Here is a 288,358-nt window from a genome sequence, read left to right as displayed (position 1 = left end):
TCCACTGGAGTTCACCTTCTTCTTCCTGGTGCATGTAAGTGCTTGGCTTGCGACACAGTTTTAAAGTTACATCCCGCGCTCTGTCCGAATCAGTCGGATCGTCCGACGGCCCACCCCCTGATTTCTGTTGCATGAAAGGCAGCACCACTGCGCCAAAATCCGATCACATGCAACAAAATCCCCATTCCACGCATCCGCGAAAACGTAGGCAAAACTGACGGAAATGCATCCGCGGGATCCTTAGTAAATAAGTCCTTCTGACGTAATACCCAAGTCAAGCACATTTGTATAAACTCCACATTAGGAGAAACTCCCTACTGGCTTCATCAGAGATTTATCAGAACCGTCTGAGGTCAAACTGTTCTAGTTGCCCATGGAAACCAATCAGAGCTCAGCTTAGATTTTATATACAGATGTGGGAAAGTGAAAGCCGAGCTGCGATTGGTAGGCATGTACACGGCGTCCTCAGGGGGTATCAGATCAGCGCGATACCCGCCGAGGACGCCATGTAACAGAGAAACATGTCGGGGGCCTGTTTGAGCATGTATAGTTTTAATCTAGTGGTGTTGAGGTGTGAACTTATTTAAGTGGACCTGGTGTTGAACTGCAGCAGCATCTAGGTCTAGAAATGTAGATATAGTAGGGACAATATGGAGAGATCTGTGTGTATCGATTCAGCAAGCGTAAGTAACGCGTGTTTGTCACACTCAGAGCTGAGCCAGCAAAAAAACATTTGTATACCTATCGCATAGAATAATAGACTTGCTAAGAACAAGCAAGTACTTGCTCTACAAATACAATCAAAGGGTACACTTAGGCTGATGTATATGCGTCCCCATAGCATATACGTCCCCATAGACTGCAATGGCGACCCAGTGGCGGTACGGTAGCACACATGTGTGGCACCGATCTGCGACGCACACAGGGAAAAGATAGAGCATGCTATCTTTCCCCATGTGTGGGGGCCGTGCACCGCTTTTTTTCTTTGGAGGGGGGGAAGGGGTCACCACCTCCTCCTCCTTTCCAGCGCACAGCAGTATGCGGGCTGGCACACGGCTGTGTGTATGTACCCTAAGAGCAACTGGCATAACTGTGAAAATGCACAAGTGTGAATATACACTAACTCTCCTGATTCATTGCTCCCTCTCCTCTTTACATTGGGTGTCACAAATCTATTCCCACCACATATAATTTTAACAGTTATCTTGTACATGTATTTACAGAACTTTATATAGATCCCTTTTATTGACAGATACTAATAAAAGTTACTTTTCAATTTGTCAAATGACCATGTTTTTTACTGTTATCCACATTTAACACAAACAAAAACACAGAGGAAAGTCAGCGCCTCCTAATTCGCATTCTGCGGACAGAAGACGATGCCAGCATGGATGTTATATATACATACCGGTAGTTAAAGAGGTTTTCCCATCTTGGACATTTGCTCAGCACATGACTAATACTCAGATGGGAGACTCCTTTACGTGATATTGGTCTTTGAATCTACTTTGATAAATAATTCAGTAACACCAATTTATCCTATATGATCCCCTATAGAAATGTTTAGTTTGAAGTGTTTTCTTTTTCTCCAATACTACTTGCTGATAAAGGCTTTTTCTTACTATGAGGGTACCTTAGCTAATCCCCCTCGTCCCCTCCATTCTGCCTCCCTGACAGATGTCTGAGGGATCTAAGCAGGGTAGAACAATCCCACGCCTTTCAAGTCTAAGTGTCCCCATCTCTAGCTGACAGAGGCCGCAGCAGAGTCGAAATGATTCCCTGTGCTGGCAGCTGAGATCTGCATGCTGTTCTCGGCTCTGGTAAAAGAACCTCATTAACTTGCAATTACCGATTCACTATACGTAATAGGGGGCCCAGCGCTCCCACTGCCAGGCAATTCTAAAAAATAAAAACCAGGTCGCCTGCCCTCATCTTTCAGGAAAAACCCCTTCCCCCTTTTCCTACCCTGGAGGATTTAGGATTAACCTCTTAGCAACTTGAGAATAATATAATTATTGTTGCACAAGTTGAAGCAACATGTTTTGTGGGGACATCTGAAGGGGAACAGAGATGGGAAAGGTTTCAGGGGAAAGTTTATGGACTAAGGACACATTTTGAATTTATAGCTGTATTATATGAGGAAATCATAATTAAAATTTTATAGACATTGGGCGTCTGCTACCTAAATTATTGCCTAAAGTCCTTGTATTAATTAGTGCTTTTTTATTGATATTTTAGTGTACAGAGCTAGGCGACAACATGTGTGCGCCATCATGGCATCAAGTCATGCCCAAAGCTAGCACACCACATGTTCTCCATCCCATTAACAATATGAGCATATGCAGTTCTTAAATTTCAGTCATTTTTTTAGGGCTTATATACAGGACTGGATCTAGGTACAGATAGAAGCTGCAGATTAATTTATCAATGTTTTTGTATTTTTGTGTGCATTGGAACCTTAGTCTCTATGTAACCTCCTTTTCTATATACACTCACGGCCACTTTATTAGGTACACCATGCTAGTAACGGGTTGGACCCCCTTTTGCCTTCAGAACTGCCTCAATTCTTCGTGGCATAGATTCAACAAGGTGCTGGAAGCATTCCTCAGAGATTTTGGTCCATATTGACATGATGGCATCACACAGTTGCCGCAGATTTGTCGGCTGCACATCCATGATGCGAATCTCCCGTTCCACCACATCCCAAAGATGCTCTATTGGATTGAGATCTGGTGACTGTGGAGGCCATTTGAGTACAATGACCTCATTGTCATGTTCAAGAAACCAGTCTGAGATGATTCCAGCTTTATGACATGGCGCATTATCCTGCTGAAAGTAGCCATCAGATGTTGGGTACATTGTGGTCATAAAGGGATGGACATGGTCAGCAACAATACTCAGGTAGGCTGTGGTGTTGCAACGATGCTCAATTGGTGCCAAGAAAATATTCCCCACACCATGACACCACCACCACCAGCCTGAACCGTTGATACAAGGCAGGATGGATCCATGCTTTCATGTTGTTGACGCCACTGACCCTACCATCTGAATGTCGCAGCAGAAATCGAGACTCATCAGACCAGACAACGTTTTTCCAATCTTGTACTGTCCAATTTCGATTAGCTTGTACAAATTGTAGCCTCAGTTTCCTGTTCTTAGCTGAAAGGAGTGGCACCGGTGTGGTCTTCTGCTGCTGTAGCCCATCTGCCTCAAAGTTCGGTGTACTGTGCGTTCAGAGATGCTCTTCTGCCTACCTTGGTTGTAACGGGTGGCGATTTAAGTCACTGTTGCCTTTCTATCAGCGCGAACCAGTCTGCCTATTCTCCTCTGACCTCTGGCATCAACAAGGCATTTCCGCCCACAGAACTGCCGCTCACTGGATGTTTTTTCTTTTTCGGACCATTCTCTGTAAACCCTAGAGATGGTTGTGCATGAAAATCCCGGTAGATCAGCAGTTTCTGAAATACTCAGACCAGCCCTTCTGGCACCAACAACCATGCCACGTTCAAAGGCACTCAAATCACCTTTCTTCCCCATACTGATGCTCGGTTTGAACTGCAGGAGATTGTCTTGACCATGTCTACATGCCTAAATGCACTGAGTTGCCGCCATGTGATTGGCTGATTAGAAATTAAGTGTTAACGAGCAGTTGGACAGGTGTACCTAATACAGTGGCCGGTGAGTGTATATATATATATCATCTAGTTATTCTCAGATCTTTCAGAGAACTTATCTACAAAAATAAATGTCTGTTTGTTGGACATTGCACTGCTGGGGTCTCCCTTGATCAGACCAGGGTGCTGTGTCCCACTGTATATGAGTTGACTATCACATTAAGCTGCATAGAATGCCCATGCATGATTGCACCCAATGGGGTCAGTGGGGGACTACAACAATCAGTTATCCTCAATCTTGTGAATAAGATTAACAGATTTTCAAAAAATACTGAACACAGTTAAGAGCTCTAGGGTATCTTCTTCCGGTACTCTCCCTCTAATCTCTAATCTGTTTTTAATATATGAATTACCATTAAAATATTTATACTTGCAATTAACCTGTGTTTGACTTATTTTTCACTTTACTTTTATTTTGGGTGAAGTTTTGTTAAATTTGGTTTTGTTAAACACTGGGCCATATTTATCAAAAGTAGTGCAAACAGCAGAGTGCCCCATATTATTCCATACTGGGACACAGTGTTCAATAATCTGGCACACCCTGCACTGCTCAGGAAGTGTGCACCATCTTTTTTTAGGTGTACCATACAGCATGCAATACAATTCTGTCGAGTTGCTGTATTAAATGTGTCACAAACTCTGACTCGACACTAACACACACCTTTAGGGGCACATACTTTCTGTCTTGTCAAACTCAGACACAAAACTGGCGCAGACATTTCTTAAATACATGTGACAGCTCCAAAGACGTTCTTTCTAGAAGATCTGGACCATTGTGTTGGTGTTCTACTGCCATTTTTAGGTAATATATACTGTGAAAAAGATGCATAAATCTGAAACATAATCCAAAGAATTAATTTCTGTTCTCTGGTCACTAAGTGGAAAGCAGCCAACCAGGGCAATACCTGTTCATGTTGCCTCATTTGTACTTATAAGGCTTAAATTGAATATTGGCATCATCGTGATATCTATAGGATAGGGGATGACTTGCTGATCAGTGGGTTCCCAGCAGTGGGAACACCAACGGATCAAGAGACTTGGGGTCCATTATATCCCAATTAATATAGAAGCCAATTCCATAAGTGCCTTTTCATCTCTATTCATTTATATCATGTGTGACAGGCTGCTCCATTCCCACAGGGTTGCCACAGGTCTCATTCTTGTGGCACCACTGGGACCACCAATCAGTAGTAACTCCTGGAACATCCGGTGAAGGTACATTCACACGAATGTGTGCCCGCCTGGTGGCACAGGTCAGCTCGCTGGGGAGGAGGAAGGATGAGTGCTGCTAACCCCTCCCCTCTCCATAGAGCAGCTTAGGGCGGGCGCTGTAACATGGAAAAATGTAGTGCATGTCCTATGCTGCGCCGTGCATGTGTGCTTCAAGACAATGGGGCTCATTTACTATGGGTCCGCGGACCGCATTTTTGTCGGGTTTCCCAGCGATTATGAGTTGCGCCGCATTTAACATTGGATTTTGGCGCACGCGATCGGATTTTGGCGCATCGCCGGGGGGTGGCTATCCGACGATCCAAACGGATTTGGACAACGTGCGGGATTTAACATCGGAAATTGTGTCGCAAGACACGCACTTACAAGCAGAAGAAGAAGGTGAACTCCGGCAGACCTTGGCGGGGAAGCCACGGATGTAGGAAATTGGGCACACAAGCTATGTGAATATCGCCGGACTTCATCTTCGTTGGACAGTCCGGCTCTGGGATTGCGTCAGGACCGGGTAAGTAAATTTGCCCCAGTGTGTGCAAATGTTGCGGCCGGATATTGGTCCACATTATGTTTGTGTAAATGTACCCTTATTTAATGTGTATTCTGGTTTCCTCAATCAAGTATTACTCCTGTACAGCACCTCCCAGCTTCATCTGCCACTGAATTTATATGGTGTTGCGACCACATGCTGCCATATTTTCTCAATCAGTTGGTGTGATGTCCTCTGTAAACATTGCTGCCACACACCTGCTTCTAAACCACAGCTGAATGTACAGACCCCTCAGACCTCCTTCTCTGATTACTCAACCATCCCAACCCTATCAATAATGTAATTACTTGCTGTATAGGATATTTTGTATTTCTTTATATTTGTTTAGGGGCTTTCTGTTTTTTGGAGCAGAAAAAGCAGAGAAAACAGAGAATTGTTTCTAGCAGTCACTTTTGCTCTTTTATTTCTTCATCCCCTTTTTTAATCACATCCCTCCTCTTCTCATTCTCCAGCTTTTAATCCATCTCTCTCAGTGGGAAGAATTAGCACAGCTATTCTCTGAACTTCCTTAGCATGCTGAACTGCGCCGTGTTCAATGGTTGAGCTTGGCAGGGGTCTTGTCCGACATGCAGACCAACCCTTCTCCCCTGCAGAGAAGGTCAAGGTGCATTGAGAAGGAGAACTCACCCTGCACAGTGCATAGAAATCCATCAGTTTCTTCTTGATTCCTTTGTGTATTCTTATACTGCTTTAAGGAATATGTCTCTAAAATAACATGGTATAATTTACATGGTAATACAGTCAACAGTTGGAATTAGCACAGTTCTGCTGGTATCCTTTAAAGGATTCTACTGTTCATGGGTCGCCTGCCGCCGCACATTATAAGGGCCAGTAGTAATACGCTGCCACAGTCATGCCCCATATTTACAGAGACTGGTGGTGACAGGAGGTGCTGCGCTGGATGGGAGGGAGGAGAGAAGTTAAAGGTAATTATTTTGTTGTTTTAGATAACCCTCTTCTATTGAAGGAAAAGGCATGAATAAATTATATATATATATATATATATATATATATATATATATATATATATAATATATATATATCTACACACAGTCCCCTGGTCATATACAAGATTCTGTAGTGCATGGTCAGGCTGGTACACGCCCTAGTAGCCTCTGCAGTTAATTTACATATTACTAAAATAACGTTTAAGTAAGGTTAGATTCCAGGATTATTAAATTACAGAATAGGGCAGAAGCAGGCAGGAGGAATTTACCATCAGTTCTACTTCTAGAAGGTTTCCATGAATTTATATGTAAATCGGAACTGGTATATTTTGTAAGTGTAACTCCAGACACAGAGGCCTACATTTATTAAAGTGTCTGCGCCGGTTTTCTGTCTGACTTTGCACTGAAAAGAAATGGAGTAAAAGTAGGAGGAGGAGCAGCAACTTTCAATTATGTCTCTCACCCATTATGATCCACACCTGCTTTTGGCTTCAAAAACTGCATCAGAAAAACTGAACGTGTGCCATCACCCAAAGGCTACATTCACACTGCTGTATGGGGACGTATATATGGCCGACGTACGGCGTATCTTTCTCCGGAATACGGCAGCGTGCGCCATATATCACTACAGGGAGTGATCGGAGAGTGAACACGTCCTGCTCTCCCCGGCGCCAACGTGTGCCCGCCGTACTACAATAGGTTTCAGCAATTCAAGCAATACTTTTTAATTCTTAAATATATTAAAAGTTAAGTTTTAGACCAATGGGTCTCAGTGAGGTCCCTTGGGACCTTTTTTGTAATGAAATAACCCGCCGTACTACGGTACAGCAGGCACACATCGTGTGAATGTAGCCTTATTCTGAAACGGACTTATCAGTGTCTAATGCTGGTAAATTAATTTAGCATAGTGTAACACCAAGCTTCCCCTGTGATTGCTGCTCATATACCGATGACAATAGAAAAAGACTGGCCGGGCCACAAACTCGGGCAGGAATGGGACCTGCTCCATCTTTTGCAGCCAGGGCCGTGGAATTCTTGGCCGTGTGCATGAACCCATAGAAGTAAATGGGGGCTTTTTTCAGCCTCTGAAAAAAAGCTGGCACACATCCCCATTTTATGTTCATGTGCAGGGGACCTAAATTCGGTCTAATATTGTACCTCATATTAGTTGCCTTAGAATATAGCATTTTTGACACACAGCAGCGCAACTTAAACCAAACTCATTTTACAGGATCCAAAGTGAGCCACTCCCTCCTTATCATACTGGTCAGAAATACCTGTAAAAAGTGTGTCAAACACCAAGATTGTTGGAAAGTTTCTTTGTGGCACAATTTACGCTAGAATTCTGTTGCTGGATTATACCAAATAGTAAGAATGTAATAGATAGCGAATCTTATAATAACCAGATTACTTGACAGCTATATTAGTATTATACAGTATATGTCATCACTAAATTTAGCTACAGTTGATTTCCTGGTTGGCTGAAGAGGGTATGGCCAGCTCTTCCATGCCACCTTCAAAGGGGTTTACCCACAAAAGAAAATTCTCAAATTTTAATCCCCCAGTGATGTTTACACAATAAAGATCATTTTAAAATTTTAATCAGTTTTATTGCTGTTTTAACTCCTATAACTCGGTGATGGTCAATGTAAATTCCAGAGTGTGGGCGGAGACTCTTTAAGCAAACACATTATGATCCCTGTAGTGCTGTGAGATACAGTGTGCTGACAATATGGTTATATTATCAGGTTCCAGGTGTATATACAATTTTATTTACCTTCTGAATATTCTAGTATCTAACACATATAAAATAGAGATGAACTAGATCAGAGAGGAGAGATGATGAGATCCATGAGATGCATATTACACACAATGACACACTCATTGCTACATATCTGCTCTATCACACTCCTCAATCAGATCTGATATGCCTTCCTCCCCCTCCCCAGATAAAGAACTTATTTGCCTGTAGCTTGTAGCTCTCCTCTGCTGCTGTTGTTTGCCGGCAGGAAGTCAGTGTCTGTGTGAGCTCATCCTGGAATGCAGGAGGGAGGAGGGGCCACTGCATGGAGCTAAGAGCAGAGCTAAGAGCTGAGCAGAGCTCAGCTCTACAGAATAAGACAAGATGGCTGCCGACCCTAAAGTCAGAAGATACAGGGTCGGAAACCACAGGCAACTGAAATTTTGTACACCAGGACTGATAGAGACAGGTTGGAATTATATCTGTGAAATGCTGTATTTTTGTTAATAATAGTGAATTAGAGAATATGTTATTTTGTTATCCTGAGTATATTTAAGAAAGTTGTCTTTGTAGGAATACCCGTTTAAACTTCTTTCCCATTTAAGGTTGGAGATCCCTTGGTTTGATAAATAATAATTGCTATAGCTGTCTTTTTCTGCCATCTACTGCTCAAATATAGTGTTAACACCTGCAGTATATCATGTCATGCTACAGAAGAGTTAAAATGTAATGTTTATGTTATGTTGAAACATTTGTTATCCTTCCTGCAGTTTCCCACACTGTGATTGGTTGGGAGTTCTGCAAGAAACTATAAATAGGAGCTCATTCCAAGGTGCTGGGTCTTAGTCATTCTGCATTTCTTCCTTGAGATTCCTTCAGAGAGATACATTTATGCATCCACTTTGCTGCCCAAGCAGCAGAGCCATCCTGGCTCCTACTGCCAGCCTCCTAAATTCTTGCTCCACAACAGAATCATCACCACAGGCATCCAATCACCGCTCTGTGTTACCTGCTTCCATGTGGACTGTGTCTGCTATTAAAGAAACAGTGAGTTTTGTAAAGATTCCCATTGTCAAGTGTGGTCCCCGGCCTTCCACTAACACTACAGGCCTCCCATTCATCATCTGCCTGGAGATCCGTTACCACACACACACTGGGAGTGCCCCAAGGGGATCCCTGATCTACATTGAGGCCTCCCCTGCTTCTTTCATCTCCCTGTTGTCCATAATGGACATGGATGAGGCCTGTTCCTAGAAACCTAGCCACCATGACATATCCTAGCTCAAGGCTGTAATAGAGCCAGCCACTCCGGTCTCTGGGAATCCATCTGCTCCCACACTGTGGTCAGGCCTAGTTGGGGTAACTTTGAATATGCATGCTCAGGTTTTCCAGGCTTTCTAAATAAACCTCTGACAAATAGCAACTTAAAAGACATCTATGGATCCATCCACGTGGTGCAGGCCCCATTCACCATCTTTAAAGGGGTTGTCCGAGTTTTGAAAAAAAACTATATGTGGCCGGGAGCGGGCTGCCTAAAACAATAAAGATGTACTTACCTTCCGGTGCCCTCTGGTGCTGTATTCAGCTTCCGGCCAGCCGTGGCTGGGTACGCCTATCCGTCCCTATACGCAGCATTGTGTATGGGGTCCGGAAGGTTGTCGGGTCCGGCCGGAAGCTGAATGCAGCGCTGCTCCGGCGGCCATGTTTGTTTACATGGCGCCCGGACCAGAGCGACAGCAGCGCTGGATACCGGAGGGCACCAGAAGGTAAGTACATCTTTATTGTTTTAAGCAGCCCGCTCCCGGCCACCTATAGTTTTTTTTCAAGACTCGGACAACCCCTTTAAGATCTTAGCTGGACTGGAACTGCTGAGGATTTTGTGAATGCTGGGGACTACAGTGACCTACAGCTTTGATATGACCATTCTTGCTTATATGACCGTTAATAATTATTAGCACTGGATTACCGACACAAGAACAATCCTTATAAATGATCATCAATGTTGACCTTTTCAAAGAAGCTGGGAGAAAAGAATATTACTCAGTTCCTTATTTTAGTGTGAAAACAACATACTTTGATATGAACTTGTTGACTCAAAGTTTTGTTAGCTGTGAGACAATGTACACAAATACAATATCCTGGGGGAGTCAGACACCATCACCCTGACATTTGGATGACTGGCTGTAAGCCTGGAAACAGCTGTGTGACTCCACTTGATAAATGGGGCCAAGGATGATCTGAGCATCTCCTTCTCCCTATGGGGGTCACCAAAGGTCAAAATACATCATTGAATATAACCTTTGCTTTAAACTCTGTCACAGCTATATGAGGCAGGGACAGCATGGATTTAATAACACACAGCAGGGGCCAATTCATCATCAGCAGTAAAGGGGACAGCCATGTGACAGGACAGGGACTTAACATGGGCTTCACATATCTGTAACCTTAACCAGTCAGGGGATGACCAACTGTTAATCACTTTTCCAGAAACACTGCAGATCTGTCTCTGATATGTTGGTTTCCAAAAGGACACCAATAAATGAAATAAATAGTCTTATAAAACATACGGCCACGGTCATTCTCTTTATTAACAGTTTTTCATCACATATGACGGTTCACACCTAGTCTGCAAAGAGCAACCTGTAAGTAGTTTTCCCAGAAATCTCCTATATTACCATTCAGGCAGCAGCTGTAGAGATCTGTGGTTTATAAGGTTACTGAAGAGACAGTCATTTTGGACTGCCTTGTTAGTGTCTATTACAAACTACATATCATGCCATAGTAATAGATTTTAACCTGGAGATATCTAGAGATGAGTGGTGTGAGATGAATTCCAGTTAAAAAGATTGTACTGCACATTGTAAGTGACATAACATTTTTGGATATCTTGAGACAGGAGAAAAGGTAAGAAAGGATCAGCCCGAAAACAATCACAGTCCCTGGCAATCCACCAGGCTTTACTATTATGTTCTCCTTTATGCCAACTCCATGGTAAATGGCCGTGAAGAGTGGCACAGCAGGTGGCGGATTGTGTCAGTGCGGTGCCTTCCTGTCCCATGCCTGTACACTTACTAAGCCACAGACCGTTCAGGGCAGTACAGTCGTGGCAATAGAGCAGCTGCCACCATATACCCTAAATACACCATAAATAAGACATCCCCCAAAAATAAGACCTAGTACAATTTTTTTCACGCTTATAAATATAAGGCCTCCCCTGAAAATAAGACCTAGTGGCAGCCATAACTACAGCTCCCTAAACGCCATACATTAGCATTAGTAGATCATTTAGATACTGCAAGAGGTTGTAAGTTCATTACGAGTAGGCTACCCAGACAAGAAGTCCGCCTTTAATAAAAGTGCCATTGCTTTATGGATTTTGGCAAATGATTCTAAAAGAAATGGAGTCACAACAAATTCAGCATGAAATTCAGGTTTTGGAGAGTTATGATGAGGTTCCAGAAGGTGATGATACAACTGTTTTAAAATACTGGGATCTGCAAATGTACCATATATTGTTGTACATGGAAACAGAGTTAATTTTTTTTTTGTTCAACAGTAAATTTCAATTCTCGTACATCACAAAATAAGACCTAGTGCCCCTTTAGGAGGACACCGTCTTATTTTCGGGGAAACAGGGTAGATGCCTGGATCCTCCTGATGTATCTGGCGGGAAACGGAGGTGCAGGGTTTCATCATAAATCGACCCATGAAGCACCAGTATATGTATTTATTCATGGAAGATTTTAGCAAAAACTCCTGGAACTCCTTAGCAAGGCCTTTTTTCGTAAATTCTTCGCTCAAAAATCAATAACTTTTTCATTTTTTCGTGTACAGAGCTGTATGAGCTGTATAATAAATTGTACTTCTTAGTGATGGCTTTTATTATTCCATGCCTTGTACTGGGTAGTGGGAAAAAAAATTCCAAATGCGGTGAAATTGGATCCACCACTCACTTTCTTGGGGGCTTTGGTTCGGTTCGATCATCTTCATCTTCTGACGCTTAGAACTTTTTCACTTTTTGTAAACATTTTTATATTGCAAAATTTTTGCAAAATGGCGATAAAGAGGCGTTTGGGGGCTATTTCCTATAATGGGGTTCAACGACGGGAAAAACCGTTACTATGTTTTGATAGACCGGACATTTTGGAACACAGCAATACCTAAAATGTTTATGATTTTACTCGTTTATTTATGTTTATATCAGTTCTAGGGTAAGGGTGGTGATTTGAACTTTTAGGTTTTACAAATTTTATTTTTTTTACTATTTTTTTAGAACACTAAGTTGTCTAATTGATCCTACCAAATACTGCCATAATACAGTATGTCAGTATATGTGGATTTTCCACATAATCTATTACATTGTAACAGATCTGCAAGAACAAGACCCAAGGCTTTTAGGCAACAGATTGTCGCTCCCTGATGACGATCAAAACAAAGATGGCAGCGACCACACCCATTGCGGGTGTTAGCGGTGGGGTTTTGCTGCAATATGCAGCAAACCCTATATCTCTATGAAGAGAGCTCACTCCATGAACCCTCTACATATTTTTTTAGTTCTCCATAAAATACAGTACAGACCAAAGTTTTGGACACACCTTCTCATTTAAAGAGTTTTCAGTAACTTCATGACTATAACAATTGCAGATTCACACTGAAGGCAACAAAACTATGAATGAACACATGTGGAATTAGATACTTAAAGGGAACCTACCACCACGAATCTACCTATAAAGGTAGATCGGGTGGTAGGTGGATGTATGGGACGTGAGGATAGCCCTTTTTAGAGCTAATCCTCACGTCCCCGCTAGCGTAGCATAAACTTTATTGCCCTAAAATGTAAATTTAATTAAGCGGCTACTGGGGCGTGGAGTAGCCGGACACGAGGCTACACGGCGCGGCTACTCGATGCCCCAGTAGCCGCTTTCCCCGCCTACCCTGTGATCTTCGGCACGCAGATCCTGGCCTCGTTCCCGAGATCGCGCATCCTCGGGCCTATCCTCACGTCCCATACATCCACCTACCACCCGATCTACCTTTATAGGTAGATTCGTGGTGGTAGGTGCCCTTTAACAAAAAAAGTGTGAAACTACTGAAAATATGTCTTATATTGTAGGTTCTTCAAAGTAGCCGCCTTTTGCTTTCATTACTGCTTTGCACACTCTTCGCATGCTCTTGATGAGCTTCAAGAGGTAGTCACCTGAAATGGTCTTCCAACAGTCTTAAAGGAGTTTCCAGAGATGCTAAGCACTTGTTGTCCCATTTGCCTTCACTCTGCGGTCCAGTTTACCCCAAACCATTTTGATTGGGGTCAGGTCTGGTGACTGTGGAGGCCTGGTCATCTGGCGTAGGACCCCATCACTCTCCTTCTTGGTGAAATAGGCCTTACAGGCAATGGTCCAACTAAACGCAAACCTGATGGAATAGCATGCCGCTGCAAGATGCTGTGGTAACCATGCTGGTTCCGTATACCTTCAATTTTGAATAAATCCCCAACAGTGTCACCAGTAAAGCCCCCCACACTATGACACCTCCTCCTCCATGCTTCACAGTAGGAACCAGGCACCTTTGTTCACCTTTTCTGCCCCAAACAAATATCAGATCAAAGCACAGATTTCAACTGGGCTTATGTCCATTTCTTGTGTTCTTTAGCCCAAACAAGTCTCTTCTGCTTGTTGCCTGTGATTTCCTAGCAGCTATTTTAACATAAAGGCTGCTGCGCACAGTCCCCTCTTAATAGTTGTTGTGGAGATGTGTCTGCTGCTAGACCTCTGTGCGGCAGTGACCTGGTCTCTAATCTGAGCTGCTGTTAAATTTCGATTTCTGAGGCTGGTGACTGGGATGAACTTATCCTCCGCAGCTGAGGTGACTCTTGGTCAGTGGCGTAACTAGAAAAGGCTGGGCCCCATAGCAGATTTCTGCATGGGGCCCCCTTCCCCTTAAAGGGATTTTCCCACAAACTGTAGTTAGGCCCTATCCACGGTGAGCGCAGCGCTTGCCAATTTACGTCATCTCCATAGAGAATACTGGAGCAGAACCGTCATGCACGGCCGTCTGCACCATTAGTCCGATGGACCCCTCGTTCTTGCAATCTGTGGGGTTTTCAGCACTGAGACTCCCGCTGATCAGCAAGTTAGGCCCTATTCCATGAATAGGGCAAACTTTTGTTTGCCCAAAGATTCGGCAGGGGTCATAGTAAGAGGCTGAGCATTTATAGGTTTACACTGAACCCGGCTAGGTAAGTGAGGTTGCTGGCGAGAGGGGACACGGGTGCGCCTGCGATCCGGAACATGGGTCGCAGGAGCACCCGTGACACATATTTTAATTAGTTTCACACTTTGTTAAGAATATAATTCTACATGTGTTAATTCATAGTTTTGATGCGTTAAGTGTGAATCTACAATTTTTTTAGTCATGAAAATACAGAAAACTCTTTGAATGAGAAGGTGTGTCCAAACTTTTGGTCTGTACAGTATATATAAGTCATGAAGTGTTAAGAGGTTAAATGGAGTTTGCAGAAAAAGCTTAAAGGGGTTGATCACAAAACAGTGGATGTTTAAGAAACTAATAGGGCCATCCATATTATTCTTACTCTATTAAAGTTTGGTGATCCACAGGTCTCAAAACCTGTGGACATTTTGATTGGGAACTTCCTGATACATCCACACAGGCCCCTACAACCACTGATATAGGAGTGGTTATGATTTAGGAAGTGATAGTAATGACGGGCTGTCCGTTTGGGAGTCAGCAGGACATGGGACGTCACTGGAAGTCCAGAATCGTCCTGCCTGTGGGGTTATGTAACAAAAGTTTTGTATAAGTGGGAAATTACTTTAAAGGGATTGTCTTGGACTAATTATTTTTTTGTTACTATGGGCCCCAGAGATATGAAAATAACAAACAAGGTAAACAGGCAGATTAAAATACCCTGTTTATTATTTTCATACCTCCTGTGGAACAGTGGAACAACAAAGGGTCAAAAGACAGGGTAAAATTGAACACCTCCCAACAGGGTGTAACATACATCTAGGTGTCTCCTTTCCCCAGCGTGTCCTAGTACACTGTCAGCATGACACAAGGTAATGTGCACAGTATGTCATCTGCTCTCTCACCATAGGGGGGGGGGTATTTATCACTGCTCCTAAGCCAGTTTTCTGGTGTAGAAGCAGTGAAATAATCGCATATTATTGTGCATTGCAAGAATTTGCGTTTAAAATAGCGAATACGCCACCTTTAAGCCATGCGGGAGAGGAGGGGCATAGACGGGTGCTGTGGCTGGTGGAGGGGGCAGACATGGGGCCTTCCTGTACGGTACCTGAGTTCCTTTGAAAGGGGGGTGCAGGAACACCGGCGTATGATAAATACCTAGTGACCCATTTGGGTATTGGCTTGTAGCAATAACAGTGCTTGAGCAATTTTTATATTTATAATAGTGCATATTTCAGTTGTTTGTATTATGATAGATTGGCTAAGCACACTATTCGGCATATATTTTCTATACTTATACTAGAATATTAGAGGATACTTTGTGTACTTGTGTGATTTTATATGCCTTAGGTGGGTGTTACGGGTGCTCCCCCAACCCATATCGTGCCCCTTTCTCCCCACCAGCCTAGCGCCCGCATTTCTTACCTGTCCCCGCTCCTGCCTGGGGTTCGTCGACCATGCGCACGTGTCCCCAGCTCCTAGGGTGCGTGCGCCGGCTTCAGATCTAAAGGGCCAGCGCTGGCCCTTTCCAAGAATGCTATTTAAACTGTCCTCTTGCTGCACACCCTGCTGGATCTTCGTGCCTAGTGCCGTAGAAAAAGCTTGTTCCCATGCCCTTTGCGTTTAGTGTGTTTTCCAGTTGTGACCCCGGTTCCGTTCCAGACTACGCTCCTCTGCTGCCTGCCTTGACCGATTGCTATGTCCCTGACTCAGATCCCGTGTTGCCCGTCCAGACATCCTGCCTTTCCCCGACAACAATTCTGCCTAATGTCTGTGTACCTCACCTTGGCTGCCACCATGGACAAAGTCACACCTGTGGAACAACCTGGTGGTACCACGCTGCAACAAGTCCAACCCGCTTTGTGGCGGGCTCTGGTGAAAAGCGGGTGCCACTCAGATTCTGGTCCCAGGTGGCGGCTTACGTCATTGTAAGTGGTACATAGGATCCACTGCCCCTGGAGCCTGACAGTGGGCAGGTATGTTATAAAGGTATGTTATAACTAGTATTACCCCTAAAAAAATATCCAAAAAACGGGAAGCACTCCAAATGTGTGAAGGAAGGTGATTCTATTTTATTCCATAATGAGTAATTACAGCAAAGTTTCGGCTCAAGAGAGCCTTTTTCAAGTATTACCCCTATATATTTATACCCAAAGTCAGTGTTTGGAGCTCGTTGTGGAGCTACGTGTATCTTTTTCCTCGTTGTGTATTCTGTTATTTGCCCTGATAAGACTTCTATATTATATTTTATATATATTATAATTGAACTTGTGAGAAATATTACCCCCTTCATAATTGTTAAGTCAGCGAACAAGCCCAAAGGCCAAATCAGTTCCCGTTGTCTTGCATTTCGGGCAAGCAATTATACGAGCAGGGGCATATGGGGGTGGGGGGTGTTAAACCCACATATTAGCCTTTGTATAAACCTAAAATGGTTATCCGCCCACCTTCCAATTATGACCGCTTTGCGAATATGGAACCAAGCATCCAGAATACTCTGTGAAAGATTCTCCCCTTCCACTTCAACCCTTTCTCCAATAGTTCTGTAATAAGAAATGCACTGCTCTACAGTATGCATACCCATAATAATAATAATAATAATAATAATAATTCTTTATTTATATAGCGCACACACATAAAATTACTTAGGATTCACTAATTGTATGAAGCCCTGTCAGTGTGTCATAGGGAAAGGGTGTTTTCAAATTGGGCTTAAAGTTGTTGTCCAAGATTAGCATGTTAATTACCTGCCCTAGGTCATAGGATGTGTCTCCAGTATCAGACCATTAGGGTTGGGGCCGATCAGATGATATCAGAATAAGCAGTCTTTAGGAGTGAACAGTGTGTGGATCTGAAACTCAGTTCCCATTCACTTAAATAACAGCTGAGCTGCAATGACCATCAGGTTCATTGTTTTTGCTGATGCCGCACCCCCACTATTAGATAATCAGGGTGGTGCGCCTAATGATAACTCTTCCATATCATTTTAACAACTTGAGTTTTCAGGAGTTGAGTGGGTTTGGCTTTAACAATTTACATCCACCGCATTGTCAGTGTTTGGCTTTACGATGATGACTATACTATATGCCCCTTCAGAGACCAATGCTACTAATCCTAAACCTGATGGCATGGCCTTGCAATGGGTCCTTGTAAAGGTCTGTAAATAAGATCCTATGTTTGTATTTCAGATGCTTGTAATTCCAAACTCAGCGGGCTGTGCCTCCCCTGAGAGAGGAGGTAAATGTAGACAGAGGGGGAGGAAGGAAAACAGAGAGAAAGAGAGGCTGAACAGAGATAAACAGGAGGGAAAAAATGCAAGACAGAAAAGGGATCCTGGGCTTTATTCAATATGAGAAGTAAAGTTTTGGCAGTTTCCTCATTCCTGTCAATGCAACCGGAAAAAAGAGACAAATCGTTCTTTCTTTTCACATAATAAGTCTCTGTGTGAGAAGAAGAGAGGCAAAGACAGAATGACAGGTGACATTAGGATCTGTGTCTTTGTGATTGTATCTAGATAATAGCGAGCAATGTGACAGCATAATATCTATAAAATACTCAGGGCTCCTTTTGTTCACTGTCTTCATTTGCTCACAGATGCATATCAGATATATGCCTTCTATAAGATCATGGGATTGATCAAGGTTGAGGCTACAGCAATAGTTTTTACATCTCCTGATCATAAACTGCACTGGTTCTGCTCAATTATCACAGTTTTCAGTAACACCTATAGGGTTTATGGCTATTAAAAAGACTGTCTAGTGTGGAGGCCAATGTTTTTTGCTCTTTGCTAAATAGAGAAAATCATAAGAATTGATTTCTGAATTTCTCAAAAGCAATAAAACAGTTAATAATAATAATTCCTTTATTTACATAGCGCTTACAGATTACACAGCCTTCATGTTCCTTGTATCAGAGTTTTATGTTTTGTGTTACCTTGGGCAACAGCTCCCAGCATATAGGGTGCCAAAGCCACAGGGTACATATACCTGTTGGAGGTATTTACCGATTGGAAGTAATTGTCTTCTTTAACAATACAACAGACTGCACTTTCCTTTATGGATGGCCACCCTGACACATCTTGTTGTATACATTTATAATGGCATCCTAAGGACAAGGTACAGAAAGTAAGAGTTCTCCTTATCGAGAGTTTGCCAATTAAGGCTGCCTTGTAGGTTTACCAGGGAATTCTCCACCAGGGAATGTTCCACCAGGGAATTCTGGGAAGTATGCAAATATGTTTTCCAAGGTGTTAAATGGAAACAATGCTCCACATGCCTTAATTGACAAATTCTCTATAAGGAGAACTCTTACCTTCTGACCCTAGTCAATAGCTTCTCACCCAGCCAAACCAGTTCCCTGTGCTGTACTGAGGAGACCCAACCAGGTAGAAACAGCGCTGTCTATAGTTGGGAGTCTGTTGCTTCTGGAATAGATATACTGGTTTAGCTTCATCCCACGTCATGTTATTAGACTTGTAGGTCATACTTGTAGGTTAGACTTGTAGGACTTGTAGGTCATACTTGGTGTTAAGGGGGGTGCCTTTAAACGAAGCAATATAGAGACAAGGTATGCAACTTTATGCAAATTCATTGGCCTGTGGTGGAGCCTTCTATCTGCACTGCACTGCACTGCACTGCACTGCTCAAGTGTGCTCTGTATAGTCATTACATCATCTCCTGTCCTCATTGGCTAAGAAGCTTTGTAGCTACGGCCTCTGCTCTTGAGTGCCAGTCAGGCTACATTCCCTCTCTAACATTGCTCCAAATGGGATATTTGGGTCACCTTGTTATGTATAATGTATTATCTCCACCCCAGGTTGGACTTGCTTAGACCAGGAGACTATAGTAAATCCAGCGAACCGGGGCGTTCACGCAGCTGTCGGCAGTAACCCACTCCCCGTCCGCTCCCCAACCCAAGACGCCACAAGCATAATTAATTCCCCCCTTAATTTCCTCAAGGAAAGGTGTTAAAAATAGTCCTGTGTAGCAAAAAAGGTCAAAAAGCTATTATTATCCGGATTGCTAAAAGGTATCTGGTTTTTGAGGGTAAGGTTCCTTATAGAGTCAAATCTGTATATTTTTAACATTAAAATAAAAAAGACCATTCTCCGTCAACAGCTAATGAACAATGGATTGTAAAACAGTCATTTTTAAAACAACGGGGTCTTGCTTGTCCATGTGGTTTTCTGCTGAATGAGAAGGGGTGGGCATTTGTATCCCATGCCATCTACCCTTCAGTTAGTGCCCAGATCTGAACTCACTGGAATAAATATGTTTCAACCCATTTCAGAGATGGGTGTGATTTCCATTTCCAGTCCTTAGAGCATTGATAAGGGCAAAAATAAGTGACCAATACTGACGAATGTACATTGCGAAGCATTATTTACCTTTAACTCCAATAAGAAGCCAAATTTTATAAAAAGACTTTAAAAAAATATAAGACTAAGAGGAAAATAGGAAAAGTGCATTCTCTAAAGCATTTTGTAGACATTTTCCCTTATAGTTAAAAGGGACAACATTTAGATCTCATGTGCTCTGACATACAGCCATCATATTAAAAGTCATACTCAATTTTTTTTTTACAGAACATAAGGAAACCATGTGTAAAAATCCCCCTAAACAGATTTATTAAGCACTTATGATCACCATTACCTCTTGTGTCACCCCTTCATCCTCATAGTCTGTAAGCTCTTGTGAGCAGGGCCCTCGCTCCTATTGTTCCATATGACTGTTTGTACTCTGTAATGTAGTATTTCATTTGTATATGACCCCTAAGATTTGTGAAGTGCTATGGAATTTGATGGCACTATATAAATAATGATTATTATTATTATATCATGGCTCTCCTAATAAACTAGGGACCTCACATGTCCTAATCTTTATGATGCATATATTCTGTACATTTCTCCTTTGTACATTCGGTTGAAAGAGAAGAAAATGAATAGTGAAATGATTAATGGCAAATAGCAAACTGACAGAAGTATGAGCTGAAAGAGAAGCATAATGTAAATGTAAAGACGAAAAGTGTGGGAACATGGGAACAATGTCCCCCTCCGGCATTAAAGTTTAGTTCCCCATGGGAGCATTCATACTCAGCCAACAGGTGGATGTCGCTAACCCCCTACCTTCTGGAGTAGTAAATCAGGCTGCAGGCCTGCATCCCTGCTCCAAAATTGTCTTTGATTTTGGGAGCTAATGCACACCTTCCCCCCCTTTCCACCCAACCCTATGGTTTCAATTACCTCCTGAAGTCACAGGGGCCTCACTGCAGAAAGCGCCCTCATTCTTACCTCGGCCTCTGAGACAAGCTAGAGTTACAGGAAGGAGGGAGAGGAGACGGAGGGGGCAGGGAGGTGTAGCACAGGCAAAGCTAGAAAGAAGAAGAGAAATGGAAAACAAAAACTACTTGGGGATGGAATAAAATCATAACAAAAAGTGACACAAAGTAGCACTAGCAAAGGGCACTCTGAAGGAATACCACTTGTAGGAGGAATATAATGTCATTTTTATTATGTGATAGAAGCAGCTGTTCTGTATGAAGAAGAAGTGACTGGCAGCATATCCGTCACTGACAAACAGCCAGGCATCGTGCAGCTCAGCATTGTGCACAGGCCAAGCTGTATTTACCAGACTTCATGGAAGCTGATACTGGCCACACACAGGCACATCCGCCTGTTTCATCTGCTCACAAATTACCAAATATTTGGCCACCCAAGTGATGAGCCAAACCACTCCAGACTTATCATTTGATGGTTTGGCCCAGTGCCTGCACTACAGGCTTTTCCGGCAAAAACACATTCTGATTGACGAAAAGATGAAGGACTAATCAAAACTCAATCCATGTAACGCAGTTGTGGATATCCTCACGGGCAGCACTGTGGTGGTGGCTTGTGGTTAAATATGACCAAGTACATTTGGTGGCTGGTTTATTCGTAAGGGGGAGGTGGCGTGACCTGCAAATGGACTACACCAGGTCCCTGAGAATTATGTTCTGCAGTTTAAAGCCTTGTTTTTGCTGTTATTCTGCATGATACTGTATACTATACTGTAATTGTATTACACCAATAGACCCCACATAACCCAGCCATGCCTGGTGCATAAAGTAGAAGTTGGCAAACTGTTCTTAAATAGTGTTATAATTCATGTGCCAGTTTATTATGCTAGGCACAGCTATCATGGATATATTTCTGCAGGAGGAATAGGGTCAGGGAGTAAGAGTTCTTCTTACAGAAACTTTGGCAATTATGGCCGCTTTGAGGCACATGGAGACTTATAGCCATTGATGCTCCAGTGGGGGATTCTGCAAATATGCAAATAAGTTTTCAATGAATGGACTATGAAAACCATGCTACTTTTCTACCTTTTAAGGCAGTCCCCTTAGCAAGACTTTCAGGAACCCCAATGACATGATGTGGTATTGAAGAAAAACTAGTATATCTATTCCACAAAGAACAGGTTCCCAACTGTAAACAGCGCTGTTTTGATGTAGTTGCACTTCTTCATTACAGTGTAGGGAGCTGGTTTGGCTGAGTCAGAGGCTTGTGACTGGGGTCAGGGAGTAAGAGTTCCTCTTACGGAGACTTTGCCAATTAAGGCAACCTTGCAGGCTTATGGAGACTTATAGCTATTGATTGATGACTCCTCCTTCGAAACAGTACTGTCTGGGGTTTGAGTGGTAAGTGCATGTACAACCTACGGTGAGGCTGGATGAAGGCCTGGGCTTCATCCACACAGAAAACAATGATTGGTTGGGGAAGAGGCAGAAAGAGAGAGTGACAGAGGAGTCATTTGTAAAAGGGAGACCTAGTAAATCTGAAAGACTGATACAAGGGAGTCATTGCCTGTGAATTGTTCCAAACTAATAGCCCTAAGGTATGCTTTGCCCCAGGTCCTGGTCAAAGGTCAAGATAGAGACTTAGACGATAAGAAAGCGTGTTCTGTGATTGAATGGAGTCAGGAATCTACAGGTGTCCATAAACCTTAGACACTAAAACACAACAAGACTGTAGTTGCCTTTCACCTTGCATAAAAAGTGTAGACAGAGAAGTTACTGTGGTTGGAATCATGGATGGACTGTGGACCTGGCCTGCACTCTTGGAGACCACTTTTTAACTAAAAAAGTATTGATCATGTGCATTCAACAGTGATTCTGGAAACAAGTAGAGGCATAGATGTCATACAGATCCCCTGAGGTGCCAGGGTCTCCTTATACAACAAGCTTTTCTGAAACGTTTGCAACATAGAAGGTTTAGGTAACAGCCAGAGCCTAATCCCTTGAAGATTTGTGGTGTTTTGTACAGTTCTACAGGTCCAAACAAGGTTTTTTTTTTCTTACAAACGTCTAGTTCTGTTTCAGGAATATCTTCCCTTCAAGTATAGGAAGACACACAAAGCTTTTCCAACCACTGTAACCAAAATGCCCCTACACCACTTATAGTGCTATGCAAGAGAAGAGAAAATATTCCAGCAGTACAGCTCACCCATAATATCAAAGCAATTTCTTAGATTTGAGTTGATATCAGTCCATGCACATTATTTACATGACCAATGCAGCCAACGTTACCTCTGAGGCCAGTCATTTGCTGAGCCTGAATTGGGGACAACTATCTGAAGTTTATGGCCAGTCTTTAAGAGATTGACCACCTTAATTTAAATAGCCAAAGATAACACTGTAAAAGTTTGTATAATGCAGATAGAACTTAATTGTAGGCAGATACAATTGCAAGGTTCAAACCATCTCTAAACGCAAGACAAAAGAAGTAGCATTTATATGTGTATAGTAGAAATTAAAAGCAGAGATTTATCTCAGTACTGATCTCTTCTCTCCATATCTGCCCCTCAGGCTCCCTTTCCACAACATCCTAAAAAGGAGGAGGAGGATATGAGGAAATCTTTATACACTGCCTGAGGGTCTGCAAATCAGAAACAGGACGCTAGCAGCCTATATATAAACACCAGCCACGTCTCACCCCATACATCACCCCAAGCCGCCTGGGGGATAGAGAAAGGTGACAGACTACTTTAAAAAGTCCAGACAAACACTCCAAACTTTTAACCACAACGGGGGGTTTACAAATGTATTTGTTTCTCTGTTTGTTTTCTACTGAGCTGAGTGTAAAATATTTATAGAAATGTAGTCCTGCGACTGGTACATTGTAACGACACGACTGTGTATAATGATGATACATTGCTATAGTAAAGGGGAATTCCCACGAAGACAAGATTCTTAAATATTCTCAGGGTAACAAAATAACAGTTTTACTTCTGCTTTTGGTCCTATCACTCATCAAAAGTCAGTGTAAAATTCAGCCCACACTGCTGAATTTTACACTGACTTTTGATGAGTGATAGGACCAAAAGCACAAGTAAAACTGACTAAAATTGCAAAGTAAGGGGTCAAAAATGATCTTTGATCGCTAGGGAGTAAAAATTTGAGAATGTTCTTTAATGGGCAAACCTCTTATGTTCACTTATCTTATTAGGGTCCATATTGCATGGCTAGGTCACCATAACACCATAGAGTAATTTAATTTAAGTAGGTTTGTAAGAGGTTTGGGTTTTGCATATCCTATAATGTAGGTATAATATTATAGTTGTTTGACCCTTGGGGACAGCATTGCCACACGAGATACTGTAATTTACACAGCTAAAGTATGCAAAACACTGTCTTTAGTCAGCTGTTCTTATAATATCATTGGACATCTAATTTACTTTTCTGTTTAGGAAAAAAACTCTTCTCTACATATTATGATAAAAACAAGCTTCATCAAGCCTCGACCTCCAAAGATTTTTTGTAACTTTAGAAATGATGAAACTTTATATAGATATCAGACTCCCACATGGTCAAGTATTAATAGCGATAGAGAGGGGAGATAAGGTCAACGATGATGAATGACACAATCTGAGGGGGGTTGTAGTATTATTTTTTATCCTAGTAGTATGCATATCCTAGTGTTGTAGTCAATGCAGTCTTGTACATGTTCTGTGTTGCTTTTTACCTGTGCTGGGATAAACTGTTCCTTTTAGCAATTTATTAGGGTAAATTTCCAAAAATGGTACAGAATTCTTGTGTAATTTGTGCCAAAAATCAGACTTTTTGCTTTTGTGCACTTAAACGATTTTTCATCCAGTAGCAGGCACTTTAATGAATCTGGTTTATTTTGAGACTTTCTAACTCGTGGGCCTAAAGGACCTCAGTCCAACATTGTCAGCATATTATCTATTGTTGTGGAATCAGGGTGAGGAATTCAACCTATGCATTGCCGAGGTTACGACTCTGTAGCCAGGGCAAAAGTTTGGCTTTGGGACTACCGTTTTTCATGTCCATGTGATAGCTGAGATTTTGCACATAGCATACCCACCCACTGGTGGAGATTTATGTGACACCGGGAGGTTTATGATGATTACTAATGAAGACCGAATGTTATCAACAGCTAAAAGACTATGAAAGTGGTAGGGGGCCTCGGATGCCAAAAGCTCTACCCGATGTATAGTGGGCATGGCAGGATAGAAGCAGGAGCTACATCTATTATATAGTGCCTGGGATGCAGTACTGCAGCTCCCTCAAACTGTACATTACCCTGGTATTACCACTATCTAGCCTATGAAGCCTTCTGCGTCTATCCATTACCTGACAGCACAGGATGCCACAGGTTACCTGGAACAGCTGTTTAGTTAGGGTGTCAGGATCCTTCCATTATGACAAAAACGGCCCCCCAACCTTGTTAAAGGGAACCTGTCACTATATTGTTCCCCAATAAACTAGCAGCTCCCTCAAGTTGGCAATGTAATGTTCTTTTCACAATTTCCTTTTATGTAAAATCTCACTTATATTAATATTAAAAAAAATCTCACCAAAGTCATGTAAAGATGAGCAGAGAGGAGTCGTGTTTTACCTGAGATGAGTCAAATTTGTAGGCTGCATGGGGAGAGTCACTTCAGATATCTATATATTTTGTTCTGTAGGACCTAGAGAAATGCTGCTGGTGACAAAGTAAAGATAAAAATCTCATATATGATCTACAGAAGCAGAACTGGATGCAGTTAAATGCATAGTTATTAATCTGAACTGTAAATAAAGATTCCAATTGTATGCATAAAAAAATTAAAAAAGGGTAATGAGACGGACACAATGGAGGATATTTATCATATGGTGGCACTTGTGCGCTGGCGTATGACAGGCCTGACACTGCATTTTCGCAGCGAGCTACATCAATAGGCTTCTGCCTGTTGATGCATCGGACCAGGCGCTGCGCAGCGTTTATTCTACGCCGTGCAGGGCCTGGTGTAGAATTAAACGCAGCCGGCGACTTTTCACATGTTAAAAGTCTCGGGCAGCAGTGAGTGTGCCGGTGCGGGGACAATAACGCTCGCCCGGTTGTGCCCCCCCCCCCTTCACCCTTACTGGCGTGAAGGTGGCGGATTGGGGCAAATAATCACAAGTACTAGCAATAAGTTAGCACTTGTGATTATGTCAGTGCTATGACATGGCACAATGTCCTGATAAATATGCCCCAATATGTGTTTGGCTGCGCACATAGAATAATAGACTGGTCTGGTTCCAGCTGACTTAGGCTTGGGTAAGGGAAAATGGAGATCCTCGCTTGTCAAGCAGATTTAATTTTCAAGCAAGTATAGATTCACCATGGATTGAATCTACACTCACCGGCCACTTTATTAGGTACACTTGTCCAACTGCTCGTTAACACTTAATTTCTAATCAGCCAATCACATGGCGGCAACTCAGTGCATTTAGGCCGGCGCCACACGTAGCACTTTGTCTGCACTTGCAAACGCAGACAAAGCCGCGCCCACCGGGTCGGGCCTCTGCCCGATCGCATCGGCGTTTCTATGGAAACGCCTGCGAGCGGGAACGAGCAGCCGGTGTTTCGCGTTAAATTAACGCAAAACACCGGCGGCTCGTTCCCGATCGCAGGCGTTTTCATAGAAACGCCGATGCGATCGGGCCGAGGCCACCCTGGTGGGCGCGACTTTGTCTGCGTTTGCGTTTGCAAGCGCAGACAAAGCGCTACGTGTGGCATGTAGACATGGTCAAGACAATCTCCTGCAGTTCAAACCGAGCATCAGTATGGGGAAGAAAGGTGATTTGAGTGCCTTTGAATGTGGCATGGTTGTTGGTGCCAGAAGGGCTGGTCTGAGTATTTCAGAAACTGCTGATCTACTGGGATTTTCACGCACAACCATCTCTAGGGTTTACAGAGAATGGTCCAAAAAAGAAAAAACATCCAGTGAGCGGCAGTTCTGTGGACGGAAATGCCTTGTTGATGCCAGAGGTCAGAGGAGAATGGGCAGGCTGGTTCGAGCTGATAGAAAGGCAACAGTGACTCAAATCGCCACCCGTTACAACCAAGGTAGGCAGAAGAGCATCTCTGAACGCACAGTACGTCGAACTTTGAGGCAGATGGGCTACAGCAGCAGAAGACCACACTGGGTGCCACTCCTTTCAGCTAAGAACAGGAAACAGGCTACAATTTACACAAGCTCATCGAAATTGGACAGTAGAAGATTGGAAAAACCTTGCCTGGTCTGATGAGTCTCGATTTCTGCTGCGACATTCGGATGGTAGGGTCAGAATTTGGCGTCAACAACATGAAAGCATGGATCCATCCTGCCTTGTATCAACGGTTCAGGCTGGTGGTGGTGGTGTCATGGTGTGGGGAATATATTCTTGGCACTCTTTGGGCCCCTTGGTACCAATTGAGCATCGTTGCAATGCCACAGCCTACTTGAGTATTGTTGCTGACCATGTCCATCCCTTTATGACCACAATGTACCCAACATCTGATGGCTACTTTCAGCAGGATAATGCGCCATGTCATAAAGCTGGAATCATCTCAGACTGGTTTCTTGAACATGACAATGAGTTCACTGTACTCAAATGGCCTCCACATCAATCCAATAGAGCATCTTTGGGATGTGGTGGAACGGGAGATTCGCATCATGGATGTGCAGCCGACAAATCTGCGGCAACTGTGTGATGCCATCATGTCAATATGGACCAAAATCTCTGAGGAATGCTTCCAGCACCTTGTTGAATCTATGCCACGGAGAATTGAGGCAGTTCTGAAGGCAAAAGGGGGTCCAACCCGTTACTAGCATGGTGTATCTAATAAAGTGGCCGGTGAGTGTATATTTGCTTGACAAGCCAGTGCCAGGATCTCTACTTTCCCTTTGCATAAAGATCTCAATACACTTTTTATGTATAGTCCAAATATTCTTACCTTTAATATGACACCATCAGGATGTTTATAGCTCCTATAGACCTGAAGATGGGGATGTTTGAATTGACTCTTTTCTGCTTTTTTTCTTGCATGACTTTGGAGATTTTTTTTTTATAGTTAACCATCCTCACGTACAAAAGAGGGAAAGGACATTCCACAACCTACCTTAGAGATCTGGTAGTTTAATGGGGAAACTCTAGTCCCTTTAAAATGTGCTTGTTTTCCTTGAATTGGGACTCTCTATACATTAGTGATTCTATTGAATTAGCTAGTCCAACCAGGGACGGAAAAACCCAAAAATGTGCTTAAAAATGTCTAATTTCCTCCCACACTCTAAAACATACTGCTAGGTTGATTAGATTGTGAGCTCCATTGGGGACAGGGACTGATTTGGCAAACTCCACCCCCACTCTGTGCCACCCTCCTGATATACTCTACTGTCTGCATTTGCATCAGGAATAGTGCCTTGTACGCCCTGATAAATCTTCCCCAGTGTTTATTATGTGGCTATTCACTCATCCGTTTTTTTCACAGACTGTGCAAAATGATCACAGCGTGCACTATTTTCTTCGTGTCTCCAAACCATAGACTTTGATAGAAGTCAATTGTTCCCCCCCCCAAAAAAAGGAGTACACTGATGACACATGTATGCAGTCTTTTTTTATCTCAAATTATGCTGGGGAACCAGTATTTAAGTTTTTTTTTTTAATTTTGGGTGTGAAAAAAGGGACCATAAAGACATGAAAAAAAATTATGTTTTTTTGTGGGTATGTGAAGGACGCACAAGTCTGAAAGAGTCTTTAACCAAAATTTGAGCATTGGTTAAAATGGCTGCAGAATTCTAACTGCGTTTTCATTACGTTTTTAAAAGTGGTTGTGTTTTTGAAAACGCATGCGTTTGTGGTCTGTGTTTTGAAACGCATGACATGCACAAACAGCGGGGAGAAGATAATTGCGCTTTTACAAATTCCAAGAGACCTGGCTGCATGCAATTACCACACATCAGGCAATGCGTTTTTTTAAAACGCAATCAAACATTTGAAATCCGCATACGTAAAAATACGTGTGTTCAAAATCGCAGCACAAACACGACAAAGCGCCACGTGGGTCACTGGCCTCACTATGATGCGGCCATATTGCTCCCCGAAACTTATTGCAGAAGGATGACTATGCATGTGTTTTTAGTTCATGTCAAAAGATAAAACACGTTGCTACAGTGCATTCACACGTGCCGTTCTGAACGCGTTTTCTTTTTACTATGCATTTGGCTGCTTCAATGCAAAGTAACATGGAAACGCATACGTTTTTGATGCAAGTGTTCTGACGCATGCATTAGTATGCCACCTGTGATGCCACTCATGGCGTTTTTGGTCCGTTTTTGAGTATGCATTTTCAGTCTGTTTTAAAACGCATTCGTTTTTGACCATTTTTCCCAATTATCTTAATAGATAAACAGGTTGTAAGTAGCCAAACGCATGGTAAACGGTCAACAATGGATGCGCTTTAAAAAGCGGATGAAAACGCATGCTAAAAACGGATCAAAAACGCCATGTGTGGCATCACCCTTACGGCTGCATTCACACACTGCATTTCAAAATGCAATTCAAATGCAATGGGGAGGGGCTGAAACGCACGCAATTGGTTACAAGCATCACACGATTTGCGTTGTTTACTGGAAAAATACATTCCCAATCGCAAGTGTTTAAAAGTATATGCGATCGGGATAAACTCCTCCCCGATGTGCATGAATTACATTACTAACCGCAAACAAAACGCTGTGTGTGAACACGACCCGATTAGTATAAAATATGGGATTGTGGGTCAAAATGGAAGCAAACAAATGTGAGAATGATAAAGAGCAGGACTAGAGCTGATACATGTAGAAATATTGAGCATCCCAAAGATACCTCACACACAGCCCACCCGGGCATGTATTAGCCCGGCAGAGTTGTTCATGAAGTGACTGTGAAATGGGATGAGATTAGGGAGCAGGGGATAACCCCAGCACAGGGCAGGAGCGGGCGGCGCTGGGGGAGATCGCGTGTAATCGTATGTGATGGAGGCCGATCATTGTGGACGAGTAATCGGATACTCGGGGACTAGCACTTTATGGGATGGGGGTAGGGTTGGAGTTCCCTGATCCTATATAGACATGCTCCTGATTATCCAGAGGGGTGCGTTGTCACCCCCCTCTCTAGGCTCTGGGCTGCCTTCTGATTGGTAAAGTAGGATTTTTGGGGAAGGCTTTTTGCGACCTGGGGAGGGGGGAGAGGGGCGGTTTCAAGGCGGCCCCTGAGTTTTGGCTGAGAGGGAAGGATCCGGTCCCGGGACAGAGGGCGCCTTGAAACGGATAGTTCAGAAGTGACTGTGGATGCGGAGCACAAAGGGAAAGTGATCCGAATCAGAACCGGAGCTAGAGGAGTAGGCGACACTCATCGGTCCGGAGACGATCGGATCGTGACGAGCAGGGGAGTAGCCTCCGATCTGTGGCTTGAAGGACTGAGGACGTAGCTAAGTGTAAAGCGATCCGCAGCAGAGGTGACACCAGAGAAACGCAACTTTGATCGCAGTAGATCTGATCGTCCCGACAAGAACTTGGAGCGGACACGTGGGACTTGTGCTGCAGCTCTGGATCCGGCTCCGTCACTCAACAGGTCACCAGTTGTGTGTCTTCTCCCCCATCCCTAACCATGCAGGGTGTGCCCAAAGCCACCCCACTCCAAGCCTTCTACCCACTGCTCGCCCTGTGTATATTGGCCAATGCACAGCTTCATGGAGAGAAGGGCATCTCAGTGCCAGAGCATGGCTTCTGCCAGCCCATCTCCATCCCCCTGTGCACAGACATTGCTTATAATCAGACCATAATGCCCAACCTTTTGGGTCACACCAACCAAGAAGATGCAGGTCTGGAGGTTCACCAGTTCTACCCACTAGTAAAAGTGCAGTGTTCTTCAGAGCTGCGCTTCTTCCTGTGCTCCATGTATGCCCCGGTGTGCACCGTGCTGGAGCAGGCCATCCCTCCCTGCCGCTCTATATGTGAACGTGCCCGGCAAGGCTGTGAAGCCCTCATGAATAAGTTTGGCTTCCAGTGGCCGGAGAGACTGAGGTGTGAAAACTTTCCTCGCCATGGTGCAGAGCAGATCTGTGTTGGACAGAACCACTCAGAAGATGGAGGTCCAGCATTGTTGACCACTAGCCCACCACTGCATGGGACTATTGGACCAGCTCTCTATGCCACCTCTGACCATCCTTTCCATTGCCCTCGAGTCCTGAAGGTACCTACCTATCTCAACTACAGATTTCTAGGAGAGAAGGACTGTGCTGCTCCATGCGAACCTTCTAAGAGCGATGGATTCATGTTCTTCAGCCAAGAAGAGATCCGCTTTGCCAGAGTATGGATTCTTATTTGGTCAGTACTTTGCTGTGCATCAACATTCTTCACAGTGACCACTTACCTGGTAGATATGCAAAGGTTTCGCTACCCTGAAAGGCCCATTATATTCCTGTCTGGATGCTATACCATGGTGTCTGTGGCTTACATTGCCGGCTTTGTGCTTGGTGATAAAGTTGTATGCAATGATGGCTTTTCAGAGGATGGTTATAAAACTGTCGTACAAGGTACCAAGAAGGAAGGCTGCACAATTCTTTTCATGATGCTTTACTTTTTCAGCATGGCGAGCTCCATCTGGTGGGTTATTCTTTCTTTGACATGGTTCTTGGCGGCTGGCATGAAATGGGGACATGAAGCAATAGAAGCCAATTCCCAGTACTTCCATCTGGCAGCATGGGCAGTGCCAGCTGTGAAGACCATAACCATCCTGGCCATGGGGCAGATTGATGGAGACCTTCTTAGTGGAGTTTGCTTTGTAGGACTCAATAGCATTGACCCACTGAGGGGATTTGTACTGGCTCCTCTCTTTGTCTACCTCTTCATTGGAACCTCATTTCTCCTTGCTGGTTTTGTATCTCTCTTCAGAATCAGGACAATCATGAAACATGATGGCACCAAAACTGAGAAGTTGGAACGTCTGATGGTGCGAATTGGGGTCTTCAGTGTTCTTTACACCGTACCAGCCACTATTGTCATTGCATGCTACTTCTATGAGCAGGCCTTTAGGGAGCACTGGGAACGCAGTTGGGTGAGCCAAAACTGCAAAAGCCTAGCCATCCCTTGCCCACTGCAATACACCCCACGTATGACTCCAGACTTTACAGTCTACATGATAAAGTATCTCATGACCCTTATTGTTGGTATCACCTCTGGGTTCTGGATCTGGTCAGGCAAAACTCTCCATTCATGGAGAAAGTTTTACACTAGACTTACCAACAGCAAACATGGAGAGACAACTGTGTGAGGACCCGAGGTGTGCGCAATGGGACCTGGAACCAATTTAGACTATTAATCCTCCAATTCTTTTTGATACTCCAATCTATGTACGTAGATCTCCATACGATACCTTTAGGCACATCTTTCTGGAGTTGTAATTAAGACTGTAAATAGATTTTTTTTTTGTAAATTATATATTTCTATTTAAAAAAAATAGGGTTAAAATCGGAGAAGTTCAGACGAGATTCCTTGGAATAAAAAAAGACCCTTCTTATTCATTTCTCAAAATCTTTTCATTGACTTTACTGTGCCTTGTGAGAAATGAGATATTTAGACTGCAGACTGTTTGTTTTTGGCTCTTCCTGGATATTATATACAGTATTGTTATTATTTGTTTTTTGTATGTTTCCCTGCTAAAACATGGAATTTGTACTAGTTTTCATATAAGCCAACCAAAGAATTTTCGAGATCATCTTAGTACATATGTGTGTGTCTGTTGGTACATCACCACCGTTACACAGATCACTGTGCTGCTGCTGTAGTTTGTCGGTATGACATAACTGGATTATTGAAGGGGGTTTATTTTCTAATACTGTAATTCATTGCTCTTTTGACAGAATTACAATCTTTGTTCCTTATTATTTTAGTTTTTTTTTGCGTTTGTATAGTATGATTTGTAAGAGGATGAACAGTCCAGCACACCTCTAGATGATACCAGTTGGTGAAGACAATTTGTGGATATACAGGTGTTATCACGGTACAGATCCGACAGCTGTCAGTTTCTTTTTTTTTTTTTAATGTGTGTGTCAAACATGAAGAGGGACTTGTCACTTGTAAAACTTGCTCACTATCGTGGGCTTCCATATGAACCAGCGTTTCCTCCATTTGTGAATATATATTGATTTGTTATTAAATATGTTGATTTTTATTAATTTTCAAATTAAAAAGGACAAAAAAATATTTTTGTTAAGAACCACAAAAAAGTGTTTTGGTGCTTTCATGTTTTATTCTGTATACGGCTGTTGGCGACTATATTAAAATTATGAATAGTCGACACTTTCAAAGCAACCTGTAGATTTCGTCAGATCTGGGACCTGGAGTCATAATACAGGTCTGGGTTGTTTCTGATGGATCTTGCATTAAATGTTCTGAATTCAGTGTTGTACTGAAAACTACCTAAAAATTGAGACTTTAATGATCACATACAGACAACCTTTCACCATCTAAATTTTGGCGCTGTTGGATTTGTGTTCTCTGGCCTGTACTATTCCCTAGCAATTGGTGCTGTTCCTCTTCAGTGCTCAATATGCTAATTAGGCTGACGTTTTTTTTATTGGGTGGAAGAAGATAGACCGACACCCCCACCTGAAAAAACAATACATAAAGGGTAAGGAAAATAACAGTGGACCTGCACCTAAAGGTGGATGCAAAGAGTTAAAGGTATTGTCCATTTTTAGCAAAAAGAAAGAAAGTTAAACTATATTCCAAAATATTTTCTGTATCAATCTCCTACCGTTTTCTAGACCTCTGCTTGCAGTCCTGCTATAAAAAGTTTCTATGTTTACTTCCAGTGGATATAAATCTGTCCATCGTCATGTGATGGAGATGCTTGTGCGCGGCTCATTATTATTATTCAGAGGGATCCAATCCGTGTCCTGCTTGTCCATCACATAACCAAGAACAGATTTCTATCCAGTGTAAATTAACATGGAAGCTTTTTATTGAAGGAGATCAAGCAGAGATCTAGAAAACTGTGAGTAACTGATAAAGAAAGTATATAGGAAAATTGTTTAATATTAACTTACATAAACTATATCAATTATTGCTAAAAGTGGACAACCCCTTTAAAGCAGATGGAGGTTTAGAAAGGTCATTTTTTAATATCCAATTTTGTTCTATTTCCATATTGTGATTACACATTGTGTAAGGTGTTTAATATTTGTTATCAATTTCAGGACACACTGTAACACTTTCCAGTGCCATAACTTATGACATAACATTGGTATAGAAAACAATGCAAAGGTTCTAGTGATTTGGTTGTCAGGTGCTATGTGAGGTGTTCTGACAACAATGTTTCATCTTTAGGATGCTGCCACACGTCACGTTCTTGGACCGGTTTTAAACGGAGTGAAAATGCATGCGTTTTTGTATGTTTACCATGCATTTGGCTGGTTTGAATCTGTTTCACCGCTGCTTACACTTCCAGAAATAGAGATAAACAGATTCGAACCAGCCAAATGCATGGTAAACATACAAAACCCCATGCGTTTTCACTCCGTTTAAAACCGGTCCAAGAATGCGCCGTGTGACAGCACCCTCAGGCTAATGCTGTGGTGTATTACCATCATATAAGATCAATACATCCTTGTGTCAAACGTTTGAAATATTTTCCTTGTCCCTACAGCACAAGGGCTTTCCACATGTCTAGAAGTACAGTCCATTTTTTAAGTTTTTTGTAGGTGTGTCTGTAATTTTCGACACTGAAAAAGGCCACATGACTTAATGCATACAGTTTCTTAGAGTTTCTCACAGCAGTACATGAGGAATCAAATAACACCCAGATGCCATCCGTACCAGGGGAGATTGAGCAGAAGTTTCTGAGGTTAAACTGTTCTAGTTGCCCATGGAAACCAATCAGAGTTGAGCTTTCATTTTCCTACAGCTGCTTAAAATTAGGGTCTGAGATCTTATTGGTTTCCATGGGCAACTAGAACAGTTTTACCTCCAGAAATTTCTGATAAATCTCCTCCCTGACTGCGTTTATGATTTATTTAAATCCATAGAGGATATGCGTCTTTATTTTGGCTTGTTTTTATTTATTTTCTTTTTCAACCTTTTTGGGAGTATTTACACAATTCTTTGCGCCTACAACTGGGTGTCAAGAAGTTCACCAGTGTGTGTGTGAGTGTGTGAGTGTCTGTTGCAGTGTCCATAATGTAGCTTTGCCAGATGTATTCTTTGATCTGCATCTTCTGCAAACCTCCTAAATTTTTTTAGCAAATTTGCGACTTTTACGCACCTCCCACAGGCATATACAGATTCCAGCTCAGCTTAATCATTGCTTATGGAGCCTGCAGTTATTGCAAAAAAAAGATATAACACCGGTGTAGAGACAATATAGACACATTTATCTCAGGCAACCAGAGCACAAGATACAGAAAGAGCAAAAACAAGCACACAGGAAAAGCCACAGACAAAGAACAAAGATACATGAGCCTCCAGAGCAGGGGTAGGGAAACTATGGCTCGGGAGACAGATGTGGCTCTTTTGTTGGTTGCATCTGGCTCTCAGGCAGATCTTGAATACATAGTGATGGCTGCTGTGTGTCTGTTAGACTGATCACTGTTACCACTGCCTACGTTCTTTGTACGACCCAGGCGCCATTGCTGCCATTTTCTAAGCCTGGGTCAAAGAGAAGAACGTGGGAGCAATGAGGAGCTGGCTGCAGGGAGCGCTGGTAAGTAAATATTCTTTTTTTTTTTTTGCTGTGACTACCTATCTACTGGGGGGCATGTGCTGTGGATACCTACATACTGAGGGGCATGTGCTGTGGATACCTACATACTGGGGGCATATGCTGTGGCTACCTATCTACTTGGGGTATGTGCTGTGGCTACCTATCTACTTGGGGGCATGTGCTGGGGCTACCTATCTAATGGGGGGATGTGCTGTGGATACCTATATACTGGGGGCATATGCTGTGGCTACCTATCTACTTGGGGTATGTGCTGTGGCTACCTATCTACTTGGGGTATGTGCTGTGGCTACCTATCTACTTGGGGGCATGTGCTGGGGCTACCTATCTAATGGGGGGATGTGCTGTGGATACTTATATACTGGGGGCATATGCTGTGGCAAACTATCTACTTAGGGGCAAGTGCTGTGGCTACCTATATACTTGGGGACATGTGCTATGGCTACCTTTCTGGTAGCCGCCGGTCTTTATAGGCACCCAGGAAGTGGGCAGCGCCAATCAGCGGCACACTGGGAAGCCGGGATGGGAGCCAGAAAGTGGTGGGTTCAGTGAGCTTGGAAAGGGGCGCTGCCACGGAGAGGAGCACGGGTGTGCCTGCGATCTGAGACCTAGATCGCAGGGGCACCCGTGACACTGGGACTACCTATCTACTGGGGCGCATGTGCATATGGTAAGGCTCTTAATAACATTTTAAAATATGTGGCGTTCATGGCTCTCTCAGCCAAAAAGGTTCCTGACCCCTGCTCCAGAGGACTTAGGCCGCGGTCACAGGTTCCGCTTGCGTTGCGTTCATAATGCTAGCACACAGGGGGCGGGCCTCGGCCCGATCACATATGCATTTCCAGGGAAACGCATGCGATCGATAATCAGGACCCAGTGTCTTGCATTTAAACAATACCAGACACAAGGTCCTGGTTACCGATCGTATGCGTTTCCCTCGAAACACATATGCGATCGGGTGGAGGCCCGCCCCCTGTGTGCTAGCATCGCATTATGAACGCAAAGCAAGCGGAACCTGTGACCGCGGCCTTATAGGTAGGCCCTCTTCGTACATGGAGGTTGTTGGCAGCATTATGCCAATGCCGATCACGGGTGTTAACCATTTACCTGCTGCAGCCAAAGCCACCGTTCTGGATGGTATCACCACTCCATGTTGAAGTCATGGAGGAGTGACAATCCATTCCCAAGGCAGCCTAGAATATGTATGAGACTCCAGGAGCTGTCATTCAGCAGGCCGGATGCATAGATCCTTGCTATGGATCTGTTATAGATCCACAATAATAATTCCTTTATTTATATAGCACACACAGATTACACAGGGCTGCACAGAGCTTTCCAAATCAGTCCCTGTCCCCAATGGGGCTCACATCTAATCAACTTACCAGTATGTTTTGGAGTGTGGGAGGAAACCAGAGGACCCGGAGGAAACCCACAAAAACATGGAGGGAACATACAAACTCTTTGCTGATGTTGACCTGGATGCATATTGAACCATAGCAGGTTTTCCATATACAGTACTGCAGTTCATTGTAGTATATGGTAGGAGTGTTAATATAGGGTTAATACAGGCAGTCCCCGGGTTACGTACAAGATAGGGTCCGGAGGTTTGTTCTTAAGTTGAATTTGTATGTAAGTTGGAACTGTATATTTTATAATTGTAGATCCAGACAAAAAAAAATGTGGCCCCAGTGACAATTGGAGTTTGAACATTTTTTGCTGTAATGGGAACACGGATTATCAGTAAAGCTTCATTACAGACACCTTACAGCTGATTATTGCAATCTGGGACTATAGTAAAGCATTCAGAAAGCTTCACCAGGGGTCTGTCTGTAACTATGGGTTGTCTGTAAGTCGGGTATCCTTAAGTAGGGGACCGCCTGTATATCCTTGGGGTATAAAAAGTTGTAAAAAAAAAAAGGAAAAATTCAATTTTGCCTAGAAATAAACTGGAATCATAAACATGTTAGCTATTGTCCCAAAATACAAAAATGGTTATTCTAGGCCGCGATATAACAATAAATTGCCCAAATGTCCGAAACAACACAAAATCGTGCAAAAAGGACTCATGCACTAAATGCAATACTTTTTAATAGATCTATGCACACATCCGTTTTTCTGAACAGTGTCCGGGTTGGCCAAAACGCACGTGTTTCCAATGAAAGGCATGCGTTTAATGGGAAATGCATTTGCGGTTTGGCCAAACCCCCTCCACTTGCGTTGTGGACGCGTTTAAACGCCACATTTGAAACCACCCTCCATGTATCCATCCTGGCTTAGTTTGAAATGTTTTTCTGAACTGTGTGTACAGTAGAAGTCGATGGGATAGTGAAAAAAATCAGAGACCACTGGCGTTTTAAACCCGTTTTTGGGCCATTTTTAAGCAGTCCGTTAAAAAACGCCTGCGATTTTGAAAAATCCAAGCGTTTTTTGAAAACGCATGTTTTTTTTGAAAACGCATCCGTTTTTGACCCTTTTTAATTAAGATAATTGGTAAAACCTTTCAAAAACGCATGCATTTTCAAAAACCGCATCCGTTTTTAAAACGCCATGTGTGACATCACCCTTAGAAGTCAATATGGCAGTATAGGTTGACACGCGCCCCTTATCTGATGTTTCCTTCTGTTTTCCACAGGCGACTAGACTAGCATCCATTTTTTAATGGGTCCATAAGTGATTAGTGAAAAACGGTTCTGTTTAGAACATGCGCTACATTTTCATTGTTTGATCGTATGTTCTGTTAAAATAATGGCGCTGCATGCATCTATAGTGGGGCGGCACTGAGCACTGTTCTCGCCTATGTACGTAAGAAAGACTACATCTTTCTAGATGTCATTTCAAATCTGCAGAAGAACACAATGGAAGCAAAGTGAATGGGATTGGAACAAATCTCATCCGTACACCACAAGGAAATGTTTTGTTAAATTGTCCTGGGGCGTAGATCTTTAAGGGCGCGGTCACACAGTGCGTTTTGGTTGCGTTTTGGAAAGCACCACTAGCGGAACGTGTGTCCGCGCCCTCAATCATGTTCATTCATTTTGGGGATTGGTTGCAGATTAGATGCAGACTTCTGCACTGAAATCATTGGGGAAGTCAAAATTTCCTAATCCAACTGTTCGTTCATAACACGACGCTAGCGCAAAAGGGGTAGGCCTCGGCCGATCGCATATGCATTTCCAGGAAAATCATGCGATAAATAACCAGATCGCATGCGTTTCTTTGGAAACGCATATGTGATCGGGCCAAGGCCCGCCCCCTGTGCGCTAGTGTCGGGTTATGAACGGACTGCTAGCGGAACGTGTGACCGCGGCCTTACGAATACAACACCAAGAGCCATCGCCTTGAGGGTGAACCAAAGTTTCCTAACGTGTTACATGTATTTGTGTTTAGTATTAAACCACAGCATCTCATATTACTGCAGTTCTGCACATTGATAATCTTTCCCTTTGTACAGGCTGTAAAGACTTAATTCATGAAGCTGAATCACCTAATACCCACCTCCTGGCACCATCTTGGCCCTGCCCCCACACCAGTCATTGAGCCTTGAAATGAAGCTGTGTTTTTGCAGCTGTGCTCAATTAAAAGAGCTACGCATGCAAGTTACATGTAGGGAATGTGGAGTGTGAACTGTGTGTGGAGCGTCTCCATTTTCACATCTCTGCCAGTGGAACAGTGTACAAAGCCCAAAATAAAATGCAGCTGAGCTGAAAGTGCTCGGTTCCCAAGAGATCTGGTCCACCACTGCATAGGAAAGATGAGGTTGCTACAATTTTTGTTACAGATACATTGGTAAAAATTGTGCCTAAACCCACTTCCATGTTCCACTTCCAAAAGCAGTCATGGCTTTTAAAAATCACTAGGCCAAATTGAGACACATCTGCATGATATCTGCATGGGCATGTAGCTTGACAATAACCTTTTAAACCTCTTAGGCTGGCGCCACACGTAGCACTTTGTCTGCGCTTGCAAACGCAGACAAAGTCGCGCCCACCGGGGCGGGCCTCGGCCCGATCGCATCGGCGTTTCTATGGAAACGCCTGCGATCGGGAACGAGTCCCCGGTGTTTTGCGTTAAATTAACGCAAAACACCGGCGGCTCGTTCCTGATCGCAGGCACGCTCGGTCCGAAGCAGTCATGCTGCCCCCCAATTTGTGTTGCATGTAAGTCAGCGCAGCTGTGCCACAAGAGGGTTGCGTGCCACAGAAGAAGTTTTAGCATAGAAGAACGTGGACAGTTCGACAAAGGTGCGGCGCAAAGCCCTTAGTAAATGAGCCCCCTTTTTTTGCACTCCTGTATCAACAACATAACATGTGACTGCACTCTGAAGGGTTTGTTCCAGTATTGTGTGGCGGTCACTATGTCCACCACACTACAAAATTCTGCACCTAAAGGGGCATTTCGGCGCAGAGTCGGGTTGTGCACCACATTTATTACTGCGACTCGATAGAATTGTGTCGTGCACTGTTAAAGGTGCACCCAAAAAATAGTTGCCGCACAGTTCCGGAGCAGTGAATGGGGGAAGCATATTAGTGTAGACTGTGCACCACAATTCATGAATCTGGCGCACTCTGCACACTACACAGGCAAACTACTTTTGATAAATGTAGCCCGCATCCCATATAGATCCTTCTGTGCTTTCACTGCCCTATTCCCTGCTGAGCTGGTATGTTGTCTCATTGACATGCCTCCTACACTAGTGACAAGATCCATTTAGGTTTAGGAGCCAAATGGCATTCCTTCTCTCTGCAGGGGTCCATCCTATCTATCTGGAGGGGCTCATTCTTAACACTCTCTCTGGCTTCTCACACACACATATTGTTGAGGAGTAGAATCAGCCCTATCAGCATGTGTTAAGGCTAATGTGTCATTGAAATTAACATCACAGTATGAGCTCAGCTTGTGGTTTAACTTCATTTGTTTCCATGAACAGAGAATTCCCAAACCAAAAATACCAAAGCTTTTCCAAACAGATGCAATGTTTCCTTTGGCCTATATGTATGCTGTAGTAACTAGTGATACCAAACCTCCTTATTTGAAGATGGGGGACATGAAATATTAGATGCAGCTGCTTGTCCATCAAATTATTTACGTGTGCAGCCACAACGGTAGTCGCAGTGCTCCCAAACACAGTTAGCTACAATGCATAAGACACCTGTACAAACAATCCCCTATGGACACACTATATGCTTCCGGTTCAGTGAGCCACGGCCACAAATCGGAACAAACGTTACCCCTATTGTCATCCAATGCCCCAGTTTGATTAACAGCACTTGGATTCAGCTTTCTAATTCCTATTTCCCTAGAAAGTAGGAAGATCCATTGTTCAGGATAATATACACCGGCTAATATTGTACTAGGCGCTCCAATGAGAATGGAAGGTGAATTAGGAGTGTGATACAGCATTGTTCACACAGCTAAACGTGTATTTATTGATTAAAAATACAACAAATCTGCATTTCACTGCTGTAAAGAGATTAGATATAACATTTTATGAAGTAACACAAAATACAGACTAAACTGGAAGATGAAAGCGATTTTTCTGTAATACATCTAAAGCCAATATATTCTTCACTGCAGTACACAGACATTTACATCAGTCCTTGTTTAAAACAGATCCTAAGAAACATGTCAGGGAACCCACAGACTAAAAGGGAAGAGATCGGAACAACACAGAAGATTGTACATTGGACAGCTGTGAGCCTTGTTTTCTAGCACTACTATAGTAATCTATACACACAATTATAATGAATTTATTGTCACACCCCAGGTTCATATCCTATCTCACCAGCTACATTCCCATAAAGAGGCAAAAATAGCCTGATGCCTCTTTACATGCCACACCAATAAAATGCTCTCTAAGCCAGTGCACATCATTTTAGCTCCCAAGCACTCAGACAGACATCACTATCCATATACCTTAGTGTATTGTCACAAAGCAGATACTGTACTGAGAAATTCTAAAAACACAGTCCACTGTGGGGCTTTACTTTGAGGCAGGTTCATAATACCTTGTTTGCCTGTTCTGGCGGGTAGGGGTGAACAGCGGGTAGCAGGGTAGGCCAGAGCAGAGAGTAAGGTGGGCCGGGGACTCCTTGGTTCATCATATGCTCCAGAACAGGGGCGTAACTACAGCGGTAGCAGTCGCTATGGGGCCCCGTCATCTGAACTGACATAAAGAATGGAGGATGTGCACCATTATATCTATATTGTATTGCACATATGTATTGTCCAGCATAATATGTATATAACATATACTGTGATGTATATATGCAGTGTCTGTGATGATTATTATTATACACTGTTTGTGAGTATGTTGCATATGGCACTGTATGTATGTGTACAGTATATGCACAGTGTATTTATATGTGTGAGTATACTGATATGTATATATTTTAAGTGGGAAGGGGGGCCCCATGCAGCAGCCTGATAGGGGGCCCTGTCTCTCCTAGTTACCCCAGTGCTCCAGAATACTGGCGCAGGTCATATCTGAGATCTAGGCCAGGTCTGACTTCATTCCGCACAATGGCTGGGGTAGATATTGACAGTGCAGTCACACGTTGCAGTTAAAAATGCATTGCAATCAGCTTTGTGGTGGTTTTAGGTGCAGTTTTGTCAATTTAACAGGTGAAAGACATGAACTGAATGAGTGAATTTGATATTGATGGGGAAATCAATCAAAGAGTAGCACACAATCCATAGTAAGTGATCATGACGGGGTTGGGAGGAGGGAAAGGGTGCAGGTTATAGCACAATTCTTTGCTAGGCAGAATTGTGTGCCCGATATAGTAAGTGGTCTGAGACAATTAGTGTATTCGGCACATCATGCACCTGCAGGAGGGATATCAATACTGATATGGACCTGTGGTTCTAGGGTCTCAAATCAACCTATTTGAAGTCTTTACGTGAAGAAGAATTTTAACCTAGAAGTGAGGCACATCGGACTAACATCAGAAGATGCTGTGCTGGATGGAGGTGAGTGAAGCCGGGATAATGCCTCAGCTTCATTGCGCAAGGGAGTGAGAGATGAGATGAGTATAACATTTTTATTACAATAGCTTAAAAATACAATATGGTGATTTGAGACACTAAACCACTGGTCCGTGAGGACCTGTGGGTAGGTTACGGTAGGTTAGTGTCCCAAATCGCCATGACAAGTTTCCGTAAAGTTACACTTTAATGGCTATATTCAGACCTGTGTGCTGTACATAAAGAACATGGAAAGCCTACTTAGCCCTTCTCTTATTTGGGGTGGGGCAGTCAATAGTAGGTGTGCTTGCAAACGTATGTGCAGACAACTAGGATGTATGCTGGTACCTGATGCCATTAGAGAAACCCAATACTCTGGGAAAATAGGCATCTGCTGAGAATATGGGCACTCTTCACATTCTCCAGACATCCTGAGAGAGTCAGAAGTTTTTACGTAATTTTTTTTTAGTGGCCATTTCTTTTAAAAGGAGCAACAGGAATTATATTAGTGTGAGTTATTACCAAATAATAGTGGAGAAAACTTGAAAGGGAGTTAAAGGATAGCTTTCTGCCATTCACAAATCACAAATTATACCGTAATTAGGAAAATTCGGCTCCAACTATGTTCAATATGCAACAATTTAAGTTTAATTAAAATCCTCCTGAGGCTGTAGCCATTTAGGGGTTAACAGACAACCTCTCCTTGGTTGCTAGAGGTTACGGCACATTTGTGCCACGCACAACTTGATCCTGACTATGTCTTTCAATGCCTGCAATGTTTTGGCAGCACTGGGGAGAAGATAAACAGCTGTCTTGAGAGACAAATGGACTGAATGGCTGATGGGGTTACAGTTGTCTTCTTGTTTTTTTGCTCTCTGTTTTCCCAGGCCATTTTCACAAGTTGGGAAGAAAATCTCCACCTCCTGGATGAATGCAGCCTGTCTGTACTCTGTCTTTCCCATTGCCTACTGGCAAACACTTTCCCTGCAGCTTTCACTCCTCCACCCGCCCGGCATCACTGTACTGCCTAGAAAGGGTGTGCTGCTCCATGTTATGTCTGTACGAGCCGCCTCCACACATACTATACATGTACTGATGTAAGAAGCAGCGAGCCTTGGAGAGATTGGAAATGACTGTACATTAGTATAGAATAAAATGTGTTCTTGTAAGCAGGACTGTTCATACTGTACAAACATTTTTAAAGGGAACCTACCATCTTGGATCTACCTATTGAGGTAGATCCGGTGGCAGGTTCATCCAGGGCTGGCACCAGCACTGAGCATACCTGGGCAAGTACTGGGGCCCACAACTGCTGGAGGGGCCCACATAAGGCTGTGCATAAGGAATCCATAGGGGTGAGGGGGCCTGTATCTTATTAATCCACAGGGAATGTGGATGTGTGGTGGACATTACTGGGGTGCTGTGTGGGCATCTGTTTGGGGGACATTACTGGGGGTAACCGTGTGGGGCACAATTCTTGGGGCACATTCACACATTCACACGTGACACTAGGACAATAGTACAAAGATAATTTGTACCAACTTATGAAAATGAAAACGTATAGTACACCTGCGCTAGACCAAAGTTGGGTAGCCCAAAGCTTAGGCTCATTAGCATAATTTTAAAAGTTGATTTTAGAAGAGAGAAGGTCAAGGATAACAGATATAAGGAGATGACAACAGTCACTGCCCCTGGTTTATCATGTTTGATTTCTATGGTAGATTTGTGGATTTTGGGTCAAAGATTAGGGTCTGTTCTTTAAATGGAAAATCAAGATTGGCACCCTCCATGTTCTAACAGCACCCACATTCTAAAAAACTGAATTGAAATGGAAAAAGAGAATAAGTGAAACCATCCTTGATTCTCCACTGACGGAAAAGAACATAGACTCGGAATTCACTAAAAGGGGTGGTGCTGCCTATTATCAATTTGAATGACGGGGATCCCCACTGATCTTAAGAAGGGACCTCTGCAGTTATCAAGAATGGGGTAACTTTTATTTCCATGTACTTCAGCATGGTGCTTAAAGCAATTTTCTACAATAAATCAAACCCAGTGCAGTAATTCAAGCTGCTGTGTCTTTGTTCATTGTGCTCAGTACTCAGCAGACATGTGACTATGGAATGGAATTAGGATATCCCGAGACACTAAACACGGGGGCCCGGCTGCTGCAGTGAGTCATGTTACCTGAAGCAGAAAAGAACTGCTTTTCTCCAGCCATTTACTGATCTGGAGCCACAAATGTGTAAGAAAGAAAACTCAGGTATCTACAAGCCAAGATGTTTATTCATTGCAAAGCTGATTAGATGTCACATGACTCTCCAAGTTCTGCTTATAAGAAGCAATTCGCTTGTGTATTATTACATGAGCACTAGGACAAAAATATGTAAAATATAGATCATTAGATGTGTCACTCACAATAAGGTTAAATGCAATAAAGCATAGTTTACTCCAGGTTTAGGGTCAACATCAGTTGCATATGAAGAACGATTTTCCTGATGCATATGGCAGATGTGTCCATGGGCTATTATTAACAGGCCAACTAGCAAACAATCTAAACATCTTGATCATTGTAACTGGGGACATATCATGTGAACTAATTTTACTACAATGGGGCCCATTTATTAAGGGTCGCGGATCACACTTTCATTGGACTGTTCGCCGTTTTGGTGGATTGCACAGCTTGGACTGGTATTTTACAGGTGTCAGCACTGGGGTTGTGTGGCAGGCGATAGGTTTTTGGCGCAGCTGCGCCGGCTTTCATGCGACACAAATTGGAGGGCAGGCCATCGGACGAACCGACTGATTCAGACTGAGCGTGGGACTTAACTTTCGAATTGTGTCGCAGGCCCAAGCACTTACATGCACCAGGAAGAAGAAGGTGAACTCTGTCGGACCTGAGCAGGGAAGCGACACATGCAGGATATTGGGCGCACGATCTTAATGAATTGCGGCACAGTGCAACCAGCAGCTATACTTATAAGGCTGGGTGAACATCTCATTTTTTGCTGCATTGTACGTGTAAACGTATGCATTTTTCTTCATACGTTTTTTTTACGTATATTTCATATACATCAGATAGGTTTCTTTACACTTAAAACATACACTTTTTTAAAGAAGAGACTTTAAGATCCATATTTGTGTATAAAAATGGATGTGACGGATTGATACATACGCTGTAATACTTTATACATATACGTCGTCCATTGATACCAATGTTACCAAAAGGACAGGAAAAACGCAGCAGCCCATGTTTTTCTCAACCAAAAAAAAGCAAATGCACAGGACAACAAACTTACAACACTGTTTGTGGATCCGTTGTGTCCGTAGACATGAATGCATACGTCACAGCGCATGTTTTGATTTTTTTCAGTAAAAACGTGTTCATTATAAATATGCAAAAAACGAGATGTGAGCCCAGCCTCAATGAAAGCATTTGGTTCTGACATGGAGGACAATGAGGTGTAAGCCCCTCTTAAGTATGACAGGCAGCTAAATAACCCATCAGTGAAGGGTGTGACCTGTCAAACTCCCCGATGGCTGACTCCAGCAACACAAAGTCACCTGGATGTATTGGAGATAGAAATGTGCTGTTTAGGTGTCATTGGCTCTATGGTGACCTGAGGGGAGAGGTTTTGTTTGCTGCTATGTGAGACATCTGTTGTCACTGATCGTAAATCTAAACTGGATGTTTGCCACATCATCTCTCGCCACTCTGAACCCATAGGCCGAAATTAGTGTTTGACGTAGTAAGTACAGGAAGAAATATGGAGGTATAAAGATGAAGATATCTCCAACACTTGTCTAGAGACTATCTTTCTATTTACAGCCATGAAGATATGGCTTATCTCCCCCCTAAACAATATGGTCAGGGATGTTGAGATCAAACTACCCAAGTCATATCATTCCTGACATCTGCTGTTCCCATACACATTAGTTAGCCAGTACTGCTGAGTTTGGCTGATACATATCTTTGGAAACAAGCAATACGACATATATACCTGGTGGAAGTGAGCATAACGTATGTCTCCTGATGACTAAACTAGTCAGTTTCCTTTTTTCTTTGTGACTAGTGGCATAACTAATTCATGGTGAACTCGGCAGGAACAGCTGTTCCTTACAGTAGACACTCGCTGGCTGCTTCTCAAATTGTTGACAGACCAAAAATAGAACAAGTCACATTCATGGCTGGACATCCTCCCACCATGAGGCTGCGGAGATGGTGACAAACACTCCCCAAGACATTACTAGCTGGTTTGGCTTCAAATTTGTCTTATTTCAGATTAACTAGGTTGCAGATTGAGTTAACTTAATCCCTTAATGACTTGGCCCTTTTTATTATTTATTTTTTTCACTTTCCGCCTTCGAAAATCTAGAACTTTTTGTTTTTCCATGTACAGAGCTGTGTGAGGGCTTGTGAAAAATCGTACTTCGTTGTGACGGTATTTACAGGCGGTCCCCTACTTAAGGACACCCGACTTACAGACAGACCCCTCTGACCTCTGGTGAAGCTTTCTGAATGCTTTACTTTAGTCCCAGGCTGCAATAATCAGCTGTAAGGTGTCTGTAATGAAGCTTTATTGACAATCCTTGATCCCAGTACAGCAAAAAATGTTTAAACTCCAATTGTCACTGGGGCCAAAATTTTTTTGTCTGGATCTACAATTATAAAATATACAGTATCGACTTACATACAAATTCAACTTAAGAACAAACCTCCGGACCCTATCTTGTACGTAACCCGGGGACTGCCTGTAATATTTTACAGCTTTCACTGTGCTCTCCAAAGGACACATCTCCTTTATTCTTTGGGTCGGTGTGAACACAGGGATAACAAATTTATACAGGTTTTATTGTGTTTTTATACATTTAAAAAAATTAAAACCTTCTGTACTAAAAAAATATCTTTATTTCGCCATCTTCTGAAGCTAATAACTTTTTCATACTTTGGTGTATAGATCTGTGTAAGGTGTCTTTTTTGTGAGATGAGCTGATGTTTTCATTACATTCATTTTTGGGACTGTGTGACCCTTTGATCAATTTTTATAATTTTTTTTAATGTTTTTCAAAATGGTGGAAAAGTGGCGTTTCGGACTTTGGGGTGCTCTTTTTTGTTACGGGGTTCAACATTGGGAATAAGTTTTTTTTTTTTCAGTATCAAAGTTTATTGAAAGGGAATTTTTCGATCCTCCCAGTATCGGCTTCGATGCACACAGCAAACAATCCACAACTACAGGGCTTGAAATGTAGAAAATCAGAAGAACTTTTGGCACTCGCGGGAACCAATGGGAGTAGTAAAACAAATCTTCTTCATTAACATCCCAGGAACATAACAAACATGCAGAGGATCAAGCATTTCAAGCCATATCTATACTCATGTAACGGACTTGACCCAATTACAAGTCATTAAAGGGCTAAACTAAATTTATATTTAAAATCTGTTAGGCCTCAACATCCCTGCCCTGGCCCACCTAGATCCCTGATCTGACCATTTTTTTTACTACACCAAACAACGTGGCAGGATTATTAAGACTAACGCACAATGTGCTAGTCCTGATAAATGCCCCCCTGTGTCTACAAAACTGAAGGGTTTCCTTTTCATCAAAACTTCATCCACGTTGCTCCATTACTTATTTTAGATGCTAAAATAAATCACAAGCGAAACAAATCTTTCAATCTTATACAAAAAAATTTTACATATCGAAAACAGCTGTCAGGCTACAGGGGTAGTGGAACCACTGGACCACCGCCCCGACACCTGGGACCAGAATCTAAGTGGTACCCAGTTTTCACCAGAGCCCGCCTCATAGCGGGTTGGACTTGCTGCGGTACCAGGTCGTTCCACAGGTGTGACTTTGTCCGCAGTGGCAGCCAAGGTGAGGTACAAAGTCATGAGAAAGAATCGCAGTCGAGGACAGGCAGGAGGTCAGGACGGGCAGCACAAGATCGGAGTCAGGGACGTAGCAATAGGTCAAGGCAGGCGGAACAGGATCAAAGTCAATAGGAGAATACAGAACAATAGCACGAAGCATACAACAAGCTTTTTCTAAGGCTGTGAGGCACAAAGATCCAGCAGGGTGTGCAAGGAGAGGCTGGTTTATAAGGGATTCTGGGAAATGGGCAGCCCCAATTAAAGTCGTGCTTGCCCTTTAGACCTTCTGAAGCCGGCGAGCGCGGCATAGGAGACAGAGATGCGCGCGCACGGCCGAAGGACCGGAGACAGGAGCGGGGACAGGAGCGGGGACGGGTAACGCGGGACACCGGGGCAGACAGGGGCATGGGTGAGCTAGCGGCCCGAGACATGGGTTGCAGAAGCACCCGTGATCCCCGTGACAACAGTTTTGTGCAAACATCTCTTATCTTTGAAAAAACAGATAAACTTTCAGTCACACTGAAAAGCATATTAAGAAACACATCTGTAACTGAACCAAGCTTACTACATAAATACATGACCAGAATCATGATAGCTACACAGATAAATTACCAGAAACACACCTGCTAAATAGATGCAGCACTGGCATCAAGCTTACTACATAGATACAGTACCAGAATCAAGATTACTGCATAGAAACAAAATTACCAAATCAAGGTTTCTAAATACATACATTACCAAAACCAAGCTTACTACATTGATACAGGACCACCAACAAACAGAGAAAGACAGATTTATTGCAGTGTCTACACCTTCAACGTGCCCCCACATAAGCCAATATAGTAATGGTGAGAACATAGTAGCCAATATAATAACAGTGCCCCCACAGTAGTTAATTTAATAACAAATTCAAAAGAAAAAGTTTGTGAGGCACAGCAGAGTCACAAAGCAACAGCTCCAACGGATCCACAAGTAGAAGGCATCAAGGAGCAAGACAGCGAAGATACTGATCAATATGTATAGCTCCTCAGTGGTGCTCAACTTTGAAAAAGGAAGATACAAACGCACATAGCGAAGAAAAAAGCTGTGGCACTCACCGGTCGGATGAAATATAAGCGGACTTTATTGTTCCATGTGGCAGCGTGGGGAGGAGGCCAACCACGGCAGGCGACGGGCTGTTTCGCACAACTACATGCTTTCTCAAGGTTACAGTCCGGTGAGTGCCACTGCTTTTTTTCTTCGCTATGTGCATTAGTAACAGTTTCCCCCACAATAGTGTATAGTAACAGTGACCTCAAGGTAGCATATATAGATATAATACCCCCATGGTATCCAAGATAGTAACACTGCCCCCACAGTGGTCAATATAGTAACAGTGCCTCCACATTAAACAATATAGACATAGGGAACCCATAGCTGATATAGTCATAGTTAACCCCCACAGAAGCCAATAGTCACAGTGCCGCACAGTTGCGATTAGTAACATTGCCCCACAGTAGCCAAGTCAAAGTGTCTCCCAAATTAGCAGAGTCACACTGCACCCACAATAGCCATGTCACATGGCCCCCCTTATTTATAATACGGTCCCCAATCCCTCCCCAATAGTATGAGTAGCCCCATAATTTTAGACACAGGCAACATATGATGAGGCATCCGTCGGGACAGCTCCAGGCATAGGACTCGGCAGTACCCATCACAGGTCTGCAGAATACTAGGACACTGGGGCCTGGTCCCCTCTCCTGGCCAGGCCTGTTACTGGAGTCCCACTATTTCCCACCCTGATGGTGGAAAAAATAGAATTTTTCATGCTGTGTACTGTGATTATTCTCTCCATATATATTGTTTTTACCATAAGTATACGGCCAGAGAGGCACAGCTCCTTATTTATAATTGTGTGACAAGAACCTGTATGTTACAAGTCCATGCAATTCATAAAATACAGGAAGATCTAATTTCTGTCATAGGTGACACTGATCTCCATAAGCTCCTGTAAAGAAAGTGGGTTCACTGGAGGTAGATTCACACTGCTGCAAAGCATCAACTCAATGTAATAAAGAGAGATAAAAATAACAAGAAAAAGACCTGGTGAGAGACTGATACATGGAGCCCATAGTGAGACTGCCCCTTTCATTGAATGCTGTGCCCTTCAGAGAACAATAGGTTATATCTAGAGATGAGCGAGCACTAAAATGCTCGGGTACTCGTTATTCGAGCCGAACTTTTCCCGATGCTCGAGTGCTCGTCTCGAATAACGAACCCCATTGAAGTCAATGGGAGACTCGAGCATTTTTTCAAGGGGACCAAGGCTCTGCACAGGGAAGCTTGGCCAAACACCTGGGAACCTCAGAAAAGGATGGAAACACCACGGAAATGGACAGGAAACAGCAGGGGCAGCATGCATGGATGCCTCTGAGGCTGCTTAATCGCACCATTATGCCAAAATTATGGGCAACAGCATGGCCATGACAGAGTGACAGAATGAAGCTAGATAGCATGTAAAACATCCAATAATTGACCCTGACACTATAGGGGACGGCATGCAGAGGCAGCGGCAGCAGCGGCAGGCTAGAGAGTGGCATGGCGACATACCCTAAATGGACTCAGGCTTCAAATCAATGGGTGGCAGAGAGGAACCAAAGGAGGTGAGCAAGAAGCGCTCAAATAATATCGGTACATGATAAAAGTTTGCCAGTATATTTTGTGGATTACACAGCAGGGTGGCGACAAAGTTAACATGGAAGCCATGAAAACAACCCAAAATTCTGCCTGACACAGCTCGTTTGATAAGGGGACCATGTATGGAGGCAGTGAACTAGTAGTAGATTAGAGGTGCTGCAGTTAAAACTATGTTAGTTGGATCTTGGCATGGAGCTGGCGCTCCGCTGCCAGGCGAGCTTTCGCCAATCCAAGCCCCTGTCTCTAGGCTACTCCCCAAACAGCACTTCTAAGAACCTTTTGTATAAGATCAAGTGTAGTAGCGTTCTTATAAGTTTAGGATATGGCGGGTGAGGGGAATGTAAACAGAAGCGCAAGAAGCGCTGAAATAATATTGGTAAATGATAAAAGTTTGCCAGTATATTTTGTGGATAACACAGCTGGGTGGCGACAAAGTTAACAACTTTGATGTGGAATCCATGAAAACAACTCAAATTTCTGCCTGACACACCTCGTTTGATAAAGGGACGATGTATGGAGGCAGCTATATGGACGACTTTTGGAGGTAGCAATGGAGACAACGTGTGGAGGCTGCTATGGAGACAATTTAATTTGGATAGTGCCTGTATGTGGCAGTCCAAAAAACTTTTCAAACCAGAGGAGCAGGTAGGTGGCCCTCCAGAAAAATGAAATAGATTGAGTGCCTGTATGTGGCAGTCCCAAAAAGTTTTCAAACCAGAGGAGCAGGTAGGTGGCCCTCCACAAAAATGAAATAGATTGAGTGCCTGTATGTGGCAGTCCCAAAAAGTTTTCAAACCAGAGGAGCAGGTAGGTGGCCCTCCAGAAAAATGAAATAGATTGAGTGCCTGTATGTGGCAGTCCAAAAAAGTTTTCAAACCAGAGGAGCAGGTAGGTGGCCCTCCAGAAAAATGAAATAGATTGAGTGCCTGTATGTGGCAGTCCCAAAAAGTTTTCAAACCAGAGGAGCAGGTAGGTGGCCCTCCAGAAAAATGGAATAGATTGAGTGCCTGTATGTGGCAGTCCAAAAAAGTTTTCAAACCAGAGGAGCAGGTAGGTGGCCCTCCAGAAAAATTGAATAGATTGAGTGCCTGTATGTGGCACTCCCAAAAATTGTTTAAAACAGAGGACCGGGTCGGTGGCCCTCCAGAAAAATTAAATGCATAAAGTACTATAGCTAGAGCCAGTGGGCCCTGTCAAAAAATAGCCAGTTTCCTCTGCTTTACTGTACAAAGAGGAGGAGAAGGAGGAAAATGAGGAGGAGGAGGAGTGGATAAATTATTCAGGTTGAGCTTCCTTCACCTGGTGGAGATTGGAAATTATGAGAAATCCAGGCTTTATTCATCTTAATAAGCGTCAGCCTGTCAGCGCTGTCAGTCGACAGGCGTGTACGCTTATCGGTGATGATGCCACCAGCTGCACTGAAAACCCGCTCGGACAAGACGCTAGCGGCAGGGCAGGCAAGAACCTCCAAGGTGTACAGCGCCAGTTCGTGCCACATGTCCAGCTTTGAAACCCAGTAGTTGTAGGGAGCTGTGTGATCATTTAGGACGATGGTATGGTCAGCTACGTACTCCCTCACCATCTTTCTGTAAAGATCAGCCCTACTCTGCCGAGACTGGGGACAGGTGACAGTGTCTTGCTGGGGTGACATAAAGCTGGCAAAAGCCTTGTAAAGCGTACCCTTGCCAGTGCTGGACAAGCTGCCTGCTCGTCTACTCTCCCTCGCTACTTGTCCCGCAGAACTACGCACTCTGCCGCTAGCGCTGTCAGAAGGGAAATACTGTTTCAGCTTGTGCACCAGGGCCTGCTGGTATTCATGCATTCTCACACTCCTTTCCTCTCCAGGGATGAGAGTGGAAAGATTTTGCTTGTACCGTGGGTCCAGGAGAGTGAACACCCAGTAATCGGTGCTGGAATAAATTCTTTGAACGCGAGGGTCACGGGATAGGCAGCCTAGCATGAAATCTGCCATATGCGCCAGAGTACCAACGCGTAAGAATTCACTCCCCTCACTGGCCTGACTGTCCATTTCCTCCTCCTCCAACTCCTCTTCTTCTGCCCATACACGCTGAACAGTGAAGGACTCAACAATGGTCCCCTCTTGTGTCTCGCCAACATTCTCCTCCTCTTCCTCCTCATCCTCCTCCACCTCCACCTCCTCCGATATGCGCTGAGAAACAGACCTAAGGGTGCTTTGGCTATCAACAAGGGAATCTTCTTCCCCCGTCTCTTGTGACGAGCGCAAAGCTTCCGACTTCATGCTGATCAGAGAGTTTTTCAACAGGCCAAGCAGCGGGATGGTGAGGCTGATGATGGCGGCATCGCCACTGACCATCTGTGTTGACTCCTCAAAGTTACTCAGCACCTGACAGATATCAGACATCCACGTCCACTCCTCATTGTAGACTTGAGGAAGCTGACTGACCTGACTACCAGTTCTGGTGGAAGTTGACATCTGGCAGTCTACAATCGCTCTGCGCTGCTGGTAAACTCTGGATAACATGGTCAGTGTTGAATTCCACCTCGTGGGCACGTCGCACAACAGTCGGTGAGCGGGCAGTTGGAGGCGGCGCTGCGCTGCCCTGAGAGTGGCAGCATCTGTGCTGGACTTCCTGAAATGCGCACAGATGCGGCGCACCTTCGTGAGCAAATCAGACAGATTGGGGTACGTCTTGAGGAAACGCTGAACTATCAGATTTAACACATGGGCCAGGCATGGCACATGTGTCAGTCTGCCGAGTTGCAGAGCCGCCACCAGGTTACGGCCGTTGTCACACACAACCATGCCTGGCTTCAGGTTCAGCGGTGCCAGCCACAGATCAGTCTGCGCCGTGATGCCCTGTAATAGCTCTTGGGCGGTGTGCCTTTTATCGCCTAGGCTCAGCAGTTTGAGCACCGCCTGCTGTCGCTTAGCGACGGCACTGCTGCTGTGCCTAGAGCTAACGACTGATGGCGCCATGCCCACGGATGGTAGTTCGGAGGAGGAGGTGGAGGAGGGGTGGGAGGAGGAGGAGGCATAGTAGGCCTGAAACACCTGGACCGAGGTAGGCCCCGCAATCCTCGGCGTCGGCAGTATATGACCAGCCGCAGGGTCAGACTCGGTCCCAGGCTCCACCAAGTTAACCCAATGTGCCGCGATATTTAGTGGCCCTGCCCGGCAGCACTCGTCCACGTGTCCGTGGTCAGGTGGACCTTGTCAGAAACGGCGTTGGTCAGGGCACGGATGATGTTGTCTGACACGTGCTGGTGCAGGGCTGGGACGGCACATCAGGAAAAGTAGTGGCGGCTGGGGACCGAATACCGAGGGGCGGCCGCCGCCATGAGGTTGCGAAAGGCCTCGGTCTCTACTAGCCTATAGGGCAGCATCTCCAGGCTAAGCAATCTGGAGATGTGGACATTAAGGGCTTGGGCGTGCGGGTGGGTTGCACTATATTTGCGTTTCCGCTCCAGCGTCTGGGGTATGGAGAGCTGAACGCTGGTGGATGCTGTGGAGGATCGTGGAGGCGACGATGGGGTTTTTGTGGCAGGGTCCTGGGCAGGGGGCTGACTATCAGCTGACACAGGGGAAGGAGCAGTGGTGTGCACGGCCGGAGGTGAACGGGCTTGTTGCCACTGAGTGGGGTGTTTAGCATTCATATGCCTGCGCATACTGGTGGTAGTTAAGCTAGTAGTGGTGGAACCCCTGCTGAGCCTGGTTTGGCAAATGTTGCACACCACAGTCCGTCGGTCATCCGGTGTTTCCTTAAAGAACCTCCAGACTTCTGAAAATCTAGCCCTCGCCGCAAGAGCCCTCGCCACGGGAGCTTCACTAGTTGACACATTTGGCGCTGATGCACCAGCTCTGGCCCTGCCTCTCCGTCTGGCCCCACCACTGCCTCTTCCAACCTGTTCTGGTCGAGGACTCTCCTCCGTCTCAGAAGCACTGTGTTCACCCGGCCTATCAACCCAGCTTGGGTCTGTCACCTCATCATCCTCCGATCCCTCAGTCTGCTCCCCCCTCGGACTTCGTGCCCTGACAACAACTTCCCCACTGTCTGACAACCGTGTCTCCTCATCGTTGGACACCTCTTTACACACTTCTTCCACTACGTCAAGAAGGTCATCATCACCCACAGACTGTGACTGGTGGAAAACCTGGGCATCGGAAAATTGCTCAGCAGCAACCGGACAAGTGGTTTGTGAGTGTGGGAAGGGTCCAGAAAACAGTTCCTCAGAGTATGCCGGTTCAAAGGCCAAATTTTCCTGGAAGGGGGCAGACTGGGGGGGAGGAGGCTGAGGTGCATGAGCTGGAGGAGTGGCGATTTCGGTGACATGGGTGGACTGCGTGGAAGACTGACTGGTGGACAAATTGCTCGAAGCATTGTCGGCAATCCACAACATCACCTGTTCGCACTGTTCTGGCCTCAACAGTGCTCTACCACGAGTCCCAGTAACTTCAGACATGAACCTAGGGAGTGTAGCTCTGCGGCGTTCCCCTGCTCCCTCATAAGCAGGTGGTGTCTCACCCCGCCCAGGACCACGGCCTCTGACCCCTGCAGTAGTTGGACGCCCACGTCCCCGCCCTCGTCCTCTACCCCTAGCCCTCGGGTTAAACATTTTGAAAATGAGAGTTATAACTTTAATTTTTTTTTAACTTTTTTTTGTGTTTTTTGTTTTTTTTTGTGTTTTTTAGTTTTTAAAACCAAACGATGCTATCCTATTGCTATGGCTATTTTCTAGCCAAGTATGAAAGCACACTACTATGCCAGATGAGATGACGCTGAGTTATTAAAAAAATAAACGTAAAATAAAAAAGGAAATGGCAGACTGTGCCTAATTGAAATCCAACCCCTAATAAATTTTCCCACTTCGGTCTTTGCGATGGATATGTGCGTCACTAAGTGCAAAACACAGCGGTCGCAAGTCTCACTACAAATTGCTCACAATTTGCTAGTAGATGCACTGCAGCAAGTACAGCCACCAGCAGATCAACCAGAAATCAAATATATATAACGCTACTGTAGGCGTAAGTAAGCCGTTTGGATTCTTCTATGGCTATTTTCTAGCCAAGTATGAAAGCACACTACTATGCCAGATGAGATGACGCTGAGTTATTAAACAAAATAAACGTAAAATAAAAAAGGAAATGGCAGACTGTGCCTAATTGAAATCCAACCCCTAATAAATTTTCCCACTTCGGTCTTTGCAATGGATATGTGCGTCACTAAGCGCAAAACACAGCGGTCGCAAGTCTCACTACAAATTGCTCACAATTTGCTAGTAGATGCACTGCAGCAAGTACAGCCACCAGCAGATCAACCAGAAATCAAATATATATAACGCTACTGTAGGCGTAAGTAAGCCGTTTGGATTCTCCAATGGCTATTTTCTAGCCAAGTATGAAAGCACACTACTATGCCAGATGAGATGACACTGAGTTATTAAAAAAATAAACGTAAAATAAAAAGTAAATGGCAGACTGTGCCTAATTGAAATCAAACCCCTAATAAATTTTCCCAATTTGGTGTTTGAGGTGGATATGTGTGTCACTAAGAGCTAAACACAACGGTAGCAAGTCCCCCTGCAAATTCCTCACAATATGGTACTAGCTGCAAATAAAAAAAAAAAAGTATAACGTTATTGTAGCCCTAAGAAGGGCTGTTGGGTTCTTGTTGAATCACTCCTGCCTAACACTATTCTAATAGAACAGCCTAACGCTTTCCCTGACCAGCAGCAGCTCTCTCCCTAGCGGCATCCAGACACAGAATGATCCGAGCAGCGCGGGCAGCGGCTAGTCTATCCCAGGGTCACCTGATCTGGCCAGCCAACCACTGCTATCGACGTGTAAGGGTACCACGTCATGCTGGGTGGAGTGCAGAGTCTCCTGGCTTGTGATTGGCTCTGTTTCTGGCCGCCAAAAAGCAAAACGGCGGGAGCTGCCATTTTCTCGAGCGGGCGAAGTATTCGTCCGAGCAACGAGCAGTTTCGAGTACGCTAATGCTCGACCGAGCATCAAGCTCGGACGAGTATGTTCGCTCATCTCTAGTTATATCATTTGCTGCTTGTATCCATATAATAGAATACATATCTGCATATCATATGTTAACCCATTCTCTGTAGAATCTGCAAAGAGATAAATAACATGCAATAAATAAACGACAGAACATGTGGTTCTCACTACAAACACATTTGTAGGTCAAGGCCCAGGAGCAGAGTTTTATCCACATTCCTGTCAAACCCCCGTCAATATTTTTTCTCTTTGCCTGAATAGAAGATAAATCAGGTTTTTGTGCTTCCTGCTGTGGGATCCCCTGAGGGTGAAGTTTTCTTCTTGGGAATCCCTCTTGACATCACCTCTAGGAAGCGTAACTTGCCGCAGCTGCATGTGTTTGTTATATGTCACACAGACAGATAGACGGCAAGTATTCACCTGCCAATGTAACTAAAGCTAACTCATTATGTTGAGGTTTAAAGGGACAATAAATTGCAAGATAATCGGGGGCATTTACTAAACATTTCCAAGGGATGTAAAAAACCCCATGTATGACAGTTTTGTTGAATTTCCACCCTACACACCACTTTAGGCACGACAAGGCAGAGGACAGGGTAGGCGGGGGAGTTATCATCATATTTAGTATAGTCGTCAACAAAATGAAAACCAGCTCACTTACTCTTTGCTGCTGTACGGATTGATGGGAAATGGATAACTCGAGGCAGGCACAAATTGGAAAACAATGAAATCCAGCACCTCATCCTCCTCATTCGGCGTTCTTTATTGGTGATCTAGTTCAAAAAAGTAGGATAAAACATATAAGTGCGATCAACGCGTTTCGGTGTTAGCCTTAATCTTGATCTACATGATAGAATTTCAACATACATTTAAAATTGTATCACCTTCATCACATGACTGAAATGTGATCAGTCTTGTGTTGGAAATGCTATCATGTAGATCAAGTTTAAGGCTAACACCGAAATGTGACGATCGTTTAGATGTGTTTTATTCAATGATTATGAGCTCGTTCACCAATAAAGATTGCCACATGACAAGGAGGGCAGAGAACTGGATTTCATTCTTTTTCATATTTACTATAGTCTCTGCTGGAAATCAAAAGCTGAGATGAACACCATGTCAGACCTGGTATAAAATGGCCAGAGCTGGTGGAGGGCACTTCCAGATATTCTAAGAGGCTGGAGCAAAACACCAGTCTTCATCAATTCCCCCCAATGTTACTGGTTTCAATCTAGCAACTTCTATCTTATTATTTTCATATTGTGTCTTTCTTTACAAGATGACTACAGGTCTGGGACAAGGCCTGCACCTAGTATGTCATCCTCTGCTTATTTTGAACTTTTGAGTTCATCTAGAGAAGGACACAACTTCTTTAAAGGGACAATGCTTGGGCTGCAGATGACAGATGCACCAAGCACTGCAAGAATGGCAACACATAGCCAGAAGGGAAGCCCTTGCTGTGATTCAATCTCAGTACAGCAGGTCGAAGAATATACTTGGTGTTCTCACTTCAGCCTGTGTGTTGGAGAAGAGAGGGTAGCAGATGTGGGATGTCCCAGCAGACTCAAAAAGGGTCTGTGATCCTCCCACTACCCCATTGCAAATGTGATTGATTCCATGAGGACACATTGCATAGAATGGCCTTTACCTATCTATGTAATTTTATGAGTTTCTAAAACAAATAAATGCCAAAACATTTAAAGGGAACCTGTCACCAGATTTTACCACATTAAACTACCAGCTTCCTTAAAAACAGTAAATACTTGAGTAAAGTAAAGGCAAGTTTTTCAGAAAAAAAAAAACTTAACTCAGCCATTGGGGCTCACACTATGATGTCAGCAAGTGGCTGACGTCATGGTGTGTGCGATGGCAGTGCACAGGGACCCAGAGATGGGGCATCAGAAGAAAAAAGAGGATCTGCATCGGAAAGGTGAGTGCACAGTTTGTTTTGTTTTTTATAGGCTGGGCATACAATATAATACGATATATTAGTGGGCATGGGCTACTGGCTATATACAAGGCAGCAGGGGCTGGCTATATACTGGGGGCATGGGCAGGCTGGCTATATACTGGGAGCAGGGGCTAGTCAGCTTTATACTGGGGGGGGGGGGTAGGCTGGTTGATGATTTACTGGGAGCAGGGGCTGGCTAGGTAAAATCAATACATGCCCCATATCAGATACTACACATTTCTGGCCTATAAAGAATAAAATACAGTTACCTATTGTACATACAGGGTACAGTAAAGGGAGCTAGAGGAGTCGAGTTCCAACACTTATCACCTGTTTGCACAGGCGTCCTCAGGGGTCCCTTCTTGAGGAAGCCTGTTTATGCACAAGCTCCGGCGTATGATACATATCCCCCTATGCCTCAAGTGCTACCAGGGAGCCTGTCATGTGGATTTATACCAAGAAACAGCCAGCAACCTGTTATCCAGGACAGTGACAATAATCTTTAGACAGAATTTGCAGCTGAGCATGCATATAGAGCATACACCTGGAGAGACAGTCTGTTCCCCTTTCTGACCCAGATTTACTACAACACAACAATTGTCAGACTATCCTGCTTTGTTTATATAAAGAAGTGAATTAAGGTCTGCACAGAGGGGGCTGTTGTATAATTTGTAGCTGACCGTATGACCTTTTTGCAGAGGGTTGTGGTAAATGAATCCTCCTCTGAGTGGTTCCTGGTAAGCGGTGCACCCTAGGATTGGTGCCATTTCTGCAGATGATTCCAATATAATGTAGTACAGGACAATGTATCACACATGTTCGTAAACAAAATACCAATTTGGCCTATGAAGTTCAATCTGGATAAATCTATAGTTCTGCATCAGGGAAGTAATAATCTAATAATATTTGTAAAGTGCTGCAGAATTTGATGGCGCTATATATATATATATAATTAATACTATATTATATGTCCTGGGGGGTAAATTTGGGAGCATCCCCAGCAAAAAGACATTGGAGCTTATTTACTAATAGTTTTCCGGCGTTTTCAGGATTTCCGGCGCTGTGACAGGTATTTAACTGGGGATTGTGTTGCACTGTCTTTCATGCAACAGAAATCGGGGGAGGGCCGTCGGACGATCCAACCGATTCGGACTGAACGCGGGATTTAACATTCACATTGTGCCGCAAGATCAAGCACTTATATGCACCAGGAAAAAGAAGGTGAACTCTGTCGGACCTGAGTGGGGAAGCGACACATGCAGCATATCGGGTGCACAATCTTAGTGAATCGTGGCACAGTGCATTCCAGTCGGACAATGCACTTTCGGGGAACGCATCAGGACGGGTAAGTAAATGTGCCCCATTGTCATGTATAACAAGAGGTACCAGTTAATGTGATAGGTTTGTAAAATTCCCACATTACAAAGTATTGATTAGGGTTCTTCTAGTTCTGGGAAGCAGTTATTAGAAAAGATTAGTTACAAATGCTACAAAGTTCAGCTGCAAAACTGATAAGAGAAGCCATGGAGGATTTCAGTCATGAGGACAAACTAAACAAAAGAATGTTTTTCAGCAAAAATTTCAATGGTAAAAGCAGTTTCATATAAAATCATTAAAGACACGGGCAGCACCAGGACTGGGCATACCTGGACAAGTGCCGTGGCCCAGAGCTGCTGGAGGTCCCACATAAGGCTGTGCATTAGGAATACATAGGGGGTTAGGGGGGCTGTATCTAATGAATCCATAGGGGGTGAGGGGGCTTTATATAAAATAACCTGGGGGGCTGTTAGGTAAGATAAACTAGGGAATATTTTAGTGAACAGGAGACTGTTTTAGTTTCTGAAGTTTCAATGCCGGTACGTGAGTTCACTGCAAAGGGGTCTAATGAGGCTCTGTCACCCAGGGGCCTACTGAAACCTGAAGCAGATCCTAGTTAGTTTGTCTCTCCGATTTGGAGATAATCACTTCAAGAGAAAGAAACAAAATGATTTAAAAAAACCTTCTCTGTTAGTTTCATGGAGTAAATTACTTAAGTACCTTGACTACCTTGACTGTGTTAGAGGCTGTTCTCGTTATTCTATGTAAGTTTGCATACCACATTGAAGTATTTGGTGTGTTGATGAAATAGAAAACCAATTAAATAAAAAAATCCTTCTCTGACTCTGTAATTTTGTAATTTAAAGGGGATGTCCTCAAATAAGAAGGTGTTCTTGGCCCTCCCCACTGATTGGCATGGCAGTGATTTTCAAGGAGGGGGTGTGTGTACACGCCATGATCCACAGGACAAGAAGTGCTGGCGTGCTACGTGACTCACGGCTCATCTGCTAGATTAGTGATCCTATTGGGGGTTGTACCTTCCCTGTTAAACTTACTTGGCCAATCCTTAAATGTGCCTGGTAAATGAAGGAAAGGAGGTCCCTTCCCCTGTAGAGGAAGAAGAAAGCAAGAGGGCCTTGGATCCAAGAAAGTTTGCTTCCATTAAAACAACACTGTAAGCAGCATGCTAATTTATATAGAACCATTTTATGTATGTATTTATATATAATTTATTTATAACGCTCCCCATATACATACTCACAAATTATATATAGTACTACATATAAGGCAAGCTAGTTTAATTAAAATAAAGCTCCTGTATACAGATCCCACATTGAGAGCATTCACCCCCCCCCCCTCACACAACACCCCCCCCAGTAGATAGTTCCTTCCATGAGGACAGATCCCATAGAATGGTCTTTACCGATCTATGTAATTTTCTGAGTTTCTAAAACAAATAAATGCCAAAACATTTAAAGGGAACCTGTCACCAGATTTTACCCCATTAAACATACTCCCAAATTATATATAGTACTACATATAAGGCAAGCCAGTTTAATTAAAATAAATCTCCTGTATATAGATCCCACATTGAGAGCATTCACCCCCCCCCAATCCCCCCAAATAGATACAACCATGCCACCCCCAATAGATAGTATATACAGCCACACCAGTACACAGTATATAGGCCAACAGTAGATAGTATATACAGCCACACCACCCCCAGTACACAGTATATAGGCCACCGGTAGACACCCCAGTAAATAGTATATAGAGCCCCTCCCAGTAGATAGTCTATAGAGCCCCCCAAAAGATAGTATACACAGCCACCCAGTAGATTGTATATACTATCTACTGGGGGCTGTATATACTGTCTCCCAGCAGATAGTATACAAGGCCCCCACAGTAGATATCATATACAGCTTCTCCAGTAAATAGTATAAACGCCCCCCCCCAGTAGATGGTATATACAGCCCACCAGTAGATAGTTAACCCCCCCCCCCCCACAGTAGATGGTGTACATAGCCTCTGCACAGTAGACAGCATATACAGCCCCCAGTAGACAGTAAATACAGCCTCCACCCAGTAGATAGTATACACAGCCCCCCAGTAGCTATTATATACACAACCCCCCAGTAGATAGTATATACAGCCATAACAAAAAAAACAACTACTTACCTTTAGTCTCCAGCCTCAGACTCCCTGTTCTTATACTGCACCAGATTAATCATCCAGCATCAGAACAGGGGATTAATCTGGAGCAATGGAGAACAGTCTAGTCCTATTCTGCACTGGTCAAAGATTTGCATCACTAAACATGTTTGTACCCTAAGCCACACATTTTGACCTGCCCCGTACCCCGTCCACGTTTAATCCCACGCAGTATAGAACACAGCTTATTCTCCCCTACACTGCATAATGCAGTGGCCCACCCATACTTTAAAACTTTGTATAATGCCCCCTTCCACTGTTCGCCCTGGTCATTCTTATTGTGGCTTTCCCCCTTTGCTCCCAGTTCAGGTTAGGGTGCGCTCATCTCTAGTCCTGAGTGATACTATGATTTTCCCTATTGTTAATGGGTTCTTAGCAGGGACTGATTTGTGGCTCAGGTTAAAAAACGGCAGTAATAGTTACCTTAGAGCTAGGAAATGGACAATTTTCAGTATTTGGATTCCACACTTAGAAGTATTGTAAATAAGGATGTTTTTTGTACTGTTCAATTATGCATTTTGGAGGTGAACTTCCTCCTTCATCAGATGTGTGCGGACCGGTGGTCTTGTCAGTGTGGACTGCTGGCAGTAATAGGTAACATATCACCAGAGTATATAATAAATGACACCACACAGTAAAGAGGACTCCGAGGCAGTGAATGGATTCAATACAATTTTATTATCCATCCAGTGTAATTTATAGGATTTACTGCATGAAAAGGTGTGAACCAGAGGAAGGCGAAAATAACCCCCATGGGAGGGGGGAAAAAATTCCTTCCTGACCCCAGAAACTGGCGATCGGCTACTCCCTGGTTCACTGCAGTGATGGCACCGGATGGGGCCTTGTCATACTTACCGTATACATTACATCTATCACATACTGTATCTTACTTATATTCTTCTATCAATCTATAGCTAAAATATTATCTTATTTATATTACTCTACTTACAGGGGATTACATCTATTATATACTGTATCTAACTTATATCCTTCTATCAATGTATAACTAAGCTATTGGGGCTCATTCCCTGACGATTTCCGTTTTGCGCTGCATTTAACAGGGGATTTTGACGCACGTGATCGGATTTTGGCGCATCGGTGCCAGCTTGCACACGACACAAATCGGGGGGTGGGACAACCTGACGGATTCGGACTACGCGCGGGATTTAACATTTCGCATTGTGACACAAGACATACACTTACAAGCCCCGGGAAAAAGAAGGTGAACTCCGGCGGACCTCGGCGGGGAAGCGACGGATGCAGGAACTCAGGCGCACGAGCTTCGTGAATCGAGTCGGACTTCACCTTCGTCGGACCGTCCGAATCGGGGATCGCACATGACCAGGTAAGTAAATTTGCCACATTATCTTATTTATATCTTATTTATATTACTCTACTTAGAGGAGATTACATCTATCATATACTGTATCTAACTTATTTTCTTCTATCAATCTACAACTAAACTATTATCTTATTTATATTACTCACAGGGGATTACATCTATTATATACTGTATCTAACTTATATCCTTCTATCAATTTATAACTAAGCTATTATCTTATTTATATCTTATTTATATTACTCTACTTAAAGGGGATTACACCTATCATATACTGTGTCTAACTTATTTTCTTCTATCTATAACTAAACTATGATCTTATTTATATCTCATTTATATTACTCTACTTACAGGGAATGTCTGGGTATAGGAAATTTTAGATATATGGCTCCTGGGGAGTATAAAATAATGAAGGTGTCATACTCACCCTCTTCAGCTCTCGTGTTGAGCTGCAGTGCATCCCAGAATTGCTAACCTCGGTATAGCTATTATTTTTATTTTAGTGCACAGTGAGTGTGGAATAGGTCAGGAAATGAGGGTTAAGGTACAATGAATGGGATTTAGGGTCAGGATATAAGGTTAAAGGTGTAATGTGTGCTATAGAGACAGGTTATAAGGTTAGGGTAAAGCAAGTGTGATATAAGGTCAGGATATAAGGGTTATGGTGTAATGTGTGGTATAGAATCAGGATATGAATATTAATGTATCTGGAAATGGATATCTATCTATCTATCTATCTATCTATCTATCTACCAATATTTCCCAAGGGAATCAAATGATGCCTGAAGTATGTCTTTACTTCCATGATAAGGATATTAATTATCTTTTCTCACCAATGAGCAAATCCTGGCTCACAGATAATGGAGCCAGAGGTCCAGCTATGTTCTGTGTGTAGTGGCCAGCAAGAAGTACTGCAGCTGAGTTCTCATAGACTTGTATAGGCGCTGCAGTTCCTGGGGCCACCCAGTACACAGAGAACACAGCTGGACCTCTGTGCCCATTCTCTGGTGTTAATAGGGTGATGTCAGGAGTCCTAAAAGCCTGACCTTCACTCATCCCATATTGATCATATTGGTCATCAATATCTTTAACATGGAAAACCCCTTACTACCTTTCTTATAACACTCTACATACAATATATGACTTAGCACTAGCATACACCCAGGTTGTCTAATATTTTATAACTTATTTTATGTTATGCCTGTTATGTGTTATACCCATCACCTATCCTATGTTCTTACTAAGCTTATCTTCTATATGCTAATATTTTGGGAGTTTTAAAGGGGTACTCCCATTTCAACAAATAAATGATATTGTTTGTATTAAGAAAAGTTATTACATTTTCCAATATACTTTCTGTATCAATTCCTCACTCTGGTTGCTGTCCTTCTATAGAAAGCTTAATTGTTTACTTCCAGTGTACAGAAATCTGACCATGGTCACACAGGTGCACTGCTTGTTATATCACAGAGAGTAATCAGAGCTGTGTGTTATAACGAGCCGTGCACCTGTGTGACCATGGTCAGATTTCTGTACACTGGAAGTAAACATAGAAGCTTTCTATAGAATGACAGCAAGCAGAGGTCTATAAAACAGCGAGAAATTGATACAGAAAGTATATTGGAAAATGTAATAACTTTTCAATATACAAACAATAACATTTATTTGTTGAAATGGGAACACCTCTTTAAGAGCTGAAAAATGCCATAATAAAAATGTACATTCTTTGCATTTCTATACCCATGACTAGTTCAGTACAGGTGTGTCCTAGCTTAGGAAATGCCATACTGGAGTAGTCATGAATTGTGGATAGTTTTACAGCCATGAAATAAAATTATATTTCATTATTATATACTATTGTAGAGACATAAAATGTAATTTAAAATAATAAATATCCTTATAGTGTGTTTTATGGACTACTTATGACCTTTACTTACCTTACTTACCTAAATACTCTATTAATGAAGGAGGTGACCCTGGCGTTGAATCTTCTGAAGATTCTTCTTGCAGGAATACAGGACCAGGTGAAACAAGACGTCTCCTCCATTTCTTCTTCAGCAGGCACCTCTGCAGTCTCTCCCGCAGGCTCTTCTGCTCTCTCTTCGGCAGGCACTTCTGCAGTCTCTCCTGCAGGCTCTTCTGCTCTCTCTTCGGCAGGCACCTCTGCAGTCTCTCCCGCAGGCTCTTCTGCTCTCTCTTCGGCAGGCACCTCTGCATGCTCTCCTGCAGGCTCTTCTGTCATCTCTGATGATCTTTCATCTTCTGTCTCTTCAAACGTGTCAAACGATGTCTCCTGTGGATGAAATGAAATTACATGAAAGACTGAACAATACTGAATATTAGCCTGCAACAAAACTGTAACTCCACTATGTGGTCACTCACACACAGCACTTACATCGTCCCCCTCCAGGATGCTGAGGTCACAGTCCAGGTTCATGAAGATCGGCTGAAATAGATCAGGTGATGGTTAGTTTTTGTGTCATTGAGTATTAGTAGATAATGTGTGAAGTCTGTGTCTTATAAGTCACTTACCTCATTCTCAGAGTCTTCATCGTCTTGGGTGTCCTAAGAGGAGGAGAGAGATAATACATGACATTATATACAATAATACAATCCTATTACATATTTGGGAAGTGAAGTCCTATAGTATTATGGTCTGCTATCACTTACATATCTCTCGGCGATCCAGAGTCCCTCAGGTCTTGCCTGTAAAAGGAAATAAAAGTTGTATATTGTTAGTGTACGGTAACTTTTCTCCTCACATGACTAAGGTTCTGATCTTCTTCATTGTGAACTCCTTCATGAGACAAGATGTATAATACAGGGTAACTTGTACAATCTCATCTATGATGCCAAGTAGTGACTGCAATAGAACAAGTTATATTGAGTTTTATTAGTTTTAATGGCAAGAATGTTCACAATTACATCTAATCCATGTACATGCACATTGTCCTGGATTAGGGGGATTTATATATACAGGCAGTATCGGATTAAGTACAAGATAGGTTCTGTTGGTTTGTTCTTAAGTTGAATTTGTATGTATGTTGGATGGATTGTCATCAGAACCAGGATTAACAATAAAGCTTAATTGCAGACACCTTTGATAATTGGCATAGCCGTCTATTGTGTCCTGGGACTACAGTACAGTAAATTATCAACCAGAGGTCCGTTTGTAACTAGGGGTCATCAGGTGTTCTTAAGTAGGGGACTTGGGGGATAAAATTACATAGAGAATATACACACCCAGTTTCTGACAGTGGTGACAGACAGTGCCATATTAATCTAGATTGCTGGAGAGGGGTGAGTATTTTCACTTTGTTATTTTTATACCCCCTGGAGACCTTTATACAAATTCTCTAATATAGGACAACTCCTTTAACTAAATCTAATCTTCAGGTTGCATAAAAACAAAACACATACTAAAGAACAAAATGACCAGAGGTGCAGGTTTTCAACCTCCCTGGTAATGGATGTCAAGGTCACTGTTGCTCCCATCCTTTTTATGTATTTGGAAAACATATCAATTACACTATAGATATAGCAGTAAAAACATTCTTCAAAGGGTCATATCTCCTGAACTGTGGAGAAACACAATTGTAGAAACACAATTGTGTCCTATTAAAGAGGAGAATCTCCTATCTAATATATTAGCACTGTGTTTCTATATGAAACAGATCCTGAGAAATCCACTGTTGAAGTTACAGTCGGGAAATGAGAACTGTATTTAATTTTTTTTTATTGTAAATTGAACAGAAGATATTTCCAGTTTTCCTTCTTCTCGAAACACAATTCTGACATTATATTAAATGGGAGATTCTCCTATTTATTAGTATGCAAAATGTGTTTCTGGGTGGCACAGTTTAAGATGCTATCACCATTTAAAGTGTGACAAAGTCTTGATGTGTATATGCATGCTATCTGCACAAGGCATGTGCAAATAGGATGTATATAGCTGTATGGCAGTTGTGAAGGGATGAAGGAAGACATTGTAAAATAAAGACTCCAATACTGACATCATCCATGGAGCTGGACAACAGTGATAATATATCGTAGACACTGCTGTCCTCTGGCAGGTCTTCCACCTCATCTTCCATGAAGTCGGACAACAGTGATGATATGCCGTAGCTAGTCTTGTCCTCTGGTCGGTCTTCAACCTCATCTTCCGTGAAGTCGAACAACAGTGATGATATGCCGTAGCTAGTGTTGTCCTCTGGTCGGTCTTCCGTGAAGTAGGACAGCAGTGATGATATATCGAAGTCACTGTTGTCCTCTTGATGGTCGGCCATCTCTTCCTTCTGGTCGGCTGGCTCCTGTACAGAGGTAATGTATATAAAGGTTGAGCTCTGAATAGGATTGCATCTATGTATCTACAGATAATAATCTGTAGCAGTCCAGTACTCTTGTCACTCCCCTGTACACAAAGTAACTTGCCCTCCTAATAAGCTGAAGACTAGTGAAAGCTTTAGAAGAGTATTGGTGTGGGACACTATTCATAGTAAGGGCTGCCATTGGTAGCACCTCACCACCAGACACCAAAGGGTAAAGTCTGATATATCAAAATGATTATACCCTGTGGTGGTCCAAATGGTCACTTTTGGACATAAAAACTTGAATGAAAAGTGATCAAAACGTTGTATGTTGCCCAATATAGTAGAGTTGAAAAAATATTATAATTTACACAGCTCCAAAGAAAAACATGGCTTCTGGAAGAAAGGGTTTGAAAAATGGAATCACAAAAACTAAAAAGGGCCAGGTTGCTAAGGGGTTAAATAGTGCACCCCAGCTCACGCGCTGCACCTCAGAGGCATGAAATGCACTTCCCTGACGTTACAGAAGCGCCGTGCAGACAACAGGGATGTGTCTAATGTGGCTCATCATAAGGTGAGTACAAGTATATACTATAACATCTGTGTCAGCGCCATCCTCCACTAGTGGTTTGCAACTGAGGAGGCGCTAATTTTATCTCTGTGCCGTTCCTTTGAACCAGCTTCATGGTGATTTGACAGCTTCACACACCTCACCTGCTCTCTGTGTTGTCTGCATCTTTAAGCTCTGGCCTAATCATTTTGGATGCATATCACTTATTACATATAAGTTTTGCCTACTCTTTCTTCACTGCTGGTTATAGAAGTATTCTTATCATCTTCCTTGTGAATTGTATGTTTGATTTGTGGTATCCTGACTTTGGCTTGTTATTATGACTATTCTCCTGTCCAGTGTTTTTGTACTGTGTTGTCCTATCTGTGACCTGGCTCAACTTCTCTTTTCTGTTTGTATTGCTTTATCCTTGTTTTCAACTTTGGCATTGGGAAGGATTGCCCAGGGTACATGAGGCAAGCAGGTAGGGCCTTTGGGGGCCTCACTGTCTTCTGTGTTCCTGTATCTTATCCCCTTATAACAATATGATACTGCACAGCATAATGACCTGCATATGGTTTAATGTCACAAATTGCCCTGACAGGTTCCCTTTATAGGGTTATCCGGGCTTTACAAAAAATGTATAGCAGGTCTTGGGGGACTATAAAAACAATAAAAATGTTATCCTTACATGCCCCGGCGCTCCTGTTGCCTCGCGGAACCGCCCTGTTACTGCTGTGATCCTGTCTGTTTAGAGAGTCAGGCACGCTTGTCCAACTCCTTCCGCACCCATAATACACATTGAAAGTGATGTTATATCAGCAGTAGATGGACGGGGCACCGGACATTTTAAACAAACAGGGGCACAGGAGTGAAGAGCGCCGCCATGTAACCAGGGCCAGCTCCAGGTTTCAGTAGGCCCCTGGGTAACAGAGCCTCGGTGGGCCCCTTTGCAGTGAATTCATGTGGGAGCATAAAAAATAAGTAAAATATTCCCTAGTTTATCATTCCCAAACAGCCCTGTCATGGTTATTTTATATGGGCCTCCCTAGCAGATCTGGCCCCGGCACTTGTCTAGGTATGCCTAGTTCTGGCGCTGGCCCTGTATGTAACAATGGGAGCGCTAGAGGAGGCAAGGATAACATTTTTATGTAAATTTTTTGCAAAGTACCCACAACCCCTTGAGGTATCAAATTTTCAATTTCTATGCAAATTAATATTATAACGATTATTTTAGAAGTCTCATTGACAGAAAACTGGATGAGTAACAGATAAGGGTTCATAGACTTCATCCACACAATATCTGAAGCAAAAAACTGACGCTAAGTTAAATGTCCCGTTTTTGGACTCATCTGGAGGTTGCATTGGCTATACAATATCTAAAAGAAATCTGAAGTTGATATCAATTTGATAACCTTTTTGCATTCAAATAATTAAATGATTTTATATTGTATAAATTTATGTTACTCCTTTGGGAAAGGAAAATATGGTTTGCATCTTTTAACTATGGATTAAATACCCTGATGTAAATCATCTCAGAAACAAGTTCAATACAGCAATACCATCAATGTGCCAGGTAGTGACCAGCAGGTGCCCGTCACATGACTTCTGCCCCATAGTCAGTCAGTATGACAGATACAATTAATATTACTAATAACTGACAGTTATCGAAGAGTAATATGTAATAATAATAAGTTATTACTAATAAATGATATTATTACTATCATCTCTACAATACTCGCTGACATATAAGATACAGGGTCAATAACTGGAAAGAGGATGATCACCTTATAGTAACTTCTACAAACATGCTTGGAAAACATTACTACATTTCCATACTTTGATACAAAAGCATCACCCCTATATGTTACACATCTGCTCCCCTGTTTTCCCAATGGTCAGGTACCAAAATATCTGCTGATGGGGGGACATGTGACTAGATCTGTCAATGGGCTCCATTAAAATCCTGGCACACATAGAGCTGCCAATGCGCCAGTTACCTCTGCCATATTCAATGGAGGCGTCTGATGGACAGGGCTGGTTACATTACTCTAAAGCAATAACTACTTTATAGAATACCCTGAGCATTACACCCCTGCGGTATACACCGTATACTGTGGCTATATTGTCCTGTGTGCAGTGTATATAATGTGTGACTAGGACTTACCAGTGGAGGATGAAGCACGTGCAACCTGCAACCAAAAAGAAACTCAGTAACACAGACAAAAAGAAGTAACACAAAGACAAACACAAGTACACAAACACATACACACAGATACAGACAAACACACACACACAGACAAAAACGCAAACACACAGTCAGACACACAAAACTACACAGACACCAAATAAGAACAACAGGTAACAATAAAACACAAAGATAAATCTCCTGTGCGGCTCAGAAGTGTCCAAAAATCTCCTCGCAGAATCCCGGATGCTGTCGCTGCTCCTTCTCCACTGACTGGCAGTTGGTCAGTTGGTGAGCAGGTGCCAGGTAGTGACCAATCACATTCCAGCACCTGCCAGTCACATGACCTCTAGTCATTATACACTGCCGGTTTGTACGTTATACACTGATTTCAATGGTTTTTACCCATCATGTTTTCTGATTGGAGAATAGGCAGTGGAAATAACAAAAGTCATATAATGGTTTATATGTGGGTAAGAGGGAAGCAGAGCTGCTGTGGGGGAACAGGGAGATAGGAGTATAGAAGGGGAACATAATGAGTGAGCACCTGCCAAAGGTGTACTTTGTATTGGGAGGGGCAGAGCTCAAAGGGGACATTTTAATATCAGTAAGGACTTTATAGGTAGAGGAAATGTGGGCCACTATAGGGCATTATAATAAGTCAGTGGGACACAGGAAGGGATCATTATACAAGTTAGGGGCCACATTGGACATGATTTTTATATAATTTGTGTGTATATACATTACAGGGGAGATTTACAGCATCTCCACGCCAGGGGGGCTTGAAGGGCTGTGAAAGGGGGCAAAGCTGGCGGATGAGGTAGCATGGGGTTTTCTTATCCCACATCTGCGCACTTACAGGACCTGGCTCAGAAATAAACTCTGTGCAGCCCGGCCCACAGATACAAGTCTCTGGCAGTGGTGGAGGGGCAGAGATTTCATTATACGCCGATGTGTGTATATATAGTGGTTAGAGATGAGCGAGTATACTCGTCCGAGCTTGATGCTCGTTCGAGTATTAAGGTACTCGAAACGGCTCGTTGCTCGGACGAGTATTTCCCCTGCTCGAGATCGAGCATTTAATTAAAAAAACACAGTGAAGAACAATGAAGAATAGAATAAAAACAGTGAACACTGTGAACACAGGATCATTTAAGTGAAAAACACAGTAAAGAACACAGTGAAGAATAGATTACAGATGTTCGGCACATCTGCTTACTTGTCGGGAGATACGCGCGGAACGGTGCGAACAAAATAGTATGTGAAGAACAATATATATGTGTGAAGAACACATTGAAGAACACGGTGAGCAGGACAGAGACACCGGGGAGCAGCACAGAGACACCGGAGAGAAGCACAGAGACACCGGGGAGCGGCACGGAGACATCGGGCAGTGGCACGGAGACATCGGGCAGCAGCACAGAGCGGCACGGAGACATCGGGGCACGGAGACATAGGGGCACGGAGACATCGGGGCACGGAGACATCGGGGCACGGTGACATCGGGGCACGGTGACATCGGGGCACGGAGACATAGGGGCACGGAGACATAGGGGCACGGAGACATCGGGGCACGGAGACATCGGGGCACGGAGACATCGGGGCACGGAGACATCGGGGCACGGAGACATTGGGGCACGGAGACATCGGGGCACGGTGACATCGGGGCACAGTGACATCGGGCAGCGGCACGGAGACATCGGGCAGCGGCACGGAGACATCGGGGAGACTTCAGTGGAAGAAGAGCAGCGGATCCCGGGACAGCGTATCTCCCGACAAGTAAGCAGATGTGCCGAACATCTGCAATCTATTCTTCACTGTGTTTTTCACTTAAATGATCCTGTGTTCACTGTGCTCACTGTTTTTATTCTATTCTTCACTGTTCTTCACATCTGCTAACTTGTCGGGAGATAATATACGCGTAGAACAGTGAAGAATAGATTGCAGATGTTTGCATACATCTGCTAACTTATCTGAAGACATTCTTTTTCAATTAATTAACACATTTTATTCCCGAACCATGGTCCCTTTGAAAAATGCTCGAGTCTCCCATTGACTTCAATGGGGCTCGTTATTCGAGACGAGCACTCGAGCATCAGGAAAAGTTCGTCTCGAATAACGAGCACTCGAGCATTTTAGTGCTCGCTCATCTCTAATAGTGGTCTCTCATATAGATAATAATAATAATAATAATAATAATTCTTTATTTATATAGCGCACACAGATTACGCAGCGCTGCACAAGCATGTCAAATTGGTGCTCTCCTGTAGATCAGGGGTCACATGTGTCCTGCCGCTGGTTCTGGACCCTCTCCTGTCAGATACAGCACCTCCAGCCCCTGCAGGACTATTATAGGCGTCTCATTCATGTTACAGAAAAGCTCAGATTGGGTAATATCGTCTCCAGTAGATGGTATATACAGCCCACCAGTAGATAGTTAACCCCCCCCCCCCCACAGTAGATGGTGTACATAGCCTCTGCACAGTAGATATCTGCATATACAGCCCCCAGTAGACTGTAAATACAGCCTCCACCCAGTAGATAGTATACACAGCCCCCAGTAGCTATTATATACACAGCCCCCCAGTAGATAGTGTATACAGCCATAACAAAAAAAAACAACGACTTACCTTTAGTATCCAGCCCCAGCCTCAGACTCCCTGTTCTTATACTGCACCAGATTAATCATCCAGCATCAGAACAGGGGATTAATCTGGAGCAATGGAGAACAGTCTAGTCCTATTCTGCACTGGTCAAAGATTTGCATCACTAAACATGTTTGTACCCTAAGCCACACATTTTGACCTGCCCCTTACCCCGTCCACGTTTAATCCCACGCAGTATAGAACACAGCTTATTCTCCCCTACACTGCATAATGCAGTGGCCCACCCATACTTTAAAACTTTGTATAATGCCCCCTTCCACTGTTCGCCCTGGTCATTCTTATTGTGGCTTTCCCCCTTTGCTCCCAGTTCAGGTTAGGGTGCGCTCATCTCTAGTCCTGAGTGATACTATGATATTCCCTATTGTTAATGGGTTCTTAGCAGGGACTGATTTGTGGCTCAGGTAAAACACGGCAGTAATAGTTACCTTAGAGCTAGGAAATGGACAATTTTCAGTATTTGGATTCCACACTTAGAAGTATTGTAAATAAGGATGTTTATTGTACTATTCAATTATGCATTTTGGAGGTGAACTTCCTCCTTCATTTTTTTTTTTTTTAATAAAAAGTTTTTTATTGAATAAACTCAATTATTACAGGTAAATTCAAGAAATAGGAGATGAGGAACGCGCAGGTACCCTCTCCCGGCATCAAGCGACTGTTATACACATGGATCATATAGTAAATGGACAATCTTCAAGAATGACAACATTTGTTTACAATTATTATTATATTTTTTTTTTATTTGATAATGCAATAGTACCTATACAAGATATATAGGGGGAGGGACAACTAAACATAATAAGAGACCATATTATGAGAACTCCATTTCTTTTAGGAGTGTCTAACATATAACAAACAAATGCCCCCCCCCCCCAAGCCCCCCAATCCCTCCCTACCACCCTCTGCCCGTGCTGGAGATGTGAAAGGAAACCAAAATTTAACTACCTTATCCCTGACTACCCATCCAGTGGGCACCCCGGGACGAAAGAAAAACTCTGTTCTTTCAGATTCTCCACTGGTCCCATAACAAACTCAGTCTACTACCATTCCCATAGCGTTTCTCATACGCGCATTCATATGCTTTGGTGCGTTCCACAAGATTGCTCCATTCCTTCACCACTGGTGATTTATCATCTTTCCAATGTTTGACTAATATTAGTCTAGCAAGGAAAAAAAGCTTCAGCGCTAGGTCACTTTTAGCTTTAGAGTCCATGGGAATCGGAAGCAGGCCCAGTAACCCGCAAGTAGCAACTCGTGGCAAGAAGCATTGAAGCTGACTCTATTGTCATAAAAACCTCCTCCCAGTATAAACTAATCTTCGGGCAATCCCATAAAACGTGTAAGATGTCGGCATAGACCCTTTTGCACCTCTTGCAGTTGGAGTTTTCACTTAACCCTATTTTAAACATCAAATATGGTGAATAATAAATTCTATATAAAATATTAAGTTGAGTGCATCTATGATTTAAATTAATTGTGGATCTAACCACATTTTTATAAATATCTCGCCATTGTGCTGCTGTGATCAAACCAACCTGATTTATCCATTTTACTTGACTTATATGGCTGAAGTTCTGATCAATGTCAGATCTAATCAGACGATAAATCCTAGACAGATTCAGTAGTGACGTCTCTAACCCTAAAATTTCAGAGCAATTACCACCTTTGTGTATCGTGAACTTGTCGTGATATAATTCTTTCCTGAATGCATGAGCTAATTGACAATACCTAAAATAATCTTTCTCCTCCAAAATCCCCTTCGTACACCAAAACTGAAAGGAGGGTAACCCCCCCTGTACCCCCAGATGCTCCAAAGAATTAATCCCTTTTTTCCCCAAAACCCGACATCTTCCATTCTATATAGTTCTATGAAATTAAGATTGCCCCATAGCGGAGTGAATTTAAGTCCCCCCTTAATCCCATATAACCCCTTAAAATCTCTCCAATAACACCGCCAGAGGAAATTTTTTGCTAGCATGATATTTCAGTTGACCAGACTCCAGTAGGGCGAGAATAGACTCAAATCTACGCCCCACCCGAGCACTGATCACCTGAAATACAGTGGAGCATTTATTTTCAAGGATGTACTGAATCTGTGCCGACAAAAAATAGTGGTAAAAGGACGGGAGCGAAAGTCCACCCCTCTCCTTGTTTACCATTAACGTTTCCTGTTTAATACGAACCCTTTTGCTCCCCCATAGTAATTTATTTATAATCGCTTGAATAAAACCGAACCATTTCTTGCCAATCCAACAGGGAGAGTTGCATAATACGTATAACATTTTGGGCAGCAAGATACTCTTGGTAAGAACAACTCTCTCTGCTCGATTTAGGGGTAGCGTATTCCATGTATTCACCTTGGTTTTCAATTTTGCTAATAGTGGGGCCAGATTCAGAGATATATAATCATCCACATTTGGTGTGATCTTTAAACCCAAATATTCACATGAAGATGAAATCTTTAGATCCACCTGAGTCAAATTAAGCTGAGAGTCGCTATCAAGTGGGACCAAAATAGATTTGTGGGTATTAATCTGAAAGCCCGAAAACCTTCCAAACTCCCTAATAACCTTCAGGGCTTTTGGAACAGATGTATTGGAATCTTTTAGGCAGAGAAGGACATCGTCGACGTACAACATAATCTTATCCATCGGTCCAGCTAGTCCTCCGCCCCCTATCTCCCCATCGGCCCTAAGTTTTATTGCCAATGGTTCTATAAAAAAGGCAAATAATAGCGGAGACAGGGGGCATCCCTGCCTAGTACCCCTAGACACAGTAAAAAAAGGGGAGTAGTCACCATTTATTCTGATACAGACCCTAGGGGCCTGATAGAAGAGCCTAACCCAATCCACGAAACTGCCACCCAGCCCAAATCTATGCAACACTTCCCAGAGGAAGTCCCACTCCACCCTATCAAAGGCTTTAGAAGCGTCCAATGACAGGATGGAGCGCGACTCCCCCCGTCCCAGCTGAAGGCCCGCAAACAACCGTCTTATATTAGTTTTACCTTGGCGCCCGGCCACAAAACCGCATTGGTCTTCATGTATAAGTGTTGACGCGCATTCTTTTAATCTGTTCGAGAGCAATTTGGCCACCAATTTAGCATCAGTATTGAGAATAGAGATCGGACGATAGGATTCTGCCTCCAACGGGTCCTTATTTTTATTTTGGTAACAAGACTATACATGCCTTGTACCAGGACTCGGGTAGTCTCCCCACCCTCTGTGCCGACTCCCATATCTCCACCATAAGGGGAAGGAGAATAGCACCGAATCTGTTATAAATTTCTAGAGGTAGCCTGTCCAACCCTGGTGAGGAGTTACGTCTAGAGGCTGAGAGAGACTCCTCGAGTTCCAAAGTAGATATTGGACGGGATAACCTATCCGCTCTATCTGTCAATAGCCTAGGGAACTGGATATTGTCTATATCCTCCACTGACGCCTCCAAATCTGAGGAATAAATATTTTGGAAAAACTGTAAAAAAGTATCACTGATCTCCCGAGGATTACCAGTTGCTTCCCCAGAAGTATTTTTAATCTTGGCTATTCTATTTGATTCCTGTTGTTTTTTAACTTTCTGCAAAAGCCCTTTTGAGGGAGAGCCACTCTCACAATGTGTCTTCTGGTCCAGGAAGAATAACTTCTGCATAGCCTTATTAGCGATGCATCTATTATACTCCTCTTCTGCTTTATTAAATCTATCATATGAATCTTGCAAACTGTTTACCTGATAGTCCCTTTCTCTTTTTTTAATTTCCTCTTTTAAGTTCCTCTCTTGTCTGAATTTATGATTTCTGAATTTATTATCCCTCTAAGGAAGGATTTCAACGCATCCCAGACTAATCCCACATTATCAGAGGTCCTGTTAGCAGATATAAAACTGCATATTTCTCTCTTAATTTTGTCCTCATCTGTTAATAGGGACAACCAATGCGCATTAAGTTTCCAAAACCTAAGAGCAGGTTTAGTTGAGGCAGACAGCTCAAGAACCAATGGGGAATGGTCAGAAATGGACCGATTATCGTATCGAATTTTCCGCACCCAACCGATGGCATAGTCATTGGCCAGTGCCAAGTCGATCCTAGAAAAGGAATTATGAGAGCGATTATAACATGAAAATACTGGCAAATCCCCATTTAACGACCTCCACACGTCTCTCAAGCCTACCTCCTGACAGAACTTGGAGAAGGGGGTGTCCATCGCGATTGTACCTGCCAGCTTCCTTCTTCTCGGACATAACAGAGTTGAAGTCTCCCAGAGCCAATACGGGACAGTCACCAACCCTCTCCAGGAACCGAATCAAACTTATCAGAACGTCATATTTAAAAGGAGGTGGTATATATACCCCTGCTACGACGCATTTAATGCCTTCTAAAATACCAAACAAAAAGACAAATCTCCCCTCTATATCACACAGGGCATCTAAGACTTGAAAACTTATTGATCTATGGACCAGAATTGATACCCCTCTAGAAAATGATGAGTAGAGTGAGTTATAGACCTGACTGGCCCACCTCCGATCTACTAGAACTAAGGAGTCTTTGTCAAGATGTGTCTCCAACAAAATCACAATTGCAGGAAGCTGCTTGGTAATGTAATCAAAAATAATGCAACGCTTCAGACGGTCTTTCAGCCCTCTTATATTCCAAGATATAAACCTAGTGCCCATTGGATAAAGTAAAAGGAAAAGCAAACAACCAATCAACATCTCCAGCAACGAAGCGTCCCTCCCCCCCAACCCCAATCACCTGTCCTACCATGGTAGAACTCTTCCTACTTAGGCCACTTACCCACCCCCGTCCAACCCCTACTCCCCCAAGCTGACCTAGAGAAAATACTTATTACCCACCCTTGTCTTACGGTTCATAGTCCCTTAAGGTCTAACCAATCGGAAACTTGGTCTGGCGTGCTGAAAAACTGGGACTGACCTTGAAAAATAATTTTTAATTTTGCCGGGAACATCAGTGAATAAATGATACCCTTGTCTCTCAACCTTTTTTTCACCTCTAAGAAACTTTTCAGTTTTTGAAGGGTATCCCTAGAGAAGTCCGGATAGAGCGACACTTTTACGCCGTGAATTGATAGATCTTTTAGGTCGCGTGCTCTTCGTAATATCATATCACGATCTCTAGAGAGTAATGTTTTGCAAATAAAGGTCCGGGGGTTATTACCAGGAACGTAAGATACTGATGAGATTCTATGTGCACGTTCTATGTCAAAATTAGGGGAGAGGTACTCCTTCCCTATTCTCTCCAAAAGCCACTCTTTAATAAAAGTAACGGGGTCCTCTCCTTCAGCCTTTTCTGGTATCCTTATAACCCTCAAATTAGCTCTCCTTGAGCGATCCTCCATATCGGCCAGTTTCCCTTTAAGGGCCTTATTTTCAATTTCGAATGAGGACGTAACTTTTTTTAGAGTGCTTATCTCTTTCTCAATATTGAGAATTTTATCCTCAACAATTTTCTGCTTATCTCTGACGATATTCAAATCCTCTCTCAAGAGAGAGACATCCCCTCTCAAAGCGCCCACTTGATCTGTGAGATCCAATATGGCAGAGTTGCAGGTTTTTATAGAGTCAAGGATCTCTCTAAGCATAGCTTTTTCTCCCCCACCTCCTGCCTCTTCCCCCTCCTGTTCTTCACCCTCTAGCACTGCAAATCTCGACCCCTGTGATCTATTTTTGGGGTCCTGACCCTCATATTCAGGATTTTTCTGTGTTGTCAAACCGGTGCGTGTTTTCACTGAGGGGGACTTCCATAATTTGTCTAGTTTCGTAGAGTTATCCCCTTTGGACCCTCCTTTCTCTTTCTCCCTAGGAGATGTTGTACCTAGGGATTTTCTTGATGTATTTTTAGGTGGCATCATATAAGGTCTATAACCACTACTGCCAATCCCCTTGTAATACTATCACAGCAAATGTTACAAATTAACAATATTTGACAATATTTGACACCAGGCTGATGACAGTAAAATTATAACACCTACACAACTCAAATGGCAAGTAACCAAAAAAATGTCTCACAAACTCGTTATTGTCTCATAAAAAAGAGACCTTTGAAGATTATATAACGGAGACACAATAAAGGAAATGGTAAGCCGCTAAAGGATTTCTGTACAGTCCCTACTAATATCCACACAGCCTAAGACAGTGATTAGGCGAGAGTTAGTATGAAACTGAAGTCCATGTATTGCAAGCTGGTTAGTAACAGATGAATGACGACGGAGAAGCAGTTCCTCGTAGATGAAGTTAGGTTAGAAGAAAAAAAAAGTTTTAAAGCCAATATTAAATTAGCAAAGCAGCCAGACTCAGTTAGTACCAGTTAGTAGCACATATTAGTAGCACATGAAGCACAGCAGAGGGGAAAACCATAACCAGATACATCTCACCCATCCTGTAGAAAGGCTCCAGAAGACTCCAGCAATCAGCAGTCACAAAGCGGGGGAAGGTACAAACCAGGCACGGGAAAACTAAAGGATCCGATTCCTGACCACGCCGACACCACGGAGAACGCCCAGGCCGCACCACCTCAGCAGCGACACCCTGAGCTCACTTCGAACCAGGTCAGCGCATCTTCCAAGACCAAGATCCAGCCAGACATCCTGCCTTCTTAATATACCTCCAGCTATCCACTTCCATGCGCACGGAGCAGGGAGCCCATCTGATGGAAATCGGTGACCGCACACAGCTGCAGCAAAGCGGCCCCCGGATAGCCAGCCGACCAGCAACGGAGGAGAGACAACAGCACCGGGAACCGGGAACCTCTGTGCACCGGAAAACCTCTGCACACACGTCCGCCCGTCCCAGCAAGGGAGCCGCGGAAGCCGAGGAGTCAACAATCAGAGTCCTCCATCGTCCGGGGTCCAGCGTACGGCAACCCGGAGAGCAGGGAAGGTTGGCTGGGCGGCTGTGCAGCGCGACGTGTCTACGTCATGCCGTTACGCCTCCATGAACTTCCTCCTTCATCAGATGTGTGCGGACCGGTGGCCTTGTCAGTGTGGACTGCTGGCAGTAATAGGTAACATATCACCGGAGTATATAATAAATGACACCACACAGTAAAGAGGACTCCGACACAGTGAATGGATTCAATACAATTTTATTATCCATCCAGTGTAATTTATAGGAGTTACTGCATGAAAAGGTGTGAACCAGAGGAAGGCGAAAATAACCCATATGAGAGGGGGAAAAAATTCCTTCCTGACCCCAGAAACTGGCGATCGGCTACTCCCTGGTTCACTGCAGTGATGGCACTGAATGGGGCCTTGTCATACTTACCGTATACATTACATCTATCACATACTGTATCTTACTTATATTCTTCTATCAATCTATAACTAAAATATTATCTTATTTATATTACTCTACTTACAGGGGATTACATCTATCATATACTGTATCTTACTTATTTTCTTCTATCAATCTATAGCTAAAATATTATCTTATTTATATCACTCAATTTACAGGGGATTACATCTATCATATACTGTATCTAACTTATTTTCTTCTATCAATCTATAACTAAACTATGATCTTATTTATATTACTCACAGCGGATTACATCTATTATATACTGTATCTAACTTATATTCTTCTATCAATGTATAACTAAGCTATTGGGGCTCATTTACTAAGGGTCCGCGGAGCGCATTTTCATCGGGTTTCCCGACGATTTCGGTTTTGTGCTGCATTTAACAGGGGATTTTGATGCATATGATCGGATTTTGCTGCATCGGCGACCGGTTTGCACACGACACAAATCGGGGGGGGGGGGGGGGGGGGGGACAACCCGACGGATTCGGACTACGCGTGGGATTTAACATTTCGCATTGTGTCTCAAGATGCGCACTTACAAGCACCGGGAAGAAGAAGGTGAGCTCCGGCGGACCTCGGCGGGGAAGCGACGGATGCAGGAACTCAGGCGCACGAGCTTCGTGAATCGAGTCGGACTTCACCTTCGTCGGACCGTCCGAATCGGGGATCGCACATGACCAGGTAAGTAAATTTGCCACATTATCTTATTTATATCTTATTTATATTACTCTACTTAGAGGAGATTACATCTATCATATACTGTATCTAACTTATTTTCTTCTATCAATCTACAACTAAACTATTATCTTATTTATATTACTCACAGGGGATTACATCTATTATATACTGTATCTAACTTATATCCTTCTATCAATGTATAACTAAGCTATTATCTTATTTATATCTTATTTATATTACTCTACTTAGAGGGGATTACACCTATCATATACTGTGTCTAACTTATTTTCTTCTATCAATATATAACTAAACTATGATCTTATTTATATCTTATTTATATTACTCTACTTGCAGGGAATGTCTGGGTATAGAAAATTTTAGATCTATGGCTCCTGGGGAGTATAAAATAATGAAGGTGTCATACTCACCCTCTTCAGCTCTCGTGTTGAGCTGCAGTGCATCCCAGAATTGCTAACCTCGGTATAGCTATTATTTTTATTTTAGTGTACAGTGAGTGTGGAATAGGTCAGGAAATGAGGGTTAAGGTACAATGAATGGGATTTAGGGTCAGGATATAAGGTTAAAGGTGTAATGTGTGCTATAGAGTCAGGTTATGAGGTTAGAGTAAAGCAAGTGTGATATAAGGTCAGGATATAAAGGTGATGGTGTAATGTGTGGTATAGAATCAGGATATGAATATTAATGTATCTGGGAATGGAAATGGATTTCTATCTATCTATCTATCTATCTATCTATCTATCTATCTATCTATCTACCAATATTTCCCAAGGGAATCAAATGATGCCTGAAGTATGTCTTTACTTCCATGATAAGGATATTAATTATCTTTTCTCACCAATGAGCAAATCCTGGCTCACAGATAATGGAGCCAGAGGTCCAGCTATGTTCTGTGTGTAGTGGCCAGCAAGAAGTACTGCAGCTGAGTTCTCATAGACTTGTATAGGAGCTGCAGTTCCTGGGGCCACCCACTACACAGAGAACACAGCTGGACCTCTGCTTCCATTCTCTGGTGTTCATAGGGTGATGTCAGTCAGGAGTCCTAAAAGCCTGACCTTCACTCATCCCATATTGATCACTTATACATTTCTTATTAAAATGGATAGGTCATCAATATCTTTAACATGGAAAACCCCTTACTACCTTTCTTATAACACTCTACATACAATATATGACTTAGCACTAGCATACACCCAGGTTGTCTAATATTTTATAACTTATTTTATGTTATGCCTGTTATGTGTTATACCCATCACCTATCCTATGTTCTTACTAAGCTTATCTTGTATATGCTAATATTTTGGGAGTTTTATAGGGGTACTCCCATTTCAACAAATAAATGATATTGTTTGTATTAAGAAAAGTTATTACATTTTCCAATATACTTTCTGTATCAATTCCTCACTGTTTTCTAGACCTCTGCTTGCTGTCCTTCTATAGAAAGCTTAATTGTTTACCATGGTCACACAGGTGCACAGCTCGTTAGTATCACATAGAGTAATCAGAGCTGTGGGTTATAACGAGCCGTGCACCTGTGTGACCATGGTCAGATTTCTCTCCACTGGAAGTAAACATAGAAGCTTTCTATAGAATGACAGCAAGCAGAGGTCTATAAAACAGTGCGAAAGTATATTGGAAAATTTAATAACTTTTCAATATACAAACAATAACATTTATTTGTTGAAATGGGAACACCTCTTTAAGAGCTGAAAAATGCCATAATAAAAATGTACATTCTTTGCATTTCTATACCCATGACTAGTTCAGTACAGGTGTGTCCTAGCTTAGGAAATGCCATACTGGAGTAGTCATGAATTGTGGATAGTTTTACAGCCATTAAAAATAAAATTATATTTCATTATTATATACTATTGTATAGACATAAAATGTAATTTAAAATAATAAATATCCTTATAGTGTGTTTTATGGACTACTTATGACCTTTACTTACCTTACTTACCTAAATACTCTATTAATGAAGGAGGTGACCCTGGCGTTGAATCTTCTGAAGATTCTTCTTGCAGGAATGCAGGACCAGGTGAAACAAGACGTCTCCTCCATTTCTTCTTCAGCAGGTACCTCTGCAGTCTCTCCCGCAGGCTCTTCTGCTCTCTCTTCGGCAGGCACTTCTGCAGTCTCTCCTGCAGGCTCTTCTGCTCTCTCTTCGGCAGGCACCTCTGCAGTCTCTCCCGCAGGCTCTTCTGCTCTCTCTTCGGCAGGCACCTCTGCATGCTCTCCTGCAGGCTCTTCTGTCATCTCTGATGATCTTTCATCTTCTGTCTCTTCAAACGTGTCAAACGATGTCTCCTGTGGATGAAATGAAATCACATGAAAGACTGAACAATACTGAATATTAGCCTGCAACAAAACTGTAACTCCACTATGTGGTCACTCACACACAGCACTTACATCGTCCCCCTCCAGGATGCTGAGGTCACAGTCCAGGTTCATGAAGATCGGCTGAAATAGATCAGGTGATGGTTAGTTTTTGTGTCATTGAGTATTAGTAGATAATGTGTGAGGTCTGTGTCTTATAAGTCACTTACCTCATTCTCAGAGTCTTCATCGTCTTGGGTGTCCTAAGAGGAGGAGAGAGATAAAACATGACATTACATACAATAATACAATCCTATTACATATTTGGGAAGTGAAGTCCTATAATATTATGGTCTGCTATCACTTACATATCTCTCGGCGATCCAGAGTCCCTCAGGTCTTGCCTGTAAAAGGAAATAAAAGTTGTATATTGTTAGTGTACGGTAACTTTTCTCCTCACATGACTAAGGTTCTGATCTTCTTCATTGTGAACTCCTTCATGAGACAAGGTGTATAATACAACGTAACTTGTACAATCTCATCTATGATGCCAAGTAGTGACTGCAATAGAACAAGTTATATTGAGTTTTATTAGTTTTAATGGCAAGAATGTTCACAATTACATCTAATCCATGTACATGCACATTGTCCTGGATTAGGGGGATTTATATATACAGGCAGTATCGGATTAAGTACAAGATAGGTTCTGTTGGTTTGTTCTTAAGTTGAATTTGTATGTATGTTGGATGGATTGTCATCAGAACCAGGATTAACAATAAAGCTTAATTGCAGACACCTTTGATAATTGGCATAGCCGTCTATTGTGTCCTGGGACTACAGTACAGTAAATTATCAACCAGAGGTCCGTTTGTAACTAGGGGTCATCAGGTGTTCTTAAGTAGGGGACTTGGGGGATAAAATTACATAGAGAATATACACACCCAGTTTCTGACAGTGGTGACAGACAGTGCCATATTAATCTAGATTGCTGGAGAGGGGTGAGTATTTTCACTTTGTTATTTTTATACCCCCTGGAGACCTTTATACAAATTCTCTAATACAGGACAACTCCTTTAACTAAATCTAATCTTCAGGTTGCATAAAAACAAAACACATACTAAAGAACAAAATGACCAGAGGTGCAGGTTTTCAACCTCCCTGGTAATGGATGTCAAGGTCACTGTTGCTCCCATCCTTTTTATGTATTTGGAAAACATATCAATTACACTATAGATATAGCAGTAAAAACATTCTTCAAAGGGTCATATCTCCTGAACTGTGGAGAAACACAATTGTAGAAACACAATTGTGTCCTATTAAAGAGGAGAATCTCCTATCTAATATATTAGCATTGTGTTTCTATATGAAACAGATCCTGAGAAATCCACTGTTGAAGTTACAGTCGGGAAATGAGAACTGTATTTAAATTTTTTTTATTGTAAATTGAACAGAAGATATTTCCAGTTTTCCTTCTTCTCGAAACACAATTCTGACATTATATTAAATGGGAGATTCTCCTATTTATTAGTATGCAAAATGTGTTTCTGGGTGGCACAGTTTAAGATGCTATCACAATTTAAAGTGTGACAAAGTCTTGATGTGTATATGCATGCTATCTGCACAAGGCATGTGCAAATAGGATGTATATAGCTGTATGGCAGTTGTGAAGGGATGAAGGAAGACATTGTAAAATAAAGACTCCAATACTGACATCATCCATGGAGCTGGACAACAGTGATAATATATCGTAGACACTGCTGTCCTCTGGCAGGTCTTCCACCTCATCTTCCATGAAGTCGGACAACAGTGATGATATGCCGTAGCTAGTCTTGTCCTCTGGTCGGTCTTCAACCTCATCTTCCGTGAAGTCGAACAACAGTGATGATATGCCGTAGCTAGTGTTGTCCTCTGGTCGGTCTTCCGTGAAGTAGGACAGCAGTGATGATATATCGAAGTCACTGTTGTCCTCTTGATGGTCGGCCATCTCTTCCTTCTGGTCGGCTGGCTCCTGTACAGAGGTAATGTATATAAAGGTTGAGCTCTGAATAGGATTGCATCTATGTATCTACAGATAATAATCTGTAGCAGTCCAGTACTCTTGTCACTCCCCTGTACACAAAGTAACTTGCCCTCCTAATAAGCTGAAGACTAGTGAAAGCTTTAGAAGAGTATTGGTGTGGGACACTATTCATAGTAAGGGCTGCCATTGGTAGCACCTCACCACCAGACACCAAAGGGTAAAGTCTGATATATCAAAATGATTATACCCTGTGGTGGTCCAAATGGTCACTTTTGGACATAAAAACTTGAAAGAAAAGTGATCAAAACGTTGTATGTTGCCCAATATAGCAGAGTTGAAAAAATATTATAATTTACACAGCTCCAAAGAAAAACATGGCTTCTGGAAGAAAGGGTTTGAAAAATGGAATCACAAAAACTAAAAAGGGCCAGGTTGCTAAGGGGTTAAATAGTGCACCCCAGCTCACGCGCTGCACCTCAGAGGCATGAAATGCACTTCCCTGACGTTACAGAAGCGCCGTGCAGACAACAGGGATGTGTCTAATGTGGCTCATCATAAGGTGAGTACAAGTATATACTATAACATCTGTGTCAGCGCCATCCTCCACTAGTGGTTTGCAACTGAGGAGGCGCTAATTTTATCTCTGTGCCGTTCCTGTACTTCTGTAGTGTGAACCTTTATTTTACTGTGCTGTTTTGATGGATACACCAAACCTTTTTGTTCCTTGCAGCTTAGCTTTGGACCAGCTTCATGGTGATTTGACAGCTTCACACACCTCACCTGCTCTCTGTGTTGTCTGCATCTTTAAGCTCTGGCCTAATCATTTTGGATGCATATCACTTATTACATATAAGTTTTGCCTACTCTTTCTTCACTGCTGGTTATAGAAGTATTCTTATCATCTTCCTTGTGAATTGTATGTTTGATTTGTGGTATCCTGACTTTGGCTTGTTATTATGATTATTCTCCTGTCCAGTGTTTTTGTACTGTGTTGTCCTATCTGTGACCTGGCTCAACTTCTCTTTTCTGTTTGTATTGCTTTATCCTTGTTTTCAACTTTGGCATTGGGAAGGATTGCCCAGGGTACATGAGGGGGGCCTCACTGTCTTCTGTGTTCCTGTATCTTATCCCCTTATAACAATATGATACTGCACAGCATAATGACCTGTATATGGTTTAATGTCACAAATTGCCCTGACAGGTTCCCTTTATAGGGTTATCCGGGCTTTACAAAAAATGTATAGCAGGTCTTGGGGGACTATAAAAACAATAAAAATTTTATCCTTACATGCCCCGGCGCTCCTGTTGCCTCGCGGAACCGCCCTGTTACTGCTGTGATCCTGTCTGTTTAGGGAGCCAGGCACGCTTGTCCAACTCCTTCCGCACCCATAATACACATTGAAAGTGATGTTATATCAGCAGTAGATGGACGGGGCACCGGCCGTTTTAAACAAACAGGGGCACAGGAGTGAAGAGCGCCGCCATGTAACCAGGGCCAGCTCCAGGTTTCAGTAGGCCCCTGGGTAACAGAGCCTCGGTGGGCCCCTTTGCAGTGAATTCATGTGGGAGCATAAAAAAATAAGTAAAATATTCCCTAGTTTATCATTCCCAAACAGCCCTGTCATGGTTATTTTATATGGGCCTCCCTAGCAGATCTGGCCCCAGCACTTGTCTAGGTATGCCTAGTTCTGGCGCTGGCCCTGTATGTAACAATGGGAGCGCTAGAGGAGGCAAGGATAACATTGAGGCGGGGCGAGGGCTGTTTCCACTGGATGGAGCCTCCCTGTGTAAATCCCATCCAGGTAACGCTCAGGTAATGAGAAGAACCGCAGCCCCTGCCCGGCCCCGGGAGACCCCGCGTGTGCGGCGGCTGGGGGGTAACCCTGTGTGTGCCGGGGGGGGAGGAGGGGGTAACCCTGTGTGTGCCGGGGGAGGAGGAGGGGGTAACCCTGTGTATGCCGGGGGAGGGGGTAACCCTGTGTATGCCGGGGGAGGAGGAGGGGGTAACCCTGTGTGTGCCGGGGGAGGAGGAGGGGGTAACCCTGTGTGTGCCGGGGAGGAGGGGGTAACCCTGTGTGTGCCGGGGAGGAGGAGGGGGTAACCCTGTGTGTGCCGGGGGGAGGAGGAGGAGGTAACCCTGTGTGTGGCGGGGGGGGAGGAGGAGGAGGTAACCCTATGTGTGCCGGGGGGGGGAGGAGGGGGTAACCCTGTGTGTGCCGGGGGGAGGAGGAAGGGCTAACCCTGTGTGTGCCGGGGGGGGGTAACCCTGTGTGTGCCGGGGGGGGGGGGGGGGGGGTAAACCTGTGTGTGCCGGGGGAGGAGGAGGAGGTAACCCTGTGTGTGCCGGGGGGGGGGGGGGGGGGTAACCCTGTGTGTGCCGGGGGGTGGTAACCCTGTGTGTGCCGGGGAGGAGGAGGGGGTAACCCTGTGTGTGCCGGGGGAGGAGGAGGGGGTAACCCTGTGTGTGCCGGGGGGGAGGAGGGGGTAGGGCGGCACGGTGGCTGAGTGAGTAGCACATCTGCCTTGCAGCACTGGGGTCCTGGGTTCGAATCCCACCCAGGTCAACATCTGCAAAGAGTTTGTATGTTCTCTCCGTGTTTGCGTGGGTTTCCTCCGGGTACTCCGGTTTCCTCCCACACTTCAAAAAAACATACTGTTAGGTTGTTTAGATTGTGAGCCCCATGGGGACAGGGACCAATTTGACATGCTTTGTGCAGCGCTGCGTAATCTGTGTGCGCTATATAAATAAAGAATTATTATTATTATTATTATTTTTATGTAAATTTTTTGCAAAGTACCCACAACCCCTTGAGGTATCAAATTTTAAATTTCTATGCAAATTAATATTATAACGATTATGTTAGAAGTCTCATTGACAGAAAACTGGATGAGTAACAGATAAGGGTTCATAGACTTCATCCACACAATGGGGCAGATTTATCAAGTGTCTGAAAATCAGAATATTTCATTTTACCAGTGCTCTTGAATATTTTAAAGGGGAGCTGTGATTGGTTGCCATGGGCAACTGGAAAGTGTCTGACTTTCAGACACTTGATAAATGTGCCCCAATATCTGAAGCAAAAAACTGACGCTAAGTTAAATGTCCCCTTTTTGGACTCATCTGGAGGTTGCATTGGCTATACAATATCTAAAAGAAATCTGAAGTTGATATCAATTTGATAACCTTTTTGCATTCAAATAATTAAATGATTTTATATTGTATAAATTTATGTTACTCCTTTGGAAAAGAAAATATGGTTTGCATCTTTTAACTATGGATTAAATACCCTGATGTAAATCATCTCAGAAACAAGTTCAATACAGCAATACCATCAATGTGCCAGGTAGTGACCAGCAGGTGCCCGTCACATGACTTCTGCCCTATAGTCAGTCAGTATGACAGACACAATTAATATTACTAATAACTGACAGTTATCGAAGAGTAATATGTAATAATAATAAGTTATTACTAATAAATGATATTATTACTATCATCTCTACAATACTCGCTGACATATAAGATACAGGGTCAATAACTGGAAAGAGGATGATCACCTTATAGTAACTTCTACAAACATGCTTGGAAAACATTACTACATTTCCATACTTTGATACAAAAGCATCACCCCTATATGTTACACATCTGCTCCCCTGTTTTCCCAATGGTCAGGTACCAAAATATCTGCTGATGGGGGGACATGTGACTAGATCTGTCCATCAATGGGCTCCATTAAAATCCTGGCACACATAGAGCTGCCAATGCGCCAGTTACCTCTGCCATATTCAATGGAGGCGTCTGATGGACAGGGCTGGTTACATTACTCTAAAGCAATAACTACTTTATAGAATACCCTGAGCATTACACCCCTGCGGTATACACCGTATACTGTGGATATATTGTCCTGTGTGCAGTGTATATAATGTGTGACTAGGACTTACCAGTGGAGGATGAAGAACGTGCAACCTGCAACCAAAAAGAAACTCAGTAACACAGACAAAAAGAAGTAACACAAAGACAAACACAAGTACACAAACACATACACACAGATACAGACAAACACACACACACAGATACACACACACAGACAAAAACGCAAACACACAGTCAGACACACAAAACTACACAGACACCAAATAAGAACAACAGGTAACAATAAAACACAAAGATAAATCTCCTGTGCGGCTCAGAAGTGTCCAAAAATCTCCTCGCAGAATCCCGGATGCTGTCGCTGCTCCTTCTCCACTGACTGGCAGTTGGTCAGTTGGTGAGCAGGTGCCAGGTAGTGACCAATCACATTCCAGCACCTGCCAGTCACATGACCTCTAGTCATTATACACTGCCGGTTTGTACGTTATACACTGATTTCAATGGTTTTTACCCATCATGTTTTCTGATTGGAGAATAGGCAGTGGAAATAACAAAAGTCATATAATGGTTTATATGTGGGTAAGAGGGAAGCAGAGCTGCTGTGGGGGAACAGGGAGATAGGAGTATAAAGGGGAACATAACGAGTGAGCACCTGCCAAAGGTGTACTTTGTATTGGGAGGGGCAGAGCTCAAAGGGGACATTTTAATATCAGTAAGGACTTTATAGGTAGAGCAAATGTGGGCCACTATAGGGCATTATAATAAGTCAGTGGGACACAGGAAGGGATCATTATACAAGTTAGGGGCCACATTAGACATGATTTTTATATAATTTGCGTGTATATACATTACGGGGGAGATTTACACCATCTCCACGCCAGGGGGGCTTGGAGGGCTGTGAAAGGGGGCAAAGCTGGCGGATGAGGCAGCATGGGGTTTTCTTATCCCACATCTGCGGACTTACAGGACCTGGCTCAGAAATAAACTCTGTGCAGCCCGGCCCACAGATACAAGTCTCTGGCAGTGGTGGAGGGGCAGAGATTTTATTATACGCCGATGTGTGTATATATAGTGGTCTCTCATACACATGAGCTCTCCTGTAGATCAGGGGTCACATGTGTCCTGCCTCTGGTTCTGGCCCCTCTCCTGCCAGATACAGCACCTCCAGCCCCTGCAGGACTATTATAAGTGTCTCATTCATGTTACAGAAAAGCTCAGATTGGGTAATATCGTCCCCTGCTCTAGTCTGAAACATGTGACGGGGGCCACTCACCAACCAATGAGCATTACCAAAGAGGACACCTCTCATTGCCCGCTACAGATGCCCATCACACAGTTACATCGTATTTCTGGATGTATATATCCATCTCCATCATACCCTTCTATTACCCTGTACATAGTGATCCTCCTCTGTACTATACATCGGCAGCTTTTCTATAAACCTACCAGGACCTGTAACAGCTCCTTCACACCCAACACAGCAGCAATATGGGGCTCCATTAAACAAACATGAGGAGAGTATGTACTGTCTTTGTCTGATCTGTACAGTCCTACATCTATATATATATATATATATATATATATATATATATATATAACATATTGTATATAGACACGTCCAAGTACTACTACTCCTAACCTACATATATGGGCAGTGCACAAAACTACTACTCCCATATTCTATGGGGGATATTTATCATACGCCTTTAGTTGAGTAAATTTGACCCAGTATCTCTGAGTGCAACATAAATATATATTCCATAGGGTGGGGACCTTAAAGAAGCATCTTATTCTTAAGTGACGCATTGAATGTTTGCTGCTAGTTTTGCTTGGATATGGCGAGTGACCTTGTGTGAAGTTTTTCCGGAAAAGCACAGTGAAAATGTCTCTTCGGATTTGACTCAGGGTCTGGGCTTTGAAATGCCCTCTGGGATGGACTGAGTCAGAGATGTGTTCACTGATTGGTAGACATGAATGTACAAAGCAAAGGATGGGGAACTTTATTTAACCCTTGAAACAGAACTTGGGATTTGTAATGTTCTTCTAGTACATATTCAGCTTGTGCAGCTGACTTTTAACCAGCGTTATGTTTTAACCCCTTAATGACCCCTGAAAAGGTTTTTTTAGTGAATTTGCTCAGGTAGTTGTTCAAGAGCCATACATTTTAAATGTGCTAAAAATTGTGCCATTATTTTCTGGATCCATAGGGCTTGTTAAAAATCATTAAAGGTTAAAGGATTTATTTTTCATTTGTAGGTTACAAAAAGCGGACAAAACTGACAAGCGGACAAGAACAACTGCATGAATGCGGAAAGACATTGCTGCAGATACGGGCTGTTGGAGATGAGTTAAAGGGGTTTTCCCATGAATAAAAGTTACTTACTGATCAGTGGGAGTCTCAGTGCCGAGACCCCAACAGACCATGAAAAAGAGTGGCTCATCGGACCTCTCGTCGCTCCGTCAGACTGCTGCGCATGACCGTTCTGCTCCAGTAATCTCTATGGAGCTGACGGAAATTGCTGAGCGCTGCGCTCACCGACCTCCGTCGGCTCCATAGAGATTAATGGAGCAGAACAGTCATGTGAAGCAGTCTGACGGAGCGTCAGGAGGTCCTTGTTTTCGTGATCTGTGGGGGTCTCAGCACTGAGACCCCCACTGATCAGCAAGTTAGGCCCTTCCTGTGGATAGCGCCTAACTTTTCTTTGTAGGAAAACCCCTTCAAGGCTTTTGATGTGTATTGTGTAACTGTAGTTTGTTAATAGATCTCTCCCATTTTATGTCACCAGCAGGAGTGAATTCAGCCTCTTTGCTGCCTGAGGAAAACTATAGAAGGGTGTCTCCCTCCACATCATCCAATAGTAATGTATCATGTTATATTTTTTTAATAACGGTGTCCGCACTATATATCCCATCACCCCCTATGCTGATATCAGGTGTGAAGAGACACTAGTGCTTGCCAGGCAGGCACAACAGGCTCACTCCCACACATTTGCTCTGCCTCTAGGCCAGTCTCCTATTCCCAGCACAGGACGTGTCACTCTTAGCACTATTTTATGCAGAAGCTCCTGCTTTGTAGCAGATGACTGTGTCTCTAATGTGGCCCCCCAAATCCTGCAGGTGGCGTTGCCCTTAGGTGATACCTTTTTTAAAAATAGTCAGAAATTATTTTAAAAAATTACAGCCCAAGATGGTGAAAGAGAGAAAACTTGCCCTACATAATAATAATCTTTATTTATAAAGTGCCATCATATACCATAGCGTTTTACAAATCATAAGGGACACATACAAATAAAATACTACATTACAGAGTACAAACAGTCATTTGGAACAATAGAAGGGAGGGCCCTGCTCACAGGAGCTTACAGTCTAGGAGTATGATGGGAGTTAGACAAAAGGTATAAGAGCTTGTATAATGGACCGGCCAATTTTTTTTATAAGGAAACAGAATAAAATTATTTAATTTTTAAAATGCACTAGCCATCATGCCGCCATGTTATATACAAAGTTCAAAGGCTATGGGACTGCAGAGAAGCCTGGAGCTTGGTACATATCGTGTATCTGGTGTTTGCCAGACAACAGACGGGAAGAGGACACAGGATGGGAGTGAAGAGAGAGTTGACATTTCATGCAGTCAGCGAGTGTGATAGGCTGCCTAAAAAGATGGGTTTTCATAGCATGTTTGAAAATATGGAGGTTGGGAATAAGTCTGATAGTCCAGGGGAAGGTCATTCCAGAAAATTGGTGCAGGTCGGGAGAAGTCCAGGAGACATGCATGAAAGGTTTGAATTAAGGTAGAGATTAATCTAATTAAGATCACTAGCAGAACGAAGAGCACGGTTTGGGTGATAGACAGAGATGAGACAAGAGGGATAGGGAGGTGTAGCATTATGCAGAGCTTTGTGGATGAGGGTTATTATTTTAAACTGTATTCAGAAGGAGACAGGCAACCTATGCAGTGATTGGCACAAACTGGAGGCATCTATGTAGTGTCTGGTCTAGAAGACAAGCCTGGCTTCTATATTAAGAATAGATTGGAGAGGAGAGAGTTTAAGGAGTTGGAAGACCGATTAATAGGGAGTTACAGTAGTTTAGTTGAGAGTGAATCAGCACAACAATTAGAATTTTAGAAGTTTCAATTGTAAGAAATAGGCGGATTCTATAGATGTTTGTGAGAAGCATGCAGCAAGAGTAAGAGATTGAATATATGGTGCAAGAGGTCGGAGTCCAGCACATCCCCAATACAGCGGGTTTGTTGTCTCGGGGGTTATAGTGATCCCACAGACTGAAATGAAAGGTCAGGATTGGGTCAGTTAGTAGACGGTGGAAGAGTCTTGCTTAACTTTCAAGAAGAGAGAGGACATGATGTTACAGCAGAGAGACATTCACTAGTGTTCTGGATTAAGGTGATGTTACGTGCAGAAGTATATAGATATCAGATGGTACTGGACACCAAATCTGTGGATGGTTTGTCCGATGGGTGCAGTATAGAGGGAAAAGAGAAGAGGACCTAGGAGTGAGCCCTGAGGAACCCCGACACTGAGAGGAAGATGAGAAGAGAAAGATCAAGAAAAGGAGAAACTGAAAGTGCGATCAGAGAGATCGGAAGAAAACCAAGAGAGTGCAGTGTCCTTTATGCCAATAGAGTGAAACATCCTGAGGAGGAGCTGGCGGTCCACAGTATCAAATGCTGCAGAAAGATGTAGAAGAATAAGGAGAGAATAGTCACCTTTGGATTTAGCTGTGAGGAGATCATTGGAGACTTTAGAAAGAGCAGTGGCATGCATAGTATGAAAACCAGATTGTAGGGGATCGAGGAAGGAGCTACCTGAGAGATTATGGGTTAGTTGAGAATAGACCAGACGTTCCAGGAGTTTTTTTTAGATGAAAGGGAGATTAGAGACTGAGAAAAAACAAATTCGATGGTCCAGCCAACAGCGGTGATCTTTCAGACTTTTATTTCGTCAAATCTCGTATATCCACAGTGTTAATCCATAATTATGGAATTATGGATTAACACTGTGGATATACGAGATTTGACGAAATAAAAGTCTGAAAGATCACCGCTGTTGGCTGGACCATCGAATTTGTTTTTTCTCAGTACGTTGCCTGTGCAAGCAAGGCGGGTTCCGTGCCGACTCCAACGTGACCTGGGAGGTGAGCAGGGAAACCTTTTTTCTTCCTGAAGATTAGAGACTGGTCTGTAGTTAGCAGCACAGGATGGGTCTAGGGAAGGTTTCTTTGGTAATGGGGTAACAACAGCATGCTGGAAAGAAGAGGGGAAAATAACAGAAGAGAGCAAGAGGTTGAAGATTTTAGTGACGTGAGAAGTGACTGCTGCGGAGACTGTAGGAGATGTGAGGGGATGGGGTCACATCTCAGGTAGTGGAGCGAGCAGAGTAAAGGAGCCTGGACACTTTTTGCTCTTTGGCTCAAAGGAAGAGAGCGAACAGGGTGAAGCATGGGAAGGAAGGGGATTAATCGAGTGAGTGGATTGAGAAATTATATCCTGGTGTATGCAATCAATTTTATCTTTAAAGTAGGTGGCCAGATCTTCAGCCCCAAGACCTGTGACAGGTGGCTGCACCTTGGTGTTGAGTGAGTATGAGTGAAGAGAGAGGGAATATTAGATTAGTGAAATAGACCTGTTTAGCAAGGTGAAGGGCAGAGTTATAGATGTTTTTGAAGCATAAATTTGAAGTGTATAAAGTGTGCAGATGTGCGCAATTTTCTTCACTGACGTTTGGCACTCCCATATAGTATAATGCACCCTTCTTGCAACATTTATCAACATCTTATAATGCTCCCTTCCTTTATCCCCTACTTAAATTGCCCCATTAGACTGCCACTTATAATGCTCCATTTTATATAGCCATCCTGACTTAAAATTCTCCCTTATTTTTGGTCCCCACTTAAAATGCCCCCTTTCTGGTAGCTCCCCCATATTTATTTTGCAACTTCATATTGGAAGACAATATTATGTACACCCCTAACACAGAATACCACTATTCAAAAGAGAAGTTAGGTAGGCGGAACGCAAGTTGGGGAGCACTTCAAACAAATAGAAAACACTCTAGTGCCTATTTTATTTATACCCCACTTACTATAGACCATGTTTATAAGGCTCCCATTGGTGTACCTGCCCAACTTTCCTTTTTAAAGTCAAATAAAAAAAATTATACCTTTATATACTATATTATATAATATATACATTTTTATTCTATGAATTACCTTTTGTTGAATATAAAAAAAAACTGTAATTAATCTATCCTGTCCATAATCTGTACCTGTGTCTCTTCATAGTGTCCCTGACTAGACCCTCAGCTACAGGAACATCCTGCACCTTCTATCTAACCTTATCTCCTGACTGGTCCCCTCATCTCAGCCAGATGTCTCTGTTACCAGTGATGACACAGGGCACCAAGCTAAGAAAAGTGTTCAGTGCTGTCTTTTCTCTTTACTCTTCAGTGGCGAAATCTTTTATTTTTCTGAGGAGAAAAGAATTAAGATGTGAGTAAATTCATTCATAGTAAAAACAATAGTAGAAGACAAAGGAATTTTATCAAGGCTTGTATGCCAGAAAAGAAAGAAAGTGAAAAGAGAGATAAATATACAGACAGAATCAGGAACAGGTTTCAGGTCTGCAAAACAGATACAGACAGTAGTGCTACAAATCACAAGATAAAGTATAACAAGCCCTAAGTGAACTGAAGATTGGATATTTAAGGCGTTCCTGGATGTCGCCCTACAAGCTGACTGGCTCTGCCGTTAATCAGACAACTCTCATCTGCAAACCCCAAGCTCATAAGCAAGAATAAACCACCTGGCTTTCCACAAAACACACACCCAGCCAAGGGAATCAAATCCTGCTCCTGCAGATAAGCCCTAGGTGTGGTTTACTAACCTTGAACTCTGCAGCCAGAATCCATTTGGGGGGCTCACTTGGCATAGTCATAACAAATGAGGATGTACCTGCCATTTAATATCCCACTATTCAAGCACCAGTACGCAGGTCCATTGAGCTTAGCTGAATTGCCATTTGGGAAATCAACGGACATGCATTAAATGGGTTGTCCGAGACCTTAAAAGAAAAAAATTATATGGGGCCGGAAGGGTCTGTTTAAAAAAATAAACATTTACTTACCCCCACATTCCCTCCTGGCATCTCACGCTCCCGTCTCTCCGGTACTTTCCAGTTTGTTTATCCGTATCCCTGTAAACAAACAGTGGCACAGACCGGAGAGACGACAACCTGGGACGCCGGAAGGGACCACAGAGGTAAGTACATGTTTATTGATTTAAGCAGCCCCCTCCGGCCACATATCATTTTTTTTAAGGTCTCTGTAGTGGCCATACACTACAGATTTCAGAGAGTAGTTTTCCTAAAGGGGTTGACTAATCTGCTCTCTTGTCACCCCCTGGCAAACAGATGACTTGTTCATAGAAAGATGCGGCCAGCTAGGTATTTGCCTTGCAGCAGAAAAGCAGTAAGACATGGCAGTCCTTTATGGAAATGCTGTCTGCATAATACAAGGGTGCTTGAAGCCCATCAGGCTGTTATAACTCTTAGGGGGGGGGGGGGGTTATCTTTTTCTGAGATGTCCTTATAGTAAGTAAGATAACACCTTTAAAAGTAACCTGTCGGCAGAATTTGCACTAATAACCCTGAAATAAAAGAATGAATTACCTCCATAGATAGATAATAGGAGATAAATAAATAAACTGAAGATAAATAGATAGAAAGATAGGTGGATAGATGATAGATATGAGATAGATAGATAGGTAATGAGATAGACATATAACTATATACAGTATTTTTCGGACTATAAGGCGCACCATCAATAAATGCCTGCTAAAACGTCAAAAGAAAAAAAAACATCTTCTGCAGTATCGATATATAGGAGGTGGATAGGCAGAAAGAATAAATAGATAGATATGTAGATAGGAGATAAATAGATACAGATGGATGATACAGATAGATATTTGATAGATAAATAATACATAGATTGTACTGTGCGCCACCGGATACATCAAGAGGGATAGGCCTTCTGATGTACCCGATGCCTGGTCACCTTGTGAAAGTTTGCTGGGTGCAGCAAGTGCACAGGTGTGGGCCAGAAACACCCCACACCGGGCTACTTCCCCTCCAGAAACACCCCACAACGGGCTACTTCCCCTCCAGAAACACCCCACACCGGTCTACTTCCCCTCCAGAAACACCCCACACCGGTCTACTTCCCCTCCAGAAACACCCCACACCGGTCAACTTCCCCTCCAGAAGCACCCCACTTCACACCACTCTATGCCTCCTTGGCGTGGAGATAGCATGAAGGGGAAAATATTAGCAATTGCTGGTGAATAAATAAGATAGATAGAGAGATCACTGGACATAGAAAGCTTTACAGTTATAAACTTACTTTCTGTAAGTAGCTGCTTCCTCCACAATGTGTCCTGACTGTTAAATAAACACAAGGAGCAAAAGGGAGGAAGGTGGCTGCAGGCAGAACCCATACTATGACACTGTCCCCTGCATTATTGGAGGAACAATAAATCATCTACCCTCAGAATCCACTGCAAGGGGGCTACTGGTAAAATCTGCTGCAATAATTAATATGGTGCTGGTTTACAACCCATGGAACAGGACAGCTTGCACTTAGTAGCAGCATATGCAGAAACGTTATCCACTATACTGCTACATCACAGGATGATAGCCACAGACTGTGAATATGTCAGGTCCTTGCTTTGGTGTGGGTGATGTGGAAATGGCAGAGCATTTCTACTATGTCCTATGACCGGAGCCGGGGATACAACTGATAGCTTTAGAGGAAAGCCAATGATGATGACTGTAAAGCACCCACAACAACAATCAACCATTCCACAGATAAATGCCTTTGCTTCTGTCCATCATGGTCCTTAGTGTCACAAAATCAGTGGTTGTGATAAAAGGATGTGCATTGTGCTTTATGAACAATGATAATCTGTACTGTATGTCTGCCTACAGTAACTGACTATTATCATACATTTGTGAAGGAGAGGACATTTTGCTTTGTCACAGCGCTGCTCACCCCCGCCCCTCTCCATAGGAATACACAGCACCAAATTTTTCTACGGGCTACAGAACATTACGGTGCCGCACGTGTATGGCACGTACCGCTCCCATACGGCGTATATACATCCCCCATACGTTCGTGTGAATGTAACCTAAGAGTTAATTTTTCATCTTTTTTTTTTACACTTTTACTGCACAAATTTCTGCTATTCCATTGACATATCTACAGGTACGTTTGACTATTTCCACTTAAACACCTAGGAAGGTTCTCTTCCCGAAGATGAAAATTTTGCTGTTTGTAGTCATCCTATTAATCCGAACCTGGGTCACACACCAAGAGCTTCCATCCTTTGTTGTGATCATGATTGTTCCTTATCTAGAAACAATACAGGCACTTACAAGAGACTACCAAGTTAAACAAGAGTTAACTAGAGCCTGCCTTGAATTCTCTACCCCCTCAAAGCCCCCTCTCTCCCATCCCCCAGCTCATTTAGGACACCTGCTTTTTGTTAGGCTCTCAGCCTCTGGATAGCTTTCAGGAAGCTAGGGGGGTTGTGGGGGGTCCAAATTAGATGGGCCAACTCCCTCTCCATTACCCCCCTTAACCAACTATGACCTCTGGGACAGGCAAAGCAGAAAGACTAAAATGGAAAGCAGGCTTTATTGCGGTGTTTTAATAATATATATGATATATAAGAAACTGAAAAGTAATGTTTTATATTAAAAATGCAGGCACTATTGTAAAATATATATTAAACTTGAATCCAGTTGTTTGAAATTCTACATAATACATACAAGTCAAAAAGAACATTTTGTTTAGTCGATTAACACTAATATAAATCATGGATTGTAATCATGGAGAGGGCCCTCACTCCTATTGTTCCTTATGACTGTCTGTACTCTGTAATGTAATATTATATTTGTATATGTCCCCTATGATTTGTAAAGCACTACGGAATTTGATGGCGCTATATAAATAAAGATTATTATTATTCCATATTGCAATATAAAGTGACTGTATACTGATATATACCGGCCTGAATACATGGATTACTATTTTCACAGGGCGGGTTTTCAGTCTATGCGACAACTGAACACTGAAATGTTCGTGCCTTTGTTTTATTTTCTGGGTGTCCTTGATTTGGCAAAGAACCACTTTGAAGCATTATGCAAATTAGAAACTTGTTTCACCCAGTGTGTGCATCTAGGTCAGGAGCGGCGCTGTCAATGTCTCGGCACTCCTCTCTACACTGTCCTTCTACAAAGCACATCCACGCTTCCAGGGGCGCAACTACAGCGGTGGCAGCCATAGCAGCTGCTCTGGGGCCTACAGTGTCAGTGGGCCCCAACATCCAACCTACCACACTAGAAGATTATATTATATGCATATTATGCTGCACATCGTACAGCATAATGGTTCACATTTCCTAAGGACCATGTGCCAGTTTTCTGTTGGAATTTGTACAGGTTGTGAAGAATTGTCTGCGCCACATTTATGTCACATGAGGCCCTTTTGTAGTGTGGCTGCACTAGTCATCATGCAACACAAATTTGGGGGCGTTCCGGTGCTCAGTCGGACCGTGCGCCAGATTTAGGCTACATTCATACAGTTGTATGCACGCCCGGCCGCAGACAGGCGGCATGCCGCTGTGCACTGGCGAGGTGGAGGTGACCCCTCCACTGAGAACAGCGCCACACGGCCGCACACACGGGGAAAGATAGAGTATGCTCTGTCTTTTCCCCATGTACGGCGTGGAACAGTGCCACGTACTGCCGCCATCGCTGTCTATGGGGACGTATAAGCGGGGTAAATTTGGGGACTCATATACGTCCTCATAGACGGCCGTCAGAATCTACCCTAAGGCCCCTTCCACACTAGCGAGTGTGATGCAATGAACTCGCATCACACTCGCAACGCAAGCTGCCGGGCAGCTTGCGTTGCGAGTGTGATGCGAGTTCATCGCATCACACTCGCTAGTGTGGAAGGGGCCTAAGAATGCAAAGTACGACAGATTGGGGCACATTTACTTACCCGGCCACAGGAGTTCCCGAAATACGGAATGTCCGACGATGATGTACTCCAGCGCGATTCACAAAGATCGTGCGCCCGATTTCCTGCATCTTCTTCCTGGTGTATGTAAGTTGGTTGCGACACAATATGAATATTAAATCGCGCGCTCAATCCGAATCAGTTGGATCGTCCGACGGCCCGCCCCCGATTTCTATCGCATTAAAGCCGCGCCAAAATCGGATCGCGTGAGACACAATCCACTACTAAATAGCTGTTACAGCGGTGCAAATCGCAAAATTTCTAGAATCTGACGAAAGTGCGATCTGCGGGACCCTTAGTAAATATGCCCCATTGTGTTGCAAGCGCCATGTTAAAGGTGCAAAAAAAAAAAACTTTTGGAGCTGTGCAGGAGGCGTCAGATTTATGATTTCTGGCGCGCTCTGTACACTAAACAGGCACACTGCATATAGTACAGACTGCGCGGTTCTAAAAGTAAAAGTGCCCCAATATGTATATAACAGGTTTGTGATGTACATGTTATGTGTATATACTGTGTATCTTTCTGCTATTCGTTTGTATAAGGCAATGTATGTGTTTGTATATGTGTATGTGAGAAGGGGGCCTTATTCAGAAGCCTGCTATGGGGCCCTGCCTCTCCTAGTTACGCCCCCTGCACTCATCACCACTTCCTTAGGCTTCCCGCACATGGATGTCATCGGCGGGTGAGCGCTGCTCCCATACCATTCACATTAGAAAAAGACTGCCCCAGATGCGCTTCGGTCTGCCAGATCATGCACGGGGACAAAGGCATAAGACCATAGAAGTAAATGGGGACATTTTTCAGCGGGTAGCCCACTTTGTTTACATGAGGCCTTAATGTTTTTCAGGCCTTCATTTAATTCCAATAGAAAGGAGAATTTCGATGCAGAATATGTGTGACATCAAGACCAGGGCATCTTCTCTGGCAGAGCTGGGCACAATCTATTAGGGTTCGGTGGTTGGTACTGAGGAAAGGGTGTACAATCCATTATGGCCATGCCAACGGTTTACTAAAAAGCTCCAATTTGCATGTAAATAAAATTGCTGATTTATCTGTATTCAGGTGATGGATTTTCTGATTATATGTAGGTATATATATATATATATAGGTATGCTTATGATGCAGGGCACCTACATGTCTGTTTTATATGTAACACACCAGCATCCCTTGCTTCACACCAAAGCAATTATACCTGCAATGCAAAATGAAACTAGATACATAACCATCCAATATTGTGAAACCGAAAGAGACTATACTCACTTTAGGCACAGCTATAATCTAACTGGGTGTACACCCCTATGTGTAATTGTTTAGGTGCAAGGTAGCTGCTATGTGTTACTTTGTATCATTACTAACTCCAATATCTGCTCTATTTATCTAATTACATGTAAATATTTTCTTTATTAGAAATTCCTGCACAGGTCCTGAGCATGGAAATTTCACATGTGTTATATGCATAGAGCTGTAACATGTGCCAGGCTTCTCCCGCCTCCTAAATCCTGCCGTTAGTCTTGAACACATAACTCTTTGTAGGTTTTCCAGAGTTTCAGAGCAAAAGCACCTCATCTATCAAGCGAAAAATGTTCCCTTGTGGGGGCTGGTAAATCTGCTGCATAGAAATCTAACAATCTGCAGTTGACTGCACACAGGCCTCTAGATCCCCCACCCCTGTCATGTTCAGTTTCATGAATTTCTTCCAGCATTATCAGATCCACAGGATTCTCTGGTTGCAGGCTTTCTACCTATTTAGGAATAAGGCTTTAGGATGTGATGAGGGGAGCCGGGACACTACATTCCTGATATCCAATGATGAGGATCAATAAATCTGGCAAATGAGTAGTGTGGGGTGTATTCCCTGTGAAGCGCTGACAACACTGGCCACAAAGGTCAGTGGCCCATTTGGCTTAAAAAGTTACAAGTGCTGGTAAAACCTTGCAGGATGAAATGCTTGTTCATTGCCCACAGAGAGGAATAATCTCCACGTTTACAGTGACTCATGGGATGACGGAGCGCTGCTCTGCTCAGGGCAGGTAGGGGCAGTTCTGTGGTTTTTAGAGACTCTCAAATTCTGCACATTCCTACTTTCATCATAACAGAAGTTATCGCTGTCTCCTTTCCTATGATATATTTTACTTTCTGGACAATTTAACCCTTAATCCACATCTCACAAATGACTGTATTCCAGGAATGGCCTATTTCATAATTTCTGGCTACAGAAATATGTCCTTCTCTATGTTAACATTTACATAGTGGAAACTAGAATGCAGTGCTGGATTTGTTATATGACAGGTACCACCAAATAGTGATGGGCGGACCCTACTGCTTTATGGGACTGTCATAGCACTGTGCACTGGATGAGAGTCCTTTCATCTTAGAGAAATATGATGCAAGGACTCCCTGTCTGCTGGCCAAGCTAAAGTGCTACAGTTGTTCCACTGCTGTGCTTGGTCTGTGGGATCTACCCAACACACGGCTCCATATTCATTTGGCCCAAGTCGTTTATGTGCCTAACCTGTGAATGACTTGGCCTGTAAAGGCTGGAATGACCAAACATAGAACATTGGTGGCTGTCATGATGTCATTGCCGTATGAACTCCAGTATAAGCAGAGTTTTTCAGCACAATTTTAGTGCTAAAAATTCCCCACTCGGCTGATACTTAGGTATATAAAGTAAAAAATAAACTCAGTACTCACCATTCCGACGGCCCGGGCAGCTCCGCTTCCATCTTCATGTCCACGGCAGCTCTGTGGTAAGCGCCTCTGCTTTCTTCAGGCCAGCACCAGGACCCCGACATCTCTGTGCTCACGGCCCGGCCGGCACACAACTATGATGTCAGCCGCTAACATCACTGAGTGCGCCTGCCGTGCCGGTTTTTAATCTGGTTTTGGCCCGTTTTTAAGCTGTGAGAACGCCTCAGTTTTTGACCGGTTTTCCCAATTATCTTAATTAAAACTGTTTTTCAAAAAACACATGCAGTTTTTAAGGGCGCGTTCACACGTTCCGCTATCGTCGTGTTCATAACGCGACACTAGCGCACAGTGGGCGGGGCTCGGGCCGATCGCGTATGCGTTTCCCGGGAAACGCATGCGATTATTAACCCGATCGCATGCGTTTCTCTGGAAACGCATATGCGATCACCCCAAACTCCGCCCCCTGTGCGCTAGCGTCGAGTTATGAACGCGGCGCTAGCGGAACGTGTGAACGCGCCCTAATGGACTGCTTAAAAACAGGGCAAAAACAGGTTCAAAGTGCCACCTGTGACCACAGCCTCAGGCAGAGTTCACACGTAGAGTTAAGAGAGGTTTGCCTAATTATATTGCTGTTAACATCTGTGTTAACAAAATGAATGCATTAACCCAATATTAACCCCTTCGGACCTATTTTGGACTTTAGGACGCGGCCCCATTTTTCAAATCTGCCCCGTGTCACTATAAGTGTTTATAGCTTTGGAACGCTATGAGATATCCAGGGGATTTTGAGATTGTACTGCAAATTAGTTTGAAAATTTGGATGAAGTCTTTTGCGTTTAGTTATGAAAAAAAAACAAATTTGGCAAAAATTTTTTATTTTCAAAGTTCTAAATTTTCTACTTTTGATGTAGAAAATAGCACCCAAATAAATTCATAACTTACATTTCCCAAATGGCTGCTTTATGTTGGCATGGCTTTAACAGATTCCACATATTTTACTAGAATGTTATGAGGCTCAGAATCTGGGGCCATTTTTCAAATTTTTGGGAAAATCACCAAAACCTGTATTTAGATGGACCTGCTCAACTTTTAATTGACATCGAGAGGCCTAAATAATAGCGAGACTTGCAAATTACCCCATTATGGAAACTACACCCCTCAACGTATGTAAAACCACTTTTAAGAAGTTTGTTAACCCTTGTTGTTTTATAGGGGTTAAAATAATATGGAGGTGCAGTCTACAAATTGTAATATTTTTTGACAATACACTCATTTTGGGTGGAAAATTAAACATTTGCAATGGATTAAATGAAAAAAGGCTCCACAAAGTTTGATACCCAATTTCTCCTGAGTACACTGGGCATAGAAATGAAGGAGCGCCATACAGAGCAGATTTCCTTCGTCAAATTGTACAGGCTATAATTTTTTTTCTTTTTTTAATGTGGGCTTATTTATTTGCCACATGAGATGCACTTTTCTGGTACATAATTTTGGGGCATCTATAGCTAATTTGTGAGATTTTATTTACTCTTTGTTGGTGGAGGAAATGAAAATCATAAATTTTTTTGGGGGGGGGCGTTTACCATACCATAAAAATAGTATATTATTTTAATTCTATGGGTCGCCACGATTACAAAAATACCTCATTTATATAGATTTTTTTATTTTTACCCCATTTTTACTGAATAAAAAGTAATTTGGCGAAAATGTTGTTATTTTTAGCATCGCCGTCTTTCATATCCATAACTTTTTTTATTTTCAGCTGACAAATCTGGTTTACGGCTTATTTTTTACGAGAAGAGTTGTTCTTTTTAGTGGGCTTATTTTAGAGTATGTAACGTTTTCTTATCACTTTTTAGAGCACTTTTTGGAGCGTTTTTTGGAGTTGTATTTTACAGGGTTCACTGTGCGGGTCCAATAACTATTTTGTTTTATTATGCAGATTGTCCCAGACGCAGCGATATCAAATATGTGGGGGTTTTGTGTATTTTATTTAATTTTACTGAATAAAAACTAATTTGGAGAAAATCTTGTTCATTTTAGCATCACCATCTTTTCATCAAGTATCTTCCCGCAGGGACTTACTATAACTATACTATACTATAGTTTTTACTAAGTGCGTTTTCAGATCGTTAAAAACGCATGCGTTAAAAACGCATGACCGCGGCATTTAACGGGTTAAACACCCGCGATCGGAGCCCACTCCGACCGCGGGTGTTAGCCGGGGATGTCAGCGGTAAATTACCACTGAAATCCCGCGGCTAACGATGCCGATTCGGCTGCTGTGCAGCGCTGAACCGGCATCGTCTCTGCGCAGTAGCTGTACTGCGCTGAGCGCTATTCGCGGGACTCAGCGCAGTACAGCTATGGCGCAGAGCGCTAAGGAGTTAAAGGCAACCTGTCACCAGAGCACTCTTTTCAAAAGTGACAGGTTCCAATAGAGACAGAAAAGTCCTTATCACACATGTTTTTACAATATCTCAAAGTTACTTTCATATTGCAACGGGCGCCTGTTTGTTTGAATCCTTGATACCCTCGTCTGCCGCTCATTATTATTCTCCCAAACCCACATCCCTTCTATTCCCCTTGACATGGGCTCGCCATACCTTGATGCCACTGCGCATGCGTCGCTTTGTACTCCAGCTTTCTAGGCACTGAGGAGGTATGCAAACTCACTGGTGGACATATACTATGGCGTTTCCGCCAGTTTTGTGGCGCTCTCACCACATGTTCTGCTCTCCGACCTATTTATTAGCTGTCGGGGACAGAAAAAATGACTTTTTCCGTCTGCTCCGACTGTTCTCCGAAAAGGGGCGTGGCTTTGGCGGAGTGGAGACTCAGACACAAGTACTATGTGTCGCAGCCCTTTTTGGGCGGTGTAAACTGACGGAAAGTAGACCAAAAGAAAACTGGTCTAGCAGGGACTGTTGGGACACATTTCTGGTGCTCGGGACAGATTTTGTCCCAGGGACAGAAAATAGTCTCGGCGCCAGAAATGTCTCTGCACAGCTCTACAATATTAAATGTGTGTCTTCTTACCGAGAGCAGGTCGGTAACAAAGCCAATGCAGACACCTACACTGTAAGTAAATGTCCCCCACTATGCAGTTTGTGTATATCCCCGATGCCTATAAAGCTAGCGTACGAAGCAACGCATGCACAGTGGCAGCGAGGCTGTCAGAATTACATGGTTCACCGCGCAAGCTCGAGGTTTGCTTGTGCAGTTAGCCCACCTCATGGGTGGGCGAGGGAATAGAAGGGGGAGATTTGGGGTGAATAATAATGAGCGGGGGATGAGCTTATCAAGGATTCAAACGAATAAGCACCTGCTGCAATTTAAAAAGCACAGCCCCCAGGACTATGATGCATGAGCTGGCAGGGAACCAGGTACATTTTATAATCGGATATTACTAAAACTAAGTAACTTAGAGATATTGTAAAAACATGTGTGATAAGGACTTTTCTGGGGTTATATACAAGGGAGGATACAAGCCATGTGAGGGGTTATATACAGGAGAGGATATAAGCCATGTGAGGGGTTTATATACAGGAGTGGACACAAGCAATGTGAGGGGTTATATACAGGAGAGGACATAAGCCATGTGAGGGGTTATTTACAGGACAGGACACAAGCCATGTGAGGGGGTTATATACAGGAGAGGATACAAGCCATGTGAGGGGGTTATATACAGGACAGGACACAAGCCATGTGAGGGGGGTTATATACAGGAGAGGATACAAGCCATGTGAGGGGATTATATACAGGAGAGGACACAAGCCATGTGAGGGGGTTATATACAGGAGAGGATACAAGCCATGTGAGGGGTTATATACAGGAGAGGATACACGCCATGTGAGGGGTTATATGCAGGAGAGGACACAAGACATGTGAGGAGGTTATATACAGGAGAGGATACAAGCCATGTGAGGGGTTATATGCAGGAGAGGACACAAGACATGTGAGGAGGTTATATACAGGAGAGGACACAAGCAATGTGAGGAGGTTATATGCATGAGAGGACATTACTGTTAAATTAGGCCAGCGGCTCACGTGGCGTTTTGAACCTGTTTTTAAGCAGTCCGTTAAAAAATGCATGCGTTTTTGAAAATGCATCCATTATTTGAAACTGCATCCATTTCTTGACCGTTTTTGTCCGGTTTCCCAATAATCTCATTAAAATAATTGGAAAAAACTGTCAAAACGGATGCGTTTTCAAAAAAAGGATGCGTTTTTAACGGACTGCTTAAAAACGGCCCAAAAACGGGTTCAAAACGCCACGTGTGCCGCCGGCCTAAGGATTTGAGGCTATGTCCTGCATTTATAAGCCCTCTAGTCACACCTCAGGGAGATGACATCATATGAGACTGCGGTCACATGTGGGGTTAAGGGTGGGGGTCACACATTGGGGGACATTTACTTACAGTGTCGGTGTCTGCATTGGCTTTGTTACCGACCTGCTCTCGGTAAGAAGACACACATTTAATATTGTAGAGCTGTCAGAGACATTTCTGGCGCCGAGACTATTTTCTGTCCCTGGGACAAAATCTGTCCCGAGCACCAGAAATGTGTCCAACAGTCCCTGCTAGACCAGTTTTCTTTTGGTCTACTTTCCGTCAGTTTACACCGCCCAAAAATGGCTGTGACACATAGTAATTGTGTCTGAGTTTCCACTCCGCCAAAGCCACGCCCCTTTTCGGAGAAGAGTCGGAGCAGACGGAAAAGGGCATTTTTTCTGTCCCCGACAGCTAATAAATAGGTCGGAGAGCAGAACATGTGGTGAGAGCGCCACAAAACTGGCGGAAACACCAAAGTAAATGTCCCCCATTGCGTTTTGAAACCTATTACAGCTGAGGAGAGGTGATTTACCTAATTACATTACTGTTAACATTTGCATTTACAAAACGCATAGTAAACGCAGTGTGAACACAATGATGATGTTAACACAATGTTAATACAAGTGTTAACAGCTGTTTAATTAGGCAAATCTCAGATGTTGCAATGCGTTTTTAAACACATGCGTTAAATGCGACATGTGACTGCACCCTCAGAAGTAACCAATAAATTTAAAAAAAAATGTAATGCAAAAATTTCAGAAATTTCATAAAGTTGGTTACTGTTCAAAATGTTAAACATTTAAAGCATGTTAAATAACTCCAATTTACATGTTAAAGAGGACCTGTCATGCTTATGTTGGACAGCTTTGCGAGCGGTCCGACGATTACATTGTACTTCAGCGCAGTGTTAGATAGCATTACTGGAGGTTTCCGGTAACGCTATCCTTCTAACACTGCGGCGTTAGAACTAGTGCCGAATTTTTGAATGACAGGTCCTCTTTAAAATAGGGTATGAAAAAAAATCCTTTCTCTGCACGACAGTTTTCAATGGGGATCACGACAATTAGATAAAGACAACAATTCTGATGATTCCAAACAAAACAAAAAAAAAAAAAAAAAGAGGTTGATTCTGCCATCATGATGTGTGTTATCCTTCATAATGGCACCAGGATGTACAATTTCTATTTTGATGAGTCCTAGGATATACCTGCAGTACAAGATAATCCCAGTACCAGGGCCAGGGACTTCTATTCTGATTATGGCCTGTTCAGGGAATACAATGGAAATTGTAGGAGGCGCAGGCCGCCTGATGTGCCCATAACATCCTCCACTGTTCCAAAGCAGTAAAACCCCCAGGGCGCCTTCCCATGTGGTGTTTTCATAGCGTTTTTAAAGGCATCCAAAATGCAAGTTGGAGGGGCTTTGGCCACGTGTGTAATGAAACGCATGCGTTTCAGGCAGACACCACTCCCACTTGCGTTTAAAACTCCACGAAAACGCCACGTAGGAAGGCACACTCAGTGGGGGACATTTACTATGGTGTTTCCGCCAGTTTTGTGGCGCTTTCACCGCATCTTCTGCTCTCCTACCTATTTATTAGCTGTCGGGGACAGAAAAATTACTTTTTCCGCCTGCTCCGACTCTTCTCTGAAAAGGGGCGTGGCTTTGGCGCAGTGGAAACTCAGACACAATTAATATGTGTCACAGCCATTTTTGGACGTTGTAAACTGGCGTAAAGTAGACCAAAAGAAATTTGGTCTAGCAGGGACACAAAACAATGCTATTGCACTGTTGCCTGTTCTCTGACTGTTGGACACATTTCTGGTTCTCGGGACAGATTTTGGTCCAGAAATTTATCTGCACAGCTACACAATATTAAATGTGTGTCTTCTTACCGAGAGCAGGTCGGTAACAAAGCCATTGCAGACGCCGACACTTTATGTAAATGTCCCCCAGTGTGCGTTCACATGTTGTGTTTTGGTTGCGTTTTCAAGGCAAGGTGAGTGTAAGCAGACCCGAGTATAAGCCGAGACCCCTAATTTTACCATCAAAAACTGTGAAAACCTATTGACTCGAGTATAACCCGAGGGTGGGAAATGCATTGGTCACAGACCCCGAGTATGTAGCCAGCCTGCCCCCAGTAGTATACAGCCAGTCCCCAGTAGTATACAGCCAGTCCCCAGTAGTATACAGCCAGTCCCCAGTAGTATACAGCTTGCACCCAGTAGTATACAGCATTGCCCCCAGTAGTATACAGCATTGCCCCCAGTAGTATACAGCCAGCCTTCCCCCAGTAGTATACAGCCAGCCTGCCCCCAGTAGTATACAGCCAGCCTGCCCCCAGTAGTATACAGCCAGCCTGCCCCCAGTAGTATACAGCCAGCCTGCCCCCAGTAGTATACAGCCAGCCTGCCCCCAGTAGTATACAGCCAGCCTGCCCCCAGTAGTACACAGCCAGCCTGCCCCCAGTAGTACACAGCCAGCCTGCCCCCAGTAGTACACAGCCAGCCTGCCCCCAGTAGTATACAGCCAGCCTGCCCCCAGTAGTACACAGCCTGCCCAGAATTAAAAGAAAATAATACATTTATATTCTCACCCTCTGGTGGCCCCGATGCGCAGTGCTGCTCCCCCGATGTCCGCGCGGCTCCTGTCTTCTCTAACTTCGTGCTGGGCGCCGCCATTGTTGGCCCCCGGACGGCGCCTAGTATGACGTCGCCGCTGCCGACGTCATAGTAGGCACTGCCTGGGAGAAAAACATGGCGGCGCCCAGGACAAAGTTAAAGAAGACAGAGCACGGGCCCGGAAGCCAGAAGAGGACCCACGCGGAGGGTGAGTATATAAGTTTATTATTTTTTAAGTATACGTATGTGTAGTGACTCATGTATAAGCCGAGGGGACGTTTTTCACCACATTTTTTGTGCTGAAAAACTCGGCTTATACACGAGTATATACAGTAATTAGGCAAATCACCTCTCCTCAGCTGATGTAATGCCAAAAGCAGGCCAAAATGCAATGTGTGAACGTGCCCTCAGTGGGGTCATTGGGTGGAAGTACAGGCTTCAATAATTACTGAGATTACCTTGGCACCTGTTTCAGAGGTGGCACCAGACTCCAAGCATAACTCTCCATGTAATTTTCAGGTCTATATATATTCTATGTTCCTGAATCTCTGTATCCACATCTTGTGCTGGTGTTGCAGTAGCAATAACAAGAGATGCAGCAGCTTGTCACCTCCTTGCTGCAGGCCTTGCTCCAGTTCTGGAGATACTAGAGAAGTACCAGCAGTGATGGCCTCCACTCTCTCAGGGCACGGTCACACGATGCATTTTGACCTGCGTTTTCATTGCGTTTGAAACGCATATACAACAGCTGAGGAGAGGTGATTTGCCTAATCACATCACTGTTAACGTTTCCGTTTACAAAACGCATTGTAAACGCGATGTTAACACATGCGTTAACATCGCGTTAACGCATGCGTTTTGTTAACGCATGCGTTAACATTGCGTTTACAAACGTAAACGGTAATGTAATTAGGCAAATTACCTCACATCAGCTGTTGTTTATGCGTTTCAAACGCAATGAAAACGCAACCAAAACGCAATGTGTGAACGCGCCCTGAGGGTGAAGACACGTTAAAAACGCGTTTTTAGGCCGTTTTTAGTTTTCAGACCGTTTTTAGTTTTCAGTGCGTTTTTAGTTTTCAGATCGTAAAATACGCATGCGTAAAAAAACGCATGCGTTTTTGAAAAACACATGCGTTTTTAACGATCTGAAACGCACTAAGGGTGAAGACACACATGGCGTTTTTGGGCCGTTTTTACTAAGTGCGTTTTCAGATCGTTAAAAACGCATGCGTTAAAAAACGCATCCGTTTTTAAAAAACGCATGCGTTTTTGTCCGTGTTTCCGGAATCGCGCAATGAAAAACGGACAAAAACGCATGCGTTTTTAACGATCTGAAAACGCACTTAGTAAAAACGGCCCAAAAACGCCATGTGTGTCTTCATTCTGAGGGCGTGTTCACACGTTGCATTTTGGTTGCGTTTGAAACGCATATACAACAGCTGATGTGAGGTAACTTGCCTAATTACATTACCGTTTCCGCTTGTAAACGCAATGTTAACGCATGCGTTAACAAAACACATGCATTAACGCTTTGTTAACGCATGCGTTAACGTCACGTTTACGATGCGTTTTGCAAACGGAAACGTTTACAGTGATGTCATTAGGCAAATCACCTCTCCTCAGCTGTTGAATATGCGTTTCAAACGCAATGAAAACGCAGGTCAAAACGCAATGTGTGAACGCGCCCTAAGGGTGAAGACACACATGGCGTTTTTGGGCCGTTTTTACTAAGTGCGTTTTCACATCGTTAAAAAAAACGCATCCGTTTTTTAAAACGCATGCGGTTTTGTCAGTTTTTCCGAAATTGCGCAATGAAAAACGGACAAAAATGCATGCGTTTAAAAAAAACGGATGCGTTTTTTAACGCATGCGTTTTTAACTATGTGAAAACGTACTAACTAAAAACGGCCCAAAAACGGCCTAAAAACGCCATGTGTGTCATCATTAAAAACGCATGCGTTAAAAAACGCAGGCGTTTTCCGAAAATGCTTGAGTTTTTGACCAGTTTGAATTAAGATAATTGGTCAAACCTGTCAAAAACGCATGCGTTTTCGGAAAACGCATGCGATTTTAACGATGTGAAAACGCACTAAACGGCCCAAAACGGGCCTAAAAACGCCATGTGTGTCTTCACCCTAAGGGCGCGTTCACACGTTGCGTTTTGGTCGCGTTTTCATTGCGTTTGAAACGCATATACAACAGCTGATGAGAGGCGATTTGCCTAATTACATTACCATTTACGTTTGTAAACGCAATGTTAACGCGTGCGTTTTGTAAACGGACATGTTAACAGTGATGTAATTAGGCAAATCACCCCTCCTCAGCTGTTGTATATGCGTTTCAAATGCAATGAAAACGCAGGTCAAAACGCAACGTGTGAACGCGCCCTGAATGTTGTTTTAACGCATGCAAAATGTGATGTGACCTCACTGAGGGTGCTGTCACACGTCGCGTTTACTGCATGCTTTTAAAAACGCATTGCTACAGCTGAAGGGATATTTCCCTAATTAAACAGCTGTTAACGCTTGCGTTTACAAAACGCACGCGTTAATGCATTGTTAACGCATGTGTTAACATCGCGGTTAACACATGCATTTTGTAAACGCATTGTTAACAAATGCGTTAACATCGCGGTTAACACATGCGTTTGGAAACGCAAGCGTTAACAGCTGTTTAATTAGGGAAATATCCCTTCAGCTGTAGCAATGCGTTTTTAAACACATGCAGTAAACGTGACGTGTGACCTCACTGAGAACAAGTGACTGACCACTTAATGCAGCTTCCTGTTAATTAAAATCATGAGGGGAGCCTGTGGGGTATAAGCTGCTGTGTTGCCACAAGGTTGTGAGTGGTAAGTGGGATAATGCAATTTGATACAAATGTATAGCAAAAGCTATTTATCTTTAGTCCTGAAATTTGCACATAACTTTTTTTTCATGGGCTTTTTTGGCCTTGTCCGATTTATCCTAGAGGGTGATATATCTGGCATCTGAGTAACACAATTGTGGTATAGCACCCTGAGGGCGCATTCAGGGCGCTGTCACACGTTGCGTTTGCAAACGCAGACCAAACCGCGCCCACCGGGCGGTCCGCGGTCCAATCGCATCGGCGTTTTCAATAGAAACATAGAGAAACGCAGATGCGATTGGACCGCGGACTGCCCGGTGGGCGCGGTTTGGTCTGCGTCTGCAAACGCAACGTGTGACAGCGCCCTCATACATTGCGAATGGTTGCGTTTTCATTGCTTTTAAAATGCATTACAACAGCTGAGGAGAGGTGATTTGCCTAAATACATTACTATTTACATTTGTTAACATGTTAACAAAATGTGTGTGTAAACACATGCATTAACTTCACGTTTACAATGCAATTTGTAAACGCAATTGTAATCACCTCTCCTCAGCTGTTGTAATGCATTTTAAAACGCAATGAAAATGCAACCAAAGGGGAACATATGAAAGAGCCCTGAGGGCGCGTTCACACGTTCAGCTATCGTCGCGTTCATAACGCGACGCTAGCACACAGTGGGCGGGGCTCGGGCCGATCGCATATGCGTTTCCCGGGAAATGCATGCGATTAATAACCCGATCGCATGCTTTTTTCTGGAAACGCATATGCGATCGCCCCAAACTTCGCCCCCTGTGCGCTAGCGTCGCGTTATGAACGCGCCCTGAGGATGCATCTGAGTACTGCTGAGGAGAGATTTGCCTAGTTACATAACTGTCAACATTGTGTTTATGAAACGCACATGTTAATACAATGTTAACACGTGTGTTAATGTCACGTTAAGCCTTGGGAAAGTTTCATAAACAAAATGCTGGAAGTAAGGCGGTTTGAACCCGTTTTTTGGCCGTTTTTAAGCTGCATGTGTTAAAAACGCTATGGTTTTTGATCCGTTTTAATTAAGATAATTGGTAAAACTGGTCAAAAACTGATGCGCTTTCAAAAAAGGCATGTGGTTTTTAAAAACCGCATGCATTTTTTAACGTGCTACTTAAAAACAGCCCAAAAACGGGTTTTAAACGCCACGAGTGCTGCCGGCTTAATGAAATTAGGCAAATCTGCTCTTATGTGTTTGAAAAAGCATGGTGTGTGAGTTGTGTTTTTTGAGACTTGTCTGGGAAGTCGCACAAAAGTATCAAATGCTTAAGCAACCCCTTGTGACTTTTCACTGGGATTGCGCTAAAATTGGTGACTTTTTCAGGCGCCCACATCTGGAAACCAATGACAAATTAGGTACTACACTGAAATAAACATGACGAACTTTGTAAAATGGCAAGTACGCTAGTAAGTTGCTAAAACAAAAAAAAAAAGTTTGATAAATGCCCCCCACCCTTGCTAGTTACTATGGAAACACATATGCGATTAGGCCAATCGCCACCCACATAGATTGCATTTCTAAACTGTATGGAATGGTGGTGTGGTGCAGTACTGCATGCAGTGTACTGTGGGGGCTCAGAGCCAAGAGGGCGGCCTCTGCCAGTCAGGGTATGTTGGGGGCAGCCTCTGCCAGTCAGGGTATGTTGGGGGCAGCCTAATGGTGGTGAATGCCTAGTGATGCAGGACTGGCTATGGCAAGGACGACTTGTATGAGGCTGCGGTGAAGTTGGTGTGTTTATGTGATTTGATCACAATACATACAATGATTTCTTAATGTAGCCTCACAGCAATAGAACATACATATTTTGTATGTGGAGGGGCGGATAAGGTTTTCTTTCCTTCAGAGTTGGAATATTGGATTCATAGATTTCGTTGCTGTAAAGGGTTATTGGTACAGCAATACATTGGATTGGTAGTTTATGCTATCTTCTCTTCTTCCTGTTCTGGATCGGTTCAGCCTAGTCAGACTTGCCAAAATATTCCTCTGATTTCACTCCAAGCAGAAAGGAGTAACCAGAGCTGAGCTGGCAGGGGGAAGGAAAGCAGGGGGATGGGAGGGAAGGAAAAGAATGGGGAGTCACAAAACATAATGGGGAGGCATATATCGAGGGGCCAACAAAAGAGGTTGTGATTTTGAAATGCCAAAAGAATTTACTTCAACAAAAGTTTGATAATGAAGTAAAAATGATCACTTCATCTCCTAAAAGCATTTCTTGATAAAAGCTGATATGACTTCTATTAAACCCATAACAATGGGAAACGGCTGTCTGTAGTACATTCATTGATTTATATCTTCTCAATGGTGATACCTGTGTAACTACATGACTAATTCTAACATCAGTATCTCCATTCAATTCTAAATAGGGAGATGACTTATCTGTGCCATGTACTTTGATCACTCCTTATGTACTGATCTGTCTACATACACTATAGTTGAGTTATACTTGCGGAGCTCTGGTCATTCAGTGGAGCCGGTGTAGTACAAGCCGTCTTCACTGTATGTGTGGCTTGGGTACGGCGCATATGCAATGAAGCAGGGGTGTACAACGCAGGCTTCACTGCAACTATGTGCATCTCTAGGTAAGAGCAAGGTCGCAATTACCATAGCCTTAACATCATTTTTGTGTAAACGTATCTAAACACAACAGGAAACATTTATCTTAATTGTAGAAATGTCTTTTTTTCTGCTTGATTTATCTTATTGGTTGATAAAAGAGGCATGTCTGAAAAGTCACACACACATCTTAAATGTTCAAGCATCAACCCATTGCCTATGTCTGCTCAGGACTGGAGCTTCTTTGATACAATTTTCCACAATCATCCACATCTGGATTTTTAAGGTGCAGCAATGTTTAAAATCAGGTTTACTTTCTAGTTTTCTCTTGTAACTGGGGCATCTATAAGAGCCAGCAGCTCTGATTAACCCCTACAGTCCCAGCGGTAAAGCTGGCTCTGCTATTTACTGCATAGTGCTACTACAGTGCTATGCAGTGAATAAGGGAGAAGTCAGAAGCAGTAATAAACCACCTTTGCCTTCAACCTAAGGGTGAAGACACACATGGCGTTTTTGGGCCGTTTTTACTAAGTGCGTTTTCAGATCGTAAAAAACGCATGCGTTAAAAAACGCATGCGTTTTTGAAAACGCATCCGTTTTTGTCCGTTTTTAATCGCGCAAATTCGGAAAACCGGACAAAAACGGATGCGTTTTTTAACGCATGCGTTTTTTACGATCTGAAAACGCACTTAGTAAAAACGGCCCAAAAACGCCATGTGTGTCTTCACCCTAAGGGTAATGCCACACATGGCGTTTTGAACCCGTTTTTTAGCAATTCGTTAAAAAAGGCATCCGTTTTTTAACATCTCATGCGTTTTTGAAAACGCATCAGTTTTTTACGATTTTAATTAAGATAATTGGTAAAACCTGCCAAAAACGGATGCTTTTTTAACAGACTGCTTATAAACGGACCAAAAACGGGTTCAAAACGCTATTTGTGGAATCACCCCATGCGCCGCCATCTTTCCAAGGATCGTCGCTCCCCGTTGCCATGGTGGCCTTGGGTCTTGCGAAGATCCGTGGATACTTCGGGTTGACCCATGCATTACAATGTGCGAGGAGTAAAATCCCCATATACTGCTATACAGTAGTATAGCAGTATATGATAGGATCTTACAGACAACCTAGGGTTAAAGTACAGATAAAAAAAGTACACCTTAGGTATCGCCGCGTCGAAAAATTCCCGATCTATCAAAATATGATAACCGTTTTTCACTGCGTTTAACCCTGTAACAGAAAAAAATTCTATAAAAAGTGATCAAAAGGTCGCACAGTCCTAAAAATGATAACATTGTAAACGTCATCAAAATCCGCAAAAAACGACACCACCCACAGCTCCATACACCAAAGTATAAAAAAGTTATTAGCCCCAGAAGATGGCAAAAATCACCAAAAAATTTTTTGTACAGGAGGTTTTAATTTTTTTAAATGTATGAAAACATTATAAAACCTATATAAATTTGTTATACGCGTAATCATACCGACCCAAAGAATAAAGTAGACAAGTCATTTGGGGCGCACAGTGAAATCCGTAAGATCCAAGCTCACAAGAATACGGCACAAATGCATTTTTTAACCAATTTCACTGCATTTGGAATGTTTTTCCCGCTTCCCAGTACACGGCATGGAATATTAAATACCAACATTTTGAAGTGTACAGTAATTTGTTCCGCAGAAAATAAGCCGCCACACAGCTCTGTACATGGAAAAATAAAAAAGTTACAGATTTTTGAAGGTGGGGAGTGAAAAATAAAAACGCAAAAACGAAAAAGGGCTTAAAAACGTTAAGGGGTTAAAGACAACACAACTTTAAGGATGATGCCACACGTCACATTTAAGCATGCGTTTTTAGTTTGTCTATAAACGCATCCGTTTTTGACAGTTTGGCTGCTTACAACCTGTACAACCCTATCTATTAAGATAATTGGGAAAAACTGTCAAAAACTGTGAGTTGCGCAGGCGCGAGTGTGCCCGAGAGCTCGGTGACGTCACCGGCTCTCCGGCACTTCCTATTCAGGCGCACGCACGGTCGCGCCGAAAGGGGGGGGGGGTTGTTTGAAATTAAATGAATAATGAAGTTTTTCAAGTAATACAGCGATTTGTGAAAATTAGGAATATATTTCAGGCTTATAACTAACACTTACACTAACGTAATTGAACACAGACACAAAAGGATGCGTTTTTAAACAATTTATAAAACACACTACTAAAAACGGACTCAAAACTGGTTCAAAACGCCACGTGTGCCACCACCCTAAGAGTCTCTCTGTATAGGTAAGCATTTTTCAAAAGTGGTCAAAAATGAATAAAAAGATTATATACTTCTTGTGAAATCTCTTATAAATGGGGTTTAAAAAAAAGAAGTTATTGGGAACTGAGCTTAGGAAATTGTGTAGAATTGGGAAGAATGTGTAGGAGGGGAGAAATGTAAGAAAAGAGCGGGACTGGATTCAAGTTTTGGGGGAGTAGAATATTTCTGATAACTCACAGGAAAAAGAGTTTGCCGAGTCCAGACTAACCCTAAAGTAACATAATCCACCCAATTACAGTGTCCTCAGTGAGAAAACACAGATCCTTGTTTTGCATTATAAGGACGGGGAGGGGTTTGGAAAGTATACGCTAGAAGGGAGGGGAGGTGAGGGGTTAATGAAAGACATGTGCTGTTTTCTAGACTCAAGAATGTTATCTATTTTAGGTCAAGTGTAATGCAATGAGTTTCCAGACAACTCTGCATCACTGCACACGTTTGGGTAGCTTTATGCTTATCTCCTACAAGGACAGTCCTTTCACGTATTACTGTGGCCATTTCCCTGGGTGCCCAGCTATGAAGTTTCCAATTACTCTTGTATCAAAAGTCTTGTGAATGCACTTTTGATATTTTACCAAAGTTCCAAGTTACAGAGGAGGAAATAATAAAACTCTTATTCTGCATCTGATAACTCGCCAAATATTTAGATTTCTAAGCTGAAAACCATGGCTGCGTTCTCTACAAAACAGCTCCACACCCGGCTATAAGTATTGACTGGTATTGCAAGTAAGCTCCATTCATTTCTATTCAGCTGAGCAGCAATACCCCGCACAAACCACTGTCAGAGCGCGCTCACGCGTGGCTCTTTCGTTACTTTTCCAATGAGTTTCACTGGAAACGCAGATGCAATATACCAAACCCCATGAGGACATGGCAGTGGAGCTACTGTATACGCTTAAGTATAGGAAGGAAGAGCACGGGATGGGCGATAGACTGAGATTAGGGTAGGGAGGTGCAGATCCATGCAGAGCCCAAGTCCTATATTTTGTGGTGCGGCTGCCCGGCTGTTTGGTGACACACCGTGTGCTCGCTGGACAATCACCAGAAGCCATAGAAGTCTGGTCGCAAATCATGTGATCAGATCACAGCCCCAATAGCGGCAATGTGAATGAACCCTTAAAGAGGACATGTCGCCCATATAAAAAGCACTAGGAGCTGCTTACATCTCAGATGCAGCTGTGTTACATTGCTAGCTTTATCAGAACCCTCCGATAAAGCTAGCAGACACTGCTGTGAAGTACTATAGCAGTGATGGCAAACCTTTTAGAGGCCGAGTGCCCAAACTACAACAAAGACCCGCTTATTTATCGCAAAGTGCCAACACAGAAATTTAATTTGTGATTTATACTCCCTTCTCTGTCACAGCTTTCATTGATACCAGCACCCTGAGGACACCAATAAAGCAGGAAATAGTCCCAGGTACAGCTGTCACTTTAAAATAGCTATGTGCACAGCAAATTCTGGGCTGTCTGGGACTGCAGGAAGAGTCCTCTCTGGTGATGGCCTGAGTGCCCACAGAAAGGGCTCCGAGTGCCACCTCTGGCACCAGTGCCATAGGTTAGCCATCACTGTACTATAGGAACGCCGAACCATGCTCATAGCGGTCCGGCGTATTCAAGCGGGGGCAGTCAGAGGTGTTACCTCTCCCCCAGATGGCCCCACCAACTCCATAGGCCGGGGTTGACTGCCGGGCTTTATGCCGCAGTCCCGCCCCCTCATGAATATGCCGGATTGCTTTGAGTGTGGTCCGCCGTTTCTATTGTACTTCACATGAGTGTCTGCTCGATTTATCGGATGTTTTCGATAACGCTAGCAATGTACCACTGCTACATCTGAGATAGCGATAGGAGCTGCTTACTTTGGAGGTGACATGTCCTCCTAAAAGGGGTATTCCGGGAAAATGAACGTCTGATACAAAAACCCATGATGCTATAAATAAATGAATGTAACAAAACTCATTGTCATTAGTCACAAAAAATAGTTTGATTTTATGGCCTCTCTAAAGTATGCAGATTTATCACCAAGATGGCTGCCAGTGGAAACTACAAGTCCCATGATCCGTTAGTTCTCAGTAACTCCTCCTTCCTCTTATGCTCTGCTCCCAGTCATGATCTAACAGGTTTTCTTGCTCTGTTACCATAGTAATGATGTGTAACTGCCATCATCAAAACACTGGATGACCTGCAACCAACCAACATAGTGATGATAACATGACCTGCCAAGGCAGGTGCAGGACATGTGATGTGGACATGTGACCAGCGGCCATCTTGTGTCCTGTGTCTTCTCCGCGCAGAGAAAATTAATGGACTGGTTAAAGTGCCAGTAGCATTTTAATTCTCCATCATAGTGTATGTGAGCAGCATTTTTCTGCTAAGGGGAGCAAAATTCTAAATGACATCTAATTACATATAAGCTTCTATTTTAAGAACCCACTTGTATATGAATTATGCTGATTCCTGGAATGCCCCTTTAAATATACTGGGAAATTGTATGCAATGCCTAGATGTATAAACAAATACTTTCCTTTCACTGTAGGTAAAAGCAAATGAACATGGAAAGCAATTGCGTCTTGTATTTATGGTATAACGTGTGCTGACACGAACTGCACCTCATTGTCACAGACATCCAGAGCTATGACAGAGCATGTAAATACGTGCTTCACCATTACAGACCTCTGTTTTACAGATGACTTTGTTACTGGATCCAGATAATAGGATCAATTTACAGCACATTTTTTCATACTGCAGATAACATGTATCTGAAACAAAAAAAGAAAACCGTTCCCAGACATACCGTACAATCTTTAAAGATTTCTATAAGACAGATACATCTGTCATGCTGACACTTCATTTTGATCCTTCAAAAACACTTTTCCTTTGTCTATCTCCACATGTCCTTGGCGTGTGTGGTCTGCTCAAACACCTACGACAATAGAAAAGGACAGCTCCTGCCGCAAACTCGAACAGGGTTAGCACCTGCTTTAAAGGGAACCTGTCACCAAGAAACCACTTTTTTTGCAATCCCCCTGTGCTCATAGAGCATTGCACATACACTGCTTAAAATTTTTTGTATGAAAAATCGGTATTACAGAACAAAAGATATCTTGTATATTACCTTTCAATTACATGTTCTGTGTAACTAGTTTAGTCGACCACTGGGCGGAGCTGAAGAGGAGTAGTTTCCCCCCACCCTTGGAAAACCACTCCTCCGTGTGTGAGATTTTCAAAAGTATACTCCCGCCCCTCACCCGTCCTCCTCCTTTATTCTTTCGGCCCCTGGCTCGCCCCCTGCACATGTCACCTACCCAGTTCCCCCCCGCTGTCCTGAAGCCTCGATGACCGCCAGGCATTCTCGCGCCTGCGCGGTCAGCATGTCTTGTACTGTGCGTACGCTGCCGGCTCGGGTTGGCTACGTAGTTTGCGTAGCTCCCGGCACCTCATTGTCTACGTAACCCGAACCAGCAGCGTAGTGTGGCGCATGCGCAGACAGACGCGGGGACCTTGCGGCCAGCATTGCCTCATCTGCGCATGTCCATGCGCACAGTACGAGACATGCGGATCTCCATACAAAAAATGTTTAGCAGTATATGTGCAATGCTCTATGAGGACAGGGGAAGGGGGGGGGGGGGGAGTGTCTCAAAAAAGGGGACTCCTGGTGACAGGTTCCCTTTAAATTTTTTGGTCTCTGGTAGTTGTCTCACACATGGGCCAAGGAAACAAAGGCTATGGGGGAGATTTATTAATCTGTCCACGACAGAATTGTCATAATTTTCACAAAAGAACCTGTCTACATTCATACGACCGTTGGGAGACGTATATACCGTTGGAGGCCAGCAATGGAAGCACAGAGCGTTACGGTGCAAAACATGTGCAGCACCATTCCGTACCCGGGAAGAAATAGTACATGTCCTATCTTTCCCCATATTACGGTGCCGTGCGCCATGTATCTCTGTGGAGAGGGGTGGGGGGCAAGCAGCGCTCATCCTTTCCTCCTCTCCTGTCGCACATTAGTGTGAATGAGCTACTCATAGGCCTGTCCGTGCTCCTACACTATCTCCGTTCTGACCTCCCCACCACTTCCCAATCGAGGTAACATCCAGCTGAAGGTGGGTAAGTATAATTACTACCTATGTAAATTCATGTATATGTGTATGTATGCTGTGTATATAGCTGTATATATATGCTATATATCTGTGTTTATATATATATATGCTGTTTATCTGAGTGTGTGTGTATATATATATATATATATATATATATATATATATATGCTATGTATCTGTGTTAATTGTTGTTGTATATGTTGTAAATTTGATGTGTGAATACTGTATGTGTGTATATATACATACCGTCTATACTCGTGTATAAGCCGAGTTTTTCAGCACAAAAAATGTGCTGAAAAACGTCCCCTCAGCTTATACACGAGTCAATATCAAGCTATAAAGAGTAAAAAATACTTAAAAAATAATAAACTTATATACTCTCCCTCCGGTGGCCCCGATGTGCAGCGCTGCTCCCCCGATGTCCGCGCCCGTCTTCTTTTTTCTCCTGGGCCATGTCTTCCGCCATGTCTTTCCCCCGGGCGGCGCCTAGTATGACGTCAGCAGCGGCGCATCATACTAGGTGCCGGCAGGGAAAGAGCAATGGCGGTGCCCAGCAGAAGAAAGAAGACGGGAGCGGAAGCCAGAAGACAAGCGGCGCGGACATCCGGGGAGCAGCGCTGCACATCGGGGCCACCGGAGGGAGAGTACATAAGTTTATTTTTTTAATGCTGGGGGCAGGCTGTATACTACTTGGGGCAGGCTGGGCTGGCTGTATACTATAGGGGGCTGGTTGGCTATATACTGGGGGGGGGGGAGGGGGGGGGGTCTGTGACCAATGCATTTCCCACCGTCGGCTTATACTAGAGTCAATAGTTTTTCCCAGTTTTTGGTGGTAAAATTAGGGGTCCCGGCTTCTACTCGGGTCGGCTTCTACTCAAGTATATACGGTTTGTGTGTATAAATGTAGGAATTGTGATTGTGTAAATTGCATGAATTTTTAAGGGAAATGGGGGCCTCATTACACAAATACAGCACCATATTATACTCCATACTATACAACATAAATGCTGGGTGCTGCAGTTATGTACGGAGATTGGTTCTGGCACTGTATTTATATAGTACACTGCAGTGTCTTATGTTAGACACTTTTAATAAATCTGCCCAAATGGGTTTAATGCTGTTGAAGGTCATTTACGATTTTACATTTCAATTAGGAGAAGTCTGGTATTGTCTCATTACAAGAAGGTTGGGCCCCCCAAAGTTTTCTCCGGGGGGCCCAACGTACTCCAGTCCGACACTGCTTCCCTGGCTTGGGGATGACTACAATACATGTCACAGTCAGAGTCTTGGAGTAAATCTGCCTCAAGCTCCTCTCCATACAGTTTACAGTAGTGGGGCCAGGATATCAGTCTGTGGCCTATGGAATTCAGCCGGCAGGCTGTTGGTGCCATTGGCTAAGGAAGCGATAGCCTCCACAATTTCCAGCTCACTGATGGGGGCCGCCAGAGCCACCTTGGCCTCAGGGTAAGGAGGGGAAAGAGCGCTAAGATATTCGGCAGTTTTCGGAGTAGTCATTGCATATGTAGAAGAGTATAGGGATGTGTAGAAGTCTCCGAATGCATATGCAATCCTTTAAGGGTCACGTAGCAGAGCATTGTCGCAGAGACACCCGGATCCCGGACCAAAGTAACCACAGTAGAGGCTAAGTCTACCTTAGCCAAGAGAGCGAGTCACACCATGCCTGGAGTGTCTGTTCTGAGGGGTCACACACATATGCTAGCTCCGATTGCAACGAGTTCAAACGCGGCCTCATTAGATCGTGTATGGCCAGGTACATAGTTCTCAGAACAAAAGCCAGAGAAGTCTGCAGGAGGGGGTAGGATAGTAAGCAAGAATGGGTTGAGCCTCCATGCAGGATGGGGAGGACGTGTCCCCCAGTGCACCGTTACATACAGCGGGGCATGGTCTGAGATGGAGTGGGAAATATAAGGGGCCTCATTAATCAAGGGGAGGGTAAGATAATTAGCAAGGCATATAGATCTATGCGGGACATGGAGTTATATGACGGATTACAGTTTTAATGGGACATTACAAAACACAGAGAAATGAAAGAATGGAAGCATAGAGTAATGCAGAGATTAAACACTGGTCTTAACTCTTTAAGGATGCAGCTATTTTGTGACTTGAGGTTCAGACACTTTTCTCGTATGTTATTGTGTTGTTTTAAAGTTTCTTTAACCCCTTAATGACCGCCGTATCGGGATTCTACGGTGGTCATTAAAGGAAACCTACCACTTCTGAAGGTAGGTATGAGATGCAAACACCGGGCACCAGCTCAGGGTGAGCTGGTGCCGGTGCTTAGTGTCGTTAGTGTTAAAACCGCGGTATCGCGGTTTTAACACTTTTTAAACTTTATAGTAGAAACTGCTTCGGCGCTGCGCGCGACCGTGCGCGCGCAACGCCTGCGGCATTTCCAATGTAGGCGCGCGCACGATCGTGCGCACGCAGCGCCGAAGCAGTTTCTGCTAGAAAGTTTAAAAAGTGTTAAAACCGCGATACCGCGGTTTTAACACTAACGAGACTAAGCACCGGCACCAGCTCACCCTGAGCTGGTGCCCGGTGTTTGCATCTAATACCTACCTTCAGAAGTGGTAGGTTTCCTTTAAGGGTACTTCTTCTGACGTGACGCCTTTCTACGGAGGCGCGTCAGAAGAAGGTTTCGGGACACTGGGTCTCGCTGGTGCTGGTGTCGGGCTGTGATTTCACAGCCCAGACCCGCCACTAACACCCGGGATCGGAAAAACTCCAATCATGGGTGTTTAACCCCTTACACGCTGCGGACAAGCATGACCGCAGTGTGTAAGTGTGTCCCATGTGGATCTGACCCCCCCCCCCCCTCCCGGGGATGCTTACTGGGGGATCCGATCCCTCCTGTCACTGCCCTCAGGTCCGGTGAGTGACCCGAGGCTTCCGGCTCCTCTTCTCGCCGGGTTCCTCCATCCTGGCAGGACCCGGCCGTGTGTAACTGAGCATGCTCAGTTACTTACACTATACACTGCAATACAAGTGTATTGCAGTGTAAGGGCTTAAACAAGCGATCAGATTGTTCAAGCCAAAGAATGGAAAATGTAAATAAATTTTTTTTTTTTAATTAAATAATTTTATAATAATAATTACATAAATAGAATAAAAGTCCCATAATCTCCCCAGTTACACATTTAATGCAACTAAAGTATATAAAACAAAAAAAAAATTTACATATTTGGTATCACGTTTTAATCTGTACAATAAATCTAAATCAATATTGAACCCGCTCAGTGAACGACGTAAAAAGTAATTAAAAAAACACGAAAAACTTCTTTTCATCAAACAGCATCACAAAAAATGAAAGAAGTGATCAAATAAAGCTACGTTCCCTAATATGATACGACTGAATAGAACAACTCTTCGCATAAAATAAGCCCTCAACCAGATCTGACAGATAGTTATGGCCCTGAAAAGCTGTCGATAGTAAAAAATAATGTGATTTTCACCAATATTGGTTTTGCTCAGTAAAATTGAGCAAAGATAAGAAAAACTATATAAATGAGGCATCACAGTAATCGTAGTGAACCAGAGACTAAAGATGAAATATTATTTTTACGTTACGGTGAGCGGGGGGAAAAAAAGTGCTAAAAATCCAAAGTAACAATTGATGATTTTGTTTGTGCCCCCCTTGAAATAGTTAATAAAATCTCATGAATAAGCTATAGACCCCCAAAATAAATTATCTATCCATTGTATCTCATCATGTAAATAATAAGCCTTCATATGTTCACATTAACAAAATAATTTAAATTTATAGCTTGTACAATGTGACGATACAAATCTGCTGTGAAATGCTTTGATCCTATGCCCGGCCGTGCGCCGTACAGCAGTTACCACCACATATGGGGTATCAGTACACTCGGGAGAAATTGGGCATCAAACGTTGCAGTGTGTTTCATCATTTAATTTATTATGAAACCATCAGCTTTGGCCTAAATGAATGTATTTTCCCAAAAAAATTATATTGTTTTATTATATTGTTTTAACCCATGTGAAACACTTAAAAGGGTTAATACACTCAATAGAAGTTGTTTTACATATGTTGAGGGGTGATCTTTTTATAGTGGGGTTATTTATGGGGTTTTACGATTATTTAGGACTTACAAAGTCACTTGGAAGATGAGTTGTCCCTCAAAATGTTTTGGCAATTTTCATGAAAATGAAAAAAATGGCACCTAAAGTTCTGCGCCTCATAACATCCTAGAAAAATGACCGGAAGCATAAATTATCATCCCAACATAAAGAAGACATTCCATAAATTTTAATTATCAAGCTTTTTGGATAGTTTTACTTCCTGTCTGGAAAGCAGAACATTTCAAACTCGGAAAATGAAAAGTTTTTAGACTTTTGCCAAATTTTCACTTTTTTTTCCAGAATGAAACGCAAAACTTATCACTTAAATTTTGTAACTAACATGAAGTACAATGTGTCACGAGAAAACAGTCTCAAAATCACCTGGATATGTTAAAGCGTTCCGGAGTTATAACCAATTATCGTGAGACTTGGCAGATTTGAAAAATCGAGCCTGGTCATTGAGCTGAAAACTCGTGTCAGTGATAAGGGGTTAATATCCTTTGATGATCACTGTGGGGTGTATATAAAATGCTGGTAATTTTCTGTTTCATGCAAAACATCACGTGTGACAAAGAACTGGTATTCTGGAAAGCTCACAATCCAAATATACTTGGTTAAACTCAAAAAGGTATCACCTGATTTCTGTACTCTTCTTCTGCTCTTTATGGCTAACATGGAAGTCTACACTACTAGAAGTCTCAGCACATCCCAATAGAATACTGTCTAAATCTGACAACCCCTTCAAGATTGGTCATAAATATTAGTCGTCAGATTTCAGTTTGAAGTTTGATTCTGTATATGGACTCCATGGACTGTATTACTGAACATTTCTAAAATTGTTATAAAGTTTCTTTCCTGTAACATGAGAAGTTCAAGATAAACTCCAGCAGCACGCTTACTCCCTCTACTGGCAACCTGCTTAAAGAGCATCTATTCAGAAATCTTTCTGAATCGCCTCTGAGGGCGCTTTCACGCGATGCGTTGCATCACGGTTTTTGACACCTTCCAAAAGCTTATGTGTCAAAACCAGGATGCAAAATATTGTGTGATTCCACACATTAGCATTTTAATTCAGTTTTGTAACAGAATCAAAGCGCACTGGAGTGACCGATCACATATTCTTTCTATGCAAACACATGCGATCGGCAATCAGCGCCCGGGTTATAGCATTTACACAATATAAGACGTTGGGCGCTGATTGACAATCACATGCGTTTGCATAGAAACGCATATGCGATCGGTCACGGGCCGACCCAGTGCGCTTTAACTCAATTGCAAAACGGAATCAAAATGCTAACGTGTGGCATCATCCTGACGGTGATACCACATATGGAATTTTTGGTCTTTTTTAAGCATGCGTTTTCAGTCCGTTTAAAATCGCATGCATTTTTTTGAAAACGCATCCATTTTGGACAGTTTTTGTCTGCTTTTCCCAATTAACTTTATAGATAAACAGGTTGTAAGCAGCCAAACGCATGGTAAACTGCCAAAAACAGATGCGTTTTTAAACGGGCTGAAAACGCAAGCTTAAAAATGGACAAAAACACCATGTGTGGCATCACCCTTAGGCCGGTGGCACACGTGGCGTTTTGAACCCGTTTTTGGGCCGTTTTTAAGCAGTCCGTTTAAAAAACGCATTAGATTTTTTTCAAAAACACATGCGGTTTTTGAAAACGCATCAGTTTTTGACCTGTTTTAATTAAGATAATTGGTAAAACCGGTCAAAAACGGGTTCAAAACAACATGTGCGCGCCGGCCTTAGGGTGATGACACGTAGCGCTTTGTCTGCACAGACAAAGCCGCACCCACCGGGTCGGGCCGATGCTTTATCGCATCGGTGTTTCTATGCGATCGGGAATGAGCCGCCGGTGTTTTGCGTTCATTTAATGCAAAACACCGGCGGCTCGCACCGGTGGGTGCGGCTTTGTTTGCGTTTTCAAACGCAGACAAAGCGCTACGTGTGTCATCACCCCTAGGCCCCATGCACACAACTGTACCAGGAAGTAAAAAGCCCTGCTAACTGTGTGGTGGCCAAGCGCTGTACCCATAGGTTTTGCTACCACTGAAGTAAATGGTAGCCATCCCTGCCTTTATGGTGCCCAGCTTCTTGTTTTGCTGGGTCCAGACAGCATGTTGGTCCCTCACTAAGGGTGATACCACAAATGGCGCTTTGAACCCGTTTTTGGTCAGTTTTTAAGCAGTCCGTTAATAAACGGATGCGTTTTTTTAACGGACTGCTTAAAAACGGAACAAAAACGGGTTCAAAGCGTCATGTGTGGCATCAACCTGAGGGTGATGCCACACATGGCGTTTTTGAGCATGCGTTTTCAGTCCGGTTTCCATCTGTTTGGCTGCTTACAACCTGTTTATCTATAAAGATAATTGGGGAAAAACGAACAAAAACGGTCAAAACGGATGCGTTTTAAAAACTCTGCGACATGTGACATTAGCGCACAGGGGGCGATCGCATATGCATTTCCGTGTGTGCTAGTGTCGTGTTATGAACGTGACATTAGCGTAACATGTGACCGCGCCCTCAGGATGGTGGCACACATGGCGTTTTGAACCTGTTTTTAGTCATGCATTTTCAGTCCGTTTTAAAATGCATGCGTTAATTAAAAACTGACAACAACAGATGTGTTTTCAGAAATGCATGCCGGACTGAAAACACATGAGTAAAAACGCAAAAATGGGTTCAAAAAATGTCTTTCCCCCGGCGCCTAGTATAAAGTCAGCAGCGGCGCGTCATACTAGGCGCCGGCCGGGAGAGAGCAATGGCGGCGCCCAGCAGAAGAAAGAAGATCGGCGCGGAAGCCTGAAGACAAGCGGCGCGGACATCGGGGGAGCAGCGCTGCACATCGGGGCCACCGGAGGGTGAGTATATACGTTTATTATTTTTAATGCTGGGGGCAAGCTGTGTACCACTGGGGGCAGGCTGTGTAAAACTGGGGACTGGCTGTATACTACTGGGGGCAGGCTGGGTTGGCTGTATACTATAGGGGTCTGTGACCAATGCATTTCCCACCCTCGGCTTATACTCGAGTCAATAGTTTTTCCCAGTTTTTGGTGGTGAAATTAGGCGTCTCGACTTATACTCAAGTATATACGGTATGTTTTATGCATTTTTGTGGGATTGAATAGGTAAAAATTATATATTTTTTTTAAGGTTTATAACAGTATTTTTTAACGGCGTTCATCGTGCGGGTTCAATAATTATTTACTGTTATTTTACGGGTTGTTACGGACGCGGTTATACTATATATGTGGGGTTTGTATTATGATTTAGACTTTAGCGTTATATGTCTCTTTATATGTTATGGGGCTTATGGCCATTTTTATTGATTTCTTACTTTATTTTTTATTGAATAACTTTTTTTTTTTTATACTGTTGCCACCATGGGACATGAACAAGCAATCGTCTGATTGCTTGTTCATGATAATACTATGCAATACTGATGTATTGCAGGGTATTAGCAGTGTCAGCCTATGCATATGCATAGGCTGACACTGTGCCTTTTAAGATAACGTCAGATACGCCATCTTTCATGCAGTTCTTACAGGCAGCTCTGGATTAGCATGTTTTAATGGGAAGACCACCAGGATGAAGGACTGTAAACCAAGCACACTAACACGCTGGTGTGTATCCCCTCTGGCAGGATCCACTCTTCTTTTAAACTTGGTTTTACTGAAGAAGGCTGTAAAAAATATGCAAATGAAGCGGAGTGGGCTCTATAGTTGTTAATTGAGCCTAGAGCCCCACAAACTCATTTGCAAGATTTTTAAAGTCTTTTTATTTATTTTTTTTGTAAAAAAAGGCAAAAAAAGCTAAAATAAGAGCTGATGCTGCCAGAGGTGTACACACCAGCATGCAAGTGTGCTTGGTTTACAATCTTTCATCCTGATGGTAGATTTCCTTTAACCCTCGCAGTATATGGAGAATTTTATATTAAAAAATTCCTGCTGAGTGACAGATCCGGTAGTTTTGTACAGGCTCAAGGCTTCCATGGGAATGAACAATCGCTCCCTGATGACATGACCGGGAGAGACGATCCAAGAAGAGATGGTGTCGCTCATGCTGCAGATAAATGGTTAACACCCGTCAACAGTGTCAGCACCAATCGTGGGTGTCAGTGGTTGGTGTTAGCTGCATAATGCAGCCAACAAGCACTATGTATTGAGAGGGTTCAGCCTATGGGCCCTACATCATAAGGGCATTACGATCACAAGTTATGTTATAGGCCTTCCTATGCAGGACATATGATACGTCCTAGGCAGGGAACGGCCTGAGGCATTTTTTTTTAATGTTAAAGATAACAAGTTAATGAACTCCAGTCATCAATAAGAAACCTGCCCTAGCATAGTAATTAGAGATGGTAGGTATCAGGGCTACCCATACGTGTTGTGTAACTTACACACAGACTCCTAAATGTGATTTCCGGAAGTCACTTGTACAGGCCATCGCAATTTACTTCATGAAAACATGGAAAGAGATGAGAGAATTACCCGCCTCCTCCTCTGCGCCTATCACCGGCCGCTCTCGCCGTGAGATTCGGGCGGGAAACACTAGAGCTACCTACACACAAGCTCTTGCTCCTAACTAGCAACCACTTAACCAATTACGTCTTCGGAATACGAAGACTGGCCAATGGCAGCTGCCGCTATATGCCTCGCTCAGCCAATCACCTGGGCCTGCAGAAGGTTGCTGGGGCAGACTTCTGTGGCGAGTCCTTCAGCGTAACGGCCGCTCGGGGGCGGGGCCAAACTTAGGTAAAACTGTCTGCCGCCTCTCTCGTGTCCCGTACGCCGCCTGACAGGACACGGGAGCGGTTGACATGGAGGTGAGGAGGACACCGGGATATACCGACTTCAGGTTATGTGCCGACCCATTGGGCTTCTGAAGCGGGGCTCTACTTGCTGTACGGTAATTGCGAGACGTCGTGAAGAATTACGTTTCCTCATAGACCACTATATACATATTGGTCTCCTACTATTGTCATTGGTGTAGTTTCTCTCTAGGTAGGAGATGTAGGCCTGCTGTATTAAAGTCTGTTGAGTGGATAATGGCTGCCATAAAGCCCCCATACTCTCTAGTTACATTACCTTGGGCCTCTAATGAGTTCTAATGAATTTTTTGCTTATACTTTACAAACAATTGTTTTGTTTTCTACTAGTCCATTCTTGAGGAGGTTGTCACGTCACACAAGTTATCTATAATCCACAGGTTATCCATGGGGTAACTTACTAACTGGTGAGGGTCTCAATTTAATGGACCCGCTCGGATCATGAAATTAAGGGTTCTTTTCACCCCTGCTGTACCCCAAAATATGGAGCAGCACATGTGCGGCAGTCATTGTCTATGGCACTGACCCAGATATCTAAGTATGGTGCTCAGCTATCTCCATCAGTGACATAGACATCAGTCGAGCAGCAGGGAGCATTTGCCACTGGATGCACTGCTTATTCCGGTTCTTGTGATCCAATGATCAGCTAGTTATCCCCTTGGAATTTCACTTCCATGGCTAAATAAATGGGATATAATGACATCTACCTCCCATATACCAGATAGGTCATTATTTTCTCATAAGACCCTTATTTTTCTGATAATGGAGAAGTACTGTGTGTTTTTGACTAATTAAATGCACCCCTATAGTTTCTTCTGGTCTTTGTTAGGCGACCTGTGGTACTTCATCTAATATCTCATGATATCAATGATGTGATGTCTTGATGACAAGAACTAGTAAATATGGAATGTGGTTGTTACACCAAGCCCACAGCAAAAATGAGAGCTGTGAAGAGGAAAGGACTCTATGGACCATGGTGTGATATGATCCGAGGGGAGGAGATTGCACCTATTTTGACCTCTACACAACTTGTAAAGGGAAGAGGTGGTGCCATGCCACACCTGCACACTAGCTAAAGGCAGGACCTGGCATTGAACTGTGCCATTTGCCTACTTTGGTATATCCAGCACTGCCAGACTTTGCCAACATTAAGCACTGGTACATGGAGCTTGATAAACCTGCCCAAAGGAGTCCCTTCTTCCTCGTAATATAGCAGCGCTGTAATGTGATCAATTAAACTTTGCTGTTCTGCGGGTCTGAAGAAGTGTCCAGAGTCAAGTCCTCTGGTTAGTTCGTAAAATCCAGGCAAGCCTTAGGTCTGACAAACAGTCTCCTAATAACCTAAATTACAGTGATGTTTTCCCATTGATCCAGCTGTGTCCTACATTGGTCTGGACTTTCACAGTGCCTGTTAATGGACTGAGCCATAACCACACAACCACCTACCCCATTTGCTTTTGAAGTCTTTGCTTCTTAGTTTCCTGACTGTTTCTAATAGGTTTCCTTTAAAATTTGTCACCAGGAATGTGAGTTTTAGCTGATGGCTGGTTCCAATACCCTATGCTATGCTAATTTTTAAAAACACATTAGTGAGCATTCTGAATAATTTTCAGTGGTTTATATAAGCTTAATTCACATTACCCGGCTCCCTGCCAGCATCATGTAGTGAGTCCCAGTGGGGACTGGAGGGGGATGTTGTGAAGTACAGGAAGAATGCATAAGGAGACACTGGCACATAAGGCACACACAGGCTGCATCTGCCCTTTCACCAGGATTTGCCACTTGCTGCTGGCAGGAACCAGGTAATGTGAATTAAGCTGATATAAACTACTTAAATGATTTAGAAGACTGAAAAAAACCTTTTTTTAAATAGTGTAGGGTACAGGAACCTGTCACCAGCAAAAAAAATCACATTCCTGGTGATCAGAAATTTTGTATATATTAAAGTATGCGCATTGGCCTATCTTTCAATTTAATATCTGTGTTTGTATCTGTTATTTAAAAGCCACCACATTCCTACAGATCAGGTAACCGATGCCGTAGCAATATGGATGTTGGATGCAAATTGATGGATGACTTTGCCAGCAGTACATTGTCCAAGACATGTTCCACATACAACTACAAAATTCAGGTACCTTGTAACTTTGTATCAGTGTCTGACCATCCACTGCAAAAAAAAAAAAAAAAACTACTATCCATTGTCATTATTTACATTAAATATTTTTTTATTTTATTTTCTTCCATGATATTTGACATCTTCCTAGAAAGCTCTTTTATTGCAAGTAAATTGTATGTAGTAATTATGGCAAAACTTTACAAGATTAAGATTAAAATAAGAAAAAAGTAATGATTTTCGCACCCTTTGCAATCGAGCTCAGAGCTCTATCTGGGTTTGGACCTTTACTCCAGAACATGATTTTTTTTCTGTAAATGATAATCCTGGTTTGCCCTCCATCTATGAAAGCTGTTGAAGAGCAGAGAGTAGTAATTAACTTAATGCTCTGCCACACTACAGGCAGGGCATGGGAAGTCCGTTTTGCCATCACTGACTGGGTCTGCTTCATATCAGCTACTAATGCAAATCTGTTTGTTTGAGACTTTTTTTGATTCACCCAAAGTATTGACAGGCTAACAAATAGAGAACTTATTAATTGTCCATTCTGCATTTAAATGTTCCCATTTTAATAGCATGAGGAGCCATTCAGTCTTCATCATAATTATGTGCCTTCCCTTCCTAACCACTCTACAAACTGTGATGATTCTTCTATTTTCTACACACCTTGGTCTTCTAACACTGATGAGATAAAGACAACAGCTTCAACACAGGTCAAGAGCAAGTGAGTTGATCCAACATTTCATAGTACCTATTCATCAAATATTACTGTTCATATCATCAGCCATCTGTGTCAGATCGGTGGAGGTGCAGTACTCCCAAAAACTGCAGTTCAATAGTAGCTGTGTTCTAGATCCCACTGGACACTTCACAGTTTAATAGCTGCACTGGAAACTGTTTGGGGGTCTGACATTTGGCATCTACACTTTCACAGATCTGAAATTGATGACCTGTTTATTTGCAGCATGGACATATGTTAAAGGGGTTGGCCACTTCAAGTTTTCTGTATAGTGTGTGTGTGGGGGGGGGGGGGGGCAGGCTATTAAGTTACTTACCAATGTACATCTATTTAAAGTTTTGCATCACTTTCTTGAATTGTCCATAGCTTTTGAGTAATACCATATGTATTAAATACATTTTGCAATTAATTTTGTTTCTTTGGTTTTACATGATGGTTAACTAAAATTTTCTTTAACAGGGTTCAAACTGAAAGGAACAAGTATGGAAGTGAGGCTGATCTCTATGGTATAGTATCTAATATTTTAGATGAGCCTGACAAAGCACAGCCATTCTTGGATGGAGGGTATGTATTTCTAATGACGGCATTGATTTGCCTCTCTCTATATGTCTAGAAAGTATGCCCCCTTAAATTTGTTTAGTTAAGCGTTCATTAAGACAACGGTGTTGGAGTCCCTTTGTATAGACAGGGTTGGTTCCAGTCTCCTGAGATTTATCTTTTGGGCCGGTAAGACCAAAGTGAAGATGTATGTCTATAGTCACATGTTTCACTAAAAAACTTCTTTCTAGAGGAAAGATAAAAATAAATATACTCTCGGAGGTTTGGCTCCCAGCACCCACATGTCCTCCATCATTGTTATGTACATTGCTGAGTTTCACTGTAATTGTTCCTATGACCCAACCCTCTACCTCCTGTGTATTATCAATTGCCTACAAACTGTAATGAATTGAAGCAATTTTGTAAAGAAAACTTATAACAATGTGGGGGACTGGTAGTCACTGCTAATCGCGGTGTATTAATGGGATATATTTTTCATACATGCCTTTTGTGCCTGTGTTTGTATTTAGTTCTACAGTAAGGACCAGATTTGTATGTGTAAAATCATTGAAATCCAAGAAGGTGTAGTTTCTTCTTATAATTGCATGTGTATTTACATACTATTCACAGTGAATAAGCATGTGGCATGCAAAAATCATTAATTCGTGTTACATATGTCTAACATGTATTAAAAAAAAAAAAAAAAAGATACTGCCTCCTGGTTTACTAAACTACATTGTTGAGAAATGGTTAAGTGCATCATCAGCCATTCAGGGACCTAATCCCGAGGATCCACACGGTTGAACATTGGTGGAGGAGTTTGTTGCTAAATAACTCCATAATGAATGCGTAAGAAGCTGCTTTTTTAAAAAAAAATTTTTATAAATTTTTTTTTTTAAAGCTGGACGATAACGACAACATGATGTGCCGATAAGTTATAGGAAACCTACCACCATAGATCTACCTGTTAAGGTAGATCCTGTGGCAGGTTCCTCTAATGTAGAGTAGTATAGCCCTTTTTAGGGCTAATTCTTTTGTGGCCCATAAATTTTAATTGCCCCAATATTCAAATTTTCTAAAGAGGCTACTGGGTCGTAGAGCAGCCTACCCTGACATCTTCAGCTCCTGGTAGCTGCGCACACTCGTCTGCGAAGCTGGGTTCTGTGCAGAAGCTCTATTTTCAGAGCTGAGACTTCACAGCGTTCTTCACAGAACCCAGCTTTGCAGACAAGTGCGCGCAGCTACCTGGAGTGGGTAGGCGGTACACAAGAGTGGAGTAGCCGTGCCGTGTATCCTCCATTCCGGATACTCCATGCCCCAGTAGCCTCTTTAGAAAATTTGAATATTGGGGTAATTAAAATTTATAAAAGTTATGGGCCACAAAAGAATGAGCCCTAAAAAAGGCTATACTACTCTACATTATACGAACCTGCCACCGGATCTACCTTAATAGGTAGATCCGTGTTTGTAACTTTTCTGTAAGTATGTATGGGGAGGGCTCTCTGGGTCCCGTTCATACAGGGTTGGTGTCTGCAGTATTATGCAAAAGACAATAGCTGTGATCTGCGCAAGCACTGATTGCAGACTTCAACCTGCTTGACCGTAGCACCTAAACGGCAGCAACAACCATGACATAGTGGGTATTTCACTGGTTGCCATGACGGCTGGTACCATTTTTGTGATTGATTTTTACTCTCTTCTCCAAAAATAACTTTTTTTAAAAAAAATATTTCATTAATTAATTTATATTTTCATGAGGTTTTGTTTTCTGTGGGCCATGGTATACTTTCTATTCATGACATTTAATATTCCGTCCAATGCACAAGGTTGCTTCATTTTTTTACGGGTTTTGTTTTTACGGCTTTTATTGTTCGTTCTAATCACACATCCCCTGTGGACAAGCATGATCGCTGAGCTATCAAATTTATATAGTTTTTGTTATGTTTTATTATCTAGAAATTATAAAAAGAAATTCTCCCTATAACTATATTCAGATACCGGTAATGAATTTTTTTTATACTTTGATTATATGGTGCTGAGTTTATAGGACCAGCTGAAAAAATTTTTGATGCCATGGAAACTGTTCATCCTTTTGATCACTAGATATTCAGATGTTTATGGATGATGAAAAAGGCACTATTTGTTTTCCATTACAGCATATGGAATGAGTACTTTTATGTTTTGATTGGCCATTTTAAAACCTAGGAAGGGGGATACCTTACATTTTTGAGTTTTTCAGGTACTCTAATGTGTCTGAAACCTAGAAGACCTTACCACTCTTACAGCATACTGAAATATAGCAAACAGTTTCTCCATGCCCTCTCCATAGCATATTGCAGCAAAGATTTACTGGTATCACCTGTGATCGGTGCTAGCACCGAGTGTTATCCCAGCAATCGCTGCCGGCAGCTTCAAAAAGATGGTGGCACATGGGCCATCTTGCCAAGAATCGTCGCTCCACATGACGTCATAGTCACCGAAGACCCGAGGTTGTCTTGTTTTAACCTATGTGTTATTAGCACATTGTAATGAATGAGGAGGAAAATCCCCATATACTGCCATACTGTAGTATGGCAGTATATAAAAGGATCGATCAGACAACCTAGGGTCAATATGCCCTAGGAAGTCTGAAAAATGGTAAAAAGAAAAATTAAAAGAAAAAGGTTAAAAAATATATATAAAAAGTGTTCAAAAGGTCGTACAGTCCTAAAAATGATACAATTGAAAATATTATCAAATGTCTTAAAAAAAGAGACCACCCACAGCTCTGTACAACAAAGTATAAAAAAATTAGCACCAGTAGATGGCAAAATTAAAAAAAAAAAAAAAAAATTGTACAGGATTTTTTAATTTTTGTATACCTATACAAATTTGTTATCCCCGTGATCGCACCGACCCAAAGAATAAAGTAGACATGTCACTTGGGGCACACACAGGGAAAGTCGTAAAATTCAAGCCCACAAGAAAACTGCACAAATGCGTTTTATCACCATTTTCACTGCATTTGGTTTTTTTTTTTTTCCTCACTTCCCAGTACATGGCATGGAATATTCAATACCATCACTATGAAGTGCAATTTGTTACGCAGAAAACAAGCCATCACAGAGCTCTTTACGTGTAAAAATAAAAAAGCTATAGATTTTTGAAGGTGGAGAGTGAAAAATGGAAATGAAAAAACAGGAAAGGGCCCGGTCCTTAACCGGTTAAAGCTGTCTCACAGGCTGACGGTTATCATTGCAACCGATTGGTCGACCCTATCCACCATCTTGCTCAGGCAGAGGAAAATCATAGTATGGGTCACAGCATTTAACCTGTTAGGACCGTAGCACCTAACATGGTGCCACCATCTTGGATTGGCAATATTTTATCTATATTTCTTAAAATATTATCTTTATTTTTATAAGTGATCAGGCTCCCTAAAGTTTAAAGGGAATCTACCACTTAGTAATTCAGTATCTAAGCCAAACATGCCTGCTGTTTGGGGTTTAGATACTGATGCCGGATCATATCTTCTTGAGGGAGATTTATCAGAAGTGTCTGAGGGCAGAACTGTTCAAGTGCCCATAGCAACCAATCACAGCTCAGCTTTCATTTTTCAACTGAGGGGGCAGCCAGAATGTAATGCTAGAGGCGTGTTGGTATGGTAGGTTTAGATAATGCAAATGGTAGAGTTCCTGAAATAATAGTACAAATAGTGTATAAATGTGGTTTATTTAGGATCTACAGAATTTTGGTAGCTACTTAATCTATTCCTCCCTTTGAAAACGCTTAGTTTTATTGTGCAGATACTATTTGTTACTTTGCTTACATTGTATTATTTACAAGCCATTTAATTTGATTTTGCTTCATTGCTAGGTTTTGCTCTTCGATTTTGAAGCCTCCCTGGCCATATAATATAAATGGGCTATCTGACCATCAAGGCCTATTCCCGTTTGAGGATCTAAATGCTTTGCAACAGAGTTTGTATGGCACAGAGTCTGTTCTTGGTACAGAAGAGGAAAATGTGGAGGATTTATACAAGTTAAATGACTTGGGGCTGGATGAACATTGGTTGTCTCAATGTCAGACTAATATTCCATGCAGTTATAATGTAAATGCTAAAATAAATCCACCAGGGTATTCTCATCCCAATACCTTATCTGAAAAACCCAAAAATGCCTTTCAGAAGAGAGATGCACTGGTTTCACAATTAAACCAGTATAACTTTGTGGAAGATGTTGGCAGGTATGATATGAGCAATCAGAGTAAAAACATGCACAATAAGCGCATTATGACAGGCCTTCAGGATGTTAAAAGTTGTCTTAATTTATCATCTGTATTACCTGCCTTAGCTGCAGATACATACAGCAATATATTTCCTGGAAAGCAGAATTGCCAGACATTTGATGACTTTATTCCAGACCAAACATTTACCATCCCAAAGACGCCTTATCTAGCGATAGACCGCCCTTTTGTGAAAGATTCCACATATGTGCCGGACTATGATCACAAACCAGATTTTGGAATGAAAACCCTATGCAGCAATAGTACGGCTTTCACTGATTTTCTAAACATTACTCCCACGAAGGAACAACAAAATTCTGACTTCATAAAGTCTTCCGGCTTTAAGTCTGCCATGTCCAGCAATAGTGCTGAAAAATTATTATGGACAAATGGTCAGTTGGAAGGCAACTCGCAGAGCAAATATAACAATCAAGTCAGGTCTGATATAAATGTATTAACTTCTCAGAAAAATCCTTCTGTACGCTCCAAGTATTCACATCCCTGTTTTCCAATCCTTCCTGGTGGCAGTGCCCAAAAACTTAAGGGTGAAAATCGTACATTTTCATCTCTAGATAATGGTTACAATGGTGCTGACAAGACATTGGAAGGTTTTTGCAAATCTACAGAACAACATAAGTTTGAGTCCCTGGCTGAGAAAAGGCTAAAGACTTTAAATGGTCTGTATGAAAATGTATCAAACCTATACAGCTCTTTAGACAGAAATCTGAAGAATACCATTCCAGAGAAAAAGCAGAACATGCCATTGAATGTTCAGGATAAGAATTATGAAAGCATGGTCCAAACCTACAAGGAGTTATTTAGCAATGCTATTGGATACAGTAATCTAAGAAATGTAAGTCGTGAAAACAAGTGCTTAAATGGGAGGCAGCTAACCCACCCACAGAATATGTATTCATCTAATGGACCCATGATGGGTGACTTGGGTAGCAACTTCAATGTATTTTCTTCTAGTAACTACAGGTCACCAGTTTCTACTAATTTGGGCTACAGCCCCCATCCAATACTAGACAGCAATGATCTATATTCTTATGAAAATCAGAGCCATGTATGGCCACAGATCAGTGACCTTTCACATGGTGATACCTCCCTTCAAGGCTTAGCAGCTATGTTTGACACACAAAGGTCTGCGAAGCCTAGAAATATACCTGCAAATGAACTTCACCTTCGTCTAGATGAATGTTACGACCAATGTAGAGCTCTTGAAAAGGAAAGAAAAAAGGTACGTGGAAAGCTTTGGAGCCGTAGGTTGAGGAAATTCTTATTTTAAATATTAATCACTGCAAATTGCAGTTGCTTGCAATAGGATATTTAGGGTCTATGCTGTCCCTAATCTGGGGAGAGGTGATGTGGTGTGAATTTGGAGGCATGTTTTTCTGCATGTGCCTTTTGACACATTAAAGGGTCTGCCTTACAATATAGCTAGGCAGGGTTTTCCTTATCCCATCCTGGAGAACATATTTGCATATTTTCATAATCCCCCAGTGGAGTGTCAATGGCTGTAAATCTGCACGCCTGAAAGGGGGCCGTAATTGGCAAAGTCCCATTAGCAAAACTGTCGTCCCCCCCCCCCCCCCCCCCAACTACTGGTTACATTATGCTCTCCAGCTTTATATTTTCTGCACTATAGATATTACAAGGGCATAATTGACACAGATGTGAATTTAGGATATGTTAGTTTTTTGAAGCATAGTATAATATAACATTGAAAACAAAACTCTTGTTACAGGTAGGATTATTTGCATATCTGGCCAGTTCTATCAAAAGTCGCATGCTAGATACGCTCTAAATGTTTTCTTAAGATCCATATCTGTGAACTATGACCGGCAGGGTATTGGAGGGTCCCAGGCTTAAGACCACATGATTTCAGATGGCACCTCTCTATCCACTGTGACCTCTAGTGAAGCACTCTGAATATTAGTAATTACTGAACTTTATAGTTAATCCTTGTTCCCTTGACAACCCCAAATCCATATGTCACAGGGAACAAAAAATTATCTGGCTGGAATTATACTTACTGAATATATTCCTGTCCTGACTTGCTTACAAATTCAACTTAACCCATCCTGTACATAACCTGGGGACTGCCTGTACTTTAGATGCTATTTATACTGTTAAGTGTTTTTCCTTGCATGTTCTATGTGCACATTTTTTTTTTTCATGGGTGTTTTGGTCATCTGCTGATTGCAGCAATATTGAGAATGTTCGTCCACATTTACCATATATACTTGTGTATAAATCGAGGTTTTCAGCACAAAAATGTGCTGAAAAACCCTTAATCGGCTTATACTAAAGGTCTATGGAAAAAAGCTCTGTACTCGCCTCGAAAGGTGAGTACAGAGGTTTTTTAATAGGCTGGGCATAGGGAGTTGCTAGCTATATAATAGTGGGGCCAGCACTGGCTATATACTGGGGGGGGCAGGCACTGGCTATATACTAAGGGGCTATATACTAGGGTACATGGGCTGCTGGCTATATACTAGGTGGCAGGGAGTGGCTATATACTGTGGGGTATGTGCTGGCTGGTTATACACTGGGTGGAGGCTGTGACCCATGCATTTCCCACCTAGGGCTTAGGTTCCTTGGCTTATACTCCAGTATATATAATAGTAGTCAGTTACCCCCGTTTTTTGTCCAACAAATTTTGGCAAAGGTACATGTCTGTTCATGCAGTTACATATAGTGATTTATAACAAAGTAGTTATCTGTTATAGACAGAATCTGTTCTTATGAAACACTATCCTGGCAAGAAAGTTTCCAGCACAAACAGTTCCTCTATCCCAAGGCTGACTGGCAACCCTTCAAGAGTTGACCGATTGGTAGTGGATGAATTACGCGAACAAGCTAGAGTAAGTACTACACACTTTACCTGATGGTCTCTCATGAATAATCTTTGCTCACTGGTAACTTCATGTGTATGTGATGGAAGCTCGTGTTAGGTTGCATAACGTTGACAGAATGTGTGTTAAACTGCCATCAAATCCTACTACAATCCCCATTTACATGCATGAATATATCTTTTTAATTGGAAGAGGTGACAAAACCTCCTGCTAGAGGTCCCAAAAACATAGCCCGAACTATTCCTTTTCTGCTTTCCACTTGAGTACTTTTGTAATGTTTCCATTGGTTTAATGTGTTTTTGCATAAATCATTAACTCAACCTTGTCAGATAGAATTCATGTTGACTATATTAGAAATTGTTGAGGTTGGATTTCGTTCTTTCTGAATGTAGATGGACTAGTTCACTGGGTAAAAGAAAGTAGTTTTTAAAACTTTCTACTGGAGTAAAAATCAATGTCCTTTTTAATAATTGGAGATGAACCAAGTGTTGTGCATTTTCCAGTGCCTTTTATGTTCAGTATTACTTGTAGATTTTCTGCCCTTCATTTCCATGCAGGAAATCTGTAGTATAATAGAGTAGCATTTAAGGACATGCACACAGTAGGGGGCATTTGTCATAAGCTGGTGCATGGGGCACTTCACTGCGCTGAATACATCAGCAGGATTTGACATCCATCAGGATTTATCCAGCAACTCTCTGTGCAAAGCCTGGTGTATAATTGTTCCAAGCTCCAAGCTGTGTAGTTTGGAGGTGGCATGAGAAGGGAAACTTCCACTGCAGATCAGAAGCAAATGAGTGACATGCCAATGCAATTCAGAGGTTGACCAGTACCCCATCTGTTTGTCATCTAGGTCCACTAGTTGTTGAGTGTTTCTACTGCTATCTAGGCCTAGGTCCATTCACCAAATTCTATCTATTTAATGACCCTCTATAGAGCCTTATAACCAGAATGGAATCAGTAGAAGGCTCTTTTGTTCATTCCTTGGAATATTTTGGGGCATAAAGATGCAGATCCCACCATTTAATGTAATGTTGCCCATCTCAAGATGTTCAGTTTCCCAGGTCCAGAACATATTGGTGACTCGTGTATTTCTTCTTGCTGCTTTTTGCACAAAGCTGGGTAGCCTTATGTCTGTGTAGAGGATGTAGCTCTTAGGTGAGACTAAAGCCCCTTCTACACTGGCGTTTTTCATGCGCGAGTTCTGCGCGTGCATTTGACGCGCAGAACTTGCATTGCACTCTGTCCCATTGTATTCAATGGGTCTTTCTTCATTAGCGTTGTTTTGCATGCGCGTGCTTGCGTTCGTTTGCACGCGCGTCAAAATCGCAGCATGCTCTATTTTTGCGAGTCACGCGCGTTTTTCACGCCCCATTCAAGTCTATGGAGATGCATCAAGAACGCATTGCACTCGCAATCATTGCAAGTGCAATGCGAGTGCAATGCGTTTTAAACGTAAGGGTTGCTAGGTGACCAGAATAACAGTATTTCCCCTGCTCGCGAACGATCATTTAATTAAAAAAACACAGTGAAGAACAGTGAAGAATAGAATAAAACCAGTGAACACAGTGAAAACGGTGACCACAGGATCATTTAAGAGAAAAACACAGTGCAGAACACAGTGCAGAATAGATTACAGATGTTCGGCACATCTGCTTACTTGTCGGGAGATACGCGCGGAACGGTGCGGCCAAAATAGCATGTGAAGAACAATATATATGTGTGAAGAACACATTGCAGATGTATTTAAACATCTGCAATTTCTTCTTCACACACATATATATTGTTCTTCACATGCTATTTTGGCCGCACCGTTCCGCGCGTATATCTCCCGACAAGTAAGCAGATGTGCCGAACATCTGTAATCTATTCTGCACTGTGTTTTTCTCTTAAATGATCCTGTGGTCACTGTTCTTCACATCTGCTAACTTGTCGGGAGATAATATACACGGGGAACAGTGAAGAATAGATCGCAGATGTTTGCAACTTATCAGAAGACATTATTTTTCAATTAAATAACACATTTTAATCCCAAACCATGGTCCCTTTGAAAAATGCTTGAGTCTCCCATTGACGCGCGCGGGAAAAATGCGCCGAAAACGCAAAAAACCCGCTAACAACACGCGCGTGAAAAACGCAAAAACGCTAATTACTCCAAGGAAAAATGGAACAAAAACGCAGCCAAAAACGTCAGTTTTTCACGCATTGCACCCTGACGTGAAACGCAACGCTAGTGTGGAAGAGGCCTTACTCTTTTTATTGTAACCCAGTGTCAGCCTTTTAGTGCAACAAAACAAACGGCACAGCTCAAAATCTGCTTTTCAATCCAATACCACATGCTAAGCTGGCAAGATGGAAGGGGATACCGTGCTGTACTACAGGCAAGCCGTATGAAGGTGATCTACCATCAGAACCAAGCATGTATAAACCAGGGACACTTACTCATAGATCCAGGCACCGTGACTGTGGTAATCTTATTGCCTCTTTCCTTCTAAAATAAACTTTTAAAATAACACTAATGAGTCTGTGGGGCTCTGGTGGGTGTTTACAGAGATCCTTATTGCTGCAGCATCACAGACTCTTACAATGGGCAGAAGATGTCTTGCCTAACCCCCCTTTCCCTCCTCCCTCTGTCTGGTGTTATCTTCTTAAATGTGTTATCTCTAACATGTATTATGGTTTCCTTCCTTCTAAAATGAGCCTGCAACCTTCACAGGCTTCTGCTCCCTCAGCATTGACCCCCACCTGATGTAACCCTACTACAACAAAGGAAGTTTCAGCACACAGTGGGAGAGGAAGTGTTCCGTGCACACTTTAACAGCCTGTGAATCTGCAGCATGGAGGGGCTAAGGAAACTGCCCCAGGACCCCTTCTGGGTCATTGGCATAATATTAAAAATTGATTTATGGAAAAAAAAGGAGGCCTTGGATAACTAATATAAGAATATAACCACTGTAACAGTGCCTGGATCTAGGAGTTGGTGCCCAAGGTTTATCTGTGCTTAATTTTGATCATTGCAAGGAGTAGATTCTGGGCTTATGCGTATCGAGTGGTAGTCGTGGCCTATATACATGATGCTGTCTCTTCCAATTGAACAAGAAGAATGGGATTTTACTGGTAACCACGCAAATTCGTATTATTTCAGTGGTTGTTTTCTAAAAGCTTTACTACTTTCTCATTATTTATGTCCTTAGATGTTGCCTCTAATATTGTATTATCTTTGCACAAGGTGGTTACTCTGCTAGGTAAAATGGAACGCTTCCGGAGCTCTCCACTGCATGCAAACATCTCCACTGCACTCGACCGTTGCTTAGAGGCCATTCACATTGTCCAAGCCCAACGTAAAATTGAGATTATTAATACATCAAATCATCAGCAGAAGCATGGGAGACTTCGCCATATTGATGAGAGGGGTAAGCTTGAAACAGCTTTGATTATCAGACATCCATAAAATAAACAGCAGAAAAAAACATTAATTATTTCCTCCTTTCATACTAGATGTCGTCATCCTTGCCTCTTCTATTAGAGAAATGGCTGTAGCAACACGTAAGGCCCGAACAGCGTTGTGGTGTGCCTTGCAGATGACTCTGCCCAAGTCACAAACTGCACAGAATACTGAAGAAGTAGAGCGGGCACTACTTCTGTAAACTATTGGGAAGTATCAATATCCGAACAGAGTATCTTAATGAAGTGAATAACATTACCTGGACTCCTACTGCTTCCCCAGTTATGCCATCTTTGGTATTCTGATTAGATTCTATTCATTTATAGTGTTTTTATCTCTCTATTTGGCATATAGAGTACATTTAGTAATGCTGATTATATACCACCTCAATCCCTGAAGCCTGGCCCAGTGGCAGTAGAAGAGGCAAAATGTTATGGAAAATTGGCAAAGATGGTGGAAAGGGGGTGCATCGGGAATCCAGCTGATCTTTTTAATGTGTTATTTTTGTTTTTTTAAGTTAAATTTGTTTGTCAAGATGGATGAAAGCCATTTGTTCTTCTTTGTTTTTATAAGTAAGGGAGGTTTTTGTTTTTTTTCAATAATTAAGTACATTAGGAATTTACTACTTTGACCGAATGCAGATAACAAAATTCCAGCTCAGGCATGAGTTTTTGTTTTTGGTGCTTTCCAGCCATGAAAATTAGTATAATTTTGCTTTGCCCTAAGGAAAAATAACAGCAGACCAAACAATGACAACCTTATATGAATCTTTAATTCGGTTCCTATTCTGGCAGGTTTTTTCCACCTCCGCTTCAGACAAGCTTCCTTGGCAGATGTTTGCTGCATTCAAATAGTCAAGATACATTATCTATTTCATTTACTGCAGACAATAAGCAGTAAGATCATTTATTTTCCTAGCGTGCGTCTGAAAGCTGAAATGTGGTTTGTTCCACTGTTTTTTTTTTTTTTTTTTGTTCTTTGCATTTTGTTAAAAATGATAATTTTGTATTTGTCATCTGTTCTCTGGACTGAAGTTCAGTTGTCTGTGTACATGGAAGCAAACAGAAATATTGTGGCCCATCATAGAGATGTATTTAAAGGATCAAAGTATTTATTTATTCACATTCTTAAAACAGAGTTGATAAATTTGAGATTTCAACCCATTTTAGATAATACTGAAAAGTAATGCGGATTCAGAAAACCATGCTTATATTTTGCATGCAATAAATAACCCTCTATTATTGCAGTGCATGCAAAATAGCATTTTACCGGTTTTTAAATTAATAATCAGAATTCTGACTAATAACCTTCCTGGGTAAGCAGACATGACGACTTACCTGTTGGCTTATCACAAGCAGGGTTTCTACATTCTGACAATATGCTCTGTAACTGATGGTGGTTTAATGGCCTCCTGCTCCTCTCTTCTGAAGACTAAGCTTACACATGATGGTGTGCAGCACAAAGCCACACTGTATATTGGCCCTTTAAAGGGTGTGACTCAGCCCGAAAATGCTTACCAGGCTAATAGGTTTCTGCCACTACAAAATACTATTGTGAAGGAACCTTTTAAAGCATAACTATCTTTTTTAGATCTGCAAATCATCCTGCAAGTGCATCGGGGGCAGGCCTGATTTGACTTGAGAGCTGCAGGTCACCAGCTATCCTCCGGAATCGCAACCCCTTATCCATCATTAACATTTTGTGCCTCTACTTGTGTCAGGCAATTTATGCAAATTGGCAAACCCTATTAAAAACACAGGTTGATTTGGGTATCTGGTATAACTGTAATGTAGAGATAATTATATAAGTATTTTTTTTTTCTTTTAATATCCCAATTTAAGTGGCCAATTTATTAATTTGAGGGGCATTTTGGACTTGACCGACTCTTTTTAATGCAGTGTTGGCTAAACGACTTGTCCAAAAAAACTTGTTCATTTTATATAGCTTGCTGTTGTCTGAGGGGACTAAGAAGCATCAAAACCACCACCTAATAAATTGTATGAACCTGAGCAACACCAATTGGAAATTGTGGTTCATGAAGTTAGACCATAGTTTACAGTACAACTTTCTAGACATCAGTGGTAAGATCATGGACAGGCTGCCCTGTGCCCTCCTGATTTAGTATAGAGCTTTTGAGTCATCTGAAAACAGATGGCTCCTTTGCAGATTTTATTTCAGAATTTGGAAAGTTTCCATGATTTTATTTTTTTTTTCCTTTGTGAGGGGAAGACTTGTTATTGGAAGGCATTTTGTTAGCAGGGTTGGCTGTACACATTTTCATTGTGCCAGCACAATATATGTTCACTGTGAGCAGAAGATAATGCAACTCCACATGCATAGCTGGATTTCTGAAATGGGGAAAGATTTGTTGGAAGTCTCCTCTTCTAATATAGATGTTACCAGATACAGCTTTAGAGCTAAAACCCTGTATGTCTAACTTGATTTGATCATAGTTTATAAATCTGACTTTTAATTTGCATTATTCAGATAGACCCTGTTTTCTTGGATCATTGGACAAACACGTTATGTTGTAGATGAGCACAGTAGTGGTTATTCCATGTGACTTCATGTTGAATGCTGAAAAAGGAATAAAAATGCAATTGTTACTGCAATGTAGTATGTCTGTCTGACTTATTTTTAGGTTAAAGGAATCCTGCACTCCCTAACATATAAAGGCAGTCCAGGACTTAATGGAAATCTACCATCAAAATCAAGTATGGATAAACCAGTGGCACTCATAGATCCTGGCTTTGTGACTGCTAATCTTTTGACATTTGTTATCCATGGCCTTCTTTCTTCTAAAATCAAATTTTAAAATGATAGTAATGCGCACTCCCTCCCCCTCCTACTGTGTTCAAAACCATCCTCTGCTGATGTGAGATCATATGAGGCAGATGTAAAATCAAAGGTCTCCACAATAAACCTTTAAAGGGGTATTCCGGGAATATGAACGTCTGACACAAAAACCCATAATGCTATAAATAATTGAATACAACAAAACTCAATGTCATTAGTCACAAACTGGAGCTTAAATAGTTTGATTTTATGATTCACAACATTTTGTGGCCTCTCTAAAGTATTTCAGAGTTATCACCAAGATGGCTGCCACTGGAAACTACAAGTCCCATGATCCTTTAGTTTTCAGTAACTCCTCCTCCCTCTTTGCTCTGCTCTCAGTGATGATTTAACAGATTTTCTTGCTCTGTTACCACAGTAATGATGTCTAACTGCCATCACTGCACATTCCCTCACTGAGATGATGTCTCACCACAACACTGGCCATACTGGATGCACTGTAACCAACCCACTACAGCCAAACATAGTGATGATCACATGACCAGGCAGGTGCAGGACATGTGATGTGAACATGTGCCCAGCGGCCATCTTCTGTCCTGTGTCTTCTCCGCGTGGAGGAAATCAATGGACTGATTAAAGGGCCAGTAGCATTTTAATTCTTCATTACAGTGTATGTCATCAGCACTTTACTGCTGAGGGGAGAAAAATTTTAAATAACAACTAATTACATATTAGCTTATATTTTTAAGACCCATTTGTACATGAATTATGCCGATTCCTGTAATACCCCTTTAATATTAAACCTTTGTTCAACTTAACTGCCCATGCAACTTATAGCCTTTTTGCTGCCTTAGGCAAAATTTTAAATGGCACTCTCCTCCTCCCCCAGCAGCCCACCCATGATGTACTGCCATATTCAACCATCTGTACTTGCTTTTTAAAAATTGGTTTGGAACTTGAGCAAACATTGCTGACAATATTACTACTTGAGAACATCCCCACACAGCGTCACCAGATAACTGACGCACAGTGGCTGACACTACCCATGCTGATGCTGTCCCACACACTAGAGTCAGTCAGTGACACCGACGTTGGTCATCTGTAAGGTACTAGATGTCACTATCTGCTTTATCAGGAAGTGAACTTTGTAGAATTTGCCGCCAGATGTTTTTATCTCCGTGCATCACACTGCACCCTTAAAAATACTACAGTCCCTTACAGTACTGTGTGTAATGTTTGCATAGGAGGCTAGGAGTAAGAACCATGCATAGGTTCGAAATGAAAATTAATTGGAAGTGGTTTTATCCCCTTCAGGACGTAGCCTGTTTGTATGTTAAGGTTTAGTACTTTTGCTTAAAAATTTGACCAGTGTGACTTCCTGTGGTAACTTCTCAACACTAACATATCCTTGTGATTTTGACAGAGTTTTTTTTCGTGAGACATTGTAGTTTATATTAGTAGAATAAATTCACTGATTAGTTACTTTGTTACTAATTTTAGAGAACTTTGAACAAAAAATTACAATTATCAAAGTTTCAGATGTTCTACTTTTTAGACAAAAAGTCATGCCACAAATTTTTTTTGTAGAAACCTTTTACTATTTGTCTTCATTATATTGCCATACCAGTAGAAACCCCTAAGATCTGACCCCATTTTGGAAACTACAGCCCTACATGAATTAATCCCAGGGGTATAGTTAGTATTTTAACCCCACAGGTGGGCCCCAAATAAAATGCATAATAGTGCATAGTAAAAAATATCCATTATGTCATATTGTGCCAGGAGGCACAAACACGTCACAGGAGACAAACCCCCAAAAATCATGATGTGTTCACCATTGTAAGGCAATACCCCTGATGGGACAATAATCTACAGGCTAGGCACACAGCAGGGAAGGTGCGGCATGATGTATAAGCTGTGCATAGAACATCAGGGTAAAATCTACATCTAAAGATCCAGGGATGTGTAATAAAAACGGAAGCATCTTTCATACATAGTCCTGGTTTTTCTGGGCATGTTTCACAATGGTAAATGGTGTCCTTCCTGCTGGCACTCCCCGCTTCCTGGTCTCCAAAAAAAAACATCCTGAAATTCCAGAAAAGTTCCCCTCTGGCCTGCATATCAATATAACATGCAAGAATTATACAATGCCATCTGCATGATGTCCACGGCCACCTTCTTGTACCACACCCTCAACTTCCGCATGGCTGAAGCACCTGGTCTGACAAGTTCACTCCTCCCATGTACTTATTATAATCCAGTATGCAGTCAGGTTTGGGGGGTTTCTATACTGGTACCTCATACTCGGACAGGGGAGCTGGTGTGCCCATGTATTGCATACACAATACAGAGTCGCTTCTGTGACTTAGGGAGACCTCTCTGATTCCGCAGTTTTTTTGGAAGCCAGGCACTCGAACAGGGTAGCGCTGGTGTAGAAATTGCCCAGGTAGAGGTGTTAGCCCTTGTCCAGCAATGGGTGCAACAAATCCCACACTATCTTCCCTGTACCACCCAAAAGGGGGATGTTCTGGGGGTGCTATAGTGGAGTCCTTTCCTTCATATACCCTGATGTACTTTCTCACAGCTTATAGATCTTCACGTCATACCTTGCCCTCTTATTGGGCAGGTACTGGCAGAATTGAAGTCTCCCTTTAATATGTACCAGGGACTCGTCTATGGCCACGTTTCCCTGGGGTATATGCCTGTGCAAACTTGACACTAAAATGATCTAATATGGGCCTGCTCCGAAACAAACAATCATAACTGGGGTCATCTCTGGGTGGGCATTGTGTGTTGTCAGTGTAATGCAAAAACTTGTGGATGGCTTCAAAGTGCATCCTGCTCATCACCATGCGGCACATCGGGGTGTGGTACAGGATGTCTGTGCTCTAGTAGTCCCTGATTAATGGCTTCTTTACTAGCCCCATAAGAAGTATTATGCCCCAATACTTCTCCATCTCTTCTGAAGTGACAGGGGTCCACCTGTAGGGTTGTGCATAAAATGAAGTGGGGTTTTAGGCAAAATGCTCTGCAACATAGAGATTTAATTCCAGGTTGGCCCAAAAAGTCTGCGACCTGAGGGGTAGAATTATCTGGGGCTACCTATGTGGGGTCAATGGAAGCCCCAGACACTTCTCCCCTAGAAGTCCCAGGAACTTCTCCAGCATTAACCCTACAGAGACCTCTTGGTGAGTTCTTTTGGATCTCTGGAAGATGAGGAAGAGGAGAGGTAAAAGGGGACATCATCCCCACTAGCTGACTCTGTGTCAGAGACCAGTATGTTGTATGCCTCCAACACTGTGTACGTCTTCTGAGACATTGTACACATAAAAATAAGAAAATGTGCACTAGAAGTATTAGGTAATGTGCACCAAACTACAGGTACACCTACGGGCGCACTGGGAGAAAAAAACTAAACCCTATGTGCACCATGCAAATGCACCTAGCTTGCCCCAAGATGCTCCAACCACTACCACTAAAGATACTGTGCAGCGCTATTCACACAGAAAAGTCTGCCCAGTGCAGAACAACGCTAACACAGCGCATTAAAAAGTATACAGGGCGCAGGAGGGAACAGATAGGGATCAGACAGTGTAATTTTTGTGTAACAGTAACGTTAAGCTCCTCTCTCCAGCGATCCCAAACCAAAATGGTGCCGCTGGATGTAGTAGATAGGAAATAAAACCTTGGTTTTCAGCCCCAAAATGCTCCAATTAGCCAACGCTCAATTTGGCGTTTATATATATTTTTTTCCTTTGTTCACTGTACAGGTTTAGTAATTTTCAATTTTTTTACAGGTTGTTACAGACGTGGCAAAATATTATATGTACCGTTTGTGTGGTGATTTTCACTTTTTGTGTGTAGGGGTTTGGTCATTTTAGGGGACTTTTTTATTTTTTGTAGAATAAAATTTTTACTGTCCCGCTCACTCTGGAACTTGAACAAGCGATCATCTGCTCACTTGTTCAAAGTAATAGACTGCCATACTGATGTAAGAGGCACAGGCAGACATGCACACTGACGGAGACAGAATCTGTCATTGTGCTGCTGAGGGTAAGCTCTGGGATCCATAAATCAACATTGCCTATTATCTTTGTTACCTGTATGCAGCAGTGTATTTGCTATACCCCTCAGGTTGGAGATCGGAGTGCTGCAATGGCTGCTTCCTCTGCCTGTGCTTACAAGCCCTGGAGTCTGTAGTATAAACAAATCTACGGACTCTTGCTAGGGGCCGCTGCTCCCTGCTCACAGAGAAGGAAGTCATAGGACATAGCTCTCTCTGTGCATGTACTAGAGCTGGATGCGTTCAAGACTGTAGATACAGATGTTCCCTATCAGTCGCTACATCAGAGTCTGTGATTTTACAGAACTTTCTCTGTCTCTCTGCACCTCATGCTGCTCGCTTCCCCCATCTTGTCATCGTCAATATCAGCTCTGTGCAGATAGCCTGTGCTGTGTGAGCACTAAGGTTTATCATTTCCTCCACTTATTACATGTTCCCTGCTCCTCCATGTCATGAAAGTTGCCAGGCTGTCACCATATACATCCTTTGTTTGACTTTTGTCAAACCCTTTCATAACAGAAAATGCCAGAACTTTGGAAAGAAAAGTGGTGAGCTGCACAAAGTAGGCATCGCTCTGTTTGTTTTAAAAGGGGGAATCTCATACAATTTGGTAAAATCATAACTTTCCATTTACACTTTAAAGGGAAAGGTCACGAGGATTTAGGTCAATTCAGTAAATAAAAGTACAAACAAATATAGATATAACATGATAACTACACCTATTACACATCAAAAATGGTGTGTTCCCGCAAGATTTGGGAACTGTTTTTTTTTTGTTTTTTTTATACACAAGCCCTATATTCCAGAACTGATAAAATATAATCAAAATCCACATCGCAAAAGCTGATGAATATTTTGCCACAGAATTTGATTTTCTGTCTGAAAATCCACATCCATTTTTGTCTTGTGAAAACGCATTCTATTGTACACCCATGATTTTATCAGCTAAATAACCGCTCCATCCATGTATACAATTTAGTATGCCGGGCAGCATTTTATTTCATTTACAAATGTATAAATATCTTCAGTGCAAAGGAGTGAAATCCGCCATTAAACATGTCTACCCTACACCTCTCCTGCAAGATGCGCCAAATGGTCTTGGCAGGAGACGGGAGAGCGATAGTTCATTTTCAGCAATGTTATGTTGTTATTTGGCGGTTTAATGCAGCATTGACTCTCAGTTATGTTGATTACACAAATTATTCTCAGCTGGAAGTTAGAACCACAAGTAATTCCACTGGAAGGACCTTGATATGTTATAGATGTCCAATATAGCTTTTGCACCCAGCCCTTAGTAAAAGTCTGTGACACCAGGGATTTATCGCTTGCGCTCTCCCTTTTGTGTGCGTTTCTTCTCCTTTTCTTTACGCTCCTGCTTGGCTTGCTTGTCTTTATCCCGTTGCTGCTTGTCCTGTTCTTTCTTCTTTTGAGATGCCTCCCGCATTGCATCACGTTCGTGTTTCCTGGCATTCACAAGGTCTTCCATATTGGTGTTCTTGAAAAGAGCTTCAAATTATAGTTAAAGATCCTCAACAGTTATCAAAAAACATAAAATGCGCTACATAGGTAACCTGTGAAGCTAATTATTTTTAATTGCAGAAATTAGTAGTGCAGATAATAGTAAACTTTGTAATATACTTCATTTAACCATCCCACACTAAATATGTTTGAGAACTGCTATAATACAGCAGTACAACAGCAGCAAATTTGTGTTTTTCCAGCTCAGCCGTGCCTCCAGCTTCTTGCTAGAGACGCTGAGGGAGGGGGGAATGATGGAGTTGATAGAGATGCTGACTCATAAGAGAAATTATGTCCCTCATATTGCCTCCTTCAGAAATTTTCTTCAGCAGTCACACAGCCAGTGGGGCACATTTATCATACACTGGCGCCAAGTGCGCCAGTGTAGAATGTTGCTGTCTGATTTATCAGGTGGTTCCGGCTGTGCTGCGCCGGTGTGGAAGTTCTATGCCGGGCTGAACCTTGCATACAATTGTGCCATAACCTGTGCCCGTTCAGTCCACTTCGCCAACAACCATGCCCACTTGTCATGGAGGCTGAGTAGCGGAGGAAACTGCCAATTCTTGGCCATGTGCCAATGCCTATTTCTAGGATTGCACGCCCCAGTGTCTCATTTCTGAGGCAGGAATGAGGTAGCAGAGCAGTTAGTTCACCTGAAGAGAAAGCATTGCCCCTGGTCAGTCAGGAAGCTGGAGGCACAGTTATAGAAAATGAAGAAAATTTTACAAATGGACTGTGAAACTTTTATAGGCACAAAATAAAGGAATAATAAGTGAATAGTTGTACTGCTGTACAATAGCTTCTCTGCCTTTCTATGCTCCTTCTATTGCCTGTAGTGAGGAGTGTATCTGAAGAGAGATGAGAAAGAAAGAAAGAAAAATTAACTCTTTAGAACCTTGAGCATATTTCACTTATCGATTCAGCTCTCTGAAGAGATTTGACTATCCAGGGACAGTCTAAAGAGTTGTGTCAAACATTTTACTACATTCCTTTATCTCTCAGCTGTCAGAGGATACAGGGCAGAAAGCGGAGTTATACAAACTGCTTAAATAAGGAAGAAAGGCAGAGGAAAAAGAAGGGCACAGGAATAGATTTCTATAGTAAAATATATTACAAAGTTTACTATTGTCTGCCATATTGATTTATGCAATTTGTCAAAAGTTTAGAAGATTTGCAGGCTCAGCTAGGCGAGTGATCACACTGGCTATATAACAATTTATAGGTGACCTTTCCTTGCTGCCTAGTCACCTCCCACCATGCTAATGTGACAGATGTGGTGTATATCCTGCAGACTGCTAGAGCTGTTACCCAAGTAGTACAGTAAAACCTCTCATAAAGATCACCCCCTTATACAGACCAGAATTTTAATTTTAGGTTCCTCCTTTAATATACTGTCTCCTTTAACCCACCCAGCTCCTCTAGAATGTGTTATCTCAAAGATGTTTTGCTGTACAACCATTTACCCCGGCATTGCTTTATACCTTTATAGTGGATCTCTCACCTGATGAATTATTACCATACTGCTAAGACAAACTATATCTAATGCATGTGGTCACCGGAAGATTAGTTATTTTAAAGCTCTATCCACCTAACATCTGGAGCCTATACTGGAGGTATACAAGGCTATGGTGCATGCTACATATAGCTATACAGTGAAGTATATATTTGCTGAAATAAGTAGATAAAACCTACAACACCTATTTTTTTCTTTGAATACAGTAGACCAATAAATACTGGTGTGACAGAAACCTGGACGAGCTTCTTGGCTTTTTGTTACTGGTTCATGTAACAACCATGACATCTGTACTCTCATCTGTCTACAACAGGAGATACACATGCACACACACTGTAATCTCTAGATAGATTCAGGATACATTTATCATTGCCCTGTGCAGAGCTTGCAGTGTCCTCTTCTTCATCTGCAGTATCATTAATTAAGGAAATAACATGTAATTAAATATTCATAAACCTACAATACTCATGCATGTTCCCCTTTCTCCTATCAACAAATCGACAGAATATACATCCCTTGCCATAGTGATAGGTCAAAGAACAGCAAAAATAAAAGCTTTCTTTTTGTTTTAGGCTACATTCACACCGCCATATGGGACACGTGTATACGGCCGATATACGTCCCCCAAAGACGGCAATGTTCGCACGTGCAGCACCATACTGCTCCGAACCCCATAGGAAGATAGAACATGTCCTATCTTTCTCCAGAATACGGCACCGTGCGCCATATATTCCTATGGAGAAGGGCAGGGGTGAGCGGCGCCGATGTATGCCCGCCGTACTACTGTACAGCGGGCATACATCGTGTGGATGTAGCCTTCCACAGAGTGCACAACAACCCTCACCCTAATAAGGTGATAAAACATTTTACTGTAGCATTTTTTTTTAGTATTTTTGTCTATTTTCATTGGAACTTGACGTATTGGCCTCAATTGCCGGCGACGAACCATCTATTGTGATTCACTTCAAGGCCAATCTGAGTCTCTCTAAGACCTATGGTGATCAATGGGCCGAGAGGCGGATGGGTTTTGGCTAGTTTATATGTGCATGGCAGGGACTGTAATAAACCAATAGCATCTTCCCGCCAGCTTCTACTCATAGGGAATGGCCTGTAGTCATGACAGTCACCTGACGCACCTCACGTCATATAGTCCATTTATGCTACTACATAGACCCTACGTAGACCCTCCAGTGCGGTGAATGTAAAGGATATTCTTCATCATCTGTGACATTGGCATATTGTGCCAGGAGGGCTGCCTTTCTCCGCTGCTCTTCTTCAGACACTTCTTTAGGCTTAACCACAATTTGTGCCTGTTTTCCTATCATACTGGTTAGAGCTTCCACCTCATCTAAAAGAGAAAACAAAAAAAAAGCTGGGTGTTAACGATAATAATTCCTTTATTTATATACCACACACAGATTACGCAGCGCTGCACAGAGCTTGCCAAATTGGTCCCTGTCCCTATGGGGCTCACAATCTAATCAACCTTCCAGTATGTTTTGGTGTGTGGGAGGAAACCTATGCAAACAGAGAGAGAACATACAAACTCTTTGCAGATGTTGACCTGAGACTTGAACCCAGGTTCCCAGCGTTGCAAGGCTGTAATGCTAACCACTAAGCCACGTGCTGCCCCTATATCCTCCTTATTGAAGAACACAATGTTCTGATGTCCAAATGTGTTGTCTTGTTCTAATAAAATTCTCAGGAGACACCTAATCACATCACTATCGCAGAGATGGAGCTACTGCGCACACCCAGCTTTACCGGATTCTTCTACAATCCCTGATTAATGTGACAACGGCTTCAGAAGGATGCGGTGTCAGTAAAGGAACACGGAAACATCACAATTTACAAACATCTTCAGGTGTTGTGTCCCAACTTACACAACACTATTCACCATTAACCCTATAAAATGGGTGGTAGCTTTTACCTGCTGTATCCCATGTGTGTTAATCTAACACATTAATTCGTATAACTAAACAATTAGAAAGTACCCAAAAAGACCACAGGTCTGACCAATGGGACCCTCTCCTGTTATAGCTATAGACATACAGATGGTGGCGCCATTCCACTCTGCTGTATAAATGAAATGATGCTTTATTTAGATGAAGTAAGAAGTTTTGGGTATCATACAACTACCTAGGAGGCCATACTGCCCTGTCTCTTAATTTGAAAATATCAGCAGGCATTAGATTTGGAAATAAGGACTGGTACCACTCAGGAGAACAATCCATATGGGATGGAGCACAGGTAACACTAGCCCTCTGTAAGCCATTAGTAATATTCATCCCCCATCTATGGATTGAGGGATAAATGTATAGTTACAGAGGGGCTTGTTTATTGACCCATCACAATCAGCGGTACTGTCCAGAAATATTAATTACATAATAGATAATAGAAGTGTAATAGAAGTGATTCCCCGGAGGAAACCGTGTCATGTATGGAAAATTACCTTCTGCTTTAGCCTGGCTTCTACTTGTCTTCTCCGCTTCACACCACTTGGTGACAATCTCTATACAGACTTCTTCTATGGAGTCTTCCTCCTGGTGAATGAGAAAACAGTAATGTATAAGCTATGCAGATGGGCACCACATCTAAGGGGGAGACCAGACACTGCAACCAAGCACACACAATGACAATCCATGCCTATACACAGTGCCTAGGTGCCACACTGGCAGAATGGGGATCAGGAAATTAACCCTATCCTATGCATTAGGAATATTGCATCTAAGATCTATTCAACTCAATACAGCTGAGCTGCAATACTGCTTCCAACCATGATCAGGGGTGACAGGTTTTGGAAGAGAGCAGTCATGTTTTTTTTTTAACTTCCAGACAACCCCGTGATGCCAGTGAAGGGAATCTAATCCTTCATGTTCAGATTTGTGCTGGGTTAAGGATTAAACATTAAACACTGCACATGTGATGGTTACTCAGGTTTAGCCTTAGGCAGTCTCAGTAATGGGGGTTGGGGAATTCTTTAAAACTAGGAAAAGTTGGAACAACAATCCTGACATTTTCAAGGGAGTGTCCCAGTTTTCCACCCATATAACAGACATGGGATATTGAAAGACACAAAGGGGCGCATTTATTAAGGGCTTTGCGCCACACTTTTTTCGGACTGTGCCCTTTCTTCAATGTTATAACTGCTCGCACAGGTATCTAAGTAGTGGGTTCGCTGCGATTGTGTCACGTGCAACCCTTTTTTTGACGCAGCTGCACTGGCTTCCATTTGACAAAATTTAAGTGGCTTGGTGTGCCGTCGGATGATCGGACTGAGTGCAGGATTTAACTTTCAAATTGTGTCGCAAGCCTTAGCACTTACTCCGGCGGACCTAAACGGGGAAGCAACACATTCATAAATTCGGACACACAATCTTTTGCCGCATGGTGCATTATAGTTGGACAATGCACTGTGAACTCCAGTGACTGGGTAACTTTATTTCCATGGAATACTCACAACTAACACTAATCTAAGCAATGGAAACATGGAAGACATGTATAGGAGGAATCTGAATGTAATCCAAGAGTAACTAACTTCACCTTTCATTAAGTTTCGATAAATCTGCCACAAACACAAGGAGAACACCTTTCATCACCTCCAACGCTTTGCATCCTTAAATAGACGCCATTCCCCTGATTCTGGCATAGTTAAAATTTCCAGTCTAGCCTCCACCCTTCCCAAGCAGTCAATGTCATTATTTTTGGATCTCTACTGTCAGGTGGCTGGTGCCTGACTGTCTGCTCAATTCCAGGATTACTTGTCAGACAGAAGAGCCTACTAAAACTACCATGAAACCATCTTAAAGGACTTGTATACACTATTTAAATGATCAACAGGATAAACATGGGATATGGGATAACAAGTTGATCAGTGAGGGGTCTGACTGCTGGGACCCACAAGATCATGAGAACTGGACCACCAGCAATCCAGACAATTTCAGTTCCCAGCAGGTTGTGAAAGCTTCCTGCCATTCCAATCAATTGTATGGTAATGTCAGCCATTGCTGAGCACAGCACTCAGCTATCTCCAGCACTTCCACTCACTGGGGGACATTTATCATACGCCGGCGAACATACCTCGCGCAAAACTCTGCAGCACCCTGCAAACTTTCACACATGAAAGATTGCTGGATGTAGGGAGTATGCAGGCGTGGGGCAGAAATATCCCACCTTGGCCCACTCCGCCCTGGGCTGGACCCTCCTTCACACCCCCTTGGTGAGGAGGGGGAAACGATTGTAATTACTAGTCATGTAATAATTGCTAATATATCAGGGCTTGCACCCGAGAAAACTGGAGTCCTGATAAACGTCCCTGCTGTCTCTGTGAGTGAGACAACAATATGATCTGCAATTTCCAACTCTTACATACAATTGAATACAGCACCAGGACACAAACTACTGATTGTTGGGGGACCCGTTCTAGTGATTGGTCTAAAGGAGAAGGAGGCCCTTGCTGATCAAATTGATATCCAAATCTGTGGATAAATATTTGTTACAACATCTTAAAAGGAAATCTACCATCAAAATATAGATCCATGCCCCATGACTGTGGTAATCCTCTTATACATGTTATCCATGGCCTTCTTCCTTCTAAAATCTTATTATTAACTATTATGATTACTGCTACTGAGACTGAAAGGCTCTGGTGCTTGTTTCCAAAGGCCCTCGGAGCTGTAGCTTCACAGGCAGTTACAAAGGGCAGAGCAGGTCTCCCCTGCTGCCTGTAGATCACACAGGCAGTAGGAGGGAAAGACATGATCTGCTCATTGTAACAGTCTGTGAATCAGCAGGCTCATTGTCATCATTTAAAAAGTTGATTTTAGAAGGAAGGAGGCCATGGATAACAAATATAATCAAAATTACCAGAGTCACAGTTCCTGGAGATATGAGTAAGTTTTCCCGTTTTATCATGATGGATTTTGATGGTAGATTTTATTTAAAGAGGATTTTCATGAATTCTAAAAAAACTGTTGGGGGCCTGCTGGTACCAGAGGAAGGGGACCACGGATTGGGTTCCATGCCCCCTCCGCATCTCCAGACAAATGCGGGGGCCGAACAACAGAAGTGCCAACCTCAAGCAGAAGCAGGGGAATGACACTATTTTATGGTTCTGTTTTTTCCACCTTTGTCCCCAAGGATTTTTCCAGAGAACCCCTTAAATCTACTGTCAGATGGGTAGTCCTGGACTGGGACAGACACCGCCCATATGACTGGGATTGGTGAAAGAGATGAGGTATACAGTGCTGGTACTTGTAGTCCTGGAAGGACAGGAGCAGTAAACCTGTACATGATGGTGGCAGGCAGAGGGCTCCTAATAAGGTGACCAGTGTGAGACTCCACGGGTAGCGAAGCCTCACATCTGGACCCCGGGGCTCACCAGGAAAGCGGACAGGATTCCACGGAGCGCCTCGTCCCTCTCCTCGGGGTTCTCCTCCTCCCGCAGCACCCCTGTGATGTAAGCCGGGTACACTTCAGGATCCATCCCCAGCGCTTCCAGCCTCTCGTCCAACCATGCCCCAAAATCACCGGCTGCCACCTGCTCGCTGGGCGCCGCCATCTTCCAGCCAGGCTGGGGTCCTACCCGAGGAGGAGGGGCTATTCGGCGCACACCCGGCTGAACGCTAACTTCACTACGCATGCGCGCTCTTTCGTTCCGCTTTGCGCATTACTTTGGTCTAATCGGCTTCCCGTCAGTGTTATGCTCAGGCGGGAGTGACGGAGTTTAAAATTCTCTATTCTAGAAGAAGATTGATGCTGTGGAGACGGCGGAGACGCTGGGTGAGTGGCGGCTGTAGGGAGCTGTAGCTGTGGTGGAGAAGGCACTACTACCCCTACCATGTGTGACTAGGGCGAGTCTGCTGGGACTTGTAGTTCTGTAGACTATGACCGTCCATGACCCTTTACACTGTAACCCATGCACCCCGGCTTGAAAATAATTGTTCCCCATTTTATTTAATATTCACGTGTTTTAAACAGGTCATTTTTTTTCTGTGAGGAATAAATGAAAATGTCATTTTGACCAATTTTATTTCTACATTTGGAGTTTTACACGGTTCCCCCTAAATAAAATATTATTCCTCTATAGGTCCGTAACACTATGACTTCTGTAGGGTTTTTTTGCTCCCTGTGATCACTTTTTTTTGAAGAAATAATTTGTTTTTGTGGCATCTTCTGAGAGACAGGAAAAAGGTCTATTTTTCATTTTTTTTAATTCTATTTTTTCTTGTATTTCTACAGTATCTGAAATTTAAAAAAAAAGATTTTATTGGTGTTCATAGTGTTGGATAAACGGCCAGAGACGACCCCTGTAATGTGTGATGTTTGTTTTGTTTTTTACACTGTATAAACACTTTTATCAATATTTTGAATATTTTCATTCCTCCCTGAGAGAATATACTGCAGTATGAAGGGTGACAGAACCAAAATCCTTGAACTGGCACTGAGTTTCCATAACAACACACCATCTGAGGCCGTATTCACACGATCGTAGGAGGACAGATCGTAGCTTCCGGTCGTACATACGGCCCCCCTTAGGCGGGCGATGGGCACTTGGAGCGATGTGTTGCGGCACCGCTCCATGCACTGGGGAAAAAGATAGGACAAGTCCTGTCTTTTCTCGCTGCCGTGCACCATGCATCGCTATGGAGAGGGAAGGGGTCACCATTCCTCCTCTCCATCGCGGTGAACATATTCCCTGTTCAGCCCATCGCAACAGACCTGTATGTTGGTTTGATCCCACACATTACACAGCATGGGAATCCTTGCATCATATTTCTGTATGGCAGCCAAGCTGTAGTGCTAGTACTGTAAGAACTGTTGCAGTGTAAGGCACCGCTGGTTGGCCAGCAGACAGGTAGTCCTTGCATCATATTTCTGTATGTGTGAAGTGACCAACCTACCAAACACATTTGTGTGCAACCAGTCTTGGAGGAGGGGACATTATGACCACAACATCTTTGGGGTTTAACACTGAGTCATCTTTGATTGGCTTTTTGCAGTCCCCTACTGTTCATGGTGCCACAAGCACATCTTCAGGGCAGACTGGCATGTCCAAACCTGATTAACTCTATATAAAGATTTGGGCCCATAAACCCCACCAAGCTGCTATCCAAAACAATGTCAGGGTCATGGTGATAGCCCCCTCTCTCTGTATTTCTCAGAATATAAACAAAAGTTTTATCACTGTAATCAACTGACCTGTGAGGAGTCGCACATATGGAGTAGAGTTATAATGGGTGTCCCTTCCTGACTTTACTGATTTCTCATAGGCCAGGTACCATCATCACAAGTTAAGGGTGACCTTTGCTGATGATGGCCTTAGGGGAGCTGTGATAGAATAGTCTGACTCCAGAAATGTAATAAATGTTTTATTCCTGATCTAAGACCAGGGGTGAGCAACATTTATTTGTTCAAGGGCGTCATTGTCATACTGATCAACTTTAAGGGGCTGTATCAGTAACCAGCACCCTAAATTCACCAACAACCACAGAACAGCACAAAATACCACTCCAGAAGTACTAAATACAGTACGCAGTACAGCAATAAATACCAACCCAGAAACCAAATACTGCATTAAGAGCTGATAATAATTATACTGGAGCCCCACCAGAGCAAAAAAAAATCCTCTTCTTTCTTGGCTCCTTTTCTGCTCAGTGCACCTCACTGTAGCTTCTCTCCTCCATGTTCTGCTCTGCGCTGGTTGTATGCACAAGCAACAGGAGCTGGGCGCAGGAGAGGACCTGGGAGCAGTATAGTACAGCTGACAAGTACACACCACTCCAGGGTCCTCTTCTGATCTATGTCCTTACCCGGATTCCTGGACTAATGAACCTTTTCATCAGTTATGAAAGTGCTGTTTGGACTCGGACTGTGAGCAAATCATGATTTTATTAATATATTGCCCACTGTACCATACCAGGGTCTATCTTACCTCATATGTATTCCCGGCATCACTTCTATCTATCTCCAGCGTGCTGCAGTTTGAAAGGAGCCTTAATCAGTATATACCTGATGTTTTTCATATATTTGTGCACATATGTCACTGTAACGTTAGCTGATAAAAGGCACCTCCCACTGGTTCTGGTCTCTCTGGATGCTGCACATATATACAGCAGCATACGGTGCAGAACCGTATACAACATGTGTTTTGTACATTCCCATAGACTTTTATAGGGCGTATGGAATGGAAATAATGGAGAAAATAGGACATGCTCTGTATTTCGTTTCGTCCTGCTCATGGTATGATGGACAATATAGCCATGTAAATGGATGGCCTTATTGCCCATTGTAATGAAATGTGGCCGTATGCTACCCGTATGAAAATGGTACGGTGCAGGTAGCATACGGCCATTTACAAAAGAGTGTCATTGTAGCTCGCATTTGTATCTACCAACCTGCCTGAATATGCCACTTCTGGCTGCCCTAAGGAAATGTACTAAAAGACTACCAGGGTGTTTGTGGATTGTGGTAAAGAAGCCAGGATTTCCCTTTTCTTGTCCCTTTGCATGTTACTCATTTGGTTGCTCATGTGCTTTGTACAAAAGTGGCTCACGTATAGGACAGGTAGAGCGCTACCAGTGAGTATAACTGGATTTTCTCTCTTGCAGGTGTAATGGCAGCGCCAAGACCTTTGCCATCTGGTATGTACACTGATTTGTGTATAGATAATTTTACCTATTATCGCAATTTACAGATCTTTACAATTTATGGATTGTTACCGTTTACACTGTACTTTTTTTCTCTTCGCTGTATCAGAAAAATTCTTTATATCCACAGCAAAAATTGTAAGAAAATCTGTGGTAGATCTTTATGTATTACAAGTGTATTCACTGTAGGTTTAAGAACACATTGCACCCTGCACTTGAATGGATCACAATAGATCTGCAACCAAAAAATGAACATGTGGAGACCTATAACATCCACTGCATTATGCAGCTGTAGTTTGGTGGCTCAAATCTATTAGTACGACTCTAACAACTTCTCTAGATTAGGCACATGGGCGTTTCTGCACTGGGATGTAGTTTACTGCATTGGATTGCACACATTTCATCCGGCCAGTAAGTGCGACAGAGAAGCAGTATGTTTTTACAGACTTTCTGCTGCTTTCAACATTTGCATTGCACTAACCCACAGTTATAATTGACATGCTGTGGGTTTAAAGCCATTTGCACTGCAAATGTATTTACTTATCCACTTTCATATTTCCCAGCAACTATATACGTTGGTTTGGTAGGCTCCGAAATGCAATCATTTAAAACTAGCAGGGATCTAGGAGCATCACCTGGAGCACGCACAGTGCTGCAGTCAGCTACAAGGGAAGAAATTTGCTCCTCCAGCACACAAAAAAAATATGGTTAAGAAATCTTGGTTCCATTATTTAATCCATACTGGTACAAAGATAAAATCCAAACGGTGTAAAATGTAGGCAAACCTACGCGTTTCAGACCTTTACATGTGGCCCATGATCTGCAGTCTATGGACGCTCGATCGCTGTGGTACTGGCAAATATATAATATTTATTTATTTATTTTCTTGGCTCTCCTTTCTCTTTTAACCTGTGAGAGAGGACGACATACAGTGTGCTCTTGCTAAAGGAGTTTGCTCTGGGAGTTAACTCTTTAGCTGCTATGATCCATTGCGACTTGAGTGCGGAGAGTTTAAAGCTCATCAGTCTTGACAGACTCCCCCAGGGCTCCAAGTCCTCCTCCAATTCTGGATCATAAATGCTATTTTCACACTACTACTAATAACATGCACTAAGAAATAATTGCACAGATTACTAGGGCTGCTACCTAACTCTGTCTGCCACATTGTATAGTCATTATCTGTTTGAGCATTATTCTGCATGTAAATGAATCAATATGTATGTGTGGAAGATTTATTGCTCCATATTTGATCCATATCTTCCTTTTCTGCTGCATGAAGGTCAATATCTAGAAAAGGGCCTGACATTGGACAGAAGGAAAAGTATCACCTTTGCAGGAAAGTTGTTCTACCTGGATCTTCCACACAACAAGCAGACTCAACTCCTGACTAAAGCCATAAGCAGCCTGGGTGGGGTGAGTAAAAAGCTCATTCTAGTTACTACTAGTATGCGGCAGATGAGACGTCTACCTATCCAGGGTCTTCTGTTTTATAAATGTCTTCCCTGGAATTGTAGGTAGTAGAAGTCTAAGGCCTAACTTACATGAACATGTTGGGTTTGTAAAACACGGACCGTGTAGTGACCACATTTTAAACATGGTAAAAGAATGCATAATGTATAATGTGTTGAAAAAAAAAAAATTGCAGCGGAAATGGAATTTATGTTCGGCAGGAAATCTCTTTACTTTTTCTTCAAATTCTTGTGTGGAAATCGACTTTTGCAATGCGATGATTGATTTTTGTCTGGTTTCTGTTGCTTGTGGAAATACTACTGGGTAAATTCAGCAGCCGTTATGCATCGTGTGCAGATGCTAATAAATCAAAAATTTTAAATAAATTTTTTTTTTTTTAAATTTGCAGCTTTTTTCATAACTGTGGCAACATTTTGTGAAAGTTACTCATCCTACAGTGACTGATTCTTTTGTTTTTTTTTTTTTTTCTTCAGAGCAGGTGTAGCTGATAAGGGGTTACTTAAAGCAAACCTATTATCAGAAATTGACCTAATAATCCACCACCAGTATGTTGCCCAGCAGCTGAACACCTTCCAGGTGAGGTTTCTCTTTTGAACCCTGGCGGTGGCGTCATCCAGAAAATCAACTTTGAAGTGTGATGTAAATTGGTTGTATAAAGTCAAGGAGGCAGAGATGTTAACACTGAAGTCGTGCTCTCTCTTCCTCAGAAACTGTAATTGATGGTCCTGCATCCATAGATATCACTAACCAGATCTCCTGAAGTCCGATGCATGATATCAATCACGGAGGCGGCATTCGGAGCTCCCAACCTTGACTTCAGTGTTAAACTCTCTGCTCCTTGACTTTATACAACCAATTTTCATCTCGCTTCAAAGTTGATTTTCTGGATGATGCCACCACACTAGACCATGGAAAAAAAACAAAAACTAGATGGTGTAACATTATACTAGTAGTGGATTATTAGGACAATTTCTGATGGCAGGTTCCCTTTAAACATTTGTGGCTGTTGTGTGGCTTTTCAGAAAAAAGTCTGAAATAAAGCAACAGACTAGGATAACCATTAAGACTCAGAATAAATGTCCTCCTTAGGCCTCTTTCACATGAACGTAAATGGCGGCCGGATGCTAGCTGTACGAATGGCAGCAAGCATACGGTCACCGTAGAAGTGAATTGTGCACGGGTAATGTGAGCGCATACATATGTCACCTTACTGCAGCAGCAAAAAGATGAAGAGTGCTATATCTTTTACCGGAAATATGGCGCTGCTGCACATATCCCTATGGAGAGGGGAGGGCTGAGGAGCACTCTAATGGCCATTTGCTACACCTAGGTCCCGGCCCAGGCGTTGCATACGTATGTGTATAAAAAAAAAAAAGGCCTTTGCGTGTAACAAAGGTTTTTACTCAGGATCTGTACACTTCATTCATGCCATGTTCTCCCCTTAAAGATTATTGAAAGCTTCCTGAGTAGAGATGTCAACTACGTTGTGACTGGGAACAGAAAAGCTGCGGATGTTGCTAATGGAGATTCCAGTGGTAGAAAAGTGGACAGCTCTCGGCATCAGAAAAACACAGCTACAGAACCAATAGAGGTCAGGTCTTCAAAATTAGTTTTGTGTGTTTTTGCTGTATGTAGACGCATAATATATACATCACTATTGCAGGGTATAATAATTAACACACACAAAAAAAAAAGTTAATAAAGGTTAAACAACGGGGTATTGTGCCTCTAATATAGTGTTACTGCAATCCTGGAAGGGTCTAGATTTTAAAATCGGTCTAGTCTTTTGAGGTTTTTACTGCCTTTCTATCTTGGGGGTTCAGCAGTTTGGACATAGCTCCTGAAATCTGTTCCAGCAAAATCCACCAATAGAGGCTGCTTTTTTTCCAAGCTATATGGGTCTTCGTTTGGGATATTGCTTTATGAGAAACTGGGAACCAAATTATGGGGTGCATTTACTTCTTTAATCCCACTTTAAAAATAAAAATTCATGGGCCAACTCAGGGTTTCTTTTGGAAAAAGATTTTCACTTACAGGAGCCAATATAATTTCTTTCTATAAAACATCTGTTGTGGTAAAAAGCCCCACATAAACCTTGATAAATTCTCTCGGTGGTGTGGTTTCCAAAATAGGATCATTCATTGGGGTGTTCACTGTTCTCGTAGCTCAGGAACTTTTCAAATGTGTAATGGGACCCTAAAACAACGTCATCAAAATCTGCACTCTAAAAACTGAATTGCTCCTTCTGTGCTCTGATGTGCGCCCCTATTGCCATAAACTGCACAACAAAATCTGTGATGTGTTTTCTCATTTTAACCTGCATGAACATATACGTTTTAGAACAAAATAATCACTTTATTGTCAGAATTTTTAAATTCCAAATAGAACCTTTATTTTAATTCTTGCAAGATGCTTAAAGGGTTAACAAGCTTACATAGGCTGTTTTCAATAGTTTGAGGGACCAGTTTAAAAATGAGGATCTTTGTGGGGAGTTTCTAATAAATAGAACTTTGAAAACCCTTATGAAGATAAATTGTCCTCTTAAAAAAAAAAAAAAGAATCTTAAATTTACTTGTGCAGAAAATTTTAACTAATATATAGCATTAATGTGAAGTACAACATGTCATGGAAAAAACATTTTGAAAATAAACTCTGTAAGATAAACCGTTCCAAAGTTATAACTGCATATCGTGACAAAGGCAGACTTGAAAAATCAGGCTGTGTCCTAAAGGTGAAAATGAGCTGGGTCCTTAAGGGGTTAAAAATTATAAAAACATAAAGCAGACATGGAAAATGTTAGATTTACCTCTCAAATTAGTTATATCCGTCTGAAAATGGCTAATTTCTTAAAAATGTTACATGGGGGGTTTTTTGTTTGTTTTTTAAATACATGTACCGTATATACTCGAGTATAAGCCAAGACTTCTTTGATTTAAAAAAAAAAATAATAATAATTAGAACACTTTATTAATGCATATACCTCAGAATACACTACAGTTTTACATCTCAATAGTGTTACAAACTGCATCAGAAAGAGATAATGGTAACGTAATCAAACCACCCCTCCCCCCGGCGATCTGGTCAAATTTACCCCACTGTTTCTCAAATTTATCCACCACACCTCTTTTCACATACATCTTCAGCTCCTTCCATATGGCGTTATTCAAAAATCTCTTCACATCCCTCATTCTCGGCGGGGCAGCATCCATAGATTTGTGCACCTGATATAACACCTTTGCAATCGCCAGCTGTTGTTTTCTGTTAACCTCGAGCACCCCCACAAACCCTAACATGCACACTTTTGGATTCCTTGGCACAGTCATTCCAAACACTCTGTGTATCATTTCCTGCGTCTGCTCCATAGGTCGTCCAACTCCTTACACGTCCAGAACCTATGCAAATTATCCGCATCCTCCTCGGACAGAAGGCATCCCATCCTTTGCAACACCTGTGGCGTCCGGTATACACTATGGAGTAGGAATAGCTGCGATGGTCTTTGCGCCACATTTAAAGACAGCATACTTGGAGATGTCAATACCTCCCCCCACTCCTCGTCCTCCATGCGCCCGAATCTCTCCTCCCACTTTCTCCTAACCCCTGCCATTGGGTCCCTTAGCACCTTGTCCAGTAAAACCATAAACAAAAGAGATATTAGCCCTCTCATATGTTTAGCAGACACTACCCCCCTGCATAACTTTGATGGAAGAAAACGTCACTTTCTCTGGGCCAAATTGAGCCTGTACAGCATGTCGAATCTGGAGGTACCAGCATATATATTTCCCCCAAGTATGGGTTATCCCATAAAGGGGTATATTTTATAATGGGCCCTACTTCCATTATCTTCTTATAGGTTCCCCAAATCTTTTGTACCAAGAGCAGTGTCGGGTGTCCCCTAGCTACTCTCCCAAAGACTCCCGCCATCGGAGACAATGGACCACAGAAATGCTGCAAGACCCTCGGACACCACGACTCCCAGCCAGGCGCATCCCATCCCCCAAAGTGCTGACATTGTGCTGCTAGGTAGTATACCCATGCATTTGGGATCGCTAGACCCCCCCCCCCCCCCCCCCCCCCCCTGGCCCTTGGGAAGCTGTAACTTCTCTAACTTAATTCTGGGAACCCCCTTCTTCCAAATCAAGCTATGTATCCTTCGGAACCAGAACTTCGGAATCCAAGCTGGTGCGTTGTGCAATATATAGAGTAATTGTGGCATTAGAATAATTTTAATAAGGTTGGAGTGACTCAGCGCCGATGAGCGCAATTTATTCCACACCAACACATTCTACCCAGCAGGGGAGTCAAGTTCAAATCAATATAATCCACCAAAGATCTTGTGACCCATATGCCCAGGTATTTAAATTTCTCCACCACCGGTATCCCCCACCTCTGCATGCTGGTAGATCTAGCTGCCCGTAATGGTAACAGTGCCGACTTTGTCCAATTGATGCGCAGCCCTGAAAAGTCCCTAAACTGTGATAAAAGGTCCATTCGGAGACAACTGGCATCCCTGCCTCGTACTCTGTTGCAAGCACAGGCGCCCAGACACCATTCCATTGCCTCGGACACAAGCTACAGGAGTCCTATATAACAGCTCAACCCATTTTATAAAACGCGTCCCGAAGCCCAATTTCCTTAACACTGCCCATAAGTACTCCCATTCAATGCTATCCAAGGCTTTGGCGGCATCTAAAGATACCACTGCCGCCTCCTCAGCCACCTCCTGATGTGCTTGTAAATTCAAATACAAGCGGCATCATAGTTAGTAGTAGTATATAAGGCTGGAAGGAGACGCAAGTCCATCAAGTCCAACCTTCAAGAATTAAATAAATGTTTTATCCCCATAACCCTTGATATTTTTTCTCTCCAGAAAGTCATCCAGGCCTCTCTTGAACATGTACATAGAGTCGGCCATAACAACCTCCTGCGGCAGAGAGTTCCATAGTCTCACTGCTCTTACAGTAAAGAACCTTTGTCTATGGTGATGGTAGAATCGCCTCTCCTCTAGGCGTAGAGGATGTCCCCTTGTCCTGGTCACAGGCCTAGGTATAAAAAGATCTTTGGAGAGATCCTTGTACTGTCCGTTCAGGTATTTGTACATTGTAATGAGGTCTCCCCTCAGTCGTCTTTTTTCTAAACTGAATAATCCCAAATTTTGTAATCTGTCAGTGTATTCTAATCCCCCCATTCCCCTAATAATCCTGGTTGCTCTCCTTTGCACCCGTTCCAGCTCTATTATATCCTTTTTATACACTGGTGCCCAAAACTGTACACAATATTCCATGTGTGGTCTGACCAGGGATTTGTATAAGGGCAAAACTATGTCTTTATCATGAGAATCTATTCCTCTCTTGATACATCCCATTATTTTATTTGCTTTAGCAGCAGCCGCCTGGCTCTGGTCACTAAAATTAAGTTTACCATCCACCAATACGCCCAAGTCCTTTTCAGCTTCAGTTTTACTAAGTAATTGACCGTTTAGAACATAATTATACTTTTTGTTTCCATGGCCCAAGTGCATAACTTTACATTTATCTACATTAAACCTCATCAACCATTTCTCTGCCCATCCCTCAAGCTTCCACAAATCCCTCTGTAATGCTAAACTATCGACCTCAGTATTTATTACTTTACACAGCTTAGTATCATCTGCAAATATTGAAACTTGACTGTGTAAACCCACTACAAGGTCATTAATAAAAATATTAAAAATAGCCGTGGATTTGGATGGAATAAATCCCGTTTGGTCATGATGTACTACGGACCCTATAACCCTGCTCTGTCGGTTAGCTAATATTTTTGCCAGAATTTTAATATCAGACGTTAATAATGAAACTGGTCTATAGGACTCTGGTAATTGGGCCTCCCTCCCTTCTTTAAGAAGCACCACTATCAATGCCTCCTAGCACGAGGCAGGGAGGCAGCCTTCCTCAAAGCATTCCTTTAGGGTTTCCCACCACTGAGGTATCAGGATATCCCCATACTCTATACATTTCTGCCAGTATGCCATCCATGCCCAAGGCCTTCTCATTGGCCATACCCATAGCCGCCTCCTCAAGTTCTTCCAGTGTTATGGGTCCCTCCAACTTATCCCGTGCCTCCTGTCCCAACCTAGGCATTGCAATACCCCCCAAATAATCCTCTGAGCCGTAGAATAGTTAACCCTGGATGCATATAATCTAGCATAGAAAGTTTCAAAGACTCCCAAGATACCACTAGAGTCTGTAAGCACTTAACCCTCCGCATTCTGCATACTATGCACAAAGTTATTTTCTTTCTGCCCCTGGGCCATCCTTGCCAACAACCTTCCCGTCTGTTCTCCTTCCGCATTGAATTCAGGAACATACGTTTTATTATCAACTTATTCTAAATGGAATTTTGTAAGCTGCTGTTGTGCCTCCATCCACACTTTCTCGGTTTCGGGGGTACCACACATAATTTGGTTCTCCTCCGACTCCGCCACGCTCTTTTGTAAATCTGCCCCTATCTGCCTAGAAGTCTCCTTAACCCCTTTGATCTCGCTTTTACATCTATCTCGCAAATACACCTTCAAGTAATCCCATAAGACCCGTCTAGGCACAGATCCTTCATTGAGGGCAAAGAATTCTCTCAGTTGCTCCTATATTCGTACCCTTCAAACAGTTTTAACCAAAATGCATTCAAGCGCCATACCCCTCCATTCCTACTCACTACCTCCCTCTCCCCACTTCCATTCACCTGCATCACAACTGGGGGATGATCTGAAAGGGTTCTAGGCAAGTATTTCACCGGCAACACTCTCTCAGAACCCAGTATCATATCAATGCGTGACATAGTTGTATGAGTGGCAGAGGTGCAAGAATACTGACGAACTCCCCTTTGACATACCTGCCACAAGTCATGCATACCTAGCTCTTCACACCATCTCTCCAGTAATGTGGAACCTGAATAGCCCCTACCCCAACCCCCCCCCCACTACGAAACCTGTCAATGCTTTCATCCAGTACGGCATAAAAGTCTCCTATAATAATAAGTGGTGCCACCGGTAAGGAGGACAAACGTTCCAGTATGGCCCTCAGCGTTGCGCTAGAGAAGGGCGGTGGGACATATACCACAACTATAATACAATCCCAGCGGTATATTCTACAATGCACCCCCACAAATCGACCCTCAGGGTCAGCAAAGAAAGCATGGCATCGGAAAGGCACTGATCGATTAACCAACAAACTCACTCCTCTGGTATAAGTAGAATGGAATGCGTGATACCCGTGGCTAATCCATGAACATTGCAGTACCAACACTGTATCTTTCGTTAAATGCGTCTCCTGTAATCCAATTATGGAGACTGAGTGATCTTTCATATATTTGAATATGGCCCTTTGTTTATTTGCAGCGCCCAAGCCCTGGACATTCCAGGACGCACAGTAGAAAACCTCACCCATGATGTTTATCCTTCCACTACTTCCTCTGGTGCATCCCCCCACAATACATATGTATAACAAGTATATAATTACTTAGAGACCAGATCGCAACCCTCCCCCTAAACAGAACTGTAAACCTCCCCTCCGTAGAGGGTATGGGCTATCATGTACCACCCTAGGCATCGACCAGCCCACCGACATTCTCCTCCTTCCCTGTTCCCTTAAGGTTACCCCCTTTGATTTCCGGGGTTCCTCCAGGGCAAAGTATTTCATCTCAACAAACAAATCACCCATTCTCAGAACTGTAACTTAGCGGTCAGCTCCTCCGCTACAATACCATCAACCCCCTGTACCTGCGAAAAAAGGGAAGATTAGATACAGGCAAAAACAACTATATAACAGCCTCTCCAAACTTCAACGGCATTCCTCTCCCCACCCTACTCCATCTCAAATAATATAGAAGGTCCGTTTCCATGGCACAACTCTGTCCAAATGATATAAGACCGAACATGTTAGTCCCCTGGCATTCGACCGCGAACCACACACAGTTCTGTGTTCGGGCATCTTCGGGATTCCCCGCTGGTCCTCTCAGCCGAGACTCCTAATTTTAACACAAAACCTGGAGAAACCTATTGACTCGATTATAAGCCGAGGGTGGGAAATGCATTGGTCACAGTCCCAGTATCTAGCCTGCCTAAATAAAAAACTCTGTACTCACCATTTCGATTGCCGGGCAGCTCCGCTTCTATCTTCGTGATCATGGCGGGTCCGCAACAGCGCCTCTTCAGGACCACGACAGCTCTGTGTGCACGGCCCGGCCGGCGCACAAGTGTGTTGTCAGCCACTGCTAACATCACAGAGTGCGCCGACTGGGCCGTGCGCACGGAGCTGTCGCAGGCCTGGCGCCGGCCTGAAGAAAGAAGAGGCGCTGTCGCAGACCCGCCGCAAACTTGAAGATAGAAGAGGAGAAAGGGAGATGAGATGATGCAAACCATGAGATGCCTATTGCACACTGTCAGCTATGCTACAGGGGGAGGTGGCTAAAGGCAGAGAGAAATCTCAGCTCCAAGGCCAGCGCACAGAAATCCAAGATGTCTTCCCCAACCGTAAGCTTGCTGCCACACGTCACTTTCTTGGACCGTTTGAAACGCATGTGTTTTCAGTCCGTTTAAAAACCGTACAAGAACGCAACGTGTGGCAGCACCCTCATTCAGAACTTACAGGGTGGTGTCTAGGGACAACTGAAATTGCGTACACCAGGACTGATAGAGACAGGTTGGACTTATATCTGTCAAATGCCGTATTTATGTTAATGACAGTGAATTAGAGAATGTGTTATTTTGTTATACTGATTATATTTAAGAGAGTTGTCTTTGGAAATAGCCCTTTAGGGCAGTAAAGGCAATTTAGTTAGTGGCCAGACCCTTTAAGGCTCAGCAGGATTTTTTGTGATCTGACATGCGTTGCTTTATATGGTTATAACTTTTGAACAATTTAACTTACCAAAGGGATGTTGAGTTTGTTTGTTTTTGTCACATGTTGAAAGTCTGGATATTTTATTTTGATGTCCCGCAGCTTACAAATAGAACACCGCTTTTCCATCTTTTCAAGGAGATTTCAGAATTGACCGAAAGAAAATGAGCCCCTTGGGCCTAATTTGCATACAGTCTTTCATCCTGGAGGTAGATGTCCTTTAAAATAATGCAAGACACCGGGTTATGGTTACTGATCGGTTGCGCTTCCATAGAAACTCGTATGCAATTGGACCAAGACCTGCCCCGCGCGCTAGGGCTAGTTGTGACCGCACCCTTAGCCTCTTCTTGTTTCAGTGCTCTTTGTTGGAAAAACAGGCCTACCCCCATTGAACTTGCTAACTGGTTTGTTTAACTATAAATTGATGATTATCTCGGCATTGTAACCTCAGTAACAGCTATATTATTGGTTATTAGATACATCTTGGACCCCATAGTTACCTAGCTAGTTAATGGTAGTAGTTTTATACTTCTATATTACAAAGTTCTATTTATAATGTTAAAAAGTCTCATATTGTCTCTTTCCATAGAAAACTCCATACAGCCGAGGAAAGCAGCTGCTGAAAAAGGTTGCGCAGACCCAGGTATGATTATGATGATTTCCCCTCCTCCTGCTCCTCATGGGCTGTTGCCTTCCAGTATTTTTTGTTCACTGCTCATACTTCTAGTTACTTGTCATCAGTAATTTCTAATTTACTCCAGACTTCTCTCTCCCACCCTAGGAGTGCAGTAGTATACTCTCCAGCGCCCGTTCTTGGGGAGTCTGCGTTATCCATGTGGACGGTATCTTTTTTGCATTTCCATAAATAAATATTAGTCTGTCTTTTGTGCACCTAGTGTCTCCTTACTGCCTGTAGATGGTGCTGTATGATGCTAATGAAAAGCACATTTTGGAGATTTAGTATATGCACCTGCTTCTTCCATTAGATTCCTTAAGTAGTCTAATTCTCAGAGGTGCTGGAGTATCTTGAGTGTTCCACACAACGGCGAGCAAACAGGCCCACTGAGGTAAGATATGTAGTGAATACAACAAACCATCCTATTGTTCTGTTAGACAGATCCGGTAGACAAAAAGAAAATTGTCCACCCCAAGTAAACTGTAAAACTATCCCTATGGTGAGGGGCTGATATTCTTGCCATGAATAAATCTCATGTTTATTTTATTACTATTATTATAATATTTAATCATTATTGTTCTTATACTTGTATGTGTTTTAAGGGTAAAGGGCCTGGTGGAAAAGCACAGACAATAAAAGGTAAGTCTAAGTGCCTCTCTATGCTTTTTCTTGAAGGGAAACTCTACCAAAGTGGTCATCTAGATGGGCCATAGATGGTAGATCTATTAACTGGTTAAAGACCGGGCCCTTTCCTGTTTTTTCATTTCCATTTTTCACTCCCCACTTTCAAAAATCTATAACTTTTTTTTTTATTTTCACACGTAAAGAGCTGTATGAGGGCTTGTTTTCTGCATAACAAATTGCACTTCATAGTAATGGTATAGAACAGTGATGGCGAACCTTTTAGAGACCGTGCCCAAACTGCAACCCAAAAACTAATTACTTATCGCAAAGTGCCAGTACGGCAATTTAACCTGAAAACTGAAGGTTTAGTTTAGAATCAATAAAATGATACATTCCCAATCAGAGGTAGCTTTCCCCCCCCCCCCCCCCCCCCCCCATTGCGTTTTATTATTATTTCAAAAGTCCTATACTTGTTTCATACGTGTGACATTGAGGAAGAGGCTGCAGTCCTATTAATGCAAAGACTGCTACATGCACATGTTCATGTGTACGTAGCCTTAGAGTGCGGTCACAAGTACTGCTAGCGCTGCATATACAAACGCAGCACTACAGTATGGGGGCAGGCTTTGGCCCGATTGCGTATGCTTTTCTATGGAAATGCATGCAATCAGTAACCAGAACATGGTGTTATCCATTAAAACAATGCATTACACCGGGTTCTGGTACCGATTACTTGCATTTCCATAGAAACGCATATGCAATCAAGCCAAAGCCTACTAAAATTTAACAGTGTTACTTAAACAGGACTGTCTGACATTTATGGTAGAAGAGGCAGCAGTCTTCTCTTCTTACATAGGACTGGTGCTTTTTCAAAAGGTCACACAGTCCTCCAAATGGTAGCAATGAAAACAACGGCTCATTACAAAAAATCATAACTCCCCAGTTCTGTGCAGTAAAGTTATTAGCGTCACAAGATGGCGAAACTATTTTCTTTTTCGTACACTGTTTTAATTATTGAAAAAGTATTAAAACACAATTAAACCTACAAATCTGGTATCACTGTGATTTTACCAAACCAAAGAATAAAGGAGACAAATCATTTGGAGCGCACAGCGAAAGTATTAAAATCCAGCTTCCCAGTACACGACATGGAATAATAAATAACTGAGAAGTAAAATATGTTACGCAAAAAATAAGCCCTCACACAGGTATAAATAAATGCACATATAAATATATAATATATGTATATACATACATAGAAATACATATGTTACTTGCTCTTTGGTTGTCCATGTATCGGGACCCCACACGCGCCGTGAATACACGGCGGACGGTCGTGAACTGGTTACTAATACCCACTGCCAGTATGTCTGAACTAGTTCTGGAGAAGAAGGTTTTTCATTCTCTCCTTATATGTTTCACAGTTGGTAAACTGAAAAGCCCCTTCCTGAAGATCGAGGACCAGAGCCGGTAAGTGATGAGGTCTTCCTTGTTTACATAACGTGTAGGATTTAATTCATAGCATTGCCCGATGTGCAAAACGGACCACTGTACACAGATAATAAAGGGATTCTGCTACACTATAAAAATATCTGCACACATTACAACTTTAGTTTAGAAAGCTGTCAAACTTTACAATCCATCAAAATATGGTTTATAAAACAAATTTTCTGTTCAACTCTAATCAGTTGTACAGAAAGAGTTTTTAGTCTGTGATATATGAATATATATCCTAAGATAGATTGTAGACTTCTAGAATTGTGATCAGTGCATAGAAACGTGAACCATTGTTCTCATGTTGAGGGTTGTTCAGACACCGCTGTTTGGCTGTTTGGAAAGATAGTAATTCTATGTGTCAATCCAAATTCTTTGAAGACCTGGTGCTCCTGTGTCTTATGTAAAATTTAGAACTCTTACTGTCGGGTATTTCTCTCATTCTTGTGGTTCTGATTATAATCTTTCTCTTTTATTTGCTTTGTCTCGGCAGAAAATATCGTCCAATTCACTGCTCCTTCTCCAACTTCCCCGAGTGCTCGTTTATCTCTTCAGATAGGAGTCCTTTTGAAACTGCTCGGACCAACAACAGTACAAATAAAGACCGAGACCTTGGGTATGTCCTAACAACCTTTAAAAGAAATAATGTTACACCTCTTCATAATAAAATTCTCTTGACATGAAACATTTTATATCCTTGTACCATATTTTCTCCAAATTTAATAATCCCAGTTCTGGGAATTTATGATCCTTCAATACTCCTCATTTCTTAGCCTTTTCCAAATAATCACATTCAGATATATTAGGGAAGTGTTTATCTAGCAAAACTGAATGCTGTTGGTAATTCACATACTCTATTGACCCCTACTGAACCAGCCAACAGAAGTCAATCTTTTCACTTTAAGAAAAGGTCTCTCTTAACCCTATATACCTCCTGATTGCAGATAGCTTGTGTATAGATGGCATGGCAGGGGCACACTTCAGTTATATGTTCTGGACTGGGGCACCTAGAAACACAGTTCTCCTGTAATTTTAAAAGGGAGAATCTTCCCTTTAACCCCATAGCGCAATAAGACGTACCCTTACGTCTTACTGCGCATGGGGGAGTATGAAGAGGGCTCACGGGCTGAGCCCTCTTCATACTCAACGGGCATTTGCTTCATAATGAAGCAAACGCCCGTCGCTAACACCCGCGATCGGTGCTTGCATTAAAGAGCCGGCGGCGCGTGGGCGCCGCCATCTTGGCTCCGATCGTCACTCCCCGTGACGTCACCGGGGAGCGGCGATCCGTTGCCATGACAGCCTGGGATCACACAAAGATCCGAGGCTGTCATGATCGAGGCTATCTATTACAATGTGCGATCTGCACATTGTAATAGATGGTATGCAAAATCCCCATATACTGCCATACTGTAGTATGGCAGTATATGGTAGGATCAATCAGACAACCTAGGGTTAAAGTACCCTAGGGAGTCTGAAAAATAGTAAAAAAAAAAAAAAAAAAATTATATTAAAAAAACATAAAAATTCAAATCACCCCCCTTTCCCTAGAACTGATATAAATATAAATAAACCGTAAAAATCATAAACACATTAGGTATCGCCGCGTCCGAAAATGCCCGATCTATCAAAATATAATAACCGTTTTTCACTGTGTTTAACCCCGTAGTGGAAAATAGCACCCGAAGTCGCAAATGGCATTTTTTTGCCATTTTGAAAAATAGAAAAAATTCTATAAAAAGTGATCAAAAGGTCGCACAGTCCTAAAAATAGAAGCATTGAAAACGTCATCAGAAGTCGCAAAAAATGACACCACTCACAGCTCCATACACCAAAGTATGAAAAAGTTATTAGCGCAAGAACTGAAGAATTTTTTTTCTGTACAGGAGGTTTTAATTTTTGTAAATGTATGAAAACATTATAAAACCTATCCAAATTTGGTATCCTCGTGATCGTATTGACCCAATAAATGAAATAGACCTGTCATTTGGGGCGCACAGTGAAAGCTGTAAAAACCAAGCCCACAAGAAATGGCGCAAATGTGTTTTTTCATCATTTCCACTGCATTTAGAATTTTTTTCCCGCTTCCCAGTACACGGCATGGAATATTTAATACCATTAAATCACTACGAAGTGCAATTTGTTACGCAGAAAATAAGCCATCACACAGCTCTGTACACGGAAAAATAAAAAAGTTATAGATTTTTGAAGGTGGGGAGTGAAAAATAAAAACGCAAAAACGAAAAAGGGCCTGGTCCTTAAGGGGTTAATATGCATCATGACTGTTTCTGTATGATAATCACTGTTTGTGGTGAATATCTTCGGTTTTTTGGCACCTAGTGATGCAAATCATACAAAAACAAATTTGCTTTGTTTCATCATATTCTGACGCTAAGAAATTTTTCATACTTTTGTGTAAGGAGCTATGTAATGAGACTTTCAATGCAGGATGAGCTATCATATTTGATGCCATTTTGGCGCCTGCATGCCTCCATGTATGATATGTGATCAGTGCCAGTATCGCCTGAGGGTGCTAGCTGCATTATACCCAGGCTGTTTGGAGAGTATTGCACAGTTATGTTATAGGGCCTTTAGGAGATACCAGAAAATATTTTTTCTCATTTTATATTTGTCTGCTAATTCTATAGCCAAAGCCACTTTTAACCTTCGTGTTTTACAAATCGTGTATTTGTCCCTATGAAGTGGTTATAACGGAACGCTTTAACGTATCCAAGTGATTTTGTTTGGTGAAAATTTGGAAAAATGCTTTGAACTTTAGGTGCAATTTTTTTTTCACATTTTCATAAACACAAAATCATACTTTTGAGGTCCCTACTCAGCTTTAAAGTCACTTTGAGAGGCCTATTTAATAGTAAAACCCCATAAATTACCCAATTATAGATCCCCAATTTCTCCCAAGTATTCCTATACCCCATATGTGCTGGTAAACCTCTGTATGGGCAAATGCCAGGGCATTGGAAGGTGCACCAGTCAGATCAGATTTGCGTTGTCACTATTTAATGGCTATACAATCCTTATTTTTTTTGCCAATTTCGACATATAAGGGCTTATTTTCTGCAAGATTAGATGCACTTTACCAATACAGGCAGTCCCCGGGTTACGTACAAGAATAGGGTCTGTAGGTTTGTTCTTAAGTTGAATTTGTATGTAAGTGGTAACTGTATATTTTATCATTTTAACCCCAGAAAGAATTTGTTTGGTCTCTGTTTCAATTAGATTTGAAAAATGTTAGATTGTCATTAGAACCAGGATAAATAATAAAGCTTAATTGCAGGCACCTTTTAATAACTGTTATAGCTGATTATTGTAGCCTATGGATAAAGTACAGTAATTTAATATCCAGAGTTCCGCTTGTAACTAGGGGTCGTCTGTAAGATATGACCTGGACATTCGGGTATCAATGACTCTTGGTCATGAAAGGGCTAAACACTGTTTTCTGTCTTACCATTCAATTTGCTTGGGCAGCTGATTTACACAGACTGAATGTGGACCTAACTAAAGTCCCCAAGTCTGCAAAACAACAACAAAAATTTTGATTTGCTTCCATAAAAAGGCACTTTGGGAAATTTTAGAAATGTTGGGGATGGGCGGTCTGTATACTGTTTATATCAATTTATGGGCCTTTCATTATTAAATCGTTAGGGAACAGGAGAAGGAAGAGTGTGAGAGACCCCAGAACTGGCAGAAGAGTGGATATTGTGAGTGCTGCCAGCTGACTTACACAAATCTTAGTGAGGTAAGACGTAAGTAATAATAAGAAGGAAACCTTTATGTACAAATCACACACTTCTGTTCCTTTACATCCCACAGCACCTGGTAAGCGAGAAGCACTGTGTCTTCGCTCTCAATGCTACAAATTACAGAGTCATTGATGAGATAGCGTCTCAGATTGCCTGTGACCTCATCCCATTACCTCATGGGTAAGTACACCCCATTGTCTGCCGCACAGGTCCTTTCACACGTGTGTGTGGTCACTGTACCGCTGCCAGGCGCAATAGCCCATGACCATGAGATTGTTCTATTGTTTTCACTGAGACTACGTTCACACCACCTCTAGTGGAGTATGCAAGTCTATTGCGTCATGGACTAGAATAACCTTGAACGGATAGTAAATGGAAGGAAACCCTTCCGTTCCCATTGACTCCACATTCCTTGAAACGTCTATTATTTATAACAGCAAAAATAGCCCTGCCACTAGTGTTATTTCTTGGATCAAAAATAACAGAACTTGAGGACAGACACCATGAACATTCGTGGAAACTGGCCCCAAGTCGGAAAGGAAATATGTGACATTGTCTTTATGTTTCAGCTTAGTAGTAGCCGGTTCCAGACACCGAATTGTTGCTATAGCGTCCCTTTTCCCCCCCCCCTCATCCTGCAAAGTCAGCAGGCGCATTATACAGGTTTTTTTGTATACATGACGAGGGCTGTCATACTTTATGATGGGTTTTAATGATTTATTACTTCCTCTGGGGCCTTTGTTATGGTTAATGAGTCTGATGTTCTAGAATAAGATATGAAATGAAAGAAGATTTTGAAATCTATAACCCGTGCTGACAATAGTTGAGCAGTGTGTGCTAAGGGTCTGTATACACCAAGCCAGTACAGTATCAGTGGTTGTGATTTATACATCAAGGATGGTTTAGGTCACAATACTGATTTTCTTGAGATAGGACTTGTATATCACATCAATGAGGTCTGATGCTTGTAAGGTGTTGATTTCTTCCCCGGCTTCTCCAGCCAGGCGTCTTCACGGTCCTGATTACTTATTTGGCCACACTCCACATCCAATGGTTCTCTGCCTAAATCCACCTAATCTCCCTGTCGCTGGTCACTGAACTTCCTGAAATAGGATTTTATCTGTAATCTAACTCCCTCTAGCATCCTGTGTGCTGGAACCCGTGAATTGGAAACTTGTAGGTTATATAGTGACTTGTGTGACTTTGGTTTTGTTTTTTATTGTCTCTGTAAGGCACTATTCACAATTCCATATATCACAGACATGTGCTGTCTATACCCACTTTACTTATATTCCGACATCTTTTCACTGACCAATAAATAAATCTTCTGTTTTCTTCTGTGTTGTTAACCATTGATGGATTCAGTGAAAATTACAGACAACATGTAGATCTTATACATGTGCTGATACACATGTTACACCATACAAAGTATAGGGATTTTAATATACTGGACTGGTTAGGATTGGGAGATGTGGTTAGTGATGTTTCTGGATGTAGGCCTATCAATTACAGTCAAGGGGGTGTTCTAGGCAGGGAGAGCTTGACTTTAGTGCTAAATTGTTTCCTTGACTTTATACAACTAATTTAGACCGGTTCCCTTTAAGACCTTATATGATCATATCCTTGTATTATCCATTACACATCAGTTGTGAGCTCATTTGTTCAGGTACAAGGATATGAAGCATTACACAACGCAATACACATTGTCCAGAGTTTCATCGCTAGAAATCCTCTTGTCTGAATGATAAGACTTAAGGAGTAGCCTGTGAGCTTTCTACTTCATATATTTATAATCAGTGATACATTTACATTTTTTATATCTTTAATATTTTTAAGGTTTAAACCCATTGAGGAGCAAAGAGAAGCCCCACCACAGAGTGCAGAGGAGCCACATGTAACAGAGGATGAAGGTCTGGGGAAGAACGTACAAGGTGAATCCATAAAGGAACCCATGGATCTCAATGCTGAATTTCCAACAGAGAAACATAACTTGTTTTCACTAGAACCCCTAGATGTAACACAAGATGAAGCGTGTTTCAAGGAAAAGAACAGTCTAGTTTTATCTATGGAACCACCAGAGCAAAAACTGGCAATAGATCTCGCACAAGCACCTGCTGGAGGTTTACCAGAAAATGTAGAAGATGATGGACTTCAGTGTACAGAAAGTATATCAAATGCGATGGTGCAGTGTGATTTACCCTTAGTAGATCCTGGGGAGGCCTCCCATGTAGGACTGGTCACTGAGGTCTCTTGGTATACAGAGGAAGCAGGACTGACCTCTGTGTACACTGTCCAGTCACTTGTTATACCCCCAGCTCATATCCTTGATCAACACCCAGAGCTTGCCATGGACAAGGCATCAGTACAGCCACCATTGTTCCCCGATACACTAGCACTGGTTGGATCATCTAATGGACTAGTACAAGGCGATCCTATTACCACTTCTTATATAGAGCAAACAATACTTAATGCCCCTGCTCAACAAACTATCAAGTTACTGCCAGATGAGGCACAGGCTACCACAAGTGCAGGAGCGTATGCAGAACCACCTTCTCCACCTGCTCCTGGAAGTGAGGTCATCTTGCATCACCTAGATAGTGCCCCTGGTCCAGACCGGCCATTAGCAGAGTCTGTAGGGGACGGTCACGAATATAAACAGATAGTAAATGCATGCGAGTTACAAACCAAAGTGCATGACAAAGTGTGTATGGACCAGATGGCACTAGCACCTTGGCATCCAGCTACAGAAGATCCTGTCACAAGTTCTGCACCTGTAGGTGAGCTGGAAACCATGTGTGGAGGTAAACGAAAGCACTGCTGGACACCATGCCATCCTCCTGCAAAAAGACAGCCGTCAGATTGCCAGCCAATGCCTATGTGGGTATTTCACCAGCTTCCCAGTACTATGAATCCTCCAGCAATCCCTGTGTTCAGTGACCGGATGGATAGAGACCCTAGTAATAAAGCGGCTGAGGGGGGAGGCATTCCCCCCTTACTCTGCTTCAATCCTAAACTGGCACAGTATGACGTCTCCTCAGAACCTGACTGGGATTTCCAGCTTGTGCCCCAGGGGCATAGTAACTCTCAGCAGACTGTTCATGTTGGAGAGCTGCGAAATGCCCAGGTCAGTCTAGATGGGAGCTGGTACAGCAAACGGCTTTGCTCAGTATTGTCTCACGAGCAAACGTTGGGGTCTCCCAACACTACACAGACTGTAAGCTTGTCACATGTGTCATATGATGTTTATCTTAGTGGGGTGGCATCTTGAAGGAGGGTCCTTGTGTATTGCCATCTGCCTGCTCATTGTTTCTCCACTGCTTTATACCCCTTTTTATATTTATCTTTCTCCCATTGTGTCCATTACACAGGCTCTATATCTTCCTATCCCCACCCCCACCTCTGCTCCTTCCGGGATGGATGAGCTAGTGATCCCTCTGCTTCTGCCCACAGCTATTAAGTGCTTCTTAATGACTCTTAATGGCCTGGAGAAGTTCTAGCTGGAGTTTAAATGCCGAACCTTCTGATCCTGCCAAGAACCAAGACACTTTAGACAAATCTTATACCTGCGCAGCCTTGTATAGCAATCACACAAACATCCCCCCCCCCCCTCTTCCCTGCATGAATGAATCTGATAAATGGTCCGATGGAAAACCTATGGTACATGGCTCGCACTATGAGAATGGCCATATTAATTGTGATGTCATTAATACGTGGCAAGACACTTGATCTCTATATAACACATGAGCATGCAAGCTTTTTACTTACAAGTAAAGCTGACCTTATTATTGAAAGATCTGAGGAGCCGCTCAGCCTTAAGATAAATGCGCACAACAAATGTGTTAGAGAAGTTTCTTGGACTCCTGTCCCCCATCCATCCGGGGCCTGCAGAAAAGCCTGCACTTGTTAATTTGATAACAAGCTTCATACATACAATCTGCCACCAGTGAATGTACTAAGGCAGAGCACTCTTTCCCCCAGACTTCCTGTTATTTGCCTTTTTTAGGGTCCACTGTGTTTAGAGGTTTACTTCTAGAAAGTGTATGCACGCTATATGTGGAAACCTCGCTGCTGTATGTGCGACCTATGTGGTGCTTTTCCTGTAATACTAGACGGGCCCAAAAATAATGGAAGTAGAACTTTTGATATTGTGCTGAGCCAAAGCAGAATCTGTAGTGTGTGTGTATATATAATACTAGATTGTAACAGCTGGACCACTCCTGGAGGTGAATATCAGGTATGTCCTAGTAGTTTTGCCTGCATGCACATTACATCAGGCACAATGCTAGTGAATGGAACTAATGTCTTTAACATCCCATTGCTTTTATAGTCCCTATTTTCCATAGAATCAGCATCTCATACTAAAGCTAGTATTTTGGCAGGACCTTCAGGACACGGCGTCACTACCAAGGTTTGTTTACATGAAAATACGGTACACAATTTATTAAGGGTCTCAATTGTTTTCCTATTTGTGTGTTTTCTGGCTTGTTTGTTCCTGAGATATGGCTTTTGAATATTTATCCCTACAAGGGATCTTTTCTATATGTATGTATGTCAGTGGTATCATCCTCCTACCTCTATGATGTGAAGTTGTAATGTAAATATTTTTTTTTTACTTTTATTAGAATAAAAACATTTCACTTTTTTCTATTTTCTTTAGTCAGCTTACCACTGAATAGGTCATTGTAAATGTATAGTTCTGTTTATGTAGCCACATAATAATTAATAACTATGTCGCTAGATCCACGGTTCCTGATACCAGAAGCCACACTTCCTTTGTGTATGTGTGTGTGTATGTGTGCAGGTTGTTTATTGAACAGTCTATTGGCTCATCATTCTACAGGTGCATTGCTTACAGTAGAGTAAGAATCCCGTTGCTTTATCCTAAGGTTAGGCCATCCATATCCTGATGCTTGAAAGGGGGTAAAGGTCTCCAAATGAAACTGGTGATTTATTGATGCTGAGCCCATCAGCAATGGGTTAATCTTTATGGTTGGGTGATGGAATTTCTCCCAGAGGACAAAACTCAGGTGTAATTCCCTCGCAGTGACCCCACACTAAGCATTGTACTAGGAGACAATACAAATAATTGTGTCTGCAGGATAAACATGACATTCTTGACCTTTCCTTGTGCCTACGTTGTCTGTTACATTTGGCTACAAGCCTCCAGCTGTCATGTGGAGTCTTTGTTCTTAGTTTGTGGTGGTTGTTTTCCAAGAAGCGCCCACCATCTCAGTAGCTCCAGTTTGGGTCGACACTAAATTCTACCATTATACACTTTATTGATGAATGAAGGTTGATTAACAGAGTAAAGACTCCCTAACAACATCCTCACTTCTGCACATAACTAAGGATTTTGGATGAGGTTTAGCCATATTATTCTACATCTAGCACACATCTATGGGCACTCCTACAGCTAGCTCGACAACACAGGCGTGTCCGTGCGCCAATAATACTTCTGACCTGACAGAATTTTGTCCTAGCTTTCTGGCGTAAAGTAAGCCAACTATTACGAGGTGCAGAGTATGACTAGACAGTCTTATACTAGGACAGATTTTATCATCCAGCATTAGACACATATTAATAAGACTGCGTAGTCGAACTGCGCACTGTCTAACCTTAGGACACTTAAATCTGCCGCATTGTGTACAGGAAGCCTTAGGCCTCATCAACCGTGTACAGAGGCTGTGAGCTACCTGCACAAACTGGCTAGCTCATGGCCCCATAGCCTTCTACTGGGTGCACAGGTGGGGTGAGTGATGTGCATGAGGCCTTTATCTCACTAAGTGCTATTGGAAAACGTGGCTCTCTTTAAACTTTGCCTGTAAAGTTTCACAGTTCATTCATAAAGTCACAATCTGTGCAAATGACCCAATGTTAGTCTTTCATTTTGAGCTGAATCCGACATATGCTCATACAACCCTAGATACATTATTTGAAGGGTGCCCTTTCCAAAATGGTGTCACTTCTCGGGGGTTTCTATTGCACTGATTTGAATACCGTATATGCCGGCGTATAAGACGACTGGGCGTATAAGGCGACCCCCAACTTCTGCCCTAAAAATATAGAATTTGGTATATACTCACTGTATAAGACTACCCCTCTCCCAAATGAAAAAAAGTCTGCTTAAAACTTTGCAAAACAAACAAGAGAGCAAGTGCCTGGTGATCATAACTGTAAGCTGCGATATTAATGAAAATCCGACATGCTTCTGTAAGTGCCGCCTGTGACCCCCAGCTCTGTGACGCCGACTGCTGTGACAGGGCGGCTGCATTAGCATACAGCGTGCCGCCCCGTCAGCGCGTACTAAGCCTCTTCTAATGACTGTGAGAGGCGGACTGCCGCGCATGCACGGCGGTCCCAGGAAGCGGCTCTCTACACACTGACGGGGGAAAAAAACACCTCACACAGTGCGGCCCCCGTATATCCGGCGTATAAGACGACCCCCCACTGTAGCCATTATTTTAAGGGGTTAAAAAGTAGTCTTATACGCCAGTATATACAGTAATTTGAGATGTTATCTTCATAAAATGTTGTTACTTGTGGAGGTTTCTAGTACATAATCCTTTATAGGGCACTTCCAAACTATAATGGTCACCAAAAATGTAGCGTTTGTATGTGTCCCTGGTTTATCATGATGGATTTTGATATTCGATTTCCTGTATCCCCTTCAGGACGCAGCCTGTTTGTAAGTTAAGGCTCAGTGTCTCTTCCTGTGGTAATAACTTTTCAACACTTAAACATTATTCTTGGGATTTTAGAGAGTGTTTTCTCATGAGTAGTTTGTTAGTAGTATAATTTCTCTGTTCAGTTATATATTTTTTTTTTTGGGGGGGGGGAGGATTCAATAATTAGGAAAAATGTGAAAAAAAATTACATTTTCAAAGTGTCAAACGTTCTGCTTTTAAGACAAAAAGTCATACCACAAATTTGTTTTGTGGAAACCTTTTGCCATTTGTCTTCTGTATATTTCCATAATTTATTTTGTGTTTCCACGATAGATAGATAGATGTTAGAAGGTTTATAGTTTTAGTAGCAAGTTCTTAAATTTTTAAGATATTTGAAAAACTCTTCATTTTTGGTGACCATTATATTTTGGAAGCGCCCTATAAAGGCTTATGTACTATAAACCTCCACAAGTAACAACATTTTATGAAGTTAACATCTCAAACTTTTCAAATCAGTGCAATAGAAACCCCCGAGAAGTGACACCATTTTGGAAAGGGCACCCCTCAAATAATGTATCTAGGGTTGTATGAGCATTTTAACCCATAAGATGCTGGCTCAAATGTAATATGAAGTGAATGGTGCAGAGTAAAAATTGCACTGCAAATGATCAATTATGCCATTTGCCCAACTCCTGCAACTGGAGACAAACACCCCAAAAATCATTATGCAAGTTATTCCGGTCAATACCTCATATGTTACAATAATTTACAGGATGGAGACACAGCAGGGCTCAAAAGGGAATAACTGGCATTTAGAGCACAGACATTTTACTTAATCCAGGGGTATAGTTAGCATTTTAACCAGTTCGCGACCGCCCGCCGTGTATTCACAGCGGCGGTCGGGTCGCGCTGCATGGAGAGGGCTCACGGGCTGAGCCCTCTCCATAGCCGGTAAGTCTTTGCTGCATATTGCAGCAAAGGCTTATCGGTAACACCCACGATCGGTGCTAGCCGCATGGGTGCCTCGGGTCTTCCGAAGAGCCGAGGCTATTTCGTTTTACCCCTTCATTACAATGTGCTGATAGCACATTGTAATGAATGAGGAGGAAAATCCCCATATACTGTAGTATGGCAGTATATGATAGGATCGATCAGACAACCTAGGGTTAAAGTACCCTAGGGAGTCTGAAAAATAGTAAAAATAAAAATAAAGAAAAGTTAAAAAAAAAAAATTATAATAAAAAAACCCCTAAAATTTCAAATCACCCCCCTTTCCCTAGAACTGACATAAATAAACAGTAAAAATCATAAACACATCAGTTATCGACGCGTCCGAAAATGCCCGATCTAGCAAAATATAATAACGGTTTTTCAATGCGTTTAACCCCGTAACGGAAAATAGCGCCCAAAGTTGAAAATGGCACTTTTTTGCCATTTTGAAAAATATAAAAAAATCTATAAAAAGAGATCAAAAGGTCATACAGTCCTAAATGATATAATTGAAAATATTATCAAATTTTACAAAAAATGACACCACCCACAGCTCCGTACACCAAAGTATAAAAAAGTTATTAGCACCAGAAGTTGGCAAAATAAAAAAAAAAAAATTTGTACAGAAGGTTTTAATTTTTGTAAATGTATGAAAACATTATAAAACCTATACAAATTTGGTATACCCTTAATCGGACCGACCCAAAGAATAAAGTAGACATGTCATTTGGGGCCCTCAGTGAAAGACGTAATATCTAAGCCCACAAGAAAATGGCGCAAATGCGTTTTTTCACCATTTTCACTGCATTTGGAATTTTTTTCCCGCTTCCGAGTACATGGCATGGAATATTTAATACCATCACTATGAAGTGTAATTTGTTATGCAGAAAACAAGCCGTCACACAGCTCTTTATGTGTAAAAATAAAAAAGTTATAGATTTTTGAAGGTGGGGAGTGAAAAATGGACATGAAAAAACAGGAAAGGGCCCGGTCCTTAACCGGTTAATGGGAACCTGTCACCACATTTGCACATATACAGCCAGTGACAGGTTCTAGAGCCCTCCTCACTTACTGACGCCCTTCTTTTAGCTAAAAATTGTTTCGTTTACATCCACATAAATCACCTTTTATCTTATATTGCCTCGCATCAGAAGGGAGCATGTCCTGCTTGGCCGGCTCCTCCCCATGCCTCCCTACTGGTCACAGTTCATGTCATGTGACCAGACTGACATCATCTCACTACTTTAACCTTTTAAAATAGCAAACTGTACCCCATGCATGTATCTGACCACATGAAGTCACAGCATCCTCCATGGAATTCTACTCCTCTCCATCCTCCATGGAGGCTGCTGGGATTTCATGTAATCACATACATGGGGTGCAGTTTGCTATTTTTAGAAGACTAAAGGACCTGCGATGCTGTTACTGTGGTCACATCTCATGAATGTAACACAAGGCACCGTGTAAAAAGATTGACACAATATTTCCCATCTGTACATAGAGCTTTATATGTCTGTAGTTGAATATTAGCAGACGGTCCCTAAGTACCAGGGGGCAGAGCAGTGATTTGAAGAAACACAGAGCTGTCAGTCAGAATAATGGGGCGTGTTTTACTGACAGACTGGGAGAGAGATGAGTTATAAAATCTAATTTGCATATGAGAAAAATGGCTAATTAAGGTACAGTGCCCACTGGCTGCTAATTTTAGGTGATATGGGGAGGACTTGTAACCCTTTATCAGCAGGCATTGGTAGTCAGGGGGGTCAAAATCTGGTGACGGGTCATATCTAAGCCCACAGGTGGACCCCACGTAAAATGCACAATGAATAATGCACAGTAAAAAATATCAATTATGTCATATTGTGCCCAGTTCCTGCCATGGTAGACAAACACCAAATGATGATGCGTGTTCTCCTGGGTACGGCAATACCCCTTCTGGGGCAATAATCTACAGGCTGTACACATAGGGCTTAGCAGGGAAGGTGCGGCATGATGTATAAGCTGTGCATAGTACATCAGGGTAAAATCTACATCTAAAGGTCCAGGGATGTGTGATAAATACAGAAGCACCTTTCATACATAGTCCTGGTTTTTCTGGGCATGTTTCACGATGGTAAATGGTGTCCTTCCAAATGCCTTTTTTTGGAGCACAACCTGCACCTCTTCTGTGTCCTTCCCTTCTTGGTAATTTGGGGAACTTCTGGAAAGTGCTGCCCTGGTACAATATATGTTGTGGCCGGGGTTCCAGAAGTGCTGGCACTCCCCCCTTCCTGGTCTCCAAAAAGAAAATACTCTTGAAATTCCAGGAAAGTTCCCCTCTGCCCTGCACATCAATATAACATGTAAGAATTATAAAATGCCATCTGCATGATGTCCACGACCACCTTCTTGTACCACACCCTTGATTTCCGCTTGGCGTTGTATGGCTGAAGCACCTGGTCTGACAAGTTCGCCTCTCCCATGTACTTGTTAGAATCCAGTATGCAGTCAGGTTTGGGGAATTCTGTACTGGTACCTCGTTCAGGTACAGGGGTTTCTGGTGTGCCCATGTAGTGTTGTTTATACAAGAATTTCTCTCAAGTACTTAACAAACAATACAGAGTCGTTGCAGTGTACAGTGCCGCATGCCGCAGTATTACTGGAAGCGAGGCACTTGAATAGTGTAGTGCTGGTGTAGAAATTGTCCAGGTAGAGGTGGTAGCCCTGGTCCAGCAGTGGGTGCACCAAATCCCACTCCATCTTCCCTTTTAACACCCAGGAAGGGGGGGTCATTCTGGGGGCACTATAGTGGAGTCCTTCCCTTCATATATCCTGAACTTGTAGGTATACCCTGATGTACTTTCTCACAGCTTATAGATCTTCACGCCATACCATGCCCTCTTTTTGGACAGGTACTGGCAGAATTGAAGTCTCGCTTTAAAATGTACCAGTCTATGGGTATGTTTATGTTTTCTGGGGGCACATGCCAGGGCAAACTTGACACTAAAAAGGTCTAATATGGGCCTGACCTTAATAAAACTATCATAACTGGGGTCATCTCTGGGTGGGCATTGTGTGTTGGTGTAATGCAAAAACTTGTGGATGGCTTCAAAGCTCATCGCCATGTGGCACATCGGGGTGTGGTACAGTATGTCTATGCTCCAGGAGTCCCTGATTAATGGTTTCTTTACAAGTCCCCTAAGAAGTATTCTGCCCCAATACTTCTCCATCTCTGCTGCAGTAACAGGGGTCCACCTGTGGGGTTCTGCATAAAATGAAGTGGGGTTTGGGCAAAATGCTGTGCAGCACAGAGATTTGTCTGGACTGCAATTAAATTCAATAGCTACTCATCAAAAAATGCTTAAAAATAGTCCACAGCTCTGAGCCCTGCCATATCAAATTTGATTTCAGGTTGGCCCAAAAAGTCTGGGACCTGAAGGGTATAATTACCTGGGGCTACCTATGTGGGGTCAGTGGAAATCCCAGACACTTCTCCCACAGAAGTGCCAGCCACTTCTCCAGCATAAACCCTACAGCGCCTTCTCGGGGGTTCTTCCAGGTCACTGGAAGAGGAGAGGTAGAAGGGGACATCATCCCCACTAACTGACTCCACGTCAGAAGCCAGCATGTTGTATGCCTCCAATACGATGTACGTCTTCTGAGACATTGTACACAGAAGAAAAAGATAATGTGCACCAGAAAAATTAGATAATGTGCACCCAACTGCTTGGATAAACCGCACAGCCGCCACACAGAAAAATTAGGTTAGAGCACCGAAGTACACCTGTAGGCGCTCTGGAAAAAAAAAATGTGCACCACACAAAAGGGCGCTACAGATGCATCTAGTTCGTCCTAAGACGCCCTCACTACGGTTAAAGATACGGTGCAGCGCAATTCACACGGCGCATTGAAAAGTGCTTTTGGGTTCAGAAGGGACAGACAGGAGATGGGAAAAACGGAGTACAAGTATGATCACAAAGGAAATATACAGGACGCAGGAGGGAACAGATAGGGATCAGACAGTGTAATAGTGATTTTGGTGTTACAGTAACACTCCGCTCCTCTCTCCAGCGATACCAAACCAAAATGGTGCAACTAGTGGGAGGAGGTAGGAGATAAAACCAAATTTTTTTTTAACCCCAAAACGCTGTCAATCGGAGGGTGGGCCAATCTGATTGGCCGGGTGATGTCAGTAGGAGGTTCTCCTTCCTCTGTTACCTATCGTCCTATCGTGATATCACCATTTGACATGACTACACGCAATGCATCAGGTGTGTTGGTGCCGTAATAGTACGGCGTTGAGGACGAATCACGGAAGCTGTACTAGTAATAGTTCCAAGGGGTTAAGGATTCAATCTTTTATATTGAATCCCTAAATCTGCTTGAGTTTCTGATATACACATAAGCTGATCCTATGTTTCTTTTCCCATTTTGTACTTTTGCTTGTGCTTCAAGCCCTTATCTGTTCCCGCATTCCATAGCCGCCTCATTAATTCTCCCACATGGAGCAGATACTGTACTCATTATTATCTAATGCCTTCAGTGGTGGGGGGTGGATTTAGTATTACAGCTACTATTTTGTGCTCTCTATCCTATCCCTAAATAAATTGTGTTGAGGAACAGTAGGCCCCTGTCTCAATATCCAACATCTAGCCCTGGGCACTTCTACTCCTCTACCCACAAATAGTTATTCCCTCTATTTTCCTCCTCCCCCATCAACATTATACAAGACGTTATGTTCTATAATAGCACGTGATAGGTTTTACTGTATCTAGTTATGACCTAATGCTCCTCATGTACAGATGACAAACATTGTGGCCTCTATAAATGTCTCTTTCTCTGCTAGTATATTGCTATGTGGGCTATTTTTTATTATTATTATTATCAAACTTGTTATTGTAGACAACATGTTATAGAACACAAGTGATAATATCCACAAAAATGTGAATACAATTCTACAGTTTCCTGAGTATGGAGCAATAATCACTAGAAACAATGAGAAATGGATAAATATAAGACCTCTGAAAGGGAAATGGTAGGGGGTTCTATGGATATCCAGGAGTAATAGGAGGAGATCTAGGGAGATGTTATATGGCAGTGATGGCGAACCTTTTAAAGACCGAGTGCCCAAACTACAACCAAAATCCACTTATTTACTCTGATGTGCCAATGTGCCATTTTAAGCAGTAACTTATTGCTACCTATTCTTCCACTTCTTTAATGTATCTGCCACCTGAGGCCACTAATACAGTTGAAACAAGGTGTGCAAATTCCGACTCTCATTGTATCTTCTCTTCAGGGTCTCTCTGTTTAGGAAGAATGGTGAGTCCAGCATGAGGAACTCCAAAGATAATGCAGTTCTTTCAACACCTTCTCACTTTTCAAGCAGTTCAAAACAGTCAATGAAGTGTTGCTGTAAAATAGTGCTGAGCGCAGCATCTCATAAGTTGCTTAGGACTGCAAGAAGATTTAATGGATGTGTTCCTGTTTCATGAACTCTGTCCTGGGCTGATAGCCTGAGTGCCCACAGAAAGGGCTCTGAGTGCCACCTCTGGCACCAGTGCCATAGGTTCGCCATCACTGTTATATGGAGTAATAGGAGGAGATATAGGGAGATGTTATATGGAGTAATAGGAGGAGATATAGGGAGATGTTATATGGAGTAATAGGGGAAGATATATAGAGAGATGTTTTATGGAGGAATAGGAGGAGATATAGGGAGAGGTTATATGGAGTAATAGGGGAAGATATATAGAGAGATGTCATATGGAGTAATAGGAGGAGATATAGGGAGATGTTATATGGAGTAATAGGAGGAGATATAAGGGGATGTTATATGGAGTAATAGGAGGAGATATAGGGAGATGTTATATGGAGTAATAGGAGGAGATATAGGGAGATGTTATATGGAGTAATAGGAGGAGATATAGGGAGAGGTTATATGCAGGGCCGGTTCTAGACAAAGTGGGGCCCCAAAATTAAAATATTTTATGACCAGTCACAGTCAGTAAGAGGCTCCCTTTCGTATGGTAAAACAAACTGTAATATGGGAGAATTTTATAGGGGATAGATGATAGGGAGATTGATAGGCAGCGCAGTGGCTCAGTGCTTAGCACTACAGCCTTGTAGCTCTGGTTAACATCTGCAAAGAGTTTGTATGTTCTCTCTGTGTTTGCATGGGTTTTCTCTGGGTCCTACGGTTTCTCCCACACTCCAAAACATACTGGTACGTTGATTAGACTGTGAGGCCCATTGGGGATAGGGACTGATTTGGCAAGCTCTGTGCAGTGCTGCGTAATCTGTGTACACTATATAAATAAAGAATTATTAATTATAAATATGATAGAAGATAAATATGAAAGATGATAGAGATTCCTAGATACAGAACAATAAAGTAGATCATTTATACAGTAGATAGATATGAGAGATAAATACAGTAGAAGAGAAATAGAAGATTGATTGATGGTCAGATTATAGGAGATAGATAACTAGACATATAGATGATAGCGTCTTCACCCGGGAATTAAACCAAGGGGTATTAACCCTTTTACCGCCCGGCATTTCTGGATATTTTGTCGCGTTATTGACCAGAGCAGTTTTTACACTTTTGACATTTAAAAATGAAATCAAAATTACAGCGAAAAGAATCAAAAGTAAACCCAACAAACCACATATTTTCTGAAAACAGACACTTGCCCCATTTTCAAAATTGCATTAAAGAGTTTATAGACACAGACGCCTTCATGCAATTTTGATTCAAACTGAAACATTTTATAAAAAATACTTAAAATTTGACTTTGATCGCAAAAAATGTTCTCTAAACAGAAATATTAACCCTGACATCTCCTAAATGTAATAGATGGACATGTGTAGAGTTCCTAAATGTCCCATATTGATATGTTCACATAAATAAATCCACATAATATCACTAAAACTGTAATCACTAGATATCTGCTTTTCAGCTAGACATTTTAAGACAGTCACAACCTGCAAAATATAGCAATAAAACAGAATAAAAAGTAAAGGTGCCATAAAACCTATATAATTTTGAAAGCAGACAACCAGGCGATGCATTTGGCAATTAACATTCAACATTTCCTCTAAAATATGTACAAATACAGATACTGTACTTATATAAAGAAAATATACTTTCCTAAAACAGTAAGATGTGAGGAGATCACACAGACGCCACATGTGTATATTCACTGAAATATGCAGCTAAGGGAACGTTAAATCCACAGGGGACACCAAACTATTTTTGCAGAAAATTGCAAAGATCTACCATTGTACGCTCCCTTACACAATGGTAACCCAAATAAATAAAATAAATAAAAACTTTTTTCCAGAATTTGTGTGTTTTTTTTGGTGTTACATATAACTTTATGGACATGTTCTGGGTTGTGGTGTTAATATGTAGTCACATTAGGTGAAGAGGATCGAATGTTCATCGTATCAGTTAATTTTCGCAAAAAAATGTAGTAACATATAAAGTGAATATTTCCATTGTCTGTGAGGTGCAGCAGCTCCTGTGTGCAGCAAATTCTCCCTGTAGCCTGATGGCTAAGAATATGGAAGGGGGGGGGGGCTATATCTCTGAATCTGACACATAGAACCTCACTTCTTTTTTCACATGAAAGAAGAGAGTCTCCTCTTTTATATGAATCTACGTTTGTGTTTCTAAGTGTCAGGAAAATGGAGATATTAACTGTTAAACTGCCGGCGGGAGTGATTTTTATAACATAAAAATGGCACCTGATATTCTCACTTTAAATGTGAATATCTTTGGATCCATGGCACCTAAAAACACAATTCAAGATTCATTTTTTCATGGGGCCCTGGGAAATTGCCCACTTTGCCTACCCATAGCGCCGGCCCTGGTTATATGGAGTAATAGGAGGAGATGTAGGGAGAGGTTATATGGAGTAATAGGAGGAGATGTAGGGAGATGTTATATGGAGTAATAGGAGGAGATATAGAGAGATGTTATATGGAGTAATAGGAGGAGATATAGGGAGAGGTTATATGGAGTAATAGGAGGAGATATAGGGAGAGGTTCTATGGAGTAATAGGAGGAGATGTAGGGAGATGTTATATGGAGTAATAGGAGGAGATATAGGGAAAGGTTATATGTAGTAATAGGAGGAGATATAGGGAGAGGTTATATGGAGTAATAGGAGGAGATGTAGGGAGATGTTATATGGAGTAATAGGAGGAGATATAGAGAGATGTTATATGGAGTAATAGGAGGAGATATAGGGAGAGGTTATATGGAGTAATAGGAGGAGATATAGGGAGAGGTTCTATGGAGTAATAGGAGGAGATGTAGGGAGATGTTATATGGAGTAATAGGAGGAGATGTAGGGAGAGGTTATATGGAGTAATAGGAGGAGATGTAGGGAGAGGTTAGGTTATATGGAGTAATAGGAGGAGATGTAGGGAGATGTTATATGGAGTAATAGGAGGAGATGTAGGGAGATGTTATATGGAGTAATAGGAGGAGATGTAAGGAGAAGATTAAATGGAGTAATAGGAGGAGATATAGGGAGAGGTTCTATGGAGTAATAGGAGGATATATACAGAGAGGTTCTATGGAGTAATAGGGGGAGATATAGGGAGATGTTATATGGAGTAATAGGAGGAGATGTAGGGAGAGGTTATATGGAGTAATAGGAGGAGATGTAGGGAGAGGTTCTATGGAGTAATAGGAGGAGATGTAGGGAGAGGTTCTATGGAGTAATAGGAGGAGATGTAGGGAGAGGTTCTATGGAGTAATAGGAGGAGATGTAGGGAGAGGTTCTATGGAATAATAGGAGGAGATGTAGGGAGAGGTTCTATGGAGTAATAGGAGGAGATGTAGGGAGAGGTTCTATGGAGTAATAGGAGGAGATGTAGGGAGAGGTTCTATGGAGTAATAGGAGGAGATGTAGGGAGAGGTTCTATGGAGTAATAGGAGGAGATGTAGGGAGAGGTTCTATGGAGTAATAGGAGGAGATGTAGGGAGAGGTTCTATGGAGTAATAGGAGGAGATGTAGGGAGAGGTTCTATGGAGTAATAGGAGGATATGTACGGAGAGGTTCTATGGAGTAATAGGAGGAGATGTAGGGAGATGTTCTATGGAGTAATAGGAGGAGATATAGGGAGAGGTTAACAGTAGAAGGAGTATGAAGTAAAATAGATGAGTCAGAGATTCAGGAAAGACATTTTTATGGTTAGGTAATGTTGTATGTGTTCGGAAGCAGACGTTGCTGGAGCCTGTCTGCCGAAGGAGATAATGGAGTCAGAATTGTAGTATAACAAGCTGTGATTCCAAAGCTTGTATAGCTCTGTATGGCAAATATAAATAAAACTAATCATAGGTTGATCAGACAATAAACTAGGTCATGTGCATGTGTCCTATATGCTGTCCTATAAACAGTAAGCCTAGATTTTTTTTGTTTTTGTTTTTCACTATGCATAATGGAAAAATTACCAAAGCAATCTTTCTGACCCTCCATGCAGGGTCAAATTTACCCCAAAAAACTACCCAAGCAATTGCTTAAGACCTGAGCGATGTGGTGGGATACAGACAATTAAAGCTACAGTTATAAAATAAGTATGATTCCTGTGTGATTTTTTTTTAATTTATTTTTATTAATTTTATAATACAAAATAAATGCAATACAATTGGGTAGGTAAAGAGAGACATAAGAGACTTCGAAGTGGATACGCAGACCCAAGTCCAGGACTAATACAAATACACATCAATCAAAAGTAACATTGTACTAGAACATCATTGAATATAGACAGCCATGTGTGTAGGCGGTACAACTTAGTACACTATATGTAACTATGCAGTCAGTTTAGTATAGGAAGGTAGATAAGGGTCATTCTCAGAGTAGGGGGGCCTAGTGTGCCCCTCAGGTTCTCCAGTTGGTACCAATGTGGGTGCATTGTCCTGCATCCAGAATCAAAATAAACTTTGCTTCACTACTGTGATTATTACATGAAATAATTGGGGTAAACACACAGGTTGTACATGGGAAGTGTTTCCTCTTCCTCTAGAACAGTGGTGGCGAACCTATGGCACTGGTGCCAGAGGCGGCACTCAGAGCCTTTTCTGTGGGCACCCGGGCCATTGCTCCAGCACACCAGACAGAACTCAAAGAATCTTCCTGCAGTTTCAAGCAACTTAAAAGTTGCTGCTTTCAGAAAGAAGCTAACATTTTCCATCTTTCTACTGTGTTACTGTCCTCAGGAGGCCAATATGATTGAAAGTTGTTGAAGAACAGGGAGCAATAAGTTACTGCTTTAACTTTTGGTTGGCACCTCGCAATAAATAAGGGGGGTTTTGGGTTGCTTTTTGGGCACTCGGCTGCTAAAAGGTTTGCCACCACTGCTCTAGAACGTGCAAAAGGTAGATCTAAATAGTCAGCGGGAAATCGAGCTGACACTTTACGGACCACAAGTTATCTCCTTCAAGAATTATGTGGCATTGATATTGCAGCCTACTTCTTACCAGGGATGTATGAAAAACATCCATCACAATCCCTACACTTATTATAGGGTCCATTGTGGTGTGTATCATGTTGACTAAAAGCATAGCACTGATTTTCACAAAAATTTGACAAAATTGCCAAAAGAGCCTCTGGTGACTGACTGAATCTTTTAAGAACTTCTTATCACGAAGAGGGTACCTGGATTGAAAGCATTGAGAAACACTGATGTAAGAGATACTATTCTGTATGTGTCTATGCAGGGTCTACGGGGGCCCAAGCTGAACTCTTGCCCCCTGAGCCCATGGTCTTTTACAGTTTCTCCAAAATGGATGAGATTTTCATTGAAAATTTGGAGTGTTTTTTTATCCAGATTTAGGTTGTAAACTTTTACAATTTTTTTTTTTTTTTTAGCAGTGGTGTTTTTCTGGGATACTCAGACAGAGTACAGGGTTCACCCCTTTATAGATGTGATTTCAGATTCTTCTTTAAGAACTTTTCGCCTATAACAGGCTTAATATACCTGTCTCCATCGCACTAAGTCTCCTGCTGGGTATGAGTGATCCCTCACCTTTCCCTCTTTCCCATACCAGCAATGACTCCTTATCCTACTCAGTTTAAAACACCATGATCAAAGCTCCATAAATGAATAATTTACATCCCCCAGCGAGGGAAACATTCTCTGGAAATACTCATTATTTATGCATCACTATGCATTAACTCCGCAGATGTGTAGTCTCTGCCTATAATATTAAGACTAATAGTAATGCTTTATCACTGCTATATGCACGGACTGGGCAGTGCTGGAAGATCCTGGGGGGAGGAGGGAGCTGTACGGAAAGAAAGTGTAGAGCACTAGTTCTTAAAGAGAACCTGTCTCTAAGCCCCTGATTAAAAAAACACCAAATGTAACTGCCCACCCATTGAAAAGACATGGCCCCTGGAGTCCCACTTGTGGCTGGCCCTCACTGTAGCAGGTTTCAGCAATGACAAGACGATCTATCTGTGCCTCCGTTTTGTTTCCATCTGTCTGTTTTTAACCAATAAGGCTACATTCACACACATGTATGGGGGACAGAAATTTTTTTTTGCTGCTTCTTCAAACTGGTTTTCTGTTTCTAATGTATTATCTATCTCCTATGGACTACAAGTGCCAGCATCACTTCACACTAAACATACAGCAAAAAGTGATATGAACATGGAATAAGGTTTCCTTCTCCGACACATATATTTGTAGTGACAGCCACAGCAGAAATAATTATTTTATCTTATATGGACAGTTTTTTTTTACATTTTCATAGATTATTTTCAAATAATCTTTTGCTTCAAAGCAACTTTTTTTTTTTTTTTAATCAAATGTTTTTATTGAAATCCCCCCCTCCCCCAACAGATACAACAAGGAGGGAGATATGTACATAGACTGCCGCAGGCAATAATGTTATACAATGTTACACGTATACATTACATCAATAGGATGATTACAAAATAATTACAGTTTTTGCACTATGCCCTTACAATATTTGCATTTTAAATCATATGGTGACATATACAGTGGTAGATGTATAAGAATTGTTACTAATTGCCAGACTGTAACCGCTATTTAAGCAATTGTAAGTACAGGTGTGGCCACGCATTTGTTCATAATTTACATGCATTTACTTCTACTATGAGTCATCTTCTACATGCACTGGCTGCAATAACGTCCTGTATGGGCTACAATGTTAATTTTTTGACCGCTCAAACAGATTTATGAATTCAGTAATACCGCGCACCCTTTACTATTTACTATTGTGTGAAAACTAGTTTGGGCTGCTGGGCCCTTCTGACACCTTGGGCCCCATTTCAGCCATTATAGATGCTACGTCCATGTGATAGTTACGTCCATGATTAAATAGGAACACTATCATTCAGACTATTTTACCCTGTGTGTCCCCTCTACATACTATGACTTTAAAAACATCTCCTTACTTCAATATAATCTGTACTGATGTATGCCACGTACCTCAGTGTTGATCTCTCACATACTATGACCTTCCAGGTGCTTCATAGCCTAGAGATTACTACTTACTAAGCCAACACTTAAAAGATAAGATATACCAGGCACAGAACCTCAAGTGCTTAGTGACCACTACAGCCCCGGTTTACAGCTTGCAGTGGAGCATGCTCCCCACTTTGGGGCTCTTGAAGGTTCTTGTGATCACTGGTGTTTTCATCATTGGGACCCCAGTAATTAAACATTTTTAATTTATCCTGGATAAGTTTCTTAGTGCTATAGTGTATCTAGGGAAATGTAGTATTTTATTTCAGATATTGATATGGGACCATCCATAATATGTGGGTTTTATTTCTATAGAGATGAATAAAGCAGTAGACTACTTATGGATTGCTGCTCCATTCTGCTACCAGACACCCGCTTACAAGTTATCCTCTATCCTAGAATCTAAAGACACTTCATAAGCTTTAGAGTCAATAAACATTTATTGAAACATAACATAAGACAATAGACATTTCAATCAGAGTCGGGAAACAATCATTTGATGGATAATACAAGTGATCTGTGTCTCAGACTTAGATGGTAGGTATAGTGAATTACCTTTTAGCTTAAGAACTAGGTAGACAATTAGCAGATCACATGGAATGTATCAGGATCTGGATATAAACATATCGCCTCCGATAAGCATTTGAAAATTTAAAGAGGACCTGTCACCTATAAAAACGTCACTAGGAGCTACTTACTAAAGTAAGCAGCACCTAGTGCTTAAACAGACTCAGCAGTGTTACACTGCTAGCGTGATCGGAAACATCAGATAACACTAGCAGACATTGCTGCGTTGTACACAAGAAACGCCAAACCACCCTGGAAGGGGTTCACGTATGTTTACGTGCGGTGACCGCCGCATGACACACGGCAGTCACCGCTGGCCTGTAGTGGGCAGGGCAGTCTGGGGAAGACCGCCTCCCTCATGAATACCACACTTTGAGAGCGGTCCGGTGTTTCCAGCGTACAGCGCAGCCGTGTTTGTTAGCGCCATATGAGGTTTCCGATAACACTATCATTGTAACATTGCTGCCTCTGTTTTAGCACTAGGAGCTGCTTACTTTAGTAATCAGCTCCTAGTGCCATTTTTATAGGTGACAGGTCCTCTTTAAGAAGCATAGACAAGGTAGAACATTAGGTTACATAAAAGGATGGCGGGGCTGGGTGTTGTGGGAGAGGGTAGGTAGAGGTAAAGGAAGAAAGCATATGAGAGTAAGAGAAAAAAAAAGGAGAAAATGTTACATGATATTATCTTAGGGTACTAACCCAGATTTGCCCCAAGCTGCCAAGGAGGGAGAATCCCTAAAAGTTATCCAACTGGACCATATGGTGTAGACACTTTATAAGCTTAACACAACCCCTTTAAGTTATATTTTCTAAATTCTCAAACATTATTCTATGGCTTGTTTAACGGATACATTACAAATCTGCTGACCCAGAAGGAGATAATATGAAATCTAGCAGAGGTGGTTATTTCACTACTCAAGAAGAGGGAAGTATCCTCTACCAGATTCATAAATAGCATCAGGATTATATCACTGGATCCTTCCCCCTGTAAGATAATTTAATAGCAAGTTAAAGGGGCATTTCCTGTAATAGAGAAATTCAAGGCACTTTTAAATCCACTTACAGAATTGATCAACATCACTTATATTGGCAGAGACCTATCAGTATTATGTTTCATATTAGTTATCTCTATAGAACTATGTCTTGGTTTTTCATACCTGAAAAATGACTAAAGTACAGACTTATATGGGGCATTTATTATTGACTTTGTGCCAGTTTTTGTCAGCTTTTTTTTGTTGTTGTCAAATATGCCAGCTCCACAATTTTGCTTCTTTTCCAACACTCACACTTCTAGTTTCCCAACACTTTTTTAGGCACAAAATTAGACTATAAAAAAGCAAGTCTACCAACTTCTAAAGTCCTCCGTGAATGTGGTTTGACATTTTTGGCACTCAATTGTTCTTTCTTATGGTGTGCCAAATTCATTAGGGCTGTGCGCCAAAATATATGATCACAGTGCAAATCATCACCGCTAAAATTGCTCACCAAGTACTGGACTTAAAGGAAATCTACCATCAAAATGAAGCATTATAAACCAGGGGTACTTAGATGCATATATCCTAGCACTTTGACTGTAGTGATCTTCTTATATTTGCTATTCATGGCCTCCTTTCTTCTAAAATCAACATTTAAAATTATGCTCATGAGCCAGGAGGGCTCTGGGGGTTAGCAGAAGCCCTCTGTGCTGTAGCTACAGAGGTTACACTGTGCACTTTATGAGAAATCTTGACCATTTACCTATAAAAAAAATCTCCTTGAAAGTCATATGCAAATTAGCAGAGAAGAGTCACTTATTGTCTCAGATGAGTCAAGTTTAGTCACTGGAGGAAGAAAAACCCCTATTTGCGTTTCTATAGGAGTTATATTAAGTATAAGAGTCTCATCTATCAGATCACATGAATTTTGTTTCTATGAGCTAGCGACAGATAAAGATATAGTTGGATATGCAATCTGCACTTTAATTTTGATCAAATTCCCATCCATTTCTTTAAAGGGTTTGGAACCTTGGCTTGAAAATAAAAGAAATATGGGCATTTCACCAGTAGCACATGAATTTACTTTCCCGGTCTCCTCTTCATGTCCCTGTCACGTCCCCCAGCTTTCTGCATGGCTCCGAAGTAGGTGGGATCGGCTGGGGGCCATCTTAGTGACAGAGCAGTGCGCCTGCGCTGTGCTTTAGAGCTGTGCTTCTGCTCATACAAAAATGTTGATAATCTTGCCACCCACCAATACTTAACTATTATATTAAAGGGGCCAATCCCTTTAACTGCCTCTATCTCTATTTCTGTTGATCACAGAACCGAAAACCTGATGTCATCTAAAAAATGAGGTTTTATTCAGCTGTTCACTGCTCATTTGCATTTGATTTTGGAGGAGATTTTTTTATAGGTAAACAGACAAGATTTCACTTTTATGAGGGAATTTTAGAAATGACTTCATAGAAATGTTAAATGGTATAAAAATATTTATAAAGAAAAACCCTGCAAATATTGGTATCACTGCATACGAAGCAACTATAAACCTATCATGTTATTTAAAAGGGTTTTCATGATATATCCATGGGACGAATCATCAATATCATCAATCTACAGCAATGCCTAAACAAAATCTCCTACCCAAAAAAACCCACTCTTTTTCATGTGTTTTGCATTGATCATCATTAACTATTGATGGTCACTGAAATATGGTTCAGATTAGCACATTCTTTATATATTAACCAAACGGATGCACGCTATTTTAAATGCCATGTGAAGTGGTCCTTTGAAAGTACTGCATAAAACATGTCACCAGGCATGTCATTTTTAGCTGGTGACGGGTTCCAATAGCCCATGCTATGCTGATTTTAAAAATCCCTTTATCAGAATTCTGAATCGTTTCAGTACTTAATGTAAGTTTAATTCACATTACCTGGCTTCCCACCAGCAGCCTGTGATGAGTCAGCTGCACCCTGCCTGCCTGTATCAGTCTTCTCTCCATCACACACATGCAGCTCCCTCCCCCCTCTATGTCTTATGCCTTGAGCAGGGAGGGAGAGAGGAGAGTGCTGTGGAGTAGAGAAAGAAGCATGAGGAGACACAGGTACCCACAGAATGTTAGTAGCTACCTCCCCAGGGTCTCACCACATGCTGCTGGCAGGGAGCCAGGTTATGTGAATTAAGTTTATATAAAGTACTGTAAAGTGATTCAGAACTGACGCCAGCTAAAATTTACATTCCAGGTGACAGGTCATTTTAACAATCATTATTAACTGTTGTGTGAATAAAATCTAAAGGCCAATGGCTGGACCCCCATATCGATTCTCTCCCCCCAAAAAATTATCCCAGCTAATTGTATCTATGAATTGTTGTCCACCTCTTCCTCTATATATGGTAACTGGGATTTATAGAACCCTATGTAAATACCAAGATCCATATGTTGCTACATTACTGGGTGACACATTTCAAAATTCCTTTATGCAAGAATATTATAACATTATTAATAATATTAATAATACATATAATATAATAATAAAATGTTTTTGTTCTGTGCTCAAATGTGATTCTGTAATACATTCCTGTATTGGATTCACACTAAGGGATCATTTTCTTATACATGGGATGTATAGACTTTTCTGTAAATATGTAGTGTATGTAGTGCTGCTGATGCTATGCAGGAGCCTATGCAGAGGGATGTCTGTGTAATATGCGGATATATATGTGGGCTGTATGCTATACAGTATATATCTGCCTGTAGGAGGATTATGATGCTACAAGTTGCATTAGATTTTGGTAGCTGAGATTATTATGGCATCTAGAGAAGCAGATACAGGAGACATAGGAGATTGATAGGTATATGTTTGATTGCAGGGGAGGGGGAGGGGAGAGGAATGATGAAGATGAAGGTGGAGGAGGAGGGGAATCTTCCTCACGTGTCTCCTCTATGGTAATACTGGATCTCCCCACACTGCAGCCCCAGCATCCATCCTCCTGCACACAGCCTGATGGTGACAGGCACACAAAGGAGCCGGGCTCATGTCCACTGCCAGCCTCTGCCTGTGCCCTGTGCCCGGGGCTGACTGATTATGTATGAACGATGCGTCAGGAGCTGCTCTGGGTTGTAGCTGCTGTGATCTGTGCCATGTCAGAGCTGGGTGAGTTATACTGCGGGTGATGGCTGTGCCCTGATTACCCTGTACCCTAACTCTGGGCTGACCCCGTGCACAGGTGTCCTGCTGCCCACTGGATCAGAGGAGACCATAACCACCATCACTGCTCCCCATCCTTATACATTGCGCGCTGGTACAGTACCACCTACCTGCTGCTCTGCTCATCCCTTGTATCCATGGATTTTCCTTCTATCCCTGTTCTCCTCAACTGATCTGTGCCATGCCTGCACCCTGTGCCGTTGATGTATGCAATTCCTGCTCCCTGTACCCCTGATCTGTGCAATGCCTGCACCCTGTACCCCTGATGTGTGCCATGCCTGCACCCTGTACCCCTGATGTGTGCCATGCCTGCACCCTGTACCCCTGATGTGTGCCATGCCTGCACCCTGTACCCCCGATGTGTGCCGTGCCTGCACCCTGTACCCCTGATGTGTGCCGTGCCTGCACCCTGTACCCCTGATGTGTGCCGTGCCTGCACCCTGAACCCTGATGTGTGCCATGCCTGTACCCTGTACCCCTGATGTGTGCCATGCCTGCAGCCTGTTCCCCTGATATGTGTGATATTTCTTCCTTGCATCCATTATATGTTTCACCTACAACCTCTGCCTCACCTCCAGCATACACAGTGTACTCTTCTTACTGCCCCCCACCTCTTTATACCTGTGACTATTACGCCTGTACCCCTGCACCTTCATATATCTCTGATTTCTCCCCGGGATTATTGCACTCGCACCATCATATATCTGTGATTACTGCCCTCCTTTCACCCCTGGATTATTGCCCCTGCACCATCATATATCTGTGATTACTGCCCTCCCTTCACCCCTGGATTATTGTCCTCGCACCATCATATATCTGTGATTACTGCCCTCCCTTCTCCCCTGGATTATTGCCCCCGCACCTTCATGCATCTGTGATTACTGCCCGTCTGCCTTGGATTATTGACCCTCAGCCCCATATTCTGATGGCTGCTGACCTGTGTCCTTTTACCCTATATTTCTGTTGCTTCACTTGCTATCACCCTTTTTCCCTTCACCCCTTTTTTTCCTCACATGACACCTTTTATTGCTCATCCATTCCATCATCACCCCTCCCTTTTCATCATACATTGCCATCTTCCCCGATGAGAGCAATTACATGGTCTCTCTGCATTGGCATCATCAGCGGAGAAATGCAAACTGTCCTGGAGAAACCTAGGTTAAAAGGAGTTCTTGTAAGGATCCAGAATCCTCATTACCATGTTCATTAACATACATTCATGAGATCTGTGCACCTTAGAACCCTACTTTTTAAGACACCCACTTTATTTATCCAGTTATTGTTAGAAGGGCCCATATAACCCCCCTCTTCCTGCCACCATCAAGCTTTCTGTAGCATCAGCAGATATACTGCAATGCATCAGGTAGATGATAGATGCTGGCCGGGAGGGGGAGAGGTGGATGCTTATTGCTTGGGGGGGGACCGGATCTGTAAGCTTCTCCTGGGACAGCTCATTGAAGAATCCAAAGTTAATATCCCAGTGGATGCAGTAACAATGCAGGGGGTGCTCTAGTGTGTTTAATGACGTTACCCAGCCCCAGTAATGGATCTTACATTCATCTTTATATGGCTCCTCTGTTTGCTTCTGTTTCCATTCCCATTCCCAGAAACACAACTCATAGTAGAGGAGTATGCTATGGTAATCCCAGCCATATATATCTGTGTGTAAATATATATAGATATAAATATTCACTCGGTGGTGGATATAGTTCTCTTGGGGCTGTCATTTACATGTAGTTTGTGGAATAAGTGGAAAATAGGAGCATTTTTCTGAAACCTTTTAAAGTGAAATCATGAAGCATAAAATGTAACACACTAGACTCTGTAGTGACTGATGTAGCCTTCAGGCTGTTTTCTACATTCCCTATGGTTACCTCATTTGTGATTTCATCTATAGGGCAAGAGGTTCAGTAATATATTAACAAATAATTTACATTCTAATTCAGAGAAATTATTGCTGTGTAGCCTTCATCTGATGGAATCAGCCTTTAACTGGCTAATTACATTCTATAAGATATAACGTAGGGCCAGGCTGCCCCTTGTATATTGGATTTGTACTATTGGCATAAGATTAAAGGTGGCAACAATTCTTTAAAATAAATGGATGCTGCTGAAAGCCTTTACATAGGCAAAGTCTGCCATTTCTGCCTTTTGTGGCAAAAAAATGACTGTACCATGTACAATTGCAGCTGTGATGGGCACAGCCGTCTCCATCATCTAGTGGTGGTTGAAAGTTGTGGAAACAATGTAGCACAAGATGTAAATAATAATATCTTTATTTATATAGCACCATCATATTCTGCAGCACTTTACACATCATAAGGTACATAAACAAATAAAGTAAGAGATTACAGGGCAATAACAATACTCCATGTTAACTCTCCAGCAGTTATGGAAATAGGGTGGATCAGCCATGATTGTTTGTATACCTCACACCCAGGCGGATGGCAGAAGAGCTGTGAATTGACCAAGATGGGAATATCCCTTTAAACGGAGATTCAGAAAATATTTCACAAATAAATAGATAACGTGAATATAAGACATTTTGTCATTTAAAGTGCCTTTTTCATCACTTATCTTATACTGCTTAGACCAGGGAAGGGGCCAGCACCAGGCACACCCAGTCAAGTACTGGGGCCCAGAGCAGCAGGGGCTGCCCACCTGGCCGAATCTCAGTCCACAGCAGCCTGGAAACGCCTGTTGAGGGACTGTATATAATAGGGGCTGTATATAATTAAACTATGAGGGGGCTGTATATACAATAACCAAGACAGGGCTGTTTGGGAATGACAATCCAGGGAATATTCTACTTAGTTTTTTAATTTTTAATGCTGCCACATGAGTTCACTGCAAAGGGGCCCACTAAGGCTCTATTGCCCAGGGGCCTACTGAAACTGGAGCCCTGTCTTAGACCTTTCATCTAGTTTTCAGTTTCAAATGCAGAGGGAAGGGGGAGGAGAGAGTCAGAGCGGCTATGCCTCCACCAGCCAGAACAGAGAGGACTGCAAATTCACAGAGACTGTAGAGGGATCACCACTTAAAAATAAAGAGTACAAGTCACAGAATGGCCACTAATAATGTTTTTGTTAAAGGGGTTGCTAACAACAAGCTATACTCACATAGTGTTGACAACCTGCACCTGTCTCTGGCTGAGGCCGGTGGTGGGTCCGTACTATCAACATGATGTCACTGCTAAATATAGCTGAACTAAATACTATATACAAAAAGATATGAAAGATGCCAGGCTGCACCGGTGAGAGGTGAGTGTAGCTTGTTTGTATATGGTAGACACAGTTTGTCTTGGTAGACTCATACAAGGCATGGGATTACAGATGAATCTTTAAGGTGACAGTACTAAAGCCCTCTCAAGGTTGGGGGAGCCCCGTGAAACAATCCAAGGGTTCCATATCCCTTCAAACAGCTGGAAGGTGTCAGTCCTGGTCGCCTCAATTCTCTCAAACAACATCAGTAGGTTAATTCTATTTTTGACCACTGTAAACGACAGATCAGGCGATTTCCATTTCCCTTCTAGTTGCCAATGATATGAATTGAATTAGTCGATGGGGTTTGTTTTTGACCTTTGCTGGCTTATCTTCCAGCAATAGGGCTGCCGGGGTCACTGGTACCTAGGGTACTGCAGTAATAGGGAACGTATAAGGTTCTTGACATTGTTCCAGAGAGAGGCAGCTATAGGGCAATGCCACCAGATATGGGCCATATCGCCCAGGGTGTTACAGCCCCAGAAACATGTATTAGGCAGGTGTATATACATATTAGCAAGACAGGCAGGTACATAGTAGGCCCTATGTAGTAATCTGAGGGTTGTTTCGTCCCTCTACCAAACGGATCTTCTATACAGGTATTGTCATGTCGAAAGCTGTATGAAGCTGTATGAGAATCCCAAGATGTCCCTCGAGGTATGGAGCGTACAAAATGTTGAGTCAATGCAATACACTGATCTCATGCATTCAATGGAAATACATATGATATTGGACCGAGCCCCTCTCCATGGCATTTGCATTGTGCTTCCTGCCCAGTACCTGCATTCTCGCTATAGATCGCATGCTGCGGCAGAAGCATGGACCAGGCAGGACCTGTCCTATGATTGTGTGTCGTGCAGCTGTCCCGCCAAATACAATCCACCTTCCGAGGGGTGGGGACTGCACAAAAGCTTGTGTTTAATAAAAGTCTCACCGATTGGATAGTGTAGCAGGGTCATGGAATCAGAATAGTTATAAAATGGACTGACTCCGACTCCAAAAATATATGAAAAATTATTACAGTCAGTACAATGCAGAATGTGCTGAATATTTATTCTAAAGTATTTGGGAAAATTCTGAAATGCCCTATAAATGTCCGTTATATTCCTGATGTAAGGCTTTTTGTCCACATAAATATGTGCTGCACTTTATGTACATGCTCAGTAGTGAAGCTCTTCACATAAAATCAGTGACACAGAGATCCCATGGCTGTGGAGTCGGTGACCATTTTGGTGGAGATGGAGTTAGGCTGCATTCACACTGCCGTTGCCTGCGGTACCATACCGTAGCAGGCAATTGAAGCGTGCTGGGAGTGGAGGAGGAGGTGATCACAGCTCACCCCCGCCCCTCTCCACAGGGATGTATGGCGCACCGCGCCGTATTATGGGAAAAGATAGGCCGTGTCCTATCTTTTTCCCGGGTATGGAGCGGTACAGTGCCGCACGTGTGCCCATTGCCGTCTATGGGAGATATATATTGGCTGTATATACGTCGGCCGTATATACTTCCCCCATATGGTCGTGTGAATGTAGCCTTAGAGTCAGAGGTTTGGCTTACCCACTCCGCAGCACTGTAGTATAAGTCATACAGTTCTGGTGTGTAGAGATCAGGCCCCCCCAAACACCCACTTATTGTGTTCATATTTTTGACATAATAGAGACACAGTATGTCCCGTGAAAGATGAGTGATAAAAGTATTTGTTAAAACGGATGTGGCAGACGAGGAGACTGGGAATCTTTGAAGACTATACCCACCTTTACTCTAAAATAAACCATAAAAAATCTTTGCAGTAGATCTGGTTTAAAAAATATTTACTGTATATACTCGTGTATAAGCCGAGTTTTTCAGCACATAAAATGTGCTGAAAAACTTCCCCTTGGACGGGCTGCAGTCTTATTATCCAGCATCAGACTCTTATAAGAATCTTGTGAACAATAATACTGTCTAGTCTAAGGTTGGGCTCACATCATGTCGGGAGATTCTGACGAAGTCCTCGTTTGATAAGGGACCGAGGTCTCTCTCCCACCTGCAACCCGGCCCACGTGCCTTACATCCGGGCCTGGCGATTTGTACTACCTATGTAAATTCATGTATATGTGTATGTATGCTGTGTATATAGCTGTATATATATGCTATATATCTGTGTTTATATATATGCTGTTTATCTGTGTGTATATATGCTGTACATCTGAGTGTGTGTGTATATATATATATATATATATATATATATATATTTATATGCTGTGTATCTGTGTTAATTGTTGTTGTATATGTTGTAAATTTGATGTGTGAATACTGTATGTGTGTATATATAAATGTGCTGAAAAACGTCCCCTCAGCTTATACACAAGTCAATATCCAGCTATAAAGAGTAAAAAATACTTAAAAAATAATAAACTTATATACTCTCCCTCCGGTGGCCCCGATGTGCAGCGCTGCTCCCCCCATGTCCGCGCGGCTCGTCTTCTTGCTTCTGCGCCCATCTTCTTTCTTCATACTATGTGGTGGCGGCGCCCTGCAGAAGAAAGAAGACGGGCGCGGAAGCCAGAAGACGAGCCGCGCGGACATGGGGGGAGCAGCGCTGCACATCGGGGCCACCGGAGGGTGAGTACTGTATACTACTGGGAGCAGGCTGTATACTACTGGGGGCAGACTGTATACTACTGGAGGCAGGATGTATACTACTGGGGGCAGGCTGTATACTACTGGGGGCAGGCTGTATACTACTGGGGGCAAGCTGTATACTACTGGGGGCAGGCTATATACTACTGGAGGCAAGCTGTATACTACTGGGGACTGGCTGTATACTACTGGGGGCAAGCTGTATACTACTGGCTGCAGGCTGTATAATACTGGAGGCAGACTGTATACTACTGGAGGCAGGATGTATACTACTGGGGGCAGGCTGTATACTACTGGGGCAGGCTGTATACTACTGGGGGCAGGCTATATACTACTGGGGGCAAGCTGTATACTACTGGGGGCAGGCTGTATACTACTGGGGGCAGGCTATATACTACTGGAGGCAAGCTGTATACTACTGGGGACTGGCTGTATACTACTGGGGGCAAGCTGTATACTACTGGCTGCAGGCTGTATACTACTGGAGGCAGGCTGTATACTACTGGGAGCAGGCTGTATACTACTGGGGGCAGGCTGTATACTACTGGAGACAGGCTGTATACTACTGGAGACAGGCTGTATACTACTGGGGGCAAGCTGTATACTACTTGGGGCAGGCTGTATACTACTGGGGGCAGGCTGTATACTACTGGAGGCAAGCTGTATACTACTGGCTGCAGGCTGTATACTACTGGAGGCAGGCTGTATACTACTGGGAGCAGGCTGTATACTATTGGGGGAAAGCTGTATACTACTGGAGGCAGGCTGTATACTACTGGAGGCAGGCTGTATACTACTGGGGGCAGGCTGTATACTACTGGAGACAGGCTGTATACTACTGGGGGCAAGCTGTATACTACTGGGGGCAGGCTGTATACTACTTGGGGCAGGCTGTATACTACTGGGGGCAGGCTGTATACTACTGGAGGCAAGCTGTATACTACTGGGAGCAGGCTGTATACTACAGGGGGCTGGTTGGCTATATACTGGGGGGGTCTGTGACCAATGCATTTCCCACCCTCGGCTTATACCAGCGGCTTATATATAGTCAATAGGTTTTCACAGTTTTTGGTGGTAAAATTAGGGGTCTCGGCTTATACTCGGGTCGGCTTATACTCGAGTATATACGGTATATGTTTGTTTGTAGAATGCATGTCCATAATAAAATCCCATATTTTCCAATTCTGCAGAGATTTTCCTGCCATTCGTTCGCTAATTAAATGCTCTGTGCCTGTAGTCATGGAGTGTGTAGTGCATAGAGTGTATGTACTATCTATTTGTATCGAGTACAAGTTGATCAAATCCAATATGGTGGTCACCACCTAAAATTGACACGGCTAAAATCGGGCGCCAGAAAAAGAATATGCACCACAGATTAATAAATTTCACTGACATCAAGCACAGATATTGAATATGTTGAGAAGTTGACAGATTATTTTCAAAAGTTCCTGATTACTGATTAAACCGTAACCATAATATAGCCTTATTTACATTTAAAAACCCACAAAACTACAGAGCACATAGATGAACTTTGAAGAGTGTTGACCTTTAAGAGTATTGGTGATAGTTTAACCCCATCTTTGCACACAAACAGGGGTTTCGTTACCCCTAATGAACATAGCGGCACATTGAACTAAGAGCTTCCCATTCATCAATCTGCCAGAATATAGGTCATGTGTTACATTGGAGTGAGTTATTCCTGTTCGTGGGATTTACCTGCGTCTATCCAGAATGATGGTCAATGCTGAATCTGGTACAGTGGTAAAGTCAGGAAACTAGAAATCCCTGATATATTGTCCCATCATTTAGACAAACCTCCCACATCACAGAAGGACATAGATGCCTTGTAAACACTGGGGCACATTTACTTACCCGTCCCATTGATGCTGCTGATCCGGAATGTCCGACGAGGATTCGGGTCTGCCGCGATTCACTAAGATCGTGCGTCCAATTTCCTGCATGTGTCGCTTCCCCCGCTGAGGCCCGCCGGAGTTCACCTTCTTCTTCCCGGTGCATGTAAGTGCTGATCTTATGACACAATTTGGTTTTTAAATTCCGTGGTTTGTCCGAATCAGTTGGGTTGTTTGATGTCCACGCCCCCGATTTGTGTCGCATGCAAGCCGGCGCCGATGTGCCACAATCCGATCACGTGCACCAAAAACCCAGGGCAATTCAGGGCAAATCTTAAAAATAACCCGAAACCCGATGAAAATGCGGCGTTCGGACCCTAAGTAAATGTGACCCTGTGTATCTGGAAGATAAGGAGGCCTTTGAGATACTAGATCACTCTGTATATTCTGTCTATTGTGATATTCTTCTTCTCCACTACCTGGTTGTAGTTGGAGTCAAATATTTCACCACAAATGGGGCAGATAAGGGTCCGGTTTTGACATATGGAGGGTTATTCATCACCGATTTTCCTAGGTTTTTTTTGGTGTAAAAAAAAAATTGTTGCATTGCGGTTTTTGGAACTGCTAAAAAGTCGCACAGGACTATTTCCATCACTTCATTAATGTGGTGTAAACATAGAACTAACTGCCAGAGCAATACCATGCAAAGCCAGATTCATGACTTCAGTCCACTGCTGCAGTCAGAGCAAATGACCATTTATTGAAGGGCCAAACCACTTTAATGAATCTGATGGGCAGCGGAGCTCCAAAAACAAATATAGAACTGCCCTAAGGAGCCGCCTAATGATACATTTCCCCCATGGAATCTGTGAAAAACACTTCAATAAGAAGTAAGAGGATTTTATTTATTGTAGATACAGAAATCCGCTACTCATAAGTCCTGCTCATAACCATGTATTCTTCAATGTTTTCTTCTCCAGGGGTTCCTCTTGAAACTTCTATGTCCCCCACTGATACTAGTCAGTCTGAATCTGTTACCCCATGGCACCAGACCCTGGAGTTTCCCCAGATAACTTACCCAAGTCGATTAATTGGGCAGACATCAGGAGCAGAAACTCGCAGATACCGGCTGGATACCCGCGTCAGGAATGAGAGTAACTCTGATCCAGTAAGTCTTTAATTATTCATTCTTCTTCCCTCTGCTGCAGTCAGGATTGATAGCAACTCGTGAGATAAGAGAAAAAGGATTTGACTATTTTTCCCCAAAACAGCACTTTCTTTGTCCATAGGCTATACCTATTATAAATGGAGCTAAGTTCTATCCAGAGCCGTATAACAACAAACAGCTCTTATGGATCCTTGTGCTTCTGTTAACCCCCTAATTCAACAGCCCTTTTTTCTGTTTTTGCATTCCCATTTGTTGTGTAGGTTTTGATTTTTTAATGGTTGAGCTGTAGTTTTCATTGATATAATTTTGGGAAATGTACAACCCATATGTGTTTACATGGGTTTCCTCCGGGTCCTCTGGTTTCCTCACACACTCCAATTAGGTTGATTAGATTGGGAGCCCTATGGGGACAGGGACTGATTTGGCGAGCTCTGTGCAGTGCTGGGTAATCTGTAGGCTATATAAATAAAGGAATTATTATTAGTTTGATAGCTTTTTATAAGATTTAAGATTTTTTAAGAGTGATGAAATAGTAGATATTTAGATATTTTTTATGCTTGTTTTCAGTCTTCACTGCATTTATGGGATAATAACTGATGTATTTTGATAGATCGGCATTTTCATTTAAATATCTAATATTTATATGATTTCTTATTATCATATTCATATGTGTTCTACAGGAAGAGGGCTGATTCGAATGTTTAGAATTTTCAAAACATTTTTTTTCAATTATTTTTTTTCTTTTTATAGACCTCCCTAGATAAGGGTAAATCCTGGGGGTCTGATTATTTAGTTCCTGTATTTAGGGGTACCAATCAGTTTCCTGGGCACATTAGACCCTTGATACAGCAGACACCCTCCCTGTGAACCTGCCAGGAGAGGAAATTTCTGTAATTTCTGCAATATGCCATATGTGAGTAAAAAACCAAATGTTTCTATTTATAAAATCAGAGGAATACAACAATCAGTATGGATTTTTACACCTTTTTTTTAGGAAGGGGGTTAAGAAATGGATCCCCATTGCCCCAGCTTTATCCATTGTGGTCCTTACTTCTTGAGGGAAAACTTTTTTATTTCGGGCATATTGATACAGTTCCTATCTTACTTCTGCTTCATAAATCTGGGCTTCATTCCAAGACATAGATGTAAGAGGAAGAATGTGTGAGAACAGCCACATGTCCTATGTTATCCACAAATCCTCATTAAAATTTTGGCTTCATTTTTTACTTAATGGATGAAGCCTTATGTTTAATTAGACATTATTACATTCCATCCAGAGCAGGGAGCACAGCTTCTGGCTGTATGCATCTAAAGTTCCGTTTTAAACAAAGCTTTTATTCGCTTTTTAAAATATATTATAACAATAGGAAGTAAAGATGACATAATCACCTGTGCAGAGGTGAATAACAATATAACAATGTATATGTCACTGATGCTCCTGCAACCCATGTCCCGGGTCGCAGGCGCATCCGTGCCCCTCTCAGCTGCCCCAGACCCTCGCTGCTGGTCTCACCTTCCCATGATACAGCGTGGCCAGATTTAAAAGGCCAGTGATAATTGGCGCTGGCTAGCTGCCAATTCTGTTAAATATCCAGTCTCTTCCAGTGCCCCATGCCAGATCTTTCTGCTTCTATGCCACAGAGTAAGCTGTTTTCTATGCCCCTCGTGCTAGTCTTTATTTCCCGTTGTGACCTCTGTTCTGTACCTTGACCTCGCTTCTCTGCTGCCTGCCTTGACCTCTTGCTTTTCCTTTGATGTTGTTCCTGCGTTGCCTGTCCCCGACCACGGTTCTGCCTGATGACTCTGTATCTCACCTTGGCTGCCACCGCGGACAAAGTCGTGCCTGCGGAGCAACCTAGTGGTACCACTCCACAGCAAGTCCAACAAGTTAAAGAAGATCTGCTATCAGAATATATGATGGTTGTGTATGAGCAACCAGTTTTCATAACTTCAGAAACTGCAGAATGCGGCTAAAAAGGAACTTATAAAAATAAGCTAATGAGCTGAAGCCTCTTGGCTCCAAAGACTAATTAAATATGCACACCCCTACTCTCTGAAGTTGAGTCTGGCCCCGCCCTCAGATACGCAGGCAGCCGATGACATCACCGGCTGGTACCGCCCTGTGTGCTAATCAGTGGGCACGTGGGACCAGGCCCTTTTTTTTCGGTACATCCTGCAGTTCTTAAAGTTACGAAAAGCCTGTTCCTCATTCTATTAAATGCATTGGCCAAGGAAGTTTGGACACCTACCATCAGAAATTATGATGGTAGATGTAGCTTAATGTTAATTGAGCAGTGAAATATTTATTTATAGTCTGAACAGGGTCAACATTTTGGCTGTTATTTGCTGTCATAATAAAAAGTATAACAGTAAACTATAAACTGTGGTCCAGAAAGCAAAGAGAATAATATACAGGCAGTTCCCGGGTTACATACAAGATAGGGTCTGTAGGTTTGTTCTTAAGTTGAGTTTGTATGTAAGTCGGAACTGTATATTTTATCATTGTAATCCCAGCCAGAACTTTTTTGGTCTCTGTGACAATTGCATTTTAAAAATGTTGGGTTGTCATAAGAATCAGGATTAACAATAAATCTTCATTACAGACTCCTGTGATAACTGTTATAGCTTATTATTGTAGCCTAGGACCAAAGTACAATAAATTACTAATATCCAGAGGTCCGTTTGTAACTAGGGGTTGTATATAAGTCAAGTGTTCTTAAGTAGGGGACCGCCTGTACATTGAAATACCTTCCCAGGCTATAAAAGGTGTTGTTAAAAGGCATTAAGGAGGGAGGATCAGGCACTGGGGTAGTGTTTCTGACAGTTTAGTTGCATATTTAGAGGATGACCAGGGAAGCCACACTTCTGATGGGTTTTGGGATTTTAAAAAGTTATAAGAGGGAGACATTTGCATGACAATACTAGGTTAATTTCAGAGATGACATGGGATATTGTAGGTATTGTGCTTTTGTTCCAGAACCTAACATCTAGTAGTTTTGCAACGGCAAGAAGTTTGACTATGAGTAGTTTTAGAGTGACCTGTTTTGGTTTGACCTTCTGCACCCACAAGCTTTTGGAAACCTGCACAACATCCAGCGGACACTGGGGCACTATTATTATTTGTGTCGTAAGGTCTTTTGGTGCATGAGTTGTGTGTTGTTATACAATGGCCCATATTTACTAAGGGCCGCACGTGAGTTCTGTCAGACTTTGCACATTCTTTTAAGTGCAAACGTCTTGCACAGGTATCTAAGAAGTGTCTGCGCTACAAATGTTTTGCACGTGACCCTTTTGTGTCTCGGCTCGACTATTCTTCATGGGACACAAATTTCTGCTCTGAAGTGGGCGTTCCAGTGCTCAGTCAGACCTTGCACATTTATCATGCAAAGTCCGACTGAAATGACTTGCACCATGTTATTTTTATGTTACAGTGCTCTTGAGATAATCTTTTCTATATTTTAAAAGAGTGAGAATTTTTGGACCTAACATGTAAGATTTAATTTCTTCATTTTTAAATGTGTTCTAGGGAATGGTTGTGATTTGATTTTTCCAGTTTTAAAAAGATCTTTTTCTCCAAATTTTTGAAATGATGATTAAGGCCTTGGGTATTTTAAAGGAAATCTAGCATCAAAATCATGCATTATAATCCAGTGACACTTACTCATAGATCATGGCACCATGACTGTTCTAATCTTCTTATATCTGTTATTAATGGCCTCCTTCCGTCTAAAATCAACTTTTATAATCATGCTAATGAGCCTGAAGGGCTCTTGGGGGGTGTTACCAGAGGTCCTCCAAGCTCCAGCTTCATAAGTTGTTACACTGTCTCCCCTTCCCCCCGCCTGCTGTAAACTCAGACAGTGTAAAAGGCGAAACGCTCATGCACAGTGTGACAGCCTGTGAAGCTGCAGCACAAAGGATTCTGGCAGTGGCATAATTAGGATGTAATTATGCCCCCCTATGTCCCAGCAGTTACATCAAGAGGTCTAGACTGGGCAAAAATATGGGGTGGTTTCGCGTAAATTCTTGTAGTGAGCAAGAATTTGTGATTATATCAGCGCTTCTTTGCCAAAAAACGGTATAGACGCATTGATAAAAATCCCCCCTTGTATGTATATATATATATAGATATATATATATCTATATATATGTGTGTAAAGATGCATATAAGGTACATATATTTATTATACTCACCTCCAAAGGCAGGGAAAGACAGCTGCAGTCTTCCTAGGAGATGGAAGATGGATCCTCTCTGTGTTGAGCCCGAAAATGGTGCTCAGCGGGTCATATGACGTCACATAACCTCAGCTAGGAAGAAGAGGAGAGGAATGACTGGACACAGAGTTGGTCGGGCCAGGCCTGGATGGGTGTAGCAGTAATTGCAGCAATGCAGCAGGGAAATAGAGGGACAGGCCCGGGACATGAGTAAATTATTACTCAGCCGTGCATTCTAGGCCCGGCGGCCCCCCATCATTGTGGGGCCACGGGCCCTGTAAGCGGCTACGCTCATCAGGGACACAGAGGGATGATTCCGGGGGCACAGCATGGCTGCTATGGACGTAGTTACGCCACTGGGCTCTGGTAATGCCACCCAGGGTCCTTCTGACTCATTAACATAATTTTACAAGTTGATTTTAAAAGTAAGGAGGCCATGGATAACAAATATAAGAAGATCACCCCAGTCACAGTGCCTGGGTCTATGAGTGAATGTTCATGGTTTATCAAGGCAGTTGACCACATGTTTCTGTGGTAAAATACAGCTGACACTTGCCCTATGTATGTTACTCCATCTTGGTGGAGTAAGGGTTAATGGATATGGGCAAGGGGAAAAATAAAACTGTTACGACGAAAAGTTTTCTTGACATTTGACCACAAAAAAGAGCAATGCTCAAAGATCTGGTTCCAGATTCTAATAATAGAACTGTCTTCTTGGGTGTCATAGATTTGTCTGTGCGTCTCCTGGTGTCACCTGCGTCTCTTCACACCTGACGTAAGATCACAATTGAAGTGACACAAGTCTTTGAGATCAACTGTTACCAGCCAAAAGCTGCTTATCCCTTGTCATCTCTTCAGGAAACATAATTACTGCCTTTTCCACTTTGTGTTATTTTTGTGCAGCCGGCTCATCTTGCCAGCGTCAGCTTTCTGGTACCAGCTTTCAAGAAAGAATTTATTCTGGACCTTGAGCTCAACCAGTAAGTGTGAATGAATAATTCCACCTTTCACCTTCATCCAACCAGATCTGGGTCAAGTTGTGGACGCACAGGGGATTCCTGCTTGCTCATGCTGTCTGTTTTTAATCCAGTAAATGGAGGGGAATAGAGAACAGTGCAGCATATCATATAGGATCACTATCTTGGGATTTATGCCGCAAAGAGCAAGCATTGTATATAGGCTCCCTTACAGGATGCATGAAGGAACATGGAAGGGGGAAAGTAGGACATGCTCTATTTTCTCCTCCCATACTCAAGGGCTGTGACACTGGGCTGTGAAGTCTTGTATAATGATCAAATATTCATTTATTCACACATTTCTAAGCAGCAAAATACAGAACACAGCATGGAGAATCTATCTATAGGGGATGGTGTGAGGGATGAGGAATATGGGGTGCAGTCCATGGTATATCACATATATTGTGACTTTCTCAAATCTATCTATTTCATATTGGTATATCTGTCATTTCTTTACTTCATCCGCCTATCTGCACTTTTTATTGGACAGTCTACAAGGTGTATAATACTAATGATGTAACTGTACGTTATTTTTGTCTCTTCCTAGTAACCTTTTGTCATCCGGATATGTAGAAATCCATTACAGTGATAACAATAATTCTCGCATGCTGGTGAGTAAGTCCATTTGTTATTGTATGCCCGGATGCCATGAATCGCTGCAGTTTTGAAATCGTTGGGGTGCGCCAAATAACCCCAGCGGCTCTGACCACTTTTTTGCGAATGTTATGGTCCTACCATGTAGCTTCCAGAAAAGTTCAGGATAGAAAAGATGTGGCATTGTGTTTTTCATGATTTTAGCAATGGCCTGGTCCAAGAAATATGTCACCACAAATAGACCCTTGAATAATTGCTAAGTTTTACTTTTGATGCACTAAGAATGTTTTACTTCCCTTCACTATAACCCTGGTATCCTGGGATTTATTTTTGAATGAATCATGTAATCTTTCATAGTTGTGAGTCCTCCATACACATTTGATATAGATAAATTATTGTTGGAACTCCTGCTCTGGAAACCCTGATTCTTCCTCTTCAGTGTACCCTGGACGGAAGCTACAATCCAAATTTCTCCATCATCTTTCTATTGTATTGGTGCGCTCAGGACGCCAATACGATTGAAACCTGTGATAAAGCAATTTACTGCTTAAATTGTCATGTTGGCACTTTGCAATATATAAGTTGGTTTTGGTTGTACTTTGGGCACTCTGTCTCTAAAAAGTTAGTAATAACTTCCCTAAGACGATATGTGCACATTTTTGGAATGGTATGTGGAATTTACAGGCAATTCAGCAAGCATCAGAAAGCAGCTACAATCTTGTTTGCTTATTTTCTGTGGATGGAAAATCCAAAGTGGAAAAACACTTCTGTTGCAGATTGTTTCCGTGGTTTACATGTGTTCACATTATGCAGTTTCTAGAAAATGTTGAACATTCATTATCATTACATTGGGAGTAAAAGAATTATTGCAGTTTCTAACTATCTTCCTCAGCAAAATGTGTCAAGTCCTAATGAATTTCTCAATTTAGCCAAAAAAGTAATTTTTACAAAGCGACATATAATTCTAAAGGGCATAAGTAATTTTCAGTATTTTCCAGCATTCTTTTTAATTAAGGTTCCTATACCCACTGGAACATCGTTTCCAAAATTAAAAGAGTTCTATGATTACTTACTAAAGCCAATGATTAATGCTCTTTGTGATCCTCTCCATTGTCTGGAGACCTTCAAATACAGGAGGTCCCCTACTTAAGGACACCCAACTTACAGACGACCCCTAGTTAAAGACGGACCACTCTGCCCACTGTGACCTCTGGCTTTATTGATAATCATTGGTCCAATTGCAGCAAAAAAATTTGAAACTCCAATTGTCACTGGGACAAAATAAATTTTGTCTGGAACTAAAATTATAAAATATACAGTTTCAACTTACATACAAATTCAACTTAAGAACAGACCAATTTATTTACCAGACTATCTTGTATGTAACCTGGGTACTGCCTGTACAAAGTTGTCCATTAAAAAACAAAAAATGGTTGACCTGCACAACCTCTTTACATTGACTTACAGACCTAATAGAAATCATTTACAGATGAAACCAGGTTTAACCTATCAAGGGATTAAAGGGTTTGTTAAATATACTCAGGATAACAAAATAACACATTCTCTAATTCAATGTTATTAACAAAAATACAGCATTTCCCAGATATAATTCCAACCTGTCTCTAGCAGTCCTAGTCTATACAATTTTGGTTGCCCCAGGATCTCACAGTAAATCTACTGATGTTTATGGTCAGGCATGGCAGATTCTTCTTATGAATTGCTTCTTCTGTCTGTTCGATGCAGTGTGATCTCTGACTCCTGCCCCCTACATTGCACGACAAGCTCACACACAGACACTCATAGACACTTCCTGCCGGCAAGCAGCAGTGTACGGAGACTTACTCTACAAGCTACAGGCAAGATAAAGACTTTACCCAATCTAAGCAAATTGTCAGCACACAGCATCTCATAGCACAGAGGAATCATGAAGTGTCTGCTTAGAGAGTCCCCACACTCTGTAATTTTACACTGACCATCACTGAGTTATCGGAGCTAAAACAGCAATAAAACTGAGTAGAATTGTAAAAATCTTTTTGTAAAAATGACTAGGGGGTTAAATTTGAGAACTTTCTTTCATGGGCAAACCCCTTTAAGGGACATTTATATGAATGTAGATTTCAGGAATTCCGTTATGGAACAAGCCCAAAGGCTGGGTAGGTCCAGGTCGTATAGGAAAAGGTGCCAAAATGGGCCTTTCTCATACCATAAATGTGCATACAGAGATAGTGGTCACTCAGCAAGTAGGACCTCCCTCTGGACTCTTAAGCTCAGAACGAGAAGGAAATTAAATGAAAATAATGACAAGATATACTGAATCTTTATCCACAAATCTAAGTATCAATCTGTTCTATGACTTGCTGCCTGTAGATTGCACTGAATATTCTATGCTTCCTTGTAACATACAACTAAGTTAGGATATAAAATATTACCTCTAAACCTCGTCTATTATTGACTGCTTTTTGTCTGAAGATAAAATGGGTCATGCGGAGAAGTCTGTGTTCACATCAAGTCATTCTACAGCCTCTATTTTTTGCACATTCTCTTTCATCTGAGGCAGGACTAATAAATGAAGGTTCAGTTTACCTCAGGCCATGTTCTGTGGGAGGTGGAGAGACCCAGATATTGTTTTATCATTATTTCTGCTCCACTTCAAAAGATGGACCCATTATATAATAAAATGCTAAGTACTCACAAAGAGGACATGTAGTCCGGGGATGTTAGTGTATCAGGGGCAGGGAGGGTTTTTGTGTATTCTTTTTACCAGTGAACTATTGTAGGAGATATATTACCAGTCACACAATGTAAAGTGTAATATATATATATATATATGATTCTTATGCAATGGGAAGAAATAGAAACAATTGCTGTTATCCAGTTTGTAGTCAGGAGCAGATGCCATCTATTGCATTGTGTATCCGTGTCTTCCAAACTTAAACTTTCAAACAGACTAGGACTCCAGAAGACAACTATAGAGTATGTTGCTGGGACCCCAAGCTGTCAGCAAGCACAATTACAAACAGTGCCCCAAATAAACTATAATGTAATACATAGTTCTTATTTAAAGGGAACTTGTCACCGGGAATGTAATTTTTAGCTGGTGACAGGTTCCAATATTATGCTATTTTAAAGATGCCTTTGTTAGCATCATGAATAATTTCAGTACTTTATATAAGTTTATTTGACATTACCGGCAGCATGTGGTGGCTCCCTGGGGAGGGGACACATGCAGCCTGTGTGTGCCTGTGTCAGTCTCCTCTCCTCCACATTCATGCAGCTCCATGACCCGCTCCTCTGTTACGTGCATTTAGCAGGCAGGTGGTAGGCAGAGATGGTGTGGAGTAGAGGAAGAATTCATGAGGAGACACAGGCTGCAGCTTCCCCCATCCCGCCTTACTGGACTCACTACATGCAGCTGGCAGGGAGCCAGGTAATGTGAATTAAACTTATATAAAGTGCTGAAATGATTCAGAATGCTGACAAAGGCATTTTTAAAATCAGCATAGCATAGGCTATTGGAACCTGACATAAGCTTAAAATTACATTCCTGGTGACTGGTTCACTTTAAATCATTGGACTTTTAATGTCTTGCCATATTGGCCAGTGCCTATATGTTCTTTGCACTCCTTGTTGTTGGGGGTAGTAAATGATGATCCAGGTATCCAGCAGTTTCAAAAAAGAATTTTCCTATGAAATTCAATTATATCCACTGAATATCCCATAGAGGTCTGATAGATTTGGGTTGTACCTCATATTCTACAGCGATAGAGTTGTTACATTGGCCTCAAGCCAATTCTAGGTGAAGTAATTAAAATAGCACAAAAAGGTAATGATAGTGTTGAACTTTTTGATCATCGTTCTATTCCTCCATTTTGTGAATTATACTTTTATCATTCAGACACCCGGTGAAGCTGGAGACCATTGTTACTACAAGGGCCATATACGTGGGGAGGAAGAATCATGGGTGGCTGTTTCTACCTGTCATGGACTCAGGTGAGTGTGGTTCTGACTGGGCTTCTGTTCTCCGCACATGAGTAATAATTTCATGTGATGTGACTTGTGTCTCCAGGACCATGTGGTGACAGCAGGAGGTGGGTGGGGGTGTTAGAACTGATCAGGATGTTATTGTGAAGCTCTTGGTTCATTCTGTACTTGAATGTACGCTGTTGATGTTGACTTGGGATTTAGAAAAATAAAATGTTACTGATGATTCTTTTACCCTTTACCTCCCAGACATTATTTGCAGTAGATGTTGATAGCGTCCCCTTTTAGGAAACCTCCCATAGAATTGGTTGTCTCTTCATGGTTTATCTAAGTGGACTGTAAACCTGTATATAAGACATAGAGAAATACATTGCTTGTACTATGTGGACCAGGGTCCCTGCTTACACACCTGTCAGTAGATAGCTAGTTGACCTCATACACTTTGAAGTGTCATAGATGTACTGTGTCTGTTCTATTTCTGGACTAAACTTACATGAATAACACCAGGACTTAAAGAGTATTTGTAAAATTAGAATGATTTTACCAAATTCTCATAGGTTATTCCCCCTTTAAAAACTGAACAATGCCTATATTGTGCTGCTCGCCCTTTTCTTTCCAAAGTTATGGTATTTTTGTTCTGAAAGTGTTTGACAAAAACCTTCACCAGAGGTGAAGTGGGCAGAGACTAATGTCTTCCTGTACTTGCCCTGAAGTAGTGATGGGAATTCCAGCTCTTCTTAGTGATCTGGATCATTAGGCTCCACTCACTAAGAAGAGCCGGCTTTTATGGCTCCTGAACGGCCTTCCTATTAAATATACAATAGGGAGCCGCAGGCCAGCCAGTCCCCCCACTCCACTTTTAACCAGATTTGTATCCAGCTCACATCGTTCGTGAACGACACATCACTACCCTGAAGTTGAGTCCAAATTATTCTGCCCACAGAACCCATGATGCCCTGTGTTCTCTCTCAAACTTATATAGCATTAAATCCATTCTGATTCCCACGCATAAATTCACTGAACACTACACAGTGCGCATACAGGATGTATGGCATACAGGATCACATGGGGGAGCATGGGACATGTAATAAGTGGAAAAAAATGTTACATGAAGTCTATAGCCAGTGCTGTGTGAGCACTAAGGGGAGCAGCATGAGGTGCAGAGACAGAAAGAGAAAGTTCTGTGGAATCACAGATTGGGATGGAGGAACTGTTCTGTGTAGACTTCTGTCTCCACAGTCCTGAACACACTTAGCTCTGCTAAATACACAGAGAGAGTTCTGTCACATGACCTCCTCCTCTGTGAACAGGGAGCAGCAGCCCCTACCTTCCTGTAAAACCGTAGATTTGTTTACGAGATGGACTCTAGGGCTTGTCAGCACAGGCAGAGGAAGGAGCTATTTCAGCACTGAGGGGTATAGCAAAGAAACTTTTGGATACAGGTTACAAAGATAATGGGCAACATTGTTCTACATCCCAAGAGCTGTTGATTTGTGGGAATAAAAACCTTTGCTCTTGTTCTTTTAATGCTGTCACTTTTATCTATATGAATATTTCCTACATTTCCTACCCATCAGTGATGGGTTTTGTAACACATATTTTGTTTTCTTACAGTGGAGCGTTTTCTGATGGAACATTTACTTATACAATTTACCCCCAGGAGCAGAAAACCAAGGTAAGAAGTAATTATTCATATATACAATAGGAAGGAACGATATTTATCCAATATGATACACCAGCTAAGGATGTATCATATTGGATAGCTATCAATTTGGGCAGCTCTATCAAATATTTTGGGAACCAGTAGACACATTCAAAACTTTAAAACAAATAGTATATTAACATTTATCAAATTTGTCTTAGCCAAGACATAATTTGTCATTTATGGGAAGAATACATTATTACTACCCATAATTGTTTATTTGCTCCCTTTATCACTCATTCCCACCGTGGGAAACAGAACTCTGATCTGTTTTATGATGGGCACAACTGCCCTGGAGGTTCTTCAAAATTCACAGGATTAAGGATAAATGGCTTCTTGATCTACAACGTACATTACATGGTGGCCCAATCCTACATTGGGGAGGTATGGGGAAGCTCAGGACTCATTCGCACATTTTCATCTAGTGCACCTGATTATCTCTCAATTTAGGTAACTGTTGAGTGTATATTTTCATATAAATTTCATTACCCAATGTCAGATCCTAAATGGCACTGTGAGACTTATTGTACGATATGGTGCAACACAGTTGTGTCTAAGTTTCAAGATCTGCATTATGCCCCCTCCTGGCAGATACATGGGGCCAGATTTACTTACCCGGTCCATTCGGCGCGTTCTCTGCGGTGGATTCGGGTCCGGCCGGGATTCACTAAGGTAGTTCCTCCGACGTCCACCAGGTGGCGTGGCTGCTCTGCAGTTCCCCGAGGCCCGCCGGAATGCACTCAAGTTCACCGGCCTATTCCTAGTGAAGGTAAGTGCAAGTTCCGTGCCCCTTTTTTTTTTTTTTTTTTAAGCGGCGGTTTTTCCGAATCCGTCGGGTTTTCGTTCGGCCACGCCCCCCAATTTCCGTCGCGTGCATGCCAGCGCCGATGCGCCACAATCCAATCGCGTGTGCCAAAATCCCGGGGCAATTCAGGGGAAATCGGCGCAAATCGGAAATATTCGGGTAACACGTCGGGAAAAGGCGGATCGCTCCCTTAGTAAATGACCCCCATGGTGTTCTTTACTTTGGCCAAACTCCGCATTAAAAACACTGAAGTATTTTCCTCTCAACAATATGCCATTCAGGAATTAAAGATACCTTAGAGTGTAACCGCCATTTGAAATAATTTATTATATTGTGTATGGGAGGAAGTAGAGACCATTTTTCTAATACACTTTATTAACAAATTTTACTTTGTTACTTTGTTGTAAAGCTACTCCCTGCCATAAAGATGTGTATTTTAGCCTGTACCGTGTGTGTCTATGGAGGCTCCATGAGCTCACATCTAATATCCATATTTGGTTAAACAACTCTGGTAGTGAGGATGAGCAATGAAAATTATGCTCAAAGCATACTACAGCCAGGGAGAGAGCAGAAAGGGTTAACACTCATAGCTGTGTAGAAAACAGGAGAGAAGAGACAGATCTGTCTTTGATCCTGCAGACAGATTTTTCCTAGCAATGTAGAAGTAACATTGTAACCAGGGGGCACTTTACAGCCTGTTTCTTTACAAACTAAGGAGAATTTATAGGAAGTAAAATTTTCATAATTGCTCCCTCCCCACAATATCAAAAACCATCTGAAATGACGATTACACTTTAAATACTGCCTGCCACATGTCTATCTAAGCCATATTTCAAAAACTTCCCTAAGGACATCATGAATGTTAGCTTCAAAGTCATTGGAGGGAATTTGTTACCTGTATCGTAGGATACGACGCTGGTGTTTCCGACTAGTTGTCGGCTTCTACACTGTAAAAGATTTATGTGGCGCACAGACATAATATAGTTGGGTCACAGCAGTACCATATGTGTGGCAAAAATGTTTAATTATTACTTTTGGCGAAGAGTCATAATAAATGAGGCGGAAGGTCCCTCATTATCTTGTACAATTTTCTTCATTTGTATCGGAGGTTGTTATGGTGGGAGGTGCAGGTGAGAATATGATGTCAGTAAATTTTTAAAATATCTTTTCTGTATCCTGAATGAGCTTCTCATATATACTTTTTACACCAAGACTACATGTCCACAGCATGATGGCAAGCTACTCTCCCCAAACAACCAAATATGTATTTTGGTATCATTTATCACCTGACATAACAATGTCCCAAGAGTCAGGGTTTTTTTGTTTAGGTGGCCAGGTTTTCTATGACAAAATTACCTTATTCATACCGGGCCCCCATCCTAGAGTGTAAAGTATAACCCATCTCAGCATACTGAGGACTTACTGCCCTGTTATATTAGACTCTTTAGTTATCTACGCAGTTCTTTTGTAGCTATGTTTTTTGTGTTTTCTCTACTCTTTTTGACATTTAGTGCCTCCTTTGGCTTTTGTCCACCCATAGTAGTCAGGAGTTCTGCAACATGGAGTCAGGTGATTAACTCCTACAGACCCCAAAGCCTCTCAGGCTCATTTGCATAATTGATAAACCCTTTTTTTGTAAAAACCAGGGCATAGGAAGCTAAGGGAAGAGCAAAGAGGGCACACACCAGTATGTCAGTGTGCTTGGTTTACAATCCTCAATCCTGGTGGTAGATGTCCTTTAATTAGACAATAGATGATAATATATTTCTCTTTACAGAATTCTCATCCATGGCCACATGTGATTGAGAAAGCAAGAAAATGCAAAGAACCAGGTACGTACAGTTACAGTAAAATACATAAAGAACTTTATACCAGGTTATATGTTACATAAACAGTAGAGCTTCTCTATGCTTTTGGATTGCAGCGGTTAACTGTTTAAACTGGCATTCTCATCTTGGCATACATATTTAATTTAGTTCATCTTCCATACATGTATATTTCTTTCAATTAAATATTATTTAAACAAAATTTCCCTGTGTGAAGATAATTTCCCTTTAAATGTAGTCATGTTGTCCCTTAGAAAGGAGATAGCTGTCCTTGGATGCAACCACCGCTGCTGGAGTTATTGCACACAAATTTATTTTTGCATATAAAATGTCCGCAATTCCACAGCCGTCCTGTGGTGATAAACGCTGAATCCAGGTGGCCAGGCATGCTACATAGTGTATGTATGTCCAGGGGTACCAGTGGTTGTATTCGAGTAGGACTATCTTGTTTCTAAGAGACAACATGGCTACATTTATGGGAAATTATCATTACCCAAGAACATTTTTTTAATACAATGTAATTGAAGAAATGTTTATATATGGAAGCTGAATTCAAATTAATGTGTATGCGCAGATCGGATCAACCCTTTAAGTGCCACAGTGACATTGTGGCACTTAAAGAACGCCAGCGTTATTTAACACCATCTTGGATTCGATCAGTGCCCAACATGACATCATTAAGGGCACTTATAGATACCTATGACAGCAGGGACCCTTACCGAGGATCTGATCCGGATCCGCCACAGACCCTGCAGGATGCATATTTATTTGAAAGTGTTAATTCAGGCATTGCTTTTAAGATTTTGTAATACATAATAATAATAATTCTTTATTTAACAAGATATAAGATAATTACTAATGTTGTTGTCTAGTACCAATATATATGTGCTTGGCCTAATATAAAGATGGTATTTTCATCACTGAGGTTCTTCATACCGTGTCATGCCATGGGCACACCATGATCACAGCTGATAGGAGCATAAGCATCCATAAGGAGGCAGAGTATGCAAATATGTTTTCCAAGGTTTTCCAATGGAAAACAATGCCTCCTTTTCCTATCTTGGAAGGCAGCCCCCTTAACACCAAGAAGGACCTACAGGAAGTCTAATAACATGATGTGGGATGAAGCCAAAGCAGTATATCTATTCCAGAAGGAACAGACTCCCAACTGTAGACAGGACTGTTTCCACCTGATTGGGTCTCCTCAGTACAGTGTAGGGAACTGGTTTGGATGTGTGAGAGGCTATTGACTAGGCTCAGAAAGTAAGAGTTCTCCTTATGGAGAGGTAGCCAATTAAGGCCACCATGTAGATGTGTGGAGACGTAAAGTCATATATGCTCCACTAGGGAATTCTGGGAAGTATGCAAATATGTTTTCCAAGGTATGAAATGGAAAACAATGCCTCCTTTTGCTACCTTGAACGGAAGCCCTCTTAACATTAAGTATGACCTACAAGAAGTCTAATAACATGATGTGGGATTAAGCCAAACCAGAATATCTATTCCAGACATGCCTATAAGGCGGCCTTAATTGACAACCTCTCAATGAGGAGAACTCTTACCTTCTGACCCTACGGAAGTAGAGGGAGCTTAAATGCATGGTTGAGCTCCCCTATCTCCTTGACTTTATCTTTGCACCGAAACAGTATGTGTAGTGTTGGTGGTTTATTGGGCAAATCAAAAGTGACATGTTCCTATTAACCCCTTCCCGCCGATGCCCTTTTTAATTTTTGCGTTTTCATTTTTCACTCTCCACCTTCAAAAATCTATGACTTTTTTATTTTTCCATGTACAGAGCTGTGTTATGGCTTATTTTCTGCATAACAAATTATACTTCAAAATGGAAGTATTTAATATTCCATGCCGTGTACTGGGAAGCAGGAAAAAAAAAATTCCAAATGCAGTGAAATTGGTGAAAAAACGTATCCTTGTGGACTTGGATTTTACGGATTTCATCATACGCCCCAAATGACATGTTTACTTTTATTTTGGGTCAGTACGATTACGGGGATACCAAATTTTTATGTTTTATAATGTTTTCATACATTTACAAAAATTAAAACCTCCTGTACAAAAAAGATCTTTGGATTTTGCCATCTTCTGGCTCTAATATGTTTTTTTTATAATTTGGTATACAGAGCTGTGGGTGGTGTCATTTTTTGCAACTATTGATGACGTTTTCAATGTTATAATTTTTAGGACTGTATGACCTTTTGATCACTTTTTATAGAATTTTGAATATTTTTTCAAATGGCAAAAAAGTGCCATTTTTCGACTTTGGGCACTATTTTCCGCTACAGGGTTAAATGCAGTGGAAAAAAAAACGTTATTATATTTTGATATATCGGGCATTTTCGGACGCGGCATTACCTAAAGTGGCAGATTTATCAAGCTGTTTGAAAGTCAGAATATTCCTAGTTGCCCATGGCAACCAATTAAAGCGCTGCTTTCATTTTACTAGTTCTTGTAAATATTCTAAAGGGGGGCTGTGATTGGTTGCCATGGGAAACTAGGAATATTCTGACTTTCAGACAGCTTGATAAATCTTCCCCAATGTGTTTATGATTTTTACTGTTTATTTATATTTATATCAGTTCTAGGGAAAGGGGGGTGATTTGAATTTTTATTTATTTATTTTTTATTATAATTTTTTTTTTTAACTTTTTTTAAATTTAAATTTTTACTATTTTTCAGACTCCCTAGGTTGTTTGATCAATCTTCCCATATACTGCCATACTACCTTATGGGGATTTTCCTCCTCACTCATTACAATGTGCTGATAGCACATCATAATGAAGGGGTTAAAACGAGACAGAGTCATGCACCGCGATTGGCGGGAAGACACCCGCGATTGGTGCTAGCACCGAACGCGGGTGTTACCGGTAAGTCTTTGTTGCAATATGCAGCAAAGAATTACCGGCTATGGAGACGGTTCAGCCCGTGACCCCAATACTTTGTAACGGCTTCAACATCCCAGATTTGAGGTTTTCCAAGCCAATTTCGGTGTAGTAATACAATGGTGTAGTGATACAAATAAGTGTACAGAATACTGCTACATCAACAAAACATTAGTCTAAGGCTAAATATTTACACTAACATGTTCCCACCGTACCGTAGCACCCCAGCTCACCCCCGCCCTCTCCATAGAGAAACAAGGGGCACGGCGCCGTATTTACCTGCAGGCTTTGTTTACTACAATTGACTGATCTACTACTCTATGGGAGCTTGAGCTTGTCATTTTTATTTCTATCCAGTGGCCAGTAGTCACAGTGATGCCCCCAGTAGCCAGTAGTCACAGTATCTGTCCTAGTTGTGATAGTGATGTCTCCTGTAACCAGTAGTCACAGTGATGACCCCAGTAACCATCAGTATTCACAGGAATATATATGCTGCTGATGCCCCTATGTGCTGCTTTTGACATTTGTGTAGCTATTTCTCATTACGCTTTTTATTTCTGCCAGGTTGCAAACATCTTCAAGAAATTCCCAGAAGCTCCAAAATACGGAGGAAAAGACAGGTAGGTATTTTGAGGTTTCTATTTCCAGATTAATATAAATAAATTTTATTTATTCTATAGTGCCTGGCTGTAAAGGACATTATTAGAGATGTGACGAGCACTATGTTGCAGATAGGCGCACTGTCATACATTTTGAAGAAATGTCCATCAAGTAGAGAGGAGCACATGTCAGGCTGGCATTGTACCACACCTCCCTATGCTGCAAAAAATATTTGAGGGCATCTGCAATTCATGTCCTTTTAATCATTAGGCACCCGGAGCAGAGTAGTATATTATATGTGACAGTGTAACCCACACTAGAAATTGATAAGAAGCTCACAGTTACCGTTTTTTCAGAACTAGAGATATTGGAATAGGTCATATATCATATCTGAAGATGAGCTGTTCTCAGAAGCTGATAACGCAGAATAGATCATTAATATCTTTAACCAGTAAAACTCCTTTAAAGGGAACTTGTAACCAGGAATGTGAGTTTTAGCTGGTTACAGATTCCAATAGCCTAAGCTGCGGGGATTTTAAAAATTCAGTTTGTCAGCATTGAGAATTATTTCAGTAATTTATACAAATTAAATTCACATTACCTGGCTCCCTGCCAGCACCAGTTGGTGAGTCCTGGGGGGAAAGGCAGCTGCAGCCTTTGTGTACCTGTATCAGTCTCCTCTCCTCTACACTCATGCAGCTCCCTTTCCCCATCCCACGGCCACTGCTGTGTGGCCAAGTAATGTGAATCAAAGGCAAAGGCATAGATAGCATAGGCTATTGGAACCAGTCATCAGCTAAAAATCACATTTCGGGTGACAGGTTTGATGGTTTAGCCATATTTCATAAAGCCATGTAAAGCACATCTTATTTAAAAAGTTATTTTTCTTGTACTTTTGCACCTCTAGGTCCGCTCAGCTGCACACTCTGCTTTGTCTGAAACCAAATACATTGAGCTTATGGTGGTCAATGACTGGCGTATGGTACGTGTTTATAAATTATATAAAATAATGGCAGTTTTTTTGGTGAATTTTTTAAATCATGTTTTTATTTGATTTTTACAAACCATAGATAAAATCTTTAAAGTATAAGAAAAATGGGTAGAAACCAAAGACTACTGAATGCTTCCAAATATACGTCCTGCTTTATTAACTTCTGTTATATAATTATACTTACACCATTAAAACTTGTACTTAAAACTTATATGGTTTTAAGTTCTACTTTGTGTGGCAAAATCTCGGTTACTGCAAATATGGAATTATATTATACTTACCAAATGTGTCACGTCACAACAAACTGGAAAACTTTTCATTTGTGAATTGTAGATTTGATAATTAAAAGGTCTTTTAGCTGATATTGCTGCTATTATTATTAAATCGATCATACTATATTTTTTTCCTCTTGAAGAAATAATGTGATTTTTTAACACATCACTTCTCTTTCCTCTTTAGTTTCAAGTTCGACAATCTGTGGGTCTTACAAGTAGCTATGCCAAATCAGTGGTGAATCTAGCCGATTCTGTGAGTACAGCCACTTCTTTACCATTATTACTATGCCCTTTCAAATGACCTGTTTTTACACAGAACTTATCATCTTTCAGTTTGGAACTGCCAAACTAGCAGCATGCTTTTATACGGATGGGGTTCACCTGGGGTTAAGGGTCCCAAAGATATTGTGCTCACCTTGGCGTGTTACCACACCGAAGAGAATACTGGGTGTAGTGTTGGGTAGGATCTATAAGATAAGCCTTTGGTGCAGTGTGTCTGGTGAAGCTGAAGGCAGTGGAGTGGTGAGCCCCATATGTTTAACACCATAAACCCTAGCTGTATAAAGTCATGCTGGTGGTTTTGTGGTTTCAAATGACCTGACAAGTTTCCATTAATTCCAATGAAAGCAGTAAGGGTGTACTACATTTTTCATTACTTCTCCAATTTGACATAATTTTAGTTAAAGGGAACCTATCAGCAGAAAATTGCTTTCTAAACAAATACTAGCTTGTTGGCCCACATTTATAAAAGCACCTGCACTAGTTTTCTGTCTGACTTTGCACGTGCAAACTGCTTGCAAATGTATTTACAAATGTGTTGCTACTGCACTATACCCGACATAAAATTCTGCACAGAAAGGGGTGTTGCAGTGCACACACTCAGACCACGTGCTACATTTATCATGCAGAGTAGGACAGTATTGTGTCGCACACCCTATGCTAAAGGTGCCCCAAAAAGTGCGGGGTACGCCAGTCATGAAGAACCTGCGCCACAACTCATGAATATGGTGCACCCTGCACACCTAACACGCAAACTGCACCTAGTGCAGTTTGCACTGTTTTTGATAAATGAGGGCCAATATTTCTTTCAGGGCAAATTGTGGTAGCTTTATCCAAAAAATGGCACTTTCACACTAATGTATGCTCGTCCGGGATGTAGCATACAGCCGCCCGTAGAGGGGTGAGCCCACTGAAGTGTATGTAGCTGTGTGCTACCCCTAGTGAAATGGACAAAACCAAATTATCAACACAGAACGCAAGTCCAGCAGTGATTCTGCACTGCCTTTCAATAATCAAACCCACTCCATAAATTGTATCTCAATCCAAAGAAAGCGCAAGAGTGAACAATGGTTCTTACATATCGAATCCTACAAAGAGGTTCCTTAAAATATTCCATTCTTTATTGAGAATTAATATTTAAAATAGACAAACAATTTACATTTGTGAATATCTACAAATTATTAGTTTGGATCGTTCTTGAAGGTCCAAAAAAGGCCATCACTACAATACCAATGTTTGTAATTACATGAGACACATGTTGTGTATACACTGCGATAACTGCCAGTATTATGTCAGGTGCAAAAAAATGCCAATGTAAATTATCGCTCAACCCAGAATAAGAAAGTGCCCATGCATGAAAAAAAGGGAGTCTATATATACAGATGGGTACAGTGAAGGTGCCAAGTTGCAATAATTATATGTCAAAAAAGAAATCAGAAGTAAATTTGCTTACCCATGGTATATATGGTATGTAGAATGGAAAACCCCGACGCGCATTTCGCGTGCCACCGCTTCCTCAGGGGCCCTAGTAAAATGGGTAGCATACAACCGAAAAAATGTTAGTGAGATTTAAATTGTTGTGTATAGTAACAAAAGCTTTTCCTGACTCAAACAAATCCTCCACCTCCATGACTATATAAAACCAATTTACATCTCACTTGATATTCTGCATGATACCACTGCCATGGGCCATGAAAGAAACGTCATCTGAAAGTCGGAAAAAGGTAGGTCCTGCATCCAGGCAGTATATATTAAAGTAGAAATCCACTTTATTAGAAAAAATAAAATTATAGAGACGTCCTATAACATGATTCTGAGAGAATGATGAAAATTATGAGAATCATCTTACGACCTCTCTATGTTTTACATTTTTTCTAATAAAGTGGATTTTTACTATATATTGCCTGGATGCTGGACCTTCCTTTTTCTTTTTCCTACTGTTGGTAGGTCAATTTCTGCTGACAGGTTCCTTTTAAATAAATGATGCCACACTGTGACATATCATGTGCCCATCTAAGGGACATACAATTTTGAACTTTCTGTTCTTAGTACAATAAGGGTTTCCTTAGTTTTTCTTATTTCATTGAACCTTCCACTTTGTAGGTGCTTGGTTTATTCTTATTTTGGATTGTCAGCATCTTGCACCTCCTTACCCCTTATACCACCACAGCTTCCTTACTCATATCCCTGCCCACCTCTTACTACCTCTGCCCACCCTAGTTTATTCCTGGCTTCTCCTCTTAGATTTTCAGGGAACAGCTAAACACCAGTATTGTACTTGTGGCAATGGAAACCTGGACATCTGGAGATAAGGTTGCAGTTAGTGAAGACCCTCTGCAAACATTGGCTGATTTCATGAAGTATCGGAGTACGGAGATACCAGAGCATAGTGATACCACTTACCTCTTCTCGTGAGTCCAATGGGGTTAGCTGCATCTTATTATATAATCCATTGAGCATACCACTGTCATGTAGCCTACGTCTTCCATTTCCTCACTGTTCTGTTTAGTTTGTGGTTACATCACTGGGGTATTACTTTTTCAATATAATATGTCTTGCATGCCTCACACCATATTTAGTGTTGTGCACTTTCTGTGCCTTGCTTGACATAGGGGGTATAATTTAGTACTAATGGTCTGCGGCTTATGGGTAAAGGGGCATGCCTTGAATTGTAGACAAAAATTTTGGTGCAAAGTAAGTTATGGACTGTAGTTGTGAGATCAGTCAAAATTTTTTAGACTGATAATTCTTTAGATTATCTAGGTGTTAAACAGGATTTACACCACTATGTATGTTAAATCCTAAGAGTAGTAAGCATTAAATCAGATGAATGGGACCTACTCTTGGCATCTTACCATGCTTCTATTTAAAAAGCTGCATTAAGAACAACAAAAAAAACATACATATGATTTAAAAAAAATAAATGAAAATTAGAAACCACTTCAATAGTTTAAAGACTTTAAGTCTTAATCTGTTTATTGTCATTTCCATTGTAATTTTGAACTCTACTTTGATTTTTTTTAAAAAACTTTCACTTTTAAAAGCAATACATTATAGATGTTTATTCCGACCATGAGTCTCCAAGTCATAACTTGAAACATATTTGGCAACATGTGCTTTAATCACAAATAAATAATATACTAATAAAAAAACATACCTACCATTCTGATGGAGTAGGGCCAACTTGTGGCCAGGGGCATTGCCGACTTTGTGGTACTTTCCGGTACAGGAGCAGATTGGCTACTGCTGGTATATGCACCCATCATTCAGGAACACAATTCTTCATTGTTGTTTAAGAAATAAATCTATAAAAAGCCATTAACAAAGATTAATGTGGCTTTCCATCCATTTCCATCACAGATTATGTAATTTAGACCATGTGCTTAAGATATCTTGATATAAAACCATTTTCTCTTAAAACCAAACTTAAAACTAAACTAAAATTCTGATTATTAAACAACCAGTCCTTATTAACGTTCTCTCTTCTCTGTATCTAGAGGACGCACCTTTAAGAGTAGCCGCAGTGGGGCAGCGTATTTCGGTGGGATATGCTCTCCAACCAAAGCTGGTGGTGTGATTGAGGTGAGTATAATATAAACATAAGTATAATATACATAATCAGCTATTTCCCTGGAGGCGGATATGCCACTGCAAAATGAAGTAATGCCGTATCAAGATAGCTAGACCTATCTCCTTTCCTACTGAGCCCCATGAACTTTAGTGGTCATACAAAGTATTCTTGCTTTCCTTTTGCAGGTTTTATCTTAGCCAACATTAAAGGGGTTGTCCGTCAATTTGAAAAATTCAGTAGGTGGGCTGGGGAGAGCTTTTAAAAAAAAAACTATACTCCACTCCTCCTGCGCTTTTGGCAACCTGGTACACCCGCTTGTCCCTATATCCCAGCGCTGTATCAGGCCCTGGGACAAGAGACGGGCGGGCATGCCAGGCTGCTGGAAGGTGCTGGAGGTGAGGTGCCGCAGCCATGTAAACAGAAAATTTTTAATATTGTTGGACAACCCCTTTAACCAATATGATCATACCTGTGCTCCATAGAGAGAAATAGATCATGATCCAGGGCAGAGGTACACACATACAGTAGTTTTAGCAAATATCTGCCGGTCAAAAGGACAATGGGAGTGCTGGGGGAATTACAAGGTGTTATTTCTTTTTATTTTACCACATTTTCTTATTTTTTGTTAAGACATTGGTGCTCATTTACTAAGGGTCATGCTCACTTTTGTCAGACTGTTCACCTTTTTGGGGGTTGCACAGCTTGGATAGCTATTTAACAGGAGTCTGCTCTGGGCGCATGCAGTCATTTTGTGGGGCAGCTGCGCTGGCTTGCATGGGGGGCGTGCCATCGGACAATCCGACTGATTCGGACCGAGTGCGGGATTTAACTTTCAAATTGTCGCAAGCCCAAGCATTTAGATGCACCACTAAAATGATGGTGAACTCTGTCGGACCTAAGCGTGGAAGCGACGCATGCAGGATATCGGGTGCACGATCTTAGTGAATCGCGGCAGAGTGCATTATTGTCGGACAATGCACTACAGTGAACTACAGCGGACGGCTAAGTAAATGTGACGCATTATATGGAAATCCTCATACTTTTTTCTTGAAATCCTAAACTGAAACGGGTTAACTGGTTATAAAAAGTTACTTATGGCCTGGCTGGGGCGGGCTCTTTAAAAGTAATAAACATGTACTTACCTCCTCCGGCACCGCCGATGCCCCGCGCAGTGATCCATGCCCCTGTTTGTTTACAGGGCACAGAAGCTGCGCACAGGGAGCTTCCGGTCCGCGATGTGGCCGGATATAATTTTTATAACCGGATAAACCCTTTAATAGAATTTCACAAGATGCTGGATATTGTCCTTTATTCATACAGTATGAGCACAATTTACAAGCCTTCGCCACTAGTGGGAGCTTTGTCCACAAGAATCATGTTATTTGTCATTGTGACATGGATGAATGAATAAAGGAAACGGTTAATGTTATAATAATGACATAAAGAATTTCCCCCTGAAAATATGCCAGAAGAACTCACTTTTTATGGTTTATTTAAACTCTATATTTTCTGTGTGGGACTTCCTGTGTCAGAGTACAATGTATAACCTGTCTTTGATCTATTTCTAATTATAGTTACTCCACCCATGTCTTTCTTGTAGTAAAGAATTTGGATACTACTACTACTAGGGCCAATTTTAGGAAATGGAAGCCCTGGATAAAATGATATTGAGGCCCCAAAGGCTGATAGAATCTGACTGTATTGTTGGTAGAGAGTTTATCAGTTTACATAATGGTATACATATGACTATAGTACTGGTCTTTATTATTTGTATAAATATATATAATATATATCGTTATCATTTTCGTACAAGTAAAGTAAAAACACCCCCTGAGAATCTGAGAATAATCCTCATCGAGACAAACCCCCCCCCCCTGCAAAATAACTTTTTTTTTCAGTGACCAATTTTATTTTCTCATTATACTATATACGCCCCCACCCCTTTGAGCAGACTCTTTAAAAGATAATTTTGGGTGGTTTGCTCCACTGTATATTTAATAAATAATAATACTACTATGTACAAAATAATACTTCCACATCATGACCATCACTGATATTACTACTGAAAAGTGGCTCAAATAATATAAGCCTAGGATAAAAAAACATTATGGAACACGACGAAAAAAAATCCTATATGTCATAATAATAACATAATTGTTAATTCATAATAATAATTCCTTCAACCTACCAGTATGTTTTTGAGTGTGGGAGGAAACTGGAGGACTCGGAGGAAATCCACCCAAACACGGAGAGAACATACAAACTCTTTGCAGATATTGACCCTGGGACTTGAACCCAGGTCCCCAGCGCATTCATCAATTTCACAATGACGAATAGCATAATTATTTTGAACAAAGCTTTGGATAGTGGTGGAACATTGTATACTGAATATACATTATGCATAATTATGGTAAATTCTATAAAAGTTAAAGACTTCAAGGGATATATAGCAAAAAGTATGATGATTTCCATCATGTGTCAGGTTAACAAGGCCTAAAACATATCACCACAATACCACTCAATACTACCTTAAAGGGCTATTCCCACAAAGACAAGTTTCTTGTAAGTACTCAGGATAACAAACTTCTGACTTTGGGTCGGGTGGCCACCATCTTGGATTTCTGTGTGAGATGGTGCAGATGAGATTTCTGTGTCTTTCTGCTCTGAGCCTGGAGCTCAGAGACAGTCACTAATCACTTCCTGCCAGGAGATCGTATGCAGAGAGAAGTTACAAAGTACAAGGAGATAAGTGATCCGGGGGAAGGGGGAGGCAGGAACATATCTGTGAGATGTAGCAGAGCTCACAGTGTAACAGTGTAAAAGGCTGTCAACCTCTGTGTAATAGAAATTTTATGCATCTCATCTCTGATCTGTCTCATCTCTCTATGTGTCAGTGTGTAAGTTCAATGTCAGAAGGCAGATGAAAGTGCATATACACCTGTACCCTAATAATCTAACCACATTGTCACCCCACAAAACTAAATGTATCATAATGGGGCTCATTTACTAAGGGTTCGAATCACGCACTTTTGTCGGGTTTCCCGAGGATTTCCGATTTGCGCCGAATGGCCCTGGGATTTTGGTGCATGCGATCGGATTTTGGCGCATCGGCGCCGGCTTTCTTGCGACACAAATCGGGGGCGTGACCATCGGACAACCTGACGGATTCGGAAAAACAGCATAATTTAAAAAAATTTTTGTTGCAAGATCAGCACTTACATGCACCGGGATGTAGAAGGTGAACTCCGGCGGACCTCAGCGCAGCAGCGACACCTGGTGGATTTTGGGCACAAGGAAATTAGTGAATCCCGGCAGACCCGAATCAGCGTCGGAGAATGCGCCGCTGGATCGCGACTGGACCTGGTAAGTAAATGTACCTCAATGTGTCTGCTTAGAAAGGCCCTGCCCACACACTGGGATTTTGCACTGACCAGCCTAGGGAATGATAGGAGCTAAAACATCAAAAACACTGTAATTGTAAAGTAAGGGGGTTATAATGATCTTTATTGTGTAAACATCACTAGGGGATTGATATGTGAGAATTTTCTTTTGTGGGAAAAGCCCTTTAACAATTTTAACTATATTGCTACCAATCACAATGCAATCCTATATACAAAATAATATTACTACTGTACAGTAACAATATATTGTAGTTTTCAACTGTGTCAACTTCATGGGCAAGTAGATACTGGGTGAATACTGGAGACCCACTCCAAAAATTCTGGGCATGTGCTAAGACAGGAGATACAAATGTACATAGATATTGCCTAGAAAAACAAACATTTGAAATGTCCCTCCTACACAAAATAGGGTAAAATAATGTCTATGTTCTCCAGTGTCACCTTTGTTCCCATAGTGCCAGTGACAGTTTATTCCCCTTATTTCGAGATGTTAACATAAAAATGCCGCCCATTCCACCCTTTTTGTGCCATCTACTTTTCCCAACAGTATCCGCAAAATAAAGCACATCTACCATCAGTTTAGTGGTGGTAGATGTGTCCCCGTAGGAAGTTCCTGAGGACTTCTATTATAACAACTCCATATCCTGCGATCATGGAAATATACAGTAATGAAAGTTACGGTATGGTAAGTGGACTGGGGTGCCACCCATCACCTATCCATGCGTTGGGGGGAGGCTTACATTAAAATACTAGGCTCCCTGAAGCGCTCAGGTGATGTGTGAGAGTCCCAGGTTAGTTTCCAGGTTATATTCCTGCAATCACAGGATATGGAGATATATAATAAAGGACGTCCTGAGGAATGAACTTCTCTTAATAGGACACATCCCTTTAAAGTAAATGGAGGTGGAATGAAGGATAATTGAATACTAGAAGGTAAAATTGTTAAAATTAAGAACTGCTGTCTTGAGAGCCCTATATATTGCATCATGAATGTGATTACAAATGAGGCAATTTCTCACATGAATTCACATAATGACTTCTTCTAGTTCATTACGTTAGAATAGTATTCAGTTCGTTTTATACTAATTGTTTGCATACATGACAAGGGTTAACTTTGCTTCCTTACCTTTACAATGTAAACAATTTAAGTAACTGTTTTAGTCTCTAGTCTCTATTCAAGTTAATTTATATAATTTTTTTGTGCGTTTGTTGATACTTTTATCATCACACCTTATAGATCCAATATTACTTAAAGAAAATCTACCATCAAAATGAATCAAAATGAATCATGATAAACCAGGGGCACTTACTCATAGATCCAGGCACCACTTTTTCTTTATTTCTTATCCATGGCCTCCTTCCTGCTAAAATCAACTTTAAAATTATGCTATTGAGCCTGAGGGGCTCTGGTGGATGTTTCTAGAGCCTTTCAATGATGTCTTTGCACTGGCTGCTACAAGGAGATGAGCAGAGCACGCTACCCTCCCCCTGCACTTCCTGGTGCTTCTACATTACATAGGCAGAGGGAGGTGGAGACAGCAGGGGGAGGGGGAGACTTGTTCTGCTAATTGTAATAGCCTATGGCCATGCAGCATTGATGGGCTCTGGAAACACCCCTCATTAGCATAATTTTAAAGGTTGATTAGAGAAGGAAGGAGACTATACATAACATACATGCTGGATTTTAGTGGTAGATTTCCTTTAACCCCTTAACGCTCTGCGCCGTAGCTCTACGGCGCAGAGGTATAAGGGATGTATGAAGAGGGCTCACGGGCTGAGTCCTCTTCATACAAAGGTGGGGGTTTTTGCATATTGCACAAAACCCCCACCGCTAATAACCGCGGTCGGTGCTTGCACCGATCGCGGCTATTAACCCCTTCAACGCCGCCGGCAAAGTCGCCGGCGGCGTTTAAAAGACGCCGGCGCGCGGGCGCCGCCATCTTTTTTCCGATCGCCACGCCCCCGAACGTCATCGGGGGGCGGCGATCGGTTGCCATGGTAGCCTCGTGTCTTCTTTTGACACGAGGCTATCTGGCAGCTGCAGATTCGTTACAATGAGCCAGTGGCTCATTGTAATGAATGTGCTGCAAAAATGCCATATATTGCAATACAGAAGTATTGCAGTATATGGTAGCAGCGATCTGACTATCTAGGGTTAATGTACCCTAGATGGTCTAAAAGATAGTGAAAAAAAAAATAAAAAAAAAAGTTTAAAAAATAAAAGAAATTAATAAAATATTAAAAGTTCAAATCACCCCCCTTTCCCTAGAACGGATATAAAACATAATAAACAGTAAAAATCACAAACATATTAGGTATCACCGCGTCCCAAAATGCCCGATCTATCAAAATATAAAAACGGTTACAGGCGGCGGTGACCTCCGAGGCGGGAAATGGCGCCCAAATGTCCGAAATGCGACTTTTACACCTTTTTACATAACATAAAAAATGAAATAAAAAAGGATCAAAATGTCGCACAGTCCTCAAAATGGTAGCAATGAAAACGTCGCCTCATTTCGCAAAAAATGACCCCTCACACATCTCTGTGCGCCAAAGTATGAAAAAGTTATTAGCGTCAGAAGATGGCAAAAAAAATTTTTTCTTTTTTGTACACATTCGTTTAATTTTTGAAAATGTATTAAAACACAATAAAACCTATATAAATTTGGTATCACCGCGATCGCACCGAACCAAAGAATAAAGTAGGCATGTTATTTGGAGCGAAGAGTGAAAGTCGTAAAAACTGAGCCCACAAGAACGTGACGCACGTGCGTTTTTTTTTCAATTTTTCCACATTTGGAATTTTTTTTCAGCTTCGCAGTACACGGCATGTTAAAATAAATAACATTACGGGAAAGTAAAATTTGTTACGCACAAAATAAGCCCTCACACAGGTCTGTACACGGAAAAATGAAAAAGTTATGGATTTTTGAAGTTGGAGAGTGAGAAATGAGCCGGAAAACCCTCCGTCCTTAAGGGGTTAAACATAGACACAATAAAGGACAAATACAAAAGATAGACAGTGAAACTTTTTACATCTCTGTTATTTCATCAGTTTTTGAATCAGTTATTGTGACCCAAAACCAGGTGTGGTGACTACATACAGATAAGGTAAATAGGAGAAATCTTCCCCTGTTCTGTGTGTTAGTCACTTCTGTTTTTTGCTCACAATAACTGATGCAAAAAATTGATAAATTATTGACCTTTACCCTGTTCCAGATTATCAGTGTCTAATACTAGTTAATCTGTTGTAAATTAAAGGGGTTGTTTGGAGATTGAAAAACGTGGTTTCTTTTGGATCAAAGACAGCGCCACACCTTACCATGGTTTATGCCGGTATTGCAGATAAACATTATTGGAGCTTAGTTGCAATTCCAAGTACTACCCATGAGCAAGAGAGGAGCTGTTTTCAGACTCCAGACAACTCCTTTTACACTTCTCTAACTTTACACCTAACCGTTTTTAGATGCCAAAATAATTTTGGTACAGGATGACACAAGTTCCCAAATTAACCACATTTTGAATTGATTCGTTTCCGTGCTAGAATTATGTTCTATGCAACTTCTATTCATTTCAGCAGGAGTCACAGAATAAGTGCAGAACAGACATATTTGGCTGTTTTCACACAACTGATAATTTATATATCTATTGTATTAATGGCTCCCAATACAATCTGACAATATAAGATTATTTCAGGAATAAAAAGACTAGTTATTATACATGTGCTATATTTATATTCAGTTTGGAAGCATTACTGCCATGGCGGTGACTTTAGCGCAGACTCTGGGACAAAACCTTGGGATGATGTATAACAGACCACGCCTGGCTGCAGGTAAGACATCTCCTAGACTTCATCTCCAGCACTTCTTTGGATTCGGCTGGAATATAATGTCTGCCTCCATGTCTTCACTGCAGGTGACTGCCGCTGTCCAGACCTTTGGCTTGGTTGCATCATGGAAGATACAGGGTATGTAAAGGGTTTTAAAGCATTGTGTGGAGATAATACATGTTGTGAAGTTACAGGAACTAAACAATGCACACAGTGATGTGACAGTACTGTGATAATAAAAAAGTGATATCAATGCAGAGACAATACACATAGTGATATCATGCAGTGATAAGAAAAAAATAAGCTGTCACAGTACATAAATAATATACAGAGAAATGTCCCAGTGAAGGGATAATAAAATAGTGATATTATAATAAAAATAATGTGTTTCACAGTACTGAAATAATAAAAATTACTGTGTCAGTACAGAGAATTAACATACTAATACACAGTACATGGGCTATGTGAATATTGATGTAAAAATAATAAACATGGTGGTATCACTTATCAGAGATAGTAAACAGTACAGGAGTAATAATTATTCACATGTCAGAGTTCTGAAATAAGAAACATTGTGATGTCACACTAAAGGAGACACTAAACATTATGATGTCATAGTACAGAAATAGTAAACATTGTGATGTCTCCGTACAGGAATAATAAACATTGTGATGTCACCGTACAGGAATAATAAACATTATGATGTCACAGTACAGGAATAATAAACATTGTGATGTCACCGTACAGGAATAATAAACATTGTGATGTCACACTGCAGGAGACACTAAACATTATGATGTCATAGTACTGGAATAGTAAACATTGTGATGTCACAGTACGGGAATAATAAACATTGTGATGTCACTGTACAGGAATAATAAACATTATGATGTCATAGTACAGGAATAATAAACATTGTGATGTCACACTACAGGAGACACTAAACATTATGATGTCATAGTACAGGAATAATAAACATTGTGATGTCACCGTTCAGGAATAATAAACATTATGATGTCACAGTACAGGAATAATAAACATTGTGATGTCACACTACAGGAGACACTAAACATTGTGATGTCACAGTACAGGAATAATAAACATTGCGATGTTGCAGTAGAATGCAATAGAATAGGAATGCAAAGGGGGATACAAAGGGGATGAGTGGTCACTGTCTGGATTTACAGCTGCTTTTTATATACATATTGGGGCTCATTTACTAAGGGTCCACACGCCGCACTTTCGTCGGGTTTCCCGAATATTTCCGATTTGAGCCAAATTGCCCCGGGATTTTGGCGCACGCGATCGGATTGTGTCGCATCAGCGCCGGCTTTCACGCTACGGAAATTGGGGGGCGTGGCCGTCGGACAACCCGACGGATTCGGAAAAACACGGAATTTAAAAAAGAATTTGTGTCGCAAGATCAGCACTTACATGCAACGGGACGAAGAAGGTGAACTCCGGCGGACAATGGCGCAGCAGCAACACCTGCTGGATATCGGGCACACGACCTTAGTGAATTGCGGCAGACCCGAATCAGCATCGAACAACGCGCTGCGGGAACGCGACTGGACCACGTAAGTAAATGTGCCCCATTGTGGTATTGTTTGTGCACATTGCATGATGGTATTCCTCATATTAATGCATTGGAGCTGGTCTATGTCATACACAACAGGGTAATGCTCTGTTCAGGAGAAGTAAAGCTATAAGGTGGTAGAGAGGACATTACATGTTGTTTCTCACTACTGCGCTGCATCCAGCTTCAAAGTAAGAGGAGGTGAGTTGTGCTGTAGCTGTCCCTAATCATTGTTTCTTCATTTTAGGTACTACCTTCCTCAGAAATTCTCCCGTTGCAGTACTGATGAATACAGGCAGTTTTTGCAAAATGGTGGAGGGAAGTGCTTGTTTAACAAGCCCAATAAGGTAAGAGAGATTTTACCAGTACTTTCCTTTGATGGACAAAACAATATAAAAATGTAAAAAAACAGAAGCCCCTGCGGCGTGCAAAAATCAATCGCAATGGCCCCTAGTAACCCCATTGACTATATTGGTGTATGTAGGACTTCCGGTAAGGTGTACATTACCTAACATGTTATTGGTTGTAGTTTTCACAGAATCTACAAAATCCTCAATTCTCCACTTGTCACACATATAATCATGTCTATAGCCTAAGTTTTTTATGTTTCTGCTCTTTTTTCTTCTACATTAGAATACTTTTGTAACTTTTCAAGAACATATATGATCATTTAGCAATCCATGGGATGCATCCTAGAACTTAGAATGTGGGTTCAGATGTGGTATCTGTCTCCGCATATCATGTGGGTCTGAGCTGAATGTCTGTGTTTGGTGCAGTCTGGAGAAATTGCAGTCCCGTCACCCAACAGCTACCCATATTAGGTAGAGCTGCTATATGGAGTGCAAAGGTCCGGACTTGCAGTTTGTTTATTTTTGTTTTCGGATTATAATGACTTCTAATTGTGTTCTAATGTTCTTTCTTAAGCTGTTGGATGCTCCTTCATGTGGAAATGGATTTGTGGAAGTCGGAGAAGAATGTGATTGTGGTTCCCCTACTGTGAGTATTAAGAGGATATGATAAATGCTTGGGTTACACAAGTAATGTCCTTGTCCCTGAAGAACATTTAGGTTACACAGGTTTTCCAGCTTTTTTAGAATGGTGCATTGTGAAGTCTTCAAGCACAATCTCAAGAACATGGAGCAAACAAGCGGTTGCTTGAGTAGAGCCAAACAGGACCATAGAAGGGCATTAACTGAGCATGAGGACCACTATCTGCTCTTTTATACAAGGTTGAACATGAGCAGCACTTCTTGAACAGAAAATTGCCTCTAATGGGCTTCCTGGGTACGTTTTCTGACCAAGCTGTCAGAAACAGACTCTATGGGGCTTATTTACTAAGGCTCGCATTTTCGTTGGACTTCCCAACGTTTTCGGGATTTGCGCCGCTGGGGCAGGTATTTAGCAGGGGATTGTGTCACGCGATCGGATTTTGGTGCAGCTGCGCTGGCTTTCATGCGCAGAAATCTGGGCGGCATGCTTTCGGACAATCCAACTGATTCGGACTGAGCGCAGGATTTAACATTTAAATGGTGTCGCTAGATCAAGCACTTACATACATCGGGAAGAAGATGGTGGACACATGCAGGATCCTTGTGAATTCCGGTCAGACAATGCACTTTGGGTGAACTCTGTGGTCAGGGTAAGTAAATTTGCTCCTATGTGTCCACGGAGTCCACCTAGATTGGCTGCGGTTGCTGCCCCCTTCTCTGCAGAGATGACAAAAATGGTTACAGGTGCATTTCAATAAATTAGAATATCAGCAAGAAGGTTTTTATTTCAGTAATTCTATTCAAAAAGTGAAACTCATATATTATATAGAACAGAGTGAACTTTTTCAACTGTTTATTTATGTTAATGTTGATGATTATGGATTACAGCCAAGGAAAACCCAAAGGTCATTATCTCATAAAATTTGAATATTATATAAGAACAACTGAAAAAAAAATGATTGAACACAGAAATGTTAAAGTGAAAAATGTGTACAGTAAATGCACTCAATACGTGGTCAGGGCCCCTTTTGCATGAATGACTGCATCAATCCGGCTTGGCATGGAGGGATCAGCTGATGGCACTGCAGAGTTGTTATGGAAGCCCAGGTTGTGATATAGCAGCCTTCACCTTATCTGCATTGTTGGGCATGGTGTCTCTCATCTTCCTCTTGACAATACCCCATAGATTGTCTGGGGCTATGGTCAGACGAGTTTGTTGGGCTACAAGTGTCGCATTCCACGTGTCACGCCACTCCTGACCAATAAACACCAGAAGTGTCTTACCTGGGCCAAGGAGAAAAAGAACTCATTAGTCCAAAGCAGTGGTGGCGAACCTATGGCACGGGTCATTACCCAGCCTTTCAGGACGCAAGACTGCAGTCACAGGCATCCCAGGTCGAGCCACGTTAAGCGCTATTTTAAAGTGACTTAAAGTGCATAAGGAGTAAGGAGGGTGTGGACAGAGCCAGATTATCATTGAAGCCCGTTCTCCGGGCCTTTGATTCATGCTGTTAAGTGGACCTTAAAAGGAAGATACAATGATAATCCAAATATCTCCTTCTTTCTACTGTATAGGTGTACTCAGGACGCCAATACGTTTGAAACCTGTAACAGAGCAGGGAGCAATAAGCCATTTTAAATTGGCATTTTGGCACTTTGTGAAAGATATGTGGCTTTTGGTTGTAGTTCGGGCACTCAATCTCTAAAAGGTTCGCCATCACTGGTCCAAAGTATTGTTCAATGTCCCAAAGTCTGGAGGAAGAGTGAAGAGGCACAATCCAAGATGCCTTGAGGTCTAGTATGAAGTTTCCACTATCATTTATGAGGAGCCACATCATCTGCTGGTGTAGGTCCACTGTGTTTTGTCAAGACCAAAGTCAGCGCAGCCGTCTACCAGGAAATCATGCTTCCCTCTGCTGCCATGCTTTTTGGAGATGGATTTTTTTATTTTTCAACAGGACTTGTCACCTGTCCACACTGCCAAAAGTACCAATACCTGGCTTAATAACCACAGCATCACTGTGCTTGATTGACCAGAAAACTCTCCTGACCAAACCTCTTCAGATACTGGTTTCCACTGTAATGTCATTGTAATGTCAATTTACACTATTTAAGAACATTTTGTAATGAATTGTGTAAAGTTTTTTAAAATTTGAATTTACATATGATTTTCCAGTTATCTGTATAAGATGCTGCTGTGTATTTGCAAGCTTTGTTTCTAGTTGTGTTCAGAGTTGTATTTCAAGCTAGTATTAAAAATCATTAGAGCTACATAAGTGAAGTAATGTCATAATTGTTGAAATGTGTTTCTTCTGTAATGATTGGAGCGTCTTGGGTTATTATTTTAAGCTATTTTCTAATTAGATTTCACTGTATTAAGACTTTGATAAGAACCATATTACTGTATGATTTGTACTTGCATTGCTAATAAAATCAATAAAAATGGAAGTTCCAAAAAAAAAGTCACTAGAGCTGTTCTTGTAATTGACAGGAATGTAAAAGGAGCGGGGCGCTGAATTGCTGTAAGAAGTGCACACTCAGCCATGATGCAATGTGTAGTGATGAACTCTGCTGTCGACGATGTAAGGTGCGGCCAATTGAAGATGATCTCTACACAACAATTATATGAGCCTGAGAAAGAATAGGACAGAATTATCTTTTTTTGGAGTATCTTAGTAGTAGACTTGAATATAATAACATGGACACCTTTAATGATGCTGCATTTGTGTTTCCATAATATTTTTCTTTTCTACTTTTATCACAGTATGAACCGAGGGGGACAGTTTGTCGGGAACCTATTAATGAATGTGATGTGCCAGAGATGTGTCCTGGAGACTCCAGCGTGGTGAGTAACACTGTAACCCGCTATATTGGATAGGATCTATGTCTGTTCCAGGTTCAGCATGTCTGAGAGAGCTTCTCCATTTTGCTCGCTGAGACAGAATTTATTATTTGGATTCACCTGAGTGAAGTTGGCCCCCCCACCTTGTTCAAATCAAACAAAATCGGTGTCAAACGTTTGTGCTACGTTTGTGCTGGTTTGTGCAGCAGAAATTTTTGTTTGTGCCGCTATAGTTTTTGAGATTTTAATGAATGTTTCCAGAGGTCATCAGAGGTCAACCAGCCCCCCCACATTGCCCAAATCAACCAAAACTGGTGCCGAACAATTCTGCTACGTTTGTGCTGGTTTGTGTTGCGCACATTTTTGTTTGTGCTGCTTTTGTTTTGAATATATGAACAAAAAATGAAAGTTCAAAAGTTCAAGCAGCCCCCCCACATTAACCGAATCAAACAAAACTGGTGTCAAACGTTAGTGCTACGTTTGTGCTGGTTTGTGCAGCAAAAATTTTCGTTTGTGCCGCTATAATTTTTAAGGTATGTTCAGGTGTTCGAGGTGTTTAGGATATACTGGTAAAAAAACAAACCTAGTGACACTTCCCTGGTTTGATCACCAGGGGGAGCTAGCAAACACATTGTACTTTGGAAGAAATGAACTCTAATGACCTCTGCAAAAAAGTATGAATATATTAAAAATGATAGCGGCACAAATGAAAATTTTTGCTGCACAAACATAGCACTAATGTTTGACACCAGTTTTGTTTGATTTGGTTAATGTGGGGGGGCTGGTTGAACTTTTGAACTTTAATTTTTTGTTCATATATTCAAAACAAAAGCAGCACAAACAAAAATTAGAGCAGCACAAACGTAGCAGAATTGTTCGGTCCCAGTTTTGTTTCATTTGGGCAATGTGGGGGGGCTGGTTGACCACTGATGACCTCTGGAAACTTTCATTAAAATCTTAAAAACGATAGCGTCACAAACGACCTGACCCTTTTTTGTTTTTGTGTTTCTGTTTTTCCCTCCTCACCTTCAAAAATCCATAACCTTTTTTTTTCTGTGTACAAAGGCTTGTTTTTAAGCTGTACATAGCTGTGTAAGGTGTCATTTTTTGTGGGACTGTACGACCTTCAATTACTTTTTATTGAAATGTCATTGAAGTTGACGAAAAAGTGGCAATTTGTTACAAGGTTCACCGTCGGGTATAATTGTTTTTGTAATTTTGAGGCATTTTAGGATGCAGCGGTACTAAACATATTTATCATTGTGTGTAATTTTATTAGTATTTCAGTTTTTTATATTTTGATTTTACTGTTTTTTAGGCCATCTAGAGTACCTCCTCTGACAGAGTTAGAGATCAGGCTGTCAAGCCTGGGAGTCTATGAGAGACTCTAATTGCTGAAAGTAACCAATCACTGATTTGACCTCACCACCTGCAGCATTTAAATCGTTAACACCCACAATCGGTGTCTGCACTGATTACATGTGTTTGCGGTGGATCTACTTTGTTTTGAGATGGCTCAGCCCATGAGCCCTCTACATACCCCCTTCCCAACTCCCATAAGTAGAATTTGTAATAGTTGATTCCCAAAATTCTTCTCTAAATGTGATGGGGTGCCTACTCTAGTAGGACACTTATGGAATGCTAAAGCTGTGAAGGTTGGGTTACACTTCTGTTCATATCACCTTAAAGAAAATCTACCATCAATGAGTCAGAAGGTCTTTGTGCTCTGGCTATACTTGCTATTGTTCCCCTGCAGCAGCACATGTCAGTCTCACTCCCCCCCCCCCCCCCCGCGCTTCCTGTAATCTCGGCTGCAGTGAGCACACTGTGGGAGGGGGAAGTGCTCCTTAAGAAAGTAACAGCTATTTGGTTTCTTTATCAACTCCTGGATGGGGATAGTTTTAAATCTTTTGTGCAATTAAAGGAAATCTTTAACTTACTGCATGTGCAGTTTTATAAATTTCTTCAATTACGGCATGCATACGAAAAGACAAGTGGAGGTGGAACTACTCAGACCTCAAGCTATTGTGTATTAAAGCTTGCAGTGGGAGGGGGTCCAAATAGAGTAATTATCTCTAATATCTATTCTCACCTATTGGAGGAATATTTGAAAGCATACCACCTTACTATAAGGGGAAAATGGGAGGCGGACCTAGGGGAAATTTCAGACACTCAGTGGGAAGCGTTCCTGGATGGGATACCATTACTATCTCTGTCTGAGGCCCAGCGATTATTCCAAATATACTTCCTGCACAGGGTATATAAGACACCTAGTTCGCTCCATAAAATAGGAGTACATTGTCCCAGATGCTCGGTGTCGGATGCCAAATTACTGCATATGATGTGGGAATGCAGGGAATTCTGGAAACAGGTATTGCACCTTATACATAGAGTACTCTCAGTGGATCTTGAGCCGAATCTGAGGGTTTGCCTGCTAGGTCTGATTGAAACTGACGCCATAGAAGGTGCTACATTGTTATGTGCACAAAAATTACTATATTTGGCGCACAAATCTATAGCGGCCAGGTGGATCTAGACTTCGGCACCAGCTTTGCAGGAGTTCATCAACAAAGTCAATAATATGAGGTTAGAATGGGGGGTATACTTAAACCGAAAATTTCCAAAAAAAGTTCCTACTGTATAGTGGGATATGTCACCCTTGCAGCCCCTCTTTCTCCTCTCTATTGTTCTTGGACTATGTCTTATACTACAGTACAATAAGCCTAAGGAAGGCTATATGCATTGTGTCAGGTGACAGGAAATGTGGGGCCGTCAGCCTTTCAATAAGGATCAAGCAACACTTGATAAAAGAGAAAGATCAGTAGTCAACCCATCAGTAGCCATCAGTTGTAGCGCACAAGAGAAGAATGACGCTCACCAACCGCTGATATCTTGATATTATTATCTTTATATCCTGATTATCTTGATTATTATCTTTATTTAGGCTTGCAGGTGTTAATAAAGGGTTAGGGAAGGAAGTAAAATATGCAAGTAAGTGCCACCCATTTCACGTTTTTCGCTCTTCATCCGGCTCGTACCTGCATCAATGGCCCAAACAAACAAACAGTTCCCTACACTGGGCTGACGAAATACAAAAACATTTAAACAGTGCTGTCCACAGACTATTATCCTGCATCATGTCATTAGGCTGTGTGGATAGTCATAACCAACCAAAAAAAAAAGTATCTGCCAAGATGTGTAATAAATTTTTCGGCTATAAGTAGTATCAATGGATTAAATGAAGTGCTCCCAATTAAATGATAAGCCAGAAAGTAAAACAATCAGGGAAATTCCACTATAATGATAAAAATAGATATATCTTTATTATTTCATTATATAAAAAGTTACATCATCAATTTCATTATTGCAACAAAAGAAGCCCCCACAGGGTCGAAACCACAAAATAGGTGCATCTGAGTGGGACCCATATAAATTTATATAACTTGTGACTAATGAGCAAACATTAGTTCACAATGGTAATAATTAGCACATGCCCAAATGAAGAATTAGTTAAAAACTCATCAAACCATAGAATACATATGTAAACTCCTAAACAAGGGTAAATAAAGATGTTCTCAAAAACACTTACTTAAATGCAAATAACAGAGCATGAACCCGGGACATACACCACCAGCGCACCTCCCAAAGCATGTTTCGGAGCGAACTCCTTTATCACGAGCTGAGCCCTCTCCATTGATGGTAATATTGCAGCACCGATTGCAGGTGTTAACCTGTCCATTGCCGCCTTGGGTCACACAGGCACACGAATCGCACATTGCAGTAGATGATGTCCAAAATCCCCATATACTGCCATACAGGATCAATCAGACAACCTAGGGTTAAAGTACCCCAGGGCGTCTGAAAAATTGTATAAAAAGTTTAAAAAAAAAATGTAATTAAACAAAATTTAAATTCAACCCCCTTTCCCTAGAACTGATATAAATATACATAAACAAGAAAAACCATAAACATGTTAGGTATTGCTGTGTCCCAAAATATCCAATCTATCAAAATAAAATAACAGTAATTCCCAGTGTTTAACCCTGTAACAGAAAATAGCACCCAAAGTCGAAAAGCTCCTTACATTCAAGTATGAAAATGTTATTAGTGCCAGAAGATGGAAAATAAAGAATTTTTTTTTTGTACAGGAGAGTTAATTTTTGTAAATGTATGAAAACATTATAAAACCTATATAAATGTGGTATCACCTTGATCGCACCGACTCAAAGAATAAAGTAGACATGTCATTTGGGGAGCACGGTGAAAGCAGAAAACTGCTAATGCATTTTTTCACCAATTTCACTGCATTTGGAATTTTTTCCCTCTTCCCAGTACACGGCATGGAATATTAAATACCGTCACTATGAAGTGCAATTTTTTAGACAGAAAACAAACCCTTGCGCAGCTCTTTACATGGAAAAATAAAAAAGCTATTGATTTTTGAAGGTGGAAAGTGAAAAATGAAAATCAAAAAAAGGACTGTTCTTTAAGGGGTTAACTTATCCCATCCTGGAAAACTTATTTGTATATTTCCTTCTCATGGGATCTGTTTAAAAAATATATTTTTTAAATTGGATTCCATGAAATAGTACAGACTACTACACTATTTCATACAATTCTGACAATATGAAGTAATTTAGTATGAATGTCGGGTGCATCCCCATGTATACATTAGTCTCACAGTAGATAAAAATGTGATGTGAACATAGCTTTACTTTGATTTTTGTTACCATATGAATTTGAAGGATTTTGAATGAAGTTTAGTTCTGTGTTTTACTATAAAGAAAAATATTTACTGCTCATAGTAAACGGCCTTCAAGAACATGACATAAAGTATTGTATTTGTGAATGGTGATCTGTTTAGTGTAAGGTAATCCATGTCACGCTTTGTTTACCTAGTGCCCAGCAAATCTACACAAGCAGGACGGATACTTTTGTGATAATGAACAGGTAACCATGCGGTTTGAATGTATTTTACTGAGTTTGTAGAATAATTCCTTAAAAAGACTTACAATGTTCTTTGTTACTAAATGACAGATGGCTTCCTCCGATCTTGCAGTCCGTTTACAAAGCGCATAACCATATATATATATTAATGAATTTATTTCGTTATTACTGGTATTTGGTACCAGAATGTCCAGGGGATTGTATGAAATTTACTTGTGCAAAGATACTTTCCCATAGTGTAGTCACATTGTACCCTTAGAACTGGGGTACAGCTATTCTTGGGTATGACCACCACTGGTACAGTGGTTACACAAAGAAACCAATAATTTTTGCATATGAATTGGCCAGTAGTTGCTGCATGTCCCACAGCCGTCCTGTGGTAATGAACACTAAATCCAAGTAATCGTCAAGCCTTAATAGTGCGTGCCTGGCCACCACTGTCAGTGCAGATGTGGTTGTATCCAAGGGCAACTATCTGGTTTCTAAGGGGCATCATGGCAACATTTATGGGAAATTATTTTCACCCAGGTCCATTTTTTTGGATAACATACAATTGAAGAAATGTTTATATGTGGCAGGTGAATTAAATTAAACGTGAATACCCCTTTAGGATTGGACAGTTTAGCTGAGTCTTTGTTTAGAAGGTCGTAACTCTGTAGCCCAGAACCTCAATTACCTGAGGGCCAAAAGGTGGTATACTTTGCTACAGAAGACATTTATTTATATAATTCCGTAGCGCGTGGACAGCATGAGATGTTGTTGTCAAGCTGTAATTGATGCTCGAGGTCATGTGACAAGTAATTGAGACTTTGACATTTTGTGGGGAAATACCCACCACTGTTGTTGGCTTTTACTTCCATCACCATTGCATGCCTCCAGTTAAACCCTCATCAGCTGCATTTGTGCACATATTTAACACAATGGGGGCGCATTTACTTACCCGTCCGAGTCGTGATCCCCGATCCGGACTCTCCACCGTTGATGCACTGTGCCGCGATCCACATAGAACCTGCGCCCGATATCCTGCATGTGTCGCTTCCCCGCTCAGGTGCTTCGGAGTTCACCTTCTTCTTCCCAATACATGTAAGTGCTTGGCTTGCGACACAAATTTAAATGTTAAATCCCACGCTTAGACCGAAGCCGTCAGATCGTCCTCCCCCGATTTGTCACAACACAATCCCCAGCGCGATCCCCGAAAAGTCGGGAAACAATGAAAATGCGGACGCGGAACCCTTAATAAATAAGCCCCATTATATCCTGTTCCCAAATCTGTTTGTGTATAACGCAAAAAAATTCAGGACATTAACACAGTCCTAACTAGTACAATAGGGATTACATGTAAAACCAATATTAATATAGAATATACTTCAGTCTTGTATTATGTGATGAGAGCTTTAGTTTTTTTTTTAACAACCACGCGTTGAAGAAGGCTGCACCATAGGCAAGAGTCTTGTATTGTGTCCTACTCTGTCCTAGCCCCCAACCTGTCTCCCTTCTCCTAATTAGAATGACTATGTTATATTTTATCCTTGGGAAGTAAGTTCTCTCCATACAAAGACTGCCAAAAAGGGCCACCATGTAGACATGTGGAGTCTTATTGCCATGGATGCTCTACTAGGGGGATTCTGGGAAAATATGCAAAGTTTTGGAGGATGGGATAAGGAAAAGGGAGCTGCCTTACAAGGTAGCTAAAAGATGTGTGGTTTTCCTTATCCCAACCTGGAAAACTTTGCATATTTTCCCAGAATCCTTTATCCTTAGCCTACCCTCACTTATATAGTCCAGCATGGCTTACATGATACAAGCGCCAGCTTATAGCACAAATGGAGTTTTGTTTAAGCAGGATATGATGAAAACATGATGGAAACTCATTGGTGCTCTTTGAAAAATATGGGGGGTGATGGGGTAATGAGGAACTTCCTTTTTCTTGCTTGAATGTCATTTAGGCCGGTGACTAAAGTGAATTTCTTTCATCCAGAAGCCTAGTTGTCAATCATTGGTGATAAATGTCACACAGGCTCGGAAACTCTGCCTGAACCACTTCATAGATGTTTGTCTTTATAGGGATGAGGAACCTTTTCCCTGACATTTATGCATGTGGAAATGTAAAGAGGACTATAAAGTAGGTGCAAATCTGTCTCAGAATAAGCTAGCCACTACAAGTGAACGTCCTCTAATGGAAGTAGTCTGCAGGTTCTCTTTAGTATCTAGAACAATGTAATAGTTTAGCAGTGTTTATATACATACTAATATATGTTTGTTATTTGTTTGTTGCCTGATTATATGTATAAATCTCTGCCTAAAAGGGTCGATGTTATGGAGGTCGATGCAAGACCAGAGATCGCCAATGCAGTGCATTATGGGGGCGCAGTAAGTGTTACTTCTCATATTTAATGAAATAATCAATTGAAATATGGGGAGTGAAACTAAGACATGACATAAGGTGAACTGTGTATATGACCAGGGCGTAGGTATATGGATGTAGATGCAGCCTACTGTAGTCTTTTATACCTCTCACTAGTTAAGCTCAGTGGTGGTTCTCTCCGTAGGACTCACCGTAGGTATTCATTGACCTTCCCAGTTGTTTATTAATTCCATTCATTCATTCAGAATGTGGGGATATGAGACAGTATGTACTGTAAATGCAGCTCTCTCATTTGTAGGCCTTTGCCCAGAGTATTGAACCTATTGAAACAAATTCATATTTGAAAGAATTAAGTAAACTTATATCCTTTAATATAAAGGCTATGGACCTTGCACCATGTCATGTAGATTTCGTCCTTTATTCTAGATGCATCAGACAGGTTTTGCTATGAAAAGCTGAACATTGAAGGGACAGAGAAGGGTAACTGTGGCAGAGATGGAGACAACTGGATGCAGTGCAGCAAACCGTAAGTGGAAACCAGATTTTACCATAAACCTGTGTCCTATGTCTGACCTGATTCATGACCATGTTGTGTGTCCCATAGCTGACAAGCAATTGTTACAAGTCGTCATTAAACCCTTAAAGTAATTGTTTTTATTTAAAAAAGAATTAGAGCAGGTGATAAAAATAAATTGAAACAGCTTCTCTGTGCCACGCTTCTGCTTTTTCTCCTGAAGAGAGCAGTGTATCTGAAAGCTTTCTGTGGTCTGTCCACTTCAGACAGATACATAGGCTAATAATTAACTCTTTCAGAGGAAAAGAAGGACACAGGATCATACTTATTTAATAAAGTATATTACAACGTTTATTATTATCACCCGCACTATTGATTTCTAAAATGTTGTTGAAAGTGCAGTTACACTTCAAGTATGTGTGTGCCTTGTTTCTGTCCATTAGAGATGTACTCTGTGGCTACCTCCTATGTTCTAATATCTCCGGATTACCAAGAATTGGAGAGCTGAATGGTGACATCACAAGTATGTCTTTTTATCACCAGAACAGATACATTGATTGCAGGTAAGACCTAATTATACAGGTTACAAGCTAAATAGTAAGTGACTATTTCTAAATAGTTGGTGCTATGATCGGGAGAGATAATAGTAGAGGACATTAAGGCATTATTTACTACATTAAACAGATATTGCAGATGACATTGCAGGAAATAGACGGGTGGATCAAAGTCTGGAAAAAGACTTTATTCAAATGCATTAGATTTCAGGATGCAGCTTATTAGTACAGATAGCCATAGGGAATTTCCAGGTACTGTTGTGTTATCTGAGACTCAGTAGTTATTACAATCTATAAGGACAAACCTGAATCCTTGTATTGTCATGTTAGTAAAAGGTTTTTGCCTCTGGTTGTTCCAGTGCATTCTGCCTGCTTATATTGTAAAATCGTGTGCCATATGTTGATATCACAAGGTTTTTTTAATATATTTTTTTATCTTGCTTACAGAGGTGGGCAGGTTATGCTACCAGATGGCTCAGGATTAGGATATGTTGAGGACGGGACACCTTGTGGACCTAACATGATGTGTCTAGATCGGAAGTGTCTGTCAGCGTCTACATTCAATTTTAGTACCTGCCCAGGCAGTGGCCATGGAGTGGTGTGCTCAGACCACGGGGTATGTTGAGTGTAAAATGTCAATGGGTTTTCTATAAATGTGGATTGCTTCTGTTGAGAAAACATACTATTATATTTATTATATACTTGTGTACTTATGCACATTTGTGGTGTTGCACTTCGCCTTATTAACTTTGAAAAGACTAAGTTGCAATACCGTATGCATCTGATCGACAAGGGAGGTGTAAGCAGCCATGTAATTCTAACCCAATACTAGCACTTTCATTTTATAGGCTATTCACACGAATGAATTCATTGCAGTCGCGGCTGGGGGAGGGTATGAGTTCTGTTATCTAAGCCCATAAAATAATAGCTGCTACCCAGTGGGTTCCAAGTGCATTTTCAGCACAATTGGGCAAACACCACCACCTATTATATCACCTCTGTTTTTAATTATTACCCAGGTTTGCAGCAATGAAGGAAAATGTATTTGTCATTCAGACTGGACTGGAAAAGATTGTAGTGTATATGATCCACTTCCTGTTCCAAAAGCAACTGGAGTTGTGGAGAGATCAAAAGGTACATTGTGTATTTTTTCCATAATTCAAGCTCGTAGCTCTCTGTCATGTCATTGACTATCATTATGATGTCTTCCGGAACAATCATTGAATGTTTCATGAGAAGATGAACATTCTCACTAAATGTAAATGTTTACATGTCATTACAAGTAAATATTTCTCTTGGATCATAGAAATGGCCAAAATGTTCTAAAGAGCTTGATATTATTAGTATGGTAAAAAAAAAAAAAAAAAGTATGAAAAAATGAAAACTTTTTAAATGGCAAATTAACTTCCATTTAGGATATAAATACGTTTGTCATTAGCTGATATCTAAAATCTAAGACTTTTTCTATGTATACAAAAGGCCTTTATTTATTTAAAATGTTTATTTTTCTAAACTAGTGACAGTATTTAAAATTCCATTCTGAGTACTTGGAAGCAATAAAAAAATTCCAAATGTGTTGAAATTAGTGAATTAGCGCCATTTTCTTGTGGGCCCTGTATTTACACCTTTCCCTTTTCATTCCAAATGACACCTCGCCTTTACCTCTTTGGGTAGGTACGAACACAGGGATACCAAATTTCTATAGGTTTTATTGTGTTTTAATAGATTTTAAATATGAAAACCTTTTGTATGAAAACATTTTGCTTCATTTTTCCATGATCTGGCACTAATAACTTTTTCATACTTAAGCATATGGAGCCGTGTAAGGTGCAAGCTTTTGGCCGTACATACATTCCCCATAGGCCAGCACGTGCGGCACTGTACTGCTCCATACACGGGGAAAAGAGAGGACATGTTCCATGTTACGGTGTCGTGCCTAATGCATCGAGATGGAGAGGGGAGGTGTCACCACTCATCCTCTCTTTCCTCGCGGAGAACATATGCCCACCAGCACATGTGTTCGTGTAAATGTAGCCTAACACAGAACAAGCACATTTGTGAACAATATGTGAGAGAAAAATGCTTTTTGTTTACTTAGTTTACTTAAAGTCTTAGATTTTTGAGTTCTGCGTCTATATTTTTTTTAAACTTAGTTATTTGCTATACATTTTATATATATTTTATTTATTTCACTGCAGGTCCCAGTGGCACAAACATTATTATTGGATCAATCGCAGGCGCTGTGCTCATTGCTGCCATTGTATTAGGGGGAACTGGATGGGGTTTTAAGTAAGTGAAAAAAGGCCTTTTATTGAACATTTTCCCCATGGCATATTGATGGCTTGATACTTTACTGTATGTTATTGAAAGCCAGACACAGTACATTATTAATTGTTTTTCCTCTTCTTTTTCTTTCTGTCACACTTACCTCCTGCAAGAAATATTCGGAGAGGAAGGTATGACAAACATGATTACAATGGCTGCTTCTTTTCTACACCCTATTGATACCTGTGTAAAACTTAAAGGGGGTTTGCCGCCTTTAAGATATTGATGGCATATCCATTATTCACCAGTATTAGTTTGGTGGGTGTCAAGTGTCATACCCAGACCAATCAGCAGCTCCTGAAACTGGCCGCTACACAGAAATAGGAGTTAGACTTGAGTCTAGACCTACTCATCTGTCGGAGGTTCTCTTCCAACATGCACAAGCTTCAGCTACAAGCTACAGCAAGTCCTGCAGCTCAACCATCTCACAGCAGGACTGCTGAGGCTCATACAGCTCAGTCCTAATGCTCCCCTCCTTCGATCACACCTTCTTCCCCTCCATGTGTAACTCACTGCACAATCTTTCCTCTCCAATTGGTAGCAGTGTCAGTAAATAAAAGACATGGGGGTACATTTACTTACCTGTCCATGTCGCAATCCCACACTATGAGCGTGTGCCTGATATCCTGCGTGTGTCGCTTCCCCGCTCCGGTCCGCCGAAGTTCACCTTATTCTTACCGGTGTATGTAAGTGCATTGGTTGCCACACAATTTGAATATTAAATCCCGGCTTAGTCTGAATCAGTCGAATCCGTCGCAATTGCGCCAAAATTGTGTGCGACACAATCCCCTTCTAAATATCTGTCTCAGCCATGCAATCCCCGAAAAATTTTAAAATCCGCCAAAAGTGCATTCCGCGGGACCCTTAGTAAATAAGCCCCATGGTCTTGTGATGCATCTCTCTATGTATCTCAGTTTAGCACAGAAGAGAGGGCAAACAGTAGCTATGCATTATGAATGGAAAAGGGAGGGAGGAGCTGAGCAGGAGCTTTGCTTGTGTATGTGAGATATAGACATACAGCAGATTACATATGACCAGTGCTGATGAACAACCCATAGCCAAATAGCAGTTTGGAAATGATGATTTATGAATGCAGGATAAGTTAAGTACAGTGCAAAAAAAATAGCAAAGTGCTTTACTATAGGAGCCTAGCACCAGATTTGTTCATTGATTTCTTTTGCACAAATTAGTTCATAGTATTTAATATTTTAAAAGTTAAAAAAACACCTTTTCACAGCATTACTACAGCCAGTATGTTTTTTAGTGATTTAACAGTTTAATAGTTTGCTATGAAGTGCAATATTAGACACCACCCATAGACATATGGACCCTGGAGTATATTTATCAAAATTGTCTAAAAGAAATAGTGCAAAATAAGAGTAGACAGCAGAGCCGGGACTTGAAGGAGTTGAGGCTATAATTAAATTTAAATATATACAGAGGCCGGAGGTGAGGTCACATCGATAACTGCATGCCTGCTACAGCCTGAATCTCTTGCTCTAGTAGGTGCATGGCTATTGTCTCTATATACAAACAATGGCTGGTGGTGAAGAACGGGAGCACTGGAGAGGGTGAGTATCTGTTGTTTACTATTTTATTACTCAGAGATAGAGAGATCCTCTTTGGAAAAGTGCCAAAGAGATGCATTTTCTGGTAAAAAATTATATTTCAAATCCCCCCCCCCCCCCCCACTGACCACACTTACAAATGCCAACGCACATCCCTCCCCCGCTGAAAACATCCAAGCCTCCACCTTCACTGACAACACCCCCCTCCCCCACTGACAACACACCCCCTCCCCACTGACAACACACAAGCTCCCAATCACTGACTATACACACTCTCCCCAAAATATACACCCCCCAAAGACTACACAGATGTCACTATCCTCCCTTTTCCTTTTCTTCTGTATGCTGTGTATCCCAATTAGCTGCACATGCTGTGGGGACAGGTCTCTTGTAGCTGTAGCCTCTGCCCTGCTAGACAGTCTTATGTTGCGATTGATCTGGCTTAGAATAAGACTTTGCATATGCTATTAGTTGGCTTAGTTTATGGCAGAAAAATGCAGCAAAATGCAGGAGCATTTGCATAATTTTTGGCATAGACCCTTTTTCCTACAAAGCCACACCCCTTTTCAGAAAGCACATGCCTTTGTAATGCATTTGGGAATATGTAAATATGTATAGGAAAAAAAAAAACCTTTCATGCCCTTGTCTTCAATGTGTCTTTGCCATAGTTTATATATCACAATTGGAAAATGGAATTTGATTTGGTATTTACAAATATGTAGAAATTCAATGTATTTATTATGTTTAGTTATTTACAACAATACTGTGTATTATTCAATATCTATTTGTATGTGTAACACATTCTCTGACTGTTTTCCAGGTCTGGAGGTGGATAGCCGGTCACATATCTTTTGTGACACTTTCTTTTCTGCCATTTGTCAATATTCTATATCATTCCCATGACACCTATAGGCCTTGCTGATAAAGCAAAGAAGATGATACCACATGGAAAAGACAAGTCTACAGCAGGGACACTATAGTGAATATTTCTGGGATCTTTCTCCCTGTCTTCCAGAACTGGAACAAAGCTGTTCCTCCTTGGGACAGTAATAGACTGCTAAATAGTAGGTTCTGTCATGAATGTTCTCATGGCAGAAGCTTTACTGAACTTCTCAGTCTTGAAGGCTGCTGCAATTTATAAACAAGGACTGATCCTGTAAAACATGTCACTGCCGATCGTACACTGCTACTGGGAAGGACTAAAGGACCACTAAAAATAAGTCAATTGACATTTTATTTTTTAAAATGGGATCAACCCCTTTTTCAATTTTTTGTGGGCTGAGACAATCTACAGAACCTTTGGATGTTACGGAGACTTCATATCTCACAGATATTCCTAATCATAAACTTGTAGGGTCCACGTTCATGAATATTGTCTCAACCAACAAAAAGTTGACACCTTTGTAGATGAAAGGAACTTTTTCAATGTCACTGCCATTTGGACACTGATTGTAGGAGGGATTATTCTTACGACCAACCTAGCCACAGGGCCCCCATTTACCATACTGGAATCTAGCGCTTAAAAACCATATATATTACTGCCATAAATAAGCTTTGATTCCAGATAATGACTTCAGCCCTTATATCCAGCGGCAGAAGAATATTCTAACTAACAGTGTTCCCTGAATATAGTCATATATAGAATTTTAAGCATAATCTATTAAAAACTTTAAAATATTTTTTAAATAATTAAGTATTGCTAAAAAAAAAACATTTAAAAAATCCCCACTGTTAATTGCACTAAGAAATCAATCAGATGGGAAGGGGATGGAATATGCTTGGACTTTCCAAGGAAAGACCACTGACTGCCTGTTGTATACCTCCTGACACTGCTGAAAACACAAAAGTAGTAGTACGACTCTTTATAAAGATATCACCCCCACCTAAAAAACAGATCTGTAGTTATTTCTTGTCTGGAATGTACTGACTCTACTGCCATCTGATATCTGCATGGATAATTTGGTTTGCATAAAAATACAAGAAGAAAAGTCCATACCTGTGGAGATTCTGAACAAGTTCCTAAACCAAGACATCAACTTTCATTGTCCTCTACGCTCCAGCATCTCTGTAAACATTCAAGTCATTCTGTAAATTGGAAGTTTATAGCGGAGTAACTCACTGCCAAGGTATTCTCTGTTCCAAGTATATGCACAGCCTATAGGCAAACGACTGTATACGAGGCAGCACAACACACCAGGAATACAACTTCATTGAAAATGGGATAAATAAAAAACACTGATGATTAAAATATGGAGAATACACAGCACAAAAGTGGCGCCCAACAAGGAGGGGGCTCAGCACAATTGGATAGAACGTACATCACATGATGTTTTGTGCTGAATAAAAATCATAAATAACCTTGGGATCTAGTATCACTGGCATCGGTGAGTGCGGAGAATCGCATCAGCTACAACAAATGGTTAAGGGGTTATTGACTGTCCACAGATAGAAGAAGAAATCGAGTTATCATATCCATTACTTGCCTAGAAAACTAGAAGACTCTTGCAAAGCAACGCTGAATGTCTTTCTTCCACAGTGGGGTCGGGCAAACTTGGTTAAATAATTGGTTTTGGAATAACTTTTTCTCCTACAGGACTTTGATGCAAAAAGTTGAGGATCTTAATGATTTTTTTTTTTAAATAATGAAAAGAATAAAATGAATGTTCTCACAGTGACGGGACTAAAAGAAAAAATGTTTCTAATTATTTTTTTTTGGAAGCCAGGTTTATTGTGATGCACCTATATGTTGTGATCCTATGTCATGTTTAATCACAAACTCTGTAGGCTTCTATACACACACACACCCATAATAAAAATCTAATCCACATGCTGCGCAGAAAACACACAGCATGAGAAGATTTTGGCTGCATTCACACGAATGTATGAAAATGGCCGTATGCTACCGGTACCTTACCGTTTTTACCAGTTACATACATCCACGTTCATTTCAATAGACATCTAACCATTAACATTGCCGGTGTTTACACAGTACCGTACACAAGCTGTGAAAAAATATAGAGCATGTCCTATTTTCTCCCGTACTTCAGTTCGTTATGCTGTATGCATATATATGGTGTCATACGGCACGGAAATACGGGACTGGAGAAATTACACGTTTGTGTGAATGCAGCCTAACACTGCAGGTTTTAAACCTGAAGGAAATTAATTTTGCAATTTGTATCTGCTGAATTCAACTTTTGTCAAATATAGAAAATACACTAATTTTGTTTTTTTAAGTATCCAAATTATACATAAAAAGCTTAGGAAAAAAATATTTTATTTAATCAATAGAGAGAATGGGACATATTTATCAGGGCCTCGGCATAGAAGCTCTGAAATAATCGCAAATGCTAGCTTATTTCTAGCACTTGCGATTATTTACCCCATTCCGCCACCTTTACACAAGTGGGGTGTGAAGGGCCGTGATGGTGGGGGGGGGGGTGAGGGCGGCCAGCCGGATGTGGGCCGGTACTGTCCCCACGCACATTTGAAAATTTGTTGGCTGCGTTTATTTTTACACTAGGCAGGGCCTGGTGTGGAAAAAGACACTGGTCAAGACCACGCCGGATACAGCAAGAAGCTGGAGCCTCTTGATGTATGGGTTGTGAAAGAGCAGCGGTGGGGGAATCATACTGATGCACCGGCGTATGATAAATATCCCCCAATATGTTGCTTTCTTTGTGTACTATGAACACTCACATGTGGGCCTTTTCTTCAGTGTTATGAAACTTCTTTTCAGTATTCTTGAAACAGCTGTAAAAAGATAAAAGATGGCTTATAGAATATGCTAATCAGCGCTGGGTGCTCCTGGGGATGTCACACAGGTGGCCCGGCGCTTCTTTGTTTCCTAATTATGCACGCCTACAGTGTGTGCTATTGTACCATCCCACTCCTCTCCCTGCCCAAGAGCCGCTGATGTCACCTGGCTCGAAGTCTCGTGCATGTGTGGTCCAGATCTCAGCTAAGATGCCAGCTTGCATGCACAAGACTTCCCTAGAGCCGGTGAAGTCACCGGCTCTCGGACAGGGAAAGAGGAGTGGGATGGTACAATAGCGCACACTGTATGTATGCTTGCATAATTGGGAAATGAGCACTGAAGAAAAGGCCCACATGTAAGTGTTCATAGTACAAATAATGTCTACGTGAGTGGTAGATTTCCTTTAAACCTGTGTTCATGCAACAGTTATTCCAGAAAGGCATAAAGATACAATCAGTGCCTTCTCAGCCGCATTGTACAAAAAGAGGATGACGCTTACACAGTAATAATGAGAATTGACTATATTTGACTGTATGGAATACATTTACTGAAATTTATTTAATACCTTATAAAAAAAAAAAGTCTTTGTTAGTAACATCTTCAAGACAGCAATAAAGGCATGCATTGCGGCCCAACCCTGTGATGCCACACATGGCGTTTTGAACCCGTTTTTGGTCCGTTTTTAAGCAGTCCGTTAAAAAAACGCATCAGTTTTTTTACCATTTTTAATTAAGATAATTGGTAAAACCTGTCAAAAACTGATTTTTGCGTATTTTAACGCATGCGTTTTATTAACGGACTGCTTAAAAACAGACCAAAAACTGGTTCAAAACACCATGTGTGGCATCACCCTTAGGGTGCATGCACAAATGGTGTTTTGGACATGCGTTTAGACACATTAATCAGAACGCATGTGTTTTACATGTTATCATTCATTTGGCTGCTTTGAAAGCCTTTTCATTCATTTCTAGAAGTGTAGGCAGATGTGAAAGTGTTAACACAGCTGCTTACTCTTCCAGCAATGAAAAAAAAACATGGTAACATGTTCTGATGCATTACGAAAATGCAATGGGTGAACATACCCAGAAGGTTCTGTGGGCTCCTTCTATGAACTCTGTGATTTAGTTCCTTCCATAGATTTTCTATTGGATTCAGATCAGTTGATCGGCCAAACCTTTCCAACAGCTTTATTTTGTTTCTTTCAGGGCGAGTTCAAACGTTGCGTTTACATTGCGTTCTGAAACATCAGCAGAGAGGAGATTTGCTTATTACATTACTGTTAACATCACATTAATGGTTACGTTTTATAAACTCAAATGTTAACACGTGTAAGAGTTGCATCAACAAAACACACATTGTTAACGTATGCGTTAACATTGCATTTTTCAATACAAATGTTAACAGTAATGTAATTAGGCAATTCTCATCTCAGCTGAAATGCTTTTCAAAATGCAATGTAAACACAACCAAAATGCAATGCGTGAACACAGCCTTAAACCAACTGAGCGTTACCTTGGCTGTGTTTTAAATGCCGGTGACATTTAATGACCAACCGCCGCCATCTTAATCTGATCGACACTCCCCCGAACGTCATCGGGGAGGCGATCGGTTGCCATGACAGGCTCGGGTCTTTGTCAAACCCGAGAACTGATATAAAGCAAAATAATAAGTAAAAATCACAGACACAGATTTACTTACCCGGTCCATTCGCGATCCAGCGGTGCGTTCTCTGTGGAGGATTCGGGTCCGTCCGGGATTCACTAAGGTAGTTCCTCCGACGTCCACCAGGTGTCGCTGCTGCGCTGAAGTTCATCGGAATGCACTGGAGTTCATCGTCCTATCGTGAGTGCAGGCAAGCGACACTTTTTTTCTTTTTTTTAAATGCGGCGGTTTTTCCGAATCCTTCGGGTTTTCGTACGGCCACACGGTTTTTCCGAATCCGTCGGGTTTTCGTACAGCCACGCCCCCCGATTTCCGTCGCGTGCATACCGTCGCCAATGCGCCACAATCCGATTGCGTGTGCCAAAATCCCGGGGCAATTCAGGGAAAATCGGCGCAAATCGGAAATTTTAGGATAACCCGTCGGCAAAACGCGATTCGGGCCCTTAGTAAATGACCCCCACTAGGTATCACCTCGTCCCAAAATTCCTGATCAAAATATAAAAACGGTTATTGCCGGCGGTGATCCCAATCATGGAAAATAGCTCCCAAATGTCCGAAACACGACTTTTACACCATTTTACATCACATAAAAAAGGAATAAAAAGTGATCAAAATGTCGCCCAGTCCTCAAAATGGTAGCAATGAAAATGTTTTTCGCAAAAAATGACACCTAACACGGCTCTGTACTCCAAAGTATGAAAAAGTTATTAGCATCAGAAGATGGTGAAACTTTTGAAAGTGTGTTAAAACGCAACAAAACCTATATAAATTTGGTATCACCGTGATTGTACCAAAGTAGATGTGTTATTTGGAGTGCACAGTGAAAGTCGTAAAAACAGAGCTCACAAGAATGTGACGCAAACACGTTTTTTTCCAATTTTTCCACATTTGGATTTTTTTTTCGAGCTTCCCAGTACACGGCATGGAATAATAAATAATGCAACTGAGAAGTAATATTTGTTATGCTCAAAATAAACCCCCACATAGTTCTGTACACAGAAAAATGAAAAGGTTATGGTTTTTTGAAGGAGAGCAAGAAATGAGCGAAAAAAACCCTGCGTCCTTAAGGGGTTAAATACCTGTGCAAGCAGTTTGCATTAAAAAGAATGTGCAAAGTCCCACAGAAAATTGGCTCAAGGACTTAAGGCCACCGGCACACGTGTTTGGGCTGTTAAAAAACGCATGCTTTTTTTGAAAACGCATCAGTTTTTGACTGGGTTTACCAATTATCTTAATTAAAACGGGTCAAAAACGCATCTGGACCCCTTTGTACATTTGTCCATTCATCCTTCCTTCAATTATATGATTTGACAGTGCTCTGTGCTGAAAAAAGCCCCACAGCATTATATACACAGCTATAAACTCTATATAGTTCAATTTTAGTCTCTGTATCTGATCACACTTTATTCTCCCACTATTTCACAAATTTGCTTAAATGTAGGGCAAACTTTACTGCCTTAATGAAAAACTACCATTATAATCAAGCATGATAAATGGGGAAGTGCTCTGGTAATGCCCCATTTTCTAACCAAATGTTATCCGTATGTTTTGCAGCTAAAAGGTTGCAAAGGTCATACTGATCATGAGATGTTTCTTGTGTGGCAATGTGGTAAAGAGATGCCTTTTTATAGGTCATCAGTTTAATCAGCTGATATTATTTTTCAAAAATTGGCGGGATTGCTTTCTAATAATTGATAGTTTTCCCGCCGGTGTTAGAACTTTCTGTACCTCTCTATCTTAATGTGTTCAAAACTTTTTCCATGTCATTTCTCACTAGCAGCTACGCCCATTGCCGGAGCCAGGCCCTGCCGCCAGGATGAGATATGATCAGTGATCTTGTGAATATTTACAGTATATACTCGTGTATATACTCGTGCAGAAATTTCAGTACAAAAAATTAGCTGAAAAACCTCACCACGGATTATACACGAGGGAGCTTGGGGCTCCCTGATGCTCGGTGCGGCTACTCTTCTGTTTTCTCCGCAATGCTCTGGTCCCCCCGGCTCCTCTTCTGTCTGCTGTAACAGCCGATAGAGATGCGCTCTGCCAGCCAGTGCACACTATTATGTGTCTGCCGATGACGTCATAGTATGCGCCGGCTAGCCGAGCTCATGGCAGTGTCTCTGCCGGCTGTGACAGAAGAGGAGCCGGCGCCGAACATCAGGACCACCCAAAGGTGAGTATGCAAGTTTATTTTTATTAAGTGCTGGGCAAACTGCTGGCTGGCTGTATATTAAAGGACAGTGGATGGTTGGCTGGCTACAAAAGGGGGCTAGCTGTATACTACAGAGGAATGGCTGTATACTACTGGGGGCTTGCTCGCTATATACTGGGAGGCTGTGACCAAAGCATTTCCCACCCTTGGCTTATACTCGAGTCAATAGGTTTTCCCAGTTTTTGGTGGTAAAATTAGGGGCCTTGGCTTATACTCCAGTATATATCACAAATACATAGATAAAACCCCAATAACCAATGCATAATAAATACACAAAATGCATAAATATGTTAAGTGCAGCACAAATTATGGCCAGTAATAAAAAAAATATCTAGAGCCTGTGCAAAGAATATCAGGGCTGGCACTCATCGCTACCTGGAGAAATCAACCTTTGTGTAGCTTTTTGTCATTTAATCCTTTGTGAATTTTTAATTCTTGGCCAAAATTAATGTATTGTCCAAAAAAATTACAGTTTGTAAATTGTACCTCCATTTTGTTTTAACCCCTGTGAAACACCTAAAAGGGTAACAAATTTAAAGTTGGTTTTTCATAAATTGAAGGGTGTAGTTTCTTTAATTTGTTAATTTACAGGGTCTTTCTGTTATTTAGGCTTCTCAAAGTCACGTAAAGCTGAGCAGGTGCCCCCAAAATTTTAAACCTCCAGGCAGCCTAGAAAAATGAGAGGATGCATAAAACGCCATGCCCATATAAAGCAGACATTCAGGAAATGTTTGTTATAAAGTTATTTTGGTGGTATCAATATCTTCCTGAAAAGCAAAACATTTAGAACTTTGAAAATGGAGAATTCTTTTGCCAAATTTCATTTTTTTTCATAACTAAACACAAAAGATATCATCCAAATTTTTCAACTAATTTGAAGTACAATGTGTGATGACAAAGCAATCTTGAAATACTGAATATGTTATAGCAGTAATGGCAAACCTTTTAGAGACCGAGTGCCCAAACTACAACCAAAATACACTTATTTACTGTTAAAGGGAACCCGTCACCACTATTTTCACAAATACAGGTAGTGGCAGGTTCCTATAGAGCTCTAGTAACTATCTGACACCCTGCTTGTAGCTAAAAATTATGCCCCTGAGATTCCCATATATTCAACTTTATAGTTTTATCTGCTAACTAAGCATGGCTACATGTAGTCCAGGTGGGCGTGGCCTCCTCAGGCTGAATCCAGCAGCTCCTCCCCATCCTATCTCTGTATGCTGCTATAATTTCATTTGACCAGGGTGACATCATCGCAGGTCATTAGCTTTTGTAGCATTAGGAACTGTACACTAAGCATATATGTCATGAAATCACAGCATGTTTTATCAAATGAAATCACAGCAGCCTGCATGGAGAGGAGTAGAAGTCCATGGAGACTGCTGTGATTGTTTTATGTGGTCAGATATGTACATGGGGTATAGTTTTCATATTAAGTAGCTCAAGGACCTTTGATGATGTCACCCTGGTCACATGACATTAGGCCACGCCCCCGTGGACTCGCTCCAAAGCTGCATAGATACCAGGCAAGATTATAACTCTGATTTTATGGGGATCTGAGGGGAACAATTTTTAGCTAAAAGCAGGGTGTCAGATAGTTACTAGAGCTCTATAGGAACCTGCCACTACCTGTATTTGTGAAAATAGTGGTGACGGGTTCCCTTTAAGTGCTAACATGGCATTTTAAGCAGTAATGTATTGCTACCTGTTCTTCCACGTCTTTCAATTGTATCGGCCCCCTGAAGCCACCAATACAGTTGAAAGACGGTGGGCAAATTCAGACTATCACTGTAGCTTCTCTCCAAGTTGCCTAGGACTGCAGGAAGATTTGATGGATTTGGTCATGTTTTGTGAACTCTGTTCTGGGGTGATGGCCTGAGTGCCCACAGAAAGGGCTCCGAGTGCCACCTCTGGCACCCGTGCCATAGGTTCGCCATCACTGTGTTATAGGGTTCCAAGGTGAAAAGTTCTTATAATGTCACAGTGCACATTTAAAAAATCAGGCCTGCTCCTAAGATGGCCTATTGCAGAAGGGGTTAAATGAGGAGTAAAATATAATACAATGTATACTGTTATCATCCGTAATAATAGTTCATAAAATTAAAAATAAATGTTTTTTAAAGTACATTGTAATGTAGGGCTGTAGGAATAAACATATGGAATAGACATGATCCGATGCATGTGCCAGCCATATAGGTATGGAGCCTGTAGGACCTGCTGTACTTTTAAACAAGCTGGAGAATCCACCATCTATGTGTGTGAGATCCAAAGTCATTTGCCGCTGGTTTTTTCTCAGTAATTACATCCAGGGTTATGACAACAAAGGTTCAGTAGAGCGAAAAGAAAAATTGAAAATGACAGAGAAGATGGGAAGAGGATGGCTGCAGGGAGGGGAACATCAGAGGCACAGATCAAATGCTAGTGGCTAATGTAGATGGCTAGCCTCTTCTCATGCTGAAGTGGGTGGTCAATGAAGGCAGCTAAATCAGCCAACCCCCAGAACAATACATAGACAGAAATTTCAAAGTAAGTGGGGCGTGAACAAGGTCTGTCCAGCTTACTCCTGCTCTTCTTCCTCTATAGGCAGTATGCTAAATAACCTTTTCAGTGAACAGAATATGCACAGGGAAAAATTAATTACATGACATCCTCCAAAGAAAGCACGTTGCTTCTGGCTTAAAAAGGGAATCAAGATAAAATCTGGATAAAATTGACAATAGAAAGCACAATGATCATAGAAACAATAATGCAATCAGTATTAACAATTAACCATGGATAATCCATGTCATACCACAGAACACAGACCATTCAATCAAGAGAAACTGAAGCTAAACCACAATGGTTACTCCTGTGTGCAACAAGGCTTATTCATGACCTGCGATGCCAAGAGCAGTGTACATCAGAGACTGGTGGCTGATGTATACTCCAGGCTTATGAAAAATGTTCAATTTATATTTCATAACGTGCAAGAATTTGTGATCCCTTCTACCTTTATTATCTAATGGGCTAGTTTTGGAGAAAATTGTCTTTCACAGAAGCCCTTTCTGTCTCCTTCCGACTTTATCTCCTCTCTGGCTGTGTCGAAGCAGGAGGAGGTTAGCCTTAATGCATAACTAGTGGAAGATAGAGTCAAAGGGGGCTTCTGTGATGTGGAATGGAGTCCTTGAGACTCATTTGCATAATTTTAAAAGACGATTTCTCTCTAAAACTAGTCCAGTAGAAGATAAAGGAAGAACAGATTCTCTTTTAAGGGACAAACACCAGCGTGTAAATGTTCTTTGTGTAAAATACTGCATGCATGAGGTAGATTTCCTATAATAGGGCATTCCCACAAAGACAAATTCTTAAATATATGAAAAATGCCAAAATAACACATTCTGTAATTCAATGTTCATAGTATCATAGTATCATAGTATATGAGGCTGGAAGGAGACGCAAGTCCATCAAGTCCAACCTTCAAGAATTAAATAAATGTTTTATCCCCATAACCCGTGATATTTTTTCTCTCCAGAAAGGCATCCAGGCCTCTTTTGAACATGTACATAGAGTCCGCCATAACAACCTCATGCGGCAGAGAGTTCCACAGTCTCACTGCTCTTACAGTAAAGAACCTTTGTCTATGGTGATGGTAGAATCGCCTCTCCTCTAGGCGTAGAGGATGCCCCCTTGTCCTGGTCACAGGCCGAGGTATAAAAAGATCTTTGGAGAGATCCTTGTACTGTCCGTTCAGGTATTTGTACATTGTAATGAGGTCTCCCCTCAGTCGTCTTTTTTCTAAACTGAATAATCCCAAATTTTGTAATCTGTCATTGTATTCTAGTCCCCCCATTCCCCTAATAATCCTGGTTGCTCTCCTCTGCACCCGTTCCAGCTCTACTATATCCTTTTTATACACTGGATATCCTTTTTATTAACAAAAATGCAATGTTTCATAGATATAATTCTAACCTGTTTCCATCAGTCATACCGTTTAGTTTTTTGGTGGCCCATGGATTCAACCATAAAGTCCTAACTATGGTCAGGTGTTGGGGACAGGCTCCTGCTACACTGCTATGCACTGCTTATGGCCGCCTGCACTTATCATTACTATCAGTACTGAGCAGACTCAGCTCCTCCGTGTGTCATCAGTGGTAACAATGACTTATAGCATCTCCGGAACCATTTGAAAATAAAATCCTATAAAAAATATTTTGTTTTTAAACAACGCCTAATAAACTATACTGATTTTAGGAGAACGCTGGAGGCTTATTATTCATACTTTGCATACTGCAACTGTATATTGCTCCCTATGAGAGAGCTGTAGGCGCTGAATGCTATAATACTCATTTTATTTTACTGTTGGATTAAAACAAGAAAAACATGTTTTAAAAAAAATCAAAGACATACATCAGTGGTTGGATCCAGAGATCATCTTTAATGAGATTTCTTTGTAACACCGACATTATAGTGCTAACACTGGTTCGGGATAGTAAAAATATGTGTTTTGTTTACTAAAATATTCAGCTATTCTCTTATAATGGATGATAACAACAATATTAAAACTTGTACAATGGTTGTCAGTGAGAATGTATTCTAAACACAAGCTGAACTGACTAACATCACAGTGCACCGCTGTCACTACGAGCTTTGGTCCACATATTCATCGTCAGTCTGTTGCTTTTCTGCTTGTTACCATATAAGGGTAAAGGACTACATTTTTGTCTTTGTGTCTCCGCTTTGGTTGAAGCCTTGGAGAAAATGCAAAGCAGACAGTGGATTAAGAAAAAAAAAAACTTTAAGGCAGTGCGAGCAGAGCAAAAACTTCTTAAAATACAAATTTTAGCAATTAAAAAAGAAAAAAAAAACTGCTTACACAAAGCAAAAGAAACTATTCTCTGTATACAAAAACTATTCTGACTGATTATTCTGGGAAACTTTACCCAGACATTGCTTCTATGAGAATGAAGAATAATACATGTACATTATGAGCAGTGTTATTAAGCTGGAGGACTAATATCTATACAGAGATGTAAGAAACTGAATCTACGCCTGTGGTTCCTAAGGCCTTAGGTCCCATTCAGGGGACAGTATTCTTTGTATACTTTTATACTAAGTATACTTTTGTTTTTTGAAAATACAGAACAGAATACAGTTGTTAGTGTTTTGGTCAATGACTTATGTGATTACAAGCCAAAAACTGGAACTGGGTAAAAACACACAAGAGCATATCTTTATATTCCTTATAAATCATTATATAGCTCCACTCCTAGTTTTGCAGAGAAGAACTGATTCAAAACTGGAAAAATCTTCTCATGTTCATTTAGACGCACCGCTGTTAAGGAAGGCCGTTATAATACAATGGGGCTCATTAACTAAGGGTCGTGCGCTGCACTTTTGTTGCGCTATGGACGTTCTTCATGGCTAAAATGGCTTGCACAGGTATTTAAGAAGTGTGTGCGCTGGGATGGTGGCGACCCTTTTGTGGCGCAGCTGCGCTGGCTACCATGCGACATTAATTAGGGGGCGTGCCGGCGGATGGTCTGACTAATTCGGACTGAGCACTGTAACTTTCAAATTGCACGCCCTATGTTGAAGGTGCACTATATGATGAACCGCACACAACATTATAGACAGACAATGCACTTTTTGTGAACTGCCCCAATATGCTTGTATAGTATTTTAAAACAAATTGGGAGAAACTCCTCCCCAAATGCAGATGTGTTTTGCGTTCGATAAATAGCAACGTGTGTTTCTAAACGCAATCCACTTTGTGTGAATGCGGCCGAAATGGTATGTACTTAATCCCAGATAACATGCTGTTCAGTATAGAAACCTTAAGATTCCAGTTACCCCTACTTTATTGATGTAAGCAACAGATGTCACATTGTCAGAAAGGATATTGACTAGAGATGAGCGAACATACTCGTCTGAGCTTGATGCTCGTTCGAGCATTAGCGTACTCGAAACAGCTCGTTGCTCGGACGAATACTTCGCCCGCTCGAGAAAATGGCATCTCCCGCCGTTTTGCTTTTTGGCTGCCAGAAACAGAGCCAATCACAAGCCAGGAGACTCTGCACTCCACCCAGCATGACGTGGTACCCTTACACGTCGATAGCAGTGGTTGGCTGGCCAGATCAGGTGACCCTGGAATAGACTAGCCCCTGCCTGCGCTGCTCGGATCATTCTGTGTCTGGATGCCGCTAGGGAGAGAGCTGCTGCTGGTCAGGGAAAGCGTTAGGCTGTTCAATTAGAATAGTGTTAGGCAGGAGTGAGTCTACAAGAACCCAACAGCCCTTCTTAGGGCTACAATAACGTTATACTTTTTTTTTTTTATTTGCAGCTAGTACCATATTGTGAGGAATTTGCAGGGGGACTTGCTACCGTTGTGTTTAGCTCTTAGTGACACACATATCCACCTCAAACACCAAAGTGGGAAAATTTATTAGGGGTTTGATTTCAATTAGGCACAGTCTGCCAGTTTCTTTTTATTTTACGTTTATTTTTTCATAACTCAGCGTCATCTCATCTGGCATAGCAGTGTGCTTTCATACTTGGCTAGAAAATAGCCATAGGAGAATCCAAACGGCTTACTTAGGCCTACAATAGCGTTATATATTTTATTTCTGGTTGATCTGCTGGTGGCTGTCCTTGCTGCAGTGCATCTACTACCATATTGTGAGGAATTTGCAGGGAGACTTGCGACCGTTGTGTTTAGCGCTTAGTGACGCACATATCCATCGCAAAGACCAAAGTGGGACAATTTATTAGGGGTTAGATTTCAATTAGGCACAGTCTGCCATTTACTTTTTATTTTACGTTTATTTTTTCATAACTCAGCGTCATCTCATCTGGCATAGCAGTGTGCTTTCATACTTGGCTAGAAAATAGCCATAGGAGAATCCAAACGGCTTACTTAGGCCTACAATAGCGTTATATATTTTATTTCTGGTTGAGCTGCTGGTGGCTGGCCTTGCTGTAGTGCATCTACTACCATATTGTGAGGAATTTGCAGGGAGACTTGCGACCGTTGTGTTTAGCGCTTAGTGACGCACATATCCATCGCAAAGACCGAAGTGGGACAATTTATTAGGGGTTGGATTTCAATTAGGCACAGTCTGCCATTTACTTTTTATTTTACGTTTATTTTTTCATAACTCAGTGTCATCTCATCTGGCATAGCAGTGTGCTTTCATACTTGGCTAGAAAATAGCCATAGGAGAATCTAAACGGCTTACTTAGGCCTACAATAGCATTATATATTTTATTTCTGGTTGATCTGCTGGTGGCTGGCCTTGCTGTAGTGCATCTACTACCATATTGTGAGGAATTTGCAGGGAGACTTGCGACCGTTGTGTTTAGCGCTTAGTGACGCACATATCCATCGCAAAGACCGAAGTGGGACAATTTATTAGGGGTTGGATTTCAATTAGGCACAGTCTGCCATTTACTTTTTATTTTACGTTTATTTTTTCATAACTCAGCGTCATCTCATCTGGCATAGCAGTGTGCTTTCATACTTGGCTAGAAAATAGCCAAACGGCTTACTTAGGCCTACAATAGCGTTATATATTTTATTCCTGGTTGATCTGCTGGTGGCTGGCCTTGCTGTAGTGCATCTACTACCATATTGTGAGGAATTTGCAGGGAGACTTGCGACCGTTGTGTTTAGCGCTTAGTGACGCACATATCCATCGCAAAGACCGAAGTGGGACAATTTATTAGGGGTTGGATTGAAATTAGGCACAGTCTGCCATTTACTTTTTATTTTACGTTTATTTTTTCATAACTCAGCGTCATCTCATCTGGCATAGCAGTGTGCTTTCATAGTTGGGTAGAAAATAGCCATAGCAATAGGATAGCATCGTTTGGTTTTAAAAACTAAAAAACACAAAAAAAAAAACACAAAAAAAAAGTAAAAAAAAAATTAAAGTTATAACTTTCATTTTCAAAATGTTTAACCCGACGGCTAGGGGTAGAGGACGAGGGCGGGGACGTGGGCGTCCAACTACTGCAGGGGTCAGAGGCCGTGGTCCTGGGCGGGGTGAGACACCACCTGCTGATGAGGGAGCAGGGGAACGCCGCAGAGCTACACTCCCTAGGTTCATGTCTGAAGTTACTGGGACTCGTGGTAGAGCACTGTTGAGGCCAGAACAGTGCGAACAGGTGATGTCGTGGATTGCCGACAATGCTTCGAGCAATTTGTCCACCAGTCAGTCTTCCACGCAGTCCACCCATGTCACCGAAATCGGCACTCCTCCAGCTCCTGCACCTCAGCCTCCTCCCCCCAGTCTGCCCCCTCCCAGGAAAATTTGGCATTTGAACCGGCATACTCTGAGCTACTGTTTTCTGGACCCTTCCCACAGTCACAAACCACTTGTCCGGTTGCTGCTGAGCAATTTTCCGATGCCCAGGTTTTCCACCAGTCGCAGTCTGTGGGTGATGATGACCTTCTTGACGTAGTGGAAGAAGTGTGTAAAGAGGTGTCCGACGATGAGGAGGCTAGATTTTCAGAAGTCTGGAGGTTCTTTAAGGAAACACCGGATGACCGACGGACTGTGGTGTGCAACCTTTGCCAAACCAGGATCAGCAGGGGTTCCACCACTACTAGCTTAACTACCACCAGTATGCGCAGGCATATGAATGCTAAACACCCCACTCAGTGGCACCAAGCCCGTTCACCTCCGGCCGTGCACACCACTGCTCCTTCCCCTGTGTCAGCTGATAGTCAGCCCCCTGCCCAGGACCCTGGCACAAAAACCCCATCGTCGCCTCCACGATCCTCCACAGCATCCACCAGCGTTCAGCTCTCCATACCCCAGACGCTGGAGCGGAAAAGGAAATATAGTGCAACCCACCCGCACGCCCAAGCCCTTAATGTCCACATCTCCAGATTGCTTAGCCTGGAGATGCTGCCCTATAGGCTAGTAGAGACCGAGGCCTTTCGCAACCTCATGGCGGCGGCCGCCCCTCGGTATTCGGTCCCCAGCCGCCACTACTTTTCCTGATGTGCCGTCCCAGCCCTGCACCAGCACGTGTCAGACAACATCATCCGTGCCCTGACCAACGCCGTTTCTGACAAGGTCCACCTGACCACGGACACGTGGACGAGTGCTGCCGGGCAGGGCCACTATATATCGCTGACGGCACATTGGGTTAACTTGGTGGAGGCTGGGACCGAGTCTGACCCTGCGGCTGGTCATATACTGCCGACGCCGAGTATTGCGGGGCCTACCTCGGTCCAGGTCTTTCAGGCCTACTATGCCTCCTCCTCCTCCCACCCCTCCTCCACCTCCTCCTCCGAACTACCATCCGTGGGCACGGCGCCATCATTCGCTAGCTCTAGGCACAGCAGCAGTGCCGTCGCTAAGCGACAGCAGGCGGTGCTCAAACTGCTGAGCCTAGGCGATAAAAGGCACACCGCCCAAGAACTATTACAGGGCATCACGGCGCAGACTGATCTGTGGCTGGCACCGCTGAACCTGAAGCCAGGCATGGTTGTGTGTGACAACGGCCGTAACCTGGTGGCGGCTCTGCAACTCGGCAGACTGACACTTGTGCCATGCCTGGCCCATGTGTTAAATCTGATAGTTCAGCGTTTCCTCAAGACATACCCCAATCTGTCTGATTTGCTCACGAAGGTGCGCCGCATCTGTGCGCATTTCAGGAAGTCCAGCACAGATGCTGCCACTCTCAGGGCAGCGCAGCGCCGCCTCCAACTGCCCGCTCACCGACTGTTGTGCGACGTGCCCACGAGGTGGAATTCAACATTAACCATGTTATCCAGAGTTTACCAGCAGCGCAGAGCGATTGTAGACTGCCAGATGTCAACTTCCACCAGAACTGGTAGTCAGGTCAGTCAGCTTCCTCAAGTCTACAATGAGGAGTGGACGTGGATGTCTGATATCTGTCAGGTGCTGAGTAACTTCGAGGAGTCAACACAGATGGTCAGTGGCGATGCCGCCATCATCAGCCTCACCATCCCGCTGCTTGGCCTGTTGAAAAACTCTCTGATCAGCATGAAGTCGGAAGCTTTGCGCTCGTCACAAGAGACGGGGGAAGAAGATTCCCTTGTTGATAGCCAAAGCACCCTCAGGTCTGTTTCTCAGCGCATATCGGAGGAGGTGGAGGAGGATGAGGAGGAAGAGGAGGAGAATGTTGGCGAGACACAAGAGGGGACCATTGTTCAGTCCTTCACTGTTCAGCGTGTATGGGCAGAAGAAGAGGAGTTGGAGGAGGAGGAGGAAATGGGCAGTCAGGCCAGTGAGGGGAGTGAATTCTTGCGCGTTGGGACTCTGGCGCATATGGCAGATTTCATGCTAGGCTGCCTATCCCGTGACCCTCGCGTTCAAAGAATTTATTCCAGCACCGATTACTGGGTATTCACTCTCCTGGACCCACGGTACAAGCAAAATCTTTCCACTCTCATCCCTGGAGAGGAAAGGAGTGTGAGAATGCATGAATACCAGCAGGCCCTGGTGCACAAGCTGAAACAGTATTTCCCTTCTGACAGCGCTAGCGGCAGAGTGCGTAGTTCTGCGGGACAAGTAGCGAGGGAGAGTAGGCGAGCAGGCAGCTTGTCCAGCACTGGCAAGGGTACGCTTTACAAGGCTTTTGCCAGCTTTATGTCACCCCAGCAAGACACTGTCACCTGTCCCCAGTCTCGGCAGAGTAGGGCTGATCTTTACAGAAAGATGGTGAGGGAGTACGTAGCTGACCATACCATCGTCCTAAATGATCACACAGCTCCCTACAACTACTGGGTTTCAAAGCTGGACATGTGGCACGAACTGGCGCTGTACGCCTTGGAGGTTCTTGCCTGCCCTGCAGCTAGCGTGTTGTCCGAGCGGGTTTTCAGTGCAGCTGGTGGCAGCATCACCGATAAGCGTACACGCCTGTCGACTGACAGCGCTGACAGGCTGACGCTTATTAAGATGAATAAAGCCTGGATTTCTCATAATTTCCAATCTCCACCAGGTGAAGGAAGCTCAACCTGAATAATTTATGCACTCCTCCTCCTCATTTTCCTCCTTCTCCTCCTCTTTGTACACTAAAGCAGAGGAAACTGGCTATTTTTTGACAGGGCCCACTGGCTCTAACTATAGTACTTTATGCATTTAATTTTTCTGGAGGGCCACCTACCGGGTCCTCTGTTTTAAACAATTTTTGGGACTGCCACATACAGGCACTCAATCTATTCAATTTTTCTGGAGGGCCACCTACCTGCTCCTCTGGTTTGAAAACTTTTTTGGACTGCCACATACAGGCACTCAATCTATTTCATTTTTCTGGAGGGCCACCTACCTGTTCCTCTGGTTTGAAAACTTTTTTGGACTGCCACATACAGGCACTATCCAAATTAAATTGTCTCCATAGCAGCCTCCACACGTTGTCTCCATTGCTACCTCCAAAAGTCGTCCATATAGCTGCCTCCATACATCGTCCCCTTATCAAACGAGGTGTGTCAGGCAGAAATTTGGGTTGTTTTAATGGATTCCACATTAAAGTTGTTAACTTTGTCGCCACCCTGCTGTGTTATCCACAAAATATACTGGCAAACTTTTATGATTAACCGATATTATTTCAGCGCTTCTTGCGCATCTGTTGATTACACTGCTGTGTAATCCACAAAATATACTGCCAAACTTTTACCATTTACGGATATTATTTCAGCGCTTCTTGCGTATCTGTTTATATTCCCCTCACCCGCCATATCCCAAACTTATAAGAACGCTACTACACTTAACTTGGTGGAGGCTCGGACCGAGTCTGACCCTGGGGCTGGTCATATACTGCCGACGCCGAGGATTGCGGGGCCTACCTCGGTCCAGATCTCAAAGGCCTACTATACCTCCTCCTCCTCCCACCCCTCCTCCACCTCCTCCTCCTCCGAATTACCATCCGTGGGCATGGCGCCATCAGTCGGTAGCTCTAGGCACAGCAGCAGTGCCGTTGCTAAGCGACAGCAGACGGTGCTCAAACTGCTGAGCCTAGGCGATAAAAGGCACACCGCCCAAGAGCTATTACAGGGCATTCCACATCAAACTTGTTAACTTTGTCGCCACCCTGCTGTGTAATCCACAAAATATACTGGCAAACTTTTATCATTTACCGATATTATTTCAGCGCTTCTTGCGCATCTGTTTACATTCCCCTCACCCGCCATATCCCAAACTTATAAGAACGCTACTACACTTGATCTTATACAGAAGGTTCTTAGAAGTGCTGTTTGGGGAGTAGCCTAGAGACAGGGGCTTGGATTGGCCAAAGCTCGCCTGGCAGCGGAGCCCCAGCTCCATCCCAAGATCCAACTAACATAGTTTTAACTGCAGCACCTTTAATCTACTACTAGTTCACTGCCTCCATACATGGTCCCCTTATTAAACGAGCTGTGTCAGGCAGAATTTTCAGGTGTTTCACTACATACATAGTGGAACTCGGCGCGTCTGTCGCCGCCATGCTGGAGACCTGCAGTTGCAATCATAGAAGCGCAATATGGATGTCGCTCTTAATCATGGAAGTCCTCTCCATGGCTGCCTCCAAATGTCGTCCCCTTATCAAACGAACTGTGTCAGGCTCATTTTTCGGGTGTTTCACCAGATACGTTATGGAACTTGGTCACTATGTCGCCACCATGCTGTGTTATCGACTAAATATACCGTCAACCTTTTGTTCACAGAGGAAATAATTTCAGCGCTTCTTGCTCACCTCCTTTGGTTCCTCTCTGCCACCCATTGGTTTGAAGCCTGAGTCCATTTAGGGTATGTCGCCATGCCACTCTCTAGCCTGCCGCTGCTGCCGTTGCCTCTGCATGCCGTCCCCTATAGTGTCAGGGTCAATTATTGGATGTTTTAGATGCTATCTAGCTTCATTCTGTCACTCTGTCATGGCCATGCTGTTGCCCATAATTTTGGCATAATGGTGCATTTAAGCAGCCTCAGAGGCATCCATGCATGCTGCCCCTGCTGTTTCCTGTCCATTTCCGTGGTGTTTCCATCCTTTTCTGAGGTTTCCAGGTGTTTGGCCAAGCTTCCCTGTGCAGAGCCTTGGTCCCCTTGAAAAATGCTCGAGTCTCCCATTGACTTCAATGGGGCTCGTTATTCGAGACGAGCACTCGAGCATCGGGAAAAGTTCGTCTCGAATAACGAGTACCCGAGCATTTTAGTGCTCGCTCATCTCTAATATTGACATGTCCCACTGCAGTTAGAAGACCTCATGAGTCTACCTGGTGACTGACAACTTTCAACGTAAGGAGAACTCTTACTTCCCGACCCTAGTCAGAAGCCTCTCACTCAGCCAAACCAGTTGCCTACACTGTACTGAGGAGACCCAACCAGGTTGAAACAGTGCTGTCTACAGTTGGGAATCTGTTCCTTTTGGAACAGATATACAGGTTTGATTTCAATCCCAAATCATGCCAAAAGGCTTCCGGAAGGTCATGCTGGATTTCAAGGGAGCTGCCTTACAAGGCAGCTGAAATAGGTTGACTTATTTGCATATTTTCTCAGAATTCCTTAGTGGAGCATCAGTGGCTATAAGTCTCTGCATGCCTATAAAGGGGTCTTAATTGGCAGTCTCCATAAGGAGAACTCTTACTTCCTGACCTTAGGAGACCAAGAAAGAAGGCCTCTTCCGGGCACACTCCCTCCAAATTGCTAGGGGAAGAAACAACCAGAGAAGGTATGAAGAGAGGGGTACTTAACACATTTCCCACTCGTTCCATGTCATTAAATAGGTGGAGAATGTTCTGGGTGGTGCTGTTGAGAAGGTGTCAGGAAATTTACACAAACGGACAGGCAACAAGAGATATCACAAACTCAATGTTAAAACATTCATAAATGTGACTTGTATAAATATGTGAAATAAGACCAATTGAAAGGCAGCACGTTAGTTAGCATCACAGCCTTGCAGCGTTGGGGACCTGGGTTCAAGTCCCAGGGTCAACATCTGCAAAGAGTTTGTATGTTCTCTCCGTGTTTGCTTGGGTTTTCTTCGGGTCCTGTGGTTTCCTCCCACACTCTACTGGTAGGTTGATTAGATTGTGAGCCCCATTGGGGACAGGGACCAATTTGGCAAGCTCTGTGCAGCGCTGCATAATCTGTGTGCTCTATATAAATAAATGATTATTATTTAGATAAAAGGCTGCTCAATGACAACGAAAGCAATATTTTATCTTTTTTTATTTTCTCAAAATGAAATTGTTCATAGTATTTACACTTACAAAATATGTACACATTACATAAAGAAATACAAATGGAGAGGTACCATCTAATTTTCCCAATATAAAACGACTGTCCCACCGCATGGTACTGGTTCTGCTTGTTTTAGAATTGTATGACTCAGATCGGCTACTATGTGGTTTGGAAAACGTGGTACCTAGCCTGAAGTAGATACTAAGTGTACAAGTACCAGTACTTTCTAATACTTTATTAAGTTAGAACCAAACTCAAGTAGTGAAAAGAGATGCTATTGTTGAGATTTATTAATGAGTGAAACGTCCCACAATAAATGTACTAAATACTTACAATATTTAGCTGTACACATTCATGAACTGGTCATTTCCTACTTCAAGGCTCTGTAATGCATTCCATTGGACATCACCAATACACAAATTCACTTTCTTACAAAACATTTTCATGTTATTTGGTTAAACACAACAAAATTATATTTATAAATTAATTGGAGTCTTGATGCTGGAAAAAAAATGTAAAGGCCGGCCTTGGATGGGAGGAGCTATATTAGCAAGTCAAATCTAAAAAAAATGTAACTTTGTAATATATTTTATTTTATTCCTGTGTACTCCTTCCTCTGCCTTTTCCTTTAATTAGTTTGTTTACCGGTTAGTTTGTTTGTTTGCTGTATCCACTGACAACTGAGAGATAAAAGCGCCTAATAACTTTTTCATATTGTGTGTGTGCGGGAGCGTTGTAAACTTTTTTCTAATATAGTTCATTAAGAAATTCCACTTAGGCCTTAGCCTCACCTTCGCACACATACAGCTGGATTCAGGAGAGAGGAAAGGTGAGCGCTCTTCACCCTTCCCCTCTACATTTAACGCTGAGCAACCGTAATACAACAAAGTACAGGACAAGTCCTAGATTTTTCTTTGCAGGTACCTGGCTCATTCAGGTTGCGGGAGACAGTGTGTGTTCGCCGTTCCATGACCGAGTGACATAGTCGTCTATAGGGGCCATAATCCGGCCGCCTCACTGTCCCCCTTTCATTTGTCTGCATAAGGCCTTAGTTTGTAAACAAACAGGCTGCGATGTGCCCCTTAGTTCCAATGTTACTTCTACTTTGCTATGACAAATCTGTAATCAAATTGAATACAGTTCTCTCTCTCCTCTGCTGTTTGTTACACAGCTGTGAGTGTTTCTGATCTCTCCCTGGCTGCAGTATGCTATAAGCATTGTTTTCAAAGATCAAGCTGAAAGTCAAGGGCTTAATCCTCCCTTCTCAGTGCTGTTTAACCAAAAACAGATGTGATGCAGCCTCCATAGACACACACTGTACAGGCTGGAGTATGCATCTTAATGGGAGGAAGTAGCTTCATTTTGTTTACAAATTGAGCAGAATTTGTTAATGAATATAATATATGTATAAGTATGTTAGAAAAATGTTGACCACCTCCACCACCCACACAATATACTGTACACAATATTCTGTACTCACAACCTTTCTCTCTTCCCCTTCCCCTTTATTTTAATAGATACATTTTACCTGGTCTCATGGATTTTTGAAATTCTCTTTCTTTGGGTGTTCAATACTTATTTCCTGTGTTACATCTAATTATTATGTGTGACATAATTAATGGACACCTATGGTTTGATTTCTTTGCTAGTGGAGATTGGATGGGTTGTTACTGCCATCCGGTGAGGATTTTATGTTAGTAGCACATTCAAAGATATATTTACTTTTGACATGTTCATTGCTTATTTATTCCCTGTATGCTCTTCTGTCCGTCTAGGTCGGGGAAGTGAGAGCTCTTCTTATGGAGACCATAAGGCCAATAAGGCAGGTGTGTGGAGACTTACAGCCATTGATGCTTCACTAGGGGATTCTGAGAAATATGTTTTCCAGGATGGGATACGGTAGCCGAGAGGCAATGCTTTCCTTATCCCAGCCATATCTTATTTCCTATTCTGTCTCTTTAACATGTCTAAAAGATCACTTCTGAGGTATTTCTGAATATGAAGAACAAGTGAAATTAGACATATAGGATGAATAATAATAATGAAAAAATAATGTAAAAAATATTACTTACTGATACTGTCTAATTTAGTACATAGCAGTACTGTCCACAGAGAACACAGGTTCTGTGTGATATTATATGTTGTAGATAGGCTTATGTTTCTTTATAGACCATTGTAATACAGAATTTGAAAGATTCATAAAGAAAATAATTGCAAAATACCTTTATGTCTCCATATGATACAGAGGTATAGGAGACACCATAGAAGTCTATTAATGCCGCTGCATACACAGTCCTACATGCTGAAGGCTGTCAACTGTGGTTTTACTGGAAAAAGGTCTTTTTTAAGCAATGAAACCCCAATAGTAAGAACATCACTTCAACTGAATAAAAAACGTTTCGTCCATATTTTGAAAAAGGGTCCATGCACCCAGAACACGTCATAGGACTTATTCTTTAATATTTTTATGTACAGGCAGTCCCCGGGTTACATACAAGATAGGGTCTGTAGGTTTGTACTTAAGTTGAATTTGTATGTAAGTCGGAACTGTATATTTTATCATTGTAATCCCAGCCAGAACTTTTTTGGTCTCTGTGACAATCGGATTTTAAAAATGTTGGGTTGTCATAACCAGGATTAACAATAAAGCTTCATTACAGACACCTGTGATAACTGTTACAGCTGATCATTGTAGCCTAGGACTAAAGTACAATAAATTACCAATATCCAGTGGTCCGTTTGTAACTAGGGGTCGTATGTAAGTCGAGTGTTCTTAAGTAGGGGACTGCCTGTATATCGCTTTTATGGTTTTTGTATCATGGCTTTTAACTTTTAATAAACTAGTATCCTAGACACAATTTTTGTTTCTTTGGAGTACCCAATTGGCGCCCGATAGTGCTCATACCTTTTTCCTATACTCTCTATAGCAAGCGGTTGATGTCATGGTGCATGTGACGGCACAGCACGGGGGAGCCAGAGCACTGAAGTAAAGAGGACAGAAGAGGACCTTCTCGGGAAAGGTGTCGTAAAGGCGAGTACAGATTTTTTCAATAGTCTTGAGTATAAACGCAGCACATTTTTTGTGCTGACAAACTCGGCTTATACTCCAGTATATACGGTATTATGATACACAAAACACTGGGTGCTGGTTATTGAGTGCAAACCTTTCAATGGAAATACATATACGATAAGGCTGAGCCCCGCCCCCAGACATTTGCATTGCCCCGCAAGATGGCACCCTCGGGTTACTGACAGCTTTATGCTGCTGACTCCGTTTGACTGAATAACATTATTTTACTTAAGGGAGAATTGAAATTGACAGCATTTGATCACCTAGCCTCCAAAAAGTGATTGAAAAGTCTCATGTACCCTGGAATGGGACCAATTGTGAAACAAGTCCTCATCTAGCTCAATCAATAGAAAAATGTAAAAATAAACAATAAAAATGCAAAAACGAACTTTTTTTAAATTCTATTACATTAGCTCCAAAAAGTGGAACCCCCCCCCCCCAAGCAATACAAATTAGGTTCTGGCTGAATCATACTGATCAAATAAATATAGGTAACACTACATTTTCTCCATTTTACCAGTGAATGGTGCAATGGCATTAAACTCGCCACCAGAAATAAAATGTGCTCCTTAAGTTTTAGGCATCATCTAAAAGTATAACTTGCCTCACAAGCCCTCATCCAACTACATCAATGAAAACAAACGGCTTGAGCTTTTAAAATTGTATGCAGAAGAAAATGTCTTGTTAGGTATCGAAATGGCTCCATATATGTCCCATCTGCAGACCCGCTGTGCAGATAGCACATAAAGACATAACATTTCAAACAGCTATATCTTCTGAACCGTGGCACCTAGAACCTGAGTTTTGATATCATTTTAAAAAGGAGAATTTCCCTTTCTAGGTGCCACAGAAATTGATTTTTTTTATATGCAACTCCCACACACTACCTTTTACAGTGGATATTTCTGATCATGTGGCACGTAGAAACACAATTTAAAATATGTCCTCATTAAAAGACATCTACCACCAGGATCAAGCATTGCAAACCAAGCACACTGACATACTGCTGTACGCCCCCTCTGGTAGGATCTCCTCTTCTTTAAGCTTTCTATGCCCTGGTTTTTTAAAGGCTTTAAAAATTATGTAAATTAGCCTGATGGGCAAAGCCTGTAAAAATACATCTCTGAGGGGCTCTGGAAACAACCACTAGAATCATTTTAAAAATTTATTTTTGAAGGAGGCCATGTATAACAGATATAATAAGAATTACCACAGTGACACAGTAAGTGTTCCTGGTTTATCATGATGGATTCTGATGGTAGATTTCCTTTAAGATATACAGTCCCTGCTTCAACAAATGAGTGGCTTCCTCAGACCACAAGTTGGAGTCCTGTCACCCCACAAAACATCCAGTTAGGGGAAGCCCGGAAAACCAGCAGTAGCAGAGCAGCATGGGAAAAGAGAAGTGTTTTTGCCCCTGTCCTGAATCCCATGGGGATTTTACATATTCATGGGAAAACTTACTTAAACATAAACTGTGCAGTT

The 288,358-nt window shown here is 42.1% G+C and overlaps 8 protein-coding genes across 15 annotated transcripts in view; 4 read left to right on the top strand and 4 right to left on the bottom strand.

The window, feature by feature from the left end:
- Nucleotides 1–29,857: 29,857 nt before the first annotated feature.
- On the top strand, nt 29,858–32,902 carry FZD2 (frizzled class receptor 2). The gene has a single exon (XM_072111236.1). The coding sequence runs from the start codon at nt 30,271–30,273 to the stop codon at nt 31,933–31,935; it is 1,665 nt and encodes a 554-aa protein (XP_071967337.1). The 5' UTR covers nt 29,858–30,270; the 3' UTR covers nt 31,936–32,902.
- Nucleotides 32,903–65,346: 32,444 nt separating this feature from the next.
- LOC140066084 (uncharacterized) lies at nt 65,347–71,046 on the bottom strand. The gene is made up of 6 exons (XM_072113637.1): nt 70,725–71,046; nt 67,714–68,010; nt 66,371–66,406; nt 66,233–66,265; nt 66,096–66,146; nt 65,347–65,993 (listed from the first exon to the last, which is right to left on the bottom strand). Exons 2-6 carry the CDS (start codon nt 67,984–67,986, stop codon nt 65,643–65,645), a joined length of 744 nt encoding a protein of 247 aa, XP_071969738.1. The 5' UTR covers nt 67,987–68,010; nt 70,725–71,046; the 3' UTR covers nt 65,347–65,642.
- Nucleotides 71,047–80,313: 9,267 nt separating this feature from the next.
- Nucleotides 80,314–95,962, bottom strand: LOC140064390 (uncharacterized). 2 transcript variants are annotated; one of them, XM_072111235.1, is made up of 8 exons: nt 95,907–95,962; nt 89,694–89,718; nt 85,446–85,742; nt 84,103–84,138; nt 83,965–83,997; nt 83,828–83,878; nt 83,379–83,725; nt 80,314–80,410 (listed from the first exon to the last, which is right to left on the bottom strand). In XM_072111235.1, exons 1-8 carry the CDS (start codon nt 95,918–95,920, stop codon nt 80,401–80,403), a joined length of 813 nt encoding a protein of 270 aa, XP_071967336.1. In that variant the 5' UTR covers nt 95,921–95,962; the 3' UTR covers nt 80,314–80,400. The 2 variants fall into 2 exon arrangements, with proteins under 2 accessions (XP_071967336.1, XP_071967335.1); XM_072111234.1 differs by having other exon boundaries at nt 80,315–80,413.
- Nucleotides 95,963–113,120: 17,158 nt separating this feature from the next.
- MEIOC (meiosis specific with coiled-coil domain) lies at nt 113,121–147,982 on the top strand. Of its 7 annotated transcripts, none has more exons than XM_072111230.1 (8): nt 113,121–113,219; nt 133,160–133,285; nt 133,843–133,991; nt 134,466–134,570; nt 138,399–140,046; nt 141,539–141,673; nt 144,894–145,077; nt 145,163–147,981. In XM_072111230.1, exons 2-8 carry the CDS (start codon nt 133,202–133,204, stop codon nt 145,309–145,311), a joined length of 2,454 nt encoding a protein of 817 aa, XP_071967331.1. In that variant the 5' UTR covers nt 113,121–113,219; nt 133,160–133,201; the 3' UTR covers nt 145,312–147,981. The 7 variants fall into 7 exon arrangements, with proteins under 7 accessions (XP_071967331.1, XP_071967334.1, XP_071967330.1 ...); XM_072111233.1 differs by having other exon boundaries at nt 113,148–113,219; nt 133,177–133,285; nt 145,163–147,982; XM_072111229.1 differs by lacking the exon at nt 113,121–113,219 and adding an exon at nt 130,993–131,080.
- Nucleotides 147,983–152,937: 4,955 nt separating this feature from the next.
- CCDC43 (coiled-coil domain containing 43) lies at nt 152,938–160,659 on the bottom strand. Its single transcript, XM_072111226.1, has 5 exons — nt 160,380–160,659; nt 157,452–157,542; nt 156,212–156,347; nt 155,361–155,410; nt 152,938–153,474 (listed from the first exon to the last, which is right to left on the bottom strand). Exons 1-5 carry the CDS (start codon nt 160,638–160,640, stop codon nt 153,287–153,289), a joined length of 726 nt encoding a protein of 241 aa, XP_071967327.1. The 5' UTR covers nt 160,641–160,659; the 3' UTR covers nt 152,938–153,286.
- Nucleotides 160,615–185,184, top strand: DBF4B (DBF4B-CDC7 kinase regulatory subunit). Its single transcript, XM_072111225.1, has 13 exons — nt 160,615–160,780; nt 163,609–163,641; nt 164,927–165,060; nt 166,565–166,708; nt 174,577–174,630; nt 174,769–174,829; nt 174,999–175,054; nt 175,266–175,302; nt 176,712–176,757; nt 177,275–177,397; nt 180,445–180,538; nt 180,613–180,722; nt 182,379–185,184. The coding sequence occupies exons 2-13, from the start codon at nt 163,614–163,616 to the stop codon at nt 183,808–183,810; spliced, it is 2,319 nt and encodes a 772-aa protein (XP_071967326.1). The 5' UTR covers nt 160,615–160,780; nt 163,609–163,613; the 3' UTR covers nt 183,811–185,184.
- Nucleotides 185,185–205,156: 19,972 nt separating this feature from the next.
- On the top strand, nt 205,157–263,800 carry ADAM11 (ADAM metallopeptidase domain 11). Its single transcript, XM_072111224.1, has 27 exons — nt 205,157–205,382; nt 214,149–214,336; nt 219,455–219,531; nt 220,115–220,178; nt 224,057–224,151; nt 225,757–225,817; nt 228,427–228,481; nt 231,937–231,992; nt 232,880–232,954; nt 233,423–233,491; nt 235,762–235,928; nt 237,015–237,099; nt 244,231–244,321; nt 244,405–244,456; nt 246,142–246,241; nt 246,819–246,890; nt 249,375–249,470; nt 249,648–249,728; nt 254,625–254,675; nt 256,979–257,042; nt 257,464–257,563; nt 257,995–258,114; nt 258,553–258,721; nt 259,125–259,239; nt 260,304–260,394; nt 260,544–260,561; nt 262,819–263,800. Exons 1-27 carry the CDS (start codon nt 205,325–205,327, stop codon nt 262,832–262,834), a joined length of 2,286 nt encoding a protein of 761 aa, XP_071967325.1. The 5' UTR covers nt 205,157–205,324; the 3' UTR covers nt 262,835–263,800.
- Nucleotides 263,801–283,845: 20,045 nt separating this feature from the next.
- Nucleotides 283,846–288,358, bottom strand: part of GJC1 (gap junction protein gamma 1) — a 24,825-nt gene continuing 20,312 nt past the window's right edge. The window contains exon 3 of the mRNA XM_072111223.1: nt 283,846–288,358. This exon is cut by the window's right edge and continues 4,385 nt beyond it. The gene's annotated coding sequence lies outside the window, so the exon portion shown is untranslated.

Source organism: Engystomops pustulosus, chromosome 6 (assembly GCF_040894005.1).
Source record: "Engystomops pustulosus chromosome 6, aEngPut4.maternal, whole genome shotgun sequence".
NCBI lineage: Eukaryota > Metazoa > Chordata > Amphibia > Anura > Leptodactylidae > Engystomops > Engystomops pustulosus.
This window is presented reverse-complemented; position numbering and strand designations above follow the sequence as displayed.

What these genes read in the sequence shown, in the direction of transcription:
- LOC140066084 (XM_072113637.1), bottom strand. Translation starts at nt 67,986, where the DNA reads ATGGCCGACCATCAAGAGGACAACAGTGACTTCGATATATCATCACTG. An exon ending in TGTCCAGCTCCATGGATGAT is followed by an intron (nt 66,407 to 67,713) that starts GTCAGTATTGGA and finishes TTCCTTTTACAG; the next exon opens with GCAAGACCTGAGGGACTCTG. An exon ending in GCATCCTGGAGGGGGACGAT is followed by an intron (nt 65,994 to 66,095) that starts GTAAGTGCTGTG and finishes TTTCATCCACAG; the next exon opens with GAGACATCGTTTGACACGTT.
- FZD2 (XM_072111236.1), top strand. Translation starts at nt 30,271, where the DNA reads ATGCAGGGTGTGCCCAAAGCCACCCCACTCCAAGCCTTCTACCCACTG.
- DBF4B (XM_072111225.1), top strand. Translation starts at nt 163,614, where the DNA reads ATGGCAGCGCCAAGACCTTTGCCATCTG. An exon ending in AAGATCGAGGACCAGAGCCG is followed by an intron (nt 176,758 to 177,274) that starts GTAAGTGATGAG and finishes TTGTCTCGGCAG; the next exon opens with AAAATATCGTCCAATTCACT. An exon ending in AATAAAGACCGAGACCTTGG is followed by an intron (nt 177,398 to 180,444) that starts GTATGTCCTAAC and finishes TTAAATCGTTAG; the next exon opens with GGAACAGGAGAAGGAAGAGT.
- CCDC43 (XM_072111226.1), bottom strand. Translation starts at nt 160,640, where the DNA reads ATGCGTAGTGAAGTTAGCGTTCAGCCGGGTGTGCGCCGAATAGCCCCT. An exon ending in GAATCCTGTCCGCTTTCCTG is followed by an intron (nt 157,543 to 160,379) that starts GTGAGCCCCGGG and finishes CTCATTCACCAG; the next exon opens with GAGGAAGACTCCATAGAAGA. An exon ending in AAGCCAGGCTAAAGCAGAAG is followed by an intron (nt 156,348 to 157,451) that starts GTAATTTTCCAT and finishes TTTCTCTTTTAG; the next exon opens with ATGAGGTGGAAGCTCTAACC.
- MEIOC (XM_072111227.1), top strand. Translation starts at nt 131,187, where the DNA reads ATGTGCCGACCCATTGGGCTTCTGAAGCGGGGCTCTACTTGCTGTACG. An exon ending in TCAACACAGGTCAAGAGCAA is followed by an intron (nt 133,992 to 134,465) that starts GTGAGTTGATCC and finishes TTTCTTTAACAG; the next exon opens with GGTTCAAACTGAAAGGAACA. An exon ending in AATTACGCGAACAAGCTAGA is followed by an intron (nt 141,674 to 144,893) that starts GTAAGTACTACA and finishes TCTTTGCACAAG; the next exon opens with GTGGTTACTCTGCTAGGTAA.
- LOC140064390 (XM_072111234.1), bottom strand. An exon ending in TCTGGATCGCCGAGAGATAT is followed by an intron (nt 83,998 to 84,102) that starts GTAAGTGATAGC and finishes TCCTCCTCTTAG; the next exon opens with GACACCCAAGACGATGAAGA. An exon ending in GCATCCTGGAGGGGGACGAT is followed by an intron (nt 83,726 to 83,827) that starts GTAAGTGCTGTG and finishes TTTCATCCACAG; the next exon opens with GAGACATCGTTTGACACGTT.
- ADAM11 (XM_072111224.1), top strand. Translation starts at nt 205,325, where the DNA reads ATGCGTCAGGAGCTGCTCTGGGTTGTAGCTGCTGTGATCTGTGCCATG. An exon ending in CTGTGCCATGTCAGAGCTGG is followed by an intron (nt 205,383 to 214,148) that starts GTGAGTTATACT and finishes TTTCTTCTCCAG; the next exon opens with GGGTTCCTCTTGAAACTTCT. An exon ending in GATACCACTTACCTCTTCTC is followed by an intron (nt 235,929 to 237,014) that starts GTGAGTCCAATG and finishes CTCTGTATCTAG; the next exon opens with AGGACGCACCTTTAAGAGTA.